Below are 288,358 nucleotides of genomic sequence, written 5' to 3'. Positions count from 1 at the left end.
GATGTAAAGGTCAGGGGTCAATTTTGCAGCACTGAGCCTTGAGTCTGAAGGTTACACTCTGTTGCCATAGCAATCAACTACAATTCCAGGAGAAGCAAACGTCGCCATTTGTCACTACACTATGTGTAAAGCTATATACCTGAATGATTCACCCTGCAGGGTTATGAGTGTGTGTGTGCACCTACATGCAAGTGCACGCATGAGTCTAAATATGTTTCTTTACATGCGCTAGTGCTCACATTCATCTCAGCATCTGTATTAGTGCACAGTCTCTCTCCTCCCATCATGTGTTTCTGATTCTGAGTTAATGACTGAAAAAGGTGCAACCTGAGTTTTGCCCGGGTGAGCAGCACCTGGCAGACCGGCCGAGCGGGAGACCGGCAGACCAGCAGACCAGCAGAGCGGCGCGATATTGTTTGAGGAGATATTGTTCCAACCTGAGCAGAGGGCTTGACGGTGCCTGTTTATATGAACTCTCATCAGTAGCTGCTGCTTTCGCACGCCAACAAATTCTCTTCTGCTCGCTGATTCCCCGCCGGGACACCAGCTGTTCCCTCGTCTTACTCCCCTTTTCTCCTTCCTTCACATTAGCCTTTTTGTATTCAGTGTTTTGGCGGATCTGCCTGTTTGTGTTTGTGTTTGTGTGTGTGTGTGTGTGTGTGTGGGCGGATTAAAGTTGGGGCGACTGGATTGTTGTGTGTTCATTCTGGTTTTTAATGTCTTTGTCCTGGTACATGCGGTGCCTCTCTGGCCTGCCTCTGCGTATCCACTCTGTGCTGTGTGCTTGTGCTTCATGTTTTCTCCCCGCTCATCATTTAAATGTTAAATCACCTCCTGGTGGGAAGCCATTTGTCATTTGGAGGCATGAATGCATTATCAAAGCCTCAGTCATCTGAAATACGGTGGTGCTGCATACACACACACACACACACACACACACATACACACATGCTCACGCACACACACACGCAGTCTTTGGTGTCTGCTGCCACCAAATACGCTATTAAAAACTCTTCAGGTTATGCACGAAAGAGCCAAGCAGTGTTCGCTTTGAACACATGGGTGTACAAGGGCGAGTGTGTGTGTGTGTGTGTGTTTCTGTGTCACAGTGAGTGATAAGTCCTCAGCATTCATCACAGTCAAATCACATCCCTTCAGGTTTAAATCAAAAAGCAGGAGGCAAAAACAGAGGGGATGCCGAATTTTAATGGGTGGCAGAACGAAACTCTTTGGTACTCATATGGAGGTAAAATGAAGTAGGACTGTGTGGGCGTGTGTGTGTAAGTGTGTGTGTGTCTGTCCATCTCTCTGTGACAGGGTCGCATAATAGATTCATCATCTCTTCTCTCAAAAGACAGACAGTGGTAGCCAGCTGTCAGTAGCAGAGATACTCTTTGTGTGTGCGTGTGTGTGTGTGAGTTTGTGCACCTTTTGTGTGTCTTTACATGCGTCCACCTTCACGTGACGTCCGCCTCAGTGCTGCCTCATTGCCATACTAAGTGCTGGGAACCAGTGTGGCGCTCATTGTCGTAATGGGCTGAGTAATTTCCTTGTTTCAGGCCAGCCCCGATACAACGCTTTCACTGCTAAGTGTCTGTCATGTCACCAGCGCACAGTGAGGAAGCCTGGCAGGCTAAATGCAGACAGATAGACTCATGTTGTGTCTTTAGCCAGCTGTGATCAGGCTGCCTCAAACTACAGCAGGGGAAATAATAAAGCATAATGAGCCGGTGTGTCAGCCCAGTGCGCCCAAATCCACAGGCTCAGCCCTAAGAGGCACCAATAGAAAAGAATAGAAATAGTGCAGCAGATCTTCTACATGTGTGCAGCAGATCTTCTACATGTGTGCAGCAGATCTTCTACATGTGTGCAGCAGATCTTCTACATGTGTGCAGCAGATCTTCTACATGTGTGCAGCAGATCTTCTACATGTGTGCAGCAGATCTTCTACATGTGTGCAGCAGATCTTCTACATGTGTGCAGCAGATCTTCTACATGTGTGCAGCAGATCTTCTACGTGTGTGTGTTTAGATGGATGTCAGTGTTGAGTTTTTTATCTCTCTGGTTGGCTTTAAAATATATAATGAAACTCCACTAAACCCTGATTTAGCTATTGATTGAATCTATGTTTGATTAATTGGAGGAGTTGGATCTGGGCAGTTAGTAGATAGATGCATGGTGAATGCTAAAAAAAAAAAAAAAAATCAACCGTGACTGCCCGCTATAACTTTCCAAATTATCTATTATACCAGAGCTGAAAGAGAGTGAAAGCTAAAGTACAGATTGTGTCTAATAGGGTAGTAAATATTGTAACAGGAGGCTCGGTGTCAAGGAGACGAAAAGAGGAACATAGAAAATGAGACAAGCTCAAGAGATAAGGCAGGAAGAAAAGTGACAGGAGGAAATGTTAAAAAAACAAAAAAACCCGACAGGCCAGAGAAATTAAGTGAAACTTTGAGGAAAGGAAAATATGAGGAGCAGAAGATCATTGTGCTTTGCGAGGCAGCAGGTTTCTATGAATCCTGGAAGTGTTTACTCACCTCCTGCTTGTCTTCGGGTCACTCTCACTCCATCCGTATATATCTCTCTCTTGTCAATGCCTTCATGGAGACAGCCACAGAGGCGAGTAGGTTAACTACCTTGCTGAAATGTGTTCTTGCCCAGCCAATCAATTATGACCCCACATAGCAGGTAGGGAGAGGGTGACAGCGTTGTGTGGGAGAGGGTTCAGGGTAAGGAATTAATGGCATCTTGACCCAGGATAATGGCAGTGTAATGGGATATGCTCTGGAAAGCGCAAGAGGATCCCCCCCCCCCCTCCCCGTCTTGCAGCACTGCCTCATTAACCCCAAACTAGCGCTGCACTACCTCCTCACCGACCTCGGCCCTCTCACTTCCTGTCAGCCTCCCGTCTTTCATTTCTCCACTGGTGGCGGGAACCTCTCGGAGAAGTCGTCGTCTTGCAAACAGGCAACGTCTATGATTAAAGAATATGTTTGTTTTGGTTTTGGGAAGAAATGTCTCTGTCTGTTGTTGACTGTAGTCAGGCCTCACCTCGCCTCTTTGCTGTCTGATTCATCCACAGATCAGAAGTCATCAACATGTCTGGTGCTCTTAAATAAATATGCCTTCTGCCCACTCAGCAAGAGAGCTTCTGTCTGAGTGCAGTGATACCAGGCTACTTATTTTAGAAACACTGAAACGGCTGCCTATTTAGAAAGCCAGTATATTCAATATGATATTAAAAAATTTAGAGCCCCCCTACTTCGTCTCTCTCTCTCTCTCTCTCTCTCTCTCTCTCTCTCTCTCTCTCTCTCTCTCTCTCTCTCTCTCTCTCTCTCTCTCTCTCTCTCTCTCTCTCTCTCTCTCTCTGTGCAGATACAGCTTTGGGTGTAGTTTTTTAATGACAGGGATCCAAATGAAATGAGATGAGTGGGTAGTGGAAATGGAAAAGGGAGAGGAACGATAGATAATGAAAGATGAAGTCAGATGATGGAATGGAGCAAATACAGGGCTGATAGAGGATGTCTCTCAGTTTATCTAGAAAGTATGTGATTAGACCCACATAGGAAATGTGTCAGAGGATTAGTTTCTGATGAAGAGTTGAGGGGCAGCATCTGAGTGTAACTGTCTCGGGTGTGTGGTGGTGGGTGGGTTGGGGGGGGGGGGGGGGGGGGGGGCTGTGTTTTAATTACACAGCCTCACAGTTTCAAAGTTGCAGTAAAGGCCACCTTAATTAATACCTCCCACGCAATAGAATGTATGGTGGGAAATGCTCGGTTTATATCAGTGATATTCTCATATTCCTGCATATGTGCTAACTCACACACACTTCTTTTATTTCAGCTTTTTCTAGGCTTGCTTTCACTGGCAGGAACTTACTGGCCCTTCTTTTTTTATTGTACAGGTTGCACTGGTTGAGATCTGATCCAAATACAAGCCTGATCACCTCCACATGTGGTCACTCTGATCCAATCAAAATGCATTCTGAGTGCATTTATACCTGTATGAACATGTATTTTTCATCATCCAGATAATGTATCCAGATGTAGATCACATAATGAAATGGTCAGGTATTAATGGAGCCAAAAAGGCAGGCAAAGTGTCAAGATCAATTAATCAATTAATCAATCATTCACTCAATCAAACTTCATCTATGTAGCACCTTTCATACAGGCTAGTGCTGTACAAAGTGCTTTATAGTTATAATAAGAAAGAACAAGTGACAACATAAAGAAATGAGTAAAACAAAGCTGAACAAACTAAAAGATGAAGTTATATAACAGCTGGACTGAAACTTGGTTAAAATAAGAGATGAAGTTTAATAACTGCTGGACTAAACTAGTTTAGCTTAAGCACTGGCAGAAGCCACGAGTCAGCAGATGTAACATGAGGGTGAAGGAGATCTCAATCAAGCCCACTGTTCTGAGGTCTAAACACCTGTGTAAGTCAGTAATGGCTCATTGCTGTTTGTACAATAGTTAGAAAGCACAAATTATAATGAAGTAGAAGTAACATAGTTTCAAATCTACTTCAATATCATAATTAAAAATTGGCCCATTAGGCCTTTCGATCTTGCTCGAGCAGCGTGAATAGTATGAGTTTAACAAATAGACTAATTAAAGTTGTAGCTCATTTTGATCCAGGAGCTTATCACAGTAAAAATCCTTCAGCAATGATTTTTTTTTATTCTAAGAGCAGACCAAAACCAAAACATCTCCCAAGGAAGGCAATTTTGGTGTTTAATTAGTAGAAAAAGGGCTTGCAGCGTAAGCATACTTTAAGCCGTATCAATACTCTCCTTCTCCAATCACTGGCTAGAATAGCAAACAACTGATAACCCAAACTCTATTGTGAAAGTCATTTGCCAGACTAGCAGCGATGCACCTGTCCCCTGCACCACTTCCCTCCCTGAAGTCATCTCTCTTAATGACTTGTGCCTATTGTAATTGGCTCTGGATGGTTTCATTTACAGTTGTGATGAGCCAATCAGATTAGCAAGGTGTCATGTGATAGTGTTTATCTGATGGGAGTTTTAACAAGGTCTGGGACTCTCAGTGGCATAACAGATAGTAGAGTAGAAAGTGGAAAATATAAAACCTGATACTGTATCTTCAGCATCCTTCATCAGAACAGTGAGTGCACCTGCTCTTCATATGAAATACTGAATCACATCTGATTTAAATCCGTTGACAATCCACAGAGTAAAAAAAAGAGATGTTCTGTTGAGGCAGAGTTTTGTGTAAAATATCTTATTATTCATTTATTTCCTTTTCAATATAACAGCCTCACTGTTTCTTTTGTTTAATGTCGCTTACGAGGGAAAAACTCATGAAGAAACAGAAGCGAAAGCAGCGTTTCACACCTTTTAAGATGCTTTCAAACAACGTATTTTATATTCCCCGTCTTAAAATAGTCACAGTGAAAGTTCAAATTGATTCCCAACAGCGACAGCTTTATGAGTGCTGCTTTTTAATAATGATTTTCCCTACAGCAAGTGAAAGATAACATTTTACCCGTGTTGACGACAAATACCCTCATTACTGTGCAACAAAAGCCTCGTAAGTAAAAAGCCAATAAGTATTTTATCAAACTACTTGTTCAACAAGCATAAACATGGAAAAAAGCGATATTTTCCAGAGTGTCCATCCACCCACCAAGCAGCACGCAGCACATTGGTTTCCACTAATAACACCAAAACTAGATCTGTATGAACCCTTACTTTTAGAATTTGGCAAATTCTAGTAAACTTTACTGCTGACTGAAACAAAGCAGCTCCTCTGCTCTCTGGCCAGCGCTACCTGCAGGCAGTGAGTCACATCAGCAGCAGAGGGAGGAGGAGGAGGGCAGAGGACAGGAGGACGGGAGGAAGGGAGGATGGGCTGCCCGCACAGAGGAGCAGCTGTGCACACATCCCTTGAATTGGGCGCTGGTGACAGATGGGTTGAAATTGTACCTTGTGTGTGCAGATTGCCAGAGGAGGGAAGTAACCAAGTATTTGTACTTCATTACTGTACTTAAGTAGATGTTCCAGGTCTCTGTACTTTACTTGAGTATTTATTTTTCTGACAACGTTTTACTTTTTCTCCCTTCATTTAAACACAAATATGTATACTTTCTACTCCTTACATTGTTAAAACAGGCTTGTTACTTGTTTCAACCTCAGTGACTTTAGAAAATGAAGACATGACGTGCTTTTTTTCCCTTTTGGTGTATGCGCTCCGTGCTGCCCCTGTTAAGATGCCACTCTGAAGGCTGCTCATATCAAAATCCTCTACTGACAGAGACAGTCCCAACTATGTGTGCAGACAGCAGCAGGAATCCTCCTACCATATGATCACATGCTGTGTGTTAGGCAACTTTCCATCCTTCACCTCAATCATTGGCATGTACTGGGTCAAATTAGGCTTTGTGGTCATCACAACCCTTAGCAAAAAGTAGTATACTTGAAGTTCATTTTATTAAGTATGCTTGAGCGTAAGTATAAGTATAGCAAGTATACTACGGAGCAGGTACTTGTAGTGTACTAGAACGTTTACTAATTTAATACCTCTTGGGAATAAATTGGAACATTTTTGAGTTTATAAAAGTATATTTTATAAGGTCATTCTAAGTTTACAAAAGTACACTTTCAAGTATAAGTACACTCATCTATATACTACTAGTGTACTAGGTTTATACTTGTAGTCCTCATTTTAGTTTATTGAAGCCACAAGTACACTCTTCTATATAGAGCCATTGTACTAGTTCTATACTATATGATCTTGAACATATAAGTTTATAACAGGGTAATACCTCAAAGCTAAAAACATTTTTATTCTGTTAAATGAAATGTAAGCACGAGTAAATGACTTGACCTTATTCTGTACTTGGATCAAGATATACTAAGTATTAGTACTTTGTGGCAGATAGAAGTAAAAAGTATACTAAAGTACAAGTATAAGCTTTAGTATTAAAGTAGAAGTGTAAGTCTTAGTATTAATGTACTTAGTCTTTGACTTTTCTTTATACTTTTCAGTATAAGCCAAGTATACTTCACTCTACTATTCTTAAGTATATAAATATAGTATATAAAAAGTAAACTTCAAGTATACTGCCTCAGTTTTAGTATAAAATAAGTATACTCATAGTACACTTGAATAAACAACTTTTTGCTAAGGCCATACCAAATGTTGACTGTGAGACACTGTCTGCCCTTAACATGGCTGGCAGTGAGTCTGCTCATTTTGGGGAAAACACGAGGCACTCTGATTTATAGTGTTGCTATAGCAGCCGAGGTCATGTGTTTTCCTGTCTCTCTGTGAACACAGTAGAGGTAACTGTTGTCAGAGGTTGGATATGATGAACCCTGAGTAGCATCTAGGTACTCTTCTTATCTGTAGACTAAATTCTATATGCTGGTGATGGGTTGGATATGACTATATTTGGGCATGGCTCAAAGTATGGCATAATCTGTGATGTGAGTGAGTCAGTAAGGAGGGATTAATGCAGTTTTAAAAAATAACGCATTATGCTCGGCCCTTAATCACATTGTAATTAACGCGTTAACGCTAACAGTTATGATATTTATATATAGTCTCTTTTTTTAAAGATTTATTTGGAGCTTTTTGCCTTTGTTTAGATTTTTTTAGATAGTTTTTTGTTTTGTAGAGTTATCAAAAGAGGCATTGTGTATCATTTTTACTTTTTACTTTCTTACTTTTACTTGAGTAAAGGAGTTGAATCAGCGCTTCTACTTTTACCAGACTCTTTTTTTTACACAAGTATCTGTACTTCTACTTAAGTACAGACTGTGAGTACTTTAGCCACCTCTGTCACATTGTGTTTCATAGACGATCTAGCCAAAAACGTACGGATCCGTGTGAATGACAGTTATTCACAGTAGAGGTTGTGAGTTTCCCTGGAGAAACAGCAAAGTGAGAGCACAGCTGTGGGGAGGTGGGGGAGGGGGGGGGTTTTGGCAGGTCTGCTTACACTGTCTTAGTTTACCATTTCCCTGATATGAACATGTTGATATCTGTCCTCCAGTGTAGGGATTACCTCGCTCTCCTCTCCTCAGTTGTTTGGTGTATTACTTTGTGAAGTCTTACTTTGCACTATAATTCCTTCGCTGCAATGGCATAAGAAGTGTGAAACCATACCACATCCTCCAGCCTTAAGCCTCAACACCACTACATAATGTGTAATCATTGCGCAGCCCCTCCTCCTCCCCTGCTGTGTGTTTGAATGGACTGGTATAACCCAAGAGAAATGGGAGAATTAAGCAGAGCATAAATAATAAAGATAAATAATAAAGAGTCAGCATTTCTCCTGTTTTGCTGCGAGACATTGTGAAGTGATGGGAAAGAGATTTAACTCGATTTAAATTCAATATTCTGGTGTAGCAGACCCCTTCCAAAAAGCTCCTCCGGTCCTTGCTCTCATCCTCCTCCCTTTCTCATTTTAGATTTTGCCTTCATTTATCTTTCCTTATTCTCGTCCACCTGTGAATTAGTCTTTCTGACTGTTTAGCTGCAGTATGATATATTGTGACATTTTCCAATGAGCTATTCCTCATATTATCCGTGCTCCTCGCTTCCTCTGGTGCGCTGTCGTCGTCGATGTTGTTGTTGTTGTTGTTATTTCATTTCCGTCATCATCTACGTTTATGTGGCTGCAGAAAAATAATCATAGTAATAACAATGGCGAATATTTTTAGCCAAGGGCATCATCCACTGGTTGTTTGTATCAAAGCTGTCCTGGCATTTAATGGTTATTCTAATGAGAAATAAGAAATGTAGCCAGATAAGAGGAGTCTTGTTTCCAGCTTTGTCCTTGGTGACTCTTCAGGTGGAGGCCTTTTTTTTGTGTAAAACTTACCGATGGCTATTGTGTAGAAAAAATGGATCAAATGTTCTTCTTGTGCTTCCTGCCCCCACCTCCCCTCTCCCCCCTCCCAAAGGGGAAGCAGGGGAAGCAAACACATCATGGGTTTTATACACAAACAGATTTCAAACCTCTGCTGCTGGTCACAACCTCGTCTTTTATTCCTCTTTTCCAACAGTTGCAAGGGGAAAGTCAGACAATAAAAGGAAAAAAAAAAATCTCCAAAAAACATCAAGAGATAACAACAAGTGACAGTCAGACAGAAAAAGAGAGCATCAGCCTCAAGCAAAAGTGTTGGTAGCAAAGTGTTTCAGGGGGTAGATAGAGAGATAGGAAAAGAGAGGGAGGGAGGGAGGGAGGGAGGGAGGGAAGAAAGAAAGCACAGTTTTTAGCCTGTAGCTGTGGATTAGCCCTGACAGCCCCAGGAGTCAATCAGTCTGCTTGCTCCTCTCATCTCTGGGCAGACAGGAGAATAACAGGACTGTGAACTGGCAGCCAGGGGCAGGTAGAGGTGTAGGGAGTGCTGGTGGAGGACGGAGGTATAGAGCGAGAGAGCAAAGCCTAAAGGGAGAGAGGTTGGAGGCGAGGAAGTCACCCTTTGCACTAAGACTTTGGCTTAAATCCTTGTTGGATCCACACTGTGAATATATGGTGGTGTTCTGAGAGTAGTACAGATGAGTGTGTGAAACCTCGTTCAGCCACCATCAACCAGCAAGCACAGTCATTTCATACTGCTAATGTTTTATTTGATTCTATTTTAATTTGTGTGTGTGTGTGTGTGTGTGTGTGTGTGAGAGAGAGAGAGTGTGTGTGTGAGAGTGTGAGAGAGAGGGTGTTTCTGGTCGCCAGTGGACATCATGTAAATTGCTTTTATAACTGACTTCAAAATGGGATAAAAAAAAAATGAATTGGTTGTCCTCGAGTTTTTAATGTTTGAAACACATTTCCAGTTGTCTAAAAGCGTAACATGAGGTGAATGAGATGTAAGTGAGCATCTGGAAAAGCAAAAAGTCCCAGAGTTTTTCTTCGAGTCTCGCCTCTTCATCACTAATTGAATGATTCATCGATCTGATGCTTCTTGATATCTGCTTCAATACTGACCTTGTTAAAGTGACTGCAGATCACAGAAGGTGACAGATCTATCATAAATACTTTCATCACAAATTGTAAAATATTTCAAAAAGCTTCTAGTGCAATAAAATGGAATCATTGAACACAATTTGGAGTTTTTCCACTGAAATTGGGTTGTGTTAAATAAAGTGCTCCCTTTTCTTCAGCTCAGTGTTCTGAAAGCCAAAAAAAAGATAACCTTTAAAGTCGGTACAAAGCAATGATCAATATGTGTTCTGAGTGTGTCACACTACAGAAAAATGTGGAATGAACCACCCAGCCAAGTTTGAATGATTAATGTTGCCAAGTATGTAAAATTAGCTTCCAAAATTATGTAAAAATAAGCAGTATTCTCTGCTCTGAAACAATGGAGGCGTGTTTGATGGAGGCACTGAAAGCACAGCCCAAGTGAGCGGCAAACAATGCGCATACCAAACTTCTGTATATAAATACACAATTTAAAATAACCCTTGTTTGTTGGTGTGAGGCAGCAACGTGGATGCTATATGAAGTTTTTGGAGCCACTGTTTAATTCTGAACATATTTTGTAGGTATATGTGGACTTATTTCAGTAAAAATATAACTGGAATGACTATTTAACAAGCGATTCATCACCAATTATTGTTATATTAAATCGTCATTCTTTTAAATGGAGTTCACTACACTAATTGTTACTCATCTGCTGAAGAGTGGTTTCATTGAGACCTCTCACACCATGCTTTTTGGTGAAGTGGGTGACTCTGTGTGACTGCCCAGCAAATGCTCTCCATATGGCTGCACAGCTAGTACTGAACAGCTGCTGAAGTTGGTATCACTACCTGGTATATAAAGAGCAACTATGATTAACCCTAAGGTTTTTATATAGTGTGTGTATGTGTATGTGTATGTGTATGTGTATGTGTCAATATGTCATAGTGTCACCATTTCAGGCCAGCCTAAAAAATCCTTAACGCTCCTGTTGTCCTCAAGTCAAGGAAGGAAGGACGGAATGGAGGAAGAAGGGAGGAAAGGAGGGAGGAAGAAGGAAGGTGGGAAGGAGGGAAAGGAAGGAAGGACAAAGGAAGAAAGGAAGAAAGGTAGGAGGGAGGGATGAAAGAGAGAAGGAGAGGGAGGAAGGACAGACAGAAAGAAGGAAAGAAGGAAGGAAGAATGGAAGGGAGGAAGAAGGAAGGAAAGGAGGAAAGAAGGGAGGAAGAAGGGAGGAAAGGAGGGAAGGACAGACAGAAGGAAGGAAGGAAGAATGGAAGGGAGGAAGAAGGAAGGAAAGGAAGAAAGAAGGAAGGAAGAAAGGTAGGAGCGAGGGATGAAAGAGAGAAAGAGGGAGGGAGGAAGGACAGACAGAAGGAGGAAAGAAGGAACAGTAGAAACAGACGGGGTGAATTTGACCCAGGAGGACGACACGAAGGTTAAAAATGCATAAATGGTTCAAACAGTTACAGACTCTAACTCACTTCACAGTCTTTTCACGTTTTCATATATTTTATATAATGTTTAAAAAGGAATCTCTCATTTAGCTGATTTTGATTCAACTTTGGTTTAGAATTAGCTCAAAGGTAAACTTTGTCAACACTTCACAGAACTAGTCTTCTCCTCATTCTACCTCCAGAATCCCTCCAACTGTGTCAGCAAATGGGATTCATGACACAGACTAGAAAGGAGTTGAATTCTTTCTTCTTGGACTCCTCAGGTGTCACAGAACACTGGATTAAAAGACTTTTCTTCTTGTGAGAAAAGAGACTGTGTTACCACAATTTAACCTCATCATCTTGTTTTGATGAGTTGGGACACTACTGTCTCTAGGTTTCTATCCAACTCAAAATATCTAGCTGTGACAGATACCTGCATGCACACACACACACACACACACACACACACACACACACACATCCTCATTTGGTCCTTCACTGTGTTGTGACTTCAGATGAGAATGAACATGCATTATGAACCAATGCTTTGCTTGTGTATTCTACAGTATGTGTCTTAAGCTAAAGTGTCAATGTTTCTTAAGAACACAATCATCTTGCAGCCCGTGTATTTAGGACTGGGTAATATACAGGGATATAATGTAGATATCATGACATGACACTAGATATTGTCTTATATTTTGGATATCATAATGTCCTGATATGTTAAATGGTAAGATATGAGTGTTGTCTCCTGGTTTTAAAGGCTTACAGTTAAGTGATTAAACAGACTGTTCTAGCTGTTCCATTATTTGCCTTTTGTGAAAGCACCAATAGTTATCCTGACAATATTGATATATTATCAATATCAAGCTATTTCTAAAAATATTGTAATAATTGATTTTGTCCAAATCGCCCAGCCCTACATATATTATTATCCTCAAAGTAATGCCAGTCAAAATGGTCCAACTCTCATATTAATAATAATGATAATAATGATGATGATAATAGGTGAGATGTATATATAGCGCCTTTCACAAAGCCAAGGACGCTTTACACAGGATAAAACAAACAAAACAAAACAAAAGGGTGAAAAAAACAAATCAAGACTGAGCAGGAGAAGAGGAAGATAAGTGTTGATTGAAGAGAAAAGGTTTTTAACTGGGACTTGTAAATAGAGACGGAGGGGGCAATCACGGAGGGATTGTGGTAGAGAGTTCCAGAGCTTGGGGGCCGTGGAGCTGAAGGAGCAGCCTCCCAAGGTGGACAGATCAGTGCGTGGGACTGTGAGGAGGTTGGAGGTGGAGGATCTGAGGGAGCGAGGAGGAGAGTAGGGTGACAGGAGACTCATCTTTCCATGCTTAAATGTGTTATTAAAATAAGTGAATCATAGATTAAACTGACACATTATATAATATTTCATATCATTTAAACCATAGCATGCATGTGTAACAAACTGCAGTTTATCTTATTGTGCTGTTCTGTATATTGATATTGATATTGGTATTGTATTGGTCTAGTTCATTACATCATTGAGTGATTTTATTGAAGTAGAGATGTGGTTGATCTCTGGGAGGTCATCAGAGTCAAAGAGATGAACACAGACGAAAAATATCCCCACTTCATCTGTAGCTTTATTTTGGGCAGATGTTACTGACATGTGTCTTCCACATCAAAGCAAACCTCTGGCTACACTAAAGAAGAAGTGAGGTCACACTATAGACAGGTAGCAATCATTACTAGGCCCATGCCAAAGCCATTATAATATAGCATGTCCAGTTCTATCTTCCTTTTTACACTTCCAATGAGACGGTCCCTAAGAATCTCATATCATGTGACCTCCTAAATTAACTGTCTTTTCTTTTGTCAAGCTAAGTGCAGTATTGTAACTCCAGTGAAATGGAGTTATTTAGTAAATCAGTCAGTGCTGTTCTCAGAGACAACCATCCCAAATCTGTTTATCTCCCTCATCTAATGATTAAACCCTTTGATGATTCAGCAAATTACCTGAAGAAACCATTAACATAAAAGAGTGTGTCTTAAGGCTCCTACAGTGCTCTTAACATCCACTGGGACTCCAAAGCTCAACAGCTGATTTCTTAACTAAACACTGATCCCAGATGCAGCAATCATCTTTTCCTGTGATTAAACAGTTGAACTGAAACTGTACTGAAGTTGCTTAGTCAAATGATCTCAGCAGCAATTATCATTTCCAATAGTTTACATAATCATCATTGCTCATCCATCACTTTTAATTCATCATTTAAATCCTTTACACTCGTTCTGGTTGATTATCCATCTATATGTTTGCATTGCTTTCTTATTTATTCACTTATTAAAGAAGTGCATTCATCAGTAGGCCAATGTCAGAGTACATCACTGTATTGTTACACACTACATCAGACTTGAGATTGACTCTCCTCTCAGCACACGTGTGAGTTTAGCACTGTTACAGGAGTTTCCTGAACTGGCTCCTTTAATACTGAAGAGGGACTTTGATGGAGACAATTCAAATTAATCTCAGTCGTTAATTAGTGTAATTTCTGCTCTCGAACCAATTTATCAGAATCAATCCTCGCTTGTGTAAAGTTAATTTTAGCTTTGGACTGTTCAATTTTTCAGTGAAAATAATACATCATTAATTATCTCATTTGTATAAAGCACTCTTTACTTTAGGAAAGAAGTTACTTAAGCTTATGCAAGTTTCAAAAACTTTAACTTCATCCTTGTAGCTTATAATGGAACCTAAATAAAGGAGAGTAGCCTGGGAAAAAAACAAAAGGAAGGCTGCAGAGCAAAATGATGCATGGATTTCCATTTAACTTCATTTGAACCTGTTACCAAGATGCAGAAAGAGCCTCAAAGCTGATTGGATTATTATAAATTCCACAAAACATAATTCACTTGCGAGCACATTGGGATTAAGTTTTACAATACCATGCAAAGCCCAGGGTCAACCGCTGCTGAGGGGAGATGGACTGTAATAAAGACTAGGAAAGAAACGTCTCTCCTAATGAACACACACACACACACACACACACACACACACACACACACACACACACACACACACACACACACACACACTGCACTACAAATGAGTATTGAGTCTAGTACATAACATGAAGCGGCTGCAATTCAATTTGCCTATTAAATTATTCTTTCAAATAAATGAGCAACACCCTGAATGGTCAATTTTGGGTATAGAATAACACAGAATCTGGGGGGTGGGGGGGGTGGGGGCTTAGACTCTGAATGGAACTGTATAGTACTGCACACAGTAGTTATATTGTGTGGTTGTTTTATGACTATATACCACTAATATGATATTAACTCTAATAATTAGCTGTAGATACACAGCAGCAGCAGCAGCAGCAGCAGCCATAAACACACTTTCTACTTGTGTTATGTTGCTTTAGCTTGGAGCCTGTGCAATAGAGATTTAAAACCTTCATATTTAGACAGGAGTGGTTTGCTGTCACACAGTTTCATCGCCCAGCAACAACACTTTTGACAGCTTGATGTGGCAATGAACACTTTTTTTTGGAGACAACACAGCCTTTAACACTTAAAGGCTTCATCACCCCCTCATTTTACTCTTTTTGTGCACCACAGAAAATCCCTTTTTTTTCCTTTAATATCGCCTTCTTTAGTATTTATGTTCTCTTTAGTGTCTAACACACTGATGTGGATGGAGACGATGTAGCGACAAGAATCCGCTATCGCCCGTCTTCTTTAGAAACTTGTGGCGTGTGTTGAATCTGAACTTTTTTTAGTGACAAAGCAGTGTGAAGTAGAGGCCACCAGACAAGCTCCATTGATGCCGAGGCAGGCCGATGATGACACAGGCGTGATGCAAGGGAGATAAGGAGGAGTATAGGAAAGGAGAAGGAGCGGAAAAATGGAGTGATTAGGTGAGGGGAGGATTCATTTCAGAAGACAAACAGCTTCATTTAAAGCTAGCCAAGCACAGAGACGCTGGCTCTCCCGCCACAAATGTGGAGAAATTTGCATCTTTTCAGCGACGGAGGAGGCGAGCTCCGTCCTCACTCTCTTGGTCTCATGTCTCCAGTGGTAATAGATTATCAACAATCTCAGCCTGAAGTGCCTGCTGTCTTTGATTTGCTTTTAAACACATTTTCTCTCTGCTTCTGCCAAAGTAATTCTCCTCCGCTCTTGATTTGCTGTTGATATTGTCACAGTCACACGTATCTACACTATATCAGGACTGGTTGCTCTTATGTTTGATTCCTTGACTACTTATAGAAACTAGAACTGTCAATAAGTTAACATATAACAAATGAATAGCTAATATTGATCTTTGTAATATTGAAGCTTGTAATAATGGATATTAAAATGTAAAATCAACACTAAGGAAGTGTGTTTGAATTCAAAGACTGCTGTTCAATAGCATCTTTTAAACTTTAAACACTAATGATCTCATTGTGAACTACAGATTTCCAATAAGACCATTAAGACCATTGACTGTCATGTTGAAAGGCTTATTTTGTGATATGCACTCACACAAATAATTACAACATTCTGACTTTTAAATTGCAATTTGAATTTAAAAACCATCAAGGCCAAAACAAAAGAGAGATGTCAGCTTAAAAAGCAATCATTTCTGATACACAGTACATTTCTATAAATGATCATTAACAACAGGAAATGCTTTCCATGTCTGAGTGCTAGTTGAATGTCGTCAAGGTCTTCAGTAGTCCTTGTCAATATGAAAAAAGGAAAGATTGTGATTCACACATGGAAGACACACATAGAAAGAACTAGAAGGGTTAGGATTAGGGGGTTTCCTTCACAAATGTTTTGCCAACATTCAGAGTATAATTTAGCCCCTTTCCTAACTATTTAACATGACATAGTTGATACCAATGGGTGCCTTAAGTTGTGTAGTTTCATATGACAATGGTATCTTCACTTCACTATCTTTAACCCTTATATACTGTTTGGGTCAAATTTGACCCGTTTTGACATGTGACAGCTGTAAAAACCCTGAAATCTCATGACTTTTCCTAAAGTGGCCCAAAATGCACAAAAATGAAAATATTGTTAAATGTCCATTGAGGTTAATGTTACCCTCATACTGACATGTCATTTTGTTAAATTAATATTTAATAGTTTTAATAAGATAATAGTTATGAGGATTTCTTTTTATGATGTAGCAGTGAAGACTGATGGCTCTAATGGTTCTACAATAAACCCCACACTTCCATAAAGTTCTGCTCATTTTCACTTTACATTAAATATATTTACATCATTATTGTTATGTTATATTTTCATGTCTTAGGTAAAATAAGATGATATTGTGTGATAGTAGCTGTTTTTACTCCATAAATGAATGATGTAAAAGCTAAAAACTACACTCTCTCTGCTCTCTGAAACATGAATCAAGGTTTAATCACACATTTATTGATCAGTCAGATCAACTATTGATGCTTTCTAAATGGATTGTGGTTCAATATTTGGTATAGACATTTTATGAGAGGATTCTTAGACTGGGTCAAACTCCACCTGGAACATACTGTGAGGGTGTAGAATATGAACAGTATGTGAGGGTTATAACTGATCTAAAAGACATTAATGTGTTTGTTTGTTTTTTTTATGTGTTAAATGTTTTAAATTAATCCAAAAATGAACGTGTTAATTTAGACAGCATTAATAGATAATAACACAAGCCACTGCAGAGATGGGACACATTTCACAATAATTACACAACACAAATAGCAAACTCGCTACATCATTTATTTGATGTCTCTCAATAACAATCTGCTGATTGTTTCACAGCTGAGATGGAAATTAATAACGTTGTGAGCTCAGCAAACAAACAGATCACAGTCATTATCTGCTCAACACAATCAACGGCTGGGATTTCTCCCTCTACACAGCATTACAAATATATATACATATATATATATATATATATATAGATATAAAATGATATAATATCAAATATATATTTATCTTTGCCTGCTTGTCTGACTGCAAATGTTTATATACTCAACTGGTGCTTTGAAGGGAGTCAAAAAGGAAAAAGAAGACAAATCTGGCTAAAGTATACTTATTGTTATGGCTTCCTTCTGGTGCAGTGAGAACAACTCGGCTTTATAACTGACCTTGTGAGTTGGTGGGAGTGCAGAGACAAACTGTTGCCTTTGTGTGTGTGTGTGTGTGTGTGTGTATCCAGTTGGATGACTGCCATTACACTAGCAAATCATTAGCACCTCCACATGCCTTTAAGGTTTACACTACACTAGACATAGAGTACGCCCATGCATTGGCACACATAGTAAGTATTTAGCATTCACATTTATACTTGCAGCCGAGGCAACACTTTATGTTGCAGTGTTGAACATGTTGTGTGTGAATAATGAGCCACAGCTTGGAGATAAGATCATTTCCATCTGAATTGTTTGACCCATATTATAAAGTTCTTCTTTTAAAAGATGGTACCATGAACTCAAGGGCTTGTCGTATAGGTTTGGGATGCAGTGAAGTGAATATGTATTTAAATGAATCTGACAATAAGCAAATCAGAATTTTGTTTATTTTATTTTAATGTATTAGTTTATTTAACAAGGGTTGACTGTGGAGCCAGAGTTTGCTATGTCTGCAGACGCTGGGCAGGAAAATATTAAAGACAATACCGTACAATACAAACAATAAAATACAATACAATGAACTATATTTGTACATCACATATAGTATAAAACATCATACAAAATATACTGTACATAACATACATGTTGCAAAACAGCTAGTTCCATACACATGTTAAGATTTTCTGCTCTAACTTTAAAGTGCTGATTTTCTCATAATAAAACTGGCTTTCAATCATAATGATGCAACCAAAAAGTTAGGGGGGGGGGGGGGGGGGGGGGCGATGCTAAACCTCATATTAATGCATGGAAGATACTGATAATGTAATTGCATTATTACTACAAACAATAATGTCCTTGTCTTTGATTGATGCTCAATTCAGTCATATTTTAGGAGATAATTAACCGTAACAATATAAAATGAACATGCAAAATAAATATTTGTTTTTACCCAAAAAAAGAATGCAGAGAAGTTGTTGGTGCAGAGTAGTGTCTGTACATCTTCCTCTCAGGCTGCATGTAGTAGAAATTAATGACAACTCACACCAGCACATAAACATTTTTTTATGAGTGCCTCCCTTGTTTCATCTGGATTGTGGAGGCTGGAGGGTAAGAAGACAAAGAAATGTTAAATCAACCCCCCCCCCCCTCCCCTCATCCCTATGCCCTTATGGAGTAGTAAATCTGCCAGTGTTATCACGGTAAACTGCTTACATCCCATGATAGACAGCATTTAGTGAGGGCTGGAGTAAGCCAATGGTCAGTTCATTATGTGGAACCTGTTTTCTGAGTAGTTTTGTATATTATGAGACTCTGGCCAAACCTGCCTATAATGAAAATGGAATATATTTTTATCTGACAGTTATTTTTCCTCATTCATTTATTTTTTTATATATATATTTATGTCTTAAAAAGCCAATATTTTCTGCTCAATGTGTGCATCTTTCTCTAACAGCACCATAAAGCATAAAGACCAAGACTGGCTTTCATTCCAATCCAGCATCACTTGACATTTATTGCACACATACAGTACTGTATCTTGACCCCCCCTCCACCCCCCAGCCCCCAGCCTAAATTGTCTGCAAATATTTTTTTTACCTTGAAAGGTAGAGGGGACCCATTTTCCAATTACAGATCTTGTCTTTAGGTGTTAATTGCTGACTGACCTCTGGAGCTTCTTTCGGATGCCGTGTAGCTTTTTTAATAACCTCTAATCGCAGTGAAACAGAGAGCAGTAATAGAGAGGAGCCAAGCTGCTTTTTAACCCAGCATCCTTCAATAAAGGTGTAATCTCATACAAACACAGAAGCCCTTCGTGTGCCAAGTCAAAACACTCTTTTAGCTAAACATGAGCCAGTGTGATTCAGGGTCTTCCTGCATTGAAACAGCACACAGTTTTTGTTTTGCTGGGGTTAAATCGGGTCAGCTGAATTAAAAAGAACAGGATGGCTCTTATTGAATTAACTAGTGTTTTGGTTGCATTTTGACATTGCAGAAGGAGAAGGGTGAATAATCATGAGTGCACTGTGTTTTAATGTAGCCGCATTGCATTATTGCTCTTTTCACATCATTACTTTTCCAGGGCCAAATTACAGCAGTAAACTTTGCAGAGTGAATCTTGTCCTATCCTAATATGTATGTGTGTGTGTGTGTGTGTGTGTGTGTGTGTGTGTGTGTGTGTGTGTGTGTGTGTGTGTGTGTGTGTGTGTGTGTGTGTGTGTGTGTGTGTGTGTGTGTGTGTGTGTGTGTGTGTGTGTGTGTGTGTGTGTTTCCAGGAAGCCCGCCAGCCACAGGTACCGGCACATTGGTCATCAACCTGGAAGACTACAATGACAATGCTCCGTACGTGGTCCCATCGGTAGCGCGAGTGTGTGAAGATGCCCACGATATGAACGTGGCCATAGTTGGCGGACGGGACAAGGACCTGCCACCCAATGCTGCACCCTTTAAGATCGAACTAGGAAAACAGCCCGGCCTTGATAAAACATGGAAGGTTACCAGAGTCAACTGTGAGTATTTTAGTTTGATTCGATCACTCTTGAACTTGAATTGAACCAGTAGGGGAGGAGCAGGATTGGTTGTCACATTCATTAGATCTTGGTTCCTAGAGGATGCTGTTAAAAAGTGTTGGTACTGAAAGTTTCAGAATTTAGGTGAGATGTTTCTTCCACAGTCATTTCTGGGGTAACCACTAATTGAGATGAGAGGATGTTGAAAATGTAAATATCCAGCTCTTCAGTGTTTCTCTTCTAGGCTTTTACACAATGAGTTTATAATCAAACAATCATCAGCATTAAAAAGTATGAAGAGAGAGCTATAGTTAGGTAGGTTTTTTTCTTAGCTACACTAAATCATGTGGTTGTTAGCTTTGTTGGTAGCAAAACATCCCAGTTGGGGAAGTTTGTCACATTCTCTTTGGGGTTGGTTGTCACATGTTGGCATATATACATATATGGTTTGATATATCTAGTTCTTTCTTTCTTTTAAGAGAGCAGAATGAGCAGGAACTTTGTCAAGAAGACAAACAAGAGCCAGACTCCTCAGGATGTAAAGCTCAGAGCAGTCAGAGAGGTGGAAATGTACAATATGGTCATATAAGGACAAAAAATGCTCTTATAAGAATGATTTTTCCTGTTTATGTTCTCTTGGTGCAGGAGATGTGTTAGGTTGTGTTTCAATGAAACTAAACATTTTAAATAATGTTTAAGATTGTCTACATTTTTGACTTTTCCTCATTAAAACAACACAGAGACAAACAACTCCATAGTGTGTGACTACCAACCCCATGATGCACAAGACATATTTGATGGTTCATATCTTTAGAACAGAATGAGCTGAAGGAGAGTCAGACCACTCTATTCCTACCTGACACTTTAAGCTTCTAGTACGTTAAAAGTAAGTTAAAAGGAATCTATCCAGTATACTGTTTGTGAGGAATTCAAATGAAAGTAAAAAGTGTGACTACCAACCCGGTTCTCCCCTACAGACATAAAAATGGAGATGAAAACAGAAAAGTTTCACCTTTTAGTGATCACAGGGGAAAGCATTTGTCAAAAATAGTTGCAGATTTGTTCACCAAAAATAATGTTTTCCTGCTATTACTAATTTTCATTAAACCAACAAGCTTTGAACCTGCTCACAGGTTTGCTAAAAAAAGCACACTGGGAAATGTAGGGATGAAATAAACTAAGAAAATAAGTGTGAGAGGAAGCCGCCAAAGCACGAAATTGAATTACATTAGAAGAATATTAAAGGGTCATGAGAGCTCATATTGTGTCACAGTGATCATACGAGCCCATGCTGAATACAGAACGGAGCGGTCTTACCTGCAGATGCTAGCAGGATGCAGAGTAAAAATGATCCAAGGAGGGAAAAGAGGGCAAAGAGAGGGAGAGAGAGACAGACAACCAAGACATTGGATCAGGGTTGCATGACCGACAGCACTGTCTGTGTGTGTTTGAGTGACAGAGCAGAGCTAAAACCTGCCCAGAGGTATTAGCTGTGACTGACAGCGGGAGAGGGAGGTACAGACACTCCTCAATCACCAGCGCTGGAAGAGACAGATAGGGCCAGCAGAGAAAGAGCCAGCTCCCAGTGAAATGGACTGGCACTGTGTTCGCCTCAGCTGTGTGTGTGCCTGTGTGTGAGTCTATTCTAAAGGTGTGTGTGCAAACACAGGTAGGAGGTTGTGTTAATGCCTCGACAGTATATCTCTATAAAACTATGTCCTGACATGCAGCAGCTAGTTTTAATCCCTCTCTACAATTGTTTATGGAGTGTTTGGTGAACTGACAGATATATCGTAAAGCATCTTATACTTTTTCACAAAATACATCTTTAAATCTAATTTTGAATCTTTACTTTTAAGAAATTTTATTTGGTCAGTTTTAAAATATAGTGAAAAATTAAAGGAATCTAATTTGACATTTTGGCGAAATGTCAGCTAGTTAGCTTAGCATTATGACTTGAAAAAGAGGGAAACAGCTAGCCTGGCTCTTCCCAAATATAACAAAATCCTAACAAAAGCACAGCAGTGCGTTCCAGTTGTACTTGGAAGTCGGAATTTCTGAGTTCTTAGTCAGAAATTTCGGAAAGTTAGACATACCCCATCAGCCCCATGCAACTGTTTGGAAGTTGTAGTAAAATCCTGTTTATTTGCAGTTTTATCTTATTTGTGTCTCATTAAATCAGTTGTACACAAAGCACTGTCCAGCTTTTATCTATGGACATGTTGCTGTGGTGTCTGTATGAACAAAATACAGCAAAATGCGTCTTTATTAACCGGCTAACCTGGCTAAAACTGGTTTTCTGACTTGTAAACTGGAACAATACAAACTGGGGTGTGACGTCATACCCAGCTCCAAGTTCAGACTTCTGAGGTAAATGGAACGCAGCATTAAACTCACTTGTTAATAAATCAGTACAAAAAGTGCAAAAAAAATGACAAAGGCCAGGCTAGCTGTTTCCCCCTGTTCCCAGGTTTTATGCTAAGCTAAGCTAACCAGCTGCTGGCTGTTGCCTTATCTAATGGACATCCTGTATGAATGGCATCAATCTTCTCTTCTAACCCTCAGCAAGGAAGCGAGCAAGCATATTTCCCAAAATGTTGAACTTTTCGTTTAAGGAAAAGAACTTGAATAGATGAGTGAGGAAACACTATGCATGCAGATGCTTCCATACAAACCAACAAATGAATGATTCAATGACTAGGAAAATGACAAGAATCATGGCCTTTGCAATCAAATGATTTTAACCCAGTTTAACACCAAGGGGACCAAATGAGGGAATATATTTTGAAATAATGGTGTTCATCCCCCCAATAGAAGTACAGAGTGTTGAGTCTTTGCAAAGATACAAGGAAGTTTTAATTGTCACCCATCTCTGTTATTTTATGAGCATGTGGAGTTTAAAGTGATGATTTGTTTAACAGATGAACACGAGTCACTGATCTAGTCTGCTTGTTTAAACGTGTTGATTTTACTGATTGTACTGAGGTACTAACAGATGCTGTTTGTTCATTCATCACATGCTGATCAGGTTTTGTTGAAACTTTGAATTTTTAAAATTCAGCATCTCACACTGTACTCATGCATTTTGAAAGCACATGGAGCAGTCACAGAGGTGGCAGTTACTATTTATGTTGTCTTGTGACATTACTTTGAGCGCACAGTTGGACAATGATCATTTTCTAAGTCAATAAAGAACTAAAAGTCACCTTACCTGCAGTTAACAGCCCTGGCAGACAAGTAGAAATGTGCAGCTTTGCATATTGAGGCACATTTCAGCATGAAGCGACTGGCTCCAGTAGGTAACTCTTATCTGTCTCAAGGAATTTTAAAGTGTGATGCAACAAAGTGTAACCATCTTATGCAATTTAACTGGTGCCAAATTTTGTCACCTCAGTTGTCAGGAAGGACTTGGCAATGAGTTACTTGGAGCATATAAGTTTTGTGCCATAATACATTCATTTATTTCTGCTTTTTTTGCACAATGTACAGCTGTTAATGCAGAATAGATGAACAATACATTCAGGATTTTGGGGATTAGTGCACATCCGATACGCTGAACTTCCCTTTTCCCTCTGTGTGTTCCCCCAACAGCCACACATTCCCAAATCATGCTTTTGCACAGTCTGAAGAAAGCCAACTACCAGGTCCCGTTGCTCATCACTGACTCGGGGGTGCCACCTCTGTCCAACAACACAGAAGTCAAAGTTCAGGTGTGCGTCTGTAAGAAGAACAGGATGCACTGCAGCTCCGCTCACTCCCACAGCGCCAGCCTTCTCGTGCTGCTCGCGACACTCCTGCTCACCCTACTCTGTAAGTATTATCACACAACAACACACAAGATTTATACTGTAAAAAATGGTGCTTCCAATCCATAATTTGATGAGAAACCCATAAAGACCTATGTCACAACCTGGCTCAAAGGTAGGATAAAAGCTGAAGACCACACATGTTTTTTTTAAACTAGGAAAGATAAATGTATATAAATAAAATACATTTATAATAAATTAAATGAAGTATCTACATGTCAGTTTTCAGTAATGTTTGTAATGTATGGGTGTGTTAAGGTGTGTAAATGTAAGATAAAACAAAAATCGAAATAACCAAAGCTCAAACGAATCAAGCAACTCAAAGAGGAGAGTGATGGAGTGAATGCTCAGAGCTCTATTTATAAAGGAGCAGTCACACCAATTCAGGTGTTGACCATCTCTCCCAATGAGTCACTTCCTAGATCCCAAGCAACCAATAAGAAATGAGGTCAGAGGTCATTGGGCCGTCACACCCATGTTAATCCTAACATACTGTTCAGGGTTAAATGTGACCAATGTTTACATTTGAGAGCTGTAAAAACATCCTATACACATTTATTTTAGCTGGACTAAACCTAATGTGACCCACAGTATACAAAACTGCAAATCAAATGCATTGTATTCTTAAAATTTTGTGCAGCTGACACACATTTTTATTTATGCAAATGTACAAATTTGATCTTGAACTTGAAAAAAAAAATCAGGGTTAAATGTGACTGACTCTGAAAAATGACAAATGAGGCAATCGATTGTTCTTAAACTATAGTCCTTCATGTGTAAGTCCATCTTGACTTCTATGAAATAAGCAAATATATGTGTATAAGGGTATAATTTGCATCCTTTGCACATACAGCAAGTGTGCATTCTCTCATGAATCTTGTCAAAAGTATGCCTTGTGCGTTCTACTTTCTTTTTCTTTTTTTTCCTTCTGTGATGCCTAGGGCATTCCCTGGGAAGTCTAACTTGAATTTACTCTGAATATCTCATTTAAGCCATTAGCAATAGTATGAATAATTCAGCCTCCTCCATTCACAACACAAATGTAATGGAGGACATCCAACAGCTAGTTTGGCACGAAAAAAGTAATTTGCAACTTTAAGACCCGCGGATCCTTGCTCTCCCGTCTAGGCTTGTTCTCTGTAGTTTATAGTCTGGCCCGCTGTACGCTGGAGGCGGAGTGCAGCAGGAGGGATAATAGTGAGAGAAGAAGAAGAAGAGGGGTAGCAATAAGAATGAGAGCGAAAGAGAAAGAAGGCCGGCAGGGGAGAGGCAAAAGAAAAGGGCAATAACTAGAAATGGCAGGCTATGATTTTAGGCTGAAAAGATGCTGTCGTGCTTATTCCGTCTCCTTTTCTGCTGATTTAAGCTAGACTGTAAAATGTATCACTGAGGATCATCATGACAATCGTTCTCCTCTCAGCTCCTCGTCTTCTCTTTTCTTAGTCTTGTTCTATTGATCTTCCCTCTCTCTCTCTGTCACAGCTCCCGTTGATCACTCTAGCTTGCGTTTTACATCTACTTCCAGACTCTCATCCCTCGGCCCTGTCTGCCACTGCTTTTCCTTCCTCGTGCCGCACTCTGCTCTCTGTTTAGCAATCTGCCACACTCTTCCCCCATAATCCTTTGCTCACAGGCAAAATCTCTGCGTCTCATCTTCTCATTTTCCTCCAGGTATCTGTGAATCTCTGCATCTAGCGTGATTGATGCGTATCTTTCTCGAAGCGCTTGTTCATAGCAGATGACTGCGCGACTGCTACTGTATGGGAAGGGTTTTATTTGACTCTCCAACTTCACATCTTCTTCTCTCACTTACCTGCAACTTCTCTGGAAAAACCTCAAGATTCACTGTACACAAAGTATTAAATTAAGCTGACAACGTGTGGCAAGCAACAGTGTGCGAACGCCACACTGGAGCGTCAATAGATCATTAGCTGTGGTTTCACTGCAACACTCAGATCACGAGCGTAAGCCGATGCTGCGTCAGCGGCTACGTACGAGCCACCAAGCTCTAGGAAAGTTTTTGTGGCAGCGATCCTGAGAGTGTCCCAGCTGGAACCGTCAGTTTAGCTTTTCACGCTGTCCTTTTTACAATAAGTATTTTGTTATCTGGGGGTGGGGGGGTTGCCTTGGCAGCAGCCTCAGTGTCTGAACTAGAAAGCATGATATTTGGTTGACAGGCCAAGATCACATTAGGAGAATCTTCTCCACAGATGTCCTTTTACTCTGAATGACAGTAGCATTCATTACACTACTGTAAATAGTGCTGTGATAGACAGTGGCATTCATTAACCAAATAGCTGCACCAGATGACAGATTCTTGAGCTGCCTGATCCTGTGCTCGTGTGCATGTCCATTCATTTTGACCGCAGCGTGTTTGCATAGTTAAAACAGACGTAACCGAGAGCTGTGTTGCCCCGGAGCTGCAGGTTGGAGATTACACAGAGAGGGGAAAAAAAGGTTGGGGTGTGTGTGTGTCTTTCTATTGGGAATGTCAGACTCTATTACAGCTGGACAATATAGGTTCCACCAATTCAGACAGAGAACATCTCTACACACACTTGTGCACACACACATACACAGGGGTGCCTAGAGAGATGACTCCTGCTCAAGCTCATCACAGAGACCTGTGCTGGGGGACAGATAGAGGGGACTGATCACTGCACTGTATAGTCAGATAGTCTGACAGAGAGGCAGAGACGATTCTAGTTTCAATTCCCTCGTCTCCAAGCTGAACTCTGACCCTGCAGAGAGAGAGATGAGGGGGAGAAAAATGAAGAGAGCCAGAGGGGTAGATGGGAAAAGGAGACTAGAATAAAGGTGTGGAGATTAAACTCTCCTGTTTTGTTCTGTTTTGACCCACTGGGCTACAGGCGTATGCATGTCCACACAACAGCACTTTCTTCTTAGCTCCTCTTTCTCTTTGTATCTGTGTCACACTTCCTTTTTCCTGTTTCTGTTTTAGCTCTTTGTCTCTCTTAGCCCCAAACTATGTCTGCTATAAATTACATTTTAAAATCTGCATCGGAAAGAAGTTTTGTAGGTAAAGTAATGCCGGACATATGACGTTTTTCTTTATAACAAAACAGTAAATATTTTTCTCAAACATGTCTACAAACTGCCAAAACGGCCATATGTATCTGAGAATTGTACATTTGTTTTACCTCCAACATCTCCTGACAACAAGAGGAGGTCTGGACCTAATTTGAGACGGATGCAAGGAAAACCTCCCCGGTCTCAATACAAGCATTGATGCTTTGACCTTTTCAATATTTAACTAAAACCTCAATCTTTCCCGAAACCTCAACCAAGTGTTTTAAACACTTTAAATGTAACCTAATGTGGCAGATAGGACCTAAACTGTGGGGGCCCTTGGTGTCCAGAGTCCTGTGCTTTGTATGCCAAGCCATTAGGATCTTCTGACCTGTGACATATTAGACGAAATAGAACATGGGCACCGGTGAAATGTATTTGTATAATGTATCTAACTGTTTCTCATAGAGGAGTGAGAGGAGTGTAGTGTTCCATATGTATTCAAATCTGAAAATTCAAGTTGTGTTTGGGAACACGGGGCTGTGGGAACATAGGGTTGTGGGAACATAGGGTTGTGGGAACATAGGGCTATGAGAACATGCGGCTAGGGGAACATAGGGCTGAGGGAACATGGGGCTGAGGGAACATAGGACTGTGGGAACATAGAGCTGAGGGAACATAGGACTGTGGGAACATAGAGCTGAGGGAACATAGAGCTGAGGGAACATAGGACTGTGGGAACATAGAGCTGAGGGAACATGGGGCTGAGGGAACATGGGACTGTGGGAACATAGAGCTGAGGGAATATAGGACTGTGGGAACATAGAGCTGAGGGAACATAGAGCTGAGGGAATATAGGACTGTGGGAACATAGAGCTGAGGGAACATAGAGCTGAGGGAACATAGAGCTGAGGGAACATAGGACTGTGGGAACATAGAGCTGAGGGAATATAGGACTGTGGGAACATAGAGCTGAGGGAATATAGGACTGTGGGAACATAGAGCTGAGGGAACATAGGACTGTGGGAACATAGAGCTGAGGGAATATAGGACTGTGGGAACATAGGGTTGAGGGAACATAGGGCTGAGGGAACACAGGGCTGAGGAAACATACAGCTGAGGGAATATAGGACTGTGGGAACATAGGGCTGAGGGAACATAAGGCTGTGGGAACATAGGGTTGAGGGAACATAGGGCTGAGGGAACACAGGGCTGAGGAAACATACAGCTGAGGGAATATAGGACTGTGGGAACATAGGGCTGAGGGAACATACAGCTGAGGGAATATAGGACTGTGGGAACATAGGGCTGAGGGAACATAGGGCTGAGGGAACATAGGGCTGAGGGAACATAGAGCAGAGGGAATATAGGACTATGGCAACATAGTGCTGAGGGAACATTGACACTCCCCCTTTTTATGTATCTAGCGGTTTCTCAGAGATGATTGAGAGGGAAGACTGTTCCATATGTATTCAAATCTGAAAATTCAAGTTTTGGTTGAAGTACATATGTTTTAGCATGAAAATGCCACTTTCCCAAGCCTTTCTAAAAACTTTTTCCCACATGACTTAACGTACGTGTCTGCATGATGACATTGCTACATGTAAACCAATATAAAAGTCTAACTTGCCGGTAGCTACACTGAATGAACACTAACTGTTGCTGCTGCTCAAAGTTTTAAAAACTAAACTCTTGAGCTCTCCTCCCACCAGTATATGGCTCCGGATCAGAGCAGAATCAGCGTGTGTTATTCCTTCGGAAGCTGCGGCTCTGCTCCCGGCTCTCACCTACAGCGCTCCCGGCACTCAGCAGCTGTCTGTCCCCTCCGCTCCGTCTGCCACATTAATAAACATCTCACACACTCAGTCTCAAGCTCTGCAACATCGCTCATAGTATATCTGGACTTTTTTCTTTTTGTGCACTAAGATACACTGAAGCGAGTATGTTAGGAAGACACTGTCAGCAAACTGCTTGTGTGTGTGTGTGTGTGTGTGTGTGTGTGTGTTGAGGGAAGAGGGGGCATCTCTAACTGCCTTTTCCTAACGGCTGAGTGGGTGTTTCCATTTGAACAACCTAGAAAGAAACGAAAACAGATGGGAGTCCTTTAAAACAACTGGTTCACTATGGTATGTTTTCTACAAAACACAAATAAGGCAGGGAGAGAAAGATACATCTGTAAGTCTCTGTAAAATGAGAATCAAGAGAACTGATGAAAAAAAAACAGTTGAAAAGAAAGGAAACTAGATCATTTCTCCCTTCACTGACACATTTTCTCTTGTTTTGTAAATCTACTGGAAGCCAAAAGAGTTTAAAATAGTGTGTGGGCTATGAAGGGTGCTTGCTTGTTAATATGGTGGGAGGGGGGTTGTACTGTTGCTGTCACCGACCAAGAGCGTGAAACCCCAGTCAGATCGTGCCTTCCCATCCATCCATCCATCCATCCTCCGCTGAGTCCTTCGCTCAGCTCAGCGTAGCAACGCTGCCAAAAGTGGAGCCACGTCCTCGCTGGCTTTCTGTCCTCACTCTCAGTCTTGACTGGGGTTGCTTTCAGACCCTTAAATAATGTATGTAACCCTGCAGGACAGAGAGGAAGACTGAGCTAGAGCCAACATATACTTGTGTCTTCTAATGCTTACTAGACCTTTGTTTGCTGTTGCAGGATTGGCAGCTAAATCCAAGGGCTTTACAGGAGTCCTACTTTCACTCCTCTCCATTGTAAGCCTTTCTTTTGTGATCAGTGTGTAATAGAGACACACACACACACACACACACACACACACACACACACACACACACACACACACACACACACACACACACACACACACACACACACACACACACACACACACACACACACACACACACACACACACAGATTAGCTTAAAATAGGGAACAACTAAAGTATTATCCTATATTCCAGTAGAGGGAAATGCATGTAGATATATAAAGACCAACACACACACATAACACATAACATATACACGCTCAGACCTGGGGTGTTAAATGTTCACGTGAAAGCATCCATTGTTCACCTGAGATAAAGCTTCCTAAGTGGGCAAACTAAACACAGTCAATATGTGCTCCCATAGGCTACTTTGGCACACACACACAAAAAACAAAAAGATAGCTACTCATAAGAATGACTGCTAATTTTAGAAGTAATTACAATAAGGAACGCTCCTTTCTTGCTTGGAGATGCAGCTCGTAGGTGGCGCAACCAACACAGATGACCACACTGCCCCCTATCAGTGCACATGTGAACTGATGTGCTTGTGTACAGTGTATGTACTATCTCTTAACAGCAGCTTCACTGTCGCTTAAAAAATGAAATTCTCAAAGTTGATGGTGTGTGGCTTGGAGGTAATAAGTTGGCCAAGATGGTCAGTATGTAAATAGTGTGTATTTTTACACATATAGGCTGTGTGGACATTGCCGGCCTTTGGAGATTAATATGGGGGGGTTTTTTCGCCCCAAAGTGGCAATGTGTGAATTTAGCTTATGAGGGATGTGGAATAAGGTGATAATATGAAAATCTCTGGGGGGAACGGATGTTGATGCTCTTACCGGTATTTCTACTACCCCTCTTGCACTTAAACACACACACACACACACACACACACACACATATATGCACAACTATTTCATCCTAAGCTGTGCCAATTCACCCTCCATGTGCTCAATTTAGGAAGGTCTACAAGCTCAAACTGCATGCTGAAATCTTTTCCATGCAGGATTACGGGCTGCAGCTGCAGATTTCGTCTGCGGTTGTAATAATGCACTGCAGAAACCTGCTTGCCCCCCCGCCCCCCCCAACCCCACTCTACCCTCCACTCGTGCTCCTCTCTGTGTTTCTCTGTAATTTCAGCAAGAGTAATAATGTAATTCCAAGAGTAAAGGAGAGAGAGAGAGAGAGAGAGAGAGAGGGAGAGAGGGAGAGAGGGAGGGCAGAGTGAAAACAAAGCATTTACCATTAAACACAACAAACAACTCCCAGCCCAGATGCCACTAATTTACCTCCATCCTCTCGGGGTTTTTAGTCCACACTATTTCTCCTCTCTGATCCCTCTCTTCGCTCTGACAGCCTCTTCCTTCGGCAGCTCTACACTAATCCCCTTCCAGCTAGAGAGACAGGATGTTTAGGGGCTTATTTACTCTTGTAAAAATATAGCTTTTTCACAGCTTCTTTTTTTAAAGAGACCTCGCAACAGAGGGATGCGTACGGTGGAGGGTTTGATCCTGCCTTCCGATCAGGCTGTGGAAGGTTTTTGATCTTTGGACTGAGATATTAAAATCACTCTGGGGGTATTTAAAGAGGTGTATAGCTTCTTAGATGAACAGCCTGCCACTGTTCAATAATGAACACACAGAAGCCTTAAAGGACTGATGGATAGAATGCATAATGACAACTTACTTTGGTTTAGGTCTGAAGGCTGTATGTACATAATTTACCTTTTTTGGAATCTGAAAAGTTGTCATATTTGCTCTGAAGACGTGTGAATTATTTGTTGATCATTAGCAAGCGATGCTTAAAGGCATGGTAAATTGTTTATGAATATAAAGTAGTTGCACTAGACTGTACACATGTTTTCACTCATGTATTATTAATGACTTGTTGGTACATTTGTTGCTGCATCTGTTAAACAGTTACATGAGGATATACAAGGACATTTTCAAGCTCCAACTGTGAGGCTGCCAAAAATAACAGTCAAGAGACATTTATAAGCCATTGGTTGTCAACAGGATGAAGTAACAGAAAGTAGATCATGAGAATGACAATATTAAGTATTTCTAAATCTGGTTCTTGTGTGTAAATCATTTAAGTTCCATTCTGTTTAATTGCTGGAACAAATAGAGCTGAGGAGACCTTTCATATTGTTTGTTTCTGTAATAAAACTACTTGCACATAATCAGGGTTGGGAAGGTTACATTAGAAATGTAATAGGTTACAGATTACTAGTTACCTTATTTAATAAGTAATAAGTAATGTAACTATTTCAATGACTTCATCAAAGTAATGGAACTTATTACATTTGATGACTTTTCTAATGTTCTAACCAATGTTTCCAGCTGTTAGGGTAAATGTTCCCATTAAACCCACCCAGATCTAAGATCAGCTGTTAGGGTAAATGTTCCCATTAAACCCACCCAGATCTAAGATCAGCTGTTAGGGTAAATGTTCCCATTAAACCCTCCCAGATCTAAGATCAGCTGTTAGGGTAAATGTTCCCATTAAACCCTCCCAGATCTAAGATCAGCTGTTAGGGTAAATGTTACCCATTAAACCCACCCAGATCTAAGATCAGCTGTTAGGGTAAATGTTCCCATTAAACCCACCCAGATCTAAGATCAGCTGTTAGGGTAAATGTTCCCATTAAACCCTCCCAGATCTAAGATCAGCTGTTAGGGTAAATGTTCCCATTAAACCCACCCAGATCTAAGATCAGCTGTTAGGGTAAATGTTCCCATTAAACCCACCCAGATCTAAGATCAGCTGTTAGGGTAAATGTTCCCATTAAACCCACCCATTAAAAAAGTCAAAAGTCAGGAATGGGTTTAATTGGTAGTGTGACTCCATTTAAGCCCATGTGTGCTCCAAATAAGCCCACATCATGGTTTATTTATAAAATGTGAAAAAATATTGATTTCAAAGAATTAAAAACAGCAATATATGTATTCAGTAACATGTTGAATATCTTAAAACGTTTTAAAAGTCTGACTTCAGATGTAACCTCCTGTAACTGTAACAGATTTTTGTTACATTTATTGTGTAATTAAATATCATGACACCATTACATTTAACTAGTTACTCCCCAACACTGCACATAGGACTTTTTAACTGTAAAAAGCACATACAACTAAGAGTAATGCATGAAATTAAAGCATAACACAGGATAAAAACACTAAAAGTTCAAATAACCAGTGCCATAGTGGTACAGTTAATAGTTTGACTTGTTAATATACAGACATAACTAATAACAGTCTTCCTGGTGGTGTTATATTTGGGTGCCCTGGTATTGTATATAGTGGCTAACTGTCACTGGGACACTTAAATGGAAGGAGGCCAACATTAATATCCCCAAATGTTATTATACATGTCTTAAGATAATATATTATGTCAAATAGGAGCATGTTAAAGGGTCCAGAACAGGGGTGCTGTATAGCTCTGCCTACATGTGTGAAGTGGATGTTATGAGAATGTTGAAATTGTCAGTTATTAAAAGTAACACTCTGTCACAACAGGAAAAGCCTAGGTCAGACTTCTAATTTCAATGATGGCTTTAGTGTGCAGAGAAGCTGTACTAATGAAGTTTATTGCTCTTTAACCAGCATCATGAATTTAGAAAAGCTAAATGGGACGTGGCCTTCAGTAATGTTATTAAATTCACCTGTGTTTTCTCCTGCTTTGACATTTCAATTAAGTCATAAAGTAATCAGTAAGTAATTACAGCCTTGTCTGAAAATCATGTCTGCTGTGAACAAAGTCTGTAGTTCAGCAAGCAGCAACAAAAAAAAATCACCTTTTTTCACTTATGTGTCAGTTATTCTTAGTCGTTTTTTATCAATCTTTTATTGAGAGTCTTTTAACCTTTTCTTTTATTTGTGGGTTTCACAGTGTGACAGTGAAAGACAGAAACAGCCTGAACAGTATTGTTAACGTTTGTTCAAAGATTACTGGAGCCAACCAGAGGGATCTGAGTTCTTTTTGTGACCAACAAAACAGGAGGAAATGTGTCCCCTCTGCTGTCTGCCCTCTCACTTCCTCATCACCTCTTCTCTTTTTTCCTTTCATGCTTTGTACAGGCTTGTTCCCTTGTGTATCTTTTTACATCGTTGCTGTTTTTAGTTTTCTGATTAACAGTGTGTTTTTTTATTATTATTATTTTGCTGTCTCCTTTGTGTGCTGATGTGTTGTCTGTTGATGTGGTGATGAGCTGCTGCATACAGTTGTGATTATAGGGATAAAAGAATAAAGTTTTGATGGATTAAAGTTGTGAAGCAATTAAATGGCACAGTCTGTGTCTAAATGTAAACAGAGGATTACAAAATGATTCAAAATGAATTCAAACCATTTAATATGTTCTTATTTTGGGGGGAGTTGAAAGCTATAAACTCTTTTATATACATTTATGATCAGGTTATTTTCAAAATTATAGTGTATGTCCTCTATAGACTATGTTACCTAATATTATTTGTAATATCCTTGGCTACAGTTGGATTCTATCTCTACTAGAAATTACATATAGTACCAGCCAAAGGTTTGGACACACTTTCAGATGGATGGATGGATGGATGGATGGATGGATGGATGCTTTATTCTTCCCAAAGTAAATTAATATGACACACACATATAAATGCAAAAAACACTCACAGAAGACAATTGTGAGATGCATAGTGGAAGTGATGCAGTAAGATTACTATTGTAGGATAGTGCAAAGGTTAATATTACCACTATGAAGTGAATGGGAAACGTTTGACTACTAAACTTGTGCTTATTTACATTGTGTTGGCAAATGTAAATGCTGGCTAGGTTCACATGTAACATTTTATATGTAAGTTTCTACGTTTTGTTTTTTTTTAGAGTTAAGCGCTGCAATCATATCTAACACTGATGTTGGAGGGACATGTGGTTCGATATAGGCCACAAAAAAAGCACCTTGGTTAATGTTAGTGGTTTCAGTTAAATATTAATGACAGTTTTTCACTTCTAGTCAATGCTGACTTTCCCTAACCTTCACCAAGTACAGCCACAGTCTAAACATAGACCTAAGTTTAATATCGCTGTAATTACTGCCAACATCTATTGTACTGCAAGATCACATCATTTAAAACGTGTTGTCTGTCACTGACTTTTTACTCATTTGTTCTGTATCAGCATATTTCCAACTTGCCAAACGTTAATTAACAACATTTTCTCATTACATTGAGTGACAACAGTAGTATATTGTATAAATGTAATTTCTACAGTAGGTGATTGGATGGATTATCAAAGTGAAGATATTAATCAACATTATCACTAGTTGTTAATAAACTTTAAAATGTAGTTTTATACAGTTTATTTATTAAATTGAGAGGTGGTACTGTCTTATTAACATAAATTGCAGTCACTGTTACCCTGACAGATTCAGTCTTCCTCTGTAATGCTGTGTCTTCACGCTGCAATGCCGCTGTTTTTCGTCCAGCAGCCGTGACATACCTGGGCTAATCAACTGTCACCCTCCTCGCCTCTCAGCAATTAAAAAGGCTGGAAAAACGGTTGCTGCCCCCCCCCCCCCCCCCTCCCCACAGTGTCCCGTTTGATTCTTCCATGCCTCCTGCAGCTTGTTAAATTTACATTTTCCGCATTAAGCAGACGCTTTTACCCAGAGAGACTTACAATAAGTGGAGATGGTGAAGATAAGTCAACATCAGTGAATCACAGTGATACTCTCTCCATTAGGTCGTTCATATACATGACAGAAAAGAGAAGTTAAAATGTATTATTTTCCATCTGGTGTTGTGAAATGGAAATTGGTTCATTTGCTACAGCATAGGAAACACTTTTTTCATGCAGTGTTGGAATAGGAAAGTGACACAGAGAGAAGCGTACATATTAAACAGGACCTTTTGGTTATTTATACTGTGTGTATATATACACAGTACAGTATATGACCTTTTCTAAGCAGCACACAGATATGAGAATATTATGCTAGGTGTGAAAAATATCACAGTCATACCTTATATTTACTAGTACGTGTCTGTCCATGTTTGAGAAGTTTTCAAAGAACGACAACAACTAAAAATGAGCAAGCTGAGAATGTACTGTAGCAGGAATCATTAGAAAAACTCCTTGCTGTGATTCTCTATAGGACCACAGTGTGTTATCGTAGCTGTTTCTACTAGCTGTAACATAAAGTGACTCATTTATAACCAAGCCAACCTCAGGTATAATGATTATATTCAGTCACTGTCTGTTCATCCCTCTCTTTCTTGCTCCCTCTTCTTCCTACCTAATTCTGTCTTTCATCTGTTCCTGACCTATGAGTTCATAGCCTATGTCTGCCAGAGAGCTGAGGTGAATTGATTCGGCAATGTATTTTCATGTCAAGCCCTTGACTTTTTAGCTAGAGGGTTAGAATTGCCTCTTTTATATCCAGTCCTTCATGTGAGGTGAAACAGGGCTGTCTCATTAGATTTGCAAAACCAATATCTGAGTCTCGAGTGCCTCCGAGTGTTTCTCCACTTTTATTTCCTTTTTTGGGGAGCACTTAGGCCTAAGCATTATGAAAAGGGGAGGGGGATGGGGGAAGAGGGGGGTGGCAACATTGGAAGAAAAACAATATACAAAAGGAAAAAAATCAATCAGCCCCACCCCCATCCGTTACACGCCCCTCCATCCTATTAGATATTCAACCCCATTCAGCCATACTTCGATCGCTTCGGAATTTTTTGAAGTGTACAGTCCAATTCATTTCAGAATGTCTGGGAAAATTACAGTTCACATTCCTCAAGACTGCTCCCTAATCTCATAGAGAGACGGAGAGAGGGTGAGAGAGAGACAGGGGAGGATAAAGACAGAAAAGAAAAAAGAAAAAAAAACGCAGAAAGACACATTGGCGGGGTCAACGGTCGAAACGCATGGCGAGTTTTTCTGACTGATACTGACTGCTGACTTATTAAACAAAGCACGGTAGAGGCTGCGAACACAATAGTAAGAGCAACAGTGCAACCCACTCGTACGCTCATAAAAGAATCACAGAAAGCATAATGCAACAGTAAACCCTTTAGAAACAAACACTAGCTATGACAAATTGCCACCTCCAAATTGGCTGTTTTACACCACATTTTGCTGCATGCATTTTGCTAGATTAGCAGTAAAAGGCAAGGCTTAAAGGTAAGCCTGTTAAGTAAGGCAGAATGCTTATGGTACACCTGATCTGTTCCTCACACTAACCACTGCATCAGTGCACCGAGGAGTTGTACTTACACTGTACTTAAACACTGTCACAGTCTTAAGAACCATACTGTGGTAATGGAGCAGTGCAAGGTCTCACTTTCTTTGCTACAAATTTACTGTAATTTGCAGATATTACACATATTTGGTTTCTGTTATCCTCTAAAGGCTATCTCTGGGACTGATGTGATACACACCAGTGTGCAAAAGTCTAAGTCCACCATTAGATCTGTTGTTTTAGCAATGCTACAATGACCATATATCATTATTTGTCCGTCTCTTCATTAGAATACAACCAGAAAAATGCAAGAAATGTGTATGGAGTATTAAAAAACAGCTTAGTGGCAAGTACCTGGCTCTCTTAAACCTAAATGTAATTAAAGTCATTGCTAACATCTGTATTGGTCCTGCTATTTCATGTCAAATGCTGCTGTGAATAAGGTCAGTTACATCAGGTTTGTGTAAGACATGCTTGAGCATTACATACACATGTTGTTTAAGTCATTGGAAGCTTGCTAATATGGCCAACTAATAAGACCAACTTTCAATCACATCATTCCATTCAAAATGCCAAAGATCACAGAATTCGACAGACATAAAATCATAATTTTGCATCAGCTAGGCCCCTCTCAAAGGGAAATCAGCTTGAATCAACTTCAGCACAGTCTCCCATAAAAGAGTTCAAGATGTACTTAGTAGCAAAGGAGGTCACACTAATACTGACTTTTGCCTGTGGAAGTAATTTTGTTCTGGAAACACACATTACTGGTATAGCCTAATGTTTTGTAAGTTGAAGCATATTCTATAGTTTTTAGGCCCGTTTCCACTGCAGGAACTTGAGGGTAACTTTACAGGGCCGTGACTGTTGGTGTGCGTCTCCATGGCACGAACCGTAACTTTTACGGTAGCAAAAACGAATCCCTGCCTCAGGATATGTACTCTGTGTGGCATGTGACTACTACTACTTATATCCATTTATAGCCTTATTATTATTATTATCAGTGGAAAACGTGTGTATTAGAGTTGGGTACTCACAAACCCTAAATCTCACACCCAAACACACACACCAAAAAAGAAGCAACTGGGCAAAAGATCTAATCAGAGATGAGCAACTGTAACACTTTAACTAACTATGATGTAAAATAAAGGAGAGTAGGCATATAATAATCGTTTTAACTCAGTTATTAATCAGAGCACTCACAAAAATCACTGAAAATCAACAGGGGGAAGCACATAGAAACTCTCTCTCTCTCTCTACCTCTCCCTCCTTCCCTTCAGCCCCTGTTGTTCTGTCTGTGGGTTGCATCAGTGAGGGGAAATGGAATTAGGGCCGGAAATTCTATTTACTTCCATGAAAAGCAAGCAGACTAAGAAACCAAACACTTCTGTCTATCAATCTCCTCCGGTCCATTTCAGTACACAGCACATCATTTACATGCAACAAACCATGGTTCTGAGACAACAGTTAAGCAGTAGTCATGTGTTCTTTGCCCAGAAACTTTTGTTATTTTTGCTATTCTTCTTAAAACTAAAAACAGATTGAGCAAAAAATGCTACTGAGGCGGCTAAACCCTCTTAAGACCCCTCGTGGCATCGAGCCCAATCTCTCTCTATACTTGGAAAACAATGACAATGCAAATGACATGGCCCTTCTCTAATCCTATAGCATCACCATGATGAACAGTGCTATCATTCATTTTTATTGATAATCCCATTCATTCATTCATTCATTCATTCATTCATTCATTCATCATTATCTCCTTTCTTTACATTTTTTCTCTACAAATATTAGTGATAGTAATTGGAAAGCTGAAAAATGAACAACCTCTTACTTTAAGCAATTAACTACAAGAGAGATGTAGTGATTATTAGAACGGATTAGAACGTGTAAGCACAAAACAATATTTTTACAATTATTTTTTAATTTGTATTACCATTTTTATACAAAATCAATTACATTGGCATTTTATTCCACTTGTTTTGCAAGGAAATAAAGTAATACTTTGACCAGTGAGCATATCTTTCTCTCAAAGTAACAGAAAACAAAGTACTCAGCAACAATGATGAAACTAATTTAAGATATATTTATGTTATTTACAACTCCTTCAAAGATGGTTATCAAACTATCTCTTTCCCATAAGCTCCTCTCTGTACAATGCTACGAAGAAGAAGACAAAGAAGCCCTTTTTAACACCAAATACATAACTCTGCACTGACCTTAAATGAATGAATTTGTTACAAATCAGCAAACCTTATTCCAATACGCTGTGTAAATGAATTCATTACTGTATAACACATTTTCAATATCATCAAAATACCTCTGCAAATGTATTTGAAAGTTAGTCAACCATGTTAGAAAATGTAAACATCAAACAAATGAGGTACTATTAATGTTTGTAAAAGTAAGTGAAAATCAATATGTAATATGAAATCATTTAGACTGTGATGATAAACGAGATGATGCAAACCTCTAAATATCAATCTATGTTTTTGTTGTTTCTTGGCAAAACTGAACCACAGTTCTGTCTGGGAGATTGTTATTTAGGTTTTTATTTTACAGTCTGAATTAAGAACAATCTGCAAGGTTTTTCATAATATAGTGTGATTGTGAATGTATTTTTACACCATAAATGACTAATGTTAAACCAAAAGAAACAATGAATGCAAAATATATTAATAACGCTAATTATACTTAAGCCAGGTCAGAATATGAACAGTATGTAGAGGTTAATAAGATAGCTGGTGTTGATGGTGAAAAATGGTAAAAAAAAAAAAAAAAAAAAAAAGCACTTTGTCACATTGTGCAAAAACAAAACTCAGTTCAGTTTTGTCTCAGCTGACTTAACTGACTTTATGGGTAATGAGTCAATCACTGCCACCTGGCCAATATGAGTTGTTATAACAGGATCGAACTTAAAAGAATAATCCACCAGACTAAAGAATTTACATTTTTTATATTAAATGTATGTACATTCCATTTACTCCAAAGTTAGTATTTATTCACACAACTGTGTCCTTAAAGTGGGAAACAAATCAGAGTTTTAATAGCATCTAGATTTTCATAGTGACACTATAAGTGACAATTACTGAACATCACTTCAGAGTTTTTGTTTCAAACATTACATTACTGTAGAGTTGAGTTGTGTTGAAATATAGCGCTTGCAACCAATAATAGCTATTGTTTTGATTTAGGCTATGTCGTTTCCCTCACAGATTATGCAACGCATTGCACCGTAGGCTCTAATTATCCTACACAATACAATTACAGGCTCGTTTCATTATCCTGTTATACTGCATAATGCTTCCTCAAATCATCAGTGCGCATGTTTGCACCTCCACAAAAAGAAAGGGGAAGCTGGCTAACAGACAGTGAGAACATGGAAAGTGGGATGAGCTCTGTGGAGGAGTTCTGCTGCACAGACTGTCATCATGTATGAGGAGGAGGATGAATGAGGAGCTAAACGGATGCTTGTGAAGAGGTTAGTGAACTGAAACACAAGCAAAAAGTCAATTTGCCAATGAATATCAAAATAGCCTTTGTCTCTCTCAGGCCTGGTGCCAGGATGAAGTGATTGAGGAGGCTGTTGAAAATTGTGAGGGGGCATTTTTTTTATAAAATCAAATTAATTGATTTAACCATGCAGTAGCCTCAGAAAGGATACTAATAACATAAGGCTCCTGTTTCAAAATCAAAGAATGAATTTATTAATTAGAGCACTGCCAAATCTTATGCAAAGTGCTATTACAATAAGTCTCATGAAAAATGAACAAGCCAGCTTTGATTTGGAATAAAATCAAATTAGGCAGATTACCTTTATTAGGCTACTTGAAATAAAGTTCATTTGTTGGTCCTTCTTTGTGAAATGGGCAATGATTGCACCATAAAGTTTGTCCTGAGCTCTAAGCTCAAAGAGTACTTACTCTATTGATATCAGTGCCAAGGCTCCCAGCTTGATGAGCTTCAGGGTTGTGAAAGACCCTTCAATAGAAGAGGTGGATAGGGGGTGGTCAACACCAGACAGGTGAGATGATAAAGCTGCTGCATCCTCTCAGTCAGCTCAGTCTGTTTAAGGAACTAAAGCAGCTCCACTGGGCTCCTTTCCCTCAAAATTTGACATGTTGTACATGACCGCCAGGTCAGTCTTGAGCTTAGGGAGACTGATGTTCAGCTCATGGTTTCCCTCAAGACTTTCAAACTCAGAGTCTGAGAAGTAACCTCTGTATATAGAAAACTTTTTTGGCCCCAGAAGGGAAAGGAACAGGAGCTTTTTGTTGTCTGGAAACCTGTTCTTAAGCTGAGTGAGAATGTTGTCCAGGATCTCAATGTGGAGCTGTAGGTACACAGTGTAAATCCCCATGTCTCTGTACCTTGCACTCACTAGAAGCCCTGATTTCACACATGGATGGAGTCAAAATTCCCCCTTTCTCTCTCCGAGGTACTGCAAAATTCATCAAGGCTGGAAAAACAAAAACTGCATATCAAACTCTATATTCTGCAAGATTGCAAACAGCACATGCTAGGCCCTTGAGATGACAGAATAAAATCTTGCACTCCTTAAGCACTACCTCGCAACATGACAGGGTTCAGAGAGTGTGCCTAACAGTGAATGAAAAGAGCTTGAGGTATTATATTCCTTATTTGTGGCTCGTACCCCGTTCAGACCAGAGGCTATGACTGCGGCTCTATCATAACCCTGGGTCACTACTTTAGCAGGGCATTCACAATTCTCCAAGAAATTAAGAACATGGCCTGTCAATGCCTCTGATCATTAAACTTGAAAAAAAAGGGTAGAGAGAAGGCAGCTTTAGTTATACAACCTGTTAGTTTTTCTCACTGCCAGTTATCCACAGGTAGCATTGATAATACTTGATCTTAAAATGCTTTCCACGTTTCCCCTTTTTTTTTGTTGTTGGTTCCAGTGCTGGAGTTGGCCTTCCGTTTTGTGATATTAATTGCTTCTCTGCGAAAGGCCACCTTGAAAAAGGCAACGCTATGAAGCTAGCCACAACGTTGTCCTTGTCTGCTCCTTCCTCCTGTCCAAGCCGCTCTGCTCCTCTCTCATCACCTGCCCTGTTCTGTTCAACTCTGCATTTAAATGAGGAGAACTGACAAAAGAAAAGGAAAACGTTGATGGCATGACATGATGTCAACAAATCTGACAACAGATTGAAAACGCGCCAAGGGAAAATAAACTTGATCTAGCTTGGCCATTCAGTTTGGTACTTCTATATCAAGAAATGAAATTATGATTTAATTACCTAGCCAGCATATTACAAAAGATAGAAATGGCTTTGGCACATGTGCCTAGCCAAGCTGCATCAGTAGTGATGTCTGAGTTACTTTTTGAAGATGTGTATGAGCTTCCTCCTCTTTGCTTCACTCATTTCTCTCTCTCTCGTCTCCTCTGCTCTTCTATCACCAATGTACAAGGTCAAATAATACATGTAGAATAATTTATAACATTCTAAATTGGGCTATTTTGCATATATGTACTTACTTTTGATACTTTAAGTCCATCTTGCTGACAATACTTAGATACTTTTACTCAAGTTTTGAATCCAGGACTTTTACTACTGTAATTTTCTTCGTTGTGGTATTGTGAACCTTTCCTCCTTTGCCTTTTCAAATCCTCTCCATTTCACTCGGGTAGCTCATACAGTACTGCTCCCCTCCAATTTTTTAATTTTTTTGTTACAATCTGCTTGATTCACATTTCATGTCACATTTTCAGTTTGAAAAATCCAGAATGATTTATTAATCTGGTAAAATCACATTCCTGGAACGTTTAACTCAAACTACTACTTGCCAGTTAGTTTAACGCAACAGTTAAATATCAAATACTGGAAGCAACATACTGCAAACTATGTATAATTTTGCGAAATTGAGACATTTTTAAGCAGAATAGCAGAGCAATTTCCATTATATTATTAAACTGTCAGTTTTTCTGACCTATTTTTCTCCCTATCTTACCATCACTCTGATCTGTGCTGTCAGACTGACTGGAAAGTAACTGAAGTGACAGAAAAAAGAGAAACCCAGTGAGATACAGTATCTCTGGCCTTCAGTAAAGCCCAGGATGATGATTATTGGTCCCACCCACTATAAATTGATATGTGATTGATTAATTCACCTGCTACTTTCTAAACAAACACATGCAGCTATGGTAGCTATGGCCTTCTGACTCCATTAAGTCCTAACCATTAAGTGAGCCAACAACCTTTCCTCTGCCTAGAGACAACAGTAAAAAAACAAAAACAATCTTATTACCTTATTGGACCTTTTCATTTCCAAAGCAAAAATGATAGAAAATTAGAAGAGAATAATTATTGAGATTAAATATAACATTTAAAATGCTATGTTTGGACTCCTCTGAAGGCCTAGAAGTCCCTAAAGGTTCCCCTCTGGTTGTTACAAAGGTTCCATGTTGCACATTATCACATCAGTCTTTAAAAATTCACCATGACCCATCGAGAAATGCATTCTCCCATTTTGGCCTCCTTATGAATTTCCACACAGAATACACTTGTGAAGTATGTTTGTACTTCAATGTTCATTTCTGTGCAGTGCAATTTAAATGTATACAGACTTCCCCCCCCCCCGATTCCTGCATTTGGTAGTACCTGCACATCACATTAACATTTCTCAATCTCTTTTAACCTAATGTGTTGTTTGACTGCTCGACCTCTGCTTTGTGCTACAGTAGAGTTAAAAGACATTGCAAGAAGCTCAAAGCATCCCTAGCCAATCCAGTCGTATCAGAAAACAGATCAAACAAGGAGACGGGGGTAAAAAGAGAAAGAGAGGGAGTGAATGAGCAAAATTGCGAGCAGGAGTGAGGAGGGCTTTTCTGTCGAATGCTCAGCCATCTCCAAACATGTCAGAAATAGAGAGCAGACTGGGAGGAGATGGCTGGCAGAGAGGCAATCAATAAACGCTCACATTTCATACTGCAGTGTGTGTGTGTGTGTGTGTGTGTGTGTGTGTGTGTGTGTGTGTAGCCTACATGTGAGCCTGCCTGCTGTGAGTATTTATGTGACTGTGTGTGTATCATATTAAGAATCAGCTCGTTGTAAGCGATTCTACCAGACTGATGAGACAAACTGTCATATTACAGTACTAGAGAACAGACCTTAATCCACGCTCTTTTTTTTTCTAGACTCAATCAAACATTTTTATCACAGAAGAAAATGCGGCGTCAGCCTCAACATTAACATATGTTCTGCGATGCTTTGAATTTCACAGTGTCTCGTAAAGATTATGTTGTGTGAGTTGAAGCAGATTCCCCCCCATCTCCGAAGGAAGTTGGGAGTGGAGTCCAGGCTAATTTGTTGAGCACATGGCCATATTTTCTGCCTCAGAGCTGTCCATCGTACCATAAACTGAACTCATTCTGAAGTAAAAATTTAAGTATTCTACAAGCACATGTCAGTACCTAATTAATCTTCACTGTAGCCACTCCAGAAAGAGTCTCTTGATGACATGATAAATCAAAAAGCTCTGTGTACTTCTTCTTTGCACTTTGAGAGAACTGCTTGTGTTCAGCCACGTTGACTTGGAATACCTGAATGTACAAGCTAACACAGTGTCAGGGTGGGCTTTCACATTGGTTTATTGCAACTTCTGACAAGTAATTAAAAAAAATAAATAAGACTTTGCATCTATGAGTTTTGTTTTGTGTCGTATTGTCATATTAGTGGGATTTTTTGCAATTTCTTTTTCATAGCATGGTTTTTTAAACACATCAAAACATTTCTAGTACAAAGTCCTGCATGAAGCTCATATCATCACCTTCAAACTTTTTATACATGATAATAATTAGGGGTGTGATATCGTACCACGAGATTAAAACGTCATGATATTTCTCGTCGAGGTGAAAGCGGTCTCGCGAAGTAATATTCAGCTGCAACCAGCATAAGTGGCGGATTTAGATGTAGGGAATATGGGCATCGTGGGCCGGCAAAAAGAAAGACGATTGGGTTTCTATCGCTCATTTGCACATCACGTCTTTTTTTTAATAATGTCATTGTGTGTGTCAGTTAACCTTGTTGTTCTAGTAAGTGAACATACAGCTTCTACCTGCTGACAACATCTCACAGTCAGCAGTAGGAGATGAGGAGAGGAGCAGCGGTAGGTTGACCTCAGGTCTCTACACTGAGAGTAAAGTACATGGAGGTAGGAGGAGCAGGGAATCTAGCACAGCTATGGAAGCCTAATGATGCAAAAAGTCAAATGAGTCACACTACCAAATTAAAACACTATTTATATGTTGTTCTACTTGTGTTGTGTAGTTGTGTGATATAGGATTTGTGCAATTTACTTATTTCTGTGTTTTTTATTAGCAATATGTTATAATTTGTGATAATATGATTCTTTATTTCATTTATATTTATATACTGGAATAATAACTAATTGTTATTTCTGTCTATCTATCTATCTATCTATCTATCTATCTATCTATCTCTCTCTCTATCTATCTCTCTATCTATCTATCTATCTATCTGGTGGACAGGGGGAAACCTTTTACAGTGCTTGCATATTGCATATGATAATTCATGAAGTAGAAGTGAAGTGACATTCATTACAAGATGATGAGTTAAAACATTTCAAAATGCACCTGCATTGTTTTGCATTTTGTGACTTTCAGTCAAATAAAAACTATTTTTCCAGTCATATATTTCATCTTTGAAGTTTTCTTAAAAATAGTGTTAAATCTCAGCTCATTCTCGTGAACCTAATGTCGTGTATCATCTCGTCTGGTGAGCTGAGTGTATCTTCACACCCGTAGTAATAATACATAATACATGAAAGGCAATAAAATGAAAATTGACAGATTTACAGATGAATGACCTTCTCTGCTTCTCTGCTGTATCTCATTTGATACACACATTTTCAACAGGAATTTACCATAAAATTAGCTACAAAATATTTAGTCATTCAACACTGCATTGGTTCATCTGCACTACATGTATCTGATCGTTGTACATCAGGTTTTAAGGAACAAAATATGATCACACTGATGATGTAAAGGTTTGTAAAACTCATGTATCAAATATGATTCACCTGGCATTACAAGGCTAAAGGTGGACTAAGAGTGAACAATTAGAACTTCTCTGTCCTATCCTCACTGAATCTTTAATGATGTGATACCATCACCTGTCCTCTGCAATTGATTACCATTGATCTGCTTCAGTGATGTCCTTGACTTTTACAGTATCACCTATCTCTCCCCCCCCCTTTCTTTCCCACATATTTCTCTTCTCCACCTCTTATTATTTTCATTTTTTCTTCTCCTATCACCCCACACACACACACACACACACACACACACACACACACACACACACACACACACTGTCCTCTTCCTCTCCTGTCTTCTCTCCCCTCCTTTCATCTTCTCTCCCACCAGGCCTGTAGATTCTGCTGAAACCTCCCGTAGTCCTTTTTGCAACACTGAAAAGCAACGACTTATCTCCCCCACGCAAACCGAGGCTTAGGAGAGAAGAAGACGAAAAAAAAGAAGAAGCGAGAAGAAGTCTTCTCACCATGACAAATCAAACACGAAAATACACACAATCCCCCGCCGGCACAACTGCTGTATAACACCACTTGGCGTTTTTTTTTTTTTCTTCAAATCACTCACTTATCCTTTTGCCACTCCCGTCTCCTTTCTTCATCTTTACTTCCCTCATTGCATCACCCAGTCTCCTCATCTTCTCTATTTGACTCTTGGACTCTTTGTCTATTGTTCCTCTCCCCACATTCACCCTCCACACTATTGATTAATTCATTTATTTGTACAGTTTTCATTGTATTTCATTTTGGCACAGTACGATTACACTGGCAGACAAACATTGGGTGTTAGCAGCGTCCATGGCAACATGCCACATCTGTAGGAGATACTTGAAACAAGATGTATATTGATATTGTAACAAAACAAAAGCTATAAATCTATTTCATATTGGAGCTCACCTTTAAATCCCTGGTCTTTTCCTCAAAGTTCATCTACCACCTCTAACTCCATCCAGATCTTTCTTTTTTTCCCCCCTTCCCTCTTAATCCTCTCATAGCTACCTGTATTCTGCCTCTTTTATTTTCTTTCATCCCTCCTTCCATCACCGTCCCCATGCATACACATTACCCCACTATCTATCTGCCTCTATTTCCCCCGTCCCCATGTCTATCTATCGACCTCTCTCTGTCTCCAGATGGGCCAGGGAACTCTGCGAAGGCTGAGCTACCGTCCTGGTCGGGGAAGAGCATTGACTTTTTGATGTGTTCCTTTCTTTTTCTCGTCACAGACTGTGTTTGATCTTGTTTCTCTCTTTCAGCGGAGAGAGAGAACAAAAGCCTGTTTCTCTGTCTGCCGTGGTTGTGGTCTTTTAGGGACAAGGTGGTAGCCATAAGCCTTCAAAGTCAGAAACTCTCTGGCATTGTTTCTTCGATTTGCTTGTTTTTATTGCATTAGTTGTCATGGAGTGGAATACAGTATATCTTTATAGTAACGGTGTAAACCTTAAAAAAACTATTATATAAATATTTTATTTTTTACCATTGTATAAATATACAGTATTGATTAACTTATGTACTTTGATTGCAAGTTCTTTGGTCACCCACACAGTGAAAAAATAAAAAAGAGGAAACCTTTTTCTGTGAATTTTAGGCACTATTTCTAATGCTATTGATGTGTTGACTATTTTATTGTAACATCTTTTTTTGGGGTTAAGTTTGTTGTTTGTTTTTTTTTATAGGTTCAATTTTGTCTCCTGTCAATTATGCCCTCTCCTATTCTCTCCCTCATCCCTCATTCCAAGAACACTTAAAGAACATGTATAAGAAGAAAACAAAAGGCTGTGGTTTTGGTGGATAGTTTCGCTTTTCTCTCTTGCGCTCATCAAAAGAACATAGCGTGTGTGGGGTTCGTGTGGAAGACCACCGTAAAGAAAAAGATGACATTTTGAATGAGTTGTGTCTGTCTTTTGCACTAATTTAATAAAGCCGTTACTGAAAAATTCCCACAATCCTGTTTTGCAGACCGTGTGACCATTTGTTCACTAAATGACAGCGAGTGTGAAAGCATGCATGAGTGTCATTTACATTTTTGCGATTTTAGTCACTTAGTTTTCCTTATTTGGTCTTTTTTTTAATAAATAAAAAAAATCTGGAGGCTGATTATCAGATTGATTTGTTTTGATTTATCAGCTAATGATTGGATGTAACATATATGTAACTTGCTTTGGTTGTAATGTTTTTGTACTGCACTTCCTACAAACATTTAGAAATTAAATGATGCCATCAGACTTGTTCTTTGACATTTTAGTTGGTGACACTGAATGTTCTTTCCTTAATGCTACTCTAATCTGTTTTTTTTTTCATTATAAATGGATGAAGTGACTTGACTGATGTGAAATAGGTCGCTCACTTTGATAAACCCACTGAGAATTATAATCATACAATACGGTTTACCTCACCTCTTCGGGGCACTTTAAGGGCTCTAATCGGGAACACTTTGCTCTTGAGTATAGACTGACTGAACTCATAAAAATTCTAAAGGTCAGTCACGCCAACCATGTTTACGTGTGTTTTTAAAGTAATCAATAAAATATCAAAGCTGACTCTAAAAGTCACTTTTATCCTCTGTGCAACCAGTGCGGGGATACTAAAATGAGTAGAGGATGAGATTATTAGAGACTGAACTTCTTTAGAATTGTTCTGTTTCTGTATATGTTGTAGCAGTGAGGAGGAGTTTTGAGTGACTCTGGAGTGAAGAGACAGCATATGTTATGTTTCTTGTTTGCTGCTAGGCCACTAAGATGCCCCAGAAGACACTTTTTTTAGCACAACACTTATGATTACCTGAAAACAGAAGATGCTGCTCGCTGTCAATCATCTGAGACTGTCCATCTGAGTAATAACATCATGCTACCTTCACTGTGGGCCATCTACTGGATTAGCCTACTTGATATCTATAAGATGATTCACACTGAATGAACTACATGCTTTCCACCCTTCCTGATCACACTGATAATAACAGCAGTCATTGACACAATTAGTAACATGCAAACAAAAAACACACTCAAAGCTCTATATGCTCCATCAATCATTTTCCAGACTTGATGGTGTGATGATTTCTGTCTTTGAGATATTTTCTTCTGTTATCAGCAGCAAAGCTAGCCTTTTCTCCATTTTTGATGGCTGATCAGTTGTGGCGAGCTATCTACCCGTTCAATTGGACAGCGTAGAAAGGCAGCAGCATTAATTTTACACTTTTCAACCACAAATGGTCAGGGTGTTCCTCAAAAATGCTTAGAGGTGCCAAATTGATAAAATGTGAAATTTCCAGGTTGCAAAAACTGCACGAAAATTGTTACAAATCCACTGGAACATATTGGAGAAAGCACTCCACTGTTGTTAACTCATCGGGCATAATCATCCCCTAAATACAACATTGACAAGTCTGTTTTGTTCTTCTTTTTCCCTCCTAGTATTGTAGACTATTTCTTGCAGTGATTACATGTAGTTATTTAACCATTAAGCAATCCAGCAGGTACAAAATGCAAGCAGGAAAAAGCCCCAAGAGTGTACCATCCAAATCCATCATCAATCAATCATTCCCAGGTCATCAAATACCACTACTTTTGTCACATGGCAATGGACTAATACTGACACACAAAGTGGCCTTTAGCATCTGTATGAGATGAACCAGGCTTTCAAGTAACTCCAATATATACCCATCCACAGCAAGATTAGATACCAAGAGCAACTGGCCGTCTATTCACTCCAATGATAACCTTAACATTAATCCTCTAACCTTAACACTATAACTATCAATCCGGTGAGTGGACCAGAGAACCAGCCACCCAGAAGAATTTTCCTTGATGTCAATTCCAATGTTAGTTTTCTTTTAATGCTACTTTAACATTTCTCAACACAAAACATGGAAGTGTCCCTGATAACTACAACAATGTTATGTTATGGTTAATACTCTAAACATCAGTTTTTCTCACTTGATTCTAAAGCTACTATGTAGGTCCTCATCAGGGTTACAAAATTCTGGGGATTTTCAAAGTTGGAAACTTTCATTGGAATTAACCAGAATATATGGGAAATAAGGGAAATAAACTGGAAATTTACAAAATAGCATGTTAGCCTATACCAGGGAACTTAAATGTAGTTAGAGAAAAACATCTTGTAGCATAATCTGGTTAAAACAACCAGATTTAATGTAAATACGGTTGAATATCTCCCCTGTTCCTCAATCACATGCACATATCACATAACTTACTGCAGGGTGACACCTACATGCACTGTGCATTCCTCCATCACATGCACTGATGATTTCTAGAACCCTGGACTATTGAAGCCACACCTTAGAACTCACATCACTGGACTACTGAAGCCACACATTTGAACCCAAGGACTATATAAGTTTTGACGATATTAGTGGGATACAGCAGCGTAACATCATGGTGATAAGCCCCCGCCCCCGCCCTAAACACAAGCACACGCACACACACACGCTTGGACACAGGCTAACATTACACAGGTGACTGGACACACACTCATCCTGCAAACCAGCCTTTCAGCACCACGGACAGTAGCTGAAGCTCCATATCAACAGCCTGCCCTGACCTGGGCTGGAAAAGAGGTGGAAAGAGTACTGAAATATTCTACTCAAGTAAAAGTACCACTACTTTGATGAAATTTGACTTGAGTACAAGTAAAAGTACTGGTCTAAAAATATACTCAAGTAAAAGTAAAAAGTAGTTTGTTAAAAAATGATTCAGAGTAAAAGTTATTGGGGGGGGGGGGGGGGGGGCTGTAGGACAAAATGATGGCTCATAGATCTCTAACTGGTTGTTTTAATTAAAGGTAAAGGTATACATTTACAAATTCAGCTTCAATGACAAAATGAGTTATGTCGACACGCGACATTTAAAACATTTATGGAGGTATGTGTCATTTTAGTGGAGACCATCCCATAAAACATTTTCTAACAACACAACCATTGAATTGAAGATGGCAATTGTGGATTCTGTAAACCCAGAGCGATTTTAGACTCTTTTTAGGAATGCTCTAACACCCCTAACCCTGATCTCAGCACCCCTAAAAATAAATGATAAATCCTCCATAGTCTCTAAAGATTGTGTGGTAAACACTGAATTATTATTGGGTTTTTTTAAAACTTGCAGGGCATTGAATGTCAAATTGTGATTAGGAGCTGAGCCCCTCTAAAGGTCTGATCCTAGTCCTACAATCTCCCCTGATGTAAACCAACAGTCATACTGCAAATCTATAAATCAATACAGGTCTTTAAATGACCCAAAGAAGACCAAACTTTTAAGTACCCATGTTAAAAAGGCTGCGCCCCTGTGCACCATTCGCTCAATTCTCTCATTTCCGACGCTGTCCTTTTCATGTGAAAGCATCATGCTCAATGCCTGGTCCTACAGTCTATGGGTCCTACACGAAGAGTGAGACAGCTGCAGAGTGAGACAGATGACAGCACAACGTCTAATGGACATTTCTTTTAGAGTTTGTTGTGTTCTGTTGGAGTTTACATGTCGCTATGAGAGCTAGCTGCCGATTGTCACAGGCTGCAATCATTTATGAATGTTAAGTTATTGTATCATGCTGGTTAATGATGCTGTATGATCCCCTTTGCTTTAAAAAAGAAATTTGGCCAACATTTTTTACTCAGTAACAGATGTGATTTAAAATGTAGCCAAGTACAATACTGAACACAAAACATACTAAGTAAAAGTAAAAGTACAGATTTTTAAAAACTACTTTAAAAGGTACAAGTACACAAAAAACTACTCAATTACAGTAACGCGGGTAAATGTCATTACTTTCCATCTCTGCAAACTACCACAGCCTGATGATGTCTCCAAACTATCAAACATTCAAATATAGCCGACACTAACAAAGCTACACAAAGATAGCTTGCACAGTATGTCCATAAGCATAACCATCAAGAAAAACACAGCATTAATGAATGGATGTGGCACCTATTTTTCCAACGTATGAGGTTACATTACATTGCCATAGATTTAAATCCCACTTCATAACAAAGAGAAGCTATACTCACTCCTTAGAAGCTCATTTTACGGGCCTTGCGCTCAGCAAAGTCATTTACGATGCTGCTCAGGTCCAAAGTCCTCGCTCTGCTGTTCTCAATAGAGAGTAGGCTATAGCCAGTCCACTGAGTCCGGAGAAGCGGGACGCGGCGGTAGGGTCAATGCCGCTTCATTTATGGAGCTAGCTAGCAAGCTACCGTTAGCTTCCAGCGGCACGCTAGCTTTTGCCCGGGTTGCCTGGGTGGTTTGAGTAAAAAACTTATAATTTGGTAATTTTAGCTTTACCCTCAGCCTGCTTCTTTCTTTCCTTCCTCTTTTGCACGCTTCTTTTTTTGTTTAGGCTTGCTAAACAGGATACTTTTACCTTTTCTAGTCAACTTTCATTCACTTGCTTTTTTTTCCTGCTGAAAGGAGAAACAACTACGTCACGTCATCGCGACTCATCATGACTGACAGCTATCAAGGTGATCCAGGGAGGAAGGTGGCTTCGAACTTTTGGACTTTAAGGACTTAAATTATACATTTAAACTGAAATGGATGAAAGAGTGTTTGAGAGCTCCTGACTCAATATGGTATTTTATTCCTCATAACATATTTAAAGAAGTTGGAGGTCTTCATTTTCTGTTAAGATGTAATTATAATGCATCCAAACTTCCCCTCAGTCTATCAAAATTCTATCAACAGGCCTTATTAGCATGGAAATTATGTTACTCACATAATTTTTCTCCACATAAAACAATAATTTGGAATAATTAATATATTACTAAAGGAAATAAGTCACTCTATTGTCAAAACTGGGTTGAAAAAAATGTAATACTTTTAAAGGATCTTTTTAACAACGAAGCTCATATGATGTCATATGAGATGTTTCTACAAAAAACAGGATTTCCCATCAAACCCAAGGAATATATATTTATAGTGAGTTCTATCCCCAATGGTTTGAAAGAGCTAATGAAAGGCTGTAGTAATCTACACGAGGTTATTAACCCTCAACAGACACTTTACTTAGATGGAATCCAATTTATTAGTAACAAATGTACCAATAAACATATTAGAAGATGTTTTATAGCAAAAGGAAAATAACCCCTCATGGAAAGACTTATTGGAACTTCCTCTTCAATGATTTAAACTGGAGTAGAGCTTGGCTTGTCCCATTTAATTTTTTTATTTCTAACAAAATTAGAGAATTACATCTCAAGCTATTACATAACATCTATCCTACTAATGCATACATCTCCACATTTTCTGACATTGATGACAGCTGTACCTTTTGTAAAAAAAGATAGAGAAAGTATCATCCATTTATTTTATAAGTGTCCATTTTGTATCACCTTTTGGAAAGATTTGGAAAATTTTCTTTTAGCTAAAACTACAGTTAGGTATCACTTTGATGAGAAAATTATTCTTGGCTCCTTCTCTCACAATAATAAATTTAACATAATTAATCTCTTCATATTACTAGGTAAATTCTACTGAAGTGTATTGCATTCACTTGAATTAAAAAAAAAATCTGTTTTTTCTGAGTAATTTATTTTTTGGTCTGTTTTTCGAGGTAATTATTTCTGTTTTTCTGAGTATTTTTTTCTCTCCTGTTTTTCTGACTAATCTTTTTTCCTCTTTTTCTGGCTATTTTTTCCCCTGTTTTTTGGAGTAATTTTTCCTGTTTGTCGGGGTAAATATTTTTCTGTTTTTCGGGGTAATTTTTTTCTCTGAATTATCGAGATACTTTGAAATCTCGCAAGAACATCCAATCTGTATCTTGTATCCATGGAGCATGTCATATATGTCCAGCTGATCCTGGAGAAACATTGCTATGTCCAGGAGATCTGAATGAGCTTTCCTCCTGAACAACCGCAAAGTCTTCAGGTGCCTGCGCAAGGTCGACAAACTAATAGTAATACCATCTATATGACTTAAAGACAGGACAATCTCCCAGTGTCTTAAACCCAGATCAAAGTCAAACTTGATTAAACTGAACAAGCAGGTCATGTTTGCTTCCATTACATTGAGCTCTCAATAAAGAGTGAATGTGTCCAATGTTTTGAATGCCCTCTAAACTCAGAAAAAAATCAGCCCGAAAAACAGAAAAGAAAAAAAATACTCAGAAAAAAACCAAGCATAAAAATAAATTACTCTGGAAAACAGAAAAAAAAATACTCAGAAAAACAGAAATAATTACCTCGAAAAACAGACCAAAAAATAAATTACTCAGAAAAAACAGATTTTTTTATACATAAAGTCAAAATGTCCAAGGCAACCCCTTCATTCCCATTTTACCTTGCCCTATATATTTTTATTTATTTATTTTTATTTCCCTTTTATTATTTAATTCTTTTTATTTAATTTATTTATTCACTTATTTATTTTGTCATTTCTATATTTCTTATATTATTTATCTACTATGTATTATTTATTTAAATGTTTTGATAATGTTTGTCCTTATTATCATTTCGATGTGTGCCTTTGTCATGTCTTGGAATGTCTGTCGTTTAGGTTTTTTTGTTCCTTTTTCAATTGTTATTGATGATAAATAAAGAAAAAAAAAGACAGCTATCAAGGTGATTGGACCAATTGTCATTTCCTCCTCCCACACCAGCCACTCAGCGTTAGCCTACTTATGAACTCTATGAAAGAATTGATCAAAGTTCTAATCACAAATAAATCAATTAAAATGTTGTTTTTCTTTGAATTGTATTAGTTTGCATGCATGTCTGATTACGACAAAACAAAATGTTTATATTTATGTTTGTACACAGTTTGTATAAATTACCCCAAATTTACAGTTAATTCCCATCCCAAATAGCATGCGAATGTGGGCCACTTGAGGCAATGATCCGGCACTGTAGGCATTCTTCTGGCCCGGACAAAACAGACGTGAACCTAAACTGGCCCATACATTTGGGCCAAATATCACAAAACGAATATGGCCCATCTTTGGCCGAAATATGGCAAGTATGGCAATGACTAATCCGGATGTGAGCCTAAAGAGGCCCACATATAAGGAAACATACTTGGCCCACCTTTGTTGAAACATATTTGGGCCAGTCTTGGCCGAACTGGTTTATTTGGTGTGTTTTTGGTTGACATCTGGCATTGTGATGGCTTGGTTATGGCCCACTTTTGGCAAACATGAGCGGACCGCCCAAGTGCCATCATTCCATGCTGTATGTGGGCCGGATGAACATGTCAGGTGTGGGCCAGATATGGGCCAAAAGAATTTTGCTATCTGGGATAAATTCCCATATATTCCAATAATTCCCATGGAAAGCAACCAAAAATGCGCCTCTTTGCAACCCTAGTCCTCATATAGGTGAAGTTAAGCTGGAGTAGACAGTTGCTGGACATTAGTCTCCATGTAGAAAGAAGGGTGTGCTGATGTTAGCTTGCATAACTTTGCAGTTGTAATAATGGGCATTTTAATTCTGCTTCATACTTTGTCAGTGCTACAATAAAACTTGGTTGGATGTATAAACTGTAAATGTAAAAAGTCTATTTCATTTATTCATGATTTGATGAGTTTCTTAATATTTTTCTTTGACTCTTCAGCAATGCAGAGATACAACACTGTAAGTCTGGATAGAATTTTGATGTCAGTCCACAACACAGGTAGCTGTCAGCTTTAATTAATGCAATGAGCTTTCACCAAACACTCCACACTTTTTCAAGCTATTTTAACGAGCACTGAGCTTTAATACCCCTATGTCGTCTTCCTTTGTTATTTGTGCATTACTTGGCAACAGAGATTAATTTCTATCAGTTGGAATGCCATGATTGCGCTCAATTATTCTGGATTCTGTGATCTCTGACTTTGACATGTATAGATGTGAACAATTCACAGTCAAGATGTCTCATTTGATTAGTGCTTATCATATTGATGAGAACCTGCTATTGTCTCTATTGTTTTAGATTTGGGTGTGTCAGTCTCATCACGATGCCTGATAGAGGTGTCAAACCAACCTTTTGGATCCAATGCAGCCTTCTCATGGCAGTAAAGTGGAAGACAACAAGAACAATCAACTCAAGAGATATATTCTTAAAATCTATTCAATTCTTCAGTCTAGTTCTGCTCCAGCTTGTGCTCAACCGATTCATATGTCATGTCTCTGTCTTGTGTTTCATATCAGAAGCTCATGGGTACAAAGCAGCTAAGAGAAATATTCCCTGAGATGCAAGACATGACAAAGTAGGACAAGGTGAGTACTGAAGGGAAGGACAAACAGGAAGTTTAATGGTTACGTGATGGTTGTAAAGCTGAAAAACAAACTTAATGAGTTTTTAAATGGCAGGAAAGAAATGTTCTGGAGTATAGAGGATAGGCAGGGTGACTTTTCCTCCACCTCTTTGTGGCTTCAAAACAACACCATCCATTGGTTGAGCATTTTAATTTCATTTCCTAATTAGAAGTGGCTGCTTTATGACTTCACTAACGCAGAGGAAGTTCTTCCTGACAGCTCCCTATAGCTTTATACCTGGAAATGCCAATAGCAACCATAATATCCAATAATAATGACACTAATATCCTCCATCCGCCATCTCCCACTCAGCCATTCAGACTCATTTATTCCCTCCTAGATGATCATTTAGCACCTATTAACAAAAGATTCTCGTCTGTAATGACCTCTCTATTATCATTTTCACTCTCATTCTACTTAAGCTTAGCAAGGTTAAGTAATGCCCTGAACCTGTGACGAATTTTGAATGGGCCATTGGCAGATATTGGTGGTAATTACACTAGAAATGTATTCAACCAAGCCTAAAGGGTCTCATATTTTGTCTTCCATTCATCAACTGTCTTTTTTTTTTGTCACTCTGATAATGTAGCATCAATCACCTCGACCTCCTGGTCATGTCACCCTGATCCTTAACAGCAGTGAGCGACACCCAATCACCGGTGAGATGGTGAGATGGTGATCACAGTTAACACAACCTAAACATCAGCATGTTAGCATTGTTATTGTTCTCTATCCAGTAGTGATTTAGTGGAAAACACTGCCTCCTGCTGGTGAATGGGGTAATGTTGTAGAAAAGCCATTTTATTTGAAGCCTCGGTGGTGGAGGGAGCACATCCAGCCACTGTATCCAACTTGACAAGGCATAATTTGTAAGTCTGAAAACACTAATTGAATATGTATTTCTTTTGATAGTTATTATTGAGAAGGATTTTGATATCTTTCAGGCTTTGATGAAAAATGCAGTCACTGCCTTTAGTGAGATTGTTGTAGGCCTTTATAATGCTTTCGTTAACTTTTCTTCAGTGAAATCCTTATTGAGTTAAAGCTTTGTGTGCTTTTTTATCTATGTTACAGTTTTACAAATGGTCTACAGAAAATCCCCTCCAACACCTGTTGAGGGCAGTAAACATGCTGACAATCTCAATTTGCATTTTTGCCACGAGTCATTTTTTCATTGCTGCTACCTGTGCAAACAATACAAAATTTTGAAAAAATAAGAACAACTCTCCATGTGCTGTTGTCCACACAATTGCTTCCCTCAGGTCCTCATCTCCAGTGTATAATAGTGGTCAGAAACTGAAGGCAAGGCAAAGCAAGAAATAGTACATTTCACCAACAAGGCAATTCAAAGTGACACAAAACAATAAAAGGAACAAGACAAAGTGCAAAAGAAACACAATACAAAAGGACACTTAAATACAATCAACAACTGACAAGCCAAGGGAATAGAAAACTAAAATAAGCTAAAATAGAATAAGACAGGTAGCATACAAGAATAAAAGTTACAGTGCAGCAAGTTCCAGTTGCAGCAGACCTGCAGTTTCCTACTGTAGGACTTTGTTCACCATAGGTGAAGCATTAAAAACTGAATGCTGCTTCTCCATGTTTAGTTTTGACACTTGGAACAGACAGCAGACCTGCCATTCATGACAGATGATATGGCACTAGTGGGACTGTTCCACAAGAATGACAGCATATCTAATTATGTTGAACATGTTTTGAGCTAGTAAGACTAGCTTATTTTTAATCAATGCAGGTAAAACAAAGGAGCTAATTCTTAATCAAATAGGTTCTCCAACACTACTGATACTAAACAGTCAAACTGTGGAGATTAACAGTTTTAAGTATTTGGGTACACACATTGACGAAAAGCTGAACTTCACTGAAAATGTTGATGCTATATGCAAAAAGGCCAACCAAAGATTGTTTTTAATTAGGAAACTTAAAGGGCTTTGGAGTCAGCTGTAATATTCTTGAAAAGACATATGTCAGCGTGATAGAGAGCGTCCTTAGTTACAACATCTCTGTCTGGTATGGTCACCTGACTTTATTTAACAAGAACAAGCTGTCCACAATTGTCAAAATGGCAGGGCAAAATTATATGAAGACCTCAAAAAACACTAGAAACCCTACACAGCACTGCAGTACACACAAAAACTATGAAAATATTAGATGATGACACCCACCCCTTCCATTCTGAGTTCAAGCTGCTTCCCCTAGGGTGGCGCTATAACAACATATGGCAAGGATAAAAATCTACAAAGACTCTTTTATTCCAAATGTAATTTCCATGGTCAACAAACTATGGAAAGCTAGATAAAAGGGAAGTGTAGCTAAGAGCACTATAAATGGGCTGGAATTGGTGCTTTCTGCCTTATACCTGATGTGTATGCATATGTGTGGGGGCTGGGAGGGAGGGAGGGGGTACATGTGATGTGCTGTGTCCATCTCGCAGACATATGTCTATGTGTAATGGAATGAATGTGTTTATTTTATGTACTCTATGTGTTTTATATACTATTCTTACCAGTGAGACCAAAGACAATTTTCATGCAGGACATGACAATGAAGTATTTTCTATTCTAAACTATTCCGTGCTTCAGAAACCAACAGCAGAATTTTGAAATCAATCCTTTGACAGCCAGTGTAACATTCTGAGTACTGGAGCGATATGATCCATTTTCTTGGTCTTAGTGAGGACTCGAGCTCCAGCGTTCTGAATCAGCTGCAGCTGTCTGATCAATTTTTTTAAGGAGATCAGTAAAGACACCGTCACAGTAATCGAGTCTACTGCAGATAAATGCATGGACAAGTTTTCCCAAATCCTGCTGAGACATAAGTCCTTTAATCCTTGATATATTCTTAAGGTGATAGTTGGCTGACTTTGTAATTATCTTAATGTGGCTGTTGAAATTCAGGTCTGACTCCATGACTACAACAGATTTCTAGCTTGGTTTGTAGTTTTTAACTTTGCCAATTGAAGCTGAGCGCTGACTTTTAATCATTCTTCCTTGGCTCCAGAAACTTCAGTAATAATACTTCCGTTTTCTCTTTGTTTAATTTAAGGAAATTCTGGCACATCCAGTTGATTTTTTTCTATCCACTCACTTGCTTCTGCTTCTATTGGTGATGTTTTGTCGTTTCCCATAATCTGAGTCATGCCTCATTGCTGAGCACACCGGACAGACGCTCACCTCCTAGGCCGCTTGCCAATTTTGTGCTTGTCTGCCTACTGAAGACCGGCAGTGGAAAGCAGACGCCTTCATAGCGATCCGGTTGGAGGGTGATGGGAGCATGGCCAACTGAGAGGTGTTCTATTGAAGGAATTGGACATCTCTGGCTGTGATTTACCAGACATCCCAGAGGAGAAACATGGTGGTGGGTTCAAAACGGAGGACTGGGCTCCCTCCACCATTCACTCTCTTACTGGCTCTCCCTCCTACGCAATTGGGAGATTTGAAGCTTGTTGACAACGGGTCAGGAGCCCCACAGCCACCAGGCCTTCTCCTTCTCTACCACAGCCTGCCAGCCAACTGCCTGCCACGAAAGCGATTTTCCAGGACTGGCCAGACATCATCAAAATGGCAGCAGATCTGAGAGGCATCCCTATGCTGGAAGACCCACCTGTACCTGCTCATGACCTTTCGGTTAATGTCCTGGACCCGACATCCAGGCATCCTCTAGTGTGGCCTTGCTTCGCTGAGCTCTGTCTTTCTACATGGAGACAGCATTTTCCGAAAACCAAAGGTGCTGTTGTCCCACTATGAGTCCACCAGGATACAGAGCTTAGTTTTCCCACTGTCTCACCACTAGATAAGAGCCTAGCCATGATCCTGCTTCCTGTAAAAAGAATTTTTGGAGGTTTTGTTATTGAGGTAACCAGTTCCTCTAAGCTTTACTTTCTTAGTGCCCTTTTTTATTATTGTGGGTCCTTTATTTTGGTGCCCTTGCAGTGAAAATCTGGGAACACCTGAGGTCATAAGCAGCTCTTTTAGGTTGAGGGTTATTTCCCTGGAGGGGCACAGAAGTGAAACAGAGGAAATGTCTCACCAACTCAGTGCAGGATATGTCTTTCTCTTATGTGCACAGCAAATATCAAACAGACGCAGCAACTGTTAGTCCAATACAGGGGACATTCCCAAGGTTGTCACTATTGAAACAGCGTTTGGCTCACTGGCTGTGTGACACTATCATACAAGCTTATGTTGCCAGTGGGGGTGTATCCCCCACAGGATTTCTGTGCCCAGTCTTATGAGGGCTTTGTCCTCATCCACAGTTTTACTCAGAGGAATGGTGGTAGATATCTGTGCAGCAGCATCATGGGCCTCTCTGTGCCCCTTTATTCAGTTTTATCTATTCAAAGTTTCTGAGTGCTACATTTCTGAGTCCTCTCTGACTCAGTGTTGAAGGTGCTCAAAGGCCGATGACATGTTGTGAGCTGTGGCGTTTCTATGAACATGCCAGGAGGTGTTACTCTTATCCCATGATCATGGACATATGAGCTGTGCCGTTCTTCATCGCCTGCTCCACCCACGTTGTTACTGTTCCTGTTCCTGTGTGTAATTATTGTCCCACTATTCTGTAGTGGCTGGTGTGTTGTGTGAAAGGAGAGTAACATTTTTTACTCAAATGTTTCACACAGGGCATAGCTTGGAGTATGATGCAATAAAGCAGTCCATGCTTTTTTATCTTGTTATGCTTTGGAGTATAGCAGATACACACACTAGTGGTATGTGTGTCTGCTTGTGGACTTTCATGTCAGAGTGGGGCACAGACTACATCAGGTGTGTCCTTAATCCAATGATATATATGATACAGTATATAACTAATATATAAGGACTGCCAGTCCTCATGCACTGAGACGCATGCAGTTGATACAGATCTAATGAGCTCACTCATGCCACATATGCCTTTTCTCATACTAACTTTTCTCCTCCCTCCAATGTAAAATGTATGAATTTTAAATGAAGCAATGGCAACCCCCCCCCCCCCCCCCCCCCCCACCTCAAGTTCAGACATAGAGGCCCAGACCGTATCAAGGTTAAGGTAGCACTTTTCATAGAATGTCAGTGAATGCATCGATCATCATCTGTTTGAATCAAAAGCATGCAGCAACAAATTAGTAAGATGCGAGTTCTGGTGGAGCTGATCATTTATTCAGATAGTACTTCTATTTGAATACACCAGAGAGACTTGATGAGGGGCAAAGATCTTTCTTATCCTATGAATTTGAAAAATATGTAATATCTGGATTGTATATCCAAAATGCCATCCAGATTAGCAAAAAGAAAACATCTTATTAAAAAAAGTGTTGGAGGCAAGGCTGGATAGGTACCCCTGGGGTCCCTAGGCATGCCCCCCATAATTCATTTATGTTTCAACCTCCTCTTTTTCCTTTTTTCCATTTTTCATTGTGGCCACACTTAGTTGGTCATTTTTCCTACACACTTGTTGCAACCTAACTATGCTAACCAGTCATCACTTTCCCAGCTGTCAAATTGATAAATAAAAAAGTCCATCGTGATACTTAACTCCATATTTCTGTTTGAACATATAGGTTTCCATCAGCAATGATAATTACCACCTTCACGAGAATGGGTCAAGCCTTGTGTCGTATTTCTTTGGAGCCTAACAAAAAAAGAATATATTCTTTTCTCCCATCATGAAAGGTCCCTTTCTGCTCAAGCCCCCCTGGGCACTTGCCCACATTTCCCATATGGTAGATCCAATTTACCATGAATAATACTCATTTTATAATGAACAAAAACAAGTACTACTAGAACATCACCCCCTCAACCCTGGGAACAAATCTCACTCCAAGCTGAAGTCACAAGTTGGCAGCCCTGTGGATATTCATGTCAAGCTGTACTACATGCTCTAGATGAAAGAGGCATAAAAAGAAAGGAGCCAGCATCGTCCTTGATCTGGTGGATGCCTTCCTCCAGCTTGTATCTGTAATGTGCTTTGATTAACATTCTACAATAAGAGGCCCATTTTTTTTCTTTTTCTTTCTCAAGGTCTTCTCCTACCAAAGAGTGTACAGTAATGTAGACACATGGTTTCTCTGTGCTTTTTCATTGCATCACCTCTCAGACAGACACTGGTGTTATCAATGAACTGAGCCTAAACTTTGCCAAGCAACTAGTTAACAATGAATGACCATGGCTGCTCTTGAGTTGTACATTTGATTTTATGATGATAATTGTGTCCTATTCTGAACAGTTCCAGAGATGAAAACATCAGACAACATTGAAACAGGATGCATGTGTTTGATATTCTTTTTTTCTATTTTTATAATAAGTGTTTCATGGAGGAGCTGTGATGGAGAATGATTAGAATTAGAACTAGAATCGTCTTTATTGTCATTGCAGATGACAATAAAAATGAAAGCAGTCCTTATAGTACCATAAATAAAAAAGAAAGAAGGTGCTTATAAAAGAATAAAATAAATGAGTAATTAGTACTAAAACTAGTACTAAACTTACTAAAACTAACTAAAACACATAATACACATACACACATACAAGACATTGCACAACCTGCCATTAATATTGCACGATTCCCCTTAATATTACACTCAAAAAGGATCAGGTTGCTGTTTCTAGTTGCTGTAAACATCTTTAATCAGTCCTTATATTGTCAACCTCTCGCCTGACTCTGTCCAGGCTTTAAAAAAACATCTGTCAACCAGCACCCTAAAGCTTATTAATGAACACATTATATATTTTGTTAATCCATACACAAAACAGAAATATGAAATGTACAATGTGTTGTTTTACATGCTGGAAGAGATTGTTTTTTGGCCACATTAGCTGTTTCCCCCTGCTCTTTTTTTGTGAAGCTAAGCTATCTATCTTCCTGCTGTCATTATAGTTAGTGCACAAACATGAAAGTGTTATAAGTCTTCTTATTTAACTCACAGCAAGAGAGCAAATAAGCCCATTTCTCAAATGTTCAACTTGTTCACTGGTAAAATAAATCATTCTTGGGTTTGTTTTGGGTGGTCTGAAGGATTTTATTTGCTGTGTTGGTGGAATCATGTTAGTTTCTGCTCAACGTTGGCACACAGAATAGGTAGATATTTACTTCATTAAGCATTCCTTTCCTCATTAGGAGGGCATCTTTAAAAGAGTCAGAGAGTGAAACCAAACACAACAAAAAAAAACAGCCTCCTTTATTACATGCAAAGCTGCACAGCTAATGTTGTGTATATGCTGCAGTTAATAGCCTCTCCAAGTCAAATATCTATTCTTCTAAGTCAACATACTCTAAATACACAAAAACAAGCTATATAAAGTATCTTTTTAACGATTTCCACGTCCTCTCAGTTTGTCATTGATGCATTTCGAGGTCACTAACACATCACTCTCTTATTTCCTGTGTTGTTTTTCACAAAGAAAGGTGTTAAACAGGAGGCCTTGATATGCAAATGAGGCAATAAAAAAGAGATGTAGGCTGTGGATGTCATAGTGTGACGGCAACAGCACAGCATCTGCCTCCGTGTGATAGCCAGTCATGTATTACAGACTAAATTATACCAAACAGTATCATTATAGATAAGCACTACATGTATCAATAATCCCCATACCTTTAGTAAACTTCATGGAGGAAGGTGTATTGTTCAACTGCTTTACACTGTGAACTAACCAAAGTGTCCAAGTGATAAAATAAGATTAAGGTGATGGGAGTGAGAGTGTTCAGATCTTGTGTTCTTCTCAGGTTCCATGTTATTATAAAACAGCTGAGATTAATTTCGCTTTTTTTTTATGTTGTTTGTTTTGCTTTTCTTTTTTTTAATGGCTTTTAGGCATTCAAACAGTTTGCCTTGTGTGAAGACTAATAATGTAGTGCCTCAGCGGCTTTATCATTAATTCAGCTGCTTTATATTGTTGGAATTCGCTTTGGCAACATGACATACTAGCTTTAATGCCAGTTTCTCAGGGACCCTGCAGTCTTTTTAAAATCACATGCTAATTAAAGTGTGTTGTACCCTGAGATGTTACATGACTTTTCCGCAGGTTGGTTAAACACAAAAAGACAGTGGGAGGCTTTGCCATACAAACAAAAGAATGAAAAATAGATGATTGATGGGGATTAGGGGAGAGGGGGGGGGGGCTTTTATGAATGCAGCACATCTGTCTGTGAGTTTTAACGCACCGTACAAGACATTGTACTCTATGCTATTAAGTGTCCGCGGGGCATTATGAATACAAGTGAAGAATAATGCATGAAATCAACATGGAATATAACCAAGATGCTTCGCTCATGTTGTTTATAGTGTCAGCCTGAGGATTTATATTAGCATGATGCATTCAGACTGACCTTTGCATGTTTTTAACCACATAACATCAGATGTAACTGCATGTAGGAACCATGCTAAGCTGCTTGCAGTAAACATGCATAGCAATAGATGTCATTCCTTTACACACACACACACACACACACATTCTTCTGCAGGTTCAACCTACATCTCAGCAGCTGAAGCATTTTATTATGTTGCCCCCATCAAACCAGGTAGCAAAAGGGGAGGCATCAGAGCCCCCCAGAGTACCAATTTGTTTTCACTGTTGGGCTCATTGTGTCGCTTTGCGGTCGGCTGCCTGTGATTTTCCTCCAGATAACTATGATGAGCTGTGGACGGACTCAGCACATTCACTCCCTGAATTTACACTGATGCAACACAGTGGGTGTTCTGGTGGTTGCAGGAACACGTTAGGGATCAAATTTATGTATAAAATTATGGGCTGTGAACTTTGATTAATACTATCAGGAATAATGTAACAGACAGCAAAGGAAAGTGGACTTCTGCACCACATCAGTGAAAATATTTCACGTCCTTTGCTTCGTGACTGTCTGGCATTTTGTTCTCTCTTCTCTCTCTCTCACTCTGCAGGTGCATGACCCTCTGCTCTTTTGTTAATTTATGCACTTTAGTCATCCCCTCTGTTTTTTCATGTGATGTACATACTGCACAATCATATATAATTATCCACAATGGTGTAAAAAATGCACACACTTTGGGAGGAGTTTAATGCCCTCAGCTATCACTGCTTTAAATAGCCTGCGCACACTCTAACACACTTGTGTTGCTGTGATGTTCTTGTTCGTTTTAGGTGTTACATGTATGCAGGATTATACATTTATCTGAGTCTCAGTCTCAGTAGCTCCTCACATTCATTTGAGAAATCAAAGCCTGCGGAAATGATGTGTGATCGAGTTGAATTAAACTTACACTGCACTATAAACCATACTTTCAGTTTCTATAGGCTAAATGACAAGAGATGCATGCTTTTAAAGCTCAAGAGCTGGACGTGAAGTGTCTGTGGCTGTGTATATTTCTGACGTGATTGCAATTTTTATTCTAGGTAAGAGGAGACACTTAACCGCAGCGCTCACTGCTTGTAAAGTATGCAGATCTTCTAACAGAATTAGCGCCATTTACTAGGGATTTGCAAATAACGTCAATTTGCATTACAATTAAATGAATTTGTTTGGAGATTAACAGAACCCCGGGACTAATTTACTCTTTTATTAGCACTAAATTACTATGATTACACATTACAAAACAAAGTCTTTGCATTACACTTAGATTATTAGCTGCATGTGACTGAAATTAAGTGAGAGAGGGGAAGACCTTCCCAATTTCGCTGTCACGTCCGCCTGTGAAAGAGAGATAACTCAGATACCTGACTTCTTTATTGAACCAAGAGGAATACTTTATGTAAGTCTAATTGTGGCCAGTGGTGTCACTAATAACTCTTGCTGTCTATCCTTTACTCTCTTACCTTATTAACTGTGGAGACAAAGTCAATTAAAAGAACTCTGGCCTTTCCAGATTTCACATCACTTTGGTTTCTCATAACTGGATAATTGGCAGGCTATATCTGCCTGAAGTGAACCTGAGGCTATGTTTGTCCACAGTAATGTGGATATATCTGAAATTGCTATTTACATTGCCAACAAGGTTCCAATCTCACCAGCTGTAATTGCTTTGATCAAGTTAAGCCGGGTTGGAGTCCTTAGAACAGACTTTCCAACTAAGTCTATTAACTTGGTTGATGGGGGTGACGGGAGGTCTGTAGCTTGGTATTACAGGATGGAATGACTGAGAGCATGTGTTTGTGTGTGTGTGTGTGTGTCAGAAAAAAAAATTGATCAAAATGCATGTCCCAAAAAAAGAAACATGCAAAATACTGCTCCAAAAAGCTCAAAAGGGTTCATATAGTGTGTGCAAGGTTAATTTAAATGCAACAAATTCTGGGGAAAAATGATATTGCAATCTGCAGTCTGACAAATGTTTTCTTCTTCTTTTCCTCTCAGCTATGTTAGTGCGCACGTGTGTCAATCAAATGCTGCTCCCTGCTGAAGTCTGAGTATACCATATGCTAAACGGATCCTGGTTTTCAGATTGCTTTCTGAAAGTCTGCATCACTGAAAATTTAACGTGTCAGAAAAATATCACACCCCTCCTACTTTTTCAGTCACTTCCTATACATGGTGAGTATTTTACATTCACTATATCCAGTGTTGGGGGTAACGCACTACAAAGTAACGCATTAGAGTACTTGGATTACTTTTTTGATGTAACGAGTAACATAACGCGTTACGTCCACAATTTAAGTACTCAGTTGTTTAGTTACATTTTCAAAAAGGTAATCTAAACCATTATTTTTAACCAAGTATTTATGTAGCTACCTGAAAATTTGCACTGTTACTATTTTTTTGGCAGGCAAGCACCTAGCTACATGCTAGAGTTATATCACTGGGTGCTTGTATGGCAGCTTGGCAAGATGGGACAGCTTTCACTTTACGGACATATTGGCGTTATTTTGAATTTATTGGAAGGAAATAAAGGCAAGAACATTACAGTAATATGCAAGTTGTGCCTGGGTAAGAAGAGTCTGATGCACTGTTGCAAAGTAATAAAGGTATGTGTTTGAATAGTCTGTATGCATTTATAATTTATATTCAGGTATTTGATTTGAAAAGCCTGTACAGTATGTAGTTTCATAACTTGTATGTGAGCATATGTTTGAGAAGCCACTTTAGTCCAATAAAGAGCTGTAAATGGGACATTGTGTATATAAAGATTTACAGATTATGGATCAGACTTGGCTGTGTGATGATGGTACAGTCAGTATATTTAAAGGTCTTGACTTTAACAACATGTGTGAGGAATCACAAAGAGGTTTTCATTTTTGGTAACACAAAAGTACTCTAACCAGTTACTTTTCTCTGAAGGTAATGCTCTAATGTAACTGTTTAATGGCAGTCATTCTGTAATGTAATTAGTTACTTTTAAAGATAACATTCTCCAACAATGACTATATCACACAACAAAAGTATTTTCATTGGCTTATAGCTCTAATAATTCGAATTCATATGCAACTATTTAGTCTGTGACAATGCCCAGACTACACGTTCACATCATGTGAATCTGCAAAACCTCCACCAGCCATGTGTGGCACTTATAGTAGGGTTCATCTTATCCAATCAAAACTATAAAAGGTTAGACTGTGGTCCCAGTTAAATCATGTCATTGTTAAATAACAAAAAATGTCAGTTTTCCTTTTTATTGCTTTATATGAATGTTTTATAATGCCGTAGATTGGCACTGAACATTCTCCACTGAATATCATTCCATGTTTCTGTATAAATGCAAATGGGTACATTTAATAGAATCCTGGATTTCTTTATGTCACTGTTGTGATGACTACTCCACTATAAAATTGTGATTTGCTGCTTTTTCAATGCTACCTATTATAGCAAGCAAGACTGTAATGCCTGCTGCTGCTTTGCTGAAACACACAATCCATCCTCTTTTTTTTTGTCTGCAGTTGTCTGACAGCACAAACATAAAGATATGTGAATAACAACATCTGCATTGTGTGGTGGTATGTAGTATAGACCTACTAAATGCATGATGACAGAGAAGCCTGAGGAAACAAAGTTGTCTTCTGAAAATTGCTTCTACACAAAAGTCCTCACTGATTCTTTGGAAAAGATATAGAGGAAGAGCTCAATGCCTGACAATACCACAATGCACTCTTCAAGGTTCTGCATCGAGATCTAGTAAAGTAAAGTAAAGAAAACATACAGTAAAAATATTTTCAGTGATGCATAATGTATTCTTTACTGTTGCTGAATGCCTGACAACAGTGTGGGAACAGGAGAAAAACATGTCTTGTGTGTATTTTAATACTTTAGTAGTTATTTTTTTCTTATGCTGTGGGCTAATTAAAAGTCAAACACTGCATCAAGGTATATGAGCATGTTTTCTATATAAAGTAGTTTGAAAAGTAGCACAGAGTAAAAGTTTAAAGTTTTTCAAAGTGGAATTGTTTTGCCTGATTCAGACAATTATAGGTAGTCAGTCTTTCTGGAGAAACAAATACACTACTCCTAAGAGCTCCTTCAGAAGCTGTACCCCCTAAATTCATGGACATGCATTACCAAGGTAACAACCATAAGAGAAATATGGTGGAATCACATTGGAGACACTACAAAATGTCTCATGAGCACATCATCCATCTACACTCTCCATCGCTCCACAGGAAGAACATCAGCAGTGTTTGTATTTATTGATTCATTCACGGTTAATAAGTTTAAACACATATACAGCAGGATATTTATGTGATTTAAACAGCTGACTGCTCAGATTACTGCTTCATTAAATGAGACAAAAACACAGGGGGTCTATATCATACTATTATCACTCTGTTTCCCTTATATAGACCCGTGTGTGTGTGTGTGTGTGTGTGTGTGTGTGTGTGTGTGTGTGTGTGTGTGTGTGTGTGTGTGTGTGTGTGTGTGTGTGTGTGTGTGTGTGTGTGTGTGTTGATTCAACATATCTGTTTTGTGGTGTTGTTGAATTGTACAGTATGGAGGTGTTTCTAATAATGTCCACCACCACTTTCATATAATGAACAATGTAAGTTAACAGTCATGTAAAAGTAATTATACAAAGTATGTAGCCTTGTGCTAATTAATGCTTTGTTTCCCATGTGACAGTTGAGAAGAATAGAGACGTGGGAGGGCTTCTGTAGCTTTTTAGCAGAGACTGTATATAATCGTTTGAAGCCACAGTATTTTTTTTAACCCTTACATACTATTCGGGTCAAATTTGACCGCTGTAAAAACACCACAAATGTCTTTTATTTGAAATTTGATGACTTTTCCTAAAAATGTAAATATTTTAAAATGTTATACTTTTGTATACGTGCTACAAATGTCCATTGAGGCTGTTCTGGGTCAAATTTGACTCGTATCTATTGACATGTCTTTTTGTTAAATGAATAGTTAATAAGATACTGTAGTAGTTATGATGATTTATTTTTATGATCCAGATTCTATAAAGTTAATTTCAAACATTATTGTTATGTTATATTTTCATGTCTTAGGTAAAATAAGACATGATATTGTGTGATAGGAGCTGTATTTTTCTGCATAAATGAATGATGTAAAAGCTAAAAACTACACTCTCTCTGCTCTCTGAAACATGAATCAAGGTTTAATCACACATTTATTGATCAGTCAGATCAACTATTGATGCTTTCTAAACATATCTGTGGTTCAACATTTGGTATAAACACTTTTTATGATTCTTAAATTGACCCAGACCATACTGCGGGGGTGGGGGGTTGTAGAATATGAACACTATGTAAGGGTTAAAGATTTGTTGAAATAATATGTGGACTTTCATCATTCAAGAGATACTTGCTATTATACAGTACTGATTAGTGAAACTGTTTATATACCTTCTGACTGGAGTTTCCTGGTCCATTATTCATGTTACCCTGTAGCAATTAACACACCCACACATGTTGATTAGCAGTGAGGCTTTTGACAGTTGGATGCACTCAAAATACACAGTGTGTTAAGTCAAAGATCACTTTGGGCAGCAGTGAAGACAGCCTGAGTATTAAATTAGACACTGTACTGACTGAATTATCAGACAGCCACAGTCTAGCAATTGTAAAACAGACTCTGCACGGACTTCCGGTGACGCAATGAACGTGCTTGCAGCATAGCAGCAGAGCTCCGCTGGACAAAATAACAGATTAGAGTGACAACAATAATATTTTGACGCCGAAACGCTAAAAAAACACTCATGAAGCATGAGCTCCTCCGCCGGCCAAAGGAGACAGGACAAACCCGACCCTTCACGAGGAAAAGTGGAGAATAAGCCGAATCAACCGAGCCCACCTAGCAAAAACATGGCTAGTAGCAACACGTGTCCGTCTCCGCCTGATAAATCGATACTGGAGGAGTTGAAGAGACTCCGACAAGAAAACCAGGATGGACACAATCACACCAAATTGGCCCTTGGCCGTGTTGAACAAACTGTTTCGGACATAAAAGGTCAACTGGCGGAACACGAAGTAAGAATGGGAAGAATGGAGGAGAGAATTGGGGCGGCCGAGGATGCGGAGATACGCCACCAGAGGGCACTGAGATACCTGCTGCACCGGGATATTGAACTCTCGGCAAAATGCGACGACATGCAAAACAGGCTGAGAAGAAACAACATCAGGATCTTTCAAATCCCGGAAGACAGTGAAGGTAAAGATATGGCTGGATTTATCAAAGACCTGCTCCAGAAGGAACTTAAATTACCACCAGACCTGGACATTAGGATTGAAAGAGCACATCGCTCTCTTGTGGCCAAACCCAGAGATGCTACAGCCCCCCCAAGATCGATCATAGTGAGATTTTTGGATGCAGCAGTGAAGGACACAATCATCAAGCAGGCATGGAGCCAGGGTCCAGTCCTCTTTCAAGGAAAGCGGATCTACTTTGATCAGGACTATTCCCCCGACCTACAGCAGAAACGGATGAGGGTACACGAAGTTATCAAGCAACTTAAAAAGAAAGACATACAGGCGAGATGTCTATACCCAGCCCAACTACGCATCAAGTTGAACACCGGGGAGAAGACCTTTACATCATTAACAGGTGCCGCGACACTGCTGAGAGAGCTGGGGGTTAACGTGCGCTATGAGGAGAGGGAGCGCATCGAGGAAGAACTGAAGGATGGATGGAGGAGCCAAGAGGGGAGAAAAAGGAGAGCGTTTCTGTCAACAGCTGACTTTAAGGCCCTTCTGCAGGAGGGAGATTGAAGTGACTGTGTCATTAGGATGGATAAGAAAAACAAAAAACTTGTGTCAACCAAATCGGTGGTAAGATTGACAACCACACATTAAGTTATGTAACTAACGGGCTGCTATCACAAAAAAACAAAACAAAACAAAAAAAAAACACAAGCGTCAATAGATTATCCTTTTTTTTTCTTTTCTCCAAACATATATTGTTGTCACACAATAAGGCCATGTGTTAGTCCAAGGAGTCTATGCTTGAATATATGAGTGGATTACACTCATCTGGACCTCTTTTACACTTTAATGTAATATTGGTCACACTCGCACTTTTTGTGCTTTTCTCCACAGAGAGGGTAGGTCACACCTCTCTGCCCCAACATCACCGGGGATCTGACGCAGTTTTAGTTCAGTTCCAGCGTCAGATTGATGAAGTGGAAGGTCGTTTTTGTGTTTTCTATACTCTTCTTTATTCTTTGTTTCTCCTGACATATCCTACAGACAATGTTTTGTTAGGGATTAGACTTATTTTGTTAAAACAGGTAGGGAGTTATATCACAAGACCATACGAAGATAATGGCTGAGTTGAATTTCATAAGCTACAATATAAGAGGAATTAATAACCCAATCAAAAGGAAAAAAATCTTGGGACAATTAAAGAAATTGCATTGTTCTGTTGCTCTAATCCAGGAAACGCACTTGTCACAGTCTGAGCATTTAAAACTGAAGAGAGAGTGGGTTGATCAGGTCTACAGTGCATCATGTGGGAGGAAAAAGAAGAGAGGGGTTGCAATACTGTTTAATAAATCTGTATACTATAACAATGAGAAAGTTTTTCAAGATGTTGAAGGTCGATACGTTATGGTGATAGGCACAATTGGAGGGAAGAAGATAACTATACTTAATATATACGCCCCAAATGAAGACTGTCCTCATTTTTTTAAAAAGATAGCAACCTTATTGGCAGATAAAAGTGAGGGGGTTATAATAGTGGGAGGTGACTTTAATTGCACCTTGGATTCAAAATTGGACAGGTTACCTGCAACAAGAAAACCTCAATCTAAAATGTCCAAGGGGTTATCAGATATGATGAAGGAATTGGGTCTAGTGGACATCTGGCGACAACTTCACCCTAATGAGAGAGATTTTACCTACATGTCCCATGTACATGGGAGCTATTCAAGGATAGACCTCTTCTGTATATCAAAAACTGAACTATACAGAATAAAAGACAGCACACTTGAACCAATCTCCATCTCAGATCACGGCCCTGTGACCATGAAAATTAACTTAGGAGTAGACAACCACTTTAGATATTGGAGACTGAATGTTTCATTATTAACAGATATGAATATTAGACAGGAATTAAAAGAAGCTTTGACTGAGTACTTCATTATAAATGATGATGGTAATGTCTCCCCCTCGATAGTATGGGATGCCAGTAAAGCCACGATGAGAGGAAAGATTATTTCTATAGGATCTAGAATTAAAAAACAAAGACTCGCTAAACAACAAGGACTGGAAGCTGAAATAAAAAAATTAACAAGAGAACACAAACAATTTGGAAAGAAAGACATTCTTAAAAAATTAAAGGAAGTTAGACAACAATTGGATGAGGTTCTGACATATAAGGCAGAGGGAGCTATGAGATATACTAATAGAAAGTATTATGAGATGGGAAATAAGGCTAGCAGGCTATTGGCCTTTCAGCTCAGAAAAGCCCAATCTAACCGTGCAATTCCCAAAATTAGGAACCCCGAAACCAATCAAGTTGAGACCGAACCCACAAAAATATCAGACTCATTTGCCTCGTATTACAAACAACTATATAAGGCTGAAGAACTAGAATTTAAGGAAGAAAGAACATCAGAATTTTTAAGATCCCTTAAAATGAATAAACTATCAAATGAAGAGGCAGAACTTCTAATAAAACCCATTTCAGAAAGTGAAATTAAAGAAAACATTACTAAACTTAAAAACAACAAAACACCAGGAACAGATGGTTTCTCTGGAGAATACTATAAAATATTTGTGAATGAGCTCACACCCATATTATGTAAATTATATAATTATGTTTTAAAATCAGGAGACCCCCCAAATTCATGGTCGGAAGCCATATTAACAGTGATTCATAAGGAAGGGAAGGACCCCCTTCTGTGCAATAGTTATCGCCCAATAAGTTTACTTTGTGTGGATTATAAAATCCTGACCTCGATAATAACCTCTAGAATCCAAAAAAACATTAAAAAATTAATAGAACCAGACCAGACAGGATTTATATTAGGACGTCAAGGAACAAACAATATAAGAAGAGCCCTGAATTTGCAGGCAATAGCGGCAAGAGACAAACAATCGTCAATGCTTCTCGGCCTAGACGCCGAGAAAGCATTTGATCGAGTAGATTGGGTTTTTCTGAAGCAGACACTGATAGAAATGGGCTTTGGGAGGGAATTTGTAGCCTGGATAAATCTATTATATAAAGAGCCCAGCTCCAAAGTCAGAGTTAATGGTCATTGTTCTAGCTTTTTTAGGATAGAACGAGGGGTGAGACAGGGTGACTCATTGTCACCCATCCTGTTTACTCTTAGTATTGAACCTCTGGCAGAGGCGATACGCCAAAATGTACAGATTCAAGGGATAACGGATGAAGGAGGTTCAGTTCATAAGATAGCTTTATTCGCAGATGATATTTTGCTTTTTGTAAAAAATCCACTTTCTTCCATCCCTGCACTTATGAACTGCTTACATAAATATGGGTCACTGTCTGGATACAAAATTAATGAAAATAAATCAGAAGCCATGATGATTTCGGGTACCTGGCCTACACAGCTGAATAGTATTGTCTCTTTTCGCTGGTCCAAACAAGGATTTAGATATTTGGGAATAATGATTACACCTAACCCCACTCAACTGTTTGAGGCAAATTACAACAAATTAATTAAACAAATAAAAAATGATGTGACACGCTGGGAAGTCCTACCCCTGTCTTTAATCGGCAGAATAGAGACGGTAAAAATGAACCTATTACCCAGACTTCTCTTTTTGTTTCAATCCCTCCCGATTAGAGTGCCCGTTTCTACCTTAAAAATGTTGGATAAACTAATTTTAACATTTATATGGCAAAAGAAGAGACCGAGGGTAAGATTAAAATCTCTTCAATTATCCAAAGACAAGGGAGGTTTAGGTCTACCAAACCTCAAAAGTTATTACTGGGCTGCACAAATAAATGCAATAGTGGCATGGCTCAGAAATGACCGAGAGGCAATATGGACCAAGATTGAACAAGACTCTGTTAAGGGCGTCTCCTTATCAGTACTCCCATTTATGGATATAAAGTCAGTCAATAAAATTAAAATAAAGAATGAATGGATAAAACACACTCTAAAAGTCTGGACAATAGTAAAAAAAATGCTCGGTGGACCAATGTCAATTTCAAGAGCCATGTTGATAGTAGGAAATATAGAATTCCCACCTTCCCTGTGGGATAGCGGGTTTAGAAGGTGGGCAGACAAAGGTCTCCGTACAATTGATCAACTTTTCAGAGGAACAGAATTTAAATCATTTTCTCAACTCCAAGAACAATTTGACCTCCCATCGAAGGATCTATACAGATACCTTCAGATAAGACATTATGTTACAAACCATAAGGAAAAGGAAATGGTTAGTAAAAACCCAAATGAAATAGAAGAATACTTTATTAGTGTTTTAGAGAAACATTTCCCAACAAAAAAACACTTGTCTAATATTTATAAAAGGCTAGCAACGAGCACTCTACAAAACACGGAGTACATTAAAGAAAAATGGGAATTGGAAATGAATGTTATAATTGAAGATTCTACATGGGAAGACATATGGGCAGGCTGCCACAAGGGAATTAATAGTCAATTATGGAAAGAGTTTGACTGGAAGGTAAAGATAAGATTTTTTAATACTCCTCTTGTTATCTCCTCATATGTGAAAAACTCTAATTTGGCACTATGTTGGCGAAAATGTGGAAATATTGGTGACACCACACACATCTTCTGGGACTGTCCAGTACTGCAGGGATTCTGGGGTGATATTAAAAAGGAAATCGATACTATCCTGGGTATAGATGTTACTCTAGAACCAATGTTATTTTTGCTGGGAGCTATACCCAAAGATATATACAATGCAGACCAACGATATGCACTGAGGATTCTCTTATTGGTAGCAAAGAAAATGATCACAGTGAACTGGAAAGAGTTAAAACCACCAACTATAGGTCAATGGACCCAGAGACTGAAAAATGTATATATGATGGAGCGAATGACAGCTACTCTCCAGCTCACAATGGACACTTTCATGCAAAGATGGACTTGTATTTCAAGATACCTGGGTGTATAATAATGGGAATATGCGACAGAGTAATTTTGGGAGCTCCTCTTTGGAGAATCATGCTCAGCTACTATCTGTAGATATCTGCTCTCCTACCTATTATTGTCAGGGATGTTACTAATGTTTATATCATGACTATGTATATTTTCTCATCTACATTACCTTTCATTCTCCTGTACAGTCTAACATGCATTTTCAAAGTCATATGTCAGGACATGTTTTGTAAAATGTTTAAAATGTCTAAATAAAAAGTTCAAAAAAAAAAAAAAAAAACAGACTCTGCACACTCTAATTACAACCTTTTTTTCCAAACCCGATCTTGCATCACCTCGGGGCTTTCATATCAAACACCCTGCCTGTTTTAATAGCTGAATTTGATTTGACACTAGAAGCCCCTGAAGTTGAAGCCAAGGATTTTTTTTTTTTGGGGGGGGGGGGGGGGGCAGTTTAGAGGTTGCGTGTCAGCAAAGTGGTTAGTTAAGCTACTTATCGAATTATACGGAGTTATTGTCATATTTTTTTGCTTGGTTCTGTCTTTGCTGTCCTCCCTGAAGGAATATGCGAGATAAATAAGAAAAGAAAGACACACACACACAAAACAACAAGAGAACAAAAAGAGATAATTCCTTGATTCCTTGGCAATGACGTGGAAAGAAAATTGCTAAGAAAAAAAAAGCTCAGAGAAAAAGATTAAGCGCTTCTTCTATTTTTTAACGGACTGTGGAATAACAAACCGTGGAATAATTTATTTTTTTTAAACTCCAACAACACAAAAAAAACAGCTGAATACATGCCGGCATCAAGGTTACATTGAGAGTTTTATGTGCTTCATTCCCACTCCCACAAGTAAGTAATTAAACATTCTTTACACTGAGTTTTTAACAACTCCTCTGTTTATATAATTGACCTAAAAAAAACCCAAAAAAACACTTCTTCAGTCTATGTCAAGTACAAATTAGAGTCTGAGAGTTTTTTGTTAGCTACTTTAATGGCAAAGTTAAAATTATAACTAATGGCACAACCATCATTGGTACTTTTAAAGGCATAATAGGCAGCTGCCAAAGGGTCCCTTGCACATCCAATTTACTTCCCTATTGAACAGGGGCATACAATGGGTTGCAAAAGTGATAGGTTTTCACTGCAGGGAAAAAAATAAAATAAAAAGTATCAAGACATTGACAGAATTGTATGTAACCGCTCCTGCAGAGTCACCTGCTGCTCCTCTGCCCATTACATTGCAGAAATAATTAAGAAGTATAATAGAATGTATAGCAGTAAGTAAGGTGAGGAACCCACATTGCTTGTAACCACATGTCACCCCTGAGTGTTCTGTTTATTAGCTTTCTGTCAGCGTGACAGGCTTCTGATTCCTGCTGCTCCTCACATCACTGACCCTGCTGTGGAAGAGATTCAGCGGTGGAGAAGATTCGTTATTGATTGGAAGTCCCTTTATGTGTGTGTGTGTGCGCTAATGTTATTGTATTTTCAGTCATACGCCATCGATGAGACGTTTTGCTTTGCCTCCTGAAAAGCACATTTTGTCTGTATCGACACTGACTTCATTTGTACAATTTATTTCACTGGTTTTCTCAGAGGGAAGATAACTTGGCAAGTGTGAAAGGTTGATGAATGATATGCTTATATGCTAGTCAATGATTAGTTTGACTGGAGCTTTAACATTAGTTTTGTGATACAGAGTGGTTTAAAAATGCCAAGTTGATGACTGAAAACAGTAACTTCATTTATTGACAGTTTCATTTCATGTGCATGATGCTCTTTTCTAGCTGGATTTAGTATTCAAGAACTTCTTCTAGCATTGATAAAGACGGGAGCATTCACAGGTCAGTATTTCGTTCAGATGTAGACAGAACAGAAAAACTTTAGCTTGGGTTGTCGGTTACTGCATTAGAACTGCTTCAGCTCACGCATCAATCAAGCAAGGTCGATATGGAGGCTTGTCCACAACCCAATTCTTATTTATCTACCATCTATATGTTTGGTACTAACAAGGATGGTCCCTGAAACCTGGCTCTGATTTGGAATTGTTTCTATCGTTTTAGTTCAGTTTTTAAGGTCAGTTCCTTTATCAGGTGTTTTATTGGTAATTTACTATCATGTTGCAGCCTCTCATCTCTGTCCTCTCCTCTGTTTTTTTGTGACGGGGCTCAGCTCGTACACACACACACACACACACACACACGGAGCAAGTGAAAAGCCATACTTTATCAATACACCTGTTCAACAACCATGAACATGTAGAAAAGAGATATTTGCATCCTCTCTGTTCATAGTCTCCCATCTACTGCCACAATGTTTTAGAAAAACACAGCATACTAGATCAGCTGATAGCAAATTGTTACAAACAGCTGTCTGTATTCAGTGTTGGAGGGTAACTAGTTACATGTAACGCGTTATGTAATTCAATTACAAAACAAATGTAACTGTAATCTATGGGTTACATCTGAAGTAAGACCTTTAAGATTTTGCTCAGGAGGATTTTTCCTCATTTGTTTTTAATATTCAACATGTTACTGAATACACATATTGCTGTTTTTAATTCTTTGAAATCAATATTTTTTCACATTTTATGAATAAATTATGACGTGGGCTTATTTGGAGCACACATGGGCTTAAATGGAGTCACAGTACCAATTAAACCCTTGCCTGACTTTTGACTTTTTTCATAAAATATCTTTATTTAATATTCCAACATCTACATGAACTAATGAATACATTTTCAAATGAGAGATAAATGTTGCTTTATAAGAAATGATCTCTCTTATAAATCATGTCAGGATCCATGAAAAACAGCTGGACTTAGATACTGGTGGGTTTAATGGGAACGTTTACCCTAACAGCTGATCTTAGATCTGGGTGGGTTTAATGGGAACGTTTACCCTAACAGCTGATCTTAGATCTGGGTGGGTTTAATGGGCACATTTACCCTAACAGCTGATCTTAGATCTGGGTGGGTTTAATGGGAACATTTACCCTAACAGCTGATCTTAGATCTGGGTGGGTTTAATGGGAACGTTTACCCTAACAGCTGATCTTATATCTGGGTGGGTTTAATGGGAACATTTACCCTAACAGCTGATCTTAGATCTGGGTGGGTTTAATGGGAACATTTACCCTAACAGCTGGAAACATTGGTTAGAACATTAGAAAAGTCATCAAATGTAATAAGTTCCATTACTTTGATGAAGTCATTGAAATAGTTACATTACATATTACTTATTAAATAAGGTAACTAGTAATCTGTAACCTATTACATTTCTAATGTAACCTTCCCAAACCTGTGTGTATGTAGTTGAACTCTTTATGTGAGTTTGCCATGTTTATTAAGATTTGGCATATTCTTATATATTCAGCTACTGGCTGAGTCAGCAGCCAAACCTATGAAGGTATTATTGGTGCAAAAGGTTTGATACCTTCATACAAACCAGCCCCTCCTCCCTGTCTAAACTTCACTCACTATTTTGATGTCAGAGATATACAGTAATTTATGTTATTGATATACTTTTTAAAAAGCAGTAATGAAAAAGAACTGATAAAAGTATTGATAAAGAACCAAACCAATAAGGAGTATCAATAAGAGTAGTAGTTTTGATAAAATCCAATCCAAAAAAAACAATCTAGATTTACTACACATGTATGAAGTAGCCATCTTTAGTGCGTCCCCTTTCTGCATTCTTCCTGGCATCCCATCAAAAAAAGGATGATTCACACAGGATGAATGAGTGGGAGCATGAAAGCCATGAACAGATGCTTTTCCACTAATGGACAGATACGGCTCTGAGCCAAAAATGTAGCCTTAAAGATCTTCAGGTGTTTTGAAAAGCCAAACCAGACTCTGTGCATTGATGTTATTGTAACACAGAGTTTGTCAGGGTCAGGTAACTTGGAAATTATAGTGCATGGCATCGCAATAGGATTCTTATTGAAAGGCTCCGAAGAGATATATACTGTGTAATGATACTAAAAAAAAACTGCATTAGCTGCCTGGCTTTTTATTCAGGGTTTTCTATGTCACTGCAGCAATTGTTAAAGTACTTGCAGACAGAATGACTACACACATCAGTTTATAGGATAGTTCTGACAACTCACAATACATTACAGAGAGATTCAGGTCAGTTTCACAGATGTACAGTAAATACTCTCTGTAAAGGTCTTAAACCATGTTCTCCCAATCTAAAGACTTGTTAAATTTAAGCTGCACCAATGGTGTTTCTATATCTACGTTGGGTCAAATGACTGTGTGTAATGTGGAGGGGATTGATCATAGTTATAAACCTTTAGAGAATTATCTCCTGACCTTCATCTTAATAGACTTTTAGCATGTTTCAGCTCGTTGTTTTGGTTTTACGGCCCACGACTTTACACCGCTCATCAACCTCACCAATTTAAATTGAATTCTGAATTTACAGAGGCAGTCAGTAAGCATGTCTGTAAGTAAAAGGACACAGCCTCTACATGCTTGATGTGATGAAAACAGTGCAGGAAGTGAATTTGAAGATGCCAACATTAAAGCAACGTGACATTGGAATATTGTGTTGTGTTTTAGGAGGTGACATTTTTGATATTACACATGAATGCCAGTCGAATGTTTCAAGAGAAAAGGGTGGAGTGTCCCCAAGCTACGTGGTTACAGTGCATGACATATACCTGCAAGGTCCACGGTTTGAGTTCTGTCAAATGACCTTTGTTGTATGTCATACCCATTTCTCTCTCTCCCTTCCCATGTTTCCTGTCGGCCTCTCTGCCACCAACTGTACAATAAAGGCAAAACAGCCCAAAAAAGGATAAATTAACTTAAAGTAAGAAATATTTTTAAATTATTTGTATTGGAAAATGCACTTAGGAGCACCTTTAATTACTCTCATATTGTCATACACATTTAATCTTATTTTTAAGTCATAATGTGAATCATGAAATATGCACTTCTTACTTGTATTGAATATAATCTCTCTCTATATGAGTGGCCCATAGATGTATAGGTCCTTTAAACATGTGATGGACAAAACAAAGACTAAACCAACTCTGTAGGCTTTGTCATATGTTCAGCTCAGATGGATGAGTAATCTACTGTGAGTCAGTGGGCCCTTTGGTTATCAGGCAGCCAGTAGTTGGCATCAAATAACAGCAATTATTAACATATGATAGACAGATATATTTTTACCCTGCATTTAACAGGAACAGCTAATCATGACACAGCAGCTGTGACTCAGGATCACATACAGTATGTACAATATGCCTTATAGTCTTACAGCTTATTACAGTACAGTATCTTATCATGGTTGTGGACAGAGTGTGAAGTGACAGCACTTTTCTTAATATCAAAAGGTGTTAACTCTTACATATTTCTGGCAGGTTAATTCAAAGACATTGCGAGGAGATTAAACATTTTCTCATCCACTGGTGTCAGATAAGCTCTGGTGTCACTTTAACAGTTCAGACTATACTCTTTGAGATTCTTTCTGACATGATAACCAGTTGATTTTGTGGTGTTTTTGCTCAAGCTGTTTTCTTGAAGGGAACTTATACCTCCACCCCCTTACCCATTTTATCTACTTTTAAAGTGCTACCACTCCCAACATCTGTTTAACCCATGATTATGTATTTTCTTGTATCGACTTGTGACCCATCAGATGTATCTTTCTAACCCTTGCAGAGGTTCCGATCACCACGTTTGAAACCATTGCTCAAATGCTTGTTAATCTACATTGTGTGTTATTTTTCCGTCAGCATGATTGTGTGTGTAATTTCATGGCCTGCTCTAATGACATGGGTGTGCATGCTTATGCGCTTCACATACGAGTAAATGTTTCTTAATGATTAACTGTTGTTGTATCTTGAGATGCGTATTGATCTAGCTAGAAGACCGATCGGTGTCTAACAATGCAGACGGAAAAATCAACACTGGATCTCTCACTCTTTTATTCTCAATCACGCCTGCAGTTTTTTTTTTTTTTTGCTGGCACTCGTTCAGTTAATTACCATTGTATTAATCCCTGCATCAATTTGCTTCCTCAGTCAATTGACATTATCACAAACACCTCTGATAACCTCGCAAACCTGTCGAATGAGCTATGTGGGCCCACACGAGGCCTCAGTGGGCACCTCTGTCACATGACTCATTTATCCAACAGACTGAAAGACTCCCTCCAGCGATTTGGAACAAAACATTATTTACACTGATTGCTCCTAGTCTGGAGTGTGTGACGGAAGTCTGTTGGGTTAGTCACGAGTGTGTGTGTGTGTGTGTGTGTGTTGGGGACATCGCCTCTGTCCCTGCAGAAATTTTGGAAAACAAAACAGACAACATTGATTTTCTTGTTTAACAGACACACAGTGGGAGAGAGAGAGGAGAGAACGGTCTGATTAAACATTCTGGAAGTCGCCACATTGACAAAAAGTGTGTGGATATTCAAACAAAGCAAGGTGGACACATGAGTATTACACACATGCATGCTTGTTGATGGGATACTACAAAAATTCCCAGAGGCCATTGATACCACAGCATTAGGCTGGTCCCAATCTAGTATACGGGCAATCTGATCAAGTGCTCACTGGCCCTTGATCAGGAAATGGCCCTCCATGAAGGGAAAAAAAAAATTATTCATTATTATCATTATTATTATTATTTTGGTTGGGCGTCACAGAAATAGACACATTCTCTTCATGTTGATAATTACTGTTGCTTAACATGTCATGCACCTAACAGCAGCATTAGCCAATCAGATTAAAATATAAGATTAAAATATAAGCTGTTCGCAAGAAAATCAAGTCTTATGATTGGCTGTTATATTTGTCATATTTGACAGCTGGGTGATGATTGGTCAACAGGTCACAATGCGCTTTGGTTAGTTTGTTTCAACTAGTGAACTAACATTTAGTAGTGATATCTGTTGTGTGTGACCAGATATGCTGTTTGCTTAACATGTGTTTTGCATCACTGTGGTGTGATGCTGCTATAGGCCTGTCTGTGGGAGTTGAGTTGCTATGTGAATTTAACATTGGGTAAAGTTGCCTCGCTCACTTAGTGCCTCTTATTTTGAAACCTGCATTAATCTGTGATGTGTGTATCTCAGGATGACATTGTTGTTCACTCAGTCACATGGATCAGTCATAACCGTTCTGCTGTCAGCTAGGATGGTTTTCAGTGAACACTATTATTACCATCATCTTGAGCTATACACTTCCTTGAGATGATTGAATCCATTGTATCCTTGTCTTGTATCTTGTGAGTGAAATGAAAGTACTTCAGCACATGGTTTATTGAGGTGTAGGCAGTACTGCTCCCAGCTTAGCTCAACTTCTTATTTAGCTTTTGACCAACAGGTGTGTGATTTGGCATGTCAGCTTGACTGGAAGCTCAAAATAATTAAGGCAGATTTTAATGGCCAGGGTAGGTAACATGGGATGGGCATGGTTTGTACTGTGTGACGTGAGACTGTGCGACTGTCCTTCCTTTTCCACATTCAAGTCTAACTTAAAAACTTTTCTTTTACATGAACCTTTCTCTTCCTCCCCCTCTGCTTAGTTATGTTTTGTTGTTTTGTTTGATTTTGATTAATTTTCCTTTTTTTCCTTCTCTATAAAGCGTCCTTGGTTTTGTGAAAGGAGCTATATAAATTGAACTTAATATTGTGGTTATTATTTAATCCAGCCTTGGCAAGAAGGGGTGTAGTTATGAGATTTGCTGCTAGGTAGCATATGCCTACAGCTTGGTGAAACTAAAATTGGAACTGAAAAGGGAGAAGTTTCACCACTGTGGAAGAAGAATCACAGCAGGCTCTGGACAGAGTGACAAAGACAAATGTTTCCAGGAATGGTAGAAGCACTGGGACAAGACTACATCTCAAAGAAATTACTTTATAGCGGAATAGAAAGTTCTCTTTTTCAACAATTAAGTGGTTTTTCTTTGGGGTCCTCTCTTGTATATCGAATTACATAAAACCGTAGACTCCAGATCATCTGAACTTTTGGAACGAAGCTGCAGGGATTCACTCCTATTCACCCACGAGTGCGCGGGTGGTGTCAAGTACTGATGGTCAGTGATAATGCCTCACTTACAGTCTGATTCATCTTTGTCTGAACTCATCCCAGAGGTGTTTGATGGGTTGTGAGGTCAGGGGAGGGAAAAAAAAAAGTTTTTTATAGACCTGACTTTGTGCACAGGGGCATTGTCATTGTAAATTAGAAGTACACAGGCAAGTTTGAAGCAGCTGTTAAAAAATATTGTGCGCTGTCAACACAAACTGGACTGAAAACTGCAAGGCACTGATGTGTCTTCCCCCCCCCTCCTTTGTTCAGAACTGCAGGTGTGAAAACGACCTCAGATTTCCTCTAATTGAAACTACAGTAAGGTGTCTACCACATGGTGTATGAATTGGCCATCACAGCATCATAGTTAAGTCAATATCCATTACATGTAGCAGCTGCACCATCCCTCTTTCCTTTCAATTTACCACCCCCCCCCCCCCCCCCCCCCCCCCTCGGGTAGCATTTCCATAATCATGTGTCACAAGAAGAAGAACAACAATGAATCAACTGCGCAGACTGAGATGAGGAGGGTGTGGCTTTGCTACGCCGTTTTAGGCAACAAACGCATAATTGCTCAGAAACAAAACAGCAAATAAAACAGGTTTAAAAAGTGTGTGTGTATGTGCAATGAAGAAAGGGAGAGAGAAAGAAAAGAAGTCTTCCATGGCCTTAAAGATGGCTGAAGGGCAGCTCAGAGAGCAGAGCAGTGCAGTCGGGAGATACGAAGGAGTCAACTGGGTAAGTAATTCAACTGAGAGCTAATGAGAATGAATGTTTGCCTTTATAGCCTCTCTCTCCTCGCTCACTCCTCCTGCTGGCCTCCGCAGATAGCCACACACTACATTTATCTTCTCGCGGTGACACCTTTTAGCACAATGTTACATAGAGCGTAGTGAGTAGAATAAAGGAGGGAAATAACACTCTTGTCATCAGAAACAAACACTGACATGGACAGTTCTCACCTCGAATGCCCTTTTTCTCTCTTCATTTGAGCACAGGACATTTCTGCAGAGAGTAAAAGAGGTAAGAAAAAAAAAACGGGGTGAGCGATTAGATCAGCACACCGGGTTGGTTTTAAATGTTCTGTGTATTTGGAGAGGAAGGACACTACTGATAAGGGAAGCAACAGTTAAAGCACTGCTCTATGAGGAGATAGTGACTGTAAATATACTGATACTCACGACATACTCTTATCTTTAGTGGAAGAAAGCAATGAGACTGACCCAAAGGTTGTGGTCTAACTTAAGCTTGGCTTTTTTCTTTTTTTTCTTTTTTAAGTAATGTGTTGCATCTAAATAAACCTATTAACCCCCCCCCCCCTCCAAAAAAAAAACAAAAACAATGCTTGCTCGCACTGTATTTCAAACCATTTACTAGACTGTCAAGTGTGGACAGTGGAATAAATGGTGCAGTAAGATCTCTCAGCTCAAGCAGCAAGATTAAACACAAGAAAAGCTTATAAGAACAATGCTTTGCTAAGAGCCCCGCTATTGTAATAAATGGTACAATGGCTAATGAGTTAATGCAGAACAGCTGTGCAGGCAGGTGAGTGTAATTCACAGAAGCGATTACACTGTGTGAAGGTTTCTGGAGGGCAACGTGAAGCATGGCAGCTGTATTGCATTTTGTAATGAGCGTGAGGCGAGTACATGCAAATACACCAAGGGGGTTGTTTTGTTTTTTTTCCCTTTGTCTCCTTATTCGTTTATTTGTGGGATAGTACAAAACATTGAAACAGGTGATAATAACATGATATTTGCAACAAGATGTGCTGAATATAGGATTTCTAGCCAAGGGTCATTTGCGACCCCTGTCTTGTCCTGAAGTTCATTCAATTCACTCAATACATACAGTTTCCAAAGAAGCATCATCAGCATATTAGGCGACACATGTCCAAGATAAGTCATGGTTGTTTCTTTTCATAATAATGATAACAATGTAAACCATGATGCATGATTGTGCAGAATTCAGTCCTGACTCTAAAGTACTAACATTTTTATAGTTATGTAAAAAACAAAGTATTTATACTTTTATAGTTAACTGATTGCAGCCATTGCAGCCTTGCAATCAGTGAACTTTGTACTTTGTACTGTAATTTGGCTCCAATATGAACAGTGACAGCTGTAAGATTTTTGTTGTGACAAATGAAGAAACTACTTTTCAAACTGTGGCAATGTGAAGGCAACGCTGACATTTAAATGTTTGTCGGTGCGTCTAAATAGTTCATGATTCAACTGTATAACTTAAGTTTACTGAACTTGTTATTGGTATCTGAGTGAACATAACTCATGGTGTTTGAGTATTCAGCTTAAGTTCTATAAATTACACATTTAACCCTTACATACTGGGTGTGTCTCTAGCACAGAAATTTGACCCAGAACAGCCTCAATGGATAAAAATGTGTAGCACCTATACAAAAGTTTAACATTTGAAAACATTTTTGTACGTTTTGGGCCTCTTTAGGAATAAAGTCATCAAAGAGTAAAAGACATTTGGGGTCAAATGCTGTCAAATGTCAAAATGGGTCAAATTTGACCCAGACAGTATGTAAGGGTTAAGGCAGCAGGGAAACTTCCAAGTTGAAGTGGCTTAAAATGTTTTACATTGCGCAGTAATTACTTGACACATATGATATGCTTCTCCCAGTTTCCCCTCAAAGCTCGGCACATTTAAGTCAAATTGTAACAGAACTATGGTGCATATATGCATGTCAAAATTCACCAAGTCGAACTATGTGCAGTACTGAAATGAGTTGATTTTGGGTCCAACAGGTCTCTGTTATAAATGCTGGTGTAACTGAGGTATTTTAAAGCCCCCTTGTCTTCTTTTTCATGATTAAAAATCTTTAATAAGACTGTAAGTAAATGCAAATCAAATAGACCATATTAAATCACAAGACCACATTGCAGCTCAAAAGTCCTTGAATAAGTACAAAATGTTCAGTTGTCAAAACATCCAAAAAGGTTGTAACGGAGCTGGAAATGGCTTAATGTCTCTATGATGTATGAGAGTGTATCGAGTCTCTGATACAGAATTTTCTCTTCTCTGGAGACGGCACATCATTTCAGACCTTACCCCACAGAAAAACCAAACCTTTCATGAAACTAAATTAAACTTGCGGCAAAACAACTCTGGCCAGGTAATGGCCCGCTGCTTAGAAAATTAATACAGTTGGCTTCCCTTGCAAGGATGAAATATCTCATTTAGCAGCCCTTGTCAGGACAGGAGCCAATCAATAGCTACTATGATGTATCAGCGCTATGACGCTGAGGCTAGGGCAAGTAATATGTAATATATGGATTAACATCTTTCTGTCCCGCTAGACCTGCAAGACCTGCAAGACCTGGCATTTATCTCTCTGTCTGAAGGGCCAGAGACATAGTGCTGGGACTTCTTGCTTCCCTATTACCACTTTTATTAAAATCAGCTCTGGGATATACAGGAAAGACACAAGAGACATCCTCAGCCATCTATCTATCTGTACAATGCTGCGTCTCTCTCTTCCTCCTCCTCTATCTGTGCTGGTGGCAGAAGCAGGGTGATGGATGACATTACCCAGCAGGGATTCAGTAGGTGGAATTATGGAGCAGGTATTAGCACGGAGCCTCTCAGTCCCTTCTCAGCCCCATCGATTTGGGCTGCTGCCTGACCCTAACCTCCTAAAGGGGCCTTCAGACTAGAGGAACAGAGCCACAGTACAAGCCCTGGGGATAAACTTTGCCCGGACCCTGGTTCTTCATCATCCTTATTCATCCCTTGCTGCCCTTCACCACCACCTCCTCCCTCCCTTCTGTTCTGTTTTAGACTCCTCTCTCATCTCAGTCTCTTCTTTTTCCAGTTTAGGAGCAACTGCCTAAATATTAATGCCACCGTAAAATGGATAATTTATCAAACATTACCAGTGTGCACTCCTGAAAAGATACATAGCGTATGCTGCTATCCCACAGCTGGGAAAAAAATTGCCATGTTTTCCCCCCCAAATGAGTTTATCCCTGAGAGGCATTTTTCTGTTGTTTTGAATTTTAATAGAAAGAGGAAATCAGCACAATTTATGCGCGTGTGTGTTTGTGTGTATGTGTGTGTTCAAAGCATGCTCTCTCTCTCTCTCTCTCTCTCTCTCGCTCCCGAATTTCTCCTCAATCTGTAGCATAAGACATACGCAGTAATAGAAGTGTGAACAGTATGTAGGTGCTTCTTAATTTGCACAGGAATACACACACACACACACACACATACATACATGTACACATATGCAAAATGCACACCACAAAAGCTCTACTGCTGCATTATTTCCAGTGTTGCTGTATTGATGCTGCTACTGTTTAGGAGATGATTAGAGAGTTAGGAGTCCCCAGCATCATTTGCAAGCAGTATGGTTCCATTCACTGTTGACAAGCACGACCCTGTAAGCCACTAATTGGTTGGGCTGGGGAGTGAAAAGACCCAAACTGCATGTGGCAAAACAAGAAGACGACTTTTCATACTGTATGTTTGCCCTCCTTTTCTTTTTTTTACCAACTAAATCAGCTGACTGTGGGTATTTTCCAACTCGCTCACTTCAACCTGATTCTTAATAAATCTCAGCTACTACATTGCACACAAGTAAAGTGAATCTAAAATTTTAATCTTGGGTGTATCGATTTTTGCATATGCACGCAGAGCATAACGTAAAGATAGAGATCAGAGAAACAGGCAGAAGATCTTATGCATAACGTCAATCTCTAGCTGCATTTGCTTAAGTAACTAATTGTGTTAATTGTGGAAAACATTGTGCATCGTAACCTTTTCCCATCATGAATGAAACAGTAACCGATAGACAGGTTTCTTCATGAAAAAAACATCTGCAGCTGTGCCACGTGGAAACAGCTTTATATCCTCACTACACCAATTTATAGCAGCAAGGGTGAATCATCCAACGATCATCTGTCACATTGGTTTTAATGATCAGGCCTCTCAGTGTCAGTATAGTCATTGGGGATTGGATTGTGATATTAAAATGGAAATTTTGAAATGGCTTCAGGTCTAAACTATTGATCGTGTGTATGTCAGTGTATGTGTGTGAGTGTGCATGTCACTGTAGACTAGCATGCATGGTGTAGTATATCAGCAAATGTGTTTTGACCCTCTTTCTTGATCACAATCGATCTCAGATGTGTAAAAAAGGGGACTCTTTAATTTCTTTGCAAAGCAGCACTTTAGAAAGCGTTTCATAACATCTACTTTAAGTGGAACTGAAGAGAATGCAGAATCCACTTTAAAGTAGTGTGCTGTATATAACTGTCTGTGAGTCATGCTATATTGAAAATACATTAAATCACAAAGCGTAACAATATTACAGTGTCTTATACTTGGAAAACTCAATATGAATACTAAGATTCATGTTACTGTACAGTATTGTAATTCTAATTTATACATGACACAATTTATATCAAACATCACTTAACCCTTACACACTGTTTGGGTCAAATTTGACCAGTTTTGACATGTGACATAGAGTTGTTCTGATTCCGATACCAGTATCGGCAATGCCTCCAATACTGCCAAAAATGCTGGCATCGGTATCGGTGAGTCCAGGCACCGATCCGATACCACGTAATTTATTAGAAATAGGATTCTATTTACTGGTTAGCTCCATTAGCTCTGACACACTTCTTCTTCGCTGCTCTTAAAACAGTTTTAGAGGGGCGAAGAAGAATTGATCACCTGACACCTGTAACAAGGAGCTAACGTTAGCGCATCATGTCGGCGGTTTGGCAGTACTTCATAGTGGATGTTCCCACCAGTAAGACGGCGACATGCAACAAATGCAAAGAAGCAATTTCGAGGGGTGGCATGAGTGTTCCAATTTCAACACCAGCAACTTAATCAAACATTTGAAGACGCGTCACGCTAAAGAGCACGACAAATTTACCAAAGCTAAGGGAAAAAAGGACAAACTGCAGCAGCAAACTCTGGAAACTGCCTTTTTTATTTTAAAATATTGTGGCTGCACTTTTTTTTTTTTTTTAATAATTATTCCTAGATTTATTTAGTTAAGTTGCTGTTGCACTGCTGTTTTATACTGTTCTATTTAAAAATAAATGGCTTCCATTTGCTGTATTCATTCATGTTTTACAAAGGCTTTAACCTGAGCCAGGCTTTACCACAATGATCACAAATATCACAATCATGCAGGCGTAGTATGATTTATTTATTTATTTTTTCACACACTGGTATCGGTACTCGGTATCGGCCGATACCCACAGCACAAGTATCGGAATCCGTATCGGGAGGGGAAAAATGGTATCGGAACATCTCTAGTGTGTAACACCCCAATGTTGTTCTTTTACCCTGAAATTTCATGACTTTTCTTAAAGTGGCCCAAAATGTACAAAAATGAAACTATTTCAAAATGTTATACTTTTGTATATGCTAAACATTTTTGTCCATTGAGGCTGTTCAGGGCCAAATTTGACCCGCCTCTATTGACATATTTTATGATGTAGCATTAAAGACTGATGACTCTAATGGTTATACAACAAACTTTCTCTTTCAATAAAATACATTTACATCATTATTGCTATGTTATATTTTCATGTCTTAGGTATAATAGGACATGATATTGTGTGATAGGAGCTGTTTTTACTCCATAAATGAATGATGTAAAACCAAAGGTAATATAGGCCTTTGTGTGTAGGTGTGGAAGGTGTGTGGGTGATCTGGCTTAAGACTAAGCACATGCTTAAACATTTCTTGATATCTCTGAGAAGTTTCTCTTAAACAGTCGTGATTTAAAGTCGGGGCTCGTCATCGCATCTCATCGCCTTGTTCTGCTGCTAATGATACACACCACATAGGGAGAAGACACACATAAACAACAGCATGTTACTTTTAGACAGTAATGAGAAGGAAATACAGCTTAGACCAAAATGCTGAATGACAACAAGCCGCAGTCTCTCATTTCAAAAAGGAACCATCTTTTTTCTCCTACTTAACATGAAATACACACGCATAGTGATACCTATGTGTCAGTCTGTCAAACTTTAACTGTTGATTGTAATCGTTAACCCTTACCTCCATTGGTGGGAAACTGATAATAAATGGAACAAATGACAGACATTTTTAATCACACTTTAATTAGCGACACTGAAAGAGAAATGATGGTGGTGCTGGTGAGAAAATCAAGGATTAATTCATTTAAATCCAACCCATAAATAGATGAAGAACAATGTGGATATCAAGCAGCAAATTTGATACATGAGAAATGAGTGATGATAAGACTTCAGACCTACCAACCGTCTCCAATTGGATTTTTTTTTGTCTAATCCTTTTGAATAAGAAGAAAGAACACAATTATGAGAAGACAATGCCCTTTCTTGAAGAAACCGAACACTTCTCCACTCCATCTTTTATTTAATCGCATTGAAAATTCCAAACAAAAAGCCATGTTTGATATTTGCCCTTAAGTTGTGCAAACAAAATGGAAAAAAATAACTAAGGCACTCTGTCTTAAGGTGAAATAATCTTATGAATTCATTCTTCACGCATAGGCAACCAAGCTCTCGACTCTATGTCTTCATCAGGGTCCAACAAACACATAATCAGTCTAAATTATATACCAGCCATGGGTGGCATTCCACCCAACACACAAGGTCTTGTCAACAGAGGGCGCTAAAACAATAGCTAGATCCCATATATCCATAACATGACAAAGAAATGTGGCAATGACCATGGTGACAATAAGGTATAATATAGGGTTAATAGGTTAAATGATTTACATTTTTTTGCACCTTACATCTTATCAATAACATTCCATTTGGACAATTTCAACAACACATCTGTAATCAAGAGAAGGACTTTGACTGTGGGTATAAACATAAAGGTTAAATTCAAATATCTATTTTGTGTCAGCTTAGACTAACCAGTTTGCTCAGATTTGCAAGACCATCAAACGGAACTGGAATATATTACACCATGATCCATCCTTGCAGTCATTGCGCCCCGAACCTCCCACTTTTGTCTCTAGAAGAGCTCACACCCCGAGAGACAAGCTGGTCCACACTCATCTATCGCCAAAGACTTCCGGGCTTCACAAACCTGTTGGCACTTCCCTTGTGGCAATTGTTGCCACTGCAGCAATATTTCTAAACCAGACAGATTTGTGGATGTGTTTACCAAGACATATAAAATAAATCACTTCGCCAGCAGCAACGCATCCTGTCTGGTGTATCGCCTTGAATGCCCTTGTGGACTTTTCTGTGTGGAGAGAACAAAAAGGAAAAGACAGAATTGGAAAAGTATAAAACTGCTATTAGAAAATATTCAACAGATCCAAACTATCCTCTGGCCATTCATTACAATCAAGAAAGACACAGGAGCCACTCCTCCTTGAAAGCTGTTGCCCTTGAGGTCATACCATATGAGAGGTGTCGATAGTCTAAGAAAACTCCTCCAACAAGAAACATTGGCACTATCCCACTTAAGGCCACTAAGTCTCCAGGACTGAATGATGAGAACAACTTTCTGCTGTTTCTCTAATATTCTCGACTTTTCATGTACTCATTCTATCTTCATCTAGTTAGAAACTATTGTGAAAACTTAAATATTAGCTCATTCAGACATTATGCACCTCTAATGTCCAGTGACTCCGGCAAAATGAAAACTTCTTCAACATTGCAAATTTAGACGTGCTCATTTATTCCCTATATGTATGTGCTAACATTGATTTGCTATAGACTCAATCTCTTGCTTTAAATTTTGTCTGTTTTCCAGTGAGATCATGTAGTTAATTGTCAAACTGAGATTTGTTTATCTACTCTTGAGCATCATGGAATTTCATTTGTTTTTGGAGCATAAACACGTCATGTAATTTATTGCCTCTTATTGCTTATTAGTATTTGTTGAGTGTTTTCAGGATTAATATATTTCCACTTAATGTAAATCACTTATTATTACTATACCTTATTGTGGATTCATATTGTTTGGTATGTATGTGTGTATATGTATGTGGGATCCATGCTACTGTTTTAGCACAGTCTATTGATTATACACAAGAACTTATGTTTGGGTATCATTTAGACTGATTATATTGGTTTTCTATCACTTATTTGCACGTCATGTCAATGACATAATGTCACCGTGTGGATAAAGTAACCTTGTTACAGTGGGCCCTCTCCTTCTAGTTTGTGAACCAAGTAGGGAGAGGTTGACCTCAGATCTCTCAACTGAAAGCCTGAGGTGGGAGGTGGGAATCAAGTGCGTCTAATGTTCTATGATAGCCTAATGATGCAAAAAGTAAAATAAACTAAAAATAAATAAAACACAATTTATAACTGTGTTGTTCTATTTGTATATTTGTGTGATATAGGATTTGTGCAATTTACTTTTATTTATGTGTTTTTATTAGCATATGTTATAATGCATATTATGGGGGGGCATACAAGCTAGAACTGTCACTTATTATATCCATACATTTGGTTCACTAATAGCCACAAGCAGTTAGAGAGAAACTGTTAGCGTCCTCAGGGAGTTGGGGGGTAAATGGTGCGCACTCTCAGTATTTCACATCAGCTATAACACAGATGATGCATATAAATACTAGAGTACATGCAGTCTGGGAAAAAAACAGGTGTATGTAGATGGCATGAATGATTACCATGTTTAACAGTCCTCAAGTGGAGCAGAGCAGTGCTCTTTTATCAATGAGTGTGAGATTAAACACTGATTTAAATATTCATTATTAAACTTATTTCTTATGCAGTTAAGTGCCCAAGTTTGGCTGACTTACAGTAAACCCACACATCTGCCTTGGTTTCAGTTTTCGGTGGTGTCATTGTGTGAGTGTTAAGCAATGAAACATGTAAAAGCACATCATATTTCCAAATACTGTGTGTGAGCTGGAGGCTTCAAGTTTCCACATCATATTTATGTAAGTTTCATACTGGACCCTCATAGGCTCCAAACAAGTTGTGATGTCATAAATCATGCTGCTTGGCACGCGTGTTGAGCAAAGAGACTTTCCTCTTGAGCAGATGATTTTACTGCATTGTATGACTACTGCAAACAATCAGTAGTAGAAGTAGTGATTTATTTTGACACTGGGTGAGAGAGGTCATGTACTATATATACTTTTCAACTAGAAAAGATTCGAGACACTATAAAGGGGTCCATTCAGAAATTCTCTGCTGCCTGGCAACCTTTCTTGAACTACAGTAATTTGAAAATGTGAATGCAGACGAAATTGACTTTTAAGTATGTATGTATGTATGCATTTGGTATGTATGTATTCAATTTTATTTATTTATTTATTTTTTATTTGATTTATTTATCTTTTTCTGCCTCTTCTTTCTTTTATTTTGTCGGGCTACTGTGTTCAGATGTTGCTGATGTTGGTTGGGGAGGGGGGGTGTAGGAAGAAAAAAAGGGGAGTAAAATTTGTATATTGAATAAGTATATGTTCATCTTTTCGCAACACATTAATGAAAAGTGCCTTGTCTTTATTTAGCAAATGTTAGCATGCCAACATTCAAAACTATGACAAACATTACCTTCTTACCATCGACATGTTAACATTGTCTTTGTGAGTGTAACCTACTATGTGCCACAGGGTTTAGAATATATGGACCACAAACTAGGTTCGTAGTAGGAGGGTTGAAAAGAGGAATGACAGACACAATAGATAAATGGAGCCATGAGGTGCGTTTAAGGTAAGTTTACTGTATTGAAATATATAAAAAATAGAAAATAACCAAATAGTGCAATAACCACTGGTTTATCGATATTTCACAGTCTTTCATAAACATAACCCAACTGAGAGTGTTCATATGGAGTGTACTGTTCTTGAAGTGTCCATGTTGATATCAGTCAGTGCGCTTAAGTCAAAAGAGTTTAAGTCAAGTTCAGGGGGGATTTCAAGTAGTTAATTGCGTGGTGGTCCTACCACACTGAGACATGGGTGAAGGTGAAGACGGAATGTGGTGTCCTCTTCAGCCATTGGTTCTTCATTCCTCAGAGTAAGGAAAGATCTCACCGGGGGCTCGCCATCTCCCCTCAACAGAGAGAATCCAGATCCAAATCTAATGGTTCTCAAAAACTCAGCCTGTATAAAGACAGGACTGTTATTTATGTGACATCACTAAACTTTTCTTTTATGGCCATATGTATATAAATCTCAACACATTACTGTAACACAATAATGATTAAATGAATTATCTTTTTAACTGTACAGTTTCTTTTTAACTCAATGTAAGTATTTCTCACATTTTTACACATTTTTAATCAACATTTTAATCAACATGAATCATTTTAGCTGTTTAACCATGAATTATGAAGTTTTTAACTTGTTTTTGTTATGAATGAACATATTTAGCAGTCCTTATAATACCACACATCATAAACAGTGCGTCTCAATATAACCACACACACAGCAGCAAAATAAACATTATACCTCACATTCTATCAGGTTATCAGAGTCAAAATATGCAGCGTTAACTCTTAACATACACAGTAGCCAGCAGTGATAAAGCAGGTTCAAGAGTCCCGGAGCAAAGACATGTTTTCTGCCACCTCCCGTATCAACTCAGTGTGGCTAATACCATTAGCTTGCGCTAGTGCTAGCTAGCTCGAGCAACTCACCAAGACGCTGCCAAAAGTAAAGTTACTCCTGGCTCACGGATCTTCAACCACCTCTCGATCTCAGATAAGTATACTTTAATGGTTATTCAGTGTGTTAACAACCGCTGTTCTGACTTTCCCTGCTCTCACTCTGCTACTTTGACTCTACTGTTTTGACTCTGTTGCTTTGACTCTGCTGCTTTGACTCACTCAAACGCTAAGCGTGCAGAGGGTGGGACTTACTCCATCTGACCAATCATATATCTACTTTATGTACTGTGACAAATAAAGACTGAGTGTGTGTAAAATTACTGATTGACAGACTGATTAACAAATGAAAATATGAGGAATAAGGAAACTATAGAACAATGAAATAATATAACTGGACCCAATTCTCTATTGGGTTAAATGAGCATGTTAGCATGTTGACATTAACTATGAGATCACTGTAGTGCAGTACATGTAGTGGTATCATAGTAGTATTATGGTCAAGTTACTGTTACAAGTGTTTTGCTACAATATCACAAAGGATGTGATACATGCCAAATTTAAAAAAAACAAAAAAAACTTTTATGAAGGGCAAGATTAAAGCGAACTTCTTATTTTCCCTTTTTTTCTTATGTTCTTTTTTTTTCCACGTCTACTTTTACAAATTAGAAGCCCAGCATGTTTCAGCCTGGCCTTCATCAGGGAGCATCTGTGCATATCCATGCAGTGTAATAACCTCACCAATCTTAATCAATGACACGACAACCACCCACTGATTGTCTTTTGCTGTATCGAAAATACTCAACGCAGCGCCACCGTGTTTTTTATGTCTCTCACAGTGTGCAGCTGGACTGACAGAGGGGGTGTTACACTGAGACAGGGGGGCACCGACAGGTGCCGCAGGATTCCTTACAAACACATGCGAGAAAGAGGCAACGCTCCCGTGGTCTGATTAGAGCAGCCACGGGGGAGCACAGAGAGGAGACTTAATTAAAACTCATCTAGATGGAAAATGTGGTGAAAAAAATGCCATTTTGTTCGGGGTGCTGCTGGCAGCTCCAGGGTTATAGAAGATACAGTAGTGTACCCAATCACAGTGTTGGTAAGGTGGGAGCTCAAAGAGAAGCTTGCTAGCCAACTGACTAATGTAGACTGAAAAATGATCACAATTAGCATGTGTTGTGGCTGTCTGTGTTACAGCCAGATGCAGACACAGTTATGCTTCAGTGGACAGATCTCTCTCTCTTGTTCCTCCTCCTTTCCTCACCCGTCCGCTTCCACTCTGTCGGCACGACTCTGATCAAAGTAAGCACACATTAAGACATTCTTGTGACTGCAACAATAGTTCGAGCACACCTCTAACACAATGGAGAAGTCTCTTCCTCCCCATGCACCTCATTGGGTTTTTTTTTTCTTTTCATCCCACTCTCTGCCCAGGCACCTAAATGACAACGCACCACCGCAACGGAGCCCATCTCAAACACCCATTAAAAATAATGAGATGGCCATTTTCACCGCCTGTTACTTGAAAACAATCCATATCTCACAGGGGGCCCCCTGGCACAGACTGAGAGGAAAGGGGAGGGGGGGGGGCAAGCGGAAGGCAACAATTGCTGAGAGTAGATTTACTTAATAACCTCTTGTTGTCCTTGGTCAGACTGCTGAGCTGGTCTCCTGCAGTAAACCTATCCAAAAGACAGAGGGCTGCGAGTTACGGCAAACATCTGACAAACTACCAAATGACACTTCAACAACAAATATGACTCAGTCCAGGGAAAAGCATTCGGCGTGGCTGTTTTTGTTTGTTAGTCTCCAGTTATACATACTGAATGTCACTGTCTCTTTAATGGCTTCCTTTAGATTCATATTCATAATACAGTGCGCCTTGTGGAAACATGCAGGGTTTATAATGGTCAGAGAACAAATTATAGCATTAATGTAGCAGAATGAGACTTTCTTTTGGGGATGTGTTTTTTTTTATGATAAGTAACGCCATATGTCTTTGTCACTCTGAAATTAAAATGGCCTTCTGCATGCACAGCACAACATCGCAATAATGAAATTGTTTACTAATCACCTGCTGGTTCTCTGGAAAATGACAGTGTTTTATAATGGAAATTAAAAACATCACCTATGATTTCTTTGGCGCTCAATACAAGGAGTGATGTGATTAACATCTGTCTGTGTGTGTGTGTGTGTGTTTGATGTGTTGCCAAGGGGAACGTGTCATCTCACCAAGTCTATGAATAACTAACAGGAATTTTGTGTATTTTAACCATTGCTCCCTGACTTCAGTAACTGTAGCTGCAACGCATTTCAATCATTTCTTTAACTGATCCTATGAAAAATAAGGCCTTATCTCACCAATAGAATTGTGTTGAACCTCCGGTTGTGAAGGCAATGTTACACCTCTCTGTGGATGTGTTACAGTGTATACTCTTACAGTGACTATTGATTCATATATCGTTCAGAGTGTGATTTAACTGATATTGTCACTACCATGATACTGCATAGATGTGTTGTGTCATTATATACCTGAAGTAATCATGTGTACGTTATCTTCTTCACCTTGCATTAGAAAGAAAACTGTTAATAAGTAGTGTGTTTTGCACTTCAGGGCCACCGTACCACACAGCCCTGATGTATAGTTTCATTTTCAGTGGACATTAGCTATGGTGGGACCATCTGTGCAACCGTAGGGCCCAAGTTTACAATAAGCATAATACATTTAAGTTGGTCTATAATTAGAAGACAAGAAAGCACGCAGAAAGCATACTGATGCTCTCCAATGTTGCAACAACAACCTGACCTTGTTATTTTACATCAAGTAATATAATCAAATGTATTATTCTGGGTTGCGATCAGCATCAAAATACACAGTACACAACAATGTTGATTGGCACATTCTTGCCATGATATGTGGAGAATATTAGGGGTTTGTACAGGCGGGGAGTTCCAGTCCTCTGAAATGAGGCCAACGCGGAAATAACTTAGAACTGCATTCTATCAAAAGGCCACCAGGGGACGACCGTTTTGGTGTCAAAAGGACTCCCGTCTCAATACAAGTCAATGGAGAATTCACCAACATCTCACTTGATTTCTGTTAACGTTTTCAAAATGTGTTTATGGTCTCAATCGCTAGTTTAAAGCCTTCTTCAATGCAGTATGATGTTCATTTGTGAAATTTTGGCCTCCCTGATTTTATATGTGACGATAAAGCAGGGTATGCATTAGGGCGTGGCTACGTCGTGATTGACAGATTGATTGCCCAATGTCCTCTAGATCCAGCCCTTGCAACCTATCGCAACCTTCCCGCTCTGCCCATGGCCCGCCTCATGCCCATATAAGTAGAATCTGTGTTTTTATTTTTCCCAGCATGCACCAATGGGTGACGTCACGGATGTTATGTCCATTTCTTTTATACAGTCTATGGTTTGTACAAGGATAAAGAATGGTGAGACTAATGACCATAAATGTATGATGTTGCTGTAGCACCAAACTATAGGTAAAATACCATTACTTTTTCAGCTCTTTTGTCAGACCGTGGAAAAAAAGTATATTGTTGCCTTTTAGTTCTGGTTTCTTCATGTTCATGCTTTTTACAAACAAATAAAAAAGGGTTAAAGGGATAGTTCGGGTTTTTTGACATGAAGTTGTATGACATCCTCACCATCAGCGTTGTGCATCAGCAGTGCCTTTTCCCCCACTGCGTCCTTTGAGTGGAGTTCTGGCCGGCTTTTGGTGTTGAAGAAAGTAGTTCCGGCTAGTTTCTGGGGTCACAAAGATAAAGCGTATTGCTTCGAAAAACAATATGTGTTCAAAAGAGTAATTTGCATCACAAAATCGTTGTCCGTAAAAAAAGTCAGACCTCACCTGGCACTATTTTCCCTCCCTTCGTATCACTGCATGCTGCTGCCTGTTGACAGCTGGGCACCTTTCCATCAGCTGTTTCACGGTGTTTACATGCTCGGATATACAAGAGAGCTAACGTGAGAACTAGAGAGAGGTAAATATATTATTAGACAAGAAAATATATAAAAAATTGTGCAGATTTGCGATTATGCAGACATCAGCTGGTACGCTGGCCTCCTCATCAATTGAGAGATCTTCCAGAACTCTGCTCACAGGACGCAGTGGGGGAAAAGGCACTGCTGATGCACGACACTGATGGTGAGGATGTCATACAACTTCATGTTCGAAAACCCAAACTATCCCTTTAAGTATGACGTCATACAGACTGACAGGTAATCCATTCAATGGACAATTTAGGTGATGTCATCCTGCATCATTAGTGGTTCATGCACCCACAGACCACAGAGCAAATCAATGTATTTATTTATCACAAAGAGCTCAGGAAGAAATAATTAATATTGCAGACTAAAAGCCCAGGCTGTAATTGGACCTTGTATATCATAAATAGTTAAGAAAAGACAGGGTCAAAACTTCATTGTGATTGCTGTGTATGTGATGTATGTTTAGCATCACATTCTTAATGTCACCTTGCTTCATATAGAGCACACTACTTCATTCACTGGCACAGAATATAAATTACAAGGTGTGAGGTTGTGTATAAACCTTGTAGTTGTAGAGAGCCTATGTACATACATTACATAGCAATGGCCACTGCTAAGGATAATGTGTAACGCACATGTAACAAGACTGTGCAATGCCAAATTTGCTTCCTGATATCCTTCAATGTGTTGTGTTTCCTCTGCTGTGTATGTGTGTGTGTGTGTCTGTGTCTCTGTCTGTGTATCTGTGTGTGTGTGCGTGCCCCACCCTCAATGAACATAAATGACAGCAAAACGCAGTAGAGACTCTCACCATTGAGCTGAAATGAAACAAGTGCACATAAATTAGGTAAATAACATAAATAAACGTACTTATTTCCTGCACCTGCTCATCAATTTCACGCTACAGTTGGTCCATGTCCCAGACTACATAAAGACGCTGATCACAAGCTACTTCAGCAATATGCGACTTGGCTTCTCCATGCAAGATTACATAACTGGGTGGAAACAGATGTAAGTGGGAACGGCGATGGGATATTTCATTTCCCCGGTGCTGTTTGTAAAAAGCCTTTGAAGTCATGCTGATTGGAGCGAGGCAGGTGGTAGGAGTGTGGTAACAGTCGGGCCAGAGAAAGGTTCCATCAGGGGCTACAAGGATGACCTGATGAGCATCTACAAAACTGCAGCTTGTGATTCTGAAGAAGTTGACGAGCTGAGAAAAGAATAAAGATAAAAACAGATCAGACGGTCTGTCAGTCCAGAGGAAGGGATGGGAGGAGGGGAGTACACAGCAGATTTGTCAGACAGACTATCCTGAAGCTGGATGTCCTTTGTGACTAATAAATATCTCTGATGTTTACATAGCATATTGTTCTGAAAGCCTCTCATCCAAAACAATACATCCCCTTACAATTTGTAGTGCCTTGACACTTTATCCACATCAGACAGGTATATCAATGAACATAGAGCAACATTATAGAAAGAAGGAATTCTTACAGTATGTATGCAATGCTGTATGCTATGATGTTGTTTTAAGTTAAGCTACTGACCAGGTAAATCATATTTCCATCAGAGCTTGGTTTAAGCCTGTATGTACTGTATCCCTTCATCGCAACACTAAATCCTTTCAGACACTGGCCTGTAGGTGTCACTGTTCTCTGACCTTCCTGTGAGAAAGGAGAGAAAAATATTGTGTACTTTAAAAGGGTCCGACTGCATAGCGTGCATTAACAACCTTATATTCCATAGATTACTTTAGAGTGAGCAGGAGACAAGCTAAAGGCCAGAGTATTCTCCAAATGAACTAGTCTATGTGATGTTTTGTCCATTTACATCTGAAGGCAAAAGCTTTTAGCTGTTTTGAACAGTTACAGAAAGGGGTGAGATGTAATAATGCTGCAATAATACTTTCTCATTGTTCCACACCTGGCCGATTGCTACAAGTGGAGAAATTGTTGGGCACCTAAAGTCTAGAGTGAAAAAGAATTGGGGCTTTAATCATTTCTATATTGGTTGTGTGAATGAACAGGACGGCTGGGGGTAGAAGTGTCCAGAAGAGAAAAACTTCTGGCCAGAAATTCAGAAAATCAGAGCAAACTAGCTGGGTAAAGTGATTGAGAAGCACTTGCCCCCCCCCCCCCCACACCCCCTCCTCATTTATCACCACTGGACTGCCCTTGATTAGGGGCTTGCACTCCCACTGGCTCCAGTAGAGCTGCTCAGTGGCCAACAGATGAGACTGCACTTGTACTGGACAGCTCCTAGGAGTGAATGTGTGAATCTGTAGAAGTGTGAGCTGGGTACTGTTAAAAAAAAAAGAGGGGCTCTCAGTGATACCCTGAAAAAATGAAAGGTTACATAAATATAATAATAACCAGTGTAGAATATACACAACATGATAGTGTAAGGAATGCTCCTGTGGCTTAGGGGTTAATATGCTGTCCATGAACCGCATTGTGCTGCCACTCAATCTGGCCAGGGACCTTTACATCCTCTCTCTTTTCCTATTAATACTCCCTACTGTTATTAAGGCATAAGACGCCCCAAAAAGGTATTTTAACACAACGGTTTGACATATACATTAAATGGAAATTGAGGAAATGATTAGAAAGCTTTTGCTCCCATCTCATTCCCCTTTTATATCTCTGCCATGTATTAGTAGTCATGTGCAACCTGATATGGCAACAGTACTTGGATGTCCTTATTTCCAAAAAAAAAAAAAAAAAAGAACTACTATGCTGATGATTTGGTTATTTTTTTCTCCTAATACAATGTTTTATATAAAAGAGTGTTGCAGAACAAAGGAGGATACAGACCTCAACTCCCCAGGCTTTTATCTATCAGGGTGAGTGCTTTCTGTTTCTAATGAACAGTATATGGGCCACTTCATCACAGATCAAATGTCTGATGATGATATGTATAAGCAGTGCCTTATGTCATATGCTCAAGCCAATACTTGCAAGAAAATGTTATATGTGCTCTCATCATGTCAAGATAGTGCTCTTAAGCCACTTCTCTTTGTAATTCCCCTTTGGGTCAAGTTTTAAAAGGAGAGTAGAAGCTTCAGGTTCTTGATGTATATATGTATGTATGTACATGACACTGCATCCATAATTTTGATTAAAATTCCTCCTAAGCCACTTGGCATAAATTAGTTTTCATTGGATATTAAAAAGTGTTCAAAAAGCAAAGTAGTTGTTAAAACTGGCACAAGCATTTTATCCACACCAACAGCTCACTGACTGCTGACACAACTCCCCTCTCTTCTGTCAGGTTGGACTGACTTGGATCTCCTGCACTCTCAATTACAGAACAGTCTCCAGGCTGCCAAGTTTAGCCACTCTGCTTCCTTTGATGAATATTTCATCCAGGCTTTAGAGGTACCCACAGAACAGAGAGTGCAGTTACTAACAACCTCACTACTGACAAAGGGGATTTTTTCCCCCCATGTACTGCAGCATCTTCTTTACTTTTGCTCAGATTCTGTTGATCCAAAAATAATCTGTTGTTATTAGCAGCAGATTCCGTCTACATTTCTCCTGATTACAATAGCCTTGATTGTATTAACATCCACCTGTTTTAACATTTCCATTCCATTTCCTCTGATAAACCAGAGCAAACAAATTACAACTGTACACATAGTCCCAAGAAAGCTGTAAGGGAGGAGGAGGTTGTGGAAAGAAAGAGGAGGAAAATCCATTTGTAAGGGAGTTGGTATTGAATTGTGCAAACAGCTGTGCCTGGTCGTGCTGAACACAAAAGAAAAGAATGGCCCCGTCTTTATCAAAATGAAAGCAATTCCCAGCACATTTCCCCTGGGTTTTCATCAAGAGACACCGCTGTTCTGAACAACTTGACTTTGTGTGTGTACTTTACCTGAGAGAGAAAGATAGAGGGAGGGGGGGAAAGGATAGATAAAGAAAGAAAGAGAGGAAGAAGAGGTGCGGGGGATAAGGCTAACAACATTGACTGGCTAAAACAATGACAGGAAACGGCAGCTGAATGAGCACCGCAGGGGGATGGCAGAACTGTCCGGAGATGATAGTGACATGCCAAAATGAGACATTTCCCGAGCAGCCAGCATTAGGAAGCATTCTGTGTAATGCCCTTGGTTAATATGGCTGCAATGTTGTTCGCCCTAGTGCCTCTTCAACAAGTGAATTAACCATGCTAATGTTCCCCCAGCAATTTACCAGAATGGTCATGTATATAGCACAACTGAGGGGCAACATCAGTGTGTGTGTGTGTGTGTGTGTGTGTGTGTGTGTGTGAGAGAGAGAGTATCTAACAGAGCAGTAAAACGGGAGATGCCCAGTTGGCATTGGACCCCCCTCCAGCAAATTAACCACAACAGGCTGATGTCCTACCAGCTGGCCTCATCAACACACACATACACAAACACACACACTTGGGTTATGTGTCCTGTGAGTGTATGTACAGTCCAGCTTCCTGTCCGTTTTGCAATGTGACGCTGGACTGAAAATACAGGCTGTTCCTTCATCAAAGAGCACACAAGGAGATGAATGGCTGATCACAGTGACCACTCCACCGAGGCCATTATCCTCCTGCAGACTGGTTTTCACTGCATGACTTTGCAGGGAAAATTGTCACTCTGCGCCACACTTTTCATTTGTTTTATTTTGTTGGGAGCCAAGACACCCAGTTGAAAATGATGGAAACAGTGTGAAATCGCAGATTAAGTGTGAGTCAAAATGCCAGTGGATGAAAAAGATGGAAATCCCCGCCGCCAAAAGGAACAAAGGCAGAGGGAAGATTACAACAGCCATTTCATGTACCATACCAGCAGCTTGTGGGATTATAAGATTGATGCAACACTTTGCTGGTTAGCAGTTAGCAGATTAGCAGTGATAAATTAATGATGGAGATTAGTTTTTTGTGCTTTACTTTTTCTGTTGGGGGTGGGGGGGGGTTTGTGTTATTCAAGTTTTTCTTCTTTTTTGACACCCATCTGTAAGTAATAATGCTTTACAGTTGTCTTTTTATATTCTTTACTTAAACATAGCACTCAGGGATTTTCTGATCACTTTGTCTATGTCAACTGTTATCCATACTGGTGACATAAATTAAGAGAAAGTTACATGTTGGCTGGTGTCAACATCATTTCATTCATACTATAAATTGATTAAGGGTAATAATTGTTGAATATACAGTATAGCATCACCATGGATAAGAACACATGGCTCAGTGATAAATGTACATTTTGTATTTTCTGTTGATTTTATATCATTTGACATCAAATGACATTGTACTATTTTTTTTTTTACCAAAAGTAAGACTGAATGCTCCTGAAAATGTCAAATGGTGTAACAAAACCCACAAAAGAATGATAAATATTAAATATATTATCCAACTACAGTGTATTTAAGTGGACACAAATAAATACTTCACTTTGAAAAACACTTGAAATGTTTCCTGATCTCCATGATTCTCCAGATTAAATGTAATATTTAGAACAATTATATTCCATTAGCTTTATTTAATATAAAAGTTATAATGTAAGATCATGCCAAACTAGTTGATATGATGTTTTATTGACAATTTACAGTTTTTAAGCAAGTTTAATTATTTGATACAAGGTTGTTATGATTACACCACTTATAAATTTTGATTGCAGAAATTTGTTGCTGGGTCCACAAAAAAAAGAAGATTTAACCAAACCACATGGACACAAAAAAAGGTCATTGACGCATATGCAAATAGTCTGGTAAATTCTAAAGAGAGCAGGGCAGAGCTAGACTTACAGTAAACTTAGGGAATTTTAAAATGTATAGTTTGTTTTGTTCTGAATCCTTGATTTGGTTTATTTTTACACTTTGAAAAATCCAAGTGAAACAAAAGGCATCAGCCGTGCTATGACGACCCCGCCCACGTTGAGTAGGTACCTTTTTGTAATGGAAAAGGTCGTTCCTGGAACTGTGTCGAGTCAAGTCGAGCCAAGTAGTGCTGGAACTTTGTAGTGGAAAAGCGCCATTATAGTCAATGTTCATACTGTATGTCTCTATGTAACCTGGTGTTTTTGCAGCCTACTGTAGACCAAATTTCCTCCACGATAATAAAGTTGAAGTTGAAGGTACTCAACAAAATGTGGGAGTTTGCCATGGGAGGCCACTGTTCATTTATTTTTTTTCCTACTCACTGTTAACAATGGTTTCTTTTAACCAAGATGACAAGGTTCCCCTAACCATAAACCAAATATTTATTATTGTAACCATAACGACAAAGGTCTCCTTGTCTTGAATAAGTAATATTTTTAACCTTGTTCCAGGTCAATAGGGTGATTGTCTTAATGGACCTGAATATTATCTGATGGGATTATTTTCTCTGCCAAATAGATCCTGTCATGGTGGTAATTTTAGTTGGCTGGCAGATGACAGCATGATACTCTCCTCAGACTCTGCAATTTGAACCAGTTTTCAATTTTGCTCAGCGAGAGAACGTTCCCCACCAAATAACAGAGTAGGTGATAATTTACTTGATGAAAAGTGTTTAGAACCACTCCAGGACTTTGCTGTCCTGGTAGAAGGGGGTGTTTGTCTTGATGGAAATGTATTTGGTCAGAGTGATTATCTTCCCCATACTCATGCAAGTATTATGGAGATCTTATTTGCAGACAGATGACAGCACCAGTCTCTTCTGAGAGCATGCAATTAGCAGATAGAGGTATTCAGAACATAATAAATACACATCGAATAAATCTTTATAAACAAATCTTCAAAGTGAATCGACTGTCACCATTGTCAAATTAGTAGCTTTTAGCAGGGGAGCTCCCCTCACTGGTGACAGAGAGGACCATTGTCAGCTCATCCAGGACTCACAGCACATTATCTCTTTGTTAAAGAATATTATAAGAAAGCTGCTGGAACAACCATAATCTGAAATAAATAAGGCTAGAATGTTTTTGGTCTGTCCGACCTTCATTAGGCTTATGCCTTCATCAGGCTTATGTCTGATGAAGGTCGGATAGACCAAAAGGGGATGAACAGCTGAACTAGTCTGCTACACAGTAGACCAATTCAGCAGCTAAAGAGTCAGATATTTGCCTTTAGGAGTTGGTGGAGAGCAAATAGAGCTAAAATGAAAGTGGATATTGGAGTTAGGCAGAAACATGACTGCAAGTTAATTTTAATGTTGCTTTGTCTTCTGTATGTGTAAATCACAGGTGTATTATAAAAGAAAATAAACTGTCCTTTTTTCCGGGTTTGCTTCTGTGTCATGCAGCCTACTGAATATACACAGTGGTGTTTCCACTCGGCCCATAGACCTTATAACGTGATGACGTTGTCAATTTCAAATTGATTTTCTTGACTTGAGTAAGGTTTTTTTAATATAAAACCTCCATGGATCAAAAATACAGAGAAGAAAGAATCTTAATTGACCTTGTTGGCAGTTTGAGGTGTCTTGTGAACAGTTTTACAGATGTCTCCTTTACAGTGGATATCTATGGAAAAATGCTTTTTGAGCCACAGGAATATTTTTCACTGCAATACTGCGAATGACTACTGGGAAAGATTTGCTGCAAGACTGAGTGGTGGAGGCCTATCTAGCTCTTATAATAATTCCATGGTATGAAAAACAAACCGTCTGCTAACAGTTTATGTTAACAGCTTGTTTCTACTGCCCCCAATTGGCCAACAAAAACTAGTTACTGCTGGTACCAGCAGTGCACGCACACAGACACACGCTTGGACACACACGCACAGTTAGAAAATAACATCTTGTAGCATAATCTGGTTAAAACAACCAGATTTAATGCAAATACAGTTGAATATCTCCCCTGTTCCTCAATCACATGCACATATCACATAACTTACTGCAGGGTCACACCTACATGCACTGTGCATTCCTCCATCACATGCACTGATGATTTCTAGAACCCTGGACTATTGAAGCCACACCTTAGAACTCACATCACTGGACTACTGAAGCCACACATTTGAACCCAAGGACTATATAAGTTTTGATGATATTAGTGGGATACAGCAGCGTAACATCATGGTGATAAGCCCCCGCCCCCGCCCTCAACACAAGTGCACGCGCACACACGCTTGGACACGCACAGCCACTCGAGAGAACTCATAGACTGTATAAAAGAAATGGATGTAACATGATGTCACCCATTGGTTTGTGGACTGCTGCTCGGAAGCCAATAGTTTCAAATCTAGGCAGCGCCATCTTCAAAATTTCAGGTGCATGCTGGGAAAAATAAAAACACGGATTCTACTTATAGTGGCATGAGGCGGAGCCATGGGCAGAGCGGGGAGGTTGCGATAGGTTGCGAGGGCTGGATCTCGAGGACATTGGTCAATCAACCTGTCAATCACGACGTAGCCACGCCCTAATGCATACCCTGCTTTATCGTCAAATATAAAATCAGGGAGGCCAAAATTTCACAAATGAACATCATACTGCATTGAAGAAGGCTTTAAACTAGCGATTGAGACCATAAACACATTTTGAAAATGTTAACAGAAATCAAGTGAGAAGTTGGTGAATTCTCCATAGACTTGTATTGAGACGGAAGTCCTTTTGACACCAAAATGGTTGCCCCCTGGTGGCCTTTTGATAGAATGCAGTTCTAAGTTACTTCCGCGTTGGCCTCATTTAAGAGGACCGGAACTCCCCGCCTGAGAGAACTGCTATTGTCACCATGTAGGCTAACGTTACAGGTGACTGGCCACACACTCATCCTGCAAACCAGCCTTTCAGCACCATGGACAGCAGCCAAAGCTCCATATCAACACTTATCTAACAGCCTGGCCTGACCTGGGTTCAAACTACCACATCCTGATGATGTCTCCAAACTATCAAACATTCAAATATAGCCGACACTAACAAAACTGCACAAAGATATCTTGCACAGTATGTCCATAAGCATAACCATCAAGAAAAACACAGCTCATTATATGCCTTATAAAAACACAGCATTAATGAATGGATGTGGCACCTATATCACACAATCATTTTTCCAACATATGAGGTTACATTACATTGCCATAGATTTAAATCCCACTAATTCCACTTCATAACAAAGAGAAGCTGTACTCACTCATTTGAAGCTCATTTTACGGGCCTTGTCATTTACGACGCTGCTCAGGTCCAAAGTCCTCGCTCTGCTGTTCTCAATAGAGAGCATATTTACGCCACTGGCTGGTACAATCATATTGGAATGATAAATATTTCAAATTTGTTATTCATTTATACTATTCTATTCCTATTATTACCGCTTTTCTCAGTAGCCTACTTGTACTTACTTTTTACTGGTTACTTAGTCTGCAGATTAACATTTTATAGCTCCAGTCGTGAGTGTGATCTTAGACCTACCTTGTCCTCAAGTGCATGAAAAAGTTTCATGTGTTATTTACTTTTATAAGAAGTGCTTATGTTTCTATGACAGGATACAGTGAGTGGGTGCCTGTTACAATCCTGAGAGAAGCAGGGAAATTGGGTTCATTTCTCCTGGCATCAGTTCTCCCTTTTTCAGAGTAGTCCAATAAGTGGTGATTCAGCACTAGCTGTGGTTATGGGATTGTCTATCTTGTCTGCTCCAGTGCACAGGCTGCATCTCGTTTCACATCGGGTGCAGGGTGAGATGTGCATCGTGGCATGTCCAGCCTTGCTGCTGGAAGGTCATTCATTTTGGGAATGGGCTAGCTGGTGGGCGTGCGTGTGATTTTCCTCCACCTCCAGTTGTTAATCCAGTCCCTGTGATTAACAGTGAACCAGATGAGAGTCAACATGACATCCCACAGGTGTTTGCAGCATGTGTTGAGGCACATACTGCGGTTCATGCTGGTGGTAAACCTGGTAGAATTGAGTGTGATGGATGATGCATGTGTGAACTTATCTAACTTTCCATTGTCTGTTTCACAAGCAAAGCTAGTAGCAGAGCTGCAGTCAGATGCCTACAGCATGGAGCTGGTGAAGACCATGATCCAAGTTGCAGAGGTGAAGGACAACGTAAATGGCTATATCCTAAGTGGGTGCTTTGTAGTGAGGTTGACATAGGAAACCCTACCAGCCAGATTTAATTACTTGGGTTTGCAGCTGTCTCATGACCAGTCAGGGCATCTGAGGGTCAGGAAGACGTATGATCATATTTTATGGTCATCTTTTGGCTTTGGCTAAAAATGGATATGTCAGAATACATGTCAACACAACACTTAAGTCACTGCTGTGTGCATTTTCCACAGAGTTGGGAAGGTAACCCAAAAGAGGTTCAGCCCCAGTTTGCGTATTTTGTATATGCTCCTCAGGCAGTGTTGAGGGACAATTTTAAGAGCAGTGAACCTCTAAAAAACTATGTCAATAGGTCTGTGCATAAATTATGTGTTACTGGGGAATTGGCAAGGAAGAAATGTGTTACAGCACAAGAGAAAATTAAGCATGTTTGTAATTGACCATACCAATCTTGGTGATCAGGTGTTGGCTCTTTTACCAATTGTTGGGTCAGTGCAGTGGTAAAGCAGACCTGTTGAAACCGTACTACTCTCGTGCAGTTGAGCCAAGTGTAGTAAAGGTACATAATTCGTTGTGGTGGGATGGAAGAGTCTCACGGTTTTGTTCAAAGTGTTGTTGTGTGGTAGGCTAAAAAACACTGAAGCTCTAAATAACTTGGATAATTTGCAATTTGAGTGTCGAGTTAGCTGAGCTAATTAGCAGTTTTCCAAGTATGTTTGGTGACACCTTCACACACACACACACACACACACACACACACACACACACACACACACTTTAGAGCATAATATATAATATATAGTTAATATAATAGTTTGGGGATGCAAAACTGACTAAGCAGTGTTTTACTGTGCATCTGCTGATAAGTGCAAGCATTTAGATACAGAGGTAAAATATATATTTTAAAGCAATATTCTTCTAACTGGCCCTTCCATGTCTACTGTCCCTAGTTGGATAACACCCTTAGATTTTGCTCTGATTTTCATAAGGTCAACACTGTCACTAAACCAAATAAATTTCCACTTCTGCAGATAGGTGATAGCATCGATCAGATTGGATCTGCAAAGTTCATGAGTTAATTGAATCTGCTTAAGGGATATTTGCAGGTACCGTTGTCTAAAAGGAGACGTCTGCATTTATAACTCGATTTTGCCTGAATTTATATAAGTTAATGTCTTTTGGTTTGCAGTTGCACCAGCAACGTTCCAATATTTTAATATGGTGGTTGGGATTCACATGGTTGTGCTGTGCTGGATGATGCGGTTGTCTACAGTGACAGTTGGGACAGGCATGTGTTGCACATTCACCTATTGTTTGAATGTTTGGCTGCTGCACAACTGACAGTTAATCTGGTGAAATATGAGTTTTCTCATGCCACAGTAACATACATTGGACATTTTGTGGTGGGTCATGCCCCAGTGCGGCCAGTGTAAGCAAAGGTGCTGGCTACAGAGCAGTTTGCTTCACCGACGACAAAAAAGGAGCTAATTTAGTTATTGGGGATCTACCACCACAGATTTTGTAGCAATTTTCCTCCGTTTATGCACCCGTTACTCACCTGTTAAAGGAAAATGTTAGTGGTCTCCTGTTTGTCAGCAGGCTTTCCAAAACGACAAAACTTTTTTGTGCATTGCTCCGGTGTTGGCCACCCCCTGTGTGGAGAAGCCATTCTCTAGTCTCAAGTCTCTAAAGACTCTCCAGCTGGTCCAGAATGCAGCTGCTCGTGTTCTGACAAAAACTAGAAAGAGAGATCATATTACTCCCATCTTGGCTTCACTGCATCTCAATGGTCAGGCTCCATCATATCTTAAAGAGCTGATAGTACCTTAGGTACCTACTAGAACACTGCACTCCCAGCATGCAGGTCTACTTGTGGTTCCTAGTATCTCTAAAAGTAGAACAGAAGGCAGAGCCTTCAGCTATCAGGCTCCTGGTTCTGAGGTTTCTTCCTGTTAAAAGGAAGTTTTTTCTCGCCACTGTGTCTCATGTGGGAATGTTGGGTCTCTTTAAAGTTAAAACCTGAAGAGTTCGGTTTAGAACCTGCTCTATGTGTAAAGAGCCTTGAGATAACTTTGTTGTGATTTGGCGCTATACAAATAAAGATTGATTCAAGCTGCAGTCTGAAAAGCAGAGGGTGGATAGGCCTGTATGTTTCTTTTCTAAGAAATATAATAAATACTAGCTAAAATACTCTGTGATCAAAAAGGTGACTTTGGCTTTATTCTGAGCTCTTTGTGTCATTTTGAGGTGTATGTGGGTTCAGAAGTGCTAGTTGTTTTTACTGACCACAACCAATTAGGTGGTCTCTGATGTTACAGTCTCATTGTTTGGACATAAGCCACATTACAGGCTTAAATAATTTGGGAGCTGGCTGCATCTTTGTCTTTGGTGTTGCAGATGCCCAGCAGGTGGGGTCACATCATTGTTTTTTGGGAACATCTAGACCTGGTGTTGTCAGGACTATAAGAGCACACTCCACCAATGGTAAGAGAGAATACCACTTATAGCATTTTGACATTTTAAGTGTTTTCACATAGAATAATGTTTTTTACCTTAACCTTTTTGTATTGTGTCCCATTATGTCTCATGGTTTTTGAAGTGCTCATGACAAACGTGAAAAAAAATAATTTCCACCTGAACGTGAGCGAATCACTGAAGTGGCCATGAATTAAATGAGAAAATTATTTCAGCATTCCTCCTCAAATGTGAATTCATGTTATTCTTTGTTAACCAACAATGTATTAAAAAATCATATTAGTTTATCAAGTGATCATCTCTGTAGTGTTTTTTCATTGTTTTACTGTGCTCAGAGCAGTTATGGAGTGGCCAGCACTTGTGTCATTTACCTGGATTTTCTGTGATGATTGTATTGTCAGCACAGCCACACAATCACTGCTGCTGCTAATCCTGCTACTCAGCTCCTTTTCAATCCATTACAAGAAACCTGTTGCTGCTAAGACATGAACAAATAACTCAAATCACTCTCTGTGAAAGAAGGTCTTTTCTCAGGAAAGGCAGGCTTAAGATCAATAGTTTACAACAGCACATTAACCATACTTAGCTGTAACGTCTATGAAAAAATAATGACCGGAAGCATCACTTCTTTGTTTTACCTTTTACTGGATGTTTGCATATGAAACACACATGGAATTGCATTGTTTTACATCCTTATGAACTTATTCCTGAACTTCCACTGTTTTTCTCTGTAACTACTCTTTTTTGCTTGTACTGTGAGTGCAAATAAACATGACTGCCACCCTGTGGATAGATTGAGTAATTAGTCTTTTAAACCACTAAACAAACAAATGAATTATATTCAACTCTGTTCACATTACATTACTTAATTACTCCCTGTGGAAAGTAATTACACTACTAGTTACATTACTTTTGCGTTACTCACCAGTGATGTTGTGTAAAAATAATATATCAACAGATAAAATAATATGAGTCTTGACCATCATAACCCTAACCCATAACACCATGTTGTACAAATAATAACTGCCTCAAAATAATATATAGACAACCTGTTTCTCGTCGGAGTCAGCACAAGACTGGTCATCTCTCCACGGGCACACTAGATGGGGTTCCCATCCTGGCATCACACCCGTCCAGATAGCTCACCAAAGTTTTCCTGTTTGATGACTGCCGTCCGTTCACTATTTTATATAATATTATATGTTATATTATATAGTCCAGTCACTATTATATATAATATTATATGTTATATTATATAGTCCATTCACTATTATATATAATATTATATGTTATATTATATAGTCCATTCTCTATTATATATAATATTATATATAATATTATATAGTCCATTCACTATTAACTTACTTTGCTGAGTTTGTTTCTGACAGACTAAAGAACAACGCACAAGCTTTGGCTGCTTGGTTGGGGTCTGCATACACTCCAGCTTGAGCATTACTGTGGGTCCACTAGTGTTTCGCTATTAGCTTTGTGTTAGCATGAGAGGTCAGGCAGTCCATGAAAAGCACCTTTGATTATTTTCTTATCTGCCCAATTTATACATAACATTTGAAGAACTAATGTAACGCAAGTAACGCCATATTTGTTTGTTTAGTAACTGCAATGCGTTACATTGTAATGCATTACACCCAACACTGCCAGGAACTAAAGATACAACAGGCCCCAACAGGCCTCAAAAAACAATTTACAAATGATTGCTGAATACACTGTTTTAATGTAGCACTATTGTCTTCCTTTAAGCTACAAACCTCTGACGGAAGTAGAATGTTGCCATATGTTGGTAAAACTTTGTGAAACATGAGGACATTGGAGAAGTGGATTATACCACAGAGAGAAGTTTTGACATTTTTCCACTTCACTGTAAAAATGTGTCCCCATTGGAATCCACTGTAACATTCATGAATTTGAGATGACCACAGGTGCTGTTTTTCATGAGCGATGAAAGACCACTCTTTTGATGGCCATCGGTCACAATCTGCATGAGGTGAGTGTTTGATACTTAAAAGAGATTGTGGGTGATGTACCAGATGAATGCATCATTTTGAAAATGCGACCACAGCGCAGTGGTTTCCAACTGTGTCACAAAATGAATCTGAGGGGTCAGGAGATAATTAATGGAGATGAAAGAAGACAAAAACAAAGTTCTACTGCACAAATGTGTCTTCATTTTTTAGACTTTTCTCTAATCTTTCCCTTTTTTTGTGAAATGTTGGATACTTTTATTCTTTGGGCCTCAAACTGATGAGTGATCACTGATATAGCCGATAACAACACATCTGACACATGATAGGCGTTGAAGAACGGTCAAGAGAATCTAAAGGAATGCCAAATGCATAAAACAAACTGTATGTATACATGATGAAAGATATTCTAAAATTAAGAGGTGATAGTCTCTAAGAAACTTAGCGTGTTATCGATAGTAATGCAAACTATTCGACGTAATGCAATAAAATGAGCATTTTCTTTCCATAAAATCTCTTTACAGTATGTTCCAAACCAGAGCTAAATGTTTTCTGGTGATGAAACTGATCTAAAACATTCCTCTGCTAAGCTTTCCTCTGTTTTTGATAGATTTGATGCTGAAAGAGAGCAATATGAATATCAGGGAAATTAAAATGTGACAGAAAGGCAGACAGGGTGTTGCAGAAGACAGCTGAAAGTTGGCATGTGGGGAGTCGTTTTAAGAAGCTTAATACTACTAAAGACAGAAAATTCTTTTTTTTTTCACTGCAGAATGATGACAGAGCGCTCTGCACTGTGACTCGACATGGCATAATTGTTGAAATCAGTCCTTCTACACTGCTGAACCCAGCAATTAATTTCTCCAATCTGTTTGAGCTGACTGACCGAACTGTGGGGTCAGGCTGGTGTGGCGAGGAGAGTTATTCCTGGAGTTTTCTTATGAGGGAAGTTTATGTCCATCATTTTGAAGTGGATTTAAACAGCAAAAGAGTAGCCTTTCAGCTTGAGTATCATATTGTGCATTGTGTGCTAAGTGCTTTAAATCTTTGAAGAGGAGAAGATAGAGAAGGATAATTTAATAGTGAAGAAGCTATCTGTCAAATTGATTTCCAACCCGTATATTAATTTAAAATGTCAGCCAAGAAGCAATTAGCTTTGTTACCAACTGTCCTCTCCCTTTGAAGAAGCCATTCGGTTAGCAATGAAACAAACTCAATGGGATCCCAATGAGACTGGCCCTCTTAATGGATTTATTCATTGATCATGTTGTGTATTTGTTCATTAATTTGCGTGAAATTATTTAATGGCCAGTGCTTGCTGTGTGCCCAGTTTTTAATACTGTGACCATGGCCATGATGATTTGTGGAGACAAAGCATAGAACTAAACAATTTACTTCCATAATTTGTTATGACTCATCACATGAGACAGCAGTCTTTAAGAACAACCTCAGACTGAATTTGCACATTACATTTTCAATGTCAAACAACTAGTGTAGAAGTGTTTACATGGACAAAGACAGGCATGTCTGAGCAAAAGCATGTTCTCACACGAAGATGAGGTGATATATGCAAATCACACAATGGTGAAATCATACACACAGATACAGACACACAAACACTGACACTAACAACCTCCCATTTACTTTAATTAGAAAGTGTGTCCAAACCTCTGACTGGTGCTGTTGTATGATGTGACAATGCTGTAGCTCAGGAGGTAGAGCCGTCATCGGCGGTTTGATTCCCCGCTCTTCAGGCAAGATGCTTAATCCCAAATTGCTCCCAATGGCTGTGCCAATGGTGAATTAATGTTTTCGAATGGTTAGCTTCCATCTGATGAGCAGGTTGATACCCTGTGTGATAGCTAATGTCATCAGTGTATGAATGTGTGTGAATGGGTGAATGAGACATGTAGTGTAAAAGCGCTTTGAGTGGTCAAAAAGACTAGAAAGATCTATAGAAGTGTAGTCTATTTACCATTTAGTTAAGGTATGGCTACAGTAGGTTTAGGCACAAATAACACTTGGCTAGGTTTGAGTGAGACATTAGATGTTACTACTTCCTTAGACAACTTTCAAGTTCCAAAACTATGCTTTCTATAAACTTGTATTGAAAATTACACTGATATGCACTTCCTGCCAACCCACTGCTGACTTGAAGCCTGTTTTGACCCTGCTTTTAACCTGCATTAAAACATTTTTGGCCATTTGGCTGCAACAAAAACAAGCTGTAAACAGAGCAGACATATCACATAATAGCTGCTTATTATAAACAAGGCAAGCTAAAAAAAAATAAAGAAGAGGAAGAAAAAAACAACAACTCTGAAATGCTTGGTAGAGCTGAGGGGAATTACAAGCCAGGTGGTAATTACAGTATGCATCACGACGTATATGACGTACAGATACTGAAGTCATGTGAAGATATTTTCATTTATAATGACATATGAATGACAATATATATCTGTTAATTTCTACACTGGTGTGTCAGCCTTTGGGTCTACAACTTGCTGACCAGAACTGTTATAAATGTACTGTTGAATCCCCAGTGTATAATATATTTGACTGCCTCTGTACTGTAACTAACACTTGTAAAGCCCTGCTATTTTCAGAATAAGTTTTGTTTTGTTTTTTTTCTTATTACAGACATACAACAATACCCTGTCCTAAGATGTAACACAACATCGATTATATTTCAGTCTGAATGTGAGTGAATCCACAGTGTGACCATGAAATAAATGAGCAAATTCCTCCGGCAGAAAGGATGATCAAACGAAAAAATTCTCTATTCTCGCATTTTCTATTCACTCTATTCTCAGTAAAATGTCAACCAGTGAACCCTCGTCCACTCACGTATTTACTTTGCAGTCATGCCACCTCTAAAATGTGAGTCGGAACGAACCTTAAGGCTTATACCATCTAAGCGTGATGTCCTTGGCCTGAATGGCTGGGCACGTTATCCCTCTGCATGTTCTGTATTGCCTGTCAGTCTCCACTGTGCACTAGGTAATGGAGGCCATAAATGACCATTTTTTGTGTAATTCACAAAGAAAAAGAGAAGACGCTTTTTTTGTTGGTGTGCCAGTTTGAATCATGGCTGTGTGAGGGATAATTTAAGCAAGGCTAAAGTGGGAGTGTTTGGCAACGTGAAGAACATACTCAAATACTGTCTCGTGTGTGTCTGTGTTTGTGTGTGTGTGAGACCTTGTTGGTGAATGTATGAAAGTACAGAATGTTTCCTTGCATAATACAAGGTGTGTTAAGAAAGCAGGACTGCTCTTCTCTCCATGTAACCGGTCGAATTGGATAGAGTACATGGGACGGTTAACTGCTCCAATGATCATGCAAGTGGGTTAATATATACGTCTATGATGTACCCTGTCAGTCAGCACACCTGTAAGTGCAGTGTGTTTATCACAATAGCAGATATGCCATCACGTCCTCACTGCAGGAACATTATGTAGACTACAATTTTTTATTACAGCATGTGGGCAAAGCAATACTATTATGTTTTTCTATAGTCTAGACATACAGTTTAGTGAGTTTAGTTGCTAACAATGTCATCTTCTTTCCTCAAGGGCTCTTTCAACAAGTCCTTATGAATCTCATCTTCATATCTCAATATAGCACTAGTGAAAGAAAATCAAGTTGTGACAATAAAAAGACTCAAGCAATGCATACGCCTGCTTATGAAAGATAGAATTGAGTGACAGTATTGCTACATTCACATGGATTAAGGCAGACAGACAACACCTCCTGGACAGCAAAGGGAAAATGAAACACACATGACAGTATGTTGCTATGGTGATGTTGTGCCATTTGCAAATAATGGAATTAATTGTATTAAAGAAAATTATTTTGTGTCTCTTATTTTATAGATTTTTTCTACTAATGCATGTGGTTATACAATGCAGCCTTCTCTTAATATTCTATTGCAAACTTCTAATCAACCTCGATTCTCAGCAAAAATAGACAGTGACAATGATTTGTTAATAATCATATGACATCATACCAGCAACTTACACCTGTCACGACAGTATCAATGTTTATGTCTGTGTAGAGTATGTCACCCACATGAAAAATATATCAACTTTCGCCACTGCAGGTCAGCCTGGGGCATCCTGGGGCATCCTGGGGCACGGAGCCTCTCTGGTGAGGAACTCCAGCGTGGAGAGTCGATGACACACAGAGTTTCTTTTCCTTCGACTCCCGTCTACTCGCTTTCTGTGATATTAGTTCCAGCTTCCAGACAGAGAATTTGATGTTTTTATTTTTCTTGTCAGTTTCCCTCCTGACAGTTAGTCTGGAGGTTTGTTTGTCAGACTGTGTTTGGCTTGTTTTGGGAACTTGGTGAAAGGGATTTTCTTCACTTGGATCAGTGACAGCAGGGGTTTACCTGGCAGAATAATCAATATAATCAATGTTTTTGTTTTGTTTTTTTACAAAAAAACAACCTAGTCCCAGTATGAGGAGTATATGTGCCCCAACTAGACCACACCATGCCCAGCAGCTTTCACCTCACATATTATTATTTACAATTATGATTATTATTGAGCACCCCCTTCTTCACCCACTGTTTAAACTAAATATAAATGACATGTATAATGAAATATGAAACATTCTATTACTCTATGTAGAAAGTTCTGGTAGTATATGACATAACATATGACTCATGGCTACTAGGTTTTTATGTCATAAGGGCTTGTTGATATCGCACGTACAAGCATGTTAGACAGGAAGCTTTTATCTCCCTCTCTTTTTGACAACCTTTGTTGTCCTCCCGGGTCAAGTTGACCCCATCTGTTTTGACTGTTCCTTCTTTCCTCCCTTCCTTCCTTCTGTCTGTCCTTCCTCCCTCCCTCCTTCTCTCTTTCCTTCATTCCTTCCTTCCTCCCTCCCTCCATTCCTTCCTTCTTCCTCCCTTCCTTCCTCGCTCCTTTCCTTCCTTCTTCCTCCCTTCCATCCTTCCGTCCTTCTTCCTCCCTTCCTTCCTTTCCTTCCTTCTTCCTCCCTTCCTTCCCTGACTCAAGGACAACAGGAGGGTTAAACACACACTAGGTAACAATCAAAACCCTCATCTCACCTACACATCTCCCAAACCACCGTTCCCCCCCACCACATCCACAACCATAAGAATACACATAGCTATAGATAGCTGGATTTCACCCAGCAGAGGATTTTAGGCTGCTTGCTGCAACAAGAATTTCCTTTTCGAAGTACAATAAAGAGGTTAAAGAAATATAATGAATTAGAACACTTTGACTGTTTATGAGCTTCAGTGTGACTGTCATCTTTATCACTATCATGTATTCATCATTTTACTCGCCAGTGGATTTAGTTTTTACACCTATATGATATACTTCACACTAGTCTAAATATCTAATGCTTTCCACTATTATTATTTCAATTATTATAGTCTGAGATGATGGCAAAGTGCTGCCTGGGAAGTGGACAGCCACAAGATCATAACATGCCTCTGAGAAAGACTTGACAGTGATCAAGGCAGATTGGAGAAGAGGAGTTTGCGAGAAAAGGAGGCCAACCACTGAGCTGAAGGAGGTGGAGGGGGGGGGGAATGGCAGAAGTAAGGTGAGCAAGCTGGAGTAGGTGAGGGCAACCTCTTCAGCGAGTCACATAAAAGAGGAGGCTAGCACAAAAGGAATAGTTTCAGATTCTGGCCTGATAACTGAGAGGGAGGAAGAGCTGAACCACAGCAGAGTGTAGAGGAAAAAGAAATGTGCCACTCTGGAGAGGAAAGCAAAGGTACTTGGTAGCTTAAGGGGATATGACTTGCAGGATATGACTTGCAGGAAAGGAAGAGAATTCAGAATTTCAAGCAATATTGAGGTTTAGGTTCACTGCCTCTCTGCCTTTTGAATTCCCTTTCCAAACCCAAAGGTACAAGAGCAAAAGTGTAGGAATGGATTACACAATGTTTTTTTTCTGCTATAGCTGCCTAGCTTGCAAGCTTGTTACTTCTAAGGCCAAAAGTTACTTGACTAATTTAGAAATGACCAACACTGTGTGAAAGCTGCTGTTTTATCTGTGGTGCTCCCGCTCTGAAGTCTAAATGGAAGTTGCCTGAGATGACTTTTCCAAACTAGTCTTGCTTGGAAATAGAGGTTTTTCAATCAACTCGTGTAGTTAATATAGTTAGATAGCACTAGCTATTAAAAGCAGTCAGCTACAGTAGTCCTTTCAGCCTGAAAAATGTGAGAAATGTCTGCTTTTGCCTACCTTTGTCTGAAATTAAGGATATTTTTTAAAAGAATGTATTTCAAGTAGTACTGCAGTAGTAAGTTAGTTAATCTTATTTTAGTGCTAATGAACACACTGTTTAATATGTATTTATTCTATTGTGTTTTTGTCTTCTCACACCCTCCATACTTTTTAAATTACCAAGTTTCACATTAATATACTTATAAAATTGCTCACAAACAGCAAACAGCCTTCTGCAAAACATGACTAAAAACCACCACTTTTAGTAGTTTAATGGGAAATAAAATCTAATATTCACAGTTAATTCAATGAGAAGAAATTTATTTGGGCATGGATTATCTTAAGAAAGCATATTAGGTACTAAAAAACTACTAGTCTGCTTTGTATGTATGATAACTCTTTAGTAGTGTAAAGGATTACAATTTAAAATTAAAAATGTACATATTTACTTTACTTATAATGCTTACTTATTTGCAATGTTATCAGTAGTTTGATGGAGGGTATGGAGGGATGCATTGTTTGTCTTTTTACAGTAGCTGACTTGCTACTGATAATTGGAGGATTCAAGAACAATGCAGCTTCACTGAGAGGAAAGCACTTCATGCAGTCACCTGGGCTAATGTTAACCTAGCTGTCAATGGTCAGTAAATACCTTCAGATTGCAGGCTGTACTCATGTTAAACACAGACGATGTAACATTTGAGTGTGGAGGCTCTGAAGTTGGAGCAATGCAACTTTGACAGAGCTGTGCTGAGTAAGCAAAGTGAAGTAACACCTAGCGTAACTAATAACTTCTGCTGTTGAGTAATTGGTAAAGAAACATAATAACTTTTAATGATTTATATAGAACATGTAAGTGATTACACTATTAAATAACTTGCAACACTGATTTCCATTCATATGAGGGGACTATAGGGCTAGCAATAAAACATGAATGCTTATTTTTTATATCATTTTCATTTTCTGTTACCCTTTGACAGGGTGTATAGTGAAAGAGGGGTGATATTATATACTGTACTTAAAATAGATTATAAGACTTCAGTGTTTAAAATGTTCTCTCAATGCCACACACTATTTGACATTCTTTTCCATTCCTCATGAGAAATGTGAGGTTTTATGACCTCAGCCATGGTTAATTTATTGAAATACATACTGTGCATACCATTGCATAGTCATTTGAATGGATATTGGAAATTGAATGCTTTCACATTCCTTGTTCCCTAGATGTAGGCGTATCACTTTGGCAGAAAGATGGATGAACTGTCTCATTTTCATTTTAATGAAAACAGATGGAAAGAATCAGTACAGCACAAACATTGTTTCCAGAGCTTGATTTGGTATAATTTTCGTTATGATTTTGCCATTGTATAACTACTCGACTGTTTCCTAATGACTTTGCTAATGTTAGAAAGAGAAGAATTGTTGAGGCGTGTAGTCTACATGTGTGTGTGTTCTGCCCTCCTTCCTCTAATTCAGACACGCAAACATACACATGTTCCCCCTTTCCTTAAACTCAAGGGCAACTCACCACTTGCATGATTTGATATGTTAATGCAGGATGTCATGCGTGGACATTATAATCAGTCATTTAGCGCCTGACTTCTCCCATTTCTATTGACACTACTGGTACATCCGGAGGACAAGGATTTTTCCTGTCTCCCTTAACTCACTATATATGGATTCATCATTATCTGAGTCTGTCTCATGCTTTGAGGGAGTTGGCTACAGCGTGATTGCCATTTGATATTTTTCCCAGCTGAAATTGGCTAGAAATTTAAGCTGAAGAAAAATTGATAGATGGAGTCATATATCTGACTTCACTATTTCCTTTTCCAGTTTCCCAAAAGTAACACCTGTAGGATACAAGTTTTCAGTTGTCAAATTCAACAACATCTCTCTCTGGAAGCAATGTACTGATTACTCAATATGATAAACATACCGCACTATCGACTGGTATTTTATATTTAGTAGAAAATAGACACAAAATGTTCACAATGGGATGAGTGATTGGGACAGTGCTTATGTTATATGCTATACAGAAATAAAAAAAAAAAAACGTTTAAAATGTGGGTCTTGGATAAGGCAAACTAGAAAAATACACATTTGAGAAGTATTGGGCAAACAGGGAGGGATAGGATGATAGATAAGAAGTTAATAAATAGAGCAATAAGAGATGATTTTTATTTTATTCAGTAAATGTTTAGATGAATGTAGCCCATTATAATGAGTTCAGAATGAAAGGAAAAATGGAAAGTCTGTAAGGCAGCACTTCCTACTTTATGAAACACAGTGGAACTCAGTAATAATACATTGTGATATACAGTACTGATCATTGATGTGTCTTGCCGATATACAGACTATTGGTCATGTTTCTTTAAGGATGGCAATGTTGGTCTGTTGGTTGGTCCATCAGTTCAGACTTCTATCTTTATAACTGTTAGATGGCTTATTATGATTTTTTTTTTTTTTACAGACATTCACGCAAATCAGCAGTCATTTCACTAATGCTGTGATCAGGGTTGGGAAGGTTACTTTGGATGTAATAGGTTACAGATTACTAGTTACTCTAATTAAAATGTAATAAGTAATGTAACTATTTCAATTACTTAATCAACATAATGTAACTTATACATTTGATTACTTTTCTAATTTTCTAATGAATGATTTCAACTGTTTCAACTTTTTTAGTACCTGCTCTGGTGAGGTTCCAAACGAGCAGAGCCGATATAAAAATGCGATGTCAACAGACTGCCAGCCACTGATTGGTCAGAGAGTGTCGTCACTTTTAAATACCGGCAACAGCAAGTTTCACAGGAGTTAACATGGCTCCTATCTATGCGTAATACTACACCGTGGTCCTTCGAAGAGGTGCAGACGTGTGTGGTGGCAGACGAGAGGATCCATCGAGAGCTATGAGGACCCCACCCATGTTGAGGATGTACTATGAAGTAATGGAAAGCGACCTGGTACCAAACCGAGTAGAGTCGAGTCAAGCCGAGTAGTGCTGTATAATGAACTGTATAATGTAAAAGTGCCATAATAGAGCTGTTAGCCTAGTTGTAAAGTCTTACTCTTCTTAGTTGTGGCCCTCGGGTAAAAAAAACTTTCATGTGTCTCAGAGTTCAACAGCAGTTGTCAGAATCAATTACCAGTCTTGCATCAGCTGCAATGTGAGAGTCCTGCTTTACCTTCATAAATCATCAGTTCATATTAAGAAAGCAAGCTGTCACTTGGTTTCTACTGTGGTTGCTCTCTGCTTTGTTGTTGACTTGCGTGCGATGTGTAATGAGGTAAGAACTAATGTAGCGGTGACGCCTGAGCTCAGGAGTCTTCATCTTGTTGAGATCACAAAAGTCTCGGATGGTGATTGTACAGTTTATTCATGAACATCATTCTTCCTGCCTTTCAGCTTCCTTCCAGCTTTTGGGACTTGTGACTCCACTCAGAGCAAGTATTTGAACCATTGGGACAATGCTAAAGGAATGTTTGTGCATTAATATAGAATATTACAATGCCATTATTTTGGCATACTTAACTTTACAAAGACAACCTAATACCATTTTATTAATGATGGAAATGACTGTAAGCACAATGCAAATTAAAAGGAGGACTGGCAGTGAACTTCTGCCACTGACAAAAATCAGAAATATCATGCACTAGTGATCCATTAAAATGCAAACATCATTCCTTGGTGTATTATAAATTATGTTTGCAGCACTGTCACCAGCACACCATTTGCATGTTTAATGCGAAAGAGAGAAAGAAACATAGATAGTAATGGAGATAACTGGGGGATTTCTTGATGACTAGCATACGAGTATTAAAATCAAACTGTGCCTTGTGGGTTTTATAAGCAATATGTATCTAATGCCAATATAATCTACATCTAATAGAACTGGAACCTCAATCAGATGCAAAGTCATCGAGGCACACTGGGCATGAGGAGAGGAGATAAAGACGGGAGAAGATTGGCAGAGGCGCAGTGAAAAGGCAGTGTGATGTAAAGTAGGTGAAACATAGAGCGGCAGAGAAATAAAAAGAGGCTGGATGGAAAGGGAGAAAAGGCCTAGAGTCAGAGAAGGTGAGTTAAGATTCACAACATCTACACACTGCGTAGAGGACTCACTTTTCCTGATCACAGCTGAGCCCGTTGCCACGTGTCACGGCTATCTGACTGAGAGAGGCAGAGGCACAACGCTGAGTGGCATGCAATCATCTCTCTGCCTTCTAACATTCGGGAATGATGCCAACCTCCCAACCTCTTCTTAAAGATGTCATTTCTGTTTTTGCTCTCCTTGTTTGTCTTTCTCTGACTTCCTTTTTCATCCACTGTTGACTTTTCGAACCCTCTTTTGCTTCATACTAAATGCAGTAAAACAGATCTCCAGCTGCAGTTTCTAGTGTAAATTCTAACACTGCTCATTTTGTTCTCAGGTGGAGCAGTACATCCTCACAGGACCACCATTGTATTTGTGTTAACACGGAGCAAACGTCTACTCACCACCCACTCACTCACTCCACATTTGAATTTAGACAAATAAACTCTCGTGCTCAAAAGGATTGACATATGACATCCTAAACATTTCACACTGAATAATAACCTGTTATATAAAAGATTGTGAAGTAGCTAGTCAATGTAGCAGTGTTGTTCTAACAATCCAATGCATGTAGCTTAGTGTTGCTTTATACTGTAGTGTTCTAGCCAACTACTTCACCGAGACCTTAAGTGGTTGTTGATCCATTAATGCACTTTTCGAGTTTAAGTACTCGAGTTTAAAACTGAGGCTTTTTATATTCGCAAAGTGCAGGAAGGAGTGAGGAGAGAGAGAGAGAGAGAGAGAGAGAGAGAGAGAGAGAGAGAGAAATGGAAGGTGGTGATAGTGGAGACACGCACACACACATGGAGAAAGTAAAAAGTAGATTTAAAGAATGGATAAAGGGAGGAAAGATTCAGAAGCATCACAGTTGCACCACAGTTGGAACCTGCTTCTCACACAGAGACCAACATTACTAATTCATTGTATTTAATTACTGTTTTCATGTGTTGTTAAAGGGTTATCTGCATAAGTAATGCAAAAAACAGCAGTATAATTCTCACAGCCAGCTCACTTTCACACATAAATGAGATCAAATAATTAAATCATACTATCCATTTTCCATTTATTTGACCTAATGTATCAAGTTCTGATATTACAATGTCATTTCAAGACATTTGTGATGCTCAGAAAGAATAATATTCACTGTTATACAGATTTTTGTGGGGGAAATTATTTTGGGCTAGTGCACGTCATGAGGTATTGGACCACAAAACTCACCAGAAGCTCTACTTCTTTCTGCTGTTCCCATCCAGTCTGTCTCCTTATTCTTCTTGCCTGTGCACATTTATGAAGTGGATTCATAAAGACAGATGATAAGCTCTTTTTCAGCTTGAAGGGATGCATCTTCATGGCAGTTCACACCACCCTGGGTGTAATTGTGTCTTTGTCGTCACTGACTTTTTAATATGGTTTAACATGAAGTAAATTTGACATCATGCAAACCTGTTCTCCATCTAGGTCTAATCCATTTATCTAATGAACAGTATTTAGAAGAATTAATGGATATGGGGCATTATCGTGAAACCAAATACGATAAAATATAAATACATATAAATACATATAAATAAAATACCTTTTGAGGACATTTGATGTACAGAGCAGATATTTATGCTGTAGCAGGGGAAAAACTGTTTCTTGATAGTTGAACTAAATGGGTATGTTTTTTTGCTTCACATACTCCATTTCAGCATGTGGAAATATCCAAAGCTTGACAAGTGTGCCAAGTCTAGTTATGGTTGTCACGCTATGAGTGGACTGTGGCTGTATAAGGAAGGGATTTAGCAAACGTCAGTAATATACATAGTGTGTGTTTGGTCAGTCTGACATTTGAAGGCATTGTACTTTAACAAACTCCTCCTAGAGAATTAACCAGACAGACTTCAAATTTGGTCAGTGTCATCTAAAGACCTTTGCAACGCAAACTTTTTAAGCTGGTAAGCTTTCATTGAATGCTGCTGCCATGGCAAAGTTTGATGTTTCACCATGAAACAGTAAGTGTAACTCAAATGTACATAGTCCTATCTGCCCTTCATTTCTGATGCTTGATAAGAGTCCATGCCTGAAGATACCTATGTGTAAATATATGAACCATAGTCATAGCACCACCTACTGGCAACAGGCAGTCAGCGTTATGTGACAAACATCGTCTGATTGACATGAAATTTACTCTGTATGGTCTACACATAATAGACTATAGTAGTAAATAGGAAGTCATGTTTAACTGCAATGTCAATATCCAATATTCATTAGAATGCATTTGCATGTCAGGTGCCCTCCATTAAATGTATTGCTGCAATAATGACCCAAAACAACACCACCTACTGGCTACAGGGAGTAAGCCCTGTGTTACAAACTTTGTAACTATGTAACTCTTACATACTGTTCATATTCTGACTCATAATTAGTCTCTACACCTATTCACATTAATAAATCCCCCCATCAGTTATTAACAAATGTTTGATTAATCTTTAATGAAGGTGTAAGACATTCACAGTCACTGTATGGTCCATGGTTTCCATATTATAGAATCTGAAGAATGGTGATTTTTGGTGTTTTTAATAAAAGCCCATCAAATTTGGACATTTGCATAGACAAAAATCACCTACACAAAATTTAAAAAAAATGATGCACTGTATTTCCTTTTTTTCTGTATTCAGGGTCACATGAAAAGTCAGACTAAAAGAAATGTGTACACAGTGTTTTTACAGCTCTCAAATGTAAAACTGGGTCCAATTTGACCCTGAATCATATGTAAGAGTTAAAGTTTGTGTTCCACATTTGATATGCAGCAGCATAGTGTACATTTTTGAAATTTTTTTCAAGCACCACATAGTGGACACAGGAAGTGATATTTATCATCTATACGCAATGTCCAATATTCAGGAAAATGTATATTCAACACAGTTCTCCTCTGGTAAATGTATTGCTGCATGTCAGCCAACCTCCAGTAGCGATACCACGGCTGCTGCACCCTCCAACACGCATGAGGTGCGAGAGCGCGTTCATCGCTGCTTGCACTTGTAATTTCTTTTCCTCTCATCTTCTTTTCCTCTCACTGCTGCTCTCCTCTCCTCTCCTCTACTCTGCAGACTTATTTATTCCTCTGCTTTGCCTTAGATTGGTTAAGCTGTCTGTGGCAGAGTAGCAACACGGTTGTTTGTGACGTCTCTATGGTTGGAAGGAGGACAGAAAGAGGCTTGATAGATCCATTAATGCTCCTTTGGTCTTCCATTTCAAGGCTGCGTGACACTCTAATGCGTGTGTGTGTGTGTGTGTGTGTGTGTGTGTGTGTGTGTGTGTCTTTCTAAAAAAGTTTAGAGAAAAGCTGCTTGGCTAAAAAGCTACTGTGTTTGTGTGCATGTGTGTGCGTGACGTTAGCTATTGAGATAGGGTTCAACTTCATTAAAATTCAGATGGAAAAGCACCCGAGATGTCTTGATAACAGTTCTCAATCCGCTATTTCAAGACCACTAATGGAGGTGGTCACAGCTGTTTCATGCCACATCAAAGTGAAAACACGTGTAATTTCCAAACCACATGACGCACATCTATAAGTAGAAAAATATTTCATACCTAATAATAGCCTCTGTCTTTCTCACAGATAGCTTGTTTACAACACATAAGATTAAAATGTTCCGGAAGTGAAAGCTGTATTTTCCGACTCTGATGGACAAAATGAAGTGTAGACAAAAGATGGAAACTTTTCCTATTGTTTTGCTTTAAAAATGCAGCACCATGGTCTCCATTGCATCAGGCCAGCGTGGAAGCAAAGTCATGAGTAATATTGTCTGACAGAATGGGACTACTGGGCCACCTAAAGGTCCTATCTGTTCAGGAAAAGGTTAGAGAGAAGTACATGGTCGACTTGCTACACTAGACGCTCCTTACTAAAGCTACAAACACCTGTCACTACTCCATGCCAGGGTGGCTTGACGAGCAGGCTTACACAGAAGAATTACATCACATAAGAGCTGCTCATTTAGACTAGTATAGCCCAAAAGGTTATTCTCACAATGGATAACTTACTTCTACTGAGACGAGTCTAAACCAGTTATCTTTTGTTTTATTAAGAGGTCAAAAAGACCAAGACGATGACTCAGATGCTTTGCTTCAGGCTAATTTGCACGCTGTAATGCTGTGGTGTAGTCACAGTTCATATTTTGTTATATTTTTAATGAGGATGTGTGCTCTCTACGTAAATCTGTGAAATAGAAGCTGTAAAGCCAACAAGGAAAGTCCTGATGATTTGACTCGTATACATGTAGAAACTATTGGATGCTTTCTTTCGGTTTTTGTGTCATATCTAAGTAATGAAATTGCAGACAATGCTCCATTCAGTCAGCATTTACAGTTGATGCTAAACTGTTGGAGCAATGCTGCCCTGCTCCCTCTGTTCCAAACTAAACAGGCCATCTGTGTAAACACTAATCGCTAATCTGCCATAATAAAAGGCATTATTCCCATACCTCGGCATCTGCTACAGTGGACAGCGTGTCCCGGTCTTTAACAGTGGGTCACAATCACAAGTGACATCCACATCCAGAGGGGAAACTGCCCACACTGCTCCAACTCCAGCTTCATGTTTTGTTTTTATCATTTATCATTTTTATCATTATTTATCATTATTTATCTTCTTCGTACCACTGAGGAGTTCATTGTACAGCTGTGAAATGACAAATAAAGTCATTCTATTCTATTCATAGTTTATCACAAGATGTTCTCATTGCTGTTGTTTCACTTGGAAATGAACGACTGACACTTTGTGTGTTTGGAAGCTTACTGAAGTTCAGCAATGACTTTGAGACAAGGATAAATTCAATCTACTACCTCCCACTTCATCTGGTACGTCAAATCACTGTCAGAAGTTCTGGTTCACTATCGCACCTTTTCCCATTCATAAAACATCTGTGTTTATTTTTCTTTTTGTCTGCATTGCTTGACTCGCAAGTACACTCAACCACCCAACTACACCTGCCTCTAGATGATTAAAGACTCTGTGGTATGGCAGCCTCCTGCAGAGAGTTCTGACAGGATCTGCTTTAGTCTTGGCCTGTGCAAGCACTCAACTGTTGAGTCTGATTGTTTGCCAGAATGTCTCACAGTAATTTAAAAATGTCTCCCAGCTGAAGTGGCTTTTACTATGAATGCATCACATTAACAGATTTTGATTTTAGCCATGGTAGGTGCAGGTTACTGTACACAATAGTCCTGATTTTGTCCTGAGCCAATGCCTGCAAAATTTAAATAACTTTTTTTTTTAAATAGGAGAGAAAAACAACTGTGCAAAGAGGTTCAAATGAATACATGAACATTTTAGCAGTGTGTATGCATATGTGTCCCGAGCCACCCAGAAGGACCACCTACTCAACTGACATATGACATCCTCTGTGTAAGTATGTATTGACTTGTGCACCAACAGTATCATAAAAACAAGAAGAAGAATCCACAACAACAGGCAAACTAGACTCTCATAGATTGAGTAGGGGAGAAGTGGTTTGATTGTCACACGGGTTGGTTGTCACATTCATCAGATCTCCCCTAGAGGGCGCTGTTAAAAAGTGTTGTGACAACCAACCCCACGATGGGAATGGTTTTCACAAGTGTATAAGACATATTTGATGGTTCATATCTTTTGAACAGAATCAGCTGAAGGAGAGTAAGACCACTCTAATCCTACCTGACACTTGATGCTTCAATTACAAGTTAAAAGGGAATCTATTCAGTGTACATTCTATGAGGAATTCAAAGGAAAGTAAAGAGTGTGACTACCAATCCCCATTCTCCCCATTATACATGAAATACACTGATTTCTATTTGGGCCAAAGAGTTTTCATTTTGCACGTGTGCCAGGGCCTTCGCAAACATCATCTTCTTTTTTTAATTTCCAGCTAATTTGCTGCACAGGAAGTGTATTGCTGCCTCCTGCAGGTTAAAAACAACAACGAATGATGTAAATGTTTATTTGCATATAGAGTGAGGAAGTGAGATCCAATCACAAGTGGTCACTTGAGACACATGTGGAGACGCATTCTAATGCCAGCAGTGAACTGATGTACTTAGAGCTGTCCACTTGTTATCAGATCACCCTAAATGCATGTTAATGCCCGGTATGAACAGGTCCAAAGACTCACTAAATACTGATGCAAAGCATTCAGTGGGATGAGTGGAATTAGAAAGGCCTTTTGCTGCAGACATAAAAACTGATTTGTTGAAATACAGTGTACTTCGATATTTTGTATGCAAAACATTTACAAATATGGTCAAAATATGGTAGAATGTGGTATTCATGCAATCTGTGCAATAGTTTCAATTACATTCTGTCATTCACTAAGTATTTAACCTGGCTTGTTGAACTATGGCAAGAACTTTAATTTAAGTATGTCCTTCTAAAATAAATATCATGTTATTATTGTCTGTATGAGTAATCTAAATGTCTCTCCTTCACACACGGTTTTCTGTTTCTTTAGACTAACCAAGGCCACTTCAGCTCCAGTTTTCTTGACCTCCAAACATATTAGCTGTCCTCTCTGTTTCTTCTCTTTGTTTGTTCATGAAGCACTTTCAGGCGTGTCAGTGATCAGGGTTCGCATAAATAAATCTTGACACTCTTCCAATCGGTCAAGACGCACCTGAACACCTCACTAAGATTCAAAGGCTCCTTGCTATCATTCGTAAATGCCATATAAATAAACATGCAGAGGCAGACCCGGGGCACAAAGTTAAGAAGAAAGGGTAACAGATGCTTGATCATGAATAAGCACAAGTATACCAGGCGAATATGCTCTGCTGAATCCATCCATCTGCCTGCTGCTTATTATTCACTACTTGTATTGATTTAATCACATTTCCAGAAAAACACTCGACTTCCATATGTGTGTGTATGTGTGTGTGTGTGTGTATTGGTTGAGCTCCTTCTGACAGTTTGCATGTTGGGAGTCAGCGAACAAGGATTTCATTAAGTGAAAAGGGCTGACTTTATTGTGATCAATGGGTCTGCTCATCGGTCACCTGCAGTGGTCTAACTGACCGCAGCGGTGAGGTGGATGAAGGGACTAGAGTGAGGAAAGATGGGAGTGGCTGAGATTGAGTGGAAATAAAGAGGAAGGAAGTGTTTGTGCTGATGACAGAAAAGGCAAAGTGTAGAGAAAGTGACAGTTGAGGAATAATAGATCACATTGACCTAACAACCTCTGTCTACTGATACTGAATCATGAGCTCTGGGGAATAACACACACACTGAGCAGTTTCTGTTATTGCAAAACAGCTTTAATGGTCATTTCACATTTGTTCAATTAAACTTATAAGAATCAATCTGATCGTGTTGCCATGCAAAGACACATACAGCAGGGTAATGTGGTATATTTTCACAATATATTCACTGCTTCCTCAGGATAATGAAACATGTTCTCAACAAGGTGCCTTTCACAGCGGTTTTTGAAGTTGCCATTAATTATGTAGATTAAATTCACAACATTTTCTGAACAAGCTAATTTCGCACTTCTTCATGGCTGGTGTGAGGACCCAATATTTAAAGTGTCACAGTTTCTCTTTAGAGATCACACTGGTGGTTTCATATGTTTAATTCCATTACACATTGGCTACAAATTGTGTGTATTTAAGTATATATCTTACCATTTTCCAATGCAAATGGTGAACTTTTTGATTAACCCTCTATCTTCAAGGCAGCCATAGAGTGTGTTTATATGCACACTAGTATTCAGGTTATAATTGAGTTTTCCTGCTTATGTATTACTTGTGTAAACATAATATCCTGGTTTCAACATTGAAAAGCTCTTCAGGTTTTGAGAAACCTTGATACACTAGCTGGAGTACCCCATTAGAAACAGTTTTCTTCTTTCTGTTATTATTTATCCTGCTTTTACTGGCCATTATGAGAAAGCTGCTTCCAATTAAATTGATTGGGGACAAAATCAAAATTTAGTGTTCAAATGTACTCTTAAGTGTATCTAAAATGAATATGAAGCTTCGGCAATCTCCAAATCTCCAAATCTCCAATTCCAAAATCCAAAGCTTTGCCTGCAGAAGTGAGGATTTTAGTCAGAACTTTGCAAGCTATTCACTTGATTGCTGAAATCTCATATTAGCTTCAGATAAACTTTGGAATGTATATATCCACAGGACTGGATTTTATCCTCTATCACTCACATCATATGATAAGCGTCCTAGGAACAAATCTCTTTATGGTCAGTATGAACAGGAGTAACAGTCAACATAATATGTGTCTGTGTTTATATGGGAACCTGACTATTGCTTTAAGACAAAAATTCAGACCTATCTCAGATTTCTCATTAATGTCTGCTTCATGTGCAGGTGCTTCTTCAACTCAAATTATGAAGAGAGGACAAATCTAGCAGATTGGTAAATGCGGGGCTAAGTGAGTTCATCCTCTTCAACTGCTGAGCTACCTCAAGTTTAACTGTCTGCACTGATTCATGCAATCAGAAAGCTGGAAACTGTCTAATAATGTACACATCCATGTACATGCATAAGAAAAATATAACTACAACTGGAATAAAGTTAAAAGCTTGGATACTAGCGCACACTCAATGATTGAGGTTGACTTGCTGATTGGGTACACTTACATCGCCTTGGTGACATCACGGTCAAAACTGTCATACAATGATTACACGACAATCAAAGCTGTTGCAGAATGATTACAGCATCTCAAGAGTTCAGTGGGTCCTATCAAGGTCCTACTCTGTAATTGAGACACAACAGCTGAGAGGATCAAATGAGAGGATGTTCCTGTAAAGTTCCCGTCTCCTAAATTTTACTCAGAACTTCCTTAATGTAAACGGGACTCATGCCTCATACCTCCCTTATTTCCACATAAGCAGCACTTAAGTCACACCTTACCCTTTCCTCTCCTCTTCATCTCAGTTCTCACATCCCTCCCTACCAAACCTTTTCTAGCATTCTCTCTTTTATTTGACTTCAGGAACCATGGGGTCTCCAACCAGGACCGGAAGAAGAGACAGCTCACCCACCCAGAGTCTCACCATACGCCAGTTCCCTCCCTATACCCACCATGAGATCGGTACAGCATCCCACACCTCCACCCATCCACCTGGCACCTTGAATTCAACCTCATTCCTTCATCCTTTACCCTACACCCCCATTCCCTTCATCTCTTCATCCCCTAACCCATCTTTAGGGTCAAGCATGGACCTTGATGTCACAGTAAAGGCTGCATTATCATCTTGGCAGAGACATACTGTCTCTTTCCTGTGGCACCCAAGGTCAGAGATGGTAGTGTTTCCTTGTTTGTAGAATAACGAACCACTAATCAAATTCCATTACTGATTTATTGACAATGACCATTTATGGTGGTACTATCTGTGAAGGCTTAAAGACTATCCATGGAGGACAGTTTCCTCAGAATCGCCGTGGCATCATGTATCAGACAGGTGTATTGAACATGCTTTGATTCTCTTTGGCCAAGCTTCAATAAATACTTTCAGGGAAAGAAATCCTGAACACCTGTGCACTTTTCTGTACTGCTGAGGTTAACCATCGACAAACAAATTATCCATAACAATCCCTTCATCCCCAAACCTTTAACCCTCAACCCTCATTCCTTTATCCCAAACCATTCAACCCTCATTCCTTTATCCCAAACCATTCAACCCTCAACCCTCATCCCTCATTCCTTTATCCCAAACCATTCAACCCTCAACCCTCATCCCTCCATTCCTTCATCCCAAACCCTTCAACCCTCAACCCTCATCCTCCATCCCTTCATCCCCAACCCTTCAACCTTTAACCCTAATCCTCCATCCCTTCATCCCCAACCCTTCGTCCATTATCCCTGTTCTATTGTTGTAATAAATCTTTAAACTCATAACTAAGTTGGCGTGGCCTTTGTTAAGGAAACAAAGAAAACATCAAAAACGGCAGAAATTTTAAATTTTATTGAGACTGGCAATGCATCACAGTATTTCAAACCCAAGTAATGCAAATCAGCTCAACTTTCTGATGGCACACAGTGTCAGAATATGACCCTGAGTAATAGAACAGCATGAAAAGTGTGTTTATGAAGGTTTTCCCATGGAGAAGACTCTTTTATCAACCTGCTGCCCAGACAAAGAGGACGCTCAGCAGGGAAGGTTTCAGATTATGTGAAGCAGGTGGGCATCCAGAGAAAATTGTCTCCCTGCACCTATCACCGCCATCGCTACTTTCCAGCTTCCTAAACACACAGCAAGGCCAATTAACCTCCCTCATTAACACTGCTATAGGCCTTCAGCTCCAAAGGGTGGAACAAGATGGGAAACAGGATGGAGGAGTGGCTGAGAGGTGTGAGTGGGGGAGTGGGTTGTTGATGGGTGGCAGTGCGGTAGAGGGAAGGAATAAATCAGCGGAATGAAAAATAAGAAAACGCAATTTGTCACACCATTGTTGGTTTCCGCTCTGCCCTCTCTCCCGTTGCAAGAGGAGCATGGATTCACAAGGCGAGGATTGCGTGTCAGCCCAGCTGCTGCATCTATTTAAATGAGACTCGCAGCTTCATGAAGTGAGACGGCGTATCCTTTCAATATGCTGCTCTGCAACCGCTGCGCATGTCTGGATGAAGGGAAGTAGACACACAGTGGAGGCAGAGGGAGACGGAGAGAGTGCGGGGTGAGCTGATCTGAGGGAAAGAAACAGAATAAACTCACTTTTTTTTTTTGGAAGATAACTCCGCGGATGCACAAGCAAGATTGAAAGTATGGAGGAGGTCTATAGCCTTAATGGGTCGCTGGGATGCATGCAGTGACTATAAAAGACAAACCATGTTGACAGGAAACGCCACTGTCTCATTATTCAGTTTGTCTGTGGAAAAGAGGAAGAGTGAGAAGAAAAGTCTCTCAGTCACTGCGTATGTTATATATTTCATCAGATGGTGGAATCTTTTGAAGAGACGAGCTGAAGTTCATTACCAATGCTTGTCTCTCATGCTATTAGAGTGTTTCGACTTCAGACAGAGTGTAAATGACACACCTGTGAGCTTGAACTGAAATATTAATTGGTAGCATGACTTCATAAGTGATCTTAACATATTCTATTTTAAATAAGAATAAGAGAAAAAAAATGATCTTTTTTTTGCTTTTTAAGATGTTTCTTTAAACCATTTAAAATAAACTGCTCACAGGCTGAACGGCCTGGTGGTGGAGTGGTTAGAGCACATGCCACATAATCGAATCCCTCCAGGAACCAATGCTGCAGGTCATACCTCTCTCTCTCTCTCTCTCTCTCTCTCTCTCTCTCTCTCTCTCCTTGTTTCCTGTCAGCATCTCTGCTTGAATAATAATTAAACATATTAGCCAGTCAGTCAGTTGTTTGTCCACCACTGTGGACCAGACTGAAATATCTCAAAAATTATTGAATGGATTGCCTTGAAATTGGCACAGAACACACATGTTCCCTAGAGGATGAACCCTGCTGATTTGCTGATCAACTATTCCTGCAGTGCCACCAATATGCCCAAGTTTTCAAACTATGTGCCCATCAGGATGAATTGTTATAACTTTGGTGATCGCTTGACCTTTCCTCAAGCCCCACTACAAGAACAAAGTTCATTTAGTACTTTAAGTTTGTGACTAAATACCTGCAAAACAAATGACATTCCCATCTTCCTCAGCTATACTTCGTGTTGAGTGCTAATTAGCAAGTGTTAACATGGCAACAGTAGTAACCTTTATACCTGAAACACATCAGTATGTGAGCATGGTAGCATGACTTAGTGATTAGCTCACTGTGCCTTAGTCGAGCTGTTAGAATGGCTGTAGCCAACCTACACAGAGATCGTTGCAGCCGAGTTTGTCACTCGACTGTCTCACGTGTCAGAACAGAACAGATTCGTTTTCATTTTAATCAATACAGCTGTCTACACAGGACAAGTAATGGCTCACATTTCACTTGTGCTTTATGCAACCAGAAGCTTATTTTTATGCATTAAAGTGTATTTTCCTTCCTTTTACACATGCAGCTACGGTGATTGCACATTGGGCTTTGAGTGCTACCAAACACAGGTGACCTACACTCAATACCTAGCACATTTTGCAGAGACACACCAGAGACATACACTTTATGAGACACACAAATGGAGTCGCTACTTGCTACTGCTGCTCTTCTGCTAATGTGTTGGTCATATTACATCTCCTGTGTAGACACGGTGTTAGTCTTGTTAAATCTGTCTCTTGCATATCCCCAAACTATAATACAGTGTAATACTAAATCCCTGCAGTAACCTTTTAATGTGGATCAGGTAGTTTCATGTCATTATTTCTGCATATCAATCTCAGTGATGTAGCTCATACAGTGGTTATAGTGTTAGTATCATCCACATGTAATGGCAATCAGTAATAATCTCGATAAACTAAATAAACTATAGAAGAATGTCTATTTTTCCAGTCAGAGGAGGAGGGGTTTTGCTTTTGGCACTACATAAACTTTGCTGAAAGATAGATATATGGATCAATGACATTTTTAAAGAAGTTAAAATGGGAAAATAAACGTATGAATAACTTGCATACATTCTTTTTTGTGGACCCATTATAACATTTCTGCGTTTAATCAATTTTGAGAGAATATATTATGGCAAGGATTATGGCAAAAATGTCTAAGTGGTGTAACGATAAAAACTCCGTACCAAATAATTCAACTTGCTTAAAAACACAAAATTCTCAATAAAACAACATATCAACTAGTTTGACATGATCTTACATTATTTTTTATACTTTTTTATATTAAATAAAGGTAATGGAATAGAATTGTAATTATTTATATAAGTACATATTATTTTGTGGTTACACCATTTGACATTTTCAGGAGCACAACGTTTTAGTTTTGGTTAAAAAATGATATAAAAGCAACAAAAACACAAAATGTACATTTTAACAAACCTGTTGCTGCTTTTAAAACTAACTAAAGATATTTTTGAATTGCTCATCTTGCCAACCCTTAAAAAACTGGAATGAACAGACGTTCATTCCAGTTTTTGCTAAATTTCTGAACATCTGGTTTATTTTGCAGCTGTCAGATGTTTAGGAGATTTGACTCATTCACAGTAGGAGGCACTTCATATTATCTCTAAAAACAGGCTAATAGAAAGATTGTTCCAGGTATTTCCAGGTGGTCCAGTTATTGAGTGTAAGAGATGAAGGACTAATTAAGAGAGAGATAAATGAGCCTTTAAGGATTTCAGCCTGTGAGTGATCATCACCTCTGATCTGGCAGCTGTTTACCTGATCAATAAACTCAGGAACAGAGCCATGTGTGTGTCATATGTATATGTGGATATACTGGGGCCCTGACTGGAATGTGTGTGTCTTTTGGAAAAAGTTTGTGATCCAAGGAAACAACTGGGGGAATCAGTGTGTGTGTGTGTGTGTGTGTGTGTGTGTGTGTGTGTGTGTGTGTGTGTGTGTGTGTGTGTGTGTGTGTGTGCGAGTGTGTGTGTGTGTGTGTGTGTGTGTGTTTATGACAGAGGGAGAGAGAGTTTTCATGGTCTCATTTCAATCTGTCTGGCAACTATATCAGGCCAAGAGGGGCTGTCACCCTTGGGTGATGCAACTGCTTCCTCTTTCTGTTTACCTCCTTTTTTTTTAAATTCAATAATCCAATCTGATACAAGACGTCAGGTCATCTAATACTGAGTAATTGCAATGAATGAAGGGGGGTGGAAAATGCCATCAGCAAGCCAAATGAGTTTTAATTACAGCCTATAACCAGATATAGCAGATCTGTCAATCTCCAACTCACTCCACAACTGGGACAGAGAGGGTTGATGGGGTGAGCCGAAAAGGAATAACATCACAGACCCCTAAAGAAGAGAAGGCAGACAAAGGAATGAATTGAATTGGCGAATTAGAAAAGTGAGGGAAAGATTGTGTTTGGCCAGCCAACACATCAGTGCAGCATTGTTCAAACTCCAAGCACAGTGTGTGACAATTTACTCTGAGTGAAACACTGCTGCCCTCTAAAGGTTACAATGTGAATAATTTGGGTAAAGTCGAATGTCAGTGTGTAAGCCTGTGAGCATGTGTGGCTATGGACGTGTAAAATATGTGTGTGTGTGTGTGTGTGTGTGTGTGTGTGTGTGTGTGTGTGTGTGTGTGTGTGTGTGTGTGTGTGTGTGTGTGTGTGTGTCATGATTGCTCCTAAACCGTGAAGCCCTTTGAAGGCAGACCAAGGGATTGGATGGGCTGTGGGTGCAGGGTAGGGGGTGGAGAAGGAGGAGAATGGTGATGATGTGAGGTGAGAAGCATGAAGGAGGGCCAGCTACAGCAACCAGGAAGAATGGATTAGCACACTTGGATGAACCCTTCCTTCACACACACATACACACACACACACATACACACACACACCAAAGTCAGTGACCTGCAGGTACAAGCAAGCGTTTTGGCTGGGTTTTTTTCTCTCCCTCTCGGTATCAACTGAAAATCCCACTTTCCTCACATCATCACTTACCTGCAAATACTACTGTGAATAGACCCCAGAATGACATTTAGAACATGTGTGCAAGTCCTCATCATAAAAAATGACTCAAGCCTAAAAAAGCAAGTACATTGATTTCCTCAAATGTCAGGAGTAAGTGTTATAATAAAATACCACACCCGATAAAATTCCAACAGACACACTTCAAACTGAATGGATGCCCTAAAAACAAGTTGAAAAATTAACTTTTTTTTTCTGAAAGCAAGCATGCACTTCACTGACAAGATTGAAAAGAACAGTTGGTTAAAGGCCCTGAAAATAAGTTTTCTCAACAAGTGTCTACCCATCAGCAAAAAGTTTTCTGCTGACGGTGAAACAGTTATGATAATTTTACATAAGGGAAACCTACCTGTGCTGCAATATCTTCGCTCTTCTCACTTGGTTTGCAGTGGGTTTTGTTTCAGTTTTAAAATAGGAGTGGCAACACCATGGCCGGATCTACCATATGGGCCATGTGGGCAGGTACTGCCCAGGGGCCCTCGAGCAGAAAGGGGCCCTGAATTATGAGAGAAAAAATAATATGTGTGTTGAACCCCTAGGATGTCTAGTATAAAAGTTTAGTCCCATAATTGACTGTTTTATTTAATCAGCACTTGTCTGGCTGTAATGATTGGTTAGCAGGCCACAATGCACTGTGGGTAGGTGGGTCATCTAGTGTGTGGGGAAAAATCTAACAGAAAATGGACAACCAGAAGCCTAGCAAAAATTGTCCTGTAAATAAGTAGTCTTTTCAGCTGAAAAGGGAAAATATAAAGTCTGGAGTATAAATGAATTATTGTTGGGTGGATGGGTGTCAATGAGCCCCAGTGCCCAGTGTTGTGTCTCTGAGGGTTAAAAATGGCACCTATGTATTGACTTGTAGAACTGAAATGGTTTATTGCAAGAAAACCCCAAAAATCCATTGTACATCTCATATGTATACACATATCAGACATCATCAGCCAGAACACAAACATTTCCAGTTTTTATGACATTGTAAGGTCTTTGAACGCAGCGGCCTACCTCTCATCTTCTCGCTCCACAGAGGCTGATATCCAGCATGCCACAAGGCTGGCTTCCTGTTTCCTAGCGCTCACCCAAAGTGACTTTACATGAACCATCCTATTATTGTAAACATCCTAACACTTTACCTAAAATGCCCATACAATATCATACCAGTTGCCCCGTGGGGGTACTAATCCAGCATTGGGCAACATCTATTGTAGCTCTTGTGCAGCAATCCAAAATTGGCAAAAATTAACCAAAAAAATGAATGAATAAATAAATTAGATGACAGTTATGGGGCTTTTGCTCATGTTACAACGCCACCGCCTTGCTTTAGTCATGAATATTTAATCTTATAGTGAAATACATAAGAGTTACAACCAATTTTTCAAGGGTTTCAAGCTTGGCTGAAGTTTAGTTGATTCAGTGGTGTAAAAAGAAACAATTAAGATTTTTATGGACTGTACTGAGAGAGTTGCCCCATCCATAAAGTCATGTTTTCTGGTGTGTTTGCCTTTGAGGATGCCACTGTTGGATTGAATCTGACTTGGCTGGTTTGTTCCTTTACATGGTGTCCACAGTGGCGTAGTGCTTAGAGGAAAATATTGGACTGAGCTGAGTTCAAATGTGTTTGTGTCCTCTGCCAATGTCTGTACTCCATACCATTTAATGCAATCAAGAACTTCAGCAAAATGAAATTAGAGAGATTTCGATTTGGAGAAGACACTACAAAGAGTTACGCTGATTTGTTTTGGAGTTCTTTGATTTATAGCCAAGCACAATATTAGAAATCTATTGAAACTCTTTCCAACCCTTTCCAATCACGCCAGTAAACATTTTTTAAGTGGTTATGGAATGCCCTTGTGTTCATTGGGGTCATATTACAGTTATAAATTACTTACTTCCATTGTTGTCCGTTAAAACTCTTTTATATCTCAGATCTTATCAGAGTGAATAGGAACATGAAATTGACACAGCCACCACTTCACCATCACTCTCTGACTTTTCTGGTCACTGTGATCTGTAAAAAATGGATTAAGTTAATTTGTAAGGCAATTTCCTCAGAACGAGGGACAAGAAATGAAATACAACCCCCCCCCCCCCCCCGACCGCCACACACACACACACACACACACACACACACCACGGCTATATACTTCCTATCTTGAAAATAAAACTAAAAGGATTGCCTGAATTACTGAATTATTTTTAGATGAGGCATGAATTTCCACAGCAGACAGTTTCTAATCAATTGTAATTAGGTCTTGTGCTGCTTTTTTTGGAAAGTATTGGCGCTAAGACGTGTCAGACAACTGAGCAGTACAATATTGAGCTTGGCACTGAATCCATTATCAACGTGTTGAGCTGGAAATGTGACAAAACTGCAATCTGATTAGATACAAATTCAGACTGGTCTAAGTACACACTGTACCACGGTGCAAATTGTCAGTGATAAGAATACTTGCTGCTATATTTTCACTATGACACCCAATGTCTACAAAAGGCTCTAATATAGCAATCTAATTTTACTGCCATTTGTTCAAGGATGTTCAATAATATCAAACTTTGTGACATTGTTTTGAACTATGTAATCATGTAAGGTACAATCACAGTAAAATGCAATCCTGCCAAGTGTAATCCTTCATTTTGTGTTTTAAAAAGAGTTTAAATACAGAAGATTAATGACTATATGTATATGAGTGGAGGGAGGTGGGGGGGGGGCAGTCCTAGGCATTGACCTCATTTAGGATCCCAGTGGCCTGAAGGTAGAAGCTTTCAGTGATAGCCTTGTGTATTTGGTACCTGCTTACCGACCACAGCAGGGAGAAAAGTCCATTATCCAAGTGTCTCCTAGCTTAATTCTTGCAGGGCCTGGTGTAAATATCCGGTAGACAGAGTAAACCATCACCTATTGTATGTTCAGCCGAAATAAACAGTCTTTGCTTGGCCTTGAGGTCCTGTTTGGTGCTGTTTCTCTACCAGGTAGTCATGTCCCTGTCAGGATGCTGTTGATGATGCAGGAGTAGAAATTCCTCCATACCAGGAATTTCCTCAAGCATTCTGAGGTGAAACAATCTCTGCCTTGCCTTTCTCATTACTGAATCAGTATGCAGCATCCAGGTCAGGCCCTCGGTGATGTGGGCACCAAGATACTTGAAGCTGTCTCTCTTCTCCAGTGAAGAACTGTTGATATTAAGCTGGGGGTCGTTCCAACCGTGCTTCTTCCAAGACTTCACTATCTGCTCGTTAGTCTTGCTGACATTCAGGAGTGGGTTGTTGTCCTAACACCAGAGGGTTGGGTTCTCTACTTTCCTCAGATAGGCCTTTTTATAGTTGTCTTTGAGCTGAGTCGTCATGATGGAGTTGGAGGCCCAAATGGCTACACGGTGATGTGTGTGCAGGGAGTACAGAAAGCGTTAAAAATACAGCCCTGAGGTGCTCCGGTGTGAAGGATGAGGATTGAAGTGGTGTGACAGCTTACCCTCAACACCTGGGGTCTACCCATCTGGAAGTCAAGGATCTGCATGCACAGTGAGGTGTTTAATCCCAGATCCTTGAGCTATGTGATGAGCCTGGAGGGAACTATGTAGTCAATGAACAGTTATCTCTTATGCCTCCATGTCTTGTCCACGTGAGATAGAGGCGGAGAATGTGCACCGCCATGTCTTCTGTTGACCGGTTTGATTGGTTACATGTTCAGAATGAATTCACTTGAACAGCCATTTTCACATTAACTCCATTTAACACATAAAACGTGGACCTGATTACCACTGTACTGTCACCACTTTGAAACACTTCAAAGCCTTCCCATGAGATAGGTGTGCAGCACAGACTGACTCTTCCTCTGAAAAGCTCCATTGAGGAGGTTTGTATCAATTCATTTTGAGGGGACCAATGTGTCCATAAATCAGATTTCAGAGCTGTAACTGCTCACCATGTAAGCAATTCATCCTCTTAGTCCTATGGGAAATACCTGACAGACTACTTTTAAAAAGTCTTTTTTTTCACTGTATGGAATAATATGCTTTTTTAAAAGAATTAATAATTGAAAGCTACTGGACTTTTAATCATGGACATATAAAGAGAGCTGGATAGACACGGCCCTGTTCATTCCTATGAAAGTTACTGGTGCATGAAGCTAAAAAAGTCCCTTCCCGCTGTAAAGAAATGACCCAGATGAAAACATACATGCTCACTGGAAAATGGCTACTTAACCTAACCTTACCTTATCAACAATATTGGGGCGACTTGCCTGCAAAAGAACCCACCTGTCACTCAAAGTGGTAATGCCCTTAATTATAAAACTTTAAGCCACAATGAGATTTAAATGGGTGAGTTCTTTTAAAAGTCAACTTCCATAACGTTTATTTCTGCTGTAAAGTTGGGCATTTATTGGGGGTCTATAAGGATTAACTTGCTTTAGGAGTGAGCCTCATGTGGTCATTCAAGGAGCTGCAGATGTTGGCTTCATTTTTTCAGTCCCAGAGGTTGCAGCTTACTCAGAACAAGCCCTATCTGCCAGCAGCAGGTGAGGAATATGTCATTGCTGTTTCCATGGCAACCCATACCACAGTATGCATCCTTCTCCATAGTGTGACGGCATGACAGTGTCGCTCTTTTTCCCCGTGTCACCACGCACATCTGTGCATGGAGACGTATGTGTCTCTTATTGTTGCCAATATCTCCAGAGACGCTCACACCGTCTCTCAAGGGCATCCTTTAAACAACTGTCCTTTTTTATGCTTCTTTATTCTCCTCCCCCCCTTTTCTTCACAACTGAACACCATCAATCTAGCCATTTACTTTAACTTTATTTCTCACTCCATTAGTTTCTAGGACACAGAGCGGCACAGGGAGAGAAAAGCGGGAGGGGGGGCACACAGAGAGAGAAAGACAGGGAGTGTGACAAAAATGAAAAGAAAGTTTGGCTCCTTGGAGAGATAAAATGTAATTTCACAGTCAACTTGCTGTGATATATTATTTCACAACAATGGGGTGTGGGCTGATATGAGCCCTGCTTGGCACCTGTACAGAGCAGTTAGAACATCAACGATGGCTCTCTGGAGAGGTTAGTGGTGTGTGTGTGTGTGTGTGTGTGTGTGTGTGTGTGTGTGTGTGTGTGTGTGTGGGCAAAATTATCTTAAAATCACCTGAATGAAAGTACCAGAAGGGTCCAGTCAACTGGGTCTGAGTTAGCACAGTCAACTGCAAAATGTAATCATGAAACATGGCAAAAAATGTTTTGTTTAGAGTTATTTAATATGAAATAATATTTCCAGTCTGTGATTTCATGCCTTTGTGTATTGAGCTTTAGTGGGAATAGGCGGTGTAACAACAGCAGGTGTGATAAACCTGACCCAAGAAGAAAAAAAAAGGCAACATCCAATATTCCCCCGACATCTTTGCAGTGAGAAAATTCAGCCAAATGAAAGAATCTAAACATCATTTATTCCAGTAGCTGCACTCCCTCGTAGCTCCTGCTCCACCATTACACACACTGTTATCCAGGAACATGGTAAGGCATTGATAGATGCCTTGTGCTTCATTAGCCACAGTCTCTCCGTCTGTGAAGCACTTATACAATATCAAACAGCCTCAGCCAGAAACCCAATGAGGCAAAAAAAACCCTAACTATGCACTACATACAGCAGAAGGGATGAATTCAAAAACAAGATCAGTCCATTCAGTGGTGCTTGCAAAGCTGTCACTTTTTTTCTTCTTTTAAATTAGATGGCACGTCGAATATTTACGACAAATCAACAAAACAAAAGTTCCCCAGTCATTATATTATTTAAGTGCAATCAAACTTTCAGACCAGTGGATCAAAAGGTGTATTTATGAGTGTATCCTCATTTGTTTCTCAAAGTTTGCTGTTCTTCTGAAATTGGGACACGAACCCCAGCACTTGCTCTGTTGCCGTGATAACCTTATTCTGCAGGTAAAGCGCGCTGTTTGTAGACGTCTCATTCAGGAAGTAGCGATAGTTCACCATGATGCCACAGGAGTTCGCCACACCCCTGGGGCTAGTGTCAGCGTTCCAGTTCAGCCGCCACATGGTGGCGCCGTTCTGCAGGTGGAAGTTGGCCACCGGGTTGAGAGCGTAGCCTCGCCTCTTTTCCCCGTAGAGGTACCAGGCGCAGAGCCGCATCAAGACGGGTTCCAGGACGCTGGACAGACGCTCGGAGCGCGTCCAGTCACTGGTGCTGATTAGCTTGCGGAGGGCGTCTACGGCTGGTGTCCCCGGCTCTGAGTCGGTGGCCTGCTCCACCTCCCTCCATTCCTGCTCTGAGAGAAGGTCGGAGCCACGGCCCTCCTTCCTGTACTGGCTGAGGAGACCTTGGAGCCAGGAGGAGAAGCCTGGAATGGGTGACAAGCTGGAGAACTGGGCCATGTGAGGAAACTCGCTCTGCAGAGATGGAAGGTAAAGAAAAACACATTTTTTTATATGTTCAACTCAACTCAGGGGAAACGCTATAAAAAGATAGAGAATCATCTGCATGCATGGAGAGATGGTTCAGCACAGAATTGCCTGCCTTAACCAGGTGGAAGAGAAGATGAAAACAAAAAACAAAACAAAAAAAACTAGGGAAGGGGTTGGTATGAGAAAACAAGGTATGGGTATGAGGAAAACAGATGAAAGGAAGCAGATATTTGTGCCCCACTAGAAAGCAAAGGGCTCCATTTGTGACAGTGAAAATAAGGGAGATGAACACTCAACCTCAATATCAAAACACAAAACTGAATTTTCTTGTGTGTACTCAGGCACACACTCCACAGACATAGACGGCATTATATATCAACTCCATTGCTTCACGATCCTGCCCTGCTGATGAAGATGGATGTGCTCTCTCTCTCTCTCTCTCTCTCTCTCTCTCCTCTCTCTCTCTCTCTCTCTCTCTCTCTCTCTCTCTCTCTCTCTCTCTCTCCTCTCTCTCTCTCTCTCTCTCTCTCTCTCTCTCTCTCTCTCTCTCTCTCTCTCTCTCTCTCTCTCTCTCTCTCTCTCTCTCTCTCTCTCTCTCTCTCTCTCTCTCTCTCTCTCTCTCTCTCTCCCACCCCCCCACCCCCCGAGTATCTGTCTCGTCTAGACCACACACACACACACACCCCCAAGCCACTGACCCATCTCATAAGTTTACTTCCAGCCCAGCACACGCTGTCCTTTAGCCCAAAATACCCCCTCGCCTTCTCCGCCCATCTTTGCGTTCCAGCATCTGGGTTGATAACTGAAAGGAGTGAAAGGCTGCAGATGAAAGTAGAAGTGTCAGACAACCCCTGGAGGGACACACTGCTGTCTGTCTACCTCTCTGCCACATTGTTTTCCTTTCTTCCTCCCTGATTTTTTTTTCTTTTTTAACCTTCCCTTCACTTCAAAATCAGTCCTTCACGCTTTCTATGTCTTGCTGGGTCTCGCCCCTTGTGTTTGTTCTCACTTTACTGTACCATCTCACCTTCTTCATCCCAACCTCCTCTTTTTTTTTTTTACGACTATAGGTCGAGAGTGGGCAGTGATGACAAAGGCAGAGGGTGGTGGAAAAATGGATAAGCGCGGTAGGGAAGGTAAAAAAGAAACAGGAAAAGAAAAGATGTGCTGCAGAGGTGTGCCAGGTTCTGATCGACAAAGACAAGCTTCGCCTTAAATCATGACTGTGGCCTTTTTCTTTTCCATTCTGTCATCTGTCCCTCTGTAACTACACTGCTCCTCTCTTCACCTCTGTCAGAAAGCCGGGGCCTCTTCAGAATACAAGCATGTGTTGTGGTTTTGTGTCGCCCCCAAGGGTAAAGCCTGGCACTTACATTGTCAGGGTCAGGGGTTCCGATGCCTACTAGAGTCATAAGAAATGTATGAAGTTGTGGAGTGCTTTGGATAAAAGTGTCCAGAAAAAGGAGGAAATGTCACACAGAAGGCACTTTACACCGCTCTACAAAGCCAAAATGCAGTGTGACTACAGTATTTGATGAAAAGTGAATGAAGAATATGAATTATTGGTATGTAAAGTTTGGTAATCTGCTCTTGAGGCCGTAGTTGCACTTAACTGTACTGCCAACCACAAAGAGTCGTCGACTCCTTATACAGCTAAAGGAAGAGCGCTGTAACAATTGAAAAGTCAGGAACTGCATTAACCATCAGTGGTTTTCATCTTTAGTGTAGGAATAAAAAGTTGGAGTATCAATAAAAACATGAACTTCAACGTCATTCAAAGCTTCTGCTCCACTGGAGAGACAGAAAATAGTACTGCAATGTTCCTCAGCTAAGTCCAATTAGATTTTTTTATTTATTCATTGTCACATTTTCCATGTGGTTTTCCATCGTTTGAGGTTTGACCAGCTCTTAATTACCACATCTCGTTGTCTTCTGCAATAGTTTTCTGGCACTGAATTGGAGAATCTACCAGCTGTTTATCTTGAGGTGCCTCAACTCCTTAATGTTTAAAGTAATAGATGTAAAATTGTAATTAATCAACATTTTCTTTTGATGCTTTCTGGAATTTCTGGTTAACATTTGTGCTACATTTGGATGGAAACTTGTTGCTTGATGCTAAAAGCTGCTATCTCAGCCTTTCAGGGAATTTGGTGTGGTTAAAATACCTTGAAATCAAATATTTGAATGTATTTAATTGCAGATTCCTTTATTTTAGAGCTGTTCTGAAGACATGTTGGTTGTTTTTTATGTTCTAATTGTTTCAGGTCTCCTACTGTCACTCCTGAATTTGTTGTCTTCTGATTTGTAAAAGCAGGACATGAAGCTGTGTTCTGTTTTTAATATTTGGGAACTTTTTAGTGAATGAAACTCGCCTATGCTGAGTGCAACATGGAGCTTTTAGGGGTGTGGATTATGCTAATGAAAACACCTCCTCATAAACAGGTGACAATCATATGGCTGAAACAAGGAATATATGACAAGTTTCCCAATATGGGATTTTCTTATTTTCCTCATTCCAAGAACAAATATAAGAGAAAAATAAGAAAACCTTCATGCATGAGGCTCAATACTTGCTGAGCTCACTAAACTCTTTGTTACCATTAAGTAAAAAGTTTGCGGCAATCCTGTTGTATGAATAACTACAGTGGAAGTAGCTTAAAGCTCTGATTTTATGAAGATACACTATAAAGAGCAATTTCCCAGCTGTTGGGTAGAGTGGCTTTTGATGTTCCTTTCAGTGTTCCAATCATTTAACAAGTGCTAGCTGGAGTGGGCCGACATGAAGGGCTCTTCTGCGCTTATTAAGGGGGATGGATGAGATTTCATTACTGCCTGTTTAGTGACTACTGCTCTGTTTATGTGTGTATGCATTAATGTGTGTATAAGGAAGTGCTAAAACAAGTGGGAGATGAATGCGTCTGCGCTGGGACTAAAAGAAAAACTTTTGAAAAGCAATAAAATCAATCAAAAATCTTGCCTGTCACAGCTATATTTCTAGTGTGAGCACCGCTTTGCCAGCTGGGCTGCACCTGAGGGCTACCGTAGCTTTTTGATGGAACTTAGCATGCGAGTCATACAGAGTCATACAGAGTGAAATATTTTGTTCACTTCTTGATACTACACCACAGAGGAGGAGCTGAGAAGCTCTGCTGGAGCTAGCAGCTGTGAGAGTGTGTGTGTGTGTGTGTGTGTGTGTGTGTGTGTGTGTGTGTGTGTGTGTGTGTGTGTGTGTGTGTGTGTGTGTGTCATGTACGCTGTCGTGATAAACTGTTATTTTCCTATGCTTAGATAACTGATGTTTACATAACCTTGCCTCTTGTCTGCCAAGTTATTATTCTATTTTATGGGAAATCTAATAGAATAGATTCAAATAAATCTTTTATATCAGTATTTATTGAAATTTGCAAAACTCAAAATGCTGAACTCCTAATTTTGGCAATTAAATCTCACATAGTATAACAAATATAGTGTAGTATCACAGAAAAACTGTGTCACATCATTGTATATGATGACTGAATGACTGGATTTTAATCATTGTTACATGTTCAGATACAATGATGATTTCCTAAATTATTATATAAATAGAAAAACAATATGCAATTTATGTAAAAGTATTTTAAATGACGTAGGGTAAGCATGACTTTTATGCTGTATTACTATAAATATGAGATAATGAAATCTAGAGTTTGACTTTGTCATACAGTAAATTCTACATTAATACAAGTAAAGATATGTTTCTGCTTCTACTTTACTGCATCAGTTCACTTTTTCTGTTCTGTATCTACTATAAAGTTTAAATATTTCAGCAAGATACATAAGGACATAACATTAAACCACAATTAACACTACTGTAGCGCTTAATAAGTTGCAAATGTAATCAAAAGGAAAGAAATTACATTTCATTTTCTAGCTTCTTTTTCCAAATTAATTAGCAATTGGGCTACACTGCTGCTCGCCTACACAATGATGCTAAAATAAGGAGAAACGCTCCTATGTTATTGTTATAATAATATGTGTGGTTTTCAGGTAGCTGTAGTCTGAGGACAGTTTCAGGAGGTGAATTTAGGTAGTCAGTTAGTATTTTGCATTGAACCTGATGATTTCTCCATCTCCTGCGATGAATATTCAAGAACTAAAATAAAAGGAAACCGTCTTTAACTTTGATCAGTTTGTTTCTAGGCTGCCACATTTATTCCCAGTTACCAAAGGCTACACTTTACGCTACACTCTGCATCCCTCCTGTACCCACCTGCAGTTCTCGCACCACCTTCTTGATAAGGTAGTTGCCCAGCTCCACACCTTGAAGGCCAGCCTGGGTGGAGGAGATGGAATAGAAGATGGCTGAGTTGACTTTATTCACATCCTCCTCGGAGGATGGTGAAGGGGTGGCGATCTCACGGACGATACTCTAAGAGAAAAAAACGAATGTTTCTTGAGTGACGACGACAGATTCTGTATCACCCATCTGGATAAAAGCCTAGTGTCCTTAGCTGGATAGCTCCAGTCAAGGCAGGGGTATCAATATAAATGAGCATTAGAACTATCGGAGGGCTACTGTGCAAATCATTACACAATTTCCAACCATGAAATATTCTAAAAACCAGCTCTTCCTCACTGTAAAGCAAAGGAAGTCAGCACTGTGGAGGTTGCTCCCAGAAGAATATGCAGTTTCTCAAGGTCTCATGAACTGTTTTTAACAGGGCAGTAGCTCATTTGTCACCCGAGAGGAGGAGTAGAACAATAAATCCCAGATGTTTAACTATCCTCCAAGGTGCGTTAAAGTGAGACGAAACGTTACAGCAGGCTTACCTGAATGTTATCGGCGATGTCTTCAGTGAGGGCCACGTGTAGCACTACCAGGGGCTCTCCTGGCATGGCAGCATGAGTGAAGGCATAGCAACGACGGTACGGTCCCACCCTACGCTTCAGATCAGTCCAGTTCCTCACAGGGTGGACAGCTTCATACCTGGCAAGAAGACTTTTTAGTTAGCATTTCAGTTTTCATACTCGGAAGAGAGATGATGATAACGTAGAAAGAGGAAGAGGCTCTTACTGGCTGATCTTCTGCAGGATCTCACAGGGGGACTGCCAGGTGATTCGCTCCAGGCGGAGAAGACCAACAGAGAACCACTCAGACAGCAAGCTCTTCAGTGTGCCGTTCAGGTCCTGGGAGAGAAAATGGTAAGAGTTACAGTACAAATTAACATTCACATCCACCTGATAATCAAGAAAAATCACCACTTTTGTTTTCTTTGTGGAGATCCACTCCACTATTAGAAAACAGTTCAGGAGTTGAAGTATGTATTGTATATGAAAAGAAGAAGACCCTGCTGATATGCAGATAAACACATTCGGATGATGAATGGGAGAAAGAATGTCAAGGTATTCACTACACAAGTTCACGGAGCAATGTCAATTCACTGTTGCTATGGAGGAATCTTTTAAAAAAAATATCTTCTAAAGAAGAAAACACCATAAAAATATACTCTTGAAATTGCTGCTTTTATTTGGCCAATAAAATAAGTGGAAAAACACATTCTTCACAACCTCATGACCTCTTTTACTGAAAGAATTCTCTAAATCTGTCATATTGACTGACAGCAGACTTGCTTAAGTTTTTCTGTAGACGATGAACAATTCCTCACCTGCCCCATATCATAGGTGTATAGTCCCCATGGGTGTCTGTATGCCGTTTGAATGTTTTCATATTATGAGTAATGATTTGTCTGAGCTCGCGATGGGTGTAGAGGAGGCACTTCAATAAACAACTTGCCATTTCAAAGCAGGCCTGTCCTCCTGCAAAGGTCAGACTTCATTTAAAGCAAATCTCTCGCAAACACACAAACAGAACACACACGGCGCAGGCACACAAACACACACACACACACACACACACACACAAATACAGCCTTATATTGGCTGGTTCCATAGGATGACTTCACTGCGGGTTTACTTTAATGCCGTCTTGTCAGTCATAATAATAGCTAATACAAACAAGCTCAAATACAAGCGCGGTATAAAGGCCACTGGCTAAAATTCTGTATGAGCAACTATCAGAATCCAATACACACAAAATTTTAAATTCTTCCCCACATACATGCAGCCGACTCTGCATTATTCAACTCTATGGCTGAGGAGGTTTCACGCTGGAAAAATCAGTTGAGTGAGGAATAAATCAAAAGTAACCTTCAAATAAAAAAATAAAAAAATAAAAAAAAGGAAAGTTCAGCACAACTTCCATCTTTACTTCCCAATTTCTGACATATGTGTGTTTGTGTTTATGTGCATTTGGGCTCCTCAAACTGCACAAACCACCCGGAGCTAAATCTATGATGGCTGATAATCCGAGCCCCGGTATTTCTGTGGAGAACTCAGCACATCAACAACCGGCGAGAACGCGGCCACTGCCTTAGGTAGCCAATTCTCACCCACACAATAGGAAAGCCAAACTGAAATGTGTACTCCATTGACCCAGCGGAAGATGAAGTCTTTTGAAATGGAAGGGTTATAACACTCGAAGCCTCGGGTAAGGAGAAAAGACGGTGGAAAAAGAAGGGGAAGATGTGGGGGGGATAGAAGAAAATCCTGCACTCCATTAGAAAGAAAATGAAGCAACACTTTTTGACACTGGAGCTGTATCAAAGCATTGAGGTGCTGATGCTTTGAGCTTATACAGCCTCTACCACAAGGACCCTCTCTCCCTTGAGCTGCAGTTATATTGTGATTATATAGAGCTATGACGACTGCAGGACATGGAAGGGGGGGGCAGTCTGTCTAACTGAGGCCAAATGACCACTGACTGCCAAAGTGTTTATAGGTCAGAGTGTGCCAGTACTTTTACTCCAGTAGGCTGTATGCCAGATGTCAGCCTGGCACTGTCTATTGGGGGGAGAGAGAGGAGGTAGGAGGGGTTTGAATAGTCTCACTGATACTTTATGTAATCCCCAAGTAAGGAGGAAAATGACGTCTCAAACTTGTCTTTATGTCTTTCATTAGAGCAGGTGGGAAAGACTAAAAAAAAAGGCCTGGAGGTGGAAGGAGTGAGGAGGAACATGAAGAATCAATTACTCCACAAAAAGAAATTAATCTAGCGTCAAATTGAAAGAGTTACTCTTGCAAGAAACGCAGTAACAGCAACTTTGCAAATTCCAAACTTTCATAACAATTTTAGAAATTTAATTTTTTCCTTCTACTATTAATCTTTTTTTAAATAATCATTATTATTATTTGATTGCCACTTTTCTCTCCCCTGGTATGAACATACTATCAATACAGAGACTAAAAGCTTCATATTTACTATGACCTTTTCTCATTTTTCAGCTCAGTCAATTGCAGCAATAACAACACACAGAGATTGCTGCGTACCACCAAATTCAAGGCGGTCAGCCCTGAGTACAAGTGTGGACTCTGTAGGCAGCTTAGACCTTTTAAGCTACAAAAGGGTCCCAGTGGGGTCTGGGTTATTGAGATTAAATGCATCTACAGCACCTCTCAGCAGGAATAAAAAAGATATTGAGCAGGACTGGTGAGGCTACAGGGACATAAAAAGAACTGATCATAAAGACGACTGAAAAGCTTTCTCACTGCATCATCAATCAGTGTCCAAAGAAAGCACATACTGTGTCATTAAAAGTAAGCTTTCTCTAAGTGGGTCCTTATGCTCTCAAGTAGGATAGTTTTAGCTTTTGATGGCACACACACACACACACACACACACACACTTCAGAGTGACAACTTTACAAATCTGCACTTTGCATTTCATCTAGTTTATGTGGGAAAAGTGGACATAACATGGCAACTATATATTTGGTTTAGATTAGACCATTATATCACAGATGAGGTGTTTTTTTTAGTGTCTATCACAAAACTAAAGCATCATTCCTGATGTCAAGTTCTGATGCTTGTACTTGGTTTGGATTACCTCATCATCTAAACACAACAGGGGCTTTAGGCTCATAAACGTCTGCTGGTGGCCTTTGACACACAAACAGCCATTCACCATAACACAAGCTTAAATAAAGCCTCTGGTGGATTTATAAATGTAGTATCATACCAAATCATTATGAATCTCACTTAGAGATTCAGACAATATAAAGAACATGAGCCAGATTGATTGCAAACCTGCAATGCTCTTATTTAGCCTATTCAAAGATCAAATGGCCATGGATTGTATACATATTGTTATTGACAGTTGAATTAGCATCATATTTACAGCTGGAATGATAAGTCAATTAGACAACTGAAAGAAAATGAATCAATTCATCATCTTGAGTCATTTTTAAGAAAATACGCCACAATGATTTGGTTCCTGCTCCTTAAATTTGAATATTTTCTAGTTTATTTAGTCCTTTATGACAGTAACCTGGATGTATGGCTTGTGGACTGTTGATATTACAAAACAAGGCTTTAGGAAACATAATGACTGATATTTTTCACAATTTTCAGACATAAACAACTAATCGATTCATCAAGAAAATATTTGACTGATTCATTGATAATTAAAGTAGTTGTTAGTTGCAGCCCCCAGTAATATTGTGCTTCAGATAATTGTCACTTATGAGATCTGTTATGGTTTAAAGAAACATAAAGAATCACTTTCAAATACACTGTCTTGTATCTACAGTATGAGCAGTGTAGACAAAACACATGTGTAAACAGCTGTGCAACTCTTGATAAATACTTGATAAATCTTAATGCATATGAAAGTATGGTATATGGTGTGGTATATACTATGTATATATGGACAACTAAGTGTGGACATTGCTTGCCCTCACTGATGAGCTCTAATTCTGCATAACAAGTTACAAACAGTTATAAGTGCTTAAGCTATAGTTAAAAAAGGGACTAGTGGAACATTCATCTGCACACTGCTTTAGTTTAGGCTCCAACAAAGTACTCGAATGCGCAACCTTTAGTGCACCCTAATTATAAACTGCTCTCTTTGGCATGTTATTAAATAGAGTAAGCCTGTCAAATGACTTGATCTTTGCTCTGACTGGGTAAGCATGTATTAATATCAAAATAAATCTATGTTACATTTTCATACTTTTTATACATTAGTAAAAAGCCACTAGGCCTTTGAAACTTTGTCGAGAGGGGCGCAGTGAGTCTAAATTAAATGAGAAGGCCACAGTGTTCAGTTTGTATTACAGTGTGCATGGATTAACATGACAAATATTCCACTCTTATCTCACAGTCTACATGGAGAGTGATTCACTCCAGAGCTGAACTCTATTGAAAGTTGTAAATAAAGCTGACTGGATGTGAATTACTGAACAAGATTAGTTTTCTGAAAAATAAGTTGCCAAAAGGTGCCATGAAAAAAGGGACAAAGAGCATGGGAGTCATGTCTGTATGAAAGAAAATGTGTTTTTTTTTACCACCAGCTTTTCTTTCTAATGTTTTTTCTCTTTCAAAATATTCATTGCCTGCCTGATTTCTATTTTACTCTCTCACTTTGTTGGCTGCTTGCCTCTTCATATACAGAACATTACCAGCAATAGTGAATGGCACTCTCAGTACTGTAAGTAAGCTCTCAACTTGAACTTAATAATGTCAAGCTCGGACTTACTTATTGGAAAAAATGTCATAAACAATGAGGAAATAAATAGAGATGCACTTTAGTAACTCAGAGGGGGAGAAAGGGGAAACTGGGGTAAAGTTCATTACTCAAGCTGTGATGAAATGTGAGCCATGTGATGGGGGCAAAGCTAGGGGGTAGTTAATGCCTCTGTGTGGAGGTTAGTTGTGGTAGCAGTAACAGCCTACTTATGTTATTGAAATAATATTATACTGTCTCTCAGGGGCGATTGTAGGATCAGACCTTTAGAGGGGCTCAGCTCATAATGACAATATGACAATATGTGAATAAACAGATTTCTACAGAGAGGACACTGAGATAGGTAATGAACCCTGATGGAAAGATTGTATATTAATGACAGAACTACACAAAGTACATTAAAGCTATTCAAATAAAACCATTTGAACCTGTAGCATAAGTGTTTGTCCCATCTCTAACAGACAGGCTCACACAATATAAAGTTGTAGGCCTATAAAATATTTTTTAAGAAAAAAACAAAAAATAATAATAATGTATTTATTTATAGGGGTGCTGAGATCAAATTTAGGGAAGACATGGTCTGAAATCGCTCCTGCTGTCTCTGAATGACTATTTTAGGGCAACTCTGCTGTTGTCCCAAACGCGAACAGCACTACTTGACTCATGCGAGCACCCGTAGAAAATGTAAACAAACGCATTTTACCCTGATGTGAGGGCTATCGCTAGCTTTAGATGAGATGATTTCAAGCACGTCGGCTCGGAGATCCACCAAAAACTTCACTCCTCCTTCGACTTTGCTTATATGGTTGAGCAGCTGTTTATAACGGGGGGTCAGACTGTACCGCAGCCTGTCTTCAGCTTGCAGTATGGTCGCCAGGTCCCTCAGCTGGGTGTCCAACAACTTCCCTGCCAACTCCGACGCGCTTTTGTGATCCACCCCGAAATCATGAGACAGTTTCGTCAAGAAACCGAGTTTGTCTTCTTTGTCGAGAGTTTTGTAGAAGTGCATGAACTCCACGCTGTTGGATTCAGGAGGAGGAGGGAATTTGTCTCTGGTCTCGTATGTGGGTAAAGGTGTAACGACCCTGGACAGTATCTCCTCCATGCCCGTCACACCGCGCTGATGAGAAGTCGAGTAGCAGCGCCAGCCGCACAAGTCAGAGGCCTCCACAGCTGCTCTAATGACAGCTCGTTGTCTCCAACACCTCACACTGTTACGGAGAGCACAGATCACAGGGTGGGATATCATCGCTGGGAGGGAGGGAGGTCAGCTGTCTGTATGAACCGAGAACAGTGAGCACATAGGAGGGAATTGTTTCCGGGTATCTTAAAGAGACAGTACAGTTGTCACAGCTAGTAGGTCGGAGGTTAATGATAGTTTTTAAAGTCACCCTCCACTCAAAATTATGATTTTTATCTTGTTTCTACAGTTGGATGTTTGAGCTTCACTGTGCAGAGTAAAAACAGTTCTGATATTGATATGTCAGCTGATAATTTTATATATAAAGAATATCTATATTATCACTTTAGAATCTGTGCAATGTCAACCTGAGTATAGTATCACTCAACACCAATATTACTCTTGTACATAAAGTTGTTTTTTTTTTTTTTACTATAGTTGTTACTTTGTTCAATTGTTTGTGTACTTACTTATTATTTATTGTTCTTTATTCTTTCTATTGATATTGTTTCTATTTTTACTGTCCACTTGCTGCTGTAATAATGTAAATGTCCCCACTGTGGGAAATGGGAATAGTAAAGGAATATCTCATCTTATGTCATACTATCAACATAATCATACATTTTTTGCATTGATCCCTTAAATGCTTAATGCTTAAATGCTTGTGACAGAGATATGTATTGAAGGCATAAAATGACATCAATGCTCTGAAACTACTACACTGGGGATTTAATAATTATAGATAGTATAGCTAACTAAATCACTAAAAAAAACCTTAACATAAAAATGTACATATTATAAAACTTGATTTAAGAAATGCATTAAATGCTCCCATAAACACTGGGAATGGACTTTGCAGTGAAGTAGGAAATATCTTGAGCCCACCACATAAACTTTTTATATTTTGGAATGAGGGAGAAGGAGAAGATTTTAAGTGGTAATTCTACTTTTTTATGTGTGGAAAAACCATATGAGACACAGAAAATTGTTACAAGCAAGTATTAATACAAGTCTGGAGGGGATCTTTAACTAATTGCAGAGGCAGTGGCAACGTTGTCACAGATCTTACAGTTAAACTTGTAATCTTTCAAGTCCTCTCAGGTAATTACAGTCCACAAGAAGGAACATCAAAGGCCCTTGAAATATATTCCGGTGACACACTCATTCTTATAAAAACTCTCTTGCAGTGACTCATTGAGAAATCAGCACATTTGACTCTTGTGACCAAAGGTGTAAAGACCACCACATTGTATAACAGCCATCACCCAAGTCTATCTACTGGCAGCAGTCAATAGAATTTCCTTTGTGTAAAAACATGTCACGTTTTATACAGTTGCATTTTATACAGTTCATACTCAGAACTGTATAAAATGTCTTAGTCTGCAAGGGAAACATATATGGTGAAAATATTATGCATCTCTAAATAATCTTTGTAATAGAAAAGCACAAAAACTCTTCACAGAAGGTGTTTTGTCAGTTATTTTTTCATCATGTTTCTTTTTTACACTCTACCCGTCTCATGTTGTAATTCTACAGCTGCAGTGTATGTACAAACTCATATCTGTTATGCATATTTCATTTTGGTTAAAAAAAAGAGTCTATTCTTAATGAAAATCAAACTTTATATCATTTTTTGAATGAACTGTGCCCACCTATTCTGCTGTCAAAACACTTCAGTCATTGTGCTGTTATTTGAGACATTTCTGTAAATCTTAGTAGGAAGAGCAGGAGGTATATTCTCATTAACTGTGTCCACCCTATTCTCTAGAATGGAAGCAAAGCCTCCCACCCACAGTCTATTGAACACTATTAAACCTGATGGTTTATCTGTAATGGTAATGTTTTGTGGGAGCTACACTATCAAGTTAAATTACAGCAACCCAGCAGGATAGAAAAAAAAGGTCAAGGAGCAAACCGGATGGGTCATTTAACAGAATCAAGAGGCATTGTGCAGTACAAACACAGTTCCAATTTGCAGATTTCTATCTTCCTCCCTGAAAGAACTGTATAGTCTAAGAAAGGATTGTCCATGTCCTTGCTATTCCTTTTCTCTTTTTTATCTACCATATTTCATGGATTCCTTTTGATTTAATAGGTTTATTTGAAGATATGGTCTTGGATTTGACCTCTCAGCTGCTAATAACTTGACATTAATACTATTTTTGTGACTTCACAAATATACAGCATGTTCCTATCAACATTCTGAGATCATGAATCATCCATTTGTATGGCAGATGTCAGGCCAGAGAGGTTGTATATAAATGGTAGTACTTGTATTGTGATAAGCTTCATTGAATATTAGTTTAAGTATTAACTGACAAAGGTGATTTATCTGTCAGGCTTCTTAACATTGCTGGCAATGATGAGAACTTTCCCTCACTTCTGTAGTGGCATGAAAGCCATTACATATTTTGGAAAGATACATCCTGTACATACTCCATCCGTTGTGGTGACGCCTTAGAGCCCAACCATACATACATACATAGTCCATTTATTGCCTGTGTAAGTGGAACGTGTTTGAATGGGACTCATTAATATGTGTATGATGAATAATAATGCAAAGACAAGTAATGATGCATGTCCACATCCAGCCATCACCACGACAATTAATATATTTTTATGTCATCACTGCATAACATAAATTTGTTTCAATTGTTGTGAAGAACTGTAGGGTAACAGACTTACAGTGCAGTTACACAAACCACAGGATCATATTACAATCAAATTTAACTGGTAGGGCATAGAAGATAATTCTCATTATGCTTTTTTCCAGCATCAGACACCCTGCCGAGTAACTACTTTGGTCTGAGGTTTTGGCGTACACATGCGTTTACACCCATGATGTATAGCCGCTGTCTAATTATTTCTAGAGCCTTTTCAATCATTTTTTATTGGCCCTTTGATGGGTTAATTTCTGCCTGTGACAATACAGTAAGCTCTATTGAGAAACCTGTACTGACAACCCTCTGAAGTGCACCGTATTGTGCACATTTCATGCACATAGCTCCTTATTGCTGCTGTCCACAGTACTTTTCCATTAAGTCAAAACCTCCTCTTCTATTGGAATTCGTCATCCAAGGTAAATACATCAAGCATGACCATCGGCCCTTCTCAAGGACAAACACATTCGTAATGGAAGTGTGCATGGTGTTGTGTAACAATATGAGCTGCCTTCCTTGAGTTAGACTGATAAATTGATTTGCAGACACACTGGAAGTGTATTAACTATCAGAGGGGTTACTCAGTCATCCACTGCAAATTTGATGGTGGTGACTTGTGCAACAGAACAGTCTGTAAAAGGTGCAATGTGGCCTTTTTACTACACATTTTGTCAACTGAACTATCTGTTATGGTTTCCACAAAGCTATTGTAATAAACCTATCCCCAGTCCTTCCATTAATAGCCTACAAAAATACAAGACTATGACTCAACTATGGCTTAAGATTTTTCATTCAAATCTAGTCTCTATCTTTACATTAGTGCCCCCACCAACCCAGACTGCACATTTTCTCACTCAACATACAGTACCAGTTAAAAGTTTGGACACACCTTTCCATTCACTGCAATGAGAAAGTGTGTCCAAACTTTTGACTGGTGCTGTATATCTGCTGTAGACTTCACATGAGCACATCATGCTACCATTTCAATACAATTAATTAATTGTGCTTCTGTACCACAATATAGCTGCTGGTCAATTTCATGTATATCAAAGTTATCTAAATCATTAATATAAATTATTTGATATCCTCATAGGTAGAACAACGTTTCTATATCTATGGGATACCCCAACCAGCCGTACATGCGACGTCTAACCATGAAAAACACACCAAAACGCCATGACGGGTCACACAATTGCACAGGTCACAGATTATGTTGTAACACCACCCGACTTCCTCAACCAATCAGAATCCACATGGGAAGTGCGACCGATTAGCGTTGCTATCGTTACGCTAGCAAGAAGTTTGAAGAGATAATTCCGCGCTTACCATCAAAGGGAATTGAACCACCTGGAAAGTTTGTATTTCACAGTAACAATAAGCTAGTATTTGCAAGTGCTAAGAAGGAAGAGTGACAGTGTACATATTCACTCGCTACAGTCGTGTAAATGTGATTATTTTGTACTTGATACGCCAACGTCAAATACAAGATATTTAATATCAAAAGGCCTCCACAGTTGGTTTAACGTTGGTTACAGTTAGCTAGCTAGCGTTAATTAGCTAACGCTCTCCAGGGCGGTAAGAATGAAATATTGTGAACAGTGACGTTTGTTAGCCTGTGAATTTAGTTTGTTGTTAACCAGTCCAATTTCACTGCTCTACAAAGGTTCAAGTGAGGGAAATGGGAAGAGAGAAGGACGGTAGAGGAGAAGGAAAGGCCAAGGCCAAAGCAACCAAACTGAAAAAGCTGAGTGATAATGAAAGCGCCGGTCCTGGAGGAGATACCATTAAGAACAGGTGAGAAAACTTCAACATTCAACCATGCTTCCATCAAGAAGTCACGTGCCATTATCAGATAAATTGCCTGTGTTACTCCTGTCTTAATTCTCATGTTAGATCAACTCACTAATTATATATGCAAGTGACCTAAACTGCAGTACATCCAGCATCTGTTCAGCATCAACACAGGCCACACATCAAAAGTAGTCTTCACATGGAGCCAGCAATATGGAGCCTTTCATGTTATTGAAAGGTGGGGAGGAATTAATTTGGATTAAGAAATAAAAATAAGGCAACAGTGATAAACCAGAGGAGAGTGAGAGCCATATGGTGGCACATGTGTGCTACTAAAGAACAGGCTACAAAAAAATGACACTGAGAGAAAGCTTCGGTGGCTGAGCTGTTGAGCAGCGGTGGCACTGATTGTATGCATTCATTTCACTGAGTACAGTGGGTACTCCATCTTCATATGAATAAATTAATTTACCTTGATATCTGATGCATTTATTACCATGCATATGTGAGCAGACAAATGAATGCAGAGTGATCTGTCATTGGCTTGTGTAATTGATGAGAGCAGAGAGATGAATAGACACCTGTAAGCGCTACTGGCAAGTAGAGCAGGCAGCTTTCTGTGACAGCTAGCCTCGTGTTATTTCATGGCACGGTGACTGAATTACTGATTAAGGATCAACTTATCTTCCTTCAGCTACAAGACTCATGGAACTAATTTTCCTGAGCATGAAAGTGCCTACTGCTTTCGTCTGACAGTCAAAATTGGGGAGCTCGTGGAAAGATTTCTGAATAATAATAAAAAAAAAAAATTAACATAACAGGGGAATAATTGAAGCTCAATGTCATTTTACATCTACCCCTGAAGGGTGGAAAGGTCATACTGAAAAGAAACATGTTGAGCTGTAAGGGAAGGGGGTTCCTTTGGGATGAGGCTTGTCTGATTGGTGGGATTTTATGGCGTTGTCTGACTAGAACAAAGACATGAATCTAACAGAAGCCTAATATGCCTTCACTTTAATCCTACACCTAATAAAAGTGCTACCTCTAAGGGGGCTATTCAGTCATGTGACAATGAAAGTGAAAGCCAATTTTCCCAGCAGTTTGTCCCTAACTGGTAATGTGTTTAGAAATACTGCATCACTAACAAGGCTGTTCTCTCCATCTCATTTTCATTCCTATCCCATCTTGGCTTTCTGAGGTACAGTGCAAAGTCATCAAAATCTGCAGAGAAAACTGACAATGGAAAGGCCCAAAAGAAGGTAAATTGCACATTTTCTTCTCTTCTGTGTATATTGCGCGGGGCTAGATGTAGTTAAGGAGAAAAATCAGTCCTAACTAACTGGAAAGCTTTTTCACAGTGACACATATTTGGTTCTACTTTTAGACCTAGCTCCAGAGGTGTCCTAACTTGTTAAGAGTTGCAGGAAATGGCGTTTGGGCAAAGATTAAGTGCACATTCTCTCTTAATTTCTTATAAGAAATAGTAAAAGGGTGAGTATCGCAAATAAAGAAAAAGGGAGCTCTGATACAGTCCTTGTATTTAGTTCAGTGAAGATGTGCCAGCAGCCCTGCTTGGAGTGTCAGTGTTGTGTATGCAGTAGCACATTATGCAACAATGTGATTGGATGCTTAGGTTAAGTCCTGCAGCTGAATGAAAGCATCAGCTATTTTAAATGATAGACATTTATTGTTTAAGCAATGCAAATGTTTTGCCCATGTTAAGTTACAGCCTTATTTGAATGTCTTTTTGAAAAGTATCATAATGACATTTAAGCAATTATTAATTTTCTTGTCATATTTTTTCAATGCCTAGATATCTGTCAAGACATAAAACATTAAACTAACTAAACTAATTCTGTATTACAGTTTTTTCATTGTTTAATTTTTCAAACAGACACTTGGTTATCTCTGCTCTGTGACTGAAAGTGTTGTAAAATAGCACCATCACACTCTCGTAAGAGAAGTCCTTCTCCTCACTCAGTCAGACTCAGTCTGGAGTACTTTTAGTCCCTGTTTGACTTTCAGTGTGATTCCTAGGAGAGAATCTGAGAAGCTTGATTAAAAATACAAGCTCAGATGTCCCATTTAGGCTGACCCCTGGAAGTTCTGCGTCATCTTTACCAGGGTAGAGATTGTGATTGTCATGTGAGTCCAGCCATAATTTTTGCCCTGTGTGGAATTTCCATGTCAAATACTGGGTTACCCACTGACCCCAGCTCAGGCTGTCATTGCTGTAGTACGTGTGACAGCTTGCCCTAATAGGTAACCTCCACGCTATTCGTTCCCCACAACATTGGCAGAGTATATTTACATGCATACCATTATGCTGACTACTAGAAGAACTTACTGTAGGCCAGTTTCTTTATTACAGTGTTTAAATGTTTTAAAGTAACAATTTATCTAATAAAACAAGTTTAATTTAATAATCATTGTACTGACTGCCCCTCCACAGCACCGTGTTATATTAGTTAGACCTGTAACTAATGATCATTTTCATTACTAATTTAACTGTTGGCTATTTTTTATAATTTCTCATCACAATTTCCCTGAGCCCACAGTTTTATCTTTATGTGTGATCAACAGTACAGAACCCTAAGCTATTTAATTTACAGTGATATAAAACAGAAAAGCCACACAAATTGGAAGCTGTAAAGGTTTGGCATTTTTTCATGAGGTATTTAACTATGCGGGTTTCTGTTTGATGATTTTGCTCTTACCTTGTAATCGAGAGCCTCACATAAAGGACTTTTTTACATGTTTCAGGAGTCAAAACATTGCATTAACCAGAGTAAGCTCATGCAAGAGATGTACATACATGTACTACGCACAGTCTAAGATATGTCACAACCTCTCCTGGTTGTGTGAGGAGTTGATAAGTGTCATCACTGTGTGCATGTGTATGCAGAGTTTTTTCTGTGCTGAGCTTTACTGTATGTCTTCCTCTCAGGTCAAGACACCCAAGACGGAGTCAGCCAGCAGTGCCAGGTAGTGATGAAGTCTTAATGCCAATCAAATGTGTCTTCTTAAAGGCAGAGATAATAAGCAGACAAGCTACTATGAAATGATTGTGCCAGAAATCTTACTTTTATCTCCCCACACTTCTTCGCTCTTCCCTCCCCAGGTGATGGAAATTAATTATTGTTTTGATGTCAGGAGACCTCTCCTGGACAGAAGCCATTCCCATTTCATACAACGTGTTAACCTGTCTCACACAAAATTAATTTTCCTCGGCACTGAAGACAAATATCTGTGGCTTGTCAGGAAAGTAATAAATGAGAAGGCATAGTTTGAGTTGCTGGGTACTCAGCAAGGTGTTGCTGGGTGGCAGACTTTGGCTGCTGCGTCAAGTCTGTCTCACAGCAGTGTTTCTATGGAGTTTTAAATGGATTGTTTCCCAGATGTGGACTTAGCCCAATCTAATGACAGGAGTGGCATTTCAAAGGAGATGTCAGTTGGAAAAACTACTTTGCTAATTTTATGGCTTTTAATGTTTCCCTTCAGGGTTTTTTTCCTCCAGAAAGGCTCAGTTGGTAACTGTGCTAGTTGAGTGCATTTCATGCAGGGAGGAAAGTTAAGGCTGCACAGCAGAGTTATGGAAGAAACATAAGGCTATTAGAAGCACAGACCGTAAATGTCAGTGGACGCAGTGACCCACCTTCCTTTTGTATAGCATTTTATGGATTTTGCTCAGTGGTGCAGTATGTCAAAAAAACACAACTATGTCTACACGTTGAGCGCTTTTTACTGAATAGCTTGACCACACAACAAACCTAGTTTTGCAAAGTAAACTAAAAGAGTTTCACATGGGTAACACATTGTGACACCTGCAGACAGGCAGTAGGATCTGCTTTTACTTGTCATATTAAAAATCCTTCTCCCTGATGGAAGCTGACGCACAAAGCCTCATACAGAGGGAACCTGTTGGAACTGATTTAGTCAACGTGGCTTTATTTAGCTCACATTCTCCCACACATTAGATAGATGGAAAAGAACAAAAAATAATGATATGAATGAGTAGTTTTCTAGGCAAAACTTGTCTGTGAATGAATGGAAAACTGCACAACTCATGAGCGGTGCCGTTTCTCCTGTAAGCAGAAAAGTATACATAGCAAAAGCGATTAAGGGTATGTATATATGTTCTACTAACATTTGTAGAAATGAAGGATTACAAGTGTAAAGCATGATTGTTTCATTTAGTAGAAAAAGGTGCAGGGAGGCAGGTTCTGCCTTATATCAAAATGCTGACAATTTAGAGCAGATATGTTGACTTGTCATCACGGGAAAGGCACAGGTGTTAGTAACCATAGTGATACAATGGCCTTTTTATTGGGTTTGTACTAGGCATGGGCCGGTATGAGATTCTGACGGTATGATAACCTTAGGCAAAAATATCAGAAACGGTATAACGTTTTAGTGGTTTTGAAACCGTGACTTTTTCATACTGTGGTATACCTTGAAGTTGAAACCGGTAACCGGCCCATGCCTAGTTTGTACATATATCCACTATATTGTGTCCACAATGAAAGAAGGAAGGGGTCCATGTCCGGGACAACGCAATGTGCCAAACTTAGTAGATGTGCACCATTGTATAACACAGCTGTCAGTGATTATGCAAAACGATGATGATTATAGCAAGCGTCCAACATTTTTCACTGCTGATTGTCTGTTCATAAAAAGTAGTGAATTAATGAATGAATGAGTGTGGGAGTTATGTTGGACCCTGAAACTGAAGCTGCTAAATGAAATTCATGGTAAGAAAAAAACAACTTTACATTGATGCAGTTGTTAAATTGTCTCTTTAAAATGTTTACAGGTAAGTTTCTCTTGTTTTTAATCTATTGCGAGTCCAGCATGTGATTTAATTCAATTCAGGGTAAAACAAAGTTCCTATTCCTATTGTCTTTGTTGTATGTGTGAAGTTGAACAGGCACAGGATTTGCAGCAAACACCAGATGAAGTCAGGAACCGGAGAGCCTGAGAAAAGCCTCATTGCCCTCAATCAGAAGCCATTAGGGGCCGTACTGCAGAAGTTCAGGGAGATTGCATTAGGCTCAGACACTGTGTACCAGGTAGTTGCTGTCTTACTGGCTTGTAATTGGGATTCAGTAAGCCAGTCGGACAATTATGTGCTGCAGTAACAGGCTCACGTTTTTCCAAGGAGTACATGTGCTTTTAAATGAGAAAAACCAGGAGCACAGTGAGTTTACTTACTCAGCAGTGGGCTGACTTCTCTGCAGTTTATCTTTCACACTGTGTCATTACTTTATTTTACTGTCTATATAGCTCATTGTCAGCTACCACCTGCTGCTGTTCCTGCTGTGCCGTGCTGTGTGCTCAGGTCTTTGTCAAACAGACTAAGATTGAAATACACTGAGGGCAGCCTGAGGCAAGATCTGTATTCTGAGAGAACACCACGTTCTCTAAGTTCAATGAGAGAACAGGAACTGAACTATCATTCACCTTTTTGTGTCAAGAAGTTAATTCATTAAAAAGAAACAGTCCTCAGTGCAGGTTTCAAACCAGAGCTGCAAAGATTAGGCCATTAATTGATTAGAAGATCAACAGTCACTGAGTAGACTGAGCTCACTGCTAGCGGTTAGATGAGCAGCCTGTGTTATTTCTGTGTTAAGGTTAGCGGCTCAGCACGGAGAGGCTGACTGGTGTGTGTTTGTGTGTGTGTCTGAAGTCTAGTGTCAGGTCATAGCCGCAGCCCTGCTGTTCATCACGTTAATGTTACCGTCGTCAGACCTGATTATCTTGCAAAGCTCTGAACATAGCAGAGCGTAGTTATCAGCCCACGTGTTTAGTTTTGTTACAAAGTTACAATTTACACCAAAAAAAAGATGATAATAGAGAGCAGGGAGAGGCAGAAAACCCAAATGGGCTTATTTAAAGCCTCCACCTAAAAACAAGTTCAAATTACACAATATTACAGAGAATAATACGTTACAATATGTATTTATAATAACAATAAAAAAGTGTGTGTGCACATGTGTATGTGTGTGCGAGGGTCTGTGAGGGGGGCATTGGCCTCACGAAAACTGTGAATGGAACAAATAAAACAGACAAAATGCATAAAGAGAAAAACAGTTACAAAACAGCAGTTAAATGTTCCTTCAAACATCTTTTATAACTTTTAACCAAGTGAATTAGTTTTGATACATGAGTTTTAAAGAGCTCTAAATCATCAGTGTAATCATTTCTTTTCTTGAGAAACCTGATGTGTAAGATCAGATACATGTAGTACACAGGTGAACCAATGCATCTTTGAATTACTAAATATTTTGTAGCTTATTTTATTGTATTAATTCCTGTTGAAAATGTGTGTATCAAATGAGATCCAGGTCATTTATCTGTAAATCTGTCAGCTGTCATTTTATTCCATCTCATACATTGAAGGTCTGATGATTGACGAGTATGATTGAGTATGAATACACCTGTGATTTTGCATTCTAGTAAAACTAAACCTGTTCAGGAATATTTCCTTCACATGAAAGTATCTTTATAAATAAAAACACATATTAGAAAAATATTGATGTTATGTACAGATGTGTTGTGTTTACTACCGAATACAAGGAATACATGTTTGGTTTATAAGCATGACGTCGCCTCTCTGCGTCTCTTATCAGATTAGTTAAGTGTGCAGCAGCTCTGTGTGAGAGAAGCACTGACTGATGCTACAGTTAGCAGTATGCTGATATTTATACATGGCAGCATTTCTTTTCTATGAAACTAATGTACTGTTAATCAACATTAAATACTAGTTTATGAACAATTAGCACTGTGTGGGGAAAAAAGAAGATAATGGTGGGCTGTAATCTTCACAATGCTCGCAAATGATTTTTCCAGTTGGCACATACCTAACTTTAGGTGCAAATGCAAGTGAAATACTCACACTGTAGAACCCTGTATCATCTGTAAACTGTGCTTCACATTTCTCCCCCTGCAACTAAATGTTATATGAATGTAACGGGAACACTGTTATTTATTAGCAGCAGTTACTCTAATTCACACACGCTTCTGTAATTATACTTTTTTATGTCTAATTGCTTTAATTATGTCATTATCATTCATTCATGTTTCGATAATGTTGCTTAATTACTGTAATTATTTATTGTGGTCAGTCAGTGTGCTTAAGACTTCTTTTTTTCCTCTATTCTGAAGGGTAATTTTGTTCCAACTCTGTAGCGATCAGTGAAAAGCAGCCATTATACACATTATTACAGCTTGTAAGTAGGGAGTCTTTCAAAATCAATAGCTTAAGTCATGATTTTTTTGAGACGAAATAAAAAAATAGAACAATTAGGAAGGTTTTAAAGTTACATTTGTGAAATAATGGAGCCCTCCACCTAATAGGAAATGCAGGAGTCTAAAAAGCATCAGAGTTCTGACTGTGGGGGCAAAAACGGCAACTTAATGGATGATTTGTCTTCTTTGTGTGGTTTAGTGAGATGGTAAAAGAGGAGCAAGAGGATGAGGACTTCAGCGCAAAGAAAGGTTTGAAAAGGAAACGAATTAAGGATGAACCCATGGAAGGCCCTTCGCATTCCAGCGCTACACCAACGTAAGCCACCCTCTGCTTTCTGAATCAAATTTTGTGTGTTTTCCAACCCTAATTAATTTTTTAAAAATATACTGTGTAAGCTATTAGCACTTGCTATGTCTTGATAACCGCAGCTTAAAGAAGAAGAAGAAGAAGCAACACAAGCAGGAAGAAGAAAGTGACGGAGAAGCTCAGAAAAAGAAGACGAAGAAGAGAAAAGAACAGGTAATCCGCCTCCAGCTGTAATACTAAGTTTACAAGAAATGAGTTCGAATCTCAGTTGTTTTTCTTTCCCTCGATGCAGGTGATAAAGAAAGAGGAAGGAGAGAATCCAGTCTCAAAACCGAAGAGGACAAAGGAGGAGATCAAGGAGGCGAGAGAGCTGAAGATCAAAAAGAAGGAAGAGGAGGAGCAGAATCGCTGGCGATGGTTGGGGAAAAAACGCTGCTGCTTTTATTCCGCATTGACCTCACCCCACCCTAAAAATGACACGTGGAAACCCAGAGAGGAGCAATTTCACTTTTTCAAATACATCCTGTTCTCTTCCATCTTTCTTTCTGTCAGGTGGGAGGAAGAGAAGTATGAAGACGGGGTAAAATGGAAGTTCCTGCAACATAAAGGACCCTACTTTCCCCCTGAGTACCAGCCTCTACCAGACAATGTGCACTTCTACTATAATGGTCAGTGCAACATGGAGGGTGAACCCACACATCTTCCCTCATGACATGCAATTTAAAGTAATCTCACCTTCTCACAGGTTCTATTGAAGCCACTCAAAGTAAATTCATCACGTTTGCACACTACAGGTGTGAACTTTTTGACCTTTTTTTTTAGGATTCTCAGTGTTTTCAAGTACTTTCTGAAATAAGCAGCTGCAATAATAAAAAATTAGACGGGAAAACTGTGAAAATAATTTGAAGGTGGATGTAGCGATAAAGAGACCCGACATTCCCACATGAGCAGCACTTGGTGGTGATTACAACATGATTACAAAAAAATACAAATAACAGACAACAGTAGCTTGTTTCAGTGGAATACATATAGTACATTTATAAAACACGAGTTAAAGCAAATAAATAAGTAAAACAAAGTCTTAAATGTAATAGTTTATAATTATGCAAAAGCATTTTGATATAAAAAAAACTTTCAAAGTGAATTAAAAGATTACACTGATTTCTTTATCTTGGAGTTCTTGGAAGTGGGCGGATATCTGGATACCAGTGTATGAGCGGTCCCATTTGTTGGCACACACACACACACACGACATGCACAATTGGATCTTTAGGACACCAAAGGTGTACTGGGTCAAACACTGATTGATGACTGTAATTGTAATTTGTTTTAGCAGTCAAACTGTAGCTGTGTCCTACAGGGAGTTCGTTTGATCTGTTCATTCCTGTGTGTGCATGTTCTTGTTGGTAGCTCAGCCTCAGCGGTGGAGCTGAATGTAGATCCTTGTCCTTGCCTCAGAACCCTCCTTTGTAAATTCATGTATTAGCCTGACAGTACACTAGAGAAAGCTGAGGAGGGTGTTACTGTATAGCATGTTGGACTCGGATCAGACTCAAGTTGTTTTGTGCTGTTTAAAAACAAAAAACAAAAAACAAAAAAAAAAAAAAAGGAAATAAATAATCACAGCGTAGCGGTGTGCTTGTGTTTTGTGTGTGTACAGGTAAGCAGGTGAAGCTGAGCCCGGCAGCTGAGGAGGTGGCATTGTACTTTGCTCAGATGCTGGACCATGAATACACCACCAAAACGGTGTTCAGGGAAAACTTCTTTAAAGATTGGAGGAAGGTAAAAAGCCAGATGTAGTACCTGCACAGGCCTCAAAGGGCCATAAAGATTCTAACTAAACATATCCCCATTAATAAGTAAGATTAAGTTTGATTATTTAATATTAACCATTGTGATTTTCATCCAGCAGCATTTCTTTGTTGCTACTATGATGATGATAATAATGATGACTGGCAGCTGAGAAACAGCAGTGGTTAAACCTTAAACTGTCACCTAGTGCTGAATAATGCTCAGTCAAACATGTATAGTATTGGTTGGATGTGCACGTCGTAGAAGTTGTAGAATGGTGTGTGTGTGTGTGTGTGTGTGTGTGTGTGTGTGTGTGTGTGTGTGTGTGTGTGTGTGTGTGTGTGTGTGTGTGTGTGTGTGTGTGTGTGTGTGTGTGTGTGTGTGTGTGTGTGTGTGTGTGTGTGTGTGAGAATTGCGGTTCGCATTTGTAACGGTGGATGGTGCACGCACGCCGGTGTCTGTCAGGGTGTCCTCTGTACAGAGAAAACACCGTGCCAAGCCCCAAGGCATATCATGCAGATTTAATTTTGCGCTGCTTAGTGCTCAATGCACTTGAAAATACGATTTGTGCGAAGGCATTGATATGCTAATCCATACAAGTAGCTCCCCTGCATATGAACAAATCCAATTAAACTGTTTTATTATAGCCGGAAAAAACTCTCCTCGCTCCGCTGCCCTCAGTGCCCGCCCACTGTCTGCTGTCAGTCATGCTTAGGCATGCAGGCTTGACTGTGCGTCCGTTGCGTATTGTTTCAGCAGAGAGGTGATCTGAGATCTAGGGGTGTGTTTTTTTTTTTTTTTTTCTTCTTTTTTTCTTACGACCCTAAATCACAACACTGGACTGGATGTGCTCTGAAAAACTTGATGAATGAGTCACTTCCCTCAGTCTAATGGATGTGTTCAGATTTCCCATCCTCTCTTTTTTGCCAAGTACTTTACCCATTTAAGTCTTTATGTTTTTAAATGATAACTATTATGGTTGCTGCCCCATTTGTAACGAGCACCGCTGCACCAATGAGTGACGGCAATAGGTTCCAACTCTTAAAAAAAACTTCAAAGCCCCGTTCACTTCTGCTTCTCAGACCCAAAATAACCTTGAAAGTAGAAATCCAAAATGTTTTCCTGTACGTGGGCAGAACGTCTCTGAAATGACGGCCTCTGCTGCTTGCAGCAGTTCCTTTCTTTCGCAGGACAGCAGGAGGCCACATTAAAAGCCACTCATGTTGTCAGCAGCAGAAATGTCTGAGATGGACCATAAAGCCTCCACCGAGTCGCTCTGTATCGCTGCCCTGATAGCGACCTCTTTGATTGGCTGACCCCATGTGCCATAACTTTAAAAAGTTTGCTATTATAGTTGAAACTGAGTTGCTCTGCTGCCCTCAGTGTATTGTTGAGTGTGTTTGTGTAACTTGCTAGGCAGTGGCCTTCTCACTAGAAAATTATCTATATTGCGGCCTTTCATAACAACACTGTTTTTTTCCTCTTCTGTTTCTGTCCTCTCTGCCTCTATAAAGATGAGTAATTAAATGAAAGGTCACTGATCTGCTTTCATTATGCTCGTCTCATTTGGCTTTTATGATACATCATTGTGCTAAGAGACAAAGGTCCTGCACACTCTATAAATAGCTCTTAATAAATTTAATAAAACAGCACCGTGCACCTATCCTTTGTCTGTTTCTTCCTTCACTTCAAATATTTACCCAAGCTCCTGCAGAAGTGTGCGGACGTGAAACGGTCTGCTGTCAATATTGAGGTAGCGAGCGTTTGTTGAACTGTGTTTGGTTTCATCAGTATTTTCTGACAACTATTGACATGTTTGAACTGTTGGATTTGACATATTGTCATTGGTGCCGTTATTTCAAAGTGGAAAAGAGAGTAAATCAGGTATTCCAGGATATTAAGGTAGCAATTTACTATTTTTTTGAAATGCCTATGCCTTTGCTTGATTAATGATTAAAGGGATTCATTGATCATCAAATAGTTTTGGGGTCATTTTCTGGTCTTCATATCTAAACGATATCCCAACTTTGATGCAGATTAAACTTAAAAAACAAGTCCAGACTTGAGATGAAGTCACATTTTAAGTGTCACTTTGTTCCCGTTTTAAGGAAATGACCCACGAGGAGAGGACGCTGATTCAAAATCTTGACAAATGTGACTTTGGAGAGATTAACGCCATGCACAAAGCCAAGGTGGAGGCCAGGAAAAACATGAGCAAGGAGGAGAAACTGGTAATGTTCAGGCTTTTTCTTTCCTTCTGTTTTCATATGCTGTAGTACTTTTCTTCCTCTTGGTATCTTAAGGAGGTGAGTGTAGATAATTTAGGATCTGGAAAAGTGACGTGATTATGTTTCTGTTGCAGGTTGTGAAAGAGGCCAATCAGAAGATAGTGGACGAGTACGGCTTCTGCCTGCTGGACCACCACAAAGAACGTATCGGCAACTTTAAGATTGAGCCTCCAGGGCTGTTCAGGGGTAGAGGTGAGCATCCCAAACAAGGCATGCTGAAGAAAAGGATCCAACCAGAGGACGTGATCATCAACTGCAGCAAGTAAGAGTGGGGCAAAGTAGGATTTACTCAAACTGTGTCATCCTAGCTGCTAAAAACTAAAAAGTTACCACAGAAGAATTACCAAGTTCCAGAAAATAAAACTGGACATCATTGCAAGTGTTTTAAAGCTTGGAAATATGGTGCAATTAGTAACGGTTTCCAAAAAGGTGCTTCACCAACCAAGCGTGTCTATATTGACAGCTACACAGACATCAGTAAAATAATGCAACAGATGGTACAGAGTTTGGAATATAAGAAAAAAGAATGCACACAATTCTCTTCAGGTAATCTCACAAATATGGTATGTTAAACAGTACATCACTGTCTGGTACGCTGAAGCTCAGAAAGTATGTCATACATTTATGTTTAGGAGGTTTATCTTCTGTAGGATGCTGCAGCTTGTATTAAAACACTGTAACTGCTTTTTGTCTTTTTTCTTCTTGCTCTCTGTCTTTCTCCAACAGAGATTTAACTATCCCTGTGCCACCTGCCGGTCACCGCTGGAAGGAGGTTCGACATGACAATAGCGTGACATGGTTGGCCAGTTGGACTGAGAACATCCAGGGCTCCATTAAATACATCATGCTCAACGCCAACTCCAAACTCAAGGTTACCACTCAATCTTAATAAATGCATCATAACCAGTTTAACACTTTTTAATCAACCAGTTGACACAGGAATTAAATGTTATATATTCGTTATGTGACTTAAAATGTGATTCAACACTGTAGCTTTTTAGAAAAGGTTTTTGAGTAATAAGTAGGTTTATCCAACCTTCCCAGAAGTACCTAAATGTATATCTGAGCAAATGTTCACGTTAAATGTCAATGAATTAGAGGCGATGCTTTCTAGTGCAATGAAAACTTGTGCTCTACCTGCCTCCACACAATTCACAAAGCATGCATTTAAAGATGTCTGAGTAAGGTGTTGGACCACACTGAACTCTAAATATCTGAACTCTACTGGAGGGATGAACACCATTCTTCCTTTTAAATACTCCCTCGTCTGGTGTTTTGATTATAGTTGTGGAGAGTGCAGTCTGAAATCTCCCATAAGTGTTCAGTCAGGTTTAGATCAATTCACATAGATATGATTCACATCATTTTCATACTCATCAAACCATTCAGTGACTCATGCCCTATGAATGGGGGCACTGTCATCCTGGAAGAGAGCATCCCCATCAGGACAGAAATGTTTCATAAAGGTGGTCACTCACAACAACTTTGTATTGATTTACAGTGACTTTTCCTTCAGGCAGGCATGTATTTCAATTAAAATTCACTGAAATCCAATTTGTGAAAATTTCTTCAAGTGAAGGTCCAGATCATCATAATGTCTGTGTTATTTTTCAGTAGCCTGAAGTAGCATTGTAGTTCCATCAGCATCTGTGTCTAGTGGCTAGATTGTAGACCAGGGGCGTCAAACTCATTTTAGTTCAAGGGCCACATACAGCCCAATTTGATTCTGAAGTGGGCCAGAAAAGTGAAACCATTGCATAACAACCTATAAATAATATCAAATATATATAATATCTGATATACTTTATAATAATAAACCATCTATTTACAAAACAGATGAACAGCCTGAGATGTCTGAATTAAAATGAATGAAATTTCAACAATGTTATGCCTCAGTCTTATTCAGATTATTTTGCACAGAAGCTGCCGATTGATGATATATGAATGTTTTAAATATAACTATAATATGTAGTCATTGTTGTTTTTTACCAGATAATTGTATTCTGGTCAGGGTGGAACAACCTCTGAAGCAGCATTGTACATGAAGTAGGCTACTCATAATTGAACTTGCTCCTGAAACTTGGCGTCATACATTGCAAAGTTATCCAGTGGGCCAGATTAGACCCCTTGGTGGGCTGGTTCTGGCCCACGGGCCGTATGTTTGACTATGTTTAATTATCTGTAACTATGTTTAATTATCTGTTGTAGACTGTCAAATAAATACAGTAGAATTCATTTATTAGTATTTACACTGAACTTGTGGGATTCAAATAAATAATAAAATAAGAATAAAAAAGAATAAGATAAATAAATTTTTCTTTTATAAAATTTTATAATAAAATTTTAAAACAAAGTGCATTACAGAAAGCTTTTGATTGTGCTTCCTAAATAAAGTGTTTAGATATAGCTCTTATCTGCCTCCTCTCTGTCTCTCCTCTTTTCTCTGTGTATCTTACTGACAGTCGAGTCTTGATTGGCTGATTAGCGTCACATGAGAAGATTCAGGCTATGCACAGTGGTCTGTGAGTTTCCGAGGGCTGCTCCACTATTACCGTAATAGCTGGAGAAGCTGCGCCCGTTAAAACTTATCCTCAATATTTCATCAGTTACAGGTCCGCCTATTAGTGACATCTGTTCTAAGGGTTGTAAGTGAAACCCAGCAAAATGCCCCCCACAGCATAACAGCCACCAGATCCCTTCACTGTAGAGGGTTAAGCATTCAGATCTGTACTGAATTTTCTTTCATTCATCACTCGTCTGTGAGCAACATTAGCACTAATTCAGACTCATATTTCTGTTGTTTAGCATTCTTTAGTTTGGCATTCTTAAGCAGCTATTAACTAACTGTGTGCGCCTGCTCATTGGCACGTGACATGAAGAGGACAGCATGTTTATTGGATTTTGACAATTTCCTTGAGTAAACTAAACTAAATTAGACGCTAAAACGTATTTTAAATCAGACCGTTGGGTTTTATTTGCTTATTAAGTCAGAAAGTGGCATGTTGAAAGCTTGCTCTGTATAATTCCTGACACTAGTGGGGTTAGATTAGATTAGAAAATATGGGTCTGATGTTTGACTTGCCTCTTTGTCACAGTCAGTAACTTCATAACTCCAATACAATTTGTGTAGGAAATGTATATTTAAATATTATAATGGTTTTGTTTCTAAACGACAAGTCTTATTTTTTTTCCCCTCTCTCATACATCTCCAGCTGCTCGCTCTTTCTGTCTTGCTTCCTTTTCCATCCTTCCATCTCACATGTAAAGGTTAAGTTATTCTGTTGTAAGTCCTCGTAATTTTGTGTGTGTGTGTGTGTGCGCGTGTGCGTGTGTGTGTGCGCGCGTGTGCGTGTGCGTGTGTGTGTGTGTGTGCGCGCGCGCGCTGATGGACACACGCACAACCAGCAGGAGAAGAGCATTTTGTTATAATAATTATAGTTGTGTAGCTAGGTTCCTTTTGTGTGATGTAACTGCCTGTATTTGCCATAATGACAAATGTTTAGACGTGAGGCTTTTGAAGGAATATTCTTTTGATTTTATCATCTCTCTCTCTCCTCCCTCTTCTCACTTTTTCACTCTTTGCTCACCGTTACTCTCTTTGTCCGCACCCCTCTGCGTCCTTTCGCTTTCTATTTCATTCTACGAGCGCAGGGAGAGAAGGACTGGGAGAAATACGAGGTCGCTCGGAAGCTGAAGTCATGCGTGGACGACATCCGTACCCAGTACCAACAGGATCTCAAGTCGAAGCAGATGGGCACTCGCCAGAGAGCTGTGGCCCTCTACTTCATAGACAAGGTCTGAGGTCTCAGCCTGTTGCAGTCACTTCTACACAGCAGTGCTCAGTAATGTACCGCTGTCAGACTTCACAGATTATCCTTAGCACTCAGGTCTCATACCATGACGCAAGACAACATATTGGAAATCAATGCAATGTGTCTTGATTCACTTTTCTGTTTTTTTTTTTTTCTTCACATAGTTAGATGGAAGATCTTTTACAAGCAGAAAATTGATTATGTGTAGCCACTTTCTTTCAATTAACCTAAGCCAATTATCTCAGTCTGCATTACCTAAAATGATAGATTGATCCTGTGAATGCTTTTGGCTCACGCTTAAAAGTAATTCATTTCTGATTTGGCTTTGTTGTGTTTACTATGCAGCTCTTCAGCTCTTTATGTCTAGTTAATGTTGCATGTCTCTCTCTGTGTGTGTGTGTTTAATATTCATTTGACTGGCACTGCTTGCTCTGAATGGGAATGGGGAGAAACTTTCTTGTCGTGTATTTATCTTTATCTTCTGATCCAATAAAAGCTGGCGCTGAGGGCCGGTAATGAGAAGGAGGAAGGAGAGACGGCGGACACGGTGGGCTGCTGCTCGCTACGCGTGGAGCACATTACGCTCCACGAGCAACTGGAAGGCAGCGAGTGTGTGGTGGAATTCGATTTCCTGGGTAAAGACTCCATTCGCTACTACAACAAGGTTCCTGTCATCAGGAAGGTAAAAGAACAAAGTCTTCTACACGTACTTTTTAAATATTTTTTAATGCGGATCATTTCACATGGTTAATACAAGGCAAATCTGTCCATTGGTAGAAGGAGAAGACATGAGCAAAGAAACTAACATACAGGCTGTTCACAGTGATACAAACCCAATATATTTCATTATAATAATCTAGATTTTGGCCCCTGGGTTTTGGCAGAAGTCCCCCCCCCCCGCAGAGAAGGTCACTCGCATGCATATCGATATGCAAAGAGGCCCAAAGCAGAGACAGAACTGAGAAGTGCCCTCAGGGCTAAGTTGTAGATTGGATTCCTGTTGCCGTGGTGTTTTAATTTGTCTGTCTGTTGGAGGTGTTGAACTATCCCTCTGCTTCAGTCCGCCCCTCTCCGATTACGTGTTGATGAAAGGGAATTCTTAGCCCATTTAACCACGTCCCCTGGAGTCGGTCAGCGCGGCTAAATATCAGAATGGGGTTTGAATAATTTGGTCAAGTAAGTTTGCTACTGCATGAAGCACTACATGGTAATATGATAGAAATCATTATTCAAATGAAGTGAAAGGTCAGTGTGATGCAGATTTGCAGGAAACAGTTTGTTAAATCTTAAGACGACAAAATCCTTTATTTTCATCATGTGTACAGTGTGTGATAGTAAACTGAATATCATCAGGTTGTGGACTGTTGGTTGGGACTGAAGATATTTACATTTCAGCTTTCTCTTATAAAGTCAAACTCAAGCTGATAACCCTGATGGCATTGTGTGACATCATAAGGGTTAGTACTCTTCAAGATGAATAAACTACACACACTCACAAGGTTGAGTTTTGTCCCTTTTTAAAGAGGAATGTTGTCACCATTCAAGACGCTGTTTTCACAGCGTAAAGAGTGTGATAACAGGAAGTTTGTTGCAGAATTTTCAGGGTTTTTCTCACTTGCAATATAACTTTAGATAGTTGCTGAGGTCCACAACAGCTTTCTGTTTATTTTCAGCCTCTCTGTCTCTCAGGTATCAGCAGTGCATACTTGCAGAAAAAGAAAAATTGTACTGTGTACTTTAGAAAGTACACTGTGGCAAAATTACTACAGTTGCTGCAAATTTCCTGTTTCATATGTGGAGGTTTGTGACCCACTAGACTGATGTGTGTAGGCAGCAAAGGATCTTAAAATGTGAACACATCCATTGACCAATTAGCTTAAGTCAGTTTAAGTAGGTTGCTCAATTGGTGTTACTGTACAATTATAATTTCAGGTTTAAGTTCATAATGTTAGATTACAATAACACCAATGGGACAGACTGACATCAGGATGTTTTATAAAAGAAGAGAAAGTTAAATGAATTGTTAGTATAGTCCATTCAGTAAATAGTGTAAAGTAATGAGGTTAGCCAGAAACAATACAAATGTGTCAGGGACCTTTTTTTAAATCTCGTTGCATCATCTGCAATTTGTCTGCAGTCTGTCAAACAGCTGTCACATTAGCGTGCATGTGCATGCATGTGTAAATTTCCAGCCCCTATGGTAGCAGCCCATTGCTATCTGCTGTTCCAGAGATAGAAAAAGAAATGTTAGCACCTGATAGCCAAAGTGTTTTTGTTTCTTGGAAGAACATATAATTATTCAAATGAGCGCATTCAAAAGCAACACATTAGCTAGAATTAATTAGCCCCTCACATATTTTAGCATCATCAATTCCCAGGGAAATCAGCGAGATTGCTTCTAAATGTCACTTGGAATAAAATGGAACAAGGGTGGAAGTGAGGAATTTCCATTTGCATCATTGAGTACTTGGGGTTATATTTTTTTCTTATATATTTTTATGTGTGTTTATATTGTATATGGAATTTGTGCTGTTTGTGCAAGGTGTTTGCATGCAGAGAACACACAGTAGGATTGGGGAATTAATAAACAAATGGCAATGATTATACGTCCTCCACCCATGAATGCTTCACAAATGGCTGGTCTGCACCCAAGTGTACCTGTATATTGTTTAAAAACAGTCCCTACCTATTACTCAATTTGAACACCAGTTAGCATGCTGAGTAGCTACATCAAATAACCCCAGAGTGTTGCGATACCTGCATAATGCAAATGTATTATGTTGGGTAAACTCAGCCTGCCGAGCATTTATTTATTTATTAATAGTTTCCATTCTTAACGCACACACGCACCCGAACACATCACTGCACCAATTAGGCAATCTCACTTTGGTGTATCTGCTTCTTTGAGACTTTGAGACAGATACTGATTTACATTCTCATCCCGAATGCACTTGCCCTCACACAAATCAGCAAGTAAATACGTCATTGCGTTTTATAAAGCAGCACATCTGTTGCTGTTAATTGGTGTCTTGCATAGTTTACCTGTTTATTCGGGGAACGGAGTCGCTGGTAATGCTGCTCTGAAACAGTCAAATTAAGTGGGGCTCTAGACACACATGCTAAAACACTCCTTATCTCTAAGGTGCATTATTAAGTATATGCATGTGTGTTAAATATATGTGTCAAATGTTTCAGATCTGTCCTGCAAGCTAGCCTTCAAAGAATTGGTGTCACTTTCATGTTAAAGTCATTGATTCATTGAATGCAATTTCACCTTTGATGTTTTGCACCTGAATTAATGAATCTTTTCCCAACCTGGAATGTAATGTTGATCCAATTTCCATCCTGGTTAGTGATTGGATTGGATTGAGATATTCTAACATCAAGCTATCAACAAACAAGATTTCCTCTTTTTAAAATTTCTACCTGTGAAAGTTGCTTGATAAAATGTGCCTGTTTATTTTTTTTAGGTTTTTAAGAATCTGAAACTGTTCTTGGAGGACAAGGAACCTGGAGATGAACTCTTTGACCGCCTCAATGTGAGTGTCTCACTAACTGCCTCCACATTTCATTTCCTTCAGTATTTTAAACGTTTTCAATGATTCTACCCACTCCAGATGTTGTTGATTGTTGTTTCTAAGATCGTTGTGTAAAATATTACCAGCTGCTGCACTACATGTTAGTGTTTAAAGCGGAGAATTGGTAGAAGATGGCTAAAAACTGCTCACAGGTGCCTTGATTAATCACTAAATTTGTGTAAAAGGACAATCTGAATTTTTTTGTGAGGGTTGCATTAAAAGTGTGAAAAACACCCCCGAGATGTGTAATATCTGAAGAAAGGGCAGAAAAAGATTGTCAAAGGAAAAAATATTTTTTTTTCTTTAATGTTTTCTGGGGTCAGAAGACAGTAAAGGAAAAGCAGGAACTAAATTGTCAGGTGTAAGAGATGAGATTGAATGAGGCTGAGCCATCGGTGTGGAGAGATGAAAGGGGGTAAAATGAGGAGAAGGAAAGAATATTTGAAGCGGGGAGACTGAAAAGCAGACAGGAGTTTCAAAAGAGAGGGGGGGGGGGTTGGACTGTAGCAGATAAAAATGAAACTGCACACGTGGAAATTAAGAGTGAACACACTGGGCGGATGGATTTCCACAAATAAAAATCTGTCCGTCCTCTCAACCTCTTCTTCTAGCTGCAGGCAGTAAGGCTACACAGAATGCAGCAGTTGTACACATGGTTAGTCCGCTGCAGGGATACAGGGGGCTTTTAAGGCCCGGGCCACACCACCTACCTCTACACGAGCAGCGGGTGTGTGCAGCTCACACGCATGACAGTGCTGCTGCTGCTGCTGCATCTTTCTTTCAAGATGTGAGGTGAAAGCAACTTTCTCTCTGTTGGGTTTGGTGTGGTCTGGTTGAGGCTACTTCTCTATTAGCTATTAGGTCCTCACACAGCAGGGCTTTTTATATTGGTTATATTGATTATTCCACAAGTTTAAACCTCTGCTGTCACCACTCTAAGTGCAGAAAATCCCTCCGCAAAGTTCTCCAAACACTCCGACAAACAAAACCTCCAAACTACAAAAGGAAACTTCCGACATAGGGAAAACAACACTAAATCTCCATCTGGATGCAGGTAAAACAACAGGCAGGAGTCCCACTTTGAACTGATATCACAGAAAGGAGGAGGCAAGATTTGAGAAAAGAAGCTGTGTGTTTCTACATATTCTTCACATATTCTACAGATATACACATTGAAACTAGAGTGAGTGGTCTAATGTTGCTGGTATGATCAATAGAACATTTTCACTGTCCATGTCGTGGAAAACATAAGCACAACCCCAAATATCTAAACCAGGAGTATTCAATTAAAATGAACTGAGGTCCAATTTGTGAGAATGTCCTCAAGTGAAGGTTCAGATCATCATGATGTCTGAGTTATTTTTCAGTATCTTGAAGTAGCATTGTGTTCCATCAGCATCTGTGTCTAGTAGCTAGATTATAGACTCACATAAATACAGTACAATTCATTTATTAATATTTACACTGAACTTGTGGGATTCTAATAAATAATAAAATTAATAAGATAAGAATAAAAAAGAATAAGATGAATAAATGTTATTTTCTTATCAAATAAAGATGACATTTTAAAATAAAGTGCATTGCAGAAAGCTTTTGACTGTGCTTAGTAAAGTTCTTAATTTTAGAAAAATAAATAAAATCCTTTTTACTTTTAAACTTAACTTAAACTTAAACAATAAACTTAATTTCACATCTGACAACTTTATAACAAAACATCCCAACACATATGAACTCTTTTCTCCGTGTTTATCTCACTGACAGTCGAGTCTCCCTGCATGTCCAAAAAGCATGGATTTCATTGGCTGATTAGCGGCACGTCACAAGATTTGCTAGTTTCTTAGGGCCGCTCCACTTTTACCGTAATAGCTGGAGAAGCTGCGCCCATTAAAATAGAAACACTAAGACAAAATTTAACAATCCTCAATATTTCATCAGTTACAGGTCTGCGTCTGGATCTAGACCATGGTCCGCCTATTAGTGACCTCTGATCTAGAAGGTGTGCCACTTTAGCTGCACAGCTCATATGAACCTATTAACACAGCTACCGAAACACAAAGCAAGAGGTTCGGCAATGCACATGTGCTGCTCGTTGAGGCAGCATGTTCCAGCCACCAGGGTCTTTATAGAATAGGATCTGAAACCATAACAAAAGGAACACATCCTTACAGGGGACGCATTTGAAACCTTTCAGTATATTCTTTTCATGGAAACCAGGGTACTGTTTGCTCTGTCAGCTCACAACCTGGTGACCTTAGGTTAAGTGCTGTGACTGCAGGAGAAGTACCCTCTCTTGAGATACACCCGAGAGAGACAGGTGGGAACATAACACAAAACAGACCAACGGTCACTTTGGAGCAGAAGGCTTTAATCAAACCGCGGGGAAGGGGGGGGAGAAAAAAGAAATGCAGATAAGAAAGCACTAAAGAAGGTCTGAGAGTCAGAACAGCTACCCGTCTATAAAGATTGACAAGCAGGAAGAGAAAGATGCAAGACAGGACAGGAGAGAGAGGGTGAGATCAGGAGATGGAGCAAATGAAAGGAGGGAAGTGCGCTGCCTCTGCTCTCTTGCCCTCCAGCGTGTCAGGAAATGTCAGGGTGTGTTGGAGGTGGAATGGTAATGGCTGCTGTGGGCAGGCCTGATTGACACCCGGAAAAGGCCAGGCCACTGAGAGAGCGAGGGGGAGGGGGAGGGGGGACGGGGGGTAGGAGTATACGGAGCAACAGGAAAGAAGTGACGGCTGGTCCAGGTGAGGAGAGGTTAGGAAAGAGGAGGCAGACGATGGTTAGAAAAAAGGTAGGAGGTGGGAGAGAGGGAAGATGGAGGATGGGAGAAGGCGAGGGGTATAAGTGACAGTCAGGAAGCTGCTGTGAGGCTGAGATGAAGAGGAGGAGGAAATGGGAGGAAGAAAGCTAGACGATGTGGAGAGTGCCGCTATCCAACAGCTGTGCAAATGGAGAGAGAGAAGGTGGAATGCACCGACGAAGGACGAAAGCAGGAAATTGGGAAAGCAAAATATGAAAAAAAAAAAAAAAAAAAAGTGAGAGTAATGCGACTCCCGGCCGTATTCCATTAACAGCCTCTCTGACGTTTTTCACTCAACTAGCTCGCCTGGCGAGGTGGGTGTGAATTGCACCAGCCCTACTCACACGTGTGAACATGTGACGACAGAAGATGTGTTTGTATGTGTGTTGACAGCTTTTTCTGAACAATATGCCGCAATAAGAAAAGAAAAACAAAACCAAGATGCAACCCATTCAAGTGGAACATTGAGGGTTCAAATCCAGTACAAGAACTCTGTGGGGTTTCATTCCTTTTTATGTCACCGTCTTACAACCTATGGCTACCTTCACAAAAAACACCATATCTAAATTCAGTTATATTGATCCTAGCAGAAATAATGCATGTCAAGAGTGCACAAAGTAGTTTTGAATGCTGTGGCCCGAGCTCTCAGTATCTGTAAGCATGCAGTGGTTGCAAACCTTTCATTGTACTGAATGACATTTCAGACGGGAGGGAGAGACGGTGCTGCTCAATATTTAATTGCGAAAAGGCGCAGGCAGCTGGGTCGTGTTTTTTTCATCTGACCGCAAGTTGAAAATGCAGGTGTTTGCCAGGCTTATCTACAGTAGAAGGCTCCTCTCCAGAGTCCACATTGTTATAGTTACAGTGCACACACACACACACACACACACACACACACACACACACACACACACACACACAAACTCAGACAAACTCAGACACACACCGGCTGCAGTCTCAAGTTAACCCCAGTGGGATTTCCTTAACTTCATTTTAGTCAATCTAAATGAAATTACTACCTGTGGTGTGTAGTGTTGTCCCTGGGAGCTGCTTTATTTTGACATGTTTCATTATTTTTTCCCCCTGTTGTATCCCTTCAGCCATCTACTAGAAGTTAGGCTTTAACTGGGAACTGATGCAGAAAACACACAGATTAGACCCAGTGAAAAATGAAAAGCAAGATCATCACAGCTCATTTAGAATGGCAACAGTCAATATTTCTCCCCGGCATTTGTTGCTATAACCGCAAATTGGCTAGTAGTTATGTTAATGAGAAAGTCCAGTACATAGCATCCTGTATTATAGATAGGAAATTAGAACCGCAGTAATGACAGCTTGTAGTAATGCCTTTTTAGATGACGTGGACGACGTACACAAACGCAAACACGTTTGGGCACCCAATACACACCACACCAAGAGAGCTGGGGAGTGTGAGAGCTATCAATACTTGGCCCTCAGACTTGCAGACACCTTCATTAGCATTGCAGGGGCAGAGCTACGTAGCTCATTAGCAAGGCGGGCACAACACCAACTCTGTGTATGTGTGTGTGTGTAGTTGTGTGTGCTCTCCAGCATGAGCATGCACACACACATATGTATACATATACACCATCCCTCATCCTGTTTCTAATTGGCTCCTACACACACACACACACACACACACACACACACGTACACACACATGTACACGTACGTCAGTGGCCCCAGACAGCCAGGTCTTGACCCTGCTCTGATTAAACTAACTGCACCATTATTGTAATCTTCATCAAAATAATTTCATCTTTGTCAGAGATGTAAGCTTACGCAGGAAGCTCCTCTGAATTTTCTCTTCCACATCTGTGCTCTTTTTTGTTAACGTTTGCAAATAAATGCCATACCTGCCTCTTAAATCCACAGTTCACATCTCCTACCAGTACTGTACGTGTTTGTTTGTGTGCCCCTTACACTGTTAACTCCGTTTCATCTCTGCAGTCATTCAACACACGCTAATGGCCATCTAACCACCGGCTATGACGGCTCTCACTTGTTATAATACCTACAGAAATGTCAGAGGGGAAATAGTTGCAATCTCTTATTTTAATCTCCCCACTCTTAATGGATGATGACGATAATGAAGGCAGAGATGGTGTTTTATGTGTTTTTATTGGTTATGGTATATTACTGACGCTTTGATCACTGCTGTCTTGCAGTGCCATAGTGCCACCTAGTGGTAAAGAGCATGCTTTCATTTGGCTGCGTGGATGGTTTTTGTGCAGACGTCATCTTTGCCCTATACCACACTCATCATGTGTATATGTTTCTGTTTGTCCTCCTCCTTTTCTATTTTTTCTCCCTGTGTCAGACGACCATGATGAACAAGCATCTGAGTTCACTAATGCCAGGTCTGACTGCCAAGGTCTTCAGGACATATAACGCCTCCATCACCCTGCAGCAGCAGCTCAAAGAACTCACAAACAGTAATCACACACACACACTCATTATACTGTCAAACTACCTAACGCTATATACATTGCTCATTGTAAGGCTTTTTAAGGCACTGGCTCATATTCCTCAGACACTGGACAGGTACTTGCAGCTTTAATACCACAGCCTTATATCAGTCCGGCTCTTATCACCGTCTCATTACCTGACTGCTTGTGTCATGGAGTCCTGTGATAAAATTGCCACATTTCTTGATATTTTTGACACTTTTTATTTTTAGTTCGCTCGATTCAAGATACCCCTGCGTCAGTCAGCTTTTTCCATCAATGGCAGCAGTACACTATCACCGTACCCAGTGCTGTGTGTCTCTGCCTCACTCTTATCAGGATCCCATTGGCTGCCTCTGCCACAGTTTCTCATTCAGAGATAGACGTGTCACACTCGCCTCTCATTTCTGGATAGCTGCTGAGAGCCGGTCTGCGGGCTTGACACATGGTTGTCGCATGTGTTGTGTGGACCCCAGGAAGAACAGATGAACCTAATGGGGATCTGAATAAATTAAATAAAATATTAGCAACCTGTAATCGTGTGTGTGCATGTGCATGATTTGTGTTGCAGATGGTGTGGGGAAAATAATAACACGAGGGATGGCTGGCATGATTCGATCTTTTTTGAATTTCTGTGCAGGATTCTGGTTAGATTTGTGTTCTCAGTGGAGTTTTCCTATTTAAATACAAATTACTATTCTGTCACCCTCCATAGAGTCTGACAATGGGGCAGAGAAGCTGCTCTCCTACAACAGGGCCAACAGAGCAGTTGCAATTCTCTGTAACCACCAGCGGGCGCCGCCAAAGACCTTCGAACAGTCCATGGCTAACCTTCAGGCCAAGGTAAAAACAATCCTATTTCATCACATTACAATTTCCCTAACAATACATTTTTAGCGTCTTTTCCAACCCAAATCAATGACCTCTTGCATGACCATGTCCTTAATGTGTTCTACTCAGATTGATGCAAGAAAGGAACAACTGGCTCTTGCCAAGACAGAGCTGAAACAGGCCAAGAAGGATGCTAAGGCCAAAGGCAGCTCAGACCCCAAGCTGCAGACGTAAGTGTGTCACATTGATGCAGGAAAAGGGATGCAGAAGGTAATATTTGACAGCTGCTGCTACTAACTTAACAGGTGCAACTTGAATTAACACGTCATTGTTCCTTATTTTGACTTCATGAACTTAAAATCAGTAATGGCCTTGGCAAGATCATTCATGATAGACTCACAGGTCAGTCTCTAAACACTTCACTCATAGAGACTGAGGACAATCCCCCAGGTGTTGTTGTTAAAACTGGGTAGAAACAGTTGGAGAGTTTAAAACCTGGCATTGCAGAACCAATCCAAAGTCTTTAGGGCGGCCCTTCACACTGGGGTGGTGACATTCAGGTCACTACAGAGGAGAACAGGGGCGAGGGGGTGTTCTTGACTAAATACAAGTTGCGTAGGTTTGTTAGCAGCTGTTCGGGACCCATTCAGGCAACTACCCTGCATTTATAAATGACCAGACCTGGTTAGGTGGAGGTTTCTGATTGTCTGGTATAGCGAGACAACATTTCTGAAAACAGCAATTCACCTCTTGTGCTCTTGTTCATCAGCCCTAACACCTGATAACAGACAGGTAAGCTATGTGAAGTGAAGGTATTTTGAGTGTTGCACTTGTATTTATGTATATTTTCTCTCAGGCTGGTGGAGCGGAAGAAGGCAGCTGTGAAGCGCTGTGAGGAGCAGCTGCTGAAGATGGAAGTCCAGGCAACTGACCGAGAGGAAAACAAACAGATTGCACTGGGTACCTCAAAGCTCAATTACCTGGATCCACGCATTAGTGTGGCATGGTGGGTCAATTCAAACAAACTTGATACCGTAATGAAAACACTCTTACACAACTGCCCAAATTCACACACCTAGGCCTACATGAGTGCATGCAAACCCGTGAACCTCCTCCACCTAAGACCCACAACTGATATTCAGAGTCAGACAGCTAATATTGGTGTTAACTAGCAGTGTATCATATGACATAAAGTATGTTATCATTGTAACCCTCACTGTATGACTAACCTGTTCAGGCAGGTTAATGGCAGTGGACTGGATCAAGATGTGTAAACAAACCCACCCACTAACCACTCTCAGTAAAAACTGAGTCATTGTTTCTACAAGAAGATGAAGTTGATGATAATAATAACAGAGACAGTGCTATGTGTTTACAGATCATTGACTGACATTGCATTTTATGATCATTTTATTAGAGATATAAGAAATGTTTGTAGTACAACCATCTGTCCTCTCAGGCTTTAAAACAGATTTTTACAACAGGAAGCTAGCTGACAAGTTGTTGGTGATGCAGAACAGAAAAAATCTGTAGATTCAGTGACAATGATAATTGCATATAAAACTTGTTGCACCATTTTATTAGAGGTATATCTCCTCACTGAAACTATAGTTTAGTTTCTGCTTTACTATAATATAGAGAATTTCAAAATTCAAACCATAATATTTCTAGTTACACACATCTGTAGTTTTACTGTTGCTTTATTAGCAAAAACCCTATGATGTTCTGTATAGCTCATAATTCAACACAACAGTATGTCTCCTTTTTTAGTAAGAACCAAAATGTTATGAATCATTTTCATACATCATTTTCACACTTACTTAATAGCCAGCTAAGCCAGAAGTAACTGGATACCCAGATTGTGATACTCATAAGATTTAATGCTGGGTTAGACTAAATATTTATTCGTCTGTGTATTTTTAACAATCTTTGTTCTTTCAGGTGTAAGAACATGGAGGTACCTGTAGAAAAAATCTACAATAAGAGCCAAAGGGATAAGTTTGCCTGGGCCATTGACATGACAGAAGCAGACTTTGAGTTCTAATTTGAAATGTCTTATATTACATACAGTACTGTGATGTTGCATGTGTAATATGTTCATAAGCTACAGATACTGCACTTAGTGACAATGTGTGACATGATCAAGTTTCGCCCCGTGACATGTTTTGTTTACTGCTGTTCATTTCTGTTAGATGATTTTGGCACTTAAGAGGACTGTTAGTTTTTGTGTTTGGTAAATTTTGTGTTTCCATTAATCTGAATAAAGTTTACTACTATGCAGTGAAGTGACGAAAGAGTGGTTAGTTTTTCTAAATACTACTTTTAAGTGAATATTGATGCAGATGCCTCCAATTCCATATATATAGGATGTCAATTTAACATCTAATTTATCACAATAAGATGAATGCCAAATTTCTTACGCCTGAAGGTGTGATAACAGAATCGTCACATTATGCATTGTAAACCCAAAAAAAAAAAAACATGCAACACTGAGATGTTCTAGGTAATTTGCATTAGAAAATACTACTCTGGCTTGGGAAAAAATAAATACAGAAGAACACTAGGAGCACCTCAGTTGATTATATTTTTTAAAAATTCACTCAGCACCTGGCCAAATATTTATTAATCAATACATGACAAATCGCATTGTATTAAATAGCTTTAATAGAAGAAAATCTGTTAGAATTGGAATGCATCCCACACCTCAGTATTAACAGCGCTTTGTGTAAAACACTGCAGGCTTCAGATGTTCACTGTACCCATTTCCCATGTTGGTAGGGATGGAGGTTTTACTGGCCTGCTTGCCTGCGAGGTGTACTTCTCAGCACAGGCTAGCGTGAAAAAAAAAATGTCCATCAGCCATCACCTCATGGGACTGAATTAATTATGATATATGATGGAAGCAAAATAACCTCCAGGTCGGTGCATGAAATTCATGAGTTGCATTCCTGCACGAGAGCATTTTAAGCTCTGAAGGGCACATCGCACTATTCTAGCTTACAAATAACGTTCCACTTTTCAAGTCATCACATAACTGTAACCGTTTATCACAATATTCAATATATAAAAAAGCATATCACACAACGACACACCAAATCAATAAGTCATTTTCAGAACTGAAGTCTCCTGCTCCTGAATATAGGATCCGACTTCAGGCCTCGCTTCATAAGAACCTGTGAGACAGACAAAAAAAGGGTCCACATTGAAGTAAGCTGGTCAAGATTTGAGGTGAGTGCATATACACGTGTAATAATGCATTTTCTTACTTATACACCTGCTAAATTATGTAAAAGACAACCATATATTCACAAGGTTGGGAATATAGACGTGACCTTAGACCTCAGTAGAAAATGCAGAGCGTGAATAGAATCGCTTATGCTACAGAGATGATGGATTTGCTGCGTTGGTCTCACCTTCATGATGAGCCCTGACCCTCTTTAGCCTTTTCCGGTGCTGCCTCGATCTCTTCAACACCAGCCTGGGTCATCAGGTCAGCAATGTTCTTCTCCAGGTCATCAATACGCGTGCTCATTTCATCGAGTGGAATAAGCAGTTAAGGTACATACATAAACTATGTCTGGTTAAGTCAGTCAGTGCTGGAGAAATCCCCACTGAAACATGAATCTGTTATTGCAGGAGATCTATATTATATAATATATTAAAACTTCTGAATTTTAATGCATTTCAATCAATAAACACCCGATTCCTGTCATTTCAAATGTTTGTTAGGATATTCCTCCCGATGATCTGGTCTGACATGGTCTGGAACTTGTCCTGCATCTGTTGCAGCAGTGTCTGGACCTGTGGAACAAACAGCAGAGGTATTATAAGTAAAACAAGAGAATTTAGGTGATAACACTGTAAAACTATGGATTGCCCTTCATTAACAATACTTATGCCACTGCAGAAAAAAAAACAGCACTTCAACTCTTATGCACCATGCCTTTGGTCTTTGAATGATTTTAAAAAAGCAGCAGGTCTATGATAAGAGAAGTATCTGTTTCCTTGACAACAATGTAAAAGCTCTGTAACCATGGGAGATGATTATTTAATTCACTGTGACCAGAATATCCTGCAGAACAATATACAGTAAGCACCATAAGTACATGCTGTTGTGTGTTTGTGCATCTTCTGCCTACCATCACAAAACGTGACTTAATAGGCGGGTTATCAGTGGGTTCTTAAGTGGTACCCATGTAACCATATTTATAGTTTTATAGTTTATCATTTCCTCTTAACACACACAGTGTATGTGTGTGTGTATATATATATATATATATATATATATATATATATATATATATATATATATATATATATATATATACACACACACACTCTGTGTGTCTCTCTGTGTGACTAGAGATAACTGATGTGAATTTTCATTAGAGGTGAAAAACCTGAACTGACTACAGTGAAATAGTACCATGATCTTAAGAGACTAGTCTGGATAAATAAAGCATTTACAAAAGTACATTTAAATATCATTCCTAAACTTTATTCTACGTTTTTTCTATAAACGCACAGTGTAACGAAACTATGTATATATATGAATAAAAAGTCAATGCAAATCATTTAGACGACTAAATAAACTATCACAGGCAATTGTTAAAAGTTTGAAAGTTTAACGCCTCTTCTAATGCTTATCTCCATGGTAACAAGTCAGAAACATTACCTCACCTATCTGCCATAACATTACATAGAAATATAAATAGAAAGTGTATTATTCATTGAATCGTTATTCAATATGATGGAAAGAATGAACAGTTAACTATCAGTGCGAGCAGATCTGCTCACACATCATTGCCCTGCACTCTGTTGTTTATGTAATGCTATACGCTCCTATTGGGATTTTATGATGTCATTTGATAACCAACTGACCATTACATAAGCTAACGAAGCTAACCTCAACTTTATTAAACAGACTGAACACAATTTATTACACAGCCGAATAAATATTAAACATGACAGAAGCGATACACTCGGGGGGAAACATTAACATTAGCTTGCTAACTCGCTCGCCTTCGTTAGCAGCCCTGTTAATGCACACTGCTAGCTGAGCTAATGTGGCTAATAGCTAGCTCGCCGTCGCCATCACGACTCACCACATTGGTAAGGTCCTGCACCGACTTGGGGTCCGTCTCAGCCATGCTGCGCCGTGAATGATTATCAAAGCCTGAACAGTATTGAAGTGAAGCCCGGCAGTTTACCGAGTATTTCGCTATCTGCTTTGGAAGTGTAGAAAAGATAGCAGTCCCTCAGCTCGCACCACCCACTACACAGTCAGCTGTTTACCGAAAGCCTCGCGAGTGTTCGCGGTGCAAAGAAATGTGGGATATTGAGTTTTTAAGGAGGGGGCTCGAGATGTACAGTAGTTAGTAGTTTAGTTTAACCCTACACACTAGTAATTCATAGCGTTTATTCCGCAGAGCTGGGCTACTTCTTTGGCGAGCTACATGTTTAATTAACGACTGTGGTAAGTCAGAAAAGACTAGTGTGTGTGTGGACTGCGTGCGTGCCTGCTTGCCTGCCTGTGCGTGCCTGCCTGCGCGTGCACGTGTCTCTTCCTCTCTCGGGAACGAGTTGGGATTTGAAAAAGTTGGAGCTGCCACAGAGAGCTCCGTGTGTGTTTGGGAAGCGGCAGCAAGTCGTGTGAGTGTGCGGGTGTGTGTGTTTTTGATAAGGTGAAGGAAAGTAAATGAAGGTAAGAAAAGCTGGAGGTTGTCCATACTTTTTTCTTTCTTGTTTTAAATAATATCCCTGTGTGAGGGATAAAGTTGCTAACAGAATATTTGTGCGTGCTTTGCGGGGTTTTAAACGTAAACTCATGATATTTGCTTTTGTTTTTTTCTTTTTTTATTAAACTCAAAGTTGTGAATACGACATTACCCACGTTACCCACGTTAAACTTGGTCTCATATTAATAACAAAGTATGTCTTCTGTAATAGCTGTGTCTTGGTGTGCTGTGTGTGTGTGTGTGGGACTGTAGTAACCCAAAATTGATGTGTGTAAGTTGGGGAATGTCGTTGGCCCAACCCCATTAAGCTATGTTTTGCTTACATAACAGACTGTACTAGAGGTGTTCTCATGCTTGTACTGGTGGCTACGTGTGTGATGGTTTATTCCAAACAGAAGCACAAAAAATGGCTACAGGAGGATTGTTAAATTCCTCAGTAATGTTTAACTTTAGGAAAAAACTAAAAATAATACATTCACTTTGTATTATTAATGATCTCTACAGAAATGGCAGGAAGACATACCCGACTCATTTATTCTCCAACACAAGGAATTAAATGTGGTCAACAGAAACAGTGTAAACATTGAATATAAACACAAACAGTGTAAGAAAGAGAGGGGCAGTACCAAACATTGTGTGCAAGGGGGGCGGGGGCGGGGGGCGGACCGACCATGTGCTGACATGTTGACATGATTAAAACTGTGTGTGTGTGTGTGTGTGTGTGTGTGTGTGTGTGCAACAAAGCAGAATATAAATAGAAGTATAAATACCAATGTAGATATAAATGTGTGAGTGTGAATAAACAATGTGTGTGTGTGTTGACAGGATAAGTACAGTTAACTAAAGCCCAACAGATATATCAGTCTGCTGATATTATCGTCTGATATTGGCCTTTCACAGTTATAAAGGCAACAGTTTATTTATATTTGATTCTTTTTCTTAACTCAAGTTTAATACATACATGTTTTTGGCTGGGGTTTTTTTGTTTATCAGTTATCGATAATGATTAAAATCTCTAGCAGTGAAGTTTACTCTTTTTGTTTACTGATGCCACTTAATACAATAAGGTTTATTCCTAAACTGTAAAATATGTCTTCATCACATATCTTTGTCACAAGTGATAACCACATTTGATGGATCATTGTAAAAAATGTGTTTTCATGTGTATTTTCTATAGGTATCAGCTGATATATCCATATCGGAATTGTTTTACTCCATAATATCGGCATCAATATCAGACTATTAAAAAATTAAAACAAAATAAAATCTGTTTACAGAGTGTGTATACTTACTACTATACTAATAAATAACTTCGGAGTTGGCTTTGCCCTCCACCAGCCTCCACCTGCCATGCCCTGTCCTCCCAGCAGTAGGCTACGGTCTTGGCTGGAGTATGGTTGTGCGTCCTCATGCCCTCACAGCTGAGTTGTGTGAAATAACAGATGTCTAATGGATAGTCAGATCCTGTTCGTGTCCCTGTTCTGGATGACTCTCCCTCTGTGACTTTCACTGACGTTTCAGCTCAGAACATCAAGTACAGAGCACTTACTTCAGCACTGAAGCACTACCAGCAGTCGCACCTTGACAGTAATAAAATGTTACCCCCAGAGAACCTGTTGCCAAGGTTCCTGATGCTGTCATTACTAAAGTACCTTTTAGTGTTTTGACCCGTGTTGACTCTAAGCTATAATGTATGACTTGTCAGCTGACACTGGCTGCTAAAAAAATATGTGAACAAAGCAGTTTAGAAGATATGCATGACTGTCTGGTTGAGATTTGACACTATGATTATAATGCAGATACACCATGAATCATACTCTCACACAAGAATCACACCCTGTGACTTTATTTGCTCTCTAGGTTGCTTGTTAGAGGGAGTGAAATATTAACTCTCACATACTGTTCATATTCCTCACCCTTTTTGTTGCGGGTCAGTGACCCAGAATCCTCTCATAAAAAATGTCTATACCAAATATTGAACCACAATCCGTTTAGAAAGCATCAATAGTTGATCTGACTGATCAATAAATGTGTGATTAAACCTTGATTCATGTTTCAGAGAGCAGAGAGAGTGTAGTTTTTAGCTTTTACATCATTCATTTATGGAGAAAAAACAGCTCCTATCACACAATATCATGTCCTATTTTACCTAAGACATGAAAATATAACAAAGCAATAATGATGTAAATGTATTTAATGTAAAGTGAAAATGAGCAGAACTTTATGGAAGTGTGGGGTTTATTGTATAACCATTAGAGCCATCAGTCTTCACTGCTACATCATAAAAAGAAAAACTATTAACTATTATCTTGTTAAAACTATGAACTCTTCATTAAAAAAAGACATGTCAGTAGATATGGCTCAAATTTGACGCAGAACAGCCTAAATGGATAAAAATGTGTAGCACCTATACAAAAGTATAACATTTTAAAATAGTTATATTTTTGTGCATTTTGGACCACATTTGGAAAAGTCATCACATTTCAGAATAAAAAACATTTAGGTGTATTTACAGCTGTCAAATGTCAAAGCAGGTCAGAGTTGACCCAAACAGTATGTAAGTGGTTAAACTTGTCCCTATGGTAACTTATATTATTTCCTAAGAAGAATGCATGCTAACACTAGGCATTAAAATGATTTTAGAGATTAGAGTGTGCTTAAATACCTGAGCTAGTCATAAAGCAGACAGGACAGCCTGGTGGTCATATGTGTTCACTGAGGTTATGATTGAGAGGAAAGTCAGTTGCAGTAGGAGGAAGCACACACTTGAATTATGACTTGTTATCTTCACTCTGTAATCCCAGTCCATCTATGTGACTGTTACATGAAACACACAGCTATAACTTACTTGTGTGTGTATATAGCTACTATAATATTACTAATCAATCCACCTCTTAAAAATAACTAGAAAATATCTTTTTGTCTGTTTACTCCCTGCCTTTGTTTGGCTGAAATAAAGCAGGCCTGCAACCAACATTTAATGTCATTATTATTTAATCTGCTGAAAACTTTTAGATGAATTAATTTGTTGTTTTGTCTATAAAATGTCAGAAAATCGTGAAAAACAAATCCCTAAGTTGTCTTTAAATATCTTTACTGTCACAGGAGCCAAAGCAAAAGCTACAAAATCATCACATTTGAGACACTGGAAGCAGCAAATGTTTGGCATTTCTCCTTAAAAATCAAATTACATGCTGATTAATTTTCCATTGATCGACTAATCAATTATTTTACTAATCATTGCAACTCAGACAGGTGTGCTCTGTCTGTGTGCTCCATTGATGGCTGCAGACACAGAGGCAGAGCTGTGCAGTATGTGTGTATAATATCAGTGGCATTGGTCAATAATTCAGTGATTATTCAGGTGTCACCACGTCTGCCAGCAGTCTGCATAACTCATGTCTGAGCATGTTTATGCATATATAGCTCCTGTGTGCATTTGGGTTACAACTAGGAAGTGTTTTTCACATATTTATTCCATGTGCTTGTTAAAAAAAGCTTTCAGAAACAGGGTCAGGTTTATTACCAAGTAGGTTTACACATATAAGGAATTTGCCTTTGTGTTTTGGTGCATAACAGTCAATCAAAAATATATGGCTCAGTGATGACTATGGTTTGGCAAGATGAGCAATTCCAAAATATCTTAAAAAATAGTTTTAAAAGCAGCATCAGTTTAGTTAGAATATACATTTTGTGTTTTTGTTGGTTTTATATCATTTGAAATGACATTTGCACCATTTGTTTTAAACAAAATTCAGACTGAATGCTCCTGAAAATGTCAAATGGTGTAACCACAAAAGAATGATAAATATTTAATATTTTATCCACCTACAGTGTATTTAAGTGGACTTATACATACAATTACTTTACTTGTTTTAAATTAAATGTTTCCTGATCTCCATGATTCTCCAGATTAAATGTAATATTTAGAACAATTATATTCCATTAGCTTTATTTAATATAAAAGTTATAATGTAAGATCATGCCAAACTAGTTGATATGCTGTTTTATTGACAATTTACTGTTTTTAAGTAAGTTGAATTATTTGATACAAAATTTTTATGGTTACACCACTTAGACATTTTTACTATAATCATCTAATATATTCTCTTATAATGGATTAAAAGCAGAAATGTGATGCTGGGTCCACAAAAAAAGAAAGTGTGTTATTCACATGTTTATTTTCACATTTTAACCCCTTAAAATGTGACTAAACCACACGGAAACAAAAAACATCACTGACCCATACACAGAAATCATGGCATTTTACTAAATTAATAAAATAATAATTACGATACGTCTGTTTTATATATTTATCAATCAGTTAGCAAAATTCTGTCTTTTGATTGATTTCTACGAGGTTGGTGTCTTTAATGTCTTTAATAAAAAAGGAGTTAAAGGGGAAAAGATTAACACTGGTTAACTGAAAAATATGCACTGTGGCTACAGAGACAAGTCTGCACTTACATAGTAGTTCCACATTCCTTATGTGCAGAGCAGGCAGACTAACACATAGTCAATGACTGAAATATGCATGTTCATGCTGCTCTGCACATTATAGACTGGTAAGAATATAAAAATTGTATAGGTTGGACATTTATTAACACCTAGAATGAACTCAAGAGTCATTTCTACTACCTAAACAGACTGGTATAATGTATGATATATGTTTTATTTCCTCAAAATATATAAAAAAAAGTTTGCACAAGTTAGTTTTCTGCAGCCATTACGCTTTAATTAGATTTTGTTGTGGTCAAAGAGAGTATTGTGCAGTCAGGAGAGCCAGTAATTTAAATCAGGCAAAAGACAAACTGGCTCATACATGAGTTAAATACTTCATTTAAATATAATCACATTAGTTTTACTGCTCCGTGGTACTCTGGGAATGTTAATCTCAGACTGTGGTGGTGACCTCCAGTTGCCGCAGAGCAATTCAGATAAATCCCATCATCTTTCTGCTGCTCAGGTGCAAACCTCCACACCACCTGGAAACCCCTGATCTTCTCTCAACGTGATGGATGCAGATGTGGGTCTGCAGGAGGAGGATATGGAGGGCTCATGGACGCTGCTGTCCTGGCTGGCCTCCTGTCTCATGGTTTTTGGAGGAGCCCTTCCCTACATACCCCAGTACCAGGAGATCCAGAGGAGCAACAACACCGAGGGTTTCTCCACCCGAGTCTGTCTGGTGCTGCTCATCGCCAACATCCTGCGCATCTTCTTCTGGTGAGGATGCAGGAGAGGGGAGAGTGTTAAAAAAATACAATCTACCCTCTTACTTTCTTCTTTTTATGCCCTTTTGAAGGCACAGGCAATTTACAAGGTGTCAGAAGTTAATGGAATAGGAGTACAAGCACGGATCAAAATGAGATGATATAATCAGAGCCATATGCTGGTCGCTTTTAAAATGGTTTTACACATCAGGGAACACAGGTCATTGTTCCAGTTGGAGGGAAGGGAGAGGAAGTGTAATCATTTCTTTATAGCATCTGGATGGAACATTGTATTATTTATAAGGTCTTTCCTGTAATGAAACCCTTATAATGGAATAGTTATTCTTGTGTAGCGACTGTGATGTTAACACACTTTGTTTATTACTTAAACTGCTAACACAATATTCATTTGTCATCTATACTTTTTATCCATGTCCTAAAAGTTCTATGTGATTGGTAATTTTTGGCCGTGTCTTTTCAGGATAGGGAAGCAGTTCGAACTCACCTTGCTGCTCCAGAGCGTGGTCATGATCCTCACCATGTTTGCCATGATCCACCTCTGCTGCACGGTCCAAAACACCAACCGAGTGAGCACCAAGCAACACCGGCTTTCAGGTAACCCAAGACGGCATCAGTCATAACTAATCACACAATGATGTCTGACATAGCAAAGCAACTGCTGTGTATTAATGCTAATTACAAAACGTGTCAGGATATCAAATGATATATCCAGTATGACCTGCATGTCAGCAGAAGGGGTGCATACTGGGAGTGCTTCAGCTCCCACTTCTTGCCAAAAGAGGGGGCCATTGGAAAAGCTTAAATGACAAGGCTGCTATTTTCAATGTTCCCAACCTCTCTCTGATGGTCACTCTTTTATTTCCTCTTATCATTTCATTTATTCTCTATTGTATAGTACATTTTGGTTTTGTGTGTGTAGACATGACAGAGAGTCGGTTCTGCACATGCACACTAGTAATGATAAAGCCTGAGGGGTAATGAAAAAGAATGGTTTGGTTGATATTAAGATTTGTAAGAAAGTGCAAGGCAAAGCAGAAATGTCCTATGGATATAAGAGTCACTGTACGGTCACACATGAGATTAGTCTATTCTGAGCTGGACTGTGTGTGTGTGTGAGTGTGTGAGTGTGTGCCTGTGTGTGTGTGTGTATGTGCGTGTGTGTGTGTGTGTGTGTGTGTGTGTGGGGTATGGGAGGGATGAAGTGGACGGATGCAGAGTAGGGGAGAATCGGAGAAGGGATGGAGAGGGCTAAGATTAAGAAGACCAATATCAGCATCCACTTGCGTCAACAAGTGCGGAGTAAGCGAGCAAGATGATTTTCAGGGTCACTCTTTTATAGGGTGTCTTCTTTTTATGGGTAATTGTGCTTTTTTTTTTTTTACAGACACTCCAGATGATTGCTTTTACAAATGGGCTGACAGGAAATTCAATCTAAGTTCAGTTTATTTTATTCGATAACAGCGTGAGGAGTGAAACTGACTGATGGAATCGTGTAAAAAAACTCTGATCACGCACAGAAGAATGCATTATTAAAGACGTAAATTATGATAACTGTCTGTGTCGGCTGATTCAAGAAGAGGGGGGATATATATTTTCACTAAGAAAAATACAATATGTGTGTTTTACTGCCAGTGGCAATTCTTTGACTGTAATTGATTGAGAAAGTGTGGACCCTGATAGTGATGAGCATCTTTATCTGAGGCATCTGCGCTTCTACAGTCTCAGAAAGAGTTGATGCATTACTCATCATCAGCCCTGCTTTTCTTTTTTTTAATATGAAGGCGTACCCCTAAACTCTCATAATTCATCCAACAGCTCTGATCTGAGGATCTATTTGTGCTCTGTGTTCGGTGTGTGCACATGTTGCAAATAAGTACCCTGTGTTCTTTTGTGTTGGACAGAAAACACAGACCAGCATCCCTGGGTCAAATCTTCATATTCGAGTTCATCCACAGTGACTCAGGTTACTAAAACACACAGCATGACCGGCCCCCCCCCCCCCCTCTCAGAAGGGTGGTCCAGAGATCTGGTTTCAACAGAGAGCGGCCACGATAAGGGGGGGGGGGGGGGGGTCAAGACAAGAATAGATCATAACTGCCCTTCGTCCAAACTGTCCACTCCTCCCTCCATCCCTCCATCGCTTAAGTCTTTCCAGCTGATCAGGGTCAACTCTGTGTAAAGTTAGTTTGTTCTACTCTGAGATGCGTCGCTGTGATTTATCCAAATATCTAACTACTTCTGAGCATATTTCATGTTCTGCTCCATTTCCTGTTATTTCCTGGCTACCCACCCAGCACGCCTCCCTGCTCTTTATTCATCTTTTGCCTCTTGTTTCCCACACTCCTCCACCGCTCCTCCTCCTCTCTCTCTTTCTCTCTCTTTCTCTCTCTCTCTCTCTCTCTCTCTCTCTCTCTCTCTCTCTCTCTCTCTCTCTCTCTCTCTCTCTCTCTCTCTCTCTCTCTCTCTCTCTCTCTCTCTCTGTCTCTCTATCTCTCTATCTACTTCCTGTCTTTCTGTTCCTGTTTCATCTGCTCCCCCCCCCCCCCCCGTCTCCGTCTCCATCTCCTTTCGGAAGGAACATCTGAGATTGCCAAAATACATGTGTGCCGTAGCGGGGGTTATTCACAAAAATCCAAGCTGCTCGCCTGCCAACACCTGTCTCCTGCTCACTGACCTCTTTTTCCACTTTTCTAAAGACACAAACGTACACTGGAAGAAAGGGTGTAACAGAGAATAACTTGTCACTTACTGTCTGTGTGACTACTAGTTGTGCTGCTGATTGAATACCTGCGGTTTCTGCTTGCTTGTCCCACACTTGGAGAAAGATGGCACGTCTTGCTGATTTATTTATCACTGATATACAGTACGCTTGCTGGTTCCTGCTCTGTTTAACCTAGGGCTGGGCAATAAATCAATATTATATCCATATCATGATATTTTACAGATATTATCTTCGATTTTGAATATGGTAATATCATGATATGGAATAAGTGTTGTCTTTTCCTGCTTTTAAAGGCTACATCCCATGCTGCTGTGGTTTATTCACTAAAGCACAGAGCTTTTTCTGCTGAATACAACAGAATATACATGGTTGCAGCCATCCTGGATGCTGTGATGTTAAATAGATTTACAAGAGTGACCTCTCCCTCAACCCAGTCTGTCTGCTTGCATAGTGGTTTGCTGCTGTTTCCTTCCTTAATATGTTTGTGCACTGCTTTCCTCAACAAAATGTAGGTGTTAACAGTTGTTCCTAGGAAACAGTTCCTTTCTGATGCATGTTGGGAAAACAGAGAACAAAATAAGGGTGGAGACATATTAGCTTTCCACTGCAAGAAGTGTGCTATACCACTTCCGTCTTGTTTCGTGTTGCCTTATTGGCTTGAATATTATGCACGCCCATGTAGCAGTGAGGTATTTTATCTCTCCTGTCTCATTAACAATGCAAGAATGATGTTATCATGACACGTGCACAAGAATTTCCCCCCCTTTGGGAGTGTGTTAGCATTCTGACTTATACATGAAGTGTACCACCGTGTGACAGGTACCATGGCTGAAAGAGAATCAACGTGATTGGACTGGAATTCAATTTTTTTCACCTTCATTATCATTAATGAGTTCGTATGCACTTGTTCATGCATGTGTGTGCATCGGTATGCTCTACATGAGCTCTACTTTATTTGACCCTTTTACAGAAATTGTGCTGTAACTACACAATGAAAGGTAAGCAAAAATGAGGCTGTTCCATTCAGCATAGTTAAAGATGGTATAGTCTCTTTTTTATCACTAGCAAGAACAAAATATAAATGGGGCCTGTGTGCTACTGTCACAGAGTCTTTGTAATGGTCTCTACACTGAGCTGACTCAGAGTTATGACTTTGCAGTGACTTCCAGTGGCAGCCCCAGGGTGCCACATTAACAGTCCTGACCTCATGATACAGGGATTTGGGGGCCGATAGGGGGGATCGAGAGGAAAGAATATGTTGAAAGGCAAATGTGACCTCAGGCTAAGTGTCAGACGTGGTGCAGTGAAAGTTTGGGGGACAAGGGAAAAGGACTGGGGGAAAGCACAGTTTGGCCAAGTCAGGAAATGTGTGTTTTTTACCTCTAGTATGATGTGAACATCATATAAAGAGTGGAACAACATCCTCCCCTACTGGTCAGAGCTGGTATAGCTAAACCTCACCATTTAAACACATTTTATCATGGCTGCTAAGATATTTTTTATTTGCAGTTTACATTCTTTACATTGTTGTTTTTTAGTTTTTTTTATCACATTTAACCAGCCAACGCTCTCAGTTCTCGCCTACAACACCACATTATGAGTCACCAAGCAAAGAGCCACAATTGGTATTTGATATCTTGTTTGTGGAAGCCAGTAAGCGCTTACCAGACCATAAACAGAGGAAGATATGGGACCCTTGATAGCTGGCCTTGACCCCATGGTCATCCTTAAACCTGCTAGCACTCAAGTAGTGAAAGCTGTTTAAATCTGTTCTGGATAACCTCATCAGGAGAGGTTGGGTCGAGCAGTCACTGGAAGCGTGATGGGATTGTTTAAAGGCTGTGCACTCAATGTCAGTCAGTGCCTAATTCATTGACTGTAATGTTGCAAAATGAACTTTAATTCTTACCCAGGCAAGAACAACTGAGTATGTTCAATATATTCCAGAAACGTATGGCCTTATAAATTCACAGCGTGGCCGTCCTTCACAGCCTCAGTTCTCTGCTGTTCAGCACTGAGCAGCTGTTGCTCGAGTTGTCCAGGTTATCTAACAGCTGAATATTCATTCGAAGCAGCCATTGATCAATCAACACAATACTCCTGCTGGGGTCTCAATGATTTTTTCCTCCAGGGCAACAACTTGACATTAGTTCTCGAAGGAAAGCAAATCATTCTTATTTCTCCACTTCCACCCGACATAATTTACCACATTTAAATCTATGACTTCCTCTTCCAAAGGCTGTTTCTTGTGCTAAGTACGACTGCCCACATCATTATTACAATAATAAAGAGTTGTGACCCTGAGTCATTGTGTCATTTTGGAAGATTTTTGCATTTCCCATAGGTTTGTGCGTTTTGATGACATTTGAGGACAGTGATGTCAGCAATGTGTGTGAATTTCCTTGTGTGTTACAGAACAGAATAGTAAGTGCTTTTGTATGTGTGTTGCATTTGTTTCTGACTTTGACCCAGTATATTGTCACAGTAATGTAATTATTGAGCGGTGCAGTGCAGTGTATGATGATGCTGCCACTTAGCCTTATCTGCAACACCCAGGCAGCACCGCGAATCAGACCGAATCAGGTGCAAGAAACACAAGCGCCCACACACACACACACACGAACACGAAGGCAGACACTATGCAACCCAACCAAACTGCATTTACATATCCTCAACACACAGAAAAGTGTTCTGCTTACTTTCAACTTTGAGCGTGTTTAATTAGACCCCTGATAACAGAAAAGTTTAATTAGCAAGTCAAATGAAGTCAGGTAGGTGAGAGGTGGTTTATTAACTGTTGAGTTTATTAGATTACTTGGGCAGAATATTTAAAAAATGGAAATACAATAACACACCTCTGCTCTCAGGAAAGTGCTTGTGGAGATAATTTTTTGCTTGTAGGGTTTTTTTTGCAGAATATAAAAACACTGTCTTCAACATAAGATAGGTTTTGTAATTACCTTTTGAAGGGAGAAAGCTGTTTTTCCTAGTCATTAGCCCCTTCTACACAGCCTCATGAAGGTGGGAACTTTGCACCATTATTCCACCTTGCTGCTCAGCATAAAAGGTACAAACACGGTATGGGGCATCATCATTGATCCTCCATTAAGCCAGCAGTGGAGCTAGTCACATTTTTGAACGATGTCCATGTAAAAGGGACAGACAGAGCGCATGATGGTACCAGTCACACAAGACACCAATGCTGTTGTGTTACAAGACACGCCTATGATTCTGCAACACTAACGTTATATCCAGAAGTTGTAAAAATAATAATGATGGGTCTTTCATTATGGCTATGTTTTTTCTGGTGTGTCATTAGGAGTGGTGGCATGTTGGCATGTTGTTTGTTAAAAGATGAAGATGGAGGAGTGATACTCTTTTTTGTGGTGCCTAAAGTGACATGTTGCTCTCATGCCGTGAAATGAATTATTCATACATGGGTACAGCTGATAGTCTCGAGACTAAGTGCTCATGTCCCAAATGTACTTTTCTTGTTTCGGAACATGATATAATGAAGATAGACTAAGTGTGAATCTGAATGTTCTCTTAATTGACCCACCTGGTCCTGAAAAGGTCATATCAAACAGAATGGAAACTTTGTTCTCTAATGGAAAACTTGATATTGAGCAAATACCTCAGTCCCTCTCTGAGGGTCTGCCCCGATACCTTGTGGTTATTTATGGATATGGGTTAGTAATTCATGAACTTGTCTTTGACCCTGCTGAACTGGTTGTGTCAGTCAGGACAGTGAGTCGCCTCATTAGACCAGCACTAGAGAGAAGACCTGACAAACAGACACCATCTATCACCATCCATCTCTGCCATATAACCTGACAGGTGTGTGTGTGTGTGTTTGAAGAGACGGGACATCAGGGTATGTGTACCCATTTGTCACAGACGAGACGTGGCTGAAAATATCAACCTTTTTGGAATTCACAGAGGTAGATGGTATCCATCATTCTTTATTTCATATAGAACATAACAAAAACTTTGCTTTTGATTTATATTTTACAATAATTAGACACCGTTAACTTTTGTAACTTTTATTTTGTAGCTACACATGTTCAGTGGGATTCACATCAGGACTCACAGCAGGCCGCTTCAGAAAGCTCCAACATTTTCTTCCCATCCACTCTTGAGTGCTTTTTGATGAATGTTTGGGGTCATTATCCTGCTGGAAGACCCATGACCTGTGACTAAGACATAGCTATCTGACACTGAGCTGTATGTTTCGCTCCAAAATGCCTCGATAGTCTTTTGATCATTTGCCCCCCCTGCACAGATTCAAGATACTCAGTGCCTGAGGCAGCAAAGCAACCCCAGAACATCACTGAGCATCCTCCATGTGTCACTGTAGGCATGGTGTTCTTTACTTTGAAAGCTTCACTTTTTCTTCTGTAAATATAGGGTTTATATTATTTACCAAAAAGCTTTAAGGACTGTGACTTGTTAACATGCATTTTGGAAAAGCCCAGTCATTTTTGTGACTCCCTCTTAGAAGTGCGATGTACCTGGGTCTTCTAACATGGAGCCATTTTTGTTTGGACAGCAACGGATGGTGCAACTTGAAATTATTGTACCTTGAACTTGATGATTACCTTCGACTTGTATTTAAGATTTCCTTGATTCTTTCTTGAACATTGGAGCAATCCTTATGTTCAAACTCGGGCCAGTTTTCCTCTTGGGATCACATCCAGAGATGTTGGCTACAGTTTCTTGGGCTTTAAACTTCTTAATAATATTGGCAACTGTGGTCACAGGAACATCAAGCTCACTGGAGAGGGTCAACCTTTATGTTGACCATGCTTGGCTATTACCTTTTTTCTAATGTCTTCAGACCACTCTCTAGTTTTCCATGTTCAATGTGATGCACACAGTGGTACTAAACAACAGATTGAGTTATTTTCTCCTTTTAAACGGCTACATGAGTGATTCAAAACACCTCTGATATTTATTAAAACTCAATTTAATCTGTTTAAAGTATCACTACTAATCCATTATTTTAGTTCAGTTATTATCACAACTTTTTTGTTTTGTTCTACTGCAAACCAAACATAGACATGCATTTATTATTAAATGTCTTTTAATTTCAACACTGTTCTGGATGAATGGTGCATTATTTTAATAAAATGCGTGTGTGTGTGTGTGTGTGTGTGTGTGTGTGTGTGTCCAGCATATCAATAAAGACATCCTTTTAGCAGGCCAGTCAAATGCCTGCCAATACATTCGAGTGACCGTTTAATAAAGACTAGGCTTGCCTCGTTTCAATTTGGCATATTTGCAAACATTTGGTTATATCAATATGAATCTATATCACTATATGTTTAAATAACACTGCTATAGCATTTTAAAAGCAACCTGATCATGACTATAGCCTGAAGAAACTAGACTGTTCAGTATCCTTTCTACTTGGTAGGTCATAGGAATCAATATCAAATGTTTGGGGAGGTTGTATGTGCTGAGACGCACCACATCATATAATTATGAGCAGCAGAGTGTGAAAAACTGTTCATGTCAGCCCCTGAGTTATTATTCTGAGATTTCAGGGATTTCTGACAGCAATGATATCTCCCACTTGGCAAGAAGAACTACAGATGTTTGAATAAACCTCTGGAAACACGACTGCAAAGCTACCATCGTTATCAACTCCAGTGTTGACACTAATAAAATCAATTCAGCTAATTAAAAAACCTTAAGTCATGCCCACTCTCACTTGTTAATCAACAGCTACAAATACCTCACACAGAAAAAAACACTACTCAAGACTATTTATCTGGAGTGACTACATAACTAGTGAGTGAACAAAGTCAGAACAGCAGATTTCTCAGTTTTTCCTATTAAATGCATAATTATTCCACATTCCACATTTTGACTTGTGATACTGTACCAGTCTAAAGTTTGCACACACTTTCTCATTCAAGGGAAGATATGTCCAAACTTTTGACTGGAACTGTAGAAGTTGATAATAATGCTAATGATGGCTCTGTTCTATTCAAGTGTCTTAGTATACTGTAACAGTGTGAAATACCTGGCCACTGAAACAGAAGCTGGAACTCAGCCATTTTTGTTTTGATCTTTTCCATCTGTGCTTTTTCTAACCTTACATACATGCAGTGTTGATTGACAGCTGTAATTGACAATTAAGTTGCCAGCTGCTCTCCTTAGCTCCTGCACCCTGTGCTGTTGAGGACTTTCGGAACTTCTTATGAAAAGGATAAACCGCTTTTTTTTCCTGCTGTGTTTGTGGTTGAGGAGTTACACTAACTAAGATGCAGTATTTTGGTACCTTTAATGTTATTTGATTACAATACCACCCTGTTGGCACAATTTAGCTTAAACACAAGTACAATTTAGTAAGCAAGATGAGGTAGCTGCCTGGGCATGTTTCCAGAGCGTGAAAAGCAACACATCACACTTCTTACTTGGAAACTCCTGGCTCCAAACAGAAAAGATAACAATGGCCATAAGCCTTAATACTGGACTTTAAACCATCCAATGTAAACCAAAATGCTATTAATTAAATAGATAACTATATCACATTGGACTTTGTCTAAATAATACCTGCATGAGGTTCTGTGTGCTTGCTTGGATGGCACCTTTTTTTAGGTGATGGAAAAGTTTCCTGTCCTGGTTTACCCCGACTGAAAGCATAATTAGCAGCACATCTTTTCTTCCAAGCCTTTGTACTTTTGCATAACCACACACTGCCTTTACATTATTAACATTGTTTAACCTTCTTTGTCAGCACTTTTCACACTAGTGGAGGGTAAATTGAATTCCCTGTAGCTTCGTTGTCTTTGGATCGTCTCAGTCGACGGCTGGTTTGTTTTTGCCAGCTGCTGGTACACTATGCAATGCAGCCTTGCATGGTGAGGTTGATAACCACACAACAAGAACTGTGTCAAATACATGAATTGATTTGTAGTTTACTTGTCAGAACAGTGATAGTGGCTTGTGGCAGCCGGCAGAAAGTGACCAAAACATTCAGCTCCTAGTCAGTTGATTATCTAATTGTCATTGAATGTCTTTAGATATATATATTTACATATATTTTCATTGTTTCTTCATTATCTTTATTTCTTCCTCTCGTGTCTCTTCCTGACATTTTTGGAATATGGCTGTTTTCCTCTCATCACCCTATACTTACAGCATCTGTTAGTTTTAGAGGTTTGCTGCATTTGTGTTAGGTTAGCTGTTCAAACTGAAGAGAATCACATCACAAAGACAAATGATGGTTCACATGCATTAAGTACTATAGTTGACAACACAAAATTGCTTTTAGATTGTATTGTCCTTTTAAGATGCTTAAAAAGCTTCAGTGTGAGTGGGAGATGAATTTCTATAATATTCTCCTACATAGCTACAGAGGTGCATAAAGATTGAGCCGAGTAGTCCAGCGGTGGTTTAATGCACATTAGTCCTTGACTCCACAATGTCAAGGAGACGGTGTGATAAACACTGATCCCTGTGAGGTTTAAGCTCATTATTCCCTCACTCAGTTGAACCGAAATGAGCTCGACCTCAGCCATTTCCCCTTCGCTCTGTCACAGTTTGGTTGCTCAGTGTGTTGTTCTGTGATTCACGCCCCATCAGAGGGAATGTTACAGAGTCAAACTTTAAAAAAACCCTCTGGCTCACTCATTAAGAGACAGCTCTTTATATCTCACGCTCTGTCTCTCCCACACAGACCTGAGGACACATACCCCCGCCTCACAGGAAATAGCCACGCTGAAATAATTTATCACCGTTTTAACTGGTATATTTTTATTTCGGTAGATAACTCTCTAACTATATATGCTATTACATAAGGTGCTTTTTTATCTATACCTGAATCCACACGTTATTTATCATAGTTCCTCTATACGTCCTGTCTTAGAAATGTATTCTACCATGCAGCCTGTTAGGGAATATATCATGATGAAGTTCCTCTTGGCATCACTGAGTTAATGACTTACCCAAAAGTTTGAGAGACAACCCAAACTAGTCATGCAATAAAAACACTTAGTCTCATAGAAAGTTATTAACCTCTAAACTAAAAACTGCGAAATGATCAGTTTTGTACAAGCGCAGGAACTTGCAGCTGTGTACAGAGTAGTAGAGTATATAGCAGGCTGCCTGCTCTCCCAGTGTCCTAATTGGAGAGGTGATGCTGTGCCCTGGGCACTGCATCATCCATGAGACACTCAACTCGTGCAGACTCTTCTGACTCGACTCCAACATGTCACACTGCGCTTGCTGAAATAACATCCGTGCCTGCAGGACTGCCCTCAAACCCAAACAACACGGACACAAAAAACACACATCTATAGTCAGACCATGACAAACTTTTAAAGCAGGCTAGAAAAATTCCTGCATAATTGATTGACTAGAATATCATAAAAAAGCTACAGTGTACTAGAGTGGGACTCTTTTGCAGGGCAAGTAGGGAAAGTAATGTAGACAACACTTAGTGAGTGATTGCTGAATGCGTATGTAGTGAATGTGGGCTGGGAACAACAGGTTCAAGCTAATGTGGGCTATGAACAAGTTTTGATCATCACTGCTGTTAGATGCATCCCGGCTGAGTCAATTTAACATGAGTCATTTAACACAGGATGTTATATTTTGCTGGACACCCCACAGTGTTTCCATTATTTGTTCATATCAGAAGCAAAAAAAAAAGGAAGTTTGCAAACCCTGCTGTTATTCTGCAGTGTTCAATTACTTTCAGACCATCAGTTCTCTGTAGACATTAGGATAGAGGAATAATTCAATTGGGTGCACAGATTTAGTTTGAGTTTGGAGTAGAACCCAACCGATATATCATTCAGCAGATATGGGAAGATACTGGCCTATCATGGATTTATCAGTATCAGTGTGTATGTTGTCCAGTATGTGCTGATATTGTGGATATGTGGTTAAAAGTTAGGTAGGGAGCATTTTTGTCTTGTTACACACAGCACATGAATTGAATGCTGTCAGATTAACAAAGGCTGCAGCAGCACAAGGTGTACAGGAAGTCAAATCAATGCACATCCTGTTTGACCTTATTAAGTTTAATGTAAAATCATTCTCACCTAAGTATGATATATATGGAGTTAAACTTGAATCAGTCTCATCAGCTCTTAAAGGAAACATTTCTTTGTGTTTCTCCTTCTTAGAGACTCCTCAGAGAGGCAGATATCAGAGCATCTGACCGTTTCTCTCTCTAGTTCTCCTTCCCTTTCTCTGTTTGTCATTCTAAACTTGATTTATCTTCTCTCACTACTCTCTCTATACTTCTTTTACACTATTAACCTCCCCCTTTTCCCCCGACCCAATAAATCCTTCCCTATTTCTCATTTCTTCTCTCTAAACTGTTGAAACAAGAAGTGGACACTGATGCAACCACGCAGCAACAACATGCTCTCTGATACTCAGATCCTATTCTCGTCTGCTTCTCCCCGGTATAAACAAGCACTGAAAGCCAGAGCTTCGTCAAGTAGAAAAAAACCCGGCACATAATCTGTGAGAAGATGTGTCCAGACAGGACTGGGACAAGCGGTGAGCTACTGATGATCCATCAGACTCTGAGCTGATTCATAAAGGTGTTCATGAATATGTTTGTGATTTTGTTATGAAGCGTATTTTGTCATATATTGGGCTAAAGTGATATTGTTTAAATTGTCAACTAATTTATAAAATGATCCATAAAGCTAGGCACTTCTGCAGTTGTCTGTCAGAGCTAGAATAAAGCTCCTCGTTTACATAAAAGCACCAGACAGTGTTCAAATATACCTATTTTTCTTTGGTGCTGTTTTGGTGTTTAAGTTGGAAAAGTGTTTGAAAAACAACAATCCCAAAAAATAGATAAATAATTACCTTGGGCTAAATTTCTAGCACTCGAAATCAGAGAAACAAATTGCACTTTAATCTTTGGTTTACTGTGTGAACTTAAAAGAGGCACAATGTGGGGTCTACATGAAAGTCTATATAACAGAACAAGCAAATACAGCTCAATATAAGTATGTGTTCAACAGATTAACAGGCAGTTGCTTTTATTTACTGCTGGTCAAAATGAACAACACACTTGTAAAGGATTTACCTTCATTTCACAGATTCAAATTGACAGCTGAATATATTGAAAATAAACCCAATCTGAGGAGCTCATTAGCATTTAGATTTGACAGTCATATTGTTTGCATGGGTATTGTTTTATTCCTCTGTCTCTGCTGTTTAGATAGTGAAAGAAAAAGAAAATCATCATTGCAATGCTGAAGGAAAAAAAGCAACATTAGTGGTACCCACTCACTGACTCATATTACTTGAAACCAACATTGCTGTAAACACATGCCGTAGGGAACAAATAGACTATTTTCATATTTCTAGTTAGATTTTGTATTATTTATTTCTGATACTTATTCTTTGTAGTTTGCCACACACTACGAAGTACAATATTTATACATATTAGCCCCTGCCCAGCATATCGATTACCTAGTTGCATAAAAAGCTACAGGTGGAAGCAATCCCAATAAACTGCAATAGACATTATCCTAACACTCACACATGTGTACATCCTGGGAGAAGGGAACAAAGGAAAGTGGCCAATTACGTACAGAGGAAGGTCAATGGACATTCTATCTAAATAATGACTTTTAATGAGGCACTGCTGTGCTAATTACTGCGGGGCTCAGACAGGATGATGAGTTAATTGTACCCCGAGGAAGTGTTTGTGGCTGTGTATGCCACTTGTGGTTGTGTGTGTGTGTGTGTGTGTGTGTGTGTGTGTGTGTGTGTGTGTGTGTGTGTGAAATCTTTCCAAAAAAAGGACATTCTTAAGATTTTTATGATCCCATTTTCAGTCATTGCATCACCTTCTGTATTTTCTATGCCTTTCTCAAGCAGAAAATTAAGCTGATGTAAAGTGGCAGTCATATGTAAGTTATGCAATATGAAAATGATGGTGATTTTGCACTGTGTACAGTTTCATAAAGTCCCAGTGAAATGGAAGTTAGAGCGTCTTTAGCTTCTGTGCTTTGAAATATTTCACATTGTTAGAACAAATCATTTGAATTTGATTGGACCGCTTAAAAATGAGTGAGGCTTGAAGTTTAGCATGAACTGTTTGGAAATGAAAACAAGTTCTTTGCCCACTGATATTCAAACACACATCTCTTCCTTTCTCTCTCCATATTGCTTTGTTAGCTGCTACGACCCACAAATGGTTAAGTGCAGTTTTAAATGACCAGTGTGGCTGGCTACTTGCTCAAAGTCACATTTAATTGGATGAAGTTTTGTAAATGCCCGTTAGTGCAGGATGAGTCGTCAGACAGGGACAGGGATCTTGATGTAAAAATACTGATACTGATTTTTTTGATGTACATTTGGTAATTAATACAGGGACACTGTTAAAAAGTGGAAAACATTTTTTTTCATTTCACTGGGTTTTTAAAATTGTTTTAAAATAAAAAGACTTATGAGAAGATCACACTATGAATAAAAGCCTCTTCTGACTACTCCCTTATATCCCAGAGCATGCTGTGAGCAAAATAGCAGCTATAACTTTAACTGTAAGTATTTATTGTATAGTTTCACCTGTTATACATTCTGTGTAAGAGCTCAGTTGGAGTGCCATGACTAAGCAAACATTTACAACATAAGCCATGCTGTATCAAGTACTTAAATTGCAAACAAGTGAGCTCGCTCAAGTTTATCCATGCGTAATTTATACAGATTTAAATGTGAACAAACAAAACATTATTGTTCTTCTGCTGTCATCTGCAGCTGTTTAATCTCATATTGTCTCATACTCTGTTTTCCATGGGAGTGTTGTGCCTTCTCATCTCAACGTGTCAGATTATATCTATAAACACACTTATTCAGAGCATGGAGCCTGCATGCTACATGTTAGTATAGGATGAGTGGGGAGCATCTGAGGGATTGGATTCAAGGCAGCAATATGGTTTATGAACACTGCCATTACGTACGCTATCCATAACATTAGTAAATGTCAACATGTGGCCTAATGTGCCCATTAATTACATATTTTACACTGCTCGGGGCAGTCATTGCTTTATATGGCTGCTAATAAACTGCAATCATTCATTGAATTTTTTGTATTAACTTAGGCTGGGTTTAAAATTCAGTAGTATTGTTACTGTACAAACGCCACACAGCAATTTTTTGTTAAATGTGAACTCTGGATTTTACACACAGACCTGCCAAATCACAAACAATCATCTCCACCATGAAGGTCATGTTGTTTGATCAGGAAGGCTTTACAGATACACACTGTTATTGTGCAGCTAATTATAGTCCTACACCCAACACTGCTGCTCCATTTGGCTTTGTTTTCCACTCACATTATCTTTGATTTACACCTGCTTATCTCTATTGGAAGAAAGCCCCCCCTATTGATAATGTGTCTGCCCCAGAAGACCCTAATAAATAGTTTGGACCTTTTCAGTACACTGTGCTGTTGGTTCCTTATCTGGACTGCCTGTTTCTTCCATCTGGTCAACAGCTGATTATTATCAGACCATCACCTTCACACCCAACCAGGATTAACTTTGACTCTGAGTGTGTGTGTGTTTGTCTAAAACATAGGAAGCAGGGAGAAAAAGAGAAAAGAAACCATCTATGACACATTTGTGTATATGTGCATCAAGACGTTTGTATATAAAGAAGCATAAACCAATCCATATCCAGTTATTCCATGGAGTCTGCAATAGTATAAATCTTTAAAACACTGTGTATTCAAAGTACACTTGCACTCAAGTAGTATCAAACATCATCCTTCACCCACCTTTTTATTTATACCCACATCACTAACATAAGATAGAGACAGACAGGATAGGTCAAGACAGAATGAGAGCGAGACAGAGTGTAGATAATTTCATCTCCTTCTCTTCTGTCTCCGTCATGCTCTCCCGGCATGTGTTAGGAAGGGTGGAGTGCTCCAGTGACGCTTCACCTCTTCAAAATCCACCCTGTCTTTCATCAACTCGGCACCAAGGTCACTGCAGCATAGCACTTTCAGCTTCTCTCTGTCCAGTTATCATAGTGGACACACACACCAAAGTCCACTACTGCGGCACTTTCTGACAATTCAGTGCTTCATAATCAGAGTGGCAAAAAAAGGTGTTGAATAGTGACTTAATAATGATTGATTTCTGGCAGCCAGGCTGTGTGTAACAAACTCATGACCGCATCACTCGTGTATACATGGGTGTACATGTACATAATGGCACATACATAACATTTGGAACATGAGAAAAAGCATGAGTAGTTGAACATTTCAATATTTTGATACAAATGTATGTTTTAAGTGCTAGGGATATGCATGAGCCCGTTTTCTCATGATTGTCGTATAACCAACGACTAATCGAATATTCGCTGCATGCCGACATTCACAAGAGCTACGTTGATAATGCGCCAAAAACTAACATTCAATATTCATAAACAACAAGCTTTAACAGCACAATCTTGTATTAAATTATAATCAGCCTTCATTTCTTCATAGAAACACATTCATTAAAGAAATCTTACAGACCCCTAAAAATATAGCAGCGTGGATTTTTTTTTCTAGCTGTCAATGAGAGACTTCTCTGAGACATTTGTCACACTTTTCAGGAGCTGTTCCAAATTGATGTTGACATACTAGTTTGGTGATTAGCGTCAGGTCCGTCTCCCTCAGTAACCGTCACAGCAGACAGCAACTTTTTTACATGACTCAGCAATTTTTCACACTGGACTTTTGTGTGGCTTCGTCTGCATCACGTTCTCTCTGGTCATCTAGCTGACAGGCTAACGTACTACCAAGTCAAAGTAGCCGAGGACAGGAATAAAAACTCACACCCGTCTCAGGTTCTACTTCAAAATAAGGTGGAGCCGGTTTACAAAAACTTAGAGCTCCTCCTAGTGGCTGAAAGTGAAAATGACTCTCCAGTAGCTGTTAATGAACCCTTCATACCAGACGACACAGCTCAACTCTTCATTAAAGTTTTTCAATTAAAAAAAAAAAAAGACTTAAGTTCACTCTTTCTACCCTTCTATATCCCCAATCTGCTCAAAATGCAAATCAGCGGAGGGAACTCTGGGCTTTGTCCCAAATTAAATACATTTTGGTATGATATTTTCAAATGTTTCTCTGAGGTATATAACTGTAATATTTTTCCAGATCCACTCACCGCAATTCTCTGTGGCTCTCGACACCTTTTTATGCTCACCAATTTGCACCGTAAAACTATACAATATGGAATGGTCATTGCAAAAAGGAACATCTTAACTCATTGGAAAAGTGATGAGGCGCCTTCCTTTAAGGCCTGGCTTTCAGAAATCACTAATCTGCTACATATGGAAAGGATCCGACACAATGTCTCTCTCAGCTCTGCAACTTTTGATAGGATGTGGCAACCATTTCTTCTATATCTGTCAAGAATGACCTAAAAGTAATACCAAGACCACGGCACAAAGGTCTACTTTAGACCTTACTAACGATTATTTGATTATTCGGTTTTAATGTCACATCCCTAGTAAGTGCTGGGACATGACAGCCAAGCACTTCATTGTCTTGCTGCATTGTCCTAAAAATGGGGGATTATTTATATAAATGTATGTATGTGTACTCTTAAAACTGAAAGCCAGATTTCATCTCATCATCTTTGTTTCATTTCTAATCCAATGTGCTGGAGTAGAGTGAAAACAATAGAACATGTGTCTTTGTTCATATATTTACAGTAAGTATTATACTTAGTTACAAATATGGGTGTAAGCATAGCCTGAAAAGACGGACTGCTCACTGTCAGCTCAGTGTCAGTGCAGCAGCTGTGATCTTCTGCTATCAAGCAGGCGTTCACAAGCCAAGCTCAGTGTAGTCTGACAGCATGAGCTGCCAAAGCTGGTTGAAAGTGCCTGTTCACAGAACAGAGAAAATAAAAGTGAGGCCGGGGATGTTTTGCCTCATCTGAATCTCCTGCCAGCACTGCAACCATTACTCTGCTGCTCACTGCTGAAAATGAGTCATGACAAGGGGTGAGGCTACCTAACTACTGGCTGTCAGGCACTTTACATTTAAACACATCAAAATGCATGATGAAAAATTAATTTCAAAATTGGTTAAAAATCAATCTTTTTTGTTGATTTACTATGACTGTGTGTCCGTAATGCTGTTGATGGCAGAGATAAGAATAGACCAGAGCGTCTGGGATTTATAGATAACAGCAACCATAATAAGAAAACCTATCTGCTCCCACATCACACCAGATAACCTTTGAAAACCACATGAAACAGAAGAACAGCACTTTCTTTGAAATGTCAAACTTTTATTTCGCTGTAGACAGCAAATCCTAAACAAGTAACTATCTTCAAAGAGAACGCTAAAGTTTCTGAAGGCCAAAACCACCTGCAGGCACCCCCGATCCTGTGTGATCTTAAAAAGATTTGAGACATTTACAGATTTATTTGACATGCAGGGCAAGAGATCTAGACTTATACGGCTGCTATCAGGGCAAGTGAAGGACGATGCCAATGAAGGGTTTCTTTAAAATCTCTGATTCTCTCTGCTTAATGGAAGTTGCAATGCTGGATAGATGGAGGAGAAGACAAGCACAGGGAGAGGGGGAGGTGCTGTGACTGAGTGAGAGAGTTATAAGGAGGTTAGAAAGAGGTGAAAAAAGAGTGAAAGATTAGAGGTCCTCACAGATCCTCTTGGTTTCTAGTAACTGGAACCGGGCCCAGAATTGGACTGGGTCCAAATTCAGTCTAACTGGGTTTTAAGAGGTTCCTGTTGTACTGCTGCAAGTCTTGGGTCTATATGTCTGATACCTGAGTTTATCCAAACATACACAGGGCAGCACCTTGAGCTAGATGCTAACATCAACATGCTAACTAGCACAGTGTGATAATGCTAACATGTTGAAGTTTATCAAGGTTTACTTTTTTCCATGTTCACCATAATTGCTTATCAATTTAGCATTCTAACATTTGCCGTTTAGCACTAAACTAAACTAATCTACAGCAGAGGCTAATGGGAATGTCCTGATATTTACTAGTATTAAATTGTAAAACAAAGTATTGTTGAAACAGACTTTTTTACCTGATCAAAAAGTGTTACCAATCGATCCTGATGATGTCATGAATGTATGTTCCAAATTTCAAGGCAATCCACACATAGTGGTTTAGACATTTCACTAAAAACAACAAATGTGAACCTCACATTGGTGCTAGAGGAAAAGTCAATGCATCAGTAAAAGTTGGAGTAAGAGTTTCTGGGAACCATAAATGTCTGTACCAAAGTTTGTGACGATCAATACAGTAGATGTTGAGATATTTCAAAGGACGAGAGAAAACTTGGACCCGGTAGAGGAAGGATTCATCCCCTGGAGACATTTCATGGCAATCCATCCAATAGCTGTGTTTGGATGATATTTCTGGACTGACCAGCAGTCTGATAGACTGCCATTGTCATCTGTAGGTGGCAAAACATCTATTGTGATGACAGTAAAGTAAGCCTAGAGATGGGTAATATGATTGAAATCACCATGATATTAATGTAAGCATGTTGTCTTCCAACATCATTATACTGTATTATGCTGTATCAAATACATATCAAATAATAACAATCTATTGATGTAAGACAATGAGCTAAATTCCTGTAATGACATCAGACAAAACTCTTCACACACAAGCAAAACAACACTTATTTGATCATTTTTAACAATATAATTAGCAGAATCAATCAATCAATAAAACTTTATTTGTATAGCACTTTTCATACATTGTGATGTAACACAAAGTGCTTTAGAGAGTCAAAACGAACGGGGGGGGGGGGGGATCATTAACAATAGGAACTCAGGAAATGACTCATAACTCTCAAGAATCTACAATGAGGAAACACCAAATGTAAAACATAGAAATAATAAGGTAATAAAAGATTAATAGGGAAAGAAGGAAAGAATCAAATTAAGTCATTACAGAATTAAGTAAAACAGACATTAAAGGTGGGTTATAAAGAAGAAACAATAAAATAGAATAAACAGAATATAGTAGTAGAACAGGCTAAAATAGAAAATAAAAGACAGATTAATAAATAAATAAAATTCAGTTGAAAGCCAAATGAAAAAGGTTTTAAAAATATCAACAGTCTGCTGCCCTCAGGTCTCCAGGAAGACTGTTCTACAGACGAGGACTCTGCTTAGGTTTTTGTCTGGACTTTGGGAATAATTAAAAGGTCTCAGGTCTTCTGGTAGTGACCCTCAGGTCTGGTAACATTCATGATCAAATAATCACAATTTCATTCTCCAGATTATAACCATGGAAGGGCACCCACTCAAATTTCAACAAAAATGCAAAATGCCTTGGTCATGACAGGAAGCTGGTCAGTATATATGGCTGAATGGGAGTCTTTTTTGGGCTATGGAGTACATGAAGCAGACTAACTCTGCCTCATTTATCTCAGAGCTGCAGGCGGCAGCCAATGACTTTTAGGGACAGAAGCGCTAGAGCGAGAATGAATGTTAAAAGGTAGATTGGGTGGTGGTGTTGGATGTGGGGGTTTGACAGTATGCCAGAACTGTCAATGAATGTGAAGCTGAAACAAATGTTAGGTGCAGAGGTGTCATGTACTGACTGATATATGGTATTTTGTCATTATATATATAAAACCAATGTGACCAGGCCATCAATCTTCATCTCCTCTCTCACTTTGTTCCTTGCTCTCTCTCCTTTCTCTTTCTCTGTCTGTCTCTATCCATCCATTAACAAAAGTACCACGCAGAAGTGTCTCCTTTCACATGTATAATGTGAAGGTTGTGCAGTCCCTGTGTTTTCTCTGACTTTGATATTGAGCTCTTTAGTGTCCTGGGGTTATTCCTTTATGAAACGGGTATGGAATCCATTAGTACATAACAGAGGTCACAGAATTGTTGTTGCAGGTTGTTAATGCCAAAAGGGCTCATTAGTTAAGCCTTGTCTGGGTCAAGAGGCTCGAGAGAACACACACATACACTCAGTGAGGAAGCAATCAGTGGTGAAAAAAACAGTCATGGTTCACTAGCAAGGTCAGAGCAGCCTGCTTTCAGAAGTGCTACTGCAGCAGAAACTGCAGGAAAAAGTGACAAAAGATCATTTGCTGCAAGCCAATCAGACCATGAATGTTGTTGTTCATTTAATATTTCTCTCTTTCTTCATTGTTTTTAATTAACTGTCAAAACATGCAGTAAACAGTAGGTAATATAAGGAATTATCAAATCATCATGAGTTAATTATCATATGGGTAAAAAACCCCTCAATATATATATTATAGATGGTAATTACTTTAATGGTAATAACTTTAAGATGGACTCTTGGGAGATTAGCCTTGAGCTAAAAAAAGATCCTAATAAGCAAAAAAATATATGAAGCAATACATTATGACATTAATAAAGATTTCTGTATACAGTATATTGACATATTGAAAATACATATATGTGTGTACATACTTTATATATATAATAAAACATTAAGATATATGTTCTAAAACATAAATGAATATATAATTAAGAGGCAATGAGACGCGACAGTTATACACAGTTGATTATTGCACTGGATCCAGGGACCTTTGCTATTCATAGTGGTTTGTCTTTGTCAAGGTAACGCAATATTAAATGAGCAGCTACAGTTGCTAACAATGGCGGTTGACTTTGATGTCAAGTCAAGTGAAAGATTTAACTTCTCAACTTAGCTGAAAGGATGGCATATGATTGGCTGAGGGGTCATTAACAATTCTAGTATTACATCAGAATGACTGCCAGTCAGTCAATCAAGTTTTGATAATAAAAATGCATATTTTATATACCATGTATTTTCACATGCACCTAAGGCCAAGGTGTTGCAAACAGTTTGTACTGTATATAATAATGTTATATACTTACTTACTTATACTGGGGATTAGCATTCATTTTATTGGGACATTACATCATATTATCAGTTGAAAGGACAAAAATGCCCAGTTTTAGATTTGTTGAAATAAAGACATAGATATACATAGATGAACAAAGTAAAACAGGAATAGAATAAAATAATAACCACCCACACTCACACCCTCCAGGTCATCCACTTCTAACAGATGATTTTGTGTTTCGTAGCATATATAGCTAGCATACATAATTAAACATGTTCAGCATATTTAAAAAAAAAAACTATATGTATGTGAGTATGTGAATCCACTACAGAAGCACCGCTGGATACAAAGCGATGGGAAAGTGCATTTCTAAGTAATGGGAACTCTTGATACTGTTTTTGAACATGACCAGAAGGTATGTGCTAGATGAGAGAGGGAGACGCAAACCTATTACAGACTGCATTAGTGCCAGTAATTTGCTAGTTTAGATTTGTTTTAGTGCATTCTATGGAGCTTTTTAAATTGTATAAGACAGAATCATTTACCTGTAATTTGGCTTTTCCCCACTAGGGGTCCTGGAACTGCTTAGATGTCAGCCCTGTCAGGTTTTCTGATTTCTCTAAAATATCTGATGAGCTTTTAGGGGCAAGTGAGGGAAGTAGTGCAGTGATCCTTCTGACTGATTGATTTTGTGGTCTGAATGTCTTCCGAAATGATTCAGAATGGGAGCTATCTCTGTGTTATAGAGTCACAGGTCATTTCCATACAAAGAAGTGCTCCATATTTCCCCACGTATAACCTACAGATGTGTTTAGGTTTTCAGTATTATGGATAAAGGTTCAATTAACTAGTACAAACAACCATGGTGACAGCAGACAGCCTTGGTGGATTGCACATGACATTGTGAAGTATGTTGAGTGCTGATAGTTTCTGTGAACTCGAGCTTGAGGAGATGAATAAATAAGGTAGACCCAGGAAAGGATATGCTTTCCAGTAATTTAAGCAAATACCACCATTGAACCCCCAAAGGCCTTTTCAGCATCTAGAGAAAGAACTACTTTGGGGCTTTGTGGTTATAGATGGAGCGGTCGCTGTATATTTGAGAATAGATGTCCTCCCCTGATGAAACCTGTGGTCTTCAGAAATTGTTATAAAGGGAGGCATATTTCTAATGGTCTCGCCAAGACTTTTGCCAGTATTATAACATCAGCAGCATTTAAAAGTAAAATAAGTCTCTAGGAGCTGCATTCTGCAAGATTCTTGTCTTTTCTTTTTGAAGAATGACAGAGATTGAGGCCTCAATTAACGTTTCTGGCAGAGTCGCTGTGAATAGGGAATTATTAAACATATCCAGCAGTAATGGAGCTAGATGCTTTGAGAATGTTTTATGGAGCTCTGAAGTGAACTCATTTGGCCTTGGTGTTTTGCTGTTACTATCATATATTTCTTCCTGGATTATAAGGCTGCTCAAAGTTTGTCTTTGTCTGCTTGTCAACCATTGGTATTTATACATTACTTACAAATGTATCTGTGTTTGAGTCTTTTGGGGGTTCTTCTCTGTGGAGGGAAGATTAGAAGTAGTGGTACAGATTTAGAGTAGGATTTATAATTTATTGGCAAATGCTAATCAATATTAGATATTTTATCAATTATGTGTTGTCTATTGTGGTGAATTGAGTGTGAAATCATTTTACCTCTTAGAAAAGCTTCCAGGGTTTTTCAAATTAATGATGAATTGATTTCTTCTGAGTTGCTAAAGCATACATTTCTCAGTTGCTTCTATTATTGAAATGCAGAATGCTTCATCTGACAGTAATGATGTATTGCATCTCAAGTGTGAATTTGTAGCTGGTGGAGAATCGAATCTATGGTCAAGTAATGAAAGGGAATGGTTGGATATGGCTATTGCTTTTATTTTTTAACAACAGGAGTTAAAACTGGATTTATTAAAATGCTCAAAACTTCTAGAAACAGCATGCTGAAACAGGTACATTATTAGCCTCAAATAAGTTCTTATAGATGTTTATTCTGGCATTATATTTGATGACATTCTTAGGTAAACAAACACACATGTAAACACAATGGAAATATCGAGATCAGCAAACATGATCAAGTTCATATCCACATATCATATGATAATGAAATATATGGACATGATAATGTTAATAATTACATTATCATACGGTAAGTTGATAATGTAATTATAATGACAAGCATACACTTGACCCTGTGTCATCCTAGTATTGTGCTAAGCCTAATGTGCTAATGTCATTATTCATTGAACCTTCTAGCTTATAGCATATTCTTGATGATGCCTTTTAGGAAACCTCTATTTAAAGGACAACAATGCCTCCCTATTAGACATTCAAACAAGCAACTGTAATCTATTGACTTGTGAATGTATTACTGGGATGTTTCCACATGAATGACTTTTGTAATACACAAACTATTATGCAAATGAATCCGCAGGCCGTCCCTGGGAAAAGATATGCATTAGAAGATGCAGACAGAATTTTTTTTTTTTTCGTGGATGTGACCAAACAGAGCTTACAGAGACCACTGCAGTGCTGTCATAAACCGTACAACAATGTGGCCCTCTCTTACAGCTTCATTTATTTTGTTAATTCACTGCGCACAAAAGATAAAAATAAGGAATGTACTTGTGACAAATTGGGCAGTGAAGCAACAAATCCAAAACTGGATTAAATATGTAAGCCGAAATGCAACGGAAACCAATTAAAACTCAAATACATAATGCAGTGTACAGCCCATTGCAATATGCCCCATTCCCCTGTGGTACAAGACACACACTGCTGCTGGAAATTAAAAAATAATAATTGAAGTGGACATTTTGATTCCCCTGTGTCTGTGTGTGTGTGTGTGTGTGTGTGTGTGTGTGTGTGTGTGTGTGTGTGTGTGTGTGTGTGTGTGTGTGTGTGAGTGTGTGTGAGTGTGTGTGTAGTAGCTGTCAAGATGAGATGAAAAATTGAATTTGTCAGCAAAATGCACCAAAGAAAAAAAAAAGATCATGCTGAATAAATACACAATCTTAATCCTGCTTTCCTCAGTGACTGACGTAAACTACGTTGTAGCAACATTGTAACAACTGCAATGTAACTTTTTTTTTCACCTCTTATCTCCGTCGTGCACATTCTCAGTGATTTCATTGTTAACTTTTGGGGGTAAATTAAGCCGATAATTAGCTTGTTAAGGCTTTTCTCTGTTAGTTTGACTCTGCTTAATGATGTTTACTCTGAGCTTCTTTTTTTTTTTTAGGTAGCTGAAGAAGCCAATTAAGTCTTGACGTGTTCCTTTTTGTGTGCGTGATTGAAGGGATACAATAGCGGTGGACTGAACCCCAGCCGGTGAACATGACTCAGAAGTGTACAGCCATGCAGGTGGGGAATTCGGGTAGAAATAGCACTCCTCGTTACCACAAATAACCCCTGTAACGCATGGTTGGACCTGAGCCAAACCGCTCTCCTGCACAGCGCCGTTGCTTGTTCAGGTCTGACTTTGTGCAACATCCCCCTCTAAATATTCCTCTCCACAGGGAAGCATCTAAACAGTATTAGCAGGAGGGAGGCGGAGTGAAATGGAGCGGATGATGCAGAGGGGGTGGGCGATATTTTAAAAAAATCTGTTGTATGTATAGGAGATAATTGATTCTCATCATCAGTGTTTCTTTTTTAGAGTTTGTGTTGACTTGTCACTGCGTTGGATTATTCAGTTCTCTCGCTCATAGCTGAGTTTCATGAATACTTAATGACTAAAATTGGATGTTTTGTAGATTTTTTGATTAGTAGTCTTGGCAAAGTTTCTGAGATATTGTGGGGGAAATATGTGGAAATTCTCAGCCAGCAGCATCGTTCATTTCTGTATTCATTAAATCAAATGTTTTACTAGGAAAGGCAGTTTTCTAATTAAGCTCCACTACTCCCAAATTAATATGAACTAGTATAATGGAGTAAGTCCAAACGAAAAGGCAATTGAGTGTGTGTCGGTGTGTATTACACAAACTTAACACATGGACATAAATTAAAGGAGCTTTTATATTGAAAGAGTTAACAGAATGAAGGAAACATGGAACAGAGTGCAGTGAACCCTTTCTTGTCTTCACCTGTTCTGTCAGGGAAGTTAAGTCTCTGCTGCCTCACACAGCACAGAAGAGAAGCACCCCCCCCCCCCCCCCCCCCCCCCCCACACACACACACACACACACTTTTACTTTTCAGTCTGTCAGAGAGAGAGAGAGTTTAGAACGGTTCAGTGGCTTCCTGTCTGCCCAAATGATTCCAGAGCTTCTGTGGTGTTCCTGTTAAAACTCGACAAGAGGGTATTAGAGAGTGTTTCTGGTGCGTCTGTCCTGGCGATCCTCTGCGGAGCTTATACTCTGCTCTTGACCAGATCAGATTAGGATACGGATGAAAAGTCCCGTATGTTGTCAGCCAGATGTACGAACAAACCGTAGAATAGACTTTTTGCCCGTTTTACATAGCCGTAGCAAAACGTTCTGACAAGTTTGTGTTGTATAAGAACATATCCGCACATTAGAGCAGTCAGTGAGCTGAGCACTGAATGGACAGCCTGTAAGAGATGTCAAACAGCAACTTTCACACATCTTAAAATACACTGGGCGAACTCAGAGACAGTACTGACAGTGCTGAGTCAACATATCTTAATGCTCTCTAGCTGTCAGGTTCTATGCTTGTCTCTGTCTCAGACTCTTTACTCTCCATACTGCTCTCTCTGCTCGGCCTGATGGGAAATGCCTTGAGTTTAGCCTCCATATATCTACTTGAGTGCCTCTAGGCCACTGTCTTTCTTCTTCTAACTCACACACTATGCTCCTTCCATCCCTCCTTTCACCTGTAATCTTCTGATAACTTTATTTTGTATAACACCTTTCATGAAACCCAAGGTCACTTCACAATAACAAGAAACACAGACAAAACACACATTTAGCCGGCAAAAGCCTGCAGGAACAAGTGCCTTTTCAACAGTGATTTAAAAGAGTCCAGAGTTGGTGCTTGCTGAATGTTTGGAGGGAGCGAGTTCCACAGTGTAGGAGCTACCACACTGAAGGCCCTGCTCCCAATGGTTTGCCTTCTGGTGCGGGGGATGAACAGGAGGCCCAAGTCAGTGGAGCACAGGTCCCGTAGAGGGTGGTAAACATGGAGGAGGTCAGTTAAGTACTGGGGTGCAACGGCATGAAGAGATTTATAAGTGAGGAGAAGAAGTTTGAAAGTGATGCGGAACTTAACTTGAAGCCATTGCAGCTGTATGAGTGTGGGAGTGATGTGCTGCCAGGGTTTAGTTAGAGTGTGAACCCTGGCAGCTGAGTTTTGGACATGTTGGAGCCTGTCCAGCGTTTTATTGGGGACCCCATACAAGATGGCATTACAATAGTCCAGATGTGAGGTGATGAATGCATGTATGAGAGTCTCAGCAACTCAGTCAGAGAGTGAAGGACGGAGTCTGGAAATGTTCCTTAGGTGGAAGAAGGTGGATTTGGTGACAGATCTCTCTTCCTCTTAGTGGCATGTATGGGACTGTTGTTCAAATCTAAAAGCATATTCATATTCTACACCCTCAATTTTGACCCAGTCCAAGAATCCCCTCATAAAAAGTGTCTATATTTGAACCATAGATGTGTTTAGAAAGCATCAATAGATCAGACTGATCAATAAATGTGTGATTAAACCTTGATTCATGTTTCAGAGAGCAGAGAGAGTGTAGTTTTTAGCTTTTACATCATTCATTTATGGAGTAAAAACAGCTCCTATCACACAATATCATGTCCTATTTTACCTAAGACATGAAAATATAACATAGCAATAATGATGTAAATGTATTTAATGTAAAGTGAAAATGAGCAGAACTTTATGGAAGTGTGGGGTTTATTGTATAACCATTAGAGCCATCAGTCTTCACTGCTACATCATAAAAAGAAATCCTCATAACTACTATCTTATTAAAACTATTAACTATTCATTTCACTAAAACACATGTCAATAGATACGGGTCAGATTTGACCTGGAACAGGACAAGTTCACACAAAAATGTGTAGCACCTATACAAAATATTATTTGTGTGCATTTTGGGCCACTTTAGGAAAAGTCATCAAATTTCAGAATAAAAGACATTTGAGATCTTTTTTACAGCTGTCACATGTCAAAATGGGTCAAATTTGACCCAAACAGCATGTAAGGGTTAAAACAGACAATGCTGCACCTGGTATAGAGCTTACTGAGACTCACACCTGAGCAGGTACACACACACACACACACACACACACACACACACACACACACACACACACACAAATCGATTGACATACCTTCCCAAAGCGACTTCATACACACATATTGACACCCTCGGGGGCCGCCGCCCTCACCTCCTTTTAGTAATTGAATTGTTTGATGTTGAATGGGCTTTGGAGTAAACAAAGAATCCGTGTGAAGAAAGAGCGCCTCGCCTCCTCCCGGCCGCTCGGGAGTCTGCGTGATCTTTGAAGTACAGCCCTCGCCTCGACACGCGCCAGACAAGACAGCGGTTTTGGAAAGGGGATGGCCACCTGGCTGAGGTGACAGGATAGCAGCCATTAAGTCAGTGTGTGTATGTAGGGGTGCGGGGGGGGGCGGGGGAATAGGGATGATGCATGCAGAGAGAGGAGGACAAAAGAAAAGAGATGACTCTATGAATGATGCATAGCTTTCTCTATTCATTATACTCTTCCAGGCAATTTGATTATGCAGGTAAACATACCAGGCGGTATAAGTGAGAGATGAAATGAGAGAGGAGGAGGGGGGTGGTGGGTTGGGGTTGTGGGACAGGGATAAGAGGAGGAGAAGCGTGTGTCTCTGAATATATGAGAATGGATCGGATTGCTTGGTAAAAGGACCAGAGAATTGTGTTTTTGGTGCATATATGTGTGTTTGCTGATGATAAGCAGGAGAGTTGGAAGCTGAATTAAGAACGGAGAGATGAAGATGTGAAAAGCTTAGCCGGAAGCTTTATTGCTTTATATTCACTGAAAGTTTACAGTAGTTTTGAAATACTTCTACTCCCATTGTTGCTGCTGTCAGCATGTTTATACTTTACCACCTTGGCCTCATTCAAAAGGAAATGAAAGGGCTTTTTATGTTGCTGATAAAAGGCAGCTCTAAGCCACTCCTAGCTCTCCTGTCTCCCTCTGCCAGCTGCTAGTGGCTGCAGTGACTCAGGTTTGGAGTTGTGTGTGTGGTATAAAGGTCAAGCAGAACTTGTGAATAAGAGCTGAAGTACAAGCCGGGCCGCACGTCTGCAGATCTTCACCGTCCATCAGCGTCATCGTTAGTGAGGACAGACATAAATCACTCCCTTAGAGTCAGGATTGGTTGTGTAGTTATGTGTGCGAGGGCTGAGAAGCACACGTGTCAAGCTGCGGGCGATGTGTGTCTTTTTGTGGCTCTCGGTAATAAAGCCATTAATAACGTTCGCTGCTGGCCACAAACATGCCATCATGCACCCGCTGCAAGATGTCTCACTCTGTCTGTCGAAGGATGCACCAGCTAATGCAGCCCACTGGAGTGTGATGAGAATGTGTGTGTGTGTGAATTTGAATAGACGCTTACTCAATATTTAGTGTGCCCATGTGTGTGTACAGTATGATAGATGATTTAAATGAATTAACATAATTTCAGACAGAGAAGCACTTCAAACACTGCTCTTTCAGTGCTGAGAGGATTTGACCACACTGAAAGCTGAGCTTGAATACTACTGCGACACATCCCTCGTCACTCATTGGCAGCTCATTGACAGGATAATCTCGTCAAAAGAAAAAAAATAATCCAAACCGTTTTTATCTTTTTCAGAACCAATACAAACATGACAACCATCATAATTATCATACCTGAATATGAAAGTTAATTCTTGACATGGAAACAATAGTTTTACAAACTCAAGGTCCGGTAAAAACCCTAATATGTAACATTTTTTGTCATATTACCATACCTGTGAGTACCTTTATCCATTACCATTGACCACAGTCATAACCTAACATTTTATCTGTGAGTAGACACACAGTAAGGCTGTGATTAACAGTTGTTCTTGTTAGGAGAAAACTATAACTGTTTTTGTTTCATTCATTCATTCTTGAGAAATTCTCATCACAGGTTTCCAGCATTAACAGTGTAGTTTAAGGACTGCTTGTTTCTGTTTGAAGGGATTAAGGTATTAATACCTTTTGAAGGTATTCATTTAAGCAATGAAATGTTTTTCAATACCTGGCTTTCTTTTTAATGGCTGTCAAAAATTGCCACTGATCTATTTTAAAACTATAAATGGATGAATTATTTTAGCCCTGTTGCACAGTGCAGTTCTAATCCTTATCCTGAACTAAAAGTGATTAGTACTGAACAATCAGTTGCTTAAAGTGGAAATACTACGCTCATTTCCAGCTCTGCATTTGTATGTAGGGATTCCTCTAGAGCAGCTTTGCATGATTCAGAGTTCATATTCATCCTTACTTATCATATATATCAAAAAGACAGTTGCATTAGTAATTGGGTTGTTGGTAAGACAAGAAAAAGTAGTTTAAAATTGTCACAGGAACTGGGAAATAGAGGCATTTTCTGACTTTTTAAAGAGCATTAACATAAAGGATGCAGTATTTTGTGGCATTTTGTTGATTAAACTGCTCTTCAGACTAAATAATCAATAGATGAATCAATGAAAAAAAGTGTTGCAGTCTTAAAACTGCCACACTTGTAATGATTTTCTCATCATCATTTCTCTCATGTCACCGTGCTGCTTTCTCATTAGCCTACATAGTGTGAAAGGTAACTGCCAGGTGCTTCACTGTATGCAGTGTCACACTTGAGTCCCCACACTAACTAATGTGCTCTTATTTAGCCATCAATCCCTGTTAGCTGATGTCAGCTGGTTTTCCACAGCTTCACGGTCATACATAAGCAATGAGAGATCGTTGATCATCTCACATTACGCTCCATTGAGGAGATGCTTGATGCTGACGGGAATGGAGATGTAGTAGGCCTAATGTTTCCTCTCATAAGCTTTTCTTAGCAACCCCTAAACCAGCGTCCAATACTGTGATCTCCTTCTGAAGCCAACAGAAGAAATATTGTATATTTTTTTCTTCTTGCTGTGTTGTTTTTACAGGGCCTGAAAGCTCTACTGGCCCTTCCTGTGATTTCTTGTAAAATAAAAGCTGCTTATGTCTAATTAAAAGCTTTAAAATGCTGAATTACAATTGAAGCTCACTTCTTAAATCTTCTTATCTATTTAATTTGTCTGTTGCTTTTGTTTTTTTAATCTTTTTTTTAACCTAGTTTAGTTAATTTTTTATTAAACTTTGGCTTTTCTTTTGTATTTTTAATCTATTTTAACCCAGTTTTTAATAAACCCTTTCTCTTATTCTCTGTTATTTTACTCATTTATTTATAGATTTTATCTTTTTCATTATTCATTTTTTACTGATTTTACATACATTTTCTGAACATTTTTTATCATTCTTATTTTCTCTTTGTGTGCATCGGTCTCAGTTTTTGTCTTTTAATTGTCACTTATTCTGTCTTATTATCAACTTGTCAATCAACTAACAGCAAAGCACTTTAAACTACACTAACCTGTATGAAAGGTGCTATATAAATAAACTTGAATTGATTGATTGATTCTTACATCATATCCTCTGCCTAGTATTTCCTGTGCTACATGTGTAAAAGTCCAACTCTGGAAAATGTCAGTACCTTCTTTTCTGGATATTGTCTGATGTTCATATGTGAAAAAGGCTGCAGATAATAAACATCTCTGGACAGCGGTGGTCTTTGTATTCATCAATGAATTTCAAAAGCCACACACACACACACATGATATATAGAGTTTTGTCAGTGGAAAGATAGCTTTAACCTCAGGATAATAAACTTTCTAAATGTATAGCCTAGCCTCACCAAAGGCCAGGTTATTCCAAAGTAATAGAAATGTAAAAGCTTTGGAGTATCTCATTTATCTTTGTTCCATCCACTTATGCATGTGCACAGTATTGATTTAAGAGTGCTGTCTTTGCAGAATTTCTAAGCATCCTCTAATGAAACTCTCTTATTCCTGCTCTTTCCTCCGCCATCCTTTCCCGCAATATCGCTCTTGCCTCTTTCAATCTCCGCCTGCCACTATTCTCTCACTCTTCTGTTGCCATGTGCACATACTGTAACCACGCTCACACACACACACACACACACACACACACACACACTTCCTCAGTCTTATTCTGCTTCTTTGTTTGATCATCTCTTCACGCTCGTATCTGTTTTTTCCCAATCTACACTCCTTTTCACTTAGTCTGACTAAAAACAATACTAATGAGAACTCAGAGTGCAAATTCAACTGTTTTTCTTCTTCTCTCCCCCTTTTAACTAGACTTGGACGTTCGCTACTTCTGGAAGTGGAGCGCATTCGAGGACTACCTGCTCTTCTGTTTCGGTTTCACCGTGCTGAGCGCCGTGGTCACTCTGCTGCTGCTGGACTCGGCCATGTTTGTGGAGACGCTGGGCTCCCTGGCGGTGATGTTCGAGGCCATGCTGGGCCTACCGCAGCTATTGCAGAACTTCCAAAACCGCTCCACCAAAGGCATGAGGTACAGCACGTTCTGAGGTCGCCGCTCACTCACACTATCATATCAGTGGCACACTCCCCCGAGACTTCAGCACTGCTTACTCTCCCACCCACCGTCTGCTCTAATTAACCTAAGTGTCCAGGGAGTGCAAGTCATTTATACTCCTGTGAACTAAATATGCTAATAAGTTAATTTATAATCATTAAGAGGCTACACAGTGAGTCAAGGTTTGGATAAACTAACCCTAACCCTAACTGACAAATGACACATTTGCGCTGTGGTTGTCATCTATGTATATTCAGAGCCTGAAGACAGCAGCTTATCACACAGCCAGCTCCCAGACTGAGCTTGGGACTGAAGCTTCCGCTGCATTTTGTGAGTGAAAGAGAGCTCAGTCCAACAGGAGGATTACTATGAGCTCAGAAAATACATAAACAATGCTGTTATCTTGATTATAAAAGTTTTATTTTGGACACAGTTCAACCACCACCTACGGAAAACTGTCACGCCATAACTAAAAAATATTACTCATACATGTACGTATTAATACATAAGGTGGAGATAAACTCCAGATGAAGTGATATAATAAGACACTCATAATATACACAACAGATGGTGAGAAAAAGAGAGAAGTTTAGTTGCATCCGTCTTCATTTTGATGCACACAAACAATCCATTATTAGATAATCAGATACTGTGTTCAATCATAATAGTTAAGCCTATGTTTCATTTATGTTTCTTTTCCCCACTACAACCTTCCTTGTGGCTTTTCTACATCTCCTCTGCGCTATGTTTACACTTGGTCTCCAGAGGTGGAGAATTTTTCCCCCTGCAAAGCTAGCAACTTCCTCTATTATTTGAGTCGAACTCCATTAAATGCATCTGCAGTGAGGAGAGAGGTATACCTCGGTGTGAATGTTTAATAAATGCAGCACGTATTCAGTGCAAAAAGCCTTAGATATGCGCCTGGAAAACACATGTTGTATGCCGAGGTCAGGCTACACAAACTGAGCCCAATTTTGAGACGATTTTGTCATTGCTGACAAATTTGGAGTGACAGGTGGGGTTGTGAACATTGAGAACGACGGAGTAGTGTAGTGTGATGTAATCATAGAACAATCGTTCGGCATCTGGAAGTCCCACAACACCCTGACAAAAAAATCTAGTAGTCATTTTTTTGTATTTTTTTGTCATACATCGTGTTCCTTGATGTTGACTGATAACAGAACGCTCACTGACATCCTGTATGTAAACACTGACACAGTCATCTGAAGCTGTCCAGCAGCCCTCTGGCCACTCAGACAGTGGGGAGAGCAGCAGCTCATCTCCACCTCCTCCACTGGCTGATTCATGCAGGTTTTCTTGCCTGAAGGGTTAAAGGATACACAGCACATTTTGTCCTTTTCATGACACCCAGGAGTATAAAACAAAAATATAGTCGTAGTCTGATCCCAGCAGGAGTGAATCAGGTCCTGAGTCTGAACCCAGAGCCCTGAACAGTCATCTAACAGTAATAAATGAATTGCTACTAGTGAACCATGTCCCACTGATTTAGCTTTAAAAAAAGGATTCATTTTGCATACGCAGGTCTTTCCTTTCATAAAAAGTAAAGGAAAATGCAAATAATCCTGTAAAATAAGAAGCCATCTGCCCTCTTCTTTCAAATTATAATCATATCAAATCACTTAAAGGAATCAACAGATCCCTTCCAGGAAACGTTCTTTATTGTCAGATGACATGCCAAATTAAAATGTTTAGGCAGTATTCACGTTAATCTCAAGGTCTCCTTGAATGGAGAAAGTGTGAAGAGGGTGAAAAGGGGGTGGGTCAGACAAAAGCCTTAATTTGTGTTTTGATAGTGTTTTCTGTTAAGGGTATGTCATACAGTGTAAAGGTCAATGTGTAGACTGATTAGGACTGTGAGATCAATTACACCCCTAATGACACAGAACCTCATACTAATTATAATCATTAGTTCCTCATTATGTCTTTTGTCTGTCATCAGTGTAAAAATCATGCATACAGTGTCCTTGTGTGTGTGTGTGCGTGTGTGTGTATGCGTGTTTGTATGTAGCGTATCTAGTGTAGTTACATACTCTGCCGATCACTCATCTTTGAAAAAAAAAAAAAAAAAACCCAATGAGACAAACCAAAATATTTTCCTTTTTCTGTCTTGGATACAAATATCATACTATCATTGGTGTTCAGTAGATATTCAGGAAGTATAGAAGTCTGATGCAAGTTTACATGCACACCAGGGGAATATAATGACATCTATAATTAGGACCTCGTATACTCTCCCTTGACTTGGGACTGGTGCTGTTGATCATATTTTGAATGTAATGAGTCTCGAAATGTTGTCTTACATAAATTCACAATGACAGATGTATATATTTTTTGTGCTGTAACCATGCCCTCATGAATGGCGGAAGGCTGTGAAGTCAATTTGACATCATGGCCAAACTGTGTAATTAGGACTTGTGGGTCCATCATGTGATGCACATTGGCTCAAAAAGCATTTTTTCCTATTCACAGTAATTGGGGGAAAATACAGCTGTAAAACAGTCACAACCACTGCAACATGACTAATTTTAATATCAGAAAGATTTGGCCGAGTAATATTTGGAAAATTTAAAAGAGCTGCATTATTATTTTATCCCCATTCAAGTAAGTGGAAGTATAACTACTCAGCCATAGGAGTTTTAAGACTTGCTGGAGAAGGACTGTAGTGCTCATGCTCTATAAGCCCGGCAGACTTCTTTGACCTCATGCACCACTGAGCAACGTTCATAGGAATGAATGGGCACCATTTTTGAATGCAGTCTCAAGTTCTCCTAAATAAATGCATGACTGCAACTAGTAATTAGGGCTGAGCACTAAACAGTGCAAAAGCCCTATTTGAATCTCTAGGAATTATTTTTTCTATTCTCCTTTTTCTTCGTCTTCTTCTTCTTACGAAACAAACACATTTTTGACAACCTAAACGGGCCCGAAAACTTTGGTATTTTATGGTTCACAGAAATGAGCCTAGCAAAATAGCTCTACTGCACCCCCTAGGCAAATAAAATAAACTGAGTCCTCTCTCCAGATTGACATAGATGAACAAAACTTTGTACACATATGTATCATGCTAAGACACATAAAAAGTATCTTGGACCCATACCCTAACTCCAACAGGAGGTCAGCCATTTTCATTAGAATTTTTGATTTTGGCACCATTAACAAACAAAGATTTTATCCTACTGACTTCAAATTCATTCAGTGGCATCCTAAGACTTTGGAAATGAAAAGTTAACAAAATATTTCGCCTCCCTTATACCTGACAGGCGTGGCATTGCACAGGATGTCACTGTTTTAGGACAGGCGGGGGGGCCGGGGGGCGAGGGCCTGTTCATCGCTGCTTGCAGCTTTAATTAAAAACCCTATTGGATCTGTCATTTTATTATGGGTTAATATATTGATTAATTATTGAGGAAATAGTATAAAATGTGCATCACAAGTTCCTAAAGCGCAGTGAGATGTCATTACATTGCTTGTATTGTCCAACTATAAAATATTAGCTTTACTTTCACATAAGACAAAGAAAACTTGCAAATCTTCACAACTGAGAAAATGGAACTTGAAAATGATTGACATTGTTGCTTGAAGAATAAACCATGTTAGTGAATTTGTGAGGTTCTACTTAGGCAGTACTCTGTGGTGCTCCCAGCTAAATGCACTGTGACAATGTTAAGGTGCTGATGTTTAGCAGGTATAATGGTTTCCTAGTACAGCTGAGGAAATGCCATTGCATGGGAAGGGCATTACAATTCATCTTGAGAAGGATGTGACTGTCTGTTAGTTGATGTCAATCCATCCAATAATTGTTGACTTAGTTGAGTTAGTATTCTGCCTATCAACTAATAGATTAATGTACTCATAGTATCCACTCCAATGTTTTTACCTTTGAAATAAAAAGGCTGTGTTGTATAGACTGAGACTTTTCTCTCAGTGTTTTTCTATCCCTGTTTTTATTTCTTATTTTTTGCCAATTCCCCAAAGCAGAAGCATACAATAGAAATAGCATACACTTTAAGACATAAATAAAAAGAGACGGTGCAAAGGACCTTGATTCATGATGGTGCTATGCATGCTTTTCCCATGAGAGAGAGTCTTTTTCACTGCAGACACGTGACAGAGATGTTATCTACTCTATATATTCTCCACATACTGCAGTCTGAACTGTATGTCTTCTAGTTCCTCTCCATCTCTCCATCTCTCTACCCCTCTGTTTTTATATGTTACACAGAAACACATACAGAGGTGAAGTCTGCACATTCTTTTAAACGTATATCCATAAACACACATTTACCTTTCAGTTTGGAAGCTTTCATGTAAAGTAGTTGTATAATTAAAGATGCCACACTGCAGGTGATTTACTGTATGAATGGGAAGAGCTTCTTTCTAGAGAATACGCCCCATTTCACATGAAGTGTCCTCAGGGTGTACATCTGCGCTTGCTGAAAGCACCCTTCCAGCTAAGAGTGAATATCACGCCATAGATTAAATACGCAGTAACAATACTTTATGTCCCTGAGATGACTGATGAATAAGTTCCAACTATCCATTTTCAAAACTCAGATCAATGGAAAAGTCCTTGCATAGTCAGTAATGTGGTAATATGATATCGGCTGCCAAAAATCTTGAAAGCAGTTTACTCACTAATTATCAGGGGAAAACGTTGACAGATGTCTGGATAGATAGTGTTTACATCATTTATTCCAAATGTTTTCTGATACCTAACAAATAATGATTGTTTCCTCCTAAGCATTTTATTTATCTAGACGCTGCATTAGAATGACAGAAGCAAATAAACAGATGATTAGAAGTCTAAATAAATCTTCTACTTCAACTCTTCTGTGTGATCTCTGTGTGGGTGCTAAATATAACAAGTTATTACAGAATATTTTATATTAGGGCTGGGCAATATGGACCAAATATCATATATTGATATTTTTTAGCTGCATTGCGATATATGATATATATTGGTATTTTTTCCGTGAATTAATTAGGGTTTCCCCCAAAGCATTTATAATAATGTATTTATAATATAAGCAAGTTTTATAATTGGGGAAGTTTATTTGTGCTGTTGAACCTAACTGCTGTGAAACAATCAGAAAATAACAATTTATTGACCTGATTCACCGACTTTCCTACTGTCAGCGCTCCCTCTCTTCATTCACTCTCTACCTGGCTCGACCACAGCTAACACAACACTGTCCTGTAGCACATAGACATAGCAACACTTTCCCCCCATTCAGTGTCTTTTATACAGAACAGCGAGGAGGAATACAGTAGTAGCAGAACAGACTCTCTGAGAGCAGAGGAGAGCAGCAGGAACATTAATGACAGCAAACTGCAGCAGAGGCTAAAGCTAGCTGCTGCTCTCCTCTCTGTTTCAGCAGGGGTGGAGCTGAACCCCCTGGGTGCAGCAGACTAGAGAGAGATGGAGAGTTGCCGCAACTCAACTCAGTAATTTAACAATGTAATCCGCACAAAAGATGTCTCCAAATGTCTAAAACTTGCCGTAAAGAGTGTGAATAAACTATATCGACATAAAAGATAACGTCTCATCCTGTATCACGTTTGAAAATATATCTATATATCTTAAAAACTCGATGTATCACCCAGCCCTACTTTACATTGCTCGTTGTGAAAAGTTCCCTAAGATAACTTAGGGTGTGATTTGCCACTATAGAAATAAAACTGAGCTGAATTGCTGAATGACACTTTCCAGAAAATACTATAATTCCGACAATATATACTCCATCTTTGGTATCGATCCCAACCACCTAATTGCACGAACGACCCTGTTAGCCTGAAACAGCCCACTCAGCAGTTCGGCCCCTGTGTGTATAACATCCACATCCTTTGACCTTCATCACGTGTACTTAAAGATTGTCCCGTTTGTTCTGTTAAGATTGAGCAAACTGTTTTCCAGATATGATGATGCAGCATGTGGTCTGCACTTCCTCTCATGTTATCCCATGTGAAGCCATTGCTTGTTGTTGCTGTGCAGTCAGATTCCCATGAGTCCTATTACTGAGGTGTGATGGTGGCTGTATGGATCTGTTACATCGAGGATGGCTCACCTTTTCCAAGTCACCCAAATGATTGCCTTCAAACAGACGCACGTTGTGGAAAAGCTAACAGTTATAGAGGGAGTCTCGCATACACACACACACACACACACACACACACAGGCAGCTACAGTTGTTCCCAGTGTAATTATGCTGCCTGGTCACTATTGACACTTTGTATTGGTGCATGTGTGTGCACACTTTCACAGTCATACCACTGCTCCTGGGAAATCGAGGAAAGAACATAGTGGTAATGGAAAGATACAATTGCAGAGAAAGTGTGAGGAAAGGCCAAACTTGATGAGGCTTAGAAACAAACAGGTGTGTATGAGAGAATGCACAGTAGATTGTAGAGATGAGAGAATGTATATCAAAGAGTAGCCTTCATTTTCTGTCCCATTTCCTCGTTGGTGCTTTCACACCTGAGCTGTTTGGTGCAGTTAAATTAAGCTCCAGCTGTTTTTTGAACTATTTGATTTGATTCCCTTAGCCTGGTGTAAAAGCTGTTTTTAGGGCAGAGCTCATTTACTCTAGTCTGGCCTGATCAGTTGAGGTGGTTTCTTTTCACACAGAATTTAAAGGAACTAAAACGCATCATGAGAGTGTCACTCCACTCATTGGTTAAATGTGTCTGGGGCAAGAGCAAGAGATGTAAACAGGAAGAAGTTTGTATGCACTTTATTTTGGTGGTCCAGGTCAATTCAGTCTCTGCTTAGCTACTAACTACTGTTGTTTCACTCATCTGCATCCCAGCATGCAAAACACATCAAGCTACAAATGGACTATTCCATAATTTATTTGGGACCCGACAGAGACCAGCACTTCAAAAGGTGCGTTTGTTTCGAGTATGATTACTGTGTGTTCAGATCTGCCTAAATAATATAACACCAAGAGTGGAAAAAACCATAGCCCAATTCAACCAGATGAAATAAGGAATGTTTGAAAAGCCATTTAAAGTAAATTACTCTCACATTTATATTTACTCAATCTGTGCTCTGAACAATGTAGTATGCAAAATAATTTGGTAACCATGGTCACAGGTATGCACATTGATATATCTACTGAGAAAGGGTTAAAACAGAGGTGTGATGAACTCTGTGTATTTTGGCAAGTCTTTTTTCTGCCTCCCCAGCTTTACTTATGGCATGAAGTCAGTTAGAGTCTCAACTATGAGGCAAGTACAAAATGTACTTGTATTTGTGTGAGTGTGAAAACAGCCTTAATTACCACGTGAATGTATTATTTTGCACAATCAGCCCCCAAGGTAATTTTCATGATAGCTTATTATAAACTATAAAAAATGAGTATTGCACACTGTTCAATCAGAGCATTAAGCTGTTTAGTCATTCATTAAACACCGGCTTTATTGAGATGCCAGGTTTTCATCTGTCAGTGTTTGGTCACTGAGTGATGCTGTCACCCACTTGGCATTTGAAAGCACTCATTACTCAGGTGGAAGCCACAATTGAATGGTAAAGTTACAATTTGTTTATATAAACAAGGTGTTTGTGTGCGAGTGTGTGTGAGCGTGTGTGTGAGTGATTGCTCGGCGCTCTCCGCTCGGCTGCCTGGGGAGGCCGCTTGTTTTTCCTCTTCCATCTCATTAAACTTTATCTATTTTGCCTTCTTTCCCAGCTCTGCACCAAAGCTGCCAACCTTCACAATGTCACTCAGAGACAGTGGAGCGGACATGGATGGTGGCAGTCTTTCTGTCACATTGACATAAAAGTATGCAGACTATCCTTCTTATGGGATACTTACCTGTTAGTTTTCTTCCTTTAGACACTTCCTCTGCCTTTAATTTGATCTGTTTCTTTCAGCTAACTGCTCTTTATTTTCAAGAATGCCTACATATACTGAGTCCAGCAAAAAGAACAAAATACATATACAGTATTGTTGGGTCTCATCGGATGACCACAAGCTTCAAGACTCTAACAAAGGGAATCCTGGTTGTTTGCACCCTGGTGTGAACTCCTCTCATGGAGCCATGCTGCCAGGAGCAACAGCAATTGCTCTTTTTCTTCAAAGCTCCTTCTCCTCTTCTCACGTTTGGCCAGCAGTGATGCGACAGCCTGCTTACGATTCAGCAAGAGCAACACTTGTCCCATTTGTGTGTGCGTGTTTATGTCGGCTCCCTCTCTTTATCACCATCTCTCTCCCACACCTTCACAGCTTGCAGCTCGTTACTCGTTCTCAATTCTGGGTGACACCCTTCAAGTGTTAATAGTGGTCCGATTACCGTGTCCCCTCAATGGCACCCAAATGGCGGTTTCACGTTTCGCTTGAGGCGCCCATTAGCTTGAGGCCATGTCGGACCAAAAGGCCAGTACCTTTACAGTCTGACCCTGGAGGATGTGGTTCAGACCTCTTAGCACTTTGTGACCTATGGTTATTTTTTGGCAAAACAACCAGTGAAACAAAAGCTGGCTTATATCCTCTTGGCTGACAGTGCTGTTAGGTGTGATACAGGAAAGATGCTCCAAGAGTTTTACTTCTGAGCTAAATTTTTCTTTTTCTTTTTTCACATTTTATAGACTCGATAGAATAATCATGAGTTGGATGATTTGATCATTAGTTGTAGCAGTATTTATCAACATATCAACTGTGATATTTATATGTGGCAGTTCATGAATGTAAACCTTGAATAAGGCTGAGTGTTTTTGACATATTCCTGTGCAAGTAAATGCAGCCAAGTCTTCACAGCAGCTGAGAGGAGGAAGTGTGATATACAAGTTTAGAGGTTTAGTCATTTGAATACAGTTTGGCAATATCACTGCATTTTCTCTATAATCCTATTTGTTAGGGTGTAGTGAATGTGACGGCAGTCACTCTCACTGTTAACTCAGAGTCCTGTCTGTCCTATGAAAGAGACAAGACAGGAGAAAGTCTTGTGAGACTGTCCAATTTCCTTTTTATTATACATGGCAGTGATTTGGACAAAAGCAATTTCGGGTGTTTTTGCTGTATAAATTTGTCATTCCTATTCCTCAAGTGAACATAAAAAGTACAAAATGGCATCATGAAAATTATTCATACATTTGGAGCCTGTATTTGTACAAATTATCCACGCTGCACTTGGCTGTTTAATTACGACAAGTTTTTCTTGAATGTTTTATTAGTTGGAATGAGTTTAAATCCCTCTAGAGATTTGTGCAGATTTGACTTAGTTTTCGGATAACATCTCCAAATGAACAAAGGAAGAACAAGCCACTGATCAAGCACAGTAGCAGATTCATGCTGTGATAAGATATATGAAATGCTGCATAAAAGATACAATATAAGGACATTAGTTTTACCTCCAGCTGATTCCCCTAAAAAGCTGCACAATGGCGTCCTCAAACTGCCTCAACTGGCAATTCCAACCAATTGAAGGTTGAATATGGAGTTTGCTGTTTCCAATACCCATATTTATCATGTGTGTTCCTGATATTTAACAAACATGACGAGTGCATTTTCTTCCTTTATAGACCATTTGAAAGTCAGTTATTACAATTTTTGAAGTGCTGCATTGTTTACATCCATGCTACATATTAGCAGTCGTCTTTTTCGCTGCCTTTGCTGCATTTCTTAGCTCATTACTGCCACCAGTTCAAACTAACGTTGCTGTGTGTGTTCTCATGTGTGTGCATAAGAACAAACTTGTAAGACTTATAAAAACATTGCTCCACAGCACTTCTAGTGGCCAAATGGTGCCTTTTAAGTGATGAATGCACTCCAATGTTACTAGATAGAAAGCTTCAATTCATTCGATGCTTATACTTTCATTGTGGAGTCCTATCCAGCATACATTTATTGTTGACTTTGTTTGCACTATATTTACCCAAAAAGCTACTGTACTTCCTCACCTCCTGATGCAGCTTAGTAATGTGCGACAAGTATAGAAGCAACACAGCATTTAAATCTATTTTATTAAAGAAAAGACAAAAAAATAAGGGCAATGGAATTAAGTGAAATTTCAAGGCTATGTTGTACCTGCAGCTTGGGACAGAGTGACATAAAACCCAAATCACACTGTGAATAGACATATGCTAAAACAGCCGTCCTTATTATTTTTTTAAACACCAAAGATGGTGCAAGCAGCATTTTTCCAGATTTGTCCTTGCTACTCTGCCGTGACCGCTTTTCTTCAGGTAATAGCACATCCACTTTTGTGATCTTGTAGCTGTTACAATGGGGAAGGAAAAACACCTTATTTTTTTTTTTTTAAGCAGGAAAAAATTGCCGACCTCTTCAGGAGAAGAATAGAGTGAAATAACACACCGACACACAGCAGCACTGCAGATTCACTGTATATTATTCTTGTGGTCTGGCAGGGTTGGCTGTGGAGTTGAGGGCAAAACAAGACAGAGAAAAATATATCAACCAAAAATGTACTTAAGTGTCGATACATATTTTTGTAGGAAAGAATCAGATGTTCTTTGTCTCCTGCAGATGTTTTTTTTTAATTCGTTTTCTAACATTACATCCAGATTCCTAATCATTTTTTATAATGTAAAATAAATGCACATGAAATAAATCTAGACAACATGAACTTTTGACTGAGCTCCTTCACAGCATGCAAAGATATGTGTACCACAATGTGTAGACATCAGCATTTTATCACTTGTAACTGGAACAACGTAATAATTAAACACCTACAAATGTATAAATGGAGAGAGAGCATTATGTTACAGTTACTACACAACGCTTTTAAAACATGAAACACTCTCATGATTCCTCTACATGACCTACATAAGCAAACGAGACTATCAGCGAAAAGATTGGCTATTTCTGTCTAGTTCAAATTCTAAATGCCGGCCGTCAGGTCAGATTCAAAGAGAATATGTTCACCTTATATATAGCACTGTAGCGTGAAGTTAGGACGAGAGAAGGACATTTCTTATTTGATGACATTAAAAGTAAAGTCAGACTTGTTTTGTTTTTTTTAAAGATAAGTGAAAAAGAGCTGAGAGCAGTCGCAGTCTAGCTAGAGTCAATGAAGAGAGGGAGCGGCGGTATAGTGAGAATGAAGGAGGGAGTCTGAGAAATAAAGTGTTATTTACTTGTTCAAAAGCAATACTCACACCTCCACACAACCCTGTGGGAAGGTGCTACATTACTTGATTTGATGAGATATAACCTTAACAGTACTAAGAAAAAGTTGACTTTGTTTCACCATCTTTATATTACAAAACAGCCATCGTCATTACACAGCTACAAATAGATATATCATGTGATTCCTATGCATCCTGTAAACAGCTGTGTTAAAAGAAAGGGAAGTAGTTTAAAAAAATTAAGTTGATTAAGTTGCGTCTTTCTTTCTCTGGCCTCCAAAACAAATGCCTGGGCTAGCCAGATCAAGATCTTTAACACACAAGGTGCTCATGGGAAATGTAGTCGTCATTCCAGGAAAACTCTACCACTGTCCAGAGGGGCTGCTAAAATCAATGCAAACCAAAGCTCTTTTCATTTTATTTTAGGTCTCATTCTAGGTGTTTTTGTTGAAGAAAAAAATGGCAATGGCAAATAGAGACATAAGGTGACTGATATAATAAATATGCTGAAATAGTCATCACCAATCGGCCAGCTCATCTATTCCGGCTTGTTTACATTGTCCAAAAAAGAATCTAAAATATCCTCAGGCAAACTGTGTGTGATACTCCTTCTTCTGCTCGCCTCCCTTCTGCCTCATTTTGTGAAGCAGAATCCATCTTTTTCTGGCAGGTTGGGAACTTTTTCGGGGTGTTTGCCTGCTCGCGATCGATCATGATGCATAATTCATAGTTAGTGGGTTAAGAGCAGCCTCGGCTTCTCTCTCTCGCTGGGCCCTTTGATTTTCGTCTCTCTATCTGCCCCCCCTCAGGGAGAGCTACAGCCCTGCTATTAAATCACCTCTCACGCACCCTCGTGTGTAGGCGCACACATATGCACACACATACAGATGCTCAAAAGGGCATGCGTGGACACACACATCACGCCAATGCAAACATGCATGGTTGTACTGAAAGAAGACTAGATTGAAGCTATTTGAAGCTTATGGTTAAACAATCAGCTCCTGCTGTTTTAGTGTGCCTCTTTCCACGAGCTCTGTATTAGGTGTATCAAGCAATTACGAGGACTGTTTAAACCCTCTCTGGAGACTCTTTAAGTCTCACATATAAAGTATAGTTCCCCACTCAAAGCCCAAAGCCTGCACTGGGTTTGTGATCAACTGCCTATTTGCCTCTACAGCACAGTTGGACAGTGGACTCCTTCTTGTTCACAATGAAGTTCTTGGTTCTCAGGTTCTTGGAAATTCACCACCAAATATTGATAAATCTGCCTTACCCACAAGCCACTAATTACAGACTGGCCTCAAATTGACTTGACTTGACAATTCTCATTGTTCTGTTAAAGTAGCTGGACAGCAGTGTTGTGGAATACACCACCACCTTCACACTTGTACTCTCAACTGTGGCAACGTGATAGGAGACTGCTCTGTGCTTGCAGGAAGCTACTTTTTAAGTTGGCTCTTCCCTCATTATCCATTTATCCATTGGTCCATTGTGCTGTAGACGAGGTGAAAGGCAGGAAATGGAGGCTAGGACAAGAAGATGATGACATAGCAGTTGACAGGGGTAGATGTAGAGGAGGGAAGTAAAGCTAAGGAAGAAGATTTACATGCATTTTAAAGGAGGAAAAGAAGTAATGGGGAGGGGAGTGGTAGAGGAATGAAAAGAATAAGATAGACAGATTGGTATGAAGATAAACCAGCAAAGGGACAGGGTTAGAGGGTTAGGGGGGGTATTTTGCTGGGAGGTCAAGAGTAGAGTTAGGACTGATTCCATCTAATATTGGTATCTGGTGACGATTCTGATGTAATTCACTCATTAGATATTGGACTGATAATAGTGATATACAAGCAGCATAGTCTCTTTAAAGAATAGCTCAGTGCGTTGGTTGTGTGCATAGCAAGTGTGCGGTCAAGAGAGAACATGTATGTAATAGTGAGGCTCACGACCAGAGTATGGAGTATGAAGTTAGGAGTCTAACTGTCAATGCAGCAATGCAATGTACAGTTTAGGCTATTTGTCTCAAATAATAAACACCACAACTCCCCAATAACCAAGCCAAGTTCCTATTAAAGTGAAGGAGCTTAGCACAAAATTTCTCCTGTGCTTCTCAACTACTACTTCAAACTAAAAATTACACTCACATTTTTGATCGACCCACAAGTTTTGAAATACAATACAATTATTGATTGAATACAATTAAGTGAACAAAGTAAATGTAATTTGTAACCAGATAATGGTATGTTTGCACAATAAATGAATTACCAGGGTATTTTAACTGCAAAACCTTCTGTCTGATTAATCATTCTTTAATCACTATTGCTGATTTACCAATCCAGAGCAACAGCCACCTGGCCAGTCTTACTCCAGTATTTCTTTTTGCAGTTCTGGTTTGGTCTCCACCATCTCCTGAGGGAGTTACCTCTTCAGCTGATAACTGCCCCACTATGTTTGCCAACTAGTTTGCTAAACTTGGTCTGTCTACCATTTGGTGCTATACAGTACGGCTGGGCAATAAATCGATATTATATGGATATCGTGATATTTTATATATATCGTCTTAGATTCTGAATATGGTGGTATGGAATAAGTTTTGTCTTTTTATGCTTTCAAAGGCTGCATTACAGTCAAAATGTAATTTTCTGAGCTTAACAGACAATTAATTACCTGCCTTTATCCACTTAGTCATTATATCCACATTACTGATTATTATTTATCAAAATATTTAGTGAAAGCACTGGTCCCTACAATATTGTCAAAATATTGATATTGTGATATTTAATTCTGCCCATATCACCCAGCCTTACTAGACAATTGTCATACAGTGAGTTAATCAAAGCTTTTTAGATAAAAACAGCTGATGAAGTCGATAAGAGTGAACCAAAACTGTTAAATTAGAGGAAATAAAAATAAGACATTGAGCTGAAAGCAGTTGTGTGATATTTCTCTGTGAGATCATTGCTATTAGCAATGCATTTTACATTACAGTCGTTTTCTTTCCATTGTCAATATTGAAATATTGATTACAGCAGCTTTAATGTTGCTTTTTTTTCACAGCCACAATCTTTTCTTAACATTCACTAAATATTTTAACCATACTGTGGCTGTCATGTGTGAATATGATGAGAATAAATAATTTAAAAAAATAAATAAATAAACATTGCACAGCTCAATCAAACACGTTCATTGACTGTAATCTGGGATTTTGGTGAATTGTCCAGTTAACATCATTCTGTCTGGTAAAAGCTTTGGGCCTTAACAAGTCTTTGCTGCTTCACAAAGTGACATTTAAAAGTGCACAAGGCAACTTCACAACACTCGGAACGTGAAATCAGTAAACTTTATACACCAGACTTACTTCCATTTAATTCTCTCTCTCTCTCTCTCTCTCTCTCTCTCTCTCTCTCTCTCTCTCTCTCTCTCTCTCTCTCTCTCTCTCTCTCTCTCTCTCTCTCTCTCTCTCTCTCTCTCTCTCTCTTGTGTGTCTCTGTCTGTAAATGTCAGCCCTGTTTGCTATAGTAGTGTTCCACTTGTCCACTCCAGCCGCTTAGAGGAGCTAATAGCTGGCCTGACAGCGCTCGCTCAATACACAGCACAATTACTGGCTGGCCCACATACGACACAGCCATCATACTGTGCAATCAGACCCCAACCCCCCACCCACACACACACACCGCACCACCTATCAGAGTGGCTTCGTTTCTCTAGATTTATCGTCCCCCGTGCCCGGCTGTATTGTCATTCATCTCTCGTCATTTTCTCCTTTACCTCCATTTTCACCCATCCGTCTTCAAGCTCTTGTCTTTTTTCCTTTTCATCCCTGAAGTGCACAAAGGTTCACCATTTCACCCTCTTTCCTCTCTCATCTCTTGCCACTTATCTCAGATGAAGGTATCAGGTCAGTCGTAATCAATGAGAGAGTTGTCCAGGCTGAGTGCATGTGTGTGTTTGTGTGTGTGTGTGTGTGTGTGCACGCTTTGGTTAGAGTGTATTGTCAATATGTGGTTTCACGGTTTACCCTTTTCATCTCTCTGTATCTCTGTTTATGTGCAAATGAAAGAAAACCAGAGCACGCGTTGGTTGGTGCATGTGTGTGTGTGTGTGTGTGTGTGTGTGCGTGAAACAGTCAGTATTCTCAATCAATACCATAATCACTCCTTCTCCCAGTTGACGTACAAAGCTTCACTCAGGACCAAGTCTAATTGTTTGTTCTGTTTGTCTTTCATCACCTGTCAACTGAGCCACAGGTTCCACAATTTATGGTATCTTTACCAATCCAGATGGACATGGAGCTACATGAGTGAGTGTGTGTGTGTGTGTGTGTGTGTGTGTGTGTGTGTGTGTGTGTGTCTGCCAGAGGAACGACCTCAAACCGGTGCTCTGACTCCATTCCTCTGCACCTCTGCAAGTAGAGACCGCTTTTGTACAGATGACCCTCCCTCCTTAATTACATTGTTAATGACTCATCCTCGTTAATGATGTTTGCCATCTCTTGAGCAAAGAAATTAGCCAAAGGGGGGGGGGGGGAATTTGGGAGGGCGAAGGAAGGAGAGAGATAGAAAGAGAGAGTGTGTGTTTGGCAGCAGAGAGGATTATAAAGAATAAATGAAGGTTGGAGGGCTGCAGAGGAGGACAGAAGAGACATTGTTTGAAGATAAATCAAGTAAAGCATGAATTTAAAGTTGACGGGTGAGGATTTATATGCTAGAAAAAAGAGGAATTGTCTACTGTGAATTCATGATCTCCCCTAATACTTGTATCTGCTGCATTTTGACCAATAAAATCTCCCTGGGTCTAGACTTTCTTTCTCTTCTTTCTTTTCTTCTTCGCCATTATTCACTGATTCACTGAACTTTGGATGCAAGAGGACACTAATCTACTTCCTCTTTGACTATAGTGATTTATACAGTTACATAACAGAAATATGATCACATTTAGTTTCCAGATGCAGCTACTCAGCATTTCTCCTAACACATTTACACTACAGGGGATGAAACTTATGAATATAGAGCAGACAGACACCAGAGAGGAACAACAGGCTGCTCATACACAAGTGAAGATGGGAAAGTGTCTGCTATGTGTTGGTTTGGTGGACACAGATGAAGAGGGACATATAGGGGAGGGCTGCATCTTGCCAAGAGATGTTTGTATTTCGCAATAGCAAATATCAAATGTGATGGAGATGACACACTGTGATGAGGTGCCTTTCCATCTACTGTGCCTGTTTTTTATTTGCATTTTCAATTTGCATCTGAAAAAAAAAACCAGAGTGAAAATGCAGAAAATCTAGAAATATCACCAAAAAAGTTTTTATGCTCGGCTGAGGTGGAAAAGTTGCTATGTGAACAAAATCAAAAAATGCAACAAAGTGCAATTAAAACAGATTTAGTGATTAAATCATGATGCACATAAAGCATGTGACTGAAATGTCCACTGAAGAGACGTGAAATAGAGATGATGATGATGATGATGAAGATCTGCATGGAGCGATGAGCACACTCTAACATTCTTCAAATTTTCAAATGTTTTTTTCACAATTTAAGGTCTGACTGGCACTCTCTTAATGACATCATCTTATTGTTTAATGGCCCCAAATGGAAAAATAGTGCTAGCTGTTTATCTTGATGAACCAACACTAGATATTTGTAAAATGTCAGTGGATGGAAACATTCATTATTTTTATACTACTCTGGAAATTCAGTTAGAATGTACACTAACTTTAGATGCAAACACAATAATATTTCTACAGTATTTTCTAACTTACATGAATTTGTCGTATTGAGACGTTTGTTTTTATGTCAGTTTTATTGTTTTGAACTTTACATGACATATTCTTACTGTTAGTTGTTTAATGTGAATAGAGAGAGAATAAAGTGTCCAGAAACCTGTGAATAGACATTTAGTTGAAACTGCCATTTGTTTTGAGTTTTGATGGATGACATTATCCATCCTTGACTTCACTATTACATTACTGTTTGTAGGCCTAAAGGAGAAAAACAAACACAGACTGATTGTTAGTGACACTAGTATGGCCTGACTGATACTGGATTTTTGGGGCTGATGCCGATACCAATAATAGGGACCAACATAGGGCTGGGCAATATATTGATATTACTATATATCATCTTAGATTTTGGATATCGTAATATCGTGATATGTCATCAAAGTGTCTTTTCCTGGTTTGAAATGCTGCATTACTGTAAAATTATGTAATTTTCTGAACATAATGGACTGTTCTAGCTCTTGTGTTATTTTTTACCTTTTACCCACTTTGTCATTATATCCACATTACCAATAGTTTTTACCAAACATTTCATTGTGTAAATATTCAGTGAAAGCATCAAGAATCATCTCTACATTATTGTTGCAATATCGATATCGAGGTATTTGGTCAAGAATATCGCCATACTTGATTTTGTCCATATCGCCCAGCCCTAGACCAAAATATTATGTCAATATATCAGCAGATAATCTTATATATACAGAATATGTATATAAACGCACTTTTTTTGCAATGTGATTATCAAACCCTTGTGATAAAGATATGTGATGGAGGCATGATATTTTACAGTTTAACTCTTAACACTGATGTGGTTGTGATTTTGGATCCAAACAGATGATTATAGATTGAATATTTAATTTATCCCCATGTTTGAAGGTTTGCTCAAATTTAAAACACAAAAGGAGAGCCCTAAGAGAATAAATAGTATTTAATTATTTTAAATGTAATTTCTTTACTGGATCTCAGTTCCAACCAGCTGTAGCTCCATATGCTCTAAAATACAGCTTTATTATTTGACTTTATCATGGTTCATAGTAGTAGCTGATAAAAGTCACTAACTTCATTCCCTTTAATAGAGGAGAGGGGAGCAGAATAAAGTCAATGACAGAGGTAATAAAGATGACAACTGAGCGGGACGACAGAAAAAAGAGGAAGGTGGCGCAGTGAAAGGAAAAGACGAGAAGAGAGATGAATCAAGAAATCTGAGGTTCAATGAAGGTACTCTCTGAGGAAAAAAGAGAAAGTTCCTGACGAACCAAAAGCAAGTATTTCCCCTGAGGAGTACTGGAGGCATACAGAGAGAGAAGTAAAAGCATGACAATTTTAAATTCTTTAGCACACTCATTTTTGGAGACGTTCAATCAAACCCTGGAGTGTTTACCCCGAAAGCCTAGATTGTTAGGGGAGCAGAACACATCAGTGAGACTCAGATGTGCTCTAAACAAGCTCTCCATGGTCAGTCCTGAGAGACATGGATAGAGCCTGACTCTTTCTAAAGCCTGAGCTGCTTAAATTGGAAGTGGGAGGATCAGTTGGACCAAAGAAAGAGGCAAGGAGCTGTGTGTTGACTGAAGTAGACTGGCTCTGTCTTGTTTTTTTTCTCTCACATTCAGGGCAGACCTGCTCCAGCTTTTGACTGAAATACTAAATCGGTTCAAAGCAAGACTAACTTTTGATGAAGAAAGACCACTGTAGCCAAAACTCTGTCAAAATAGGCCAAAAATGACACTCAGTTATTCTTTCTAAAACAAAACGTATAGGTTTGGGCCATTTGAATGAATCTATTTTTGCGCATTATATCCCTAAGAGGGAAAACCAATGAGACCAATGAGAGACATAACTACAGGTATATTTATTCCAAGCCAGTGGTCAGTTCAACATCAATATCTATTAGGAATGCACTCATATATATCAGCCAAATATTGGTTTCCGATATTTCCCTTGTTGACTATAATCGGCCCATCGTTAATTAAGATACAATTTGCTGATGTCAGTGGCCGATGTTCTGGTTATTTGCAGTTTAACGGTCAGACTCAGACAGACACAACAGAAGCAGTAGCTATGGAAGTACCGAAAATTCTTCTGAAGTAGGCAATTGTATCGCAGGCTTTTGAAGCAGTTGTTTATTAAAAGAGAAAAAAGAATTTCTCTGGAAACTTATTAAAGATAGTGTAATGGGGTATATTACATTAAAACAATTCCTTTATTTATTTATTTATTTTTACAATGATTTCTGTGGAATAAATAACAAAACATAATATCATCAAAAAATAAATTAAATAAAACCAATTTTAAAAAAATGTTAAAATCGGTATCCATATATATCGAGTTATCGGCCAATTTTAAAAATCAGTATCAGGCCTGAATTTAACAGTTGGTATATATATAAACATATATATATATAAACACGCATTTTTTAATAATTATCTCTCAAATGTGGAAATCAAACTTGTGATATTTTACAGTTTAACAAACTTTATTGTGTAAAACAGTAAACAGCTGAGAATTTAATAATTATAATTAGCTAAGAAAAACACAACAAAAAAACTACAATTAAGAAAAAGTATACATAACATGCTTCTTATATAACTTTTAAAAAAAAGGCACATATTCGCTGATACCCATATATCTGTGATAGGCCAATGTTGTCGGTTGATATCGGTCAGACTCTAAACTGAAATCTGAATTATCATCACTTGTTGTGTAAGGAAATATAAACTATAATGTTATTGCACCTATTGTACACAATTTCATTCTGAGTGATAGCTCAACTCAGACAGTGCAATTAGTCAGCCTGGCTTGCTATCATTAGCACTGATTCCCACTGATCATCACTTGTCATTTGTGTTAGCTTTTCAACACCTGATGAGCCATGGCAGCTCCTGCACATGCACTGTTGTGATTACCTCACATTATACAAAGGGGGGGGGGATGTAGTTAGCATTAGCTGCAAATGACCAGGTTGGCTAAACTGACAGCAACAAGTAGTCCTTTGATTCCATCACTCCAAATGTTACCCTGTGATTTGAATCCTGACACTGGGTAACATAGCAATGAAGTCTGTGTCTTACTGGTAAAGAGCCTGTGTGGAATTGAGGTGATATTACAAACAATTTTTAGTGCCCACGCTCATTTATATTGCACCTATCAAATCAGCTGCATTGTTAGTCAATACCGAATATTCCTGTCCCCTTGATAGCACTAAATTGAAGGGGCGCAATCACAGCAGGAAAATACACCAAATGTATTATTTAAAGTGATGTCAGCTTTGACCAAATAAAGTAGAAGTAAAAAGAAAACATCAACAGGATATATATGTAGTGATTACTGAACAAGCATATTTAAATTTCAGTGTGACTTTAGGAATAAACAGTCCACTAGACAATTAATAACTCTATTAATGAATGTGTCAGAGCTGATATGATTGGGTATGAAAGCATCCAGATGTTGAGCCCATCCCGTGCATCTAAACAGGTGTGAGTTCAGTTTGGATCATTACGCATCCTGTACTAAAGCTTCTGTTTGCTTCTGCAGTCTGGAGCTATTAATAACATTTCCATACTTCCACTGTCTAGATTTGGTCATTTCTTAGATATGTTGAATAATAATGTCTTTATTTCAATGCCACGGCAGAGATGTTTGCTACCAATGTTTCCGGTTCGTCGGCGGGGCCTGAAGGCAGCCCAGGGGAGAGCTGGGGAGTTTGACATGACTCTGCAAGGAGAGCTCAAGGATAGCTCAGGACAGCTGTCCCTATAGTCATTAAGCTGCCCCCCCCTCCCCTCCCCATACACACTCATCACCCATATCTATCTCTTTCTCTCTGGTGGTTTAGCCTGTCTCTTTTTCTACATGCTAGATAAATGCCGTCCTCTGTAGTCACTCTCTCTCTCTCCTCTCCTCTCCTATCTCTCTCACCCCTACCCGACCCGTACAGTATGTCTCACTGATGACTGATGGTCCTGCTCCGTCCTCAGGACCAGTCAGCTCTAATAAAAAGTATAAACTCATATTATATTCATACCTATGGGAGCAGAGAGTAGGTGGAGTAGGAGCGAGGTACTCTGAAGGGTAAGAGTTAAAGAAACATGACAGGAAATGAGTGGAGGAAGAAGGAAAGAAGGTGGAAATAAAAGATAAATTGGAACATGATTATGAGAGGATAGAAAGAGATAGATGAGTGGAGGACAAGAAGCAGTAATAGAAGTTGAAGTGTCTCCTGTTTAGTCTCCGTCTGATGCTTTCTGTGAGTTGGATCCTATTTCAGGTTTTAGTGTTTGTTGGCATCAGTTCAGCGTTCAGCGTGGTAGATGACTGCTGTCCTCTGGAAGGTGTTTCTTCTCAGTCTCTCTGTCTCTCAGACAAGTAATCTATGTGTCTTTATTCTTTTCCTCCACCTTTTCTATCTTGGTGTGATCAATTGTCAGTGGAGGGTGAAGTTGATCAGTTTTTCTGTATGACAGGAACTAAATCAAGACTAAAAATAACTTCAGTTAAAAAGAAATCTGTTAAATGTTTGCAGATTAATGCAAAAAAAGGAGCAGCTACTCTTGGCTGCTGTTTTTTTTACTTTTGCTGCTCTTTTTTTATTGGATTTGTTTATTAGAAACCACACTGAAAAAATCTAGTTGTTTTTAAAGGAAAATAACTGGCAGCTGTGCTTTCCAGAATAATTCTGTAAAAAATACAGCAAAACTAGAATCATCTTTACAGAAACACCTGTACATTTAACAGTTAAAATATTCCAAAAAATTCCATTTTAATCAGGTAAATTCACCATTAGATTTCTGCTGAATTAGTATGACCATTATGCTATTAAACCAGTTCTCAGTTAGATTTACGTCAGTTGTTGCTTAATGTAAATAGAATATCTTTCAATTTCACTGAAAAGTACCAAACAAACATTATTTAACTGATTTTTGCTATAAATTCTCCTCAAAATCTACCTGACAAATACTGTTATAATATATAATATATAATATAATCATGTTAATTAATTATGTCATTTAAACTGCATTGTATTGTTTTGTAATGTGAAATTTCTACAAAGGAATATGTTTTTAGTTTTTGTTTACATATTACATATTCTATATTTGTTTACATATTCTTTCTTCATCAGTTCAGTATAATGTACCGAAATGAATAAAAGAATACACAACAACAAATAAACAAAATAATAAGTAAGAACTATAACAAATATAACACTTGCACTTTCCTCTCCTTTGTTCCAGTGTGAAGATGGTGCTGCTTTGGACGGCCGGTGACGTCTTTAAGACCACCTACTTTGTGATGAACGCCAGCCCCACTCAGTTCTGGGTTTGCGGTTCAGTCCAGATCCTGATCGACGTGGCCATCCTGCTCCAGGTCCTGTTGTATAGCCAGGACACACGCATCAAACTAGGCTGAACTACCTTCAAAAACATGAAAACATGAAGCTTTATAATAAAATCAGCAGTAATGTTGATGGAATTATCAGAGGAGACATTTAGTGCCACAAAATTTTACTGTTTATGCTCAATTTTAAAAATTGTCACATGTGTGTCATACACACATGAACAATTTTCCTTCCAGTGCCTTTAAGTTACTGAATGAACTTTGAACAAACTAAATAGCATCATCAATCAAGAGGAGAAAAAAAAACATTTTCCTTATTTATATTTTATTAGATGAGGCATTATTTAGGTGTTTTTAGTATTTTATACTATTTATTTGGCTGAGGTATGTTGAACATGGAGACTGTTAGAGGGACACATTACTCATGTTGGCAGCTCAGTAACAGCAGATCTGCGCTGCTATAATGGCAGCTGTAACAACCAGTCCTGCACCGGTAGCCTTGTGCTGGACTCTACTGCCTGAATGATGAGTCTCTCATTTTCACACTCCACACGTCAGTGGACTGTTCCCATGATACATAATAGGTGTGTGTGTGTGTGTGCTTGTACAATATTGTGTGAGTGATTGTGTTGGCATGCTCGCCAGTGTGTCTGTGCAGCGGAGATCGATTTTTGCCGTTGGCATCCAGTGCCAAGCCAAAGCCACAGAGCATATAGAAAGTAATGGTAATTACACAGGCCATCAATCTGTGTGTTATGACTCTGCTTTGTGCTTTGATTGACAAGCAGTGCAGCTCCTACACACTATATGCAAAAAGCAGTGAAGAGAATATTGCTTTACCTCGGTCACAAAATCTTTTACGAAAACCAAAAAATACATTGCACTTCAGGTCCAAATAACTTCTTAACCCTTACAAACTGTTCAGGGTCTAATTTTGACACAGTGTTATATTTCAGATCAGAAAACAACCTAAAATATTTTACCTTTCCTTATATAACCCACAATATACAAAAATGGAAATATTTCAACTTTTTAAAAGCATTTATGTGCAACTGATACACATTTTTCTGTTTGACCCATATTTATTCAAACATTCAAAAACCACCATTCAAAAAAACAACTGTTTATTCACATTTAATTGAAATTGTTATGTAACGTTGGACCCAATATATAGTGTTTCTCCATCAACAAAAAAGCCTAAAATCTGAAGAGTGCGCTCTCTCTGCTCTATTATGTATAGAGATATGAAGGGATATTGTGAAACGCCAGAATATGAGCAGTATGTTAGGGTTAGGGTTAAGTCATTTCTATCACATCACCATTTCTTTTTGTTTAAAATATCCAATCATCTCTATCTCTAAAGAGCTTTCTGGTTCTTTTGAAACACGAACAGAACAGCTGCATCAGAAACTTGCTGCATCAGTAATGCTTTAATCAACACGCTCAGCAGGAATATTACTTTACTTTGATATTTTATTGAACATATGTAGTGTTAACACCTGTGACTCAACTGTTGGTTCGGTGCCAAACATATTCACTTTTAGATTAAAACATTTAGTTTCCTTTCAGCAGAGTTAAGCAGTGAGTAATCCCTAGACAGGAAATCTAAAGGAGTAATAATCAAACTTTGAGATGCCTTCATTCACCTAGAAACGCATCATTAATCAAAGGCCTTTTTATGTGAAGTGTGGCCAGCGTGCTAATGTTTTATGTTCGGTTCCTTCATGCTCGTGTGTAAAAGCTTTAGTGAGCTATCCTTTAGAAGCAGGAGCAGCAGTGGAGAGAATGAGGTTACAAACTGCGATGATGGTTCGAGCAAGGTCTTCTGCTCAGATCGTCTTATTAACCTAGCTCCCACTTAATTTTTTTCAGCTGGACACTGTCTGTGTGATAGACTCGGGAGAAACATTAGAGCCATTTTAGAAACACTGCAACTTTAATCCTCCATTCCAACTTCTCAAAATGCACACATGTTTAATTCAGGAGCTCAGTTTAGAGTCAAAACACTAATTTAACAACATAGCCTCGAGGTGAGTTGTGGTTCCCTCCCCAGTTGTTCAATAGTTTTACAGAAACACTGCAGGGTAAAACAGATCAGCACCAGCAGCTGATCAGTAGTCAGCACAGGTCTTCTTTTGACTTTCCCCCCAGCATGATTTAATTAAGCAATAAAACTACCTGCTTATTAAGTCGTTCAGTCACCTTTTTTTTTTTACATGGGCAGCCAGTTTGTGTCCATCTGTTAATCTATAGGTGTCTGTTTTCAGTTTCTCTTCAGTACACATCATGTTTAAATTACACACTGCAGTGGTTGTGGTTTACATGTAGATCACAGTATGTCTCAGTCGTAGGATAACTTTGTCTCTTGATGTATTTCAGTATCATTCTCAGGTTCAGCAATGAAAATATTCTAAACTGAGTTCAGATAACCTTTCAAATTTAGGAGGATTTAAAGAGTGCACAGTGCAGAAAGTATTTCTAAATATAGCTTTGACTTGTCTTGTCATGTTTTACATTTGCTCTGATGTTGCATCAGGTTTTTGACTGTATAAGAGCAATAGTTCAACATTTTTGAGCAATCACCAGTCCTGCAAGAAATAGTCTGACACATAACACCTCTTAGAATCGCAACATTTTTACACTTTGGTTTCTTTTAACAAATTAAACAAATTACATGATGGATTTTGTTACTCTCAAACACAGCCGGTGTTGCTGTTTCAACCCTTCATGCTAACCTAAGCTAATCATTTCCTGGATTTAGCTTCAAATTGACCATAAAGACATTAGTGTGCTATAGAATCTCTCATCTGATTTTCAGCAATAAAGCATACAAGTCAAAATGTTGAACTATTCCTTTAAGGTTAATCATGTCATTGAAATGTTTATGACGGTCAGCAACAATTTAGAATCTAAGCACCCCCTTTTATTTTTGTATGTTATTGTGTGTCATCTATTTGTGTGTATGTATAAAGGCAGCAAATCTTACTCACAGGGAATGTATAGAAATATCTTTCTATTATATGTTTGATGGATTTGAACCTCACCGTACCACATTATGTGTGAGTCAATGCATCAATACAGGAAATGCTTCTCTGCTGGTGCTGTACATGTCAAACTATTGTACTTTTTGAAGTGTGAAGGTTGCCGATAACAGACAAGCTGTCATTGTGTAAGACACTTCATGGGAGTGTGTGTGTATACATGCAGTCTTCAGTTATCTTACATTACATCTGGTAGCCATATTGTATAGTAAGCTATGTCTTATCTCCATTTCCCTGCATACTGCAGCTACACAGCAATTTCTTTATTTCTGTATTCTATATGCTCTTATCACCAGATTTGTATCTTTATGTTGTTTTTCCATCAGTGGAGGCTCAGAATAGCACCCTTGTTGGATTTAGTTTGACATTTAGGCTCTATGTGGCATTTTCTTCTCAAGGGCATCAGGATAGATTAGCACGCACGCACACACACACACACACACACACACACAAACTGCCTAGTTGTGATAAACCTTCAATCAAGTTGGCATTATGGTGAACATACTTGTTGCCTTATCACTCAAATAAGAAACAGGTGCTTTGTCATTTGTAAGGAGGGGAGTGGTCAGGCTGTTACTTCTACATGCAAGTTTCATGTGTATTTATTTATTATTAGTAATCATCAGAGAGCAGCAACTAGGGTAAAGTCACTGGGGTTTTTTTAATGTTCACTCACATGTCTTTAGTTCATGTATTTATAAGGATCCGTGAAACCAAATGTAACTGGTGCCTTCAGGGTGTTTTAAAGTTTACTGAAACAATGAAAAGCTGTTCAATGAAAAGTTACTTAACACTATGATGCTCAACAGAAGATATAGAGACAGTAAACACTTGTAATATCTCATATGCCAAAGTTACTCCAAAAAAAAAAAAGTTGTAAATTGTTTATTTTTTAAATGCTTTTACTATCTCATGGAGATTGTATGTATGTATGTGAAATATGTATCATGATATTATCCTCAAATATAAACTATTTATATTCCAGCGTGTGGTCTCGTGTTGTTACTGGCAGTGTGATTGAAATGTCTCGGAGCGTGTTAAGAGTAAAAAGTTTGACATTGACTTTTGAAAAGGAAAAAAAAAAAACAAATCTAGGAAGGATCTGATCTGAGCTCAGCAGGCTGCTACTGTCACTCAGAGCTGGATTTAAGAAGGATTTCTACACAAAATCTGCCCTTAAACCTCATGTGAACCCCTCGAGGTTGACTTGGTCACAGAAGTATAAATCTGAGCTTTTTCTTTTACACTTGTATAAAAATCCTTTGTATACAGCTATTCCCACTGCTGCTATCATACAAGACAGTGATAAAGTGTAAGTGAGACTGTTTGTCTGTGTCCAGGGAGTATCTTGAATTCCTCTATATGAAAGGATTTAGAGAGTCGTGCACTTAATAAATATAAAAATAAATAAAAAAGGCTGAGGCTGCAGTCAGACTGGACATGAGAGGAAATTGATGAGTGGTGGTTAATTAAGACATGTATGCCTTCAAAGCTTTCATCCCCTCTAGCTAATGCATCATCACACACGCAGTTGCACACACCATCCCTGGACTGTCAGCTCTTCAGATAGGCGCACTGCAGTGTGGATGGTGAAATATTAAACTGGATACAGTACATAATGGGAGGCTCTTTATGGTTTATAAATGAGTTGGACAAGGACAGACTGTGTGCTGCACCTGTTGGCCTAACCGCACTCATCTTGACCTGGCCGGTACATCCATTAATAATAAGTTGACTGCAAGTGAGGCTGGAGCCTCTGTGTGTGCCTCATGGTCATATGTTGTCCCTGTATCATACAATCTGCCTAATTGTTATCACTCAGCTGTGCATCTAATAAGGATACATCACTTAGACTGTGATATATTCAAGATATGTCATAGTAAATCTTTTTCATAATGGTCCCGTATGGCTGCTTGCCACCGTCTTCCACCTTCCTGTCTTTCTGTCCAGCCATCCATCAGTTGATGATCCAACATGTCTGTCCATTCAGCGGCTTGTTTTAATGATAGATGAGGTGGGCTAAAAAAGGTCCACCTGCACTCCATGTCTGTGATGTGCTTCACTGCCCTGCCCTGCTCCATTCATTAATGATAGTGTGTCTTCCTGCTGTGAAAGACAGGGATGTGCACTTATCGTGACCATTGAGTGTTCCAAACTTTCACACTTAGGGAATATTCTGTGCAGATCACAAACACTTCACGTCTTTAAAGAAACTAAATCTTCAGATTTCCTATTGTAAGTCTGCTCTGTATTTTTCTGGGAATAGATCAGTCACAGACTTTTACTATCTAAGATCTTAAAGACCATGAAAATGTATTCTTTCCACCAGCTTATTATTATGAGAAATGTGAACACACAATTCAAACGTTCAAGCAGTTATAGTTACTTGGTATGTGAGAATTTTATATGTGTGTTCTTGGGTTTGATGTGGGTGAGGCTCATTTGAAAAAAAGTGAAGCCACTCATTAATCAAACCTTCTCCACACAGTCCTTAAGGTACAGATTAATAAAATATCCCTAAGGATGCCCCCCCCCCCCCCCCCCAAATTTTTTACTTTTATTGTAGCTTATGGAGCACATTTGTACTGAAAACCAAACACATCAGCATAGCCATGTCTCTACCAAGCAGCAAATAATACGGCTTGAGGGAAATACCCTAAAGTGCAATTCCACTGACGGCCACTAGATGCTGGCTCCAACCGCCAACTGACTCTCATTCAAAAAGCATAAACTTCTCTTTAGAAATACAAACTAATAGTGGCACTTAAACATATTAAATATAAATGAATTACATAATGCTAAATAATTATGAAATAAAAAGTATTTGCTGTAAAATGCACATGTTAGTCTCTCAGCACCTGTCATTCATTATAAATTGATTCCAAATCGTATTTTATTAATTTCTACATGTACTTCCTGTGTGCGGGGCGCCGGTGTAATGGCAGTCAATGCAGAACGATAGATATAATATATAGATGTTCAATCTATCCTCTGAGTCATTGTAAGCCCTCAAACTTTTGACAAGCACGTGACCTGAAGCTGCTCTCTCATTGGCCTCCTTCAGTTTTCCCAGGGGGCGCAGCTCAGTGCGGACACACCCACTTTTGTTGGCAGCGAATTGTTGTTGTCTTATGTTTTATAATCTACTGTGATTGGACAGTTTTGGCTGTCATTCACGCCCTCCCGTCAGCTACTGTCACTCTAACTCCTGCTGACGGTAGTTTCAGGAGATGACGTTAAAGTGGAGCCGCGGAAATTAAAGAACATTATTTGGTAATTTCTCTACAAAAACATAATTTCACAAGACTTTCACTTGAAGAGAGAAAGAGGATAAAGCAGTTTGGCCCGGACCGGCTTCAGCAGCAGCAGGTGATGGACGACGAGCTGAGACCCGGAGCTTCTCCCGCTGCTGTTATGATAAAAAGAGTTGGCTAGCTGGATGCTGTGTGTGAGTTATTATTTTTATTGCTTTATCTACATGTTATCTTTATCTTTATAAAATGCAAATACTAAAGTAGCTGCAGCCATCAAGACACTAACATGGAGCTAAGTTGTATTTAGCAGGCTTAGCATTGCTGAGCTCTGTCTGCAGCTGTCGACCTCCACTATGCCAAGCTCCAGAAGAGAAACATAGATCCAGTCCATATCAGTGGCTGCATCCAGCAGCTTCAACAGAACATATAAAAGATCAGGTAGTAGCTGCATTCCTATTATTACTATTGTAAAGTGTTAAAAAGACTTTATAAAAGACATACATAACTACGAAGTATAAAAAACTAAAATGCATAAATGCAGTTTAAGAAATTATGTAATTTTGACTATAACAGTTAATTTGGGGTACATCTCATTATGAAAATAAGAAGTTAAATAAGTTATGCTTAATCACAGCAGTGTATAGTGCTTAATGCGCCATCTATTGTCATGTTCAGGTATTGCAACAGCTAACATATTACAGTGAAATCAGGACTGAAGACACAATAACTAAAATATAGGTGGTTTCTCTTTTTAAGCATGTTACCTTATTGGTAACTCTGCTTTAACTGTTGGTAACTTTAGGTGATGTGAGTGAGATGGGCATTTTATCATGTCTAATTATAATTTTTTATTCCTCTCTCTGTGGGTGTGAGATACCATACTGGGACAAACCAGGGAACATTATAGTGTTTTGTGTTGTTTTAAGATTGGTTTTCCTTTTTTTTTTTATTTTGTTGCTGTGGTATGAAGTGGTGCTATGGTTTGTTTGACACTAGGAACCAACCATCAAACTGCGCCCCCCTAAATATTTTTGTCACCAGCCACCACTGCAAACTAAGTCAATAGTAATATATATACAGCTCAAAGTACTTTACAACACAACAAACAATTACATTACTCAAGTGCTGCATATGAAAAAATGCATAGTGAACATAAATCAAATGTAAATGTACATAAGATAAAATATAGTAAAAAACATCAAATTTGTACCTCATTGGTGGTAATTTGAGACTTAAATGAAAACTCAAAGTATTTTGCCATGTGTACACAATATAAATTGATGCCTCGGGTTTCTGACGACATAATCATAACAGAACATCCCTTTTCCCAACGGACACAGACTCACCACCAGTCTTGATTAACTGAAATAAGCCTCTTTCAGCTTACCGCAGAACGTTTTCCCATGGGTTTAACAGCACTGTGGGTCTTATCTGTGTAGGGTGCAAATCAATCATTTTTTTCAACAAGTCATTACAGTCTTAATTGCTAAATTCATTGCCCGCTAATAAGTTTGCCAGTGGTCATTTTGGAAATCGATGCTCTGTTAATAAGATTTTAAGAATTATAGTAGCTTTTATGTCTGCCATGTGTCTTCTGATGGTCACATGAGTTTCCCCCCACTGGCACTCGCACTTTTGTCAGACTGTTTCGGTAAGTTTAATGTTACTTGATTATGATACTTTCTCTAGTAGCACAATTGAAGTGGCTATGTGCTATGTACTGGAAACACTGACTGGTGCGTCAGTGTTTCCAGTAAGTTAGCATTCGTGTCGGTTTGAGATAGCGTTGCGTGTTTACAGAGTGAAAGGCAGCCAACACTTATTTGGAAACCACACCATACGCTGCAACTCTATATCTTTATAGATACTGTATATTTTTATATACAGCAAAAACAAAGTGGTGAATCCCACACTTTCATCAATATTTAATGTTAGAGAAATACTTCAGAGGTTTTCAAGGGCTTCAAGTTCTACATGAACCCCCCCCCCTAAAAACTCTGCTTCTAATGTTTGTTTTTAGCTCATATTAAGATATTAGGAATCTACAGTATCTGCAGTATCTGGGAGCTCTTACAGTCTACCCAAGCCGAATTTTGCATTTCCAAACACTTGTAAATCAAAACTCATTTGTGTGATAGCTTTTAAAACTTATATATATATATATAAATATAGCCAATAATTTGATGTAATATGGCTGAATGGCAATGGCTTCCAAACTGCCATCAACATCAACTCTATTTAATGAATACCTTCCAAAGTTAATCTTTTATTTATATGACATTGTATGAACAATAGCAACCAGATGTGTATGTTTTGATATCAGTCTTTCATGAATGCAACATTCTCCCAATAAGGGCAACTGGGAAAATGGACATCATCCATTTCTTACTACATGAAGTCCAGGTTTGAACCAATGTTACTTAGAAATTGCAGTCTTATTAACTTCTGTTTTGCCAACACATCAGTTATCAGAGCAGACATATGGCTGCCCATTTTTTTCCTTTAATGAGGGCAGACTTTTCACTAATAAAAGGTGAAATGAGAAGGGGAGAGCCACAGTAAGACACATCAAACTCTTAATTTTTAGGAAATCCGGTGCCAAAGCAGGCAGATGGTTTTATATTTCCCAGGTGCCCAGGTAACCAGCAGAGTCACTGTAAAAGCTGTTCAGCTGGAGAGCAGGAGAAAAATTGGTCTCTTATCCTGTCATCAAGACTGTTAAAAGCATTTTACTGCTCCTTAAATTGGCTTCTGTCCCCTTCTTTGGTCAAAAAGTGGATGATGGAGAAAGAAGAGGAGGCAGGGAGTAAAAACAAAAGAGGTGGGCAGAACTCATGCAGTCAGGCTCTGAGGACAGACATGAGTACAAAAAATCTTAGCGTTTTGGGAATTTGAGAACCAAATGGCCTTGCAATTCAGTGAAGTGTAATAGCCTTAAAGGCATTAGATGGAGCACTAACCTGAAGAGAGGAGAAACAGCAGAGGAGAAGAGGAGGCACTCACGTTCAAAACAAGGCACAAAAACTATACAGTTTACACTGTTACAGTAAAAGAGAGTGGAGGAGAGGGTTAACAATGAAAAGGTACAGAATACAAAGCACCAGTGGGAGAGACAAAGTGCAACTCAAACTGCATGCTTTTGGGAAATGTAGCGTAGCCAGATGGCTCCTGGCTCAGAGCAGTCTCACGGTCCCACAGTCCAGGGACAGCAAGCCCCCCCAGGCATGCAATGACAGGCCAGACACAGAGGGGACAGGATCATACTCTCAAGATGGATGAGGGTTTTTTTTCCTAGGTCACACAGTGTGGGGAACAGAAAGGCACAGAGATGAAGAAAAGGACAAAGTACCCAAAGGGACAAAGTGTGAAGAAGACTCCAGTTTCTTTACAAATGTAGGAATTTTGGGGCCTTAAATTTTAAGTTAGTTTAATCACGTTGTACATTATATCACTTTACATGATGTTCTTGACACCTTTCTTGCTCTACAGAAAAAGGGCATTAGCAGAGAATCCATCAAAGAGAGAATGATTCTACACATTCTGCAGGATAATCCTAATTCATATGCCATACACCCTATAACTTTCCCTGAATGTCACAAAGCCAAGGCAGCACAACCAGGATCACTAAGTGGACCTATATGAAATCAGCTATTCACTGATATATGGTGGAGCCAAATTTAACCGAAAGTCATTTGATTCTGAACTCAATCCTAAATGTGACAGGAAGCATGGGTTATGTTGGAACACAATGGCGTCTTAGACACTGTTCACACCCAGCATTAACATGTGTATCTGGTAATCAGATCATAAGTGGACAGCCGAGACACATTGCTGTTCACACCTGTCTCTCTTATACGGCTCAAACTGACCACCTGTGTCCAGATTCCATTGCTGCATACATACACTTGTCAATGCAACCTACCCACAGTGTATTGTGGCCTGCTAACCAATCATCACATGCCTAGCCGTGATGACTGGCTAATAAAAGAGTCAATCACGAGACTAAACTTTCTCGGAAACAACTATTATTTTATTCCAATTGGATAACGTTGCACTTGCCCACATTGCCCTTATGGTAGATCCTGCCATGGGCCTTAGTGATCAAACTGCTTCTTGGCTTAAACAACAAAATAGCATAATAATAGTTGAGACTAGAGGAGACAAAGCAGACTATAAGTTGCTCTAGGTGTTGGAAAAGATTACAAGAGGTATAGCTTGGCAATTTTGAAAATAACAGAGCTTGATAACTGATGTGATATGTTTCTCAAGGTCCAATTGGAGAGAACATGATGATGATGATGTAGAATTGCAAAACTTTGATTTTGGGTCAAAATCAAGGATTCAAGTACAGAAATCTATGAGACATCAAGGAGATGTCACAGTCTGTGTGCTAGCAGTACATTATGTATTATTCTTACTCTAATTATGACTAAAAGCTAGTAGTGGTGATCCTGTGAAAAAGTTTATGACCTCCTAAAGCTCAATTTAATTTGGAAAATGGTCTTTAGTACAACGCTGGTTGCAGCAAGTCCTCTTGTTTTTGGCATCCATTAAGTTGAATTTTTCCATTTAATTCATCAAACAGAATTTATAGTTTTAATCTATTTTCAGTTTCCACCTTTTTTATTGGTTAAATTAAAAAAAACCACACACCTCCGATTTCCTTTTCCTTTATCCGTTTATTTATTTTGGCTAGAGGGGAAAGCAAAATGTTCCTCTTTAAGCAGTGCTCGGTCACAGTGAGGGGAGGAAACCAGGCCTGCAGCAGGCAGATGGTGTAGAGTCCCAGCGCAGCTTAACGTGGCATGAAGAGGAGGGAATGACCCTGCATGATGAGGATCAAACCGCTCTGATGGATGATCTCTTTTGGCCTGTGTCTCCAACCGGGGAGTGAGAACGGCAACGGAGGTCACAGCAGAGCACGGCAGGTCGTATACTACTGTATCGCATCACTGTACAGGATGCTGCACCTAACAGCTGAGACAATCTATAAATGAGGCAATATGCACTGACCTCCAGTTAGAGATCCTCTACAGATGGGACACTGCTGCATGATCTGTAATTGAAAGAGGCTTGTTTGAGCCCTCTGTAACCAAAGAGAAAACAACATTTTCAAAGTCTCCTTGAGGAACTCATCATCAACTGCTCCCCTGTGGAGTTTTCTTTTGCTTTCTCTGACATTTCACCATCTGAAGATCAAGTCCACAGATGGCCAGATAGATATCTTTTTTTTTTTTTGGCATCATCTTGTTCTTGCTCAGATTGAATGTGGATTCATGCATCAAGTGAAGGAGACAGGTTCTTCTATCTGTGAAGTTTTGACAGTTTGTTTTCGTCATAGGGTGCCAGGTTTCGTGTGTGCTTGTGTCAGCGGCAGTGTGTATCGGTGTGGCTGTTGTGTACTGTACATGCCATCTATCATGACGGAGAATGGCGCATACTGTTTGAGGTGTCATGTTACGTGGAGCAAGGACATTAGTTGCCGTTGTTACTGAGGAGCCAGACGACATGCAAGCCAGCCGGTAAACAGATAAGCAACGACAAAGACTCCAATGCAGGAAATATGAAGATGATAAAAAGAAGTGTTCAACTTTCTCCAAATATCAGCTGGGTATATTTTACTGAATAAGGACAAGGTGTTCTGTCACAGGAAAAAGTCTACAAAGTTAACTTTAAAATACTGACTGAGTGTTGTTTTATTTAACAGTTCAGGAAATCCCAAACATCCCAAAAACAGTGATTCAAGGTACCTAAAGAGAGCTGCAATAACATACAATTCTGGGAGTCAAATAAAAGGAAAGGACAACATTTAAGTGATCCAGATGTTTATTGAAGGTTATTCACTTCCCAGGGCATTACAAATCCCTGTTAGAAATACATGTTTTATTGTGTCACAATGATAAGATTAAGGTTTTGTTAAAATTACTACTTTTTAAGTCGTTTTTTTTCTCTCTCTTTTCTGACATTTTACAGACCAATTATCTCTTAATTAATACAAAAAAAAATCAATAATGAAAATAATATAATGTTAGCTACAGCTGTAGTTACAAAGGACTTCATCAGGCATCTTAAAGTCAGTCAAACAGCACAATGGTTTCCTTCATCCTTGTGGCTGTATATAGGATTATACTAAGCACTTGTTTATTGGTAGGGAACAATTGTAGTCATGGTTACAGGAAACCATCCGAATGTTGGTAAAGATTGGGAAATGACCTTAAGTCAAAGTGTAATGTTTTGTTGAGCCGCGTCCTCGACCGATGTTGTCTAAAAGCACAAAGTCATTAAATGTAATGCAGGGTTTTACAGAATCAGCCAATAATATCAAGTTCTTGTCTGTCTAAATATTCAAACCAAGTCAAAAATAGTGATGAAACAACAGTCAATCAACATCAGTTAATCACCAACAATTTTGATAATCAATGAGTCATTTATCAAGTAAATATAGAGAACATTTGCTGTTTAAAGCCTCTCAAAAAGTGTGAAGTTGCTGCTTACTTCTGTTTCATATCAGTATGAGTTGACTATCTTTGCATTTTAGACCTATGATGGACATTTTCACTTTTTTAGGACTTAGTTTGTAGAACAAGTGATTCATCATTTAATTATAATAATCTAAATATTAAGCAATTATCAAAATAATTGTTAACTGTTGCTTTAGTTGCGAATGGTGAATGATTCATGAGGCATTTAAGTCAGTGAGAGAGCAGCAGGATTGTGTTAACACTCACTTGGACTGCTTTTCACTGGCCTTTTACCCTCTCTCTCTCTCTTTGTTTCCAGCCCCCTTCATCCTCTTCAGCGACGTTAAATGACTCCATAAGTTAGTTTAATGCAGGGGAGTGCAGCCTGAGAGTGAAATATCCATCTTGTGATGGTGCCACAGCTGGCCCCCATTTCAAAACCCAATAGCCAGCATTTTATGTTGTTTGCCCATATGTTCTGTGGCTCAGAGAGGTATGTGTGTGTTTGTGTGTGTATGATCGTGTGTGTGGTAGTGTTTGCAGTCCGCTTCCCCTTTTGCCTCATGATTGCTTCAGCAGCTCTCTACTGCTTTCTCTCCTCTATTCACTGGTTGGCATGTAAGGTCATGCACGCAGCAAACACTCATATAAACACATCTACTCACCCGCCCACACACACACACACACACACACACCAGCTGTTTTCTCTGCAATAAAACAAACCGCAGCAGCAAAAGCAGAAGAGAAGTCTCAGCAGCATATTTAACATAAATTCCTCTGCCCTTCCGCACCCATTCACTGGTTAGGGTTAGATTAAGACTGCAAGGCTTTTTCACAATCCTTTTCACACAATTCCTCCATTCCCTGAGCAATTAGCTCAGGATTAGATTGAGGTCAATACTCTCAACTCCATTGCGTTCCCATTTTGTGTTACATTTTAATCAATTCCAATTCCTTTCCCTCCAAAACAAGTTTCTTTTTCACCTTCCTTCCTTCCTCTTTTTTTTTTTTTTTTTTAATGCTCCAATTTAGATTCAAATTAAACCACTTCTAATCTAGCGGTTAAACTGAACGCTGGGACTTTATTGTAGCTTCTCGGACTATTAATCTTCTGGTAGAGGCTATTTTCTGCTCTCAGGTGAGGTAATTATAATGTCATTTTATATGCAAAGGAGTTTATGACACAAAAGGGCTGCATGTACCATTACACACCATCACCAGCTTGAAGACTATCTATTGGACAGGTGACGTAAGGAGGTGGGGCTGATAATGATGATGACGGTGCATGACAGTGATGAAGGTGATGATATGGGTCATAACCCAAACTTTATTTCCTCCCACAATTGCCTGAGGTGTAAAAGACAGAGAGTCCATCTACAATGTTTAACAGTCCATAGGGTTTACGCACCATTACTGACTACCACTGACGGGTATTGAACCCCTGGGTCATTTGCATGTCATGGGACTGCAAAAGCTTGATGAACTCGGGCTTAACAGCACATCTCAGAGCATGACGGCTGACGGGGATTTAACACAAAGGTCATCAGTGTGATTTGCATGGCAAGATAACATCAACTTATACAGCTCCCTTTCTTCATTAAGTCTCTGATCGTCGTTATTCACAAGCAGGAAATGAAACTATTTGTGCAACAAGCTCTTTAAACTGATCTCGGAATTATAGGTTTTTCTCTGAATAATGAGGCTAGCTGCAGCCGGGAAATGTTACTGCAAAGCTCATAAAGCATTGAAGCTAAATATCAAATCCTGGGACAAGTTAGTCTGAGAGGAACTTTTTAATCCTGTAATGTCAATCTGATTTGGTTCTATAATGTTCTAGTTTTGCTGCTGGCAACCATTTGAAAGGATAATTAAAGTAACTAATTCTGTGTAAGCTGCTCATGTAATTTGGTGCTAATAACTGTTTTGGGTGAAATATTTATTCACTATATGGTGGGCAAACTCGTGTCACAACAGCTTTGGTGAATAATCAAGGAAGTGAGCTAAAATGACATCCACACAGCAGCATAATGTGTAATTCCAATTTGGAATTTGGCTAGCTTGATATGTATTATTTGGTACTGGCAAAGAAACATTGCATGTTATCTTACCTCATTTCCATTAATACAGTATTTTACATAATTCACTTTGCATAAAGCAAGAGTTTGCATTGTAAGTTATATTGTTAAATATAATTATAAATACTGTATTAACATTCAGCATTTTACATAATTAACTTTCCATAATAACTGTATCATAAAGCAACAGTTTACATTGTACTGGAGCCAAATTTGCTCACCAAGATTTTAGGTTATCAAGTTCCAATGAAGATGTAAATACAACCTTCACCCTAACGTTGAGTACAAGTAGCTTTAGAAGGAAATGTAGGAAATTATACCCACAGTAAGTTGAGGAAAATGTTGACTGATAGTTGCTAAAATGGCGGCTTCAACAGCTTCAATGTTTATCAAGTAGGCTATCTGGTTAGCATTACAAATCACAAAATCAAAAACTGGGGTAACAACGAACGCATAACTTTTTCATAACCATATGAAACGTGAGCTATTTAGCTAAGGTTAGCACAATTAGCGAACCTCCACTATGTAGCTAAGCATGTAGCTAAACATGTAATATTCATGTTATATTTGTGGTTGTAAGTTACACAAAACTGACAACAGATATCAATATGACAGGGTAAGCTAGTGAAAATGTCCTAAAAGCTAGTGTGTAGCCTCCAAACCTGTTACTCTATCAATTTGCACTCACAGCTAACAGTAAGCTAACGTTAAACTAAATGAATCCTTTATCTCAAACGTAAAGGGGAAAAGACCTCAATTCAAATTCAGCTGTAAATATAATGTTTCTTTGCAGTTCTTAAGAAAGTAACATAGCTGAACATTGAAGGTAAAATACTCCTTCTCTTTTTATATAAGAATGTCACAATTAATGAAAAATCCATAACTGGCCTTCTTAATGGTAATTCCTAAAGTGAACTTGGACTGTACTGTTTCGCAATGCAGAGAATTTGCTGTGTGTGTGTCCTTTTTCAGTGTGTGTGTGTGTGTGTGTGTGTTTCCTTTTTTCAGTGGAAAAGTAAAACTCCGGACACACAGATGTTGGCAGTGCTCTTGAGCTCCAAGGGCAGTAGTGTACACCCCTGCCTCACTCTGTGGTAGATAACTGATGGCTAGAGGGTGAGAGGACAGAGGAGAGGATGAGAAGGGAAGAGGAGGAGGAGGATGAGTAAAGAGAGAGACACAAGGAGAGGATGAGTGAATCTCACTAAAGAAAAGACTTGCAAAGAGAGGTTACATATGAGATGGAAAAGATGATAAAAAGGAAAGCAGTTTAAAACCTATGAACAGGAGTGAAAAGATATTTAGTATGCATGCTTCAGTTATGTGCATTTCTGTCTCCTCAATATCCGTTAGTGTGTTAGAATGTTTTTTTTAATAACCTGACCCTTAGTTCTGCATCAAAGAGATGAATATTAACCCTTTAGGCTGAAGCTGACTCATTAAATTAACGATAAATAAGTCCAAACAATTAGCCAGGTTATATCAGAAAGTTTCATTTCAAGTTTTAAAATCACAAAGGCACGTCATGCACTGAGCATCTTTGAGAGGATACCTCTGACTTCCTCTGTTATTTGAGTGGGTCTGCCTAAATGGATTTAATCTTCACAAAATCTAATAGGCTAGTATTTTTCCACCCCATTAGCTACCTTCTCTGAGACATGACAGTGAGTGGAAAGGTAAGCTGAGAATGCTTCTGATAGAGCTCTCTGTAAGATGGCAACAGAAGAGGATGGACAAAAAACTCTTTTCTCTGGTTTAATGCCCTGCAGTAAATCACTGGACTTGTTTGAAACCATGTAATATATAATATTTAGAACAACTAGATGAAGAACTGATTTTAGACCAGTAGAGTGGCCAGAGAGTGTAGCATTTACGTCAGACGTGCACAATATTTAACAAAGAAGTAAACAAAAGTCAAATGGAAAAGATGTAAGATGTACACTATGAAATAATGGAGCATTTATTACAGAGTTTGACTCACTGCAACACACAGTCTCTATGAGAACAGCAACTAGCAGCATATAGGACTAAAATATGAGTGAAATAAAAAGCCATCAGCAGGGAGTTGGTCTTTATTGAACATACCATTACCATGATATACATAGGGAGTGCACAGTGGCTTGTCTCTGATGCTAACCAACATGCTCTCAGTGAGTTATAATAACAGTAGGAGTGGAAGAAGAATCTCTTCAGTGGGAGAGTATCATCAACGGCAGTAGCATTGCAGACACAGTGTGTAGTTATAAGTATGGTATGGTTTATATTGTGGGCTATATAAATAGCAGTAATATAAACAGCTGCACTGAATTTAAACCAATTTTGACCCATTTTCACATTTGATAGATGTAAAAAACATATACATATTTCTTTTTAACCAGACTTTTCCTAATGTGACCCACAGTATACAAAAATGGAAATAAAATGCATCATCATTATTTATATGCAAATGTACAAATTTGACCTGTGTTTATTAGAAAACATTCAAAAATCAGCATTCAAACATGATGTATTCTTCATATTCTTTAAAATGTCCCCCTGGACCATAAAATAGTGACTGTGAATGTGTGGCGGAGCATATTCTGAAGAATTAAAACACTATAAAGGTGAAAACCACATGTGTCCATTTATATATTAAGTTACCACTACCATAGTTTATAGTAAATAGGGTCTGGTAATAGAAAGTGAACGGAGAATAATTAGAGAAAATGCAAATGAGCTCCTGATTATGCACCTGAGTCACTTTTAGTAAATATAAATATCAAGCAAGTAAATATAAAGAAATAATTACATTTTTTTCCCCTGATTTGTCACAAGCTATTTCTTATAACAATACTGTAAATACACATACACACAAATAGACATATCATAACGGTATATGTACTTACATTCATACTGTCGAGCTACCAAAGGAAGGAGTCTCTGTACGTATGTTTGACTTTCACATACCTCTTGAACTAGTCATCTTATTTACTCCACACTTAGCAGATGTATGGCTGGGGACCCAAGGCAGTGTAGTGTCCAATTTGGTGCAATTTCGACAAGCAATATCTTTAATATTAGTAACTTTGAATATACCGGTGATCAGTAAGTCTGCCTAGACACACTCCAAGCATGTGTCTAGGCAGAAAACATAGCTTTTGTATCTTGTTCAGCAGATCAGCAGCAAGTGACTACACAAGAGGCGTTCAGGTACATTGTTGAGCATAGATCACCCAAGTTCTGGAAGTTCTCAGAGCCCAGTACACAATTACTGTAGTTAAGCACAAAGGAAATACTTCCACTTACTGTGGAGCAAACATACCCACTCAAACCCAACCTGAAGGCACAGGTAATAGGAACAATCTAAGAGCCCAATATGATTGATCCACTATTTTAAAATGCACTTTATTTTATCTTTAAATCCAGCCCCTATTTCACTTGAAATGAGAAAAGAACATGTATTTACTATCACAGTATTTAGCCTTTTATTCATATGATCTGTGTATAATCGAATGGTAGTTTCTTTCATATTGGTGTTAATGGGTCAGTGACTAATAAGGGTTGGCAAGATGAACAATTCAAATATCAGGTTTGTTAAAATGTACATTTTGTATTTTTGTTTCATTTGAAATTTGCACCATTTTTTTCTCCAAAAATAAGACTGAATGCTCCTGAAAATGGTGTAACCACAAAAGAATGATAAATATTAAATATTTTATCCACCTACAGTGTATTTAAGTGCACTTATACAAATATTTACTTTATTTAAAAATGTTAATGGTTCCTAATTTATATGATTCCCCATGTATGTATCCATTACTTTTATTTAATATAAAAAATATGTCACCGTACGTACAGTACAAAACACACACACACACACATATTCCCATTACTTCAGAGGAAGTTATATTGACTTACATTTGTTTTCTGGACTCTTATCTTTAACCTTAATGACCATAATGAGCAATAGCCTAACATAACCTTAACATAAACTTAAACTAACCTTAACTTTAAAACCTATAGGGAGACTTTCTTTTGGTCCCCATTACGTAGGCAAGTCCCCACAACATGAGGAATACCTGGACCACACACACACACAGGCATACACACACACACACACACACACACACAGGCATACACACACACAGGGGATGCCCACTGCGACTCATCTCTGCTGGTAAACAACTACTCGACCTTTTTCCACTCTCACATCCTCTGTGTGACTTCATCTACCCACATGGACAGCTTGCATGGTTGCATCAGGTGTGCACACACAGACACACTCTGTACTCTTTCTTTTCCCTCGCTCGCAGTCTCTGTTGCTTTCAGATACATGGCACAGTGAGAGAAAGAGAGGGTGAGCGAGCTAGAGAGAGTAGACTTTTCTTTTTTCCTCCCACACACCTAGCTTTCTAAAACTGGCTCCTCTCCTCTCTGCTGTATCATTGCAAGCCTTTATGGACCTCTTGTTCCCAGTGTGAATTATTAACCATCACTCTACAAGCCCAGACAGGCAAGCGGAGAGGAGAGCATCTCTCACTCAGTTTAAAAGACGAGAACTTCACTTTTGTTTTTAGATCTCACTTTCCAGCCAGCAACACAAACACTTGTGGAAAATCTGTTGGGTCTGTCAGTGATGTGGGAGAGTCCTTCTGCTGCTTTACTGTGTGCTCAGAAGTACAGATGGGCTGTGGACTGCTTTACAGTGCGAGACACAGATATGAGACACATTGGAGTGTTGACGTTCGTTCTACTTTTGCACTTTTTTTCTGGCTTTAACTCCAATTTCTCAGAATAAATTGCTACATTACTGTAATCATTTACAGTGGAAACTCAAGTACGTGTTTAAGGTAGAGCCTGGCCGATACTGGATTTTAGGGGGTCAATACTGATACCAATATTAGGCTGAGAAAAAAATAGATATCAACATATTGGCCAATAATGTTATATATACATAATATATACATAAACACATTTTTAAAATATGTATATGATATGTAACGGAGGCAATAATATTTTATTTATAATAAACTATGAATAATTAACAAAAACATGCATATATTACACTTCACAATAAAAATATCGTCATATGTCGGACAGCATATTCGCTGATACTGATATAACTGTGATAGGTCAATATCGGCCGATAATATCGGCTGACCGATATATCAGTTGGGCTCTAGTTTATGGAAAATAATTTACATGTACAGAATCACATTTTGTGCATTTTCTCTCTGCTTTTGATGTGAATATAAATGTTTTGCAAGGAGAAAGCTAAATCCAGCTGTTAAAAGAGCCTGAAATTGATTGAATTATGCCAGGTGTGTGTGTGTGTTCTAGTGTGTGTGTGTGTCGGTTCAGTAGTAGTAGGGATCATCTTGTTACTGTTCGACTGCTTTAAAGCATCAGTCTCAGATTTCATTAAGCTTCTCCAACCACAGAGTCTCAGCATGCAGCAGGAATAGGTTGAATGGGTTTGTGATCTCCTTCTACTGCTTTATGTCATGCTCTCTGTCATGCTGTCTTAGCCCAGACCACCCAATGCTAGATAGTAGAAACCCAGTTTAGTGCTGACTGAAAAGCAAATGGTGTGCACATACACCAGTTTTAAGCAAAGGGAAAACATGGCATGAGCTGGCTTACTAACAGATACTGTGATCACGTTTACATGCACAAAAGATTCAGTTTTTTTCCCTTATTCTGCAAAAAAAGACTATTCCTATTAAACTGTTTACATGGTTAATGAAAGTGAATATACCATTAATATTCCCATTTACATGCAGATAGTTTTAAGGGTTTCCCTCTACTCCAGTGGGAACAAAATCACAAGATCTCTGCAGGCAGTGAACCAGCTGCTGCCTGAAATTTCTAAGCAATATTGATATGACTGATATTATAAATTTATAGCTGCAGGCATATCCAGAACCAAGGCTATCCCATGATGTTTACTACACTGCTGCGAGTGTTTCTGGTCTATCACACCGCGTCATCACCATCAGTCCATGGCTGCATGTCAGGATAATAACCTGCACTCTGTTTTTCCAGCTCTCCACTCTCCTCTGTCTGCCTTCCTGCTACAGCATATGTCATTTTGCCTGCACATGGGTTAACAGGCAAGAGGTCGTGTAGCACAAACTGCGGTAAAATACGTATTCTGAATGTGTATAAATATCCAAAGAATGCTTGTAAAATCTGAATCGGCATATTATCGGAAAATGCTACATTCAATATCAGGCCTAGCTTGGATAATCCAAACAGAAAATGCTGTTTATATCCCATAGTGTAGTCACTGATAATGTTATTCCTCTCTTATACATACATATTACATATAACATCACATAGGCTATTGTAGTTTAAATGAATTCCTGAAAGGCATCACTGAGTCTGTCAAGGGAGCGGCGGGGACGCTGCATGCAAAGAAGTGACTGCATGAAGAGATGAGCTTGAAGAAGTGTAAGACGAGAAGAGACAACACACACCAGCCTCGACGGTGAAACCCGCATCCCAAGACACCGGCGAGGCAACAAAGTGCAAACGCTGCATTTACTGTATGTCACAGCGAGCCTCTGATTCAGCGAGCGGAAATCATTTGATCATCAGATTATTATGGATCCCCAGTTCCTTTCAACGTATCATTTCGAGCGTGTGATATGTGACTCTTTGCCTGCTCACTGATAGCCTGGAATAACCGTAGAGAGTGGCTGGATAAAGATATTACTCACAGTCAGGAATGGGTGACTTGGCTGATATATTACCCAAATGTGATGGAAGTGAATAAAATATGAATAAGAACGAAGAAAGCAGCCAAGACCTCCTGTACGCTCATTCACAAATCACACAACATCAACAGGTGACTGAACAACCGCTCAATTAAAATCTGGACCACTTCCAAATGAATCAGGCTCTTTATATGTGAGTCACTGGAACTCTTTAATAGCTTCAGTGGAAATTTTCACTGTAAAGATTTCAATGCAACGTACTGCACTAGACTCAACTCAGTCTAAATCTGAATAAAATCACCTGAAGTTGTGCCAACTAATTGTGTTTTGTTCAGATAATTTATATGTATAACAAGCTAACATTTTGAGTTACTATAGTTACTAGTTATATACTAAGAATTCCAAACAATAAAAGTCATGACAACTAATTATCTTTTGTAAATGTAGGGCCCTATAAAATCTGTTTTATTATTACCCAAATTATCCAAATTCCGTTTTTTCCGTTTTAATTTTTGTGAATCCTGTTTTTTTACCTTTTACTCTTATTTTACGAATATAAAGTCCTTTGGGAACTGCTCGGCTCTGTACTGGGGGGTTAGTCTTGAGTTTTCGAAGTTTTTTCGCCGATGAAGACAGAGCCGTGTTCAGCTGCTTCACCATGCTTACATTGTTTTGAAGGGGAATGGAGGTTGTGGAGGGGGGCCTGTTGTGCCACCCAGATTTGCTTCCCTCTGTGCAGTTTTCCCCAGACGTACGTTCCTCTTCCACACGACAACAGCATTTCAGTCAAATTATGTCAAATTCCCCATTAAAAATAAATTCAGTTTTAATCTGCCAATTCTACGATTCCGTCCGCGATTCCGTGATCGCGGAAATCATAGGGCCCTATAAATTCTAAAAAATTAAACTAAATTCTAGTCTTTTTGACCACTCAAAGTGCTTTTACACTACATGTCACATTCACCCATTCACACACACATTCATACACTGATGATAGGGAATACCACGCAGGGTGCCAACCTGCTCATCAGGAGGAAACTAACATTCACACACACATTCATTCACCATTGGGAGCAATTTGGGTTAAGTATCTTGCCCAAAGACACATCTACAGGTGGACTGGAGGAGCTGGGAGTATCCAGACTGTGCATATACACTCACTTGTTAATTTAGGAGGTCCACCAAGATAAAAACTAATTTTGCAGTATAATACAACTGGCCTGCTACAAATCTTCACCTCATGAGGATTACAATTTTATCTAATCTATTTGAGAGGTGTTGATTTATTTTAATGATCACTGTGGAGCCTGTAATATGTTGAACTGCATTCATGTTATCTAGCTGGACTTTATAAATTAACAAGTATTATCAATATACACAACTTTGCATGTGAACCTACCTACTTATGGCCAATGAGAGAGGGCTGTAGTTGGTGTAAGTACAATTTTGAGTTTTGCTAACGTATATTGTCTATTGATGCCAATTTTACATAAGAAACGTAATAAAGTAAGTTGAACCAAATAATATGATACAGTTTACAATGCCACTAAGTGTTTTTATTCAGTTTATTTAAATATCATAGTATGGCAAGCAATTTCAAGTTTTTGTTTTTACAGTATACTTACAATACAATTCATCTTTGCTGAATTCTTGTTAAGGAGATAAATTCACACACCAGCCACAGAGAGACATTTAACCATCAGAGAAGAAATGAATAACCACAGACACAGAGAGAGAAGGTGTCTGACTCCTGTTAATTGATACCTTCTTTCTTTCATGGAGATGAATTATTAATATGGCTAACAGAGGTAGGTAGCTACTGCTCGATTGACAAATCGGTCATTGTTGATCGATTAGGGGGAACGTCCTATGTTGGAGTAAGGCTGCTCAATTAATGAAATTTGATCGTGATTACGATTTATGGGCCAAACGATTTTTAATAATAATGAGATAGCGCTCAATAATAAAGGTTTTACTTTGAAAAGCTTAGACCGGAAGCCGTCGCAGCTCTGTTAGTTTGACAGAAGCTGAAACACACGGCGAAATGTTTTAACTGTAAATAAAAGTGCAGAGTTTCCAGCCTGCGTCAGACGATGCTGAGTTTACTGACTAATTATTAAAAACCAGGATGTGATGTGTGAACTATCGTCATGGTAACCAGCTCAGCTCTAATATCTCTGCACTCAGTGTGTTGCGTTAAGCGGCATATAAAAGGCTGCTGCTGGGAGAGAACATTAATTAAGCCGAATGGACAAGAAATGTCCAATAAAGTTAAAAAAAATTGTTTTAATAATCGTGATTTCAATTTTGACCCAAATAATCGTGATTATGATTTTTTCCATAATCGAGCAGCCCTATGTTGGAGTGTCATTTTATATGTTTTGGCCAATTATAGATAAGAATGAAAAAAGTACATTAAATTGATATAACAGATCCCACCCTAAGGGGGTCAGCAGGAGCCCCCTCCTCTTTGCTACTTTCACTACCTCAAAAAAACTGCACCCCCAGCTGACATAGGACGTTGTATTAATGTTGGTTCTTGGTTGGATATCGGTTGCAACGTCAGACAACTAAAAGCCAATGTTGAGACAACGTCTAAAGCTGACGTCAGTTTCAAATAAAAATATCAACGTCAAGCTGACGTTGATATTTAGATGGTTTTAAGTTGTGTTGGCAAGCAACCAATATCCAACGTCTAGTCAACCTCACCTGTTTATGTAAACAACGTTAGGTTTTAAATCCATATCATAATCCAATGGTAGTACAACGTTGTTCTAATGCTGCATTAACGTCAGGTGTCAGCTGGTTTACCCGGCCTGTGGGTGTCACTGTTTTTAAAGCATTTTAATTAGAATGTCAATAATAGATCAAAGAAGAGAGAAAAATATAATGATACTGAGATTTAGTAATGGTTTATTTCAACCAATTACTCTTTCATATTTTAGTCTCCCTCTTGCCACACAAAAATAGCATCGCCTCTGCCCAACACCAATTTAAAAACAGCCATAATTAGCTTTGCCTTTTGTATTCTTTCTTTTTCTCTCACATTTCCCAGTGTTTGGGGTTTATTTCCTCTGTTGTACCAGTTGGATGCTGGTTACTCCTGCCTCAAGCAAGACACTTCAAGGTAAACAGCTCATCATGATGGGTGACAAACACCCGAGCAGGAAACTTGACCATCTGAGGGGGAGGAAGGGCAGATCTAAATATACCTCCTTCAAAGTGAAAAGGTGCGAACTGCACATGGGAGGGAACTCTAACATGGCTCATAGCCAGCTTGTTTGTGTATGGCTCTATAATATCCTTAAAACTAACAGCTGAGAAAAATGAAAAGCGATTCAACCAGAGCAACACTACACATTAATTTGCATTCACTTTTAAGTCCATCTCTTGATTGGTGTGATAATAACTACTGTATTCCAGAAGGGTTGCAAGATGAAAACCAGAAAGTTTCAAATGAGCCAGTTACTGTGGTCTGCAACTTTTACCCTCAGATATTTATTTTATGTGTTTTGAAGACTAACAATAGCTAATTTATTGTTTAACTGTGTTTTGTGAATAAAGAATAAAAGGATAAGAATTTATGGAAAGTGGATAGGGGGGAAAAATAGCTGGTGAAATATGGCTCATTAAAACTTCCTTCCTTTTTCCTCTCTATTCTTTTTTTAAATAATTGTGTTATAGCATGACCTCAACTTCTGTGGCCAACCAGCCAGCTCGCCCCGCAGCATTGTGTTGCTTTGTTTAGATCCTTGCATGACAATTAGAATAGTTGAGAATAGCTCTGCCCATCCATATGTTGATGCACCGCACGACATTTCTATACCATAAGACCCTTTAGTGCACGAGTGAGCTAGTGAGAGGTGAGAATATCAAGGCTGAGAAGTGGAGGAAAACCTAGAAAGCGAAAGTGAAAAGAAGTGTGTGATAGTACTGAAAAGCGATGAAGTGATTGAACCAATGGTCTCACTCTATATATTTTTCTGTAGGCTTTCCTTTGGCTGCCCAAGGACTTCAAGTGAATTCTAGTCATGTTTCATCCTTCCCCCTCTCTCCCTCTCTCTCTTTCTATCTCTCACACACACACACACTCACATGCATACACACACTTTTTTTCCTGTCAAACCGCTCTGACTAGCTTTGAACATTGTTTCCTTTACAGCTTCCAGTGCCTGAGGTCAAAAGAGCACACTTCAAACAGAAAAAATGATCTCCCCCTCCGCTTACACAAGCCACAGTGATGCATATAAACACACACGAGCCCTCGGATACACGATGTCACACCGCCCCGCCTCCCAAAAAAAGGTAGGTGTTTCAAATGAGCTTTGCGATTCACTTCACCCTCCCCTGTGAAAAATGAACGCACGCATCGTCGTCGCAAATCACAGCAGAGCTTTTAATCTCCATCCAAATTGATGTTTCGGCATAATAGGCGAGTCAGGATTTGAGTGTTTGTGGCTTTGCATTTTGCATCGCAGGAGTCTAAATCCAAACTTCTGAATGGGGAAACCCAGTCAAGACTTTACACACACACACACACACACACACACAAATATAAGTAAAGTGCAGTGAAGCATACACATAGAGTACAGTGGCTGAATAACCTGCTTGCTCAGGCAGATTCTGTATATAGGCATCACTGGGATCAAATGTTTCCGCTCTCCAGTTTCTTCCCAGGGTTTTTTTTGTTTGCTCCATTAATCTGAATCAATTGGGAAACAGGGCTATATATGCAAGGTATGATGCATTATTGATGGCCAGTTCATGAGGGACCTCATCATATACAGTTCACTCAAACAGGAGCAGTCTTTGTGCCGGATGAGCTGAATCAATTGCTTGTATTGCTGAGAATCCACAGCTGATCAAACTGATGAGAAAGTTTGTGAAGAAAGCGTTGTATCGAAAAGCCAGCCTCGTGTTCTTTTTCTCACCCTCCTTCTACTCTTTTCTTCTCCCTTCAAGTATTCTCCTTGTGGCTGACACACGGCTCCCCTCGCTCACTCCACTCGGCTCCTTATGTCGTGTTCTGGGTTGGGAATTAATTAGCGCTGCAATTTGAGGCTCGGGCTGGGAGCGAGGATGGAGAAGGGAGCTGGGGGGGGGGGGGGGGCAGGGAGGGATTTGATGGGAATGTATAGATGTGGATGCATATGGTGCGTATGTGTGCACAAGAACTGGAGGCAAGACTGATAATCTGAGCTCTACTCTGGGTCAAACACTTACTAACACGATTGCACACACGTTTTAATAAGCCAAAATGGTCTCTCTTTTTAATCTTCTTATCCTTCTTCACCTTTACTTTAATATGCTCCAAATATTCATGCGTTCAGTGCAGCAGCAGCAGTCGGAAATAAGTTGTCACCGTTTTGTGACATTTTTCTCCAATTGAGTTTTTTTGTGTTTACTGCTTCACTGACTTTTGCCACTTTGTATACACTTTGGCTGACTGGCTAGCCCAGCCATGTCCTTCTACAAGAGCAGCTACAGTCTGATAATCATACTCTACACTAAACCACTGTGGCACTCCATGAGTTTCAATCTACATACTTTGTACAGTATCTTGTGATTTTACTGTATATCTGAGCATCAGAGAGAGAGAGAGTGTTTCATTGCCTTTGATTTCCTTCACAACCCCCCACCACCACCACCACCACCAACAACTCCCCTTTGAGTTTTAGTCACCCTGCTGAGGCTCCAGTTGTTCCTCTTGTCACCCAAGCCCCTGTGCCTGAGACTAACAAGCAGCAAGCAATCCCACTTAAATCCAGATGAGAAATCAGCACTGTCAAGACTGCAAAAATATGAGGGGAATAAGTTTTAAATGGCCTCAGTGGAAATGTGGAAGTAATTTCAAACCACACTCCTAAAACTCACAAGAATGCTTACAGGTAAGTATGACAGTAGTGAGTGTAATTGAGCACCGTGGCTTTCTCCATGACGATGCTGGTGGCGTCAGTGTTTCCGATGACTCACTCACTTACTTTAACTTTGCTGGTTGTTTAACTCCATCAAATCAAAATATGCAAGAAGCACTGCTAACAAAAAAAAAACTGGTTTCATTTTTATGCGTTTGAGTTTGAGCAAGTGAGAGAGAAATTGGCAGCAATAGAGGGACAGGCAGATCAAACTAACAGGAATAATTATAGACATTGTTGTCACAGACAGACAGTTGGCTTGCCAGCTAATCCATTTCAGTCATGACTGCAGCATCAAATGAGTGAGGACTAACAGGCCGCCATGTGTGATCAGTCTCATACTAACCAGCCCTGGGCATATGCTCTGCTGCAGGCCACTGTGTGCTGATGGAGGTGAGGACAGAAACTCTCTTTCCTTTCCCGCCTCCTGTTAGCACATTCTCCCTTCACTCCTTCTTCTTCTTCTTCTTCTCTGTTTCTCCCTCTGTCATAGTGACTGGTTGGCTCCATGCCCTTGGCAGTGAGAGCATGGCTACATCCCCTCATCACCCAAAAACCCAGGAGCAGTTAGGGTAAAAAATGACCATTCAAAGTGCATTATACTGTAACATGCTGACATGTTTAGAGGGGACGCTCTGATTAACAATGAGGGCAGCTGGCTCTCACACACCAGGCTGCTCAGATTAAACAGGGAAAAGTGCAAACGCACCACTGGAAACACACAGCAGCACTTACTGCAGCCACTGGCCCAATATGTTCACATATTAGCATAATGCAACATGTGCAGACAGAGGGATGTTTTAACATTTCACAACATACCCCCAGAGTCAAAAAAACAAAACATAAACTAATTAGTAACAAACACTAGGGGTGTAAAGATGAACCCATTCTTATTAAAAAACCAATACAAGTGTCAGGGATTTGGCTGTTAATACACAACCACAGATCCAACCATTATTCTGCATGAAATTCAGAAAAATCTATAAGTTGCCAGAAGTCTTTGTTTCTCTTCTTGTTACTCCTGTGACTGTATCTGTGTCGATATGTGCAGCCCACTGCTCTTGTACTAGTCAGTCCCTCCAGGATGTGGTGGGATTGTTTTGTGATTGTTATGATTACAAATGCTTGATTTTGCAGCTTTTCTCAAAAAATTGTGTTTGCAATTTGCAAAGTTTTATTAGAGTTTTTATTGCAGTTTAATGGCAAAAGTGCCAGTCAAGGAAAAAAAGATGAATTCTTTGATGACATGTCACATCACTTCCTATTTTGTTGTTTTTTTCCCAGACCTGAATGTTTTGATGATGAGAGCAGAAGTTGAAGAACCTTGAATGACAAGTTATGTTTGTCGATAAAGAAAGTTTAGTTTGGAAAGACGTACTTTGTGCCATAATAACATCAGTATTACTCCTGTGAATCAGAAACAGTCAAACACAGTATCAATAAAAAATAGAGGATATTCATGGAATTATCTTTCTTTCTCATTTGCAAGGAATGGACATAACATTTACAATGACCTATGTAGCACCTTTAATGCTTAGAAATATTGGAAATATGTATATACGTCTTGGAGGGATTTACTACATCCTCTAATCATATACCTGCTTCTAGCCCCATCTTTGAGCTTAGCACTCCATATGTTACTCTGTGATCTGTTCACACAGTATTTTCTAACAAACATTCAAATGTCTTACCTTATGAAGCAGCTGAATTTGCACGATTGCGACTTTACGAGATCATGTGAGAATCCATCTTGTTAGGTTTCAAGTTATTATTATTACTTGTGTCAATTAGTGTTACAAATTCAGCTGCTTCACAAGGTTAGATGTTGATAGACGTGATGGACAGATAGTTCATCCAATTAAATGCCAAGTATATTTTGGAAAGTGCCTGCCCTTTTCCAAACAGTTTCCATGGACAACTTACGAGATGGTACTGTGTAACAAACCATCTGGCGCTTCAGGTTGATTTATGTCTAGCCAGAAAGGTAAAATGTTTCCCCCAGTCAAACAGGCTGCGCTGGTCCCCAGTGGGTTTCACACACATTCTGGTTTCTGTGGAAATAATGAATTTAAATGACGGTTTCACCCGTGGCAAACATTTGACCTCTCAGTGAGATATCAGGACTACTATGCTCACCACTCTCTTTAAGACATGATCAAATATGCTGGAGGCAGCATGAACTTCTGCTAATGTGTGCTGACATTACCTCACATAATGTTCATATTCTGACTCATAATTAGTCTCTACACCAATTCACATTCATAAATTCCCCATCAGACATTCACAATCACTATTTTATACTGTGGGTCACATTTAGGGAGAAGTCCAGCTAAAAGAAATGTAACATTGGGTTAAATTTGACCTTTAACAGTATGTAAGGGTTAAAGTGACCAAGAGGAGCAATCACAAGACATGGAACACAAGCATTAGCAGTGAATGCTACTTTCAACTTTTCAATGTTATTTGTAAGGTGACTGAAAATACTAAATTCAGAGAGATGCCACCAATGTTTCCTGTTGTTTATGTGACAGAGGACGTCATTTTCTGGGTTGTTTGTGATTGAATATTTGAAATGAGAATCAAGGAAAACATTTTGTAATCAATTCTCAATCAAAATGTGCCAAATCAATGTGGAATCACAATATATTGTATTGTTAGAAATTCATTTGCATTATCTGCATACGTATTAAATCACATCTCTAATGAATTCCAATAAAAACACCACACACACATATACCTAAACACACACTGTGCTGCCCTGCAGAGCTGTGAAAGCAACTAGATCGCTCATCCCTCCCTGAAGAGAATCAATACTTATTCAATTAACGTAATGCTGTTGAATAGGTGGCAGTTGATCACCTGGCTAGATTAGGTTCTTATTCTTGCCAGCGATGTTATCACTCTATCAAGACTTCTATTTTGATCCCACGCCAAGATGGTGTGTATTCTGTTACCTGTAATGAGATGGAGAAGGAGGAGAGGAGCATAACTGAGTGAGAACTTGAGAGTGTAATGAGAGTGTGCAAGGATCATGTTTCCAACGGTCCAGCTACTATTTCCTTTGTCTCCTACCGAAAAGGAAACTTCCAGGATCAAATCAAGGCAGTGGAGGAAAATCACTCCTGGTAACCTTTGACCAAACCTTTAATGAAATACACTTCAGCTGAGGGCTTCGATTGACAGTCCTATCCAAAGGTGCCTGCCCTTTTAATGGTAAGTCTTCATGACTACACTTTAAACAAACCTTTAGTTTTCATAGACATGTTGGATGTGGAGCTTTGGGTTTAGGGTGCTTTCATGATGAAAAAAACACCTTTCCACCTCCTTTCAACTGACTCGATATGATCTAAGCAGCCTGGAATTTAACAGTAATGCCGTATGTAATCCTGATCTACGATTTGATGAACAGGTGAAGAGTATTTTCACAGCTTTGCATTCTTTAAATGAAAATCTCCCCAGAATGACATCATATGTCTCACTCGGCAAAGTACAAAAACTTCCGTGACTTTTCAGATCTCCTCTTTAGGACGATGGCAGCCCCCTTCACTCCTTCCTCACATCTTTGGGCTCGTACAAAATGCAGCAGCAAAGCTTTCAGCCAAAAGAGACAAAAATTGAGTGTTGAGTGTTTTTCCAGTGGTTGCCTAATAGTTTTGGAACAGTCTTCTTAAATATATACCTGGCTGTTGAAAGGGAAAGAGAGAAGAGTAAAGGCTTTTGATGGGTTGCTTTTTTTTATTTCCATTTTTTTGTCTGTAAGTGGATTGAAATAGGACTGTCAGCACCACTGCAGTGCAGTTTCCACTAAAGTTTGAATTTGACATCACTCAGAAAGCAAATGAATTGAATCAATTTAAGTAAATAAGTGCATGGCATGGGCTATATCCAAAGTAAGAGGGAGGTAAGGATATAAAGCTTAAATTTGAAATGAATAGGATTGAAATAGGATGAACACCAGAAATATAAATAAATGAGACATGGACATACTGAGAAGGCTGAGACAGCAGTCGGTGATGCCCACCTGGTAGCCTGCTGTATAGGAATCCCTTTCATGCTGAAAGGGATTTTGAAGTCAGTAGGGAGCCTTGTTGATAAGCTGTGAACCTGCTTTGAATGTTAATTATTTCACCCGGAGCAGCGTATACCATGCTGGCTCATTTTGACTGATTTAGCCCATTGAAGGGTGTGCAGTTTGGAATATTTTTACATTAACAGTACCCATTTGGATTCTGTAAATCAGTCATCACTCATCCTTAGACTGGGGTAATGATTATTTATGTGAATGCTGCTACTGAGGCTCCAACACCTAGTCCAGTTGTATCCAGTTTAAACCGACCCTCTCCCCAGAATAAAACATCAATATTGGGTGAAGCCCAAGGATTTAATCAATCTTCAATATTTTTTAAAGTAGTTATTCCACTATTACAGGAAAAGCAGGAAAAGGCTCAGCTGGACTTGGATGTTACATTCTGGCCATGTGCTCGCAAATGCCAGCTAATTCTCTATGGATAATTTAAGAGTTGGCTGGTGCAACATTATTCAACACAAAACAGTATGAAGGCAAGAATTAACTGGACAAGTATGAACGTATGAACATAAATATAAATATTGAGATGTATTCCTCTTCCTATTGGCGTTGATAAAATGTCTAATGCCAGCAGATGTGTGTACAATGATAACATAGGTGATGTCATTCATCTGGAATTTGGTACTGACACGTTCCCCAGAGCCAAAGGATGAATCCTACTGATTTTCCTACAGATATATCACCTTTGTAGTTTGTGGTGAAATATCTTGAGAGTAAAGAGTATAGCTCAACCTGTGGAAACACTGTAATGTCATCTGACGCTTTCCAAAGTTTGAAAAAGTAACTGTCAAGCCTGCATTAAATAGGAAATGAGTTTAAAGAAATCTAATGCAATATGCTATAAAGATGCATTATGTGGAAATGTATGATCCAGAGGAGCTTGACTAATACTAGGGTATAAAAGTTAGAATATATTTCTGCTTTGACCATTCATTTTTAAATCTTTTTCTATTGAAGAGCTGACTCCTTATTCGTTTTAACAGTGAAATATGACTGAGGAGCAATAATTCAGACTTTTTAAACAATCCTGAAGCCAAGATAATAATACACATATTTTTTATTGTGGAAGTTCGATATGATTGATTGACTCAGTGCAGTAACTGCTGGCCAACAAAGCCATTACAAACATTTCCAGCATCAACTTTTAAAAGCTTGAAAAAGTGTGGCATGGTATGAGTGTGAGTGATTGGTCCCCTGCTTGACTCAGCAGGTTTCCTCAATCAAATCTGTGTAAAGCTTGTGTTGTATTCCAGTTTAGCTTTGAAGGGAAATTGTCAGTTTGTAATCAGACATTCATAGAAGATAACACCACAGTACCGTTAACATTTGGACCCAGGTTTATGATTGGATTTTGGAAGGCTGTTAGAAAAGCACTTAGTGGAATATGATACAGATCAAATACAGTTGCATAAAAGTTTAGTTAATTCTGTCACAGTATTTTTGTCAGCACTTTCCCCTTCCAGAGATAGGCGAGGCTAAAGTGGATTTATCTGAAGGAGGCACAGAAATGTAACGGATATCTATATCGACACCTGTGGAGTCACAATATAGATGATATTAAATGAGTTTTATATTCTCAGTCAAACACTACTGTCTGTAAGATATTACAACTTTTGGTCCCTGATGTTTCAAAACCTTGTATACCTCTTGTATAAGGAAATTAATAAATGCTATATTTTTGATTGAGATATGACAGTATAAACTCCAAAGAGCACAAGAACCACAAAAGACACAAGACCTATCAGACAACAAGACAAAATGAAACATCTTCTCCTCCATATCTTCATCTTTCTCACTTGATTTTCCAAGTCCTTCACCTGCTGTTCCAGATAAACAATTCTAGCAGCCATGGTATGGTTCTTCCACAGCCTGATGCCCAAAAGGATGCAGATGTACCCCAGGCACAAAAGTTTGGTGGTCATGGTTTCTGTCTCGTTCTTGTTCAGGAGTAGGCCAAAACAGACAAAAGTCATTCCCACTTTCAGCAACCAGCCGAGCCACCTTAGGAATAAAGTGGCGAATCGAAAGGTAAGGTACATCACACCATACCCTATGAGAAGCAGAAGAACCCACTGGGCAACAAAGATGACCCCTTCTGGTGTTGCGGTGTAAACAACTGTGGGGAACACGGGAAAGAGAATATTATGAAGGAGAAAGATCTAAAGTAGGCATATAGTAAAATTAATGGGCTGAATAGCTAGAAAGGAAAAGGGATTTACACACTGTCCTCAATTTCAGTAAAATCAGTGAAGCACACTTTATGAGGTATATTCGTATAAGTGCATGCTATATAAGTATTAGTATTGCATAATAATAATATATGTAATTCTCAATATTTGTGTTGCAAGCACATTTTGGTCATTTGGACCTTTTGTCATTTTGGTACAAAAATTGAAGTACAAACTCTTACTGTACCATACACATTTTCCTATTGACTATTAACTTTACCTTGGATTCCAACAGCCTGCGGGAAGTGTGTGACGTACTGTAAGAGCACATTCAGACCTCTGGCCAAACTTCCTGCTACGACATCCACACACTGAGAGAAAGCCTGTAGGGGTGTGTGTTGGGGGGCACAGTTGGGAAAACTTGATTAAGGGGAGTTGGGTATTGCTACAAAGCTGGGATCACCTTGCTTTACCTTTGGGATTACTAAATTATCCTCAACCTGAAATATGTTGAACCAGGACGTAAGATGTCATTATTCCTTAACTTTCACTTTCCATTTGAACTGAAATGACAGTAAAGGCTTTCCCTAGACCTATGTATATAAAGCTTTGTGCATATGCAGCCAGATAGGGAATATTTAAGCACCACAGACACATATTTCAATATTCTGTGTACTGTATCAGGACACTACTGTATCAATACTATTGATTAATAATGTTTTTGTAGTTTACATATATTGTGATCAGACATTAAATTGCTAAAATATCTGTTAACAAGAAATCTTTTTTTTCTTTATTTTCATCTCTCACCCGTTGTATGGAGAGCACCATCTCCTTCGATCTCTGCTCCTCTGCAGTCTTGTCCCTAAACATTTCTATCAGCCCACAAATCAGGAAACTTGAGAAGATCAAACACCACTCCGCAAAGTTTGGTCCACGTTGTCTATGTACAACCTGATTAGAAGCCATTTTAAAAATATTTTTTGATAATGTATAAGAAGTTCAATAGTAAACAAGCCTACAGGCTGAATGATTAACTTTTCCGTGAAGTTGGCGTCTCAATATGGTGCGTGTCACCTGTCTTCTGTCACATTACTCAGTGAGTCATGAATGAGTCATAATAAGGTTAAGGTGGACCGATATCTGTAGGTAAATATCATATCCCACAGTGGCTTATCACAGATACCATAAACACGAGTGTATAAGACGCAGCTTTAACCCAATTTAAGTTTTTTTCATTTAAAAGTGGAGTGTGTAAAAGTAGATAATACTGATGACTCATATACACCAGTAATATTCACAGAGAGGTTGGATCTGGGTATGATTATAGCTATGTAAAAGGCCGTCCACACTAAGAACAATAACTATAACTATCAAAATAATGATGTAAGCGTCCACACTTATGAACTATAACGTCCTGTAAACAGCAGCGTTAAGCATGTCCTGCATGCTCCAGCTGTTTCTGTGGCTAATGAAAATAGGGGATGACCCGTTACTGCTGCTGTATGTTGTATGGAAAAATGAAAAATAAAACCAGGCGGGTGCTGATTCAGTGTGATCAAAAGTATTTGAGACACTAGTTGCTGTGATGTTTCAGTTCAGACCAAACTGACCTGACTAATATCAGCACATGTTGACACAGATGAGCAGCTTTTATTGAGCTATGACAGAGACACACAGTATGAGCACAGATCTGAAGAATAAAAGGTTCACTAAGTTTGGTGTTTTTCCTCTGGATGGAACAGAGGATGATGCTTTATTTGTCTCTGGAACTGACACACAGTCTGAGGACAGTGAGCTTGGTGAGACTTATAGTGACATGGGCGCAATATTTGTGCACAGTGACAGCTCTGATGAAGAGTTTTTGGAACTTGAGTAAGCACAAAGCTACACACTGTATTACATGTGTGTGTGTGTGTGTGTGTGTGTGTGTGTGTGTGTGTGTGTGTGTGTGTGTGTGTGTTCTTTTGAAAGGTTTAATCGAAACTGATAAACTAACCTGAACCCAGACAGGTCCAGTTCAATTAAGCAATCATCACCAGATCATTAACCATTAACCTGACACACTGCTTCAGGTATAATATGTGTGTTCAAATAAAAGTAGATTGAGAAAGCTTTGTAGTGTAAACATGTGTTAATAAATAAATCTGGTGCATTCAAATCAAGCAGTGTTTAATAGAAAAGTGTTTTTTTCCAGCATGACACCCCTCAAAATAGACTGCATCTCATTTATTTTCATTTTCAATCATTTTGTTTCCACTGAACTTAACACTATTCTTACAAATACTGTTTGGCAGTAAATAAAATATGATGCCTCACTACTAAAATTTGTCACATCTCTTTGTTATTAAACATTAATGGATCATTGCAACAAAAAAGAGTTATCAGATTTTTGTGTAACTGTCAAATATCCATATCACCCCAAAAATCCCACATGGGTTGGGCTCTAGATCAGAGTATTTGAAGTGAACAGACTCAGACTTGCATACTTCTCTTTGTACATTTCAGTCTGATTGTAGATTTCAGTCTCCAGGAGAACTCCAGGGAAAACAGATTTAGAAGAACAAATGGCAGTGTTTAGTGAGTTGAATTGTTTAAGCTCTCAACTTGTCACTTTCTGCTAGCGCATACTTTAAAGTTTAACAACATGAGAGAGCAAACACTGATTGATTTTATGTCCTCTCCGAAAACTTATTTGTTTATCATTTTCTCCATCTCTCGGGAGGTTTGGGTTAGTAACACGAAGCGGATTGTGCTGCTTAGTGCAGTGATATGAGTTGACAGGCAGTTCATGCACACAGATGCATGAGATATAAGGGCTACAGTGAGGATATTTCCTCTGATTTGTTACACCACAGCCACCTCAGACCATAGAAGGGCATGAAACATCTATCATCTTCAATTAGTATCCATCCCTCACATTAGCAGTATACTCACTGGTCTGGCTGTCAGTAGATCAGTGGGTCAATACAATATGCAATTATTTGATGAATTGTCATGACATTTTCTACATTCATGGTCTCCAGAGGATGAATTGTGACTCTTCCTCTTGCCACCAACAGGTCAAAGGTTTCATTTATCCACTGAGCTCTGAGCTATCCTGTAACTGGGACAGGATTTGGAGCAGATGTTCATGTTGCCTGGACAAATAACACCATGAACATTTTGTTTTTTATTAAAAGATATTGGTAGCTATGGGATTGGTTGCTGTGAAATTTGTTATGCACATTTATTGTCCCTTGAGGATAATTTGTAATTTCTTTGATCCCCACATCTTTCATCTATGTGGTACCATTATCTGGTCAGCAGGCTTGGGAATGGTACTTTGTTAATGTAATAGGTTACTGCTTGCTTTTGACCTCCTCTCCTCATGTCTTCCCCGGTAAACACACCAGCCTTCTGTCCCTGACCTCGAGTATCGCCTGTTCCTGTCTGCCTGTGTCTGTGTGGTGTCCTCTGGCTTCGATCCTGTCAGGAGAGCACAGAACTTCCAGCTTGGTCAACCTCATGTCCGTGAGTGCTACTGGCAGAGTCTTACCTGCTGCCAACTCTGTCTTTGACCCTGAGCCCTGCCTGTTGCCCTACACATTCTGTCTGTACCTGTTCAGTTACCTTGCAGACTATAATAAAAATCATTTAAAACTGCTCACTGGTGTTCTGTGCTGCAACTGGGTCCTACCACCTCCACCCGTTACAGTTAGGGTAAGTGTACACATTAAGCCCACCAAAATGTTTCATGGATACTGACATACTTATACAGACTTATAAGGGAGATAATTTCTTATAAAGCAAGTTTTATCTCTTATTTGAGAATGTATTCATTAGTTCATGTAGATTTTGGAATATATATATATATATTGGTAGTGTGAACTCATTTAAGCCCATGTGTGCTCCAAATAAGCCCACGTCATGATTTATTTATAAAATGTGAAAAAATATTGATTTCAAAGAATTAAAAACAGCAAAATATGTATTCAGTAACATGTGCATGCTAATAAGACTAAACTTTATACCTGCTGAACATCAACATCCAACAATTATCATTAGCAGAATGTTAGCAAGCTTTTAGCTTTAGATGCCCAAAAGGATGCAGATGTACCCCAGGCACAAAAGTTTGGTGG

General features: G+C 39.2%; 5 protein-coding genes across 5 annotated transcripts in view; 3 read left to right on the top strand and 2 right to left on the bottom strand.

The window, feature by feature from the left end:
* Positions 1 to 25,504, top strand: part of cdh13 (cadherin 13, H-cadherin (heart)) — a 263,838-nt gene extending 238,334 nt beyond the window's left edge. The window contains exons 13-15 of the mRNA XM_053319996.1: positions 19,765 to 19,998; positions 23,590 to 23,808; positions 25,476 to 25,504. Coding sequence (XP_053175971.1) covers positions 19,765 to 19,998; positions 23,590 to 23,808; positions 25,476 to 25,504 — 482 coding nt within the window. The remainder of the gene's footprint in view (positions 1 to 19,764; positions 19,999 to 23,589; positions 23,809 to 25,475) is intronic.
* A 118,137-nt stretch (positions 25,505 to 143,641) lies between these two features.
* Positions 143,642 to 155,635, bottom strand: mlycd (malonyl-CoA decarboxylase). Its single transcript, XM_053319026.1, has 5 exons — positions 155,079 to 155,635; positions 149,870 to 149,982; positions 149,626 to 149,782; positions 149,066 to 149,224; positions 143,642 to 144,801 (listed from the first exon to the last, which is right to left on the bottom strand). The coding sequence occupies exons 1-5, from the start codon at positions 155,622 to 155,624 to the stop codon at positions 144,256 to 144,258; spliced, it is 1,521 nt and encodes a 506-aa protein (XP_053175001.1). The 5' UTR covers positions 155,625 to 155,635; the 3' UTR covers positions 143,642 to 144,255.
* Positions 155,636 to 159,893: 4,258 nt separating this feature from the next.
* zgc:173742 (DNA topoisomerase I, mitochondrial) lies at positions 159,894 to 187,545 on the top strand. The gene is made up of 20 exons (XM_053319994.1): positions 159,894 to 160,009; positions 161,211 to 161,265; positions 162,954 to 162,991; positions 164,934 to 165,068; positions 167,454 to 167,570; positions 167,684 to 167,774; positions 167,854 to 167,978; positions 168,114 to 168,229; positions 169,222 to 169,343; positions 171,461 to 171,583; positions 171,715 to 171,902; positions 172,367 to 172,511; positions 175,292 to 175,435; positions 175,949 to 176,134; positions 178,923 to 178,991; positions 184,175 to 184,289; positions 185,017 to 185,144; positions 185,262 to 185,362; positions 185,989 to 186,138; positions 187,074 to 187,545. Exons 1-20 carry the CDS (start codon positions 159,894 to 159,896, stop codon positions 187,174 to 187,176), a joined length of 2,367 nt encoding a protein of 788 aa, XP_053175969.1. The 3' UTR covers positions 187,177 to 187,545.
* A 686-nt stretch (positions 187,546 to 188,231) lies between these two features.
* Positions 188,232 to 190,412, bottom strand: hsbp1b (heat shock factor binding protein 1b). Its single transcript, XM_053319185.1, has 4 exons — positions 190,238 to 190,412; positions 188,867 to 188,933; positions 188,546 to 188,672; positions 188,232 to 188,305 (listed from the first exon to the last, which is right to left on the bottom strand). Exons 1-3 carry the CDS (start codon positions 190,280 to 190,282, stop codon positions 188,548 to 188,550), a joined length of 237 nt encoding a protein of 78 aa, XP_053175160.1. The 5' UTR covers positions 190,283 to 190,412; the 3' UTR covers positions 188,232 to 188,305; positions 188,546 to 188,547.
* Positions 190,413 to 195,853: 5,441 nt separating this feature from the next.
* si:dkey-246g23.2 (solute carrier family 66 member 2) lies at positions 195,854 to 250,610 on the top strand. Its single transcript, XM_053320067.1, has 4 exons — positions 195,854 to 196,093; positions 196,562 to 196,695; positions 228,078 to 228,294; positions 250,436 to 250,610. The coding sequence occupies exons 1-4, from the start codon at positions 195,885 to 195,887 to the stop codon at positions 250,608 to 250,610; spliced, it is 735 nt and encodes a 244-aa protein (XP_053176042.1). The 5' UTR covers positions 195,854 to 195,884.
* The last annotated feature ends 37,748 nt before the right edge of the window (positions 250,611 to 288,358 follow it).

Source organism: Scomber japonicus, chromosome 5 (assembly GCF_027409825.1).
Source record: "Scomber japonicus isolate fScoJap1 chromosome 5, fScoJap1.pri, whole genome shotgun sequence".
In the NCBI taxonomy this organism is placed as follows: domain Eukaryota; kingdom Metazoa; phylum Chordata; class Actinopteri; order Scombriformes; family Scombridae; genus Scomber; species Scomber japonicus.
Note: the sequence above shows the minus strand (reverse complement) of the source record. Positions and strands in the feature narration are given on the sequence as shown.

Excerpts from the sequence above, each read along its gene's own strand:
- mlycd (XM_053319026.1), bottom strand. The coding sequence starts at position 155,624 with ATGATATCCCACCCTGTGATCTGTGCTCTCCGTAACAGTGTGAGGTGT. Across the intron at positions 149,983-155,078 it reads GCGATAGCCCTCACATCAGG|GACCTGAACGGCACACTGAA; the intron begins GTAAAATGCGTT and ends TTTCTCTCCCAG. Across the intron at positions 149,783-149,869 it reads ATCCTGCAGAAGATCAGCCA|GTATGAAGCTGTCCACCCTG; the intron begins GTAAGAGCCTCT and ends TCTTCTTGCCAG.
- zgc:173742 (XM_053319994.1), top strand. The coding sequence starts at position 159,894 with ATGGGAAGAGAGAAGGACGGTAGAGGAGAAGGAAAGGCCAAGGCCAAA. Across the intron at positions 167,571-167,683 it reads CATTCCAGCGCTACACCAAC|CTTAAAGAAGAAGAAGAAGA; the intron begins GTAAGCCACCCT and ends TGATAACCGCAG. Across the intron at positions 169,344-171,460 it reads TCTTTAAAGATTGGAGGAAG|GAAATGACCCACGAGGAGAG; the intron begins GTAAAAAGCCAG and ends TCCCGTTTTAAG.
- hsbp1b (XM_053319185.1), bottom strand. The coding sequence starts at position 190,282 with ATGGCTGAGACGGACCCCAAGTCGGTGCAGGACCTTACCAATGTG. Across the intron at positions 188,934-190,237 it reads TGCAGGACCTTACCAATGTG|GTCCAGACACTGCTGCAACA; the intron begins GTGAGTCGTGAT and ends TTTGTTCCACAG. Across the intron at positions 188,673-188,866 it reads AGACCAGATCATCGGGAGGA|TCGATGAAATGAGCACGCGT; the intron begins ATATCCTAACAA and ends TGCTTATTCCAC.
- si:dkey-246g23.2 (XM_053320067.1), top strand. The coding sequence starts at position 195,885 with ATGGATGCAGATGTGGGTCTGCAGGAGGAGGATATGGAGGGCTCATGG. Across the intron at positions 196,094-196,561 it reads ATCCTGCGCATCTTCTTCTG|GATAGGGAAGCAGTTCGAAC; the intron begins GTGAGGATGCAG and ends GTGTCTTTTCAG. Across the intron at positions 196,696-228,077 it reads CAAGCAACACCGGCTTTCAG|ACTTGGACGTTCGCTACTTC; the intron begins GTAACCCAAGAC and ends CCTTTTAACTAG.